General features: G+C 43.5%; 4 protein-coding genes and 1 long non-coding RNA gene across 9 annotated transcripts; 3 read left to right on the top strand and 2 right to left on the bottom strand.

Annotated features, from left to right (window-relative positions):
* Positions 1-28,340: 28,340 nt before the first annotated feature.
* Positions 28,341-43,440, bottom strand: LOC106566916 (protein ILRUN). The gene is made up of 5 exons (XM_014135519.2): positions 42,725-43,440; positions 32,298-32,452; positions 31,975-32,172; positions 31,362-31,681; positions 28,341-31,219 (listed from the first exon to the last, which is right to left on the bottom strand). Exons 1-5 carry the CDS (start codon positions 42,880-42,882, stop codon positions 31,184-31,186), a joined length of 867 nt encoding a protein of 288 aa, XP_013990994.1. The 5' UTR covers positions 42,883-43,440; the 3' UTR covers positions 28,341-31,183.
* A 296-nt stretch (positions 43,441-43,736) lies between these two features.
* LOC106566914 (U1 small nuclear ribonucleoprotein C) lies at positions 43,737-48,841 on the top strand. Its single transcript, XM_014135518.2, has 6 exons — positions 43,737-43,888; positions 44,228-44,270; positions 44,439-44,547; positions 44,685-44,774; positions 44,962-45,072; positions 48,058-48,841. Exons 1-6 carry the CDS (start codon positions 43,881-43,883, stop codon positions 48,168-48,170), a joined length of 474 nt encoding a protein of 157 aa, XP_013990993.1. The 5' UTR covers positions 43,737-43,880; the 3' UTR covers positions 48,171-48,841.
* Positions 48,842-48,994: 153 nt separating this feature from the next.
* LOC106566913 (UHRF1-binding protein 1) lies at positions 48,995-111,570 on the top strand. Its single transcript, XM_014135516.2, has 21 exons — positions 48,995-49,174; positions 78,620-78,782; positions 84,661-84,699; positions 84,892-84,983; positions 85,160-85,349; positions 92,838-92,978; positions 93,179-93,349; positions 93,526-93,709; positions 98,063-98,149; positions 99,156-99,326; positions 100,465-100,613; positions 102,356-102,497; positions 102,697-102,890; positions 103,343-104,619; positions 104,780-104,949; positions 105,143-105,285; positions 105,450-105,600; positions 106,341-106,603; positions 106,785-106,893; positions 107,019-107,116; positions 107,615-111,570. The coding sequence occupies exons 1-21, from the start codon at positions 49,131-49,133 to the stop codon at positions 107,729-107,731; spliced, it is 4,095 nt and encodes a 1,364-aa protein (XP_013990991.2). The 5' UTR covers positions 48,995-49,130; the 3' UTR covers positions 107,732-111,570.
* Positions 111,571-111,683: 113 nt separating this feature from the next.
* Positions 111,684-112,637, bottom strand: LOC106566915 (uncharacterized). Its single transcript, XR_001319969.2, has 2 exons — positions 112,367-112,637; positions 111,684-112,224 (listed from the first exon to the last, which is right to left on the bottom strand). It is a non-coding gene; the product is annotated as an uncharacterized lncRNA (long non-coding RNA).
* A 3,643-nt stretch (positions 112,638-116,280) lies between these two features.
* LOC106566912 (ankyrin repeat and SAM domain-containing protein 1A) lies at positions 116,281-229,701 on the top strand. 5 transcript variants are annotated; one of them, XM_045693153.1, is made up of 27 exons: positions 116,281-116,671; positions 151,886-151,966; positions 153,419-153,575; positions 154,573-154,638; positions 166,722-167,018; positions 171,292-171,367; positions 171,520-171,621; positions 171,760-171,846; positions 172,011-172,180; positions 172,489-172,551; positions 173,322-173,451; positions 174,959-175,005; positions 178,159-178,276; positions 186,945-187,459; positions 198,198-198,242; positions 202,022-202,091; positions 209,721-209,836; positions 219,415-219,513; positions 219,617-219,763; positions 219,887-220,303; positions 220,410-220,481; positions 220,690-220,776; positions 221,152-221,289; positions 222,687-222,869; positions 224,194-224,300; positions 225,054-225,154; positions 227,466-229,701. In XM_045693153.1, exons 1-27 carry the CDS (start codon positions 116,496-116,498, stop codon positions 227,648-227,650), a joined length of 3,852 nt encoding a protein of 1,283 aa, XP_045549109.1. In that variant the 5' UTR covers positions 116,281-116,495; the 3' UTR covers positions 227,651-229,701. The 5 variants fall into 5 exon arrangements, with proteins under 5 accessions (XP_045549109.1, XP_013990981.2, XP_045549110.1 ...); XM_014135506.2 differs by having other exon boundaries at positions 198,195-198,242; XM_045693154.1 differs by lacking the exon at positions 198,198-198,242 and adding an exon at positions 192,784-192,792.
* The last annotated feature ends 2,621 nt before the right edge of the window (positions 229,702-232,322 follow it).

Raw genomic sequence — 232,322 nt, 5'->3', positions numbered from 1 at the left:
CCCAAAAATATATACAGTGCCTTGCAAAATAATTCAGACATCTTGGATTTCTTCACATTTTATTGTGTTACAAAGTGGGATTAATATTGATTCAATTGTCATTTTTGGTCAACAATCTACACAAAAATTCATTTTTTAAACTAACTAAAATATAGTTGTTGCATAAGTATTCAGCTCATTTGTTTAGGCAAACCTACATTAGTTCAGGAGTGAAATGTGGCTTAACAAATAACATAATAAGTTACATGGACTCACTCTGTGTGAAATAATATGGGTTGCCATGATTTTTTTATGAATAACCCTTCCTCTGTCCCCCATACATACAACATCTGTAAAGTCAGTCAGTCAAGTATTGAATTTCAAGCTAAGATTCAACTGCAAAGACCAGGGAGCTTTTCAAAATCTCATAAAGAAGGGCAGTAATTGGTAAATGGGTAACAATAACAAAATCAGACATTGAATATCTAAGCGTGGTCAAATTAATAATTAAGCTGTGGATTATATATTAAACCATCCAGACACATCAAAGATACAGTCGTCCTTTTGAACTGAGCTGCAGGACAGGAATTAAATGTTACCATGAGGTCAACAAGAAAGGTGGAGGTGTACACTACCAGTCATAAGTTTTAGAACACCTACTCATTCAAGGGTTTTTCTTTATTTTTACTATTTTCAACATTGTAGAATAATAGTGAAGACATCAAAACTATGAAATAACAGTAGTAACCAAAAAAGTGTTAAACAAATCAAAATATATTTAATATATTTTATATATTTGAGATTCTTCAAATAGCCACACTTTGCCTTGATGACAGCTTTGAACACTCTTGGCATTCTCTCAACCAGCTTCACCTGGAATGCTTTTCCAAGTCTTGAAGGAGTTCCCACAAATGCTGAGCACTTGTTGGCTGCTTTTCCTTCACTCTGCGGTCTGACTTATCCCAAACCATCTCAATTTGGTTGAGATTGAGTGATTGTGGAGGCCAGGTCATCTGATGTAGCACTTCATCACTCTCCTTCTTGGTAAAATAGCTCTTACACAGCCTGGAGGTGTTGGGTCATTGTCCTGTTGAAAAACAAATGATAGTCCCACTAAGCCCAAACCAGATGGGATGGCGTATTGCTGCAGAATGCTGTGGTAGCCATGCTGGTTGTGTGCCTTGAATTCTAAATAAATCACCAACAATGTCACCAGCAAAGCATCCCCACACCATAACACCTCCTCCTCCTTGCTTTACGGTGGGAAATACACATGCGGAGATCATCTGTTCACCCACATCGTGTCTCACAAGGACATGGCGGTTGGAACCAAAAATCTCCAATTTCAACTCCATACCAAAGAACAAATTTCCACCAGTCTAATGTCCATTGCTCGTGTTTCTTGGGCCAAGCAAGTCTCTCCTTCATATTGGTGTCCTTTAGTAGTGGTTTCTTTGCAGCAATTTGACCATGAAGGCCTGATTCACCCAGTCTCCTCTGAACAGTTGATGTTGAGATGTGTCTGTTACTTGAACTCTGTAAAGCATTTATTTGGGCTGCAATTTCTGAGGCTGGTAACTCTGAACTTATCCTCTGCAGCAGAGGTAACTCTGGGTCTTCCATTCCTGTGGCGGTCCTCATGAGAGCCAGTTTCATCATAACGCTTGATGGTTTTTGTGAGTGAACTTGAAGAAACTTTCAAAGTTCTTGACATTTTCTGAATTGACTGACCTTCATGTCTTAAAGTAATGACGGACTGTCATTTCTCTTTGCTTATTTGAGCTGTCCTTGCCATAATATGGACTTGGTCTTTTACCAAATATGGCTATTTTCTGTATACCCCCCTACCTTGTCACAACACAAATGATTGGCTCAAACATATTAAGAAGGAAAGAAATTCCACAAATTAACTTTTAAGAAGGCACATTGAAATGTATTCCAGGTGACTACCTCATGAATCTGGTTGAGAGAATGCCAAGAGTGTGCAAAGCTGTCATCAAGGCAAAGGGTGGCTATTTGAAGAGTCTCAAATATATATTTTTTTAGATTTGTTTAACAATTTTTTGGTTGCTACATGATTCCATATGTGTTATTTCATAGTTTTGATGTCTTCACAATTATTCTGCAATGTAGGAAATAGTTCAAATAAAGAAAATCCCTTGAATGAGTAGGTGTTCTAAAACTTTTGACCGGTAGTGCATGTTTCATGATTGACTACTCATGATGTGATTGCGGTAACGTATAGGAACTCAAGTAATTTAGTTCTCCCGATCTGGAATACCTCACCATAAAATGCAGAGCGCATTACCTCCCGAGACCATTTTTTTTGGTCATCGTCACGGCCGTATATATTCTCACCCAAGCCGACACCGCGATGGCTCTCAAGGAACTACTGTACACTGGACTTTGTGCAAACTGGAAACCATATATCCCGAGGCTGCATTTGTTGTAGCTGGGGACTTTAATAAAGGAAATCTGAGGGAAACGCCACCAAAGTTCTATCAACACATCTCCTGCGCTACTTGCTCATTGAGTACTCTTTACCATTGCTACTCCCCCTTCCAGGATGGCTACAAGGCCCTCCCCTGCCCTCCCTTCGGTAATTCAGACCACGCCTCCAATTTGCTCCTCCCGTCCTATACTTAAACAGGAAGAACCTGTGGTAAGGACTGTTCAACGTTGGTCTGACCAATCTGAATCTATGCTTCAAGATTGTTTTGATCACATGGACTGGGAAAATTTCCAGGTTGTCTCCGAGAATAGTATCGACGTATACACTGACTCTGTGACTGAGTTCATCAGGAAGTGCATAGAGGATGTTGTTCCCATTGTGAAAATTAGAACTTATCCAAACCAAAAACTGTGCATAGATGGCAGCATTCGTGCGAAACTGAAAGTGCAAGTGCAAACCACCGCGTTTCACCATGGCAAGGTGACTGGGAACATGCTTACCGCCGCAATAGATCCATAGACGATGCAATCGCACTGCACACTGCCCTATCCCATCTGGACAAGAGGAATACCTATGTAAGAATTCTGTTCATCAACTACAGCTCAGCCTTCAACATCATAGTGTCCTTCCAACTCATCACTAAGCTCAGGCCCTGGGTCTGAACCCTGACCTGTGCAACTGGGTCCTGTACTTCTTGATGGGCCAACCCCAGGTGGTGATGGTATGCAACAGCACCTCCACCAAGCTGATCCTTAACACGTGGGCCCCACAAGGCTGCTGGGATATGTGGTACGCCAGTGTCCAGTACCAGAACATTTCAAATAAAAACCTGGTTACCTCTGCAAGTGGATCTTCTATCAAGGCAATAACCCCAAACACACATCAAAATCCACAAAGACATGGTTAATCGGCCACAAAATCAACATTTTGCCATGGCCATCTCAGTGTCTGGACTTGAAACCTATTGAAAACCTGTGGTTTGAACTGAAGAGAGCAATCCATAAGCGCAAACGAAGGATATCAAGGATCTGGAAGGAGTTTAAGTTTAAGGGTCTAAGATCCCTCCCAATGAATTTTTCAACTCATAAAAGGCACAGTGCCGTTATCCTCACAAGGTGAGGTATTCAAAGGTATTGAAAACAGAGGTGTCAATAATTTTGACCCCTACCTTTTTGCAATTTTTTGGTTTTACTTGTTAAACAACATATATTTCTCTGAGCAATTGTATTAGTATAAAAATTATATAATTAAAAAAAAAATTGCACACCATGCAGCTCAGTATTTGCATTTTTTATTTTACACAGTCATTTTTTTCATCTTTATCAAGGGCGTCAATTAATTCTGACCCTACTGTATACAGCACAATTCTCCGTTAAATCATTTGAACCACAATTTTTGTAGTAATGCTGCAATCAGTAGGTTGTACGTTTGGATTGAGCAGATATTCCCATATATTTTCGATAGCTTCATATATGACATAACTCCTCCGTTTCTATTTGTAATATCATTAACAAAATTTCATTTTCAATTAGTTGGAAATTAGAAGTTGTAATCTATATAAAGGCAAAAAGTCAATTTCTGAACGAAGGATGAGCCTTTCTTAATAATCTACTGGATAACCAATTTGGGTTTAAGTATAATTTATGTATGAGTGAAGTTTTTAGTGAGAAATCTTTAAAGCTTTAATATTTAATAATTTTAGCCCCCCAAACTCATATTCATTATATAAATAGGAACATTTACATTCCAAATAAAATGAATAATATTTTGTTCATATGAATTAAAAAATGAGTCGTCTGGAGTAGGCAGTGCCATTAGTAAGTAAGAAAACTGTGATAGGACCAAAGAGTTAATTAATGTGATTTTTCCATAAATAGAAAAGTATTTACCTCTCCATGGTTGCAGAATAGTATCTATTTTTGTTAACTTTATATTGAAATTGATTGAAGTTGATTGATTGAAGTTAATTTATATTTTTTGAGATGTGAATTCCAAGTATGTCTACTTCACCATCTGCCCATTTTATTGGTAAACTACAAGGTAGTGTAAACACTGTGTTTTTTAACGATACAATGCATAATACGGTACACTTGTCATAATTACATTTTAGTCCAGAAAGGCTAGAAAAGTGATCAAGATCTTCAATGAGACTGTGCAGGGATCCAGATTGTGGACTTAAGAAAAAACTTGAGTCATTGGCATACATTTCTAACCCCTTGATGTTCTTGTTGGATATCATTTTAATAGCTATCATTTCAATGGCCATAATAAATAGATATGGAGACAACGGACAGCGTTTTTTTACTCCTCTTAAAAGCTCAATACTGTCTGAGAAGTAAACATTATTTACTATTTTACATCTGGGGTTGCTGTACATAACTTTAACCCATTGTATAAGAGATTCACCGAAATTAAAGTAATCCAGGCATTATATATAAATTCTAGTCGTACTTTATCAAACGCCATTTCAAAATCTGCTATGAAGACCAAGCCTGGAATCTTTGATGTTTCATAATGTTCAACTGTTTCAAGTAATTGTCAGTATATTATCTCCAATATATCATCCATGTAAAAAACCTATCTGATCAGGATGAGCAATATCCGGTAAAACCATTTTTATTCTATGTGCTATGCATTTCGCCAGGATTTTCGCATCACAACATTGAAGTGTAAGAGGCCTCCAGTTTTTGGACTGGATCTTTATACTTACCACCTGGGTCCTGTTTAAGTAGTAATGAAAGGGTGGTTTTTGATTGTATCAACTCGCCACCCAGAGATTTTACTTGCGACATATGCACTAAAGAGGAACAATGGTTATATATTGAAGATGCACATGCGCATCGCCAGAATCTTTTCATGTGTCTATTTTCAAAGGATAAAGTCAAGAACATTAACAACTTCATAGTAAAGAACACTATAACAATATGGAAGAAAATGAAACGTATTCTACAAGAACCAATATCACTCCCTAAAAACACAACCTTATGGAACAATCCTTGGATAGCTTTTCAGAATTCACAGATAAATTGGTCCAAATGGAAAACTAAAGGCATATAAACTTTAAATGACTTGGTAATAGAAGATACATGTATTTCCATGACAGAGTTAAAAAGCAATTTTGGATTGACCAATGTAGATATTTTCAAAGAACCTACATGCAACTTAAAAGTTGAATATCAAGAAATGTCGATTATAAATCTTTTGGACATCAGAGCAATCTTGAGGGAATCCTATTTGAGTCACAAAAGGATATTCATATGATAGGCAAGATATACAAAACCTTGCAGAGCCTATCCAACTGACAGTCTCTTAGGAAAAAATATAAACTATTGGAACCAAGACTTAAAAATAACTGATATTGGAACAAGATTGAGGGAATGTTGGAACATAACTAACAAAATTACAGTTAATGAAAATATACGCTTAATCCAGTATAAACTAATGTAAAGAATGTATTTCACACGGGGAAAAATGTACAAATTCTACAGCATGTCTTAATTGTAAAACTAACAATGAGTCAATAATATATGCCTTCAGAGAATGCTATAAAGTCCAAAAGTTATGGGAGGAGTTAGAAAGTTGGCTGTCAGATGTATTACAATGTAAATGTACTTTTAATCCGTCTGTTTGCTTATTTCAAGACATGGCATATGAGGGTGCAGTGAGATGGGTTGGATGATACTTTTTTTGTCAATCATCTTGAAAAAAGATATACTTAAAAACTGGGAATGAACCAATCCTCCATCATTAACACAATGCAAAGTTTAAATGCATTATTTTCTAATGACTCCCGGCCACAAACCTGAACCTATAGGGGAGGGTCCGGGTGGGCATCTAATCTTGGTGGCGGCTCTGGTTCAGGGCGTAGCCCCCGCTCCGGCAGCTGATCTCTCCTCTTTTGTGTCACCGGACCGTGGCTCTTCGTCGGAGGAACCAGACTGTGAATCATCACCGGAGGCTCCGGACTGCAGGCCGCCGCCGGAGGCTCCGGACTGCAGGACGCCGCCGGAGGCTCCGGACTGCAGGACGCCGCCGGAGACTCCGCACCATGGATCATCACTGGTGGCTTTGTGCCATGGATCATCACTGGAGGCTCCGGGCCATGGATCATCCCTACAGGCTTCTTGCCATGGATTATCCCTGGAGGCTCTGGGCCATGGATCATCACTGGAGGCTCCGGGCCATGGATCATCACTGGAGGCTTCTTGCCATGGATTATCACTGGAGGCTCCGGGCCATGGATCATCACTGGAGGCTTCGGGCCATGGATCATCACTGGAGGCTTCGGGCCATGGATCATCACTGGAGGCTTCTTACGTGGAGATGGAACAGGTCTCACCAGACTGGGGAGACGCACTGGAGGTCTGGAACGTAGGGCTGGCACAACCCGCCCTGGCTGGATGCCCATTTTAGCTCAGTGAGTGTGGAGAGCTGGCACGGGACGCACTGGGCTATGAAGGCGCACTGAAGGCATAGTGCGTAGAGCCAGTGCAGGACACACTGGACCGTGGAGGCGCACCGGAGGTCTAGAGCACAGTGCTGGCACAACTCGTCCTGGCTGGATCCCCCCCATAGCCCGGCAAGTGCGGGGAGCTGGAACAGTCCGCACTGGGTTGTGCTGGCGAACTGGGGGTACCGTGCATAGAGCTGGTGCAGGATAACCTGGGCCGAAGAGACGCACCGGAGACCAGGAACGCTGAGCCCGCTCAATCCTTCCTGGCTGAATGCCCACTCTTGCACGGCAACTGCGGGGAGCTTTCACAGAGCGCACCGGGCTGTGGCTGTGAACTGGAGACACCGTGCGCTTCACCGCATAACACGGTGCTTGACCAGTCATACTCTCCCCACGGTAAGCACGAGGAGTTGGCTCAGGTCTCCACCCTGACTCTGCCAATCTCCCCGTGTGCCACCCCCAAAAAGATTTTTGGGGCTGCCTCTCGGGCTTCCGTCGTTGCCGTGCTAGTTCCTCATATCGTCACCGCTCTGCTCTCGCTGCCTCCACCTGTTCCCATGGGAGGCGATCCCATCCGGCCTGGATTTCCTCCCACGTCCAGGATCCCTTGGCGTCCAGGATGTCCTTCCAGGTCCAGACCTCCTGACCACGCTGCTTGGTCCGTTGGTGGTGGGTAGTTCTGTAACGGCTTTCTTCGGAAGAAGGGGACCAAAGCGCAGCGTGGTAAGTGCTCATAATTTATTAAACAAAAAAAAAACACTCAAACAAAAATAACAAAACGATAAGCCAACAGGTACAAAATACAAAACAGAAAACAACTACCCACAAACACAGGTTGGAAAAGGCTGCCTAAGTATGATTCCCAATCAGAGACAACGATAGACAGCTGCCCCTGATTAGGAACCATACTCGGCAAAAACAAAGAAATACATGACATAGAATGCCCACCCCACACCCTGACCTAACCAAATAGAGAAATAACATGGCTCTCTAAGGTTAGGGCGTGACAATACTCCAACATTCAGACATCATTTATAGCATTACATGCTTCAGTCAAAGGCCCTTTTCTCAAAGGTGAGTTTACAAGTGTATCAACTTTCAAAGAAGAATGACTTTCCCATTGAACCTAAAAATGCTGTGTATAATATACGATTTTGTAGCTCTGAGTAAAAAATACATTGTTTTCTTTAGAAATGTAGCGAAGTAAAAGTTGTCAAAAATATAAATAGTAAAGTACAGATACCCAAAAAAACTACTTACATTTACATTACATTACATTTAAGTCATTTAGCAGACGCTCTTATCCAGAGCGACTTACAAATTGGTGCATTCACCTTATGATATCCAGTGGAACAACCACTTTACAATAGTGCATCTAAATCTTTTAAGGGGGGGGGTTAGAAGGATTACTTTATCCTATCCTAGGTATTCCTTAAAGAGGTGGGGTTTCAGGTGTCTCCGGAAGGTGGTGATTGACTCCGCTGTCCTGGCGTCGTGAGGGAGCTTGTTCCACCATTGGGGTGCCAGAGCAGCGAACAGTTTTGACTGGGCTGAGCGGGAACTGTGCTTCCTCAGAGGTAGGGGGGCCAGCAGGCCAGAGGTGGATGAACGCAGTGCCCTTGTTTAGGTGTAGGGCCTGATCAGAGCCTGAAGGTATGGAGGTGCCGTTCCCTTCACAGCTCCGTAGGCAATCACCATGGTCTTGTAGCGGATGCGAGCTTCAACTGGAAGCCAGTGGAGAGAGCGGAGGAGCGGGGTGACATGAGAGAACTTGGGAAGGTTGAACACCAGACGGGCTGCGGCGTTCTGGATGAGTTGTAGGGGTTTAATGGCACAGGCAGGGAGCCCAGCCAACAGCGAGTTGCAGTAATCCAGACGGGAGATGACAAGTGCCTGGATTAGGACCTGCGCCGCTTCCTGTGTGAGGCAGGGTCGTACTCTGCGAATGTTGTAGAGCATGAACCTACAGGATCGGGTCACCGCCTTGATGTTAGTGGAGAACGACAGGGTGTTGTCCAGGATCACGCCAAGGTTCTTAGCACTCTGGGAGGAGGACACAAGGGAGTTGTCAACCGTGATGGCGAGATCATGGAACGGGCAGTCCTTCCCCGGGAGGAAGAGCAGCTCCGTCTTGCCGAGGTTCAGCTTGAGGTGGTGATCCGTCATCCACACTGATATGTCTGACAGACATGCAGAGATGCGATTCGCCGCCTGGTTATCAGAAGGGGGAAAGGAGAAGATTAATTGTGTGTCGTCTGCATAGCAATGATAGGAGAGCCCTGGGGGACACCAGTGGTGAGAGCGCATGGTGCGGAGACAGATTCTCGCCACGCCACCTGGTAGGAGCGACCTGTCAGGTAGGACGCAATCCAAGCGTGGGCCGCGCCGGAGATGCCCAACCCGGAGAGGGTGGAGAGGAGGATCTGATGGTTCACAGTATCAAAGGCAGCAGATAGGTCTAGAAGGATGAGAGCAGAGGAGAGAGAGTTAGCTTTAGCAGTGCGGAGAGCCTCCGTGACACAGAGAAGAGCAGTCTCAGTTGAATAAGCCCAGTCTTGAAACCTGACTGATTAGGATCAAGAAGGTCATTCTGAGAGAGATAGCAGGAGAGCTGGCCAAGGACGGCACGGTACTTAAGTAGTACTTTACTGTAATTTCATAATTACTCAACTGTTGACTCATTTATACTTGCTAGTGTGTCCTATTGTCCTTTAGTAGTAATTTATACCCTCTTGGTGTGTGAATCCTTTATCTTAAAACTTTTTGACAACCAAGATTACATTTTCTGTAGGCTACAGCAATGACCGTTGGAACCACTAGCAGGCTCATGTGTGGGTGTGGGTGTGGGAGGAGAGGTGTGTGGTGGTAACGTACTGCCATTTATCGTGAAGTTGGCAGTGCTTGCTGTGACTTGTGGTGATGCGCATCGCGGGCTGTATCTCCCCGCTGGGCTTGTGTTTGACACGTGATCTAAATGTTGAAAGTGCGTGGGCGATGAAGAGAAACAAAATGGTGCAGTTTGATGCCAGGTGGTGGAGAGTGTTGCTGGCGCTGGAGAACGGGGTGTGAGCAGGTGTGTCTGGGAAGGTGCAATGTTGTGGATATCTGTGTGCTTTAGTATGTTGTCATTTGTATGTGTATGCTTTGTTTAAAAATATATAATCTTACAAAAAAGAGAAAGTTGCTCTCCATCCAGGGTCACAACAACGCGCCCTTTCCTCTGTCACAGGGCCAGCGACCCGGCGTTATGGGCGACCCGCCCGCACTACCGTACCGCCATGCCCGTCCAAATAAAATATTGAAATATTGATCATTTATTCGACCGATACAGAAAGACGCATCAATCTCAGTTAAACCATCCAAGCGAGCGAAACAGTGCCCCTCTGTCTCAGTAGGTTTAGACTATGTATCTTATGCTGTCTGGACCAAAAGAATATGGCATGTCATACTATTTCTGGACAGACAGCTTCAGATACATGGGCTACACATAGAGGGGTGCTGTTTCGCTCGCTCGGATGATTTCTCCGGTGATATAGATTCAGCAGAGGAAGAGGCGAAGCGAGAGGGCTCACTGCTGGCAAAATAAGTCCATAATAAGCCCAATGCTTTTCTATGGAAATAATATGCTGACCTAAATTTGTCGCCTGCTTCTCGTCTTTGGGACGAAGACTCCCATTGTTATGGTGGAGACATAAGCATCTCGTCATTATATACAGCTCTCTGGTGTCAGCCTCTTGCGAATTGGAAAGGAAAGTTGGCAGGTGCACAGTGTACTGTTAGGATGCTGGATTGCCTTAAAGTAAATTGATGTTTCGCCAAACTTATATAATTACTCATTTCTAAACAAAATCATTTAAAATACTTCACCAGGGAGCACGACTTAACTACAGAGGATCATTAGTTTCTTTAAAAAAATATCAAATCACAAGTGTGTAGGCCTATGCCCAGGGGCGGAAATCCCGGGGGGGACGGGGGGGACATGACCCCCCCCATCCTGGGAAAAATATGATTTGTCCCCCCCAATATATCACTGAAACATAACTATTGTAATTTAAATAATATTAATAATACGCAATGAAAGCAATTGTGCTGATTATAGACACTTAATAGCGCGTTTTTAAGTTTCAAAAGATTGCGACCCCCCCACCCTTTTTCTCACAATGGTTTGATCCACTGGCAAGGTAACAGAGGGGTCGTGTCTACTGTCTGAAAGGCACTCAATGAACGTAACTGACGTAAAGTTAATCCAGTCAATCGCGCACACACACTAGCTGAATATGCAGAGCTAGCGTGCAAATATTAACTATTAAGCTAGCTAGTACCTATTCCATTTATGTGGCCTCGTCAAAGATGGAATCTTTGCTATCGTCAATTTATTCCGAGATCAGCATGCAGATGATGTAAGTTAGTGCTTCAAAGTCCCTGTGATAAGGTTAGCGATAAACTGAAGTCCAAACTGAACAGAACTACACTCTTCTTCTACCATTGTCTTAAATATATTTAATGGTCTCGTTGCAAAAGCTAAATTGTCGCAAGGGAATTTTTATTTATTTATTTTATTTAACCCGGGTAGCAAAGATTATAGCAAACACCACTGAAACGGAATTGGTGCTCGCTTGCTTTGCAAATTCAGCTATTGTTGTAAGCCAGCCAATATGAAACAAACTATTAAAATTACAAAAGGTTGCAGCATATGTTGTGTAAATGGTGAACTCATACAGCTGTCAACTCTTGTCATTTTAATCCGTTTCACATTTGCTAGCTACCTTTTAGATCGAAGCCCAAATAGAATGATAAAAGATAAGATGATAGAAGCCCATCTCTTACTGTAAATAACCTACACACTGTGTGTGTGTGTAGCCAGCCAGCCAGGTAGAAAAATGGCAGAAAAATAAAAGACGGACATCAGAGTATTTTTCAGTACACCAAAACGCAAAGTAAGAACCCTAGTAGCCTAATATCTCAAAGACTAGTTGATAAAATGTTCATAAGAAAGAAATGAAATTCTAATGGAAATGTTTCACAATGATGTCATTAGGCAGAGCAGGCAACAGATGGCACACAGACAGCAGAGTTGGGGACAAATATGCAGGGACAGACTGGCAGAGACGGAGTCTCAGGTAAGTTTGTTGAGTCTTTGTTTGGCAACATTATGAAAGGTTCTCAATTTTTTGGACTTGTAAAATAGGAACATAATTGGAAAATGCCATGGATACCCCCACTCTCAACTTAAACTGGTGACTGAACTAAGATTTGTTAAAGGCAATGGTATTGCTGTTGTGAGTAGTTGTGTAGTTTTGGGTACCGGTAGTTAGGAGTACGGCAAACACCTTATTTCTTTGGTTCCTCAATATACATTTACCATATTACAATGTAGGCTATGTGTTACAGCACTACTTTTGGTGTCCCCCTCAGGAATTGCTCTTGAGAAAATTTCATGTAATTGTCCCCCCCAAAGTTGATATCAGATTTTCGCCCCTGCCTATGCCTATTTGGGAAGCCCGCAATGTGGGTAGTGCAATGTCTGATTTCTGATTGTCTTAACTTATCACGTAGACTACATAACTAATAACTCTGAGGGTCCGGAATAGGCTAGTTGATAAAATGTTGCAAGTTCGCTAGGCCGGGATTTTATACAATGTTGCACTTCACTAGCAATAGCTCAAGTCAAGACAGATAGAAAGGGAAGCAGACAGGCGTGGTAGAGAGATGAATGTGATTGAAAGAATCTATATTTTCTACTGTTTTTATTTATCGGCATTATGCCTATGTGTTTTACTTAGTTGACAATATAAGTTATAGGCCTACTGCTGCATTGGCCTATAGGCTATCTCTGAGTTCTATGCTCTCATTTCTTTAGCTTGCTAATGGATGACAGTGTATTAATGTGTCCATATGGCTGGTGCTCTCACCATAGTTGAATTTTAACTTTATTATATTATTATAATTTTACTTCAGATTTATACAATTGACATGGATGGACCTCAAATACTGACTTGTATCACGGATGAACGCACTGAGAGAAGTAGGGGGAGAATGTCAATTGCTGGTTTTGAAAATAGCAGACTCATTTTCATTAGAACTAAATTCTATTATATTCTATAATTCACATTTTAGCCCAAGAGTCTGCTCATCGGATAACTTCCTTTTCACTGGATGTTTACACTAGCAAGTAACAAAACAATTGGACTGTTAAACTGCAACATAATTCCAGGGAAATGTAAGCCAATCCTTTGCATAATTGTTTTGTGTGTGTTCTAGTACACTTCATCTGAACTCTGGCGGTGCCAGGTAACCTAATCTGTTTAACAAAAATATGGTGGCCAGTGGTGGTGGGACACCTGCCCAACGATCAACTTGAGTGGAAAACTTTTTGAAACAGAGTAAAACAGGGAGGTCATGGAGTTCCAATAAGAGCACACATTTTAATTTCCCATTGCGGAACATTTTAACGTTGTACCCTACTGAACAGTACCCTGGGTTTTTCACTGAGCCAGTCAATTGTAGGCCTGTCATGAAATAATGCCAACCCCCACATGCATGCTTACAATACACTATTAGAAAAAGGTGCTAAGTAGAAGCATACAGGGTTCTTCGGTTTGTCCACATAGGGGAACCCTTTTTGGTGCTGGGTAGAACCCTTTGCAGAGGGGTCTATCTAGAACCCTCTATGTAGTGTTATTTAAAGAACCCCCTGTATATGGTTCTACCTAGAACCCTCTATGAAGGGTTCCACCAAGAACAATTTTATCATCTAAAGGTTCTTCCTAGAACCTTCTATGAAGGGTTCTACCGAGAACCCTTTAATCTCTGGAGGTTTCTTCCTAGAATCCTCTATGAATGGATCCACCAGCCTTATTAGACTTAAAAATGTCATTATTTATACCAATACATTACATATATCACAAGGCCTTTCTTTGAGGGCCTAGTTATACCGTAACACAGTGGTGTTAGGAATCTCCTGGTTTACAGGCCATATCAGGCCTGCAAGTCACATTATGCAGGCCAGAGTTAGAATATCCAACAAGTGGAATTGCTAATCATACGCAACCTGCATTCAGAATGACTGCCAGGGTAGGGTAAATTGAACACTGAGACTACCTCAATCATATAAACTGGAACAACTATCTCAGTAACGGGTGCAATAAATCCAATTACTAACAGATTGGATTAGTTTAGAAAACGGTATGCTATTTATCTTTGTGTAGCATAAAATTAATCAACCAATCAATGTACACAGATATTACAGTAAAACAAACAATTCTGAAAATCTCCCTTCAATAGAGCATGTTACATATGGTTCTATGTAGAACCCTTCTTGCCTTCCAAAGAATCATCTAAGAACCCTTTCTTCCAAAAACAGTAATTTTGATGTTAAAGGTTCTAGGTAGAACCCTTTGCCTTACAAAGAACCCGTCTTCCAAAAAGGTTTCTTCTTCTATCCAATTACGATCTTGTCTCATCGCTGCAACTCCCCAACGGGCTCGGGAGAGGAGAAGGTCGAGTCATGCGTCCCCCAAAACATGACCCGCCAAACCGCGCTCCTTAACACCCGCCCGCACAACCCGGAAGCCAGCCGCACCAATGTGTCGGAGGAAACACCGTTCAACTGACGACCGAAGTTAGCCTGCAGGTGCCCGGCCCACCACAAGGAGTTGCTAGAGCGCGATGAGCCAAGTAAAGCCCCTCCCGGCCAAACCCTCTCCTAACTCGGACGACACTGGGCCAATTGTGCGCCGCCCTATGGGACTCTCGGTCACAACACAGACTGGGATCAAACCCGGGTCTGTAGTGATGCCTCAAGCATTGCGATGTGTCTTAGACCGCTGCGCCACTCGGGAGGCCCAAAAAAGGGTTCTTCTGATCAAAATGGTTCTTGGTAGAACCCTAACCCTCCGCAAATAACAATTATTTTCTAAGAGTGTGGGATAAAATCCATTTGAATTCAATCACTTTTGACAACAACAACTTTGATTGCATACCCCACCATACCATGAGTCATCCATGCCTTCATCACTGGAAAAGATAAATGGTTGTCGCTCTGGATAAGAGCGTCTGCTAAATGTCTTAAATGTAAATGTAAATGGTTGAGATTTATATAATTTAAAAGCTTACAAACAGGGTTGTCAAACTATTTTATAATTTCTTGAAAAATACAATTTAGAATATATACACTACCGTTCAAAAGTTTGGGGTCACTTAGAAATGTCCTTGTTTTTGAAAGAAAAGCGCCTTTTTTGTCCATTAAAATAACATCAAATTGATTAAAAAAATACATTGTTCATGTTGGAAATGACTAATGTAGCTGGAAACGGCGGATTTTATTATGGAATATCTACATAGGCGTACAGAGGCCCATTATCAGCAACCATCACTCCTGTGTTCCAATGGCACATTGTGTTAGCTAATCCCAGTTTATAATTTTAAAAGGCTAATTGATCATTAGAAAACCCTTTTGCAAATTTGTTAGCACAGCTGAAAACTGTTGTTCTAATTAAAGAAGCAATACAACTGGCCTTCTTTTGACTAGTTGAGTATCTGGAGCATCAGCATTTGTGGGTTCAATAACAGGCTACAAAATGGCTAGAAACAAATAACTTTCTTCTGAAACTCGTCAGTCTATTCTTGTTCTGAGAAATGAAGGCTATTCCATGCGAGAAATTGCCAAGAAACTGAAGTACTGGTACAACGCTGTATACTACTCCCTTCACAGAACAGCCCGAACTGGCTCTAACCAGAATAGAAAGAGGAGTGGGAGGCCCCGGTGCACAACTGAGCAAGAGGACAAGTACATTAGAGTGTCTAGTTTGAGAAAGAGACGCCTCACAAGTCTTCAACTGGCAGCTTCATTAAATATATAAAGAGAACTTTATCCCATTACTCAACCATATGAAAGCAGATCTAATTAAATGGGACAATCTTCCCATAAATCTTACAGGTATAATAAACCTCTTCAGAATGACATGGCTCCGAAGTTATTATATTTATTCTCGGTAATAGCAATTACCCACCAAACCATTCTTTAAAAAAGTATACTTGGTCATAAAATACTTTATATGAGCAAATAAAACTCATACAATAAAAAGGAAAGTTTTACATCTTCCTAAGTCTGAGGGTGTTTTTATTATTTTTATTTATTTTTTAAACCATCTTCGGAGGTCAGAATATTGTAGTTTTTTTACAGCTTTTCTGCTACATATACATACATATACTAATAAATGTTACAAACACATTTAAAAATACATTTACATACATGGTACTTTTATATAATGAAGTCACATAACAATAATACATTACCAAACATAAACTCTTTAATCCCAACCCTCAGCCCATCCCACCAATCACCATAGACCACCCTCGTTTGGTTTCCATGTGCCATACATTTGTCAATTGCGCGGTGATGGTTTACATAATTTTTAAACCTTTCTAATCGTATTGTATCCACAGATTGTCAGCTAAAGATGAAAACCTTTCCTACGAGTATTATTATTTTATTTATGACTGCTTGTGGCTTTCCAAATTGACCAGCACTGTTATTTGTAAGGTTACTTTTAAGTGCATGTTGTGATTTTTTTAACCATTCCTGAACCTGTGACCAGAAACAAGCTATATAGGGGCAGTACCAGAATAAATGATCTATTGATTCTGTCTCTTCACAGCAAAATCTACAGAGCTGAGATTGTTGTATGCCCCATATATATAGCATTCTGTTGGTGGTATTGAAAAAAGTGTTGAATCGAGTGTTGTTGTCACGTCCTGGCCAGTATAAGGGTTAATTGGTATTGTAGTTTGGTCAGGACGTGGCAGAGGGTATTTGTTTTATGTGGTTAGGAGTGGTGTGTTTGTTGTAGGGCAGTTGATTTAGGTATTCCGGGGTTTTTGGGCACTGTTTGATTTTCATGTATTCTATGTTTAGTCTAGTGTGTCTGTTTCTATGTTTGGGTTCATTGGGGTTGGGACTCTCAATTGAAGGCAGGTGTTGTCTATTTGCCTTTGATTGAGAGTCCCATATATGAGGGTGTGTTTGTGTTTGTCTTTTGTGGGAGATTGTTGTGTGCACTGCGTTTGTTTGAGCCTGCCACACTGTTGCCGTTGTGAGTATTGTTTATTGTTTTGTTTTTCTTCAAGTGGATACCTTACCTGTTTTTATCAGGAATAAACATGAGTGTCCACAATCCCGCTGCATTTTGGTCCTCCTTTCCTCAACACGACGAAATACGTGACAGTTGTTTTTTATACCAGTTCATAAACCATGTGCCATGGAATTGAAAAATCTCTTCCCATTTATTTTGCAACCTGTATGGCGCAGCTGTCGACATGTTTGTCCTCAAATGAAACTGGTATATTTTTCTATTTATGCCAATTCCTTTCAGCCAATTTGTATCTTTAATATATGGCTGGCAAACAAGTTCCCTACTTCTCCCTTTTCCACTTGCCTCCTCATATTCATTGTAAATATAGGAACGTTTAATTTTGTCTGGCTTTACATTCCAAAGAAAATATTTTTTGCTCATATGATTTAAAAAACGAGTTGTCTGGAGTAGGCAGTGCCATTAGTAAGTAAGTAAACTGTTATAGGACCAAAGAGTTAATCAATGTGATTTTTCCATAAATAGAAAAGTATTTACCTCTCCATGGTTGCAGAATCGTATCTATTTTTGCTAACTTTTCTAAAAATCTGTTTTTGTCTTGTCATTATGGGGTATTGTGTGTAGATGTCACGAATTCCACCGAAGGTGGATCCCCTGCCTGCTCGAGCGGCGCTCGGCGGTCGTTGTCGCCGGCCTACTAGCCACCGCTGATCCCTTTTTCCTTTTCTGTTTGTATAGTCTTATTGGTTGCACCTGTTCCCTATTGTGTTTCTTGATTTGTGTTTATTTAGCCTGTTTAGCCCGCCCAGGTTTGTGCGGGATTACTTTTGCTGTTGTGTATTTTTGGATGTGCTGGCTTACGCCTTGTTATCTCTCTCCGGACTGTTTGCCAGTTGTTCTGGGTTGGTCGTTTGTTTTACACGCCCGTCTGTTTTGGCATGACCGGTTTGTGCCGGAAGAAATAAAGGACGTTATACTTTACCTCTGCTCTCTGCGCCTGACTCCTACCACCACTCCTAGTATCCCGTGACAGAATCCCACACCCTGTTATGGAGTCAGCAGAAGCAGCCACGCCCCCTCTCCCATCGATGGAGGAACGGGTCCTCCATCATACCAGCATTCTCCACCGGATCGGTTCAGCCATGGATCAAATGATGGAGAGGATGGACCGATGGGAGAGGAGTGGACTTCCTACATCATCCCCAGCTCCTCTTCCCCCTCCACCTACTACCCCTCCTCCAGCGTCCGGATCTGGGGCCCTACGCCTGGCTCTCCCCAGGGAGTACGATGAAGCGGCGGCTGGGTGCCAGGGGTTCCTGCTACAGCTGGAGTTGTACCTGGCTACCGTTCGTCCGACTCCCTCGGGAGAGTGAGCGTCCTCGTCTCCTGCTTAACGGGTCGTGCCCTGGAGTGGCCAACGCAGTGTGGTATGGCCCAGACTCGGCGAGGGATCACTACCCCGAGTTCACCCGCCGTTTCCGAGCCGTGTTCGACCACCCACCAGAAGGCCGGGCGGCGGGTGAATGGCTGTTCCACCTGCGGCAGGAGACGAGGAGCGCACAGGACTTTGCTCTGGAGTTCCGGACCTTGGCTGCTGGGGCGGGGTGGAACGACAGGGCCCTGATGGACCACTATCGTTGTAGCCTCCGGGAGGATGTCCGCCAGGAGCTAGCCTGTCGGGACACTACCCTCTCCCTAGACGAACACATTGACATGTCCATTCGTCTCGACAATCTCCCATCCCCATGGAGCTAGGGGGGGCCGCATCGAGGGGGACCGAAGGAGGAGGCTCCCCCTGTACCCGGTGTGGTCGGAGAGGACACACTGCCGACCGGTGCTGGAGGAGCTCCTCTGGGAAACGGGATGGCAGGCAGAGCACTCCTCGTTCACCCCAGGTGAGTAAGCACCAGCCTCACCCAGAGCTCCCTGTTGGCCATATGTTTGTGCTAATAACATTTCCTGAGTTTTCTCCCTCTTTTCAGCATAAGGTGCTAGTCGATTCAGGCGCAGCTGGAAACTTTATGGATCGTGGGCTCGCATTAAGGCTAGGGATTCCCCTGGTGTCGTTGGACCAACCTTTCCCCGTGCACTCCTTAGATAGCCGACCATTAGGGTCAGGGCTGGTCAGGGAGGCCACGGTTCCACTGGACATGGTAACGCAGGGGGATCATGGGGAACGGATTAGTCTCTTCCTCATTGATTTGCCTGCATTTCCGGTGGTGCTGGGGAATCCCTGACTGGCCAATCACAATCCTGATATTTCATGGAGACAGGGGGCTCTCAGAGGGTGGTCAGAGGAGTGTTCAGGCAGGTGTAAAGGAGTTTCCATCGGTGCGATGACGGTGGAGAGTCCAGACCAGGTTTCCACTGTGTGCATTCCCTCTGAATATGCCGATTTGGCTATCGCCTTCTGTAAGAAGAGGGCGACCCGATTACCACCTCATTGACGAGGGGATTGCGCGATAAACCTCCAGGTAAACGCTACACTTCCCAGGAGTCACGTGTACCCATTGTCACAAGAGGAAACGCTGGCTATGGAGACATATGTCACAGAATCTCTGAGACGGGTACATTCGGCCCTCCATGTCACCCGTCTCCTCGAGTTTCTTTTTCGTGAAGAAAAAGGAGGGAGGTCTGCATCTGTGCATTGATTATCGAGGTCTAAATTCCATCACAGTGGGGTTTAGTTACCCGCTACCTCTCATCGCTACGGTGGTGGAATCATTTCACGAAGCGCGTTTTTTCACGAAACTGGACCTCAGGAGCGCATACAATCTGGTGCGTATTCGGGGAGGAGACGAGTGGAAAACCGCGTTTAGTACCACATCGGGCCACTATGAGTACCTCGTCATGCCGTATGGGTTACAGAATGCTCCAGCCGTTTTTCAATCCTTTGTAGACGAGATTCTCAGGGACCTGCACGGGCAGGGTGTAGTGGTGTATATTGATGACATCCTGATCTATTCCGCCACACGCGCCGCGCATGTATCCCTGGTGCGCAAGGTGCTTGGGCGACTGCTGGAGCATGACCTGTACGTTAAGGCTGAGAAATGTGTGTTTTCCAAACGAGCCGTTTCCTTCCTGGTGTATCGCATTTCCACCTCAGGGGTGGTGATGGAGTGTGACCACGTTAAGGCCGTGCGTAATTGGCCGACTCCGACCATGGTAAAGGAGGTGCAGCGGTTCTTAGGGTTTGCCAATTACTACCAGAGGTTTATCCGGGGCTTTGGTGAGGTGGCTGCTCCCATTACCTCACTGCTGAAGGGGGGCCCGGTGCGCTTCGCTGGTCAGCAGAGGCGAACAGAGCTTTCAGTCGTCTGAAGGAGCTGTTTACCGACGCTCCCGTGCTGGCTCATCCGGACCTCTCTTTGGCATTCATAGTGGAGGTGGATGCGTCCGAGACTGGGGTGGGGGCCGTGCTATCACAGCGCTCGGGCACGCCACCAAAACTCCGCCCTTGCGCTTTCTTTTCAAGGAAGCTTGGTCCGGCGGAGCAGAACTATGACGTGGGGGACCGGGAGTTGTTAGCTGTAGTCAAAGCTCTGAAAGTGTGGAGACACTGGCTTGAGGGGGCTAAACACCCTTTCCTCATCTGGACTGACCACCGTAATCTTGAGTACATCTGGACAGCTAGGAGACTGAATCCGCGTCAGGCCAGGTGGGCCATGTTCTTTACCTGATTTCGTTTCACAATCTCCTATCAGCCAGGCTCCCTTAACACGAAGGCCGACGCGCTGTCCCGCCTATATGACACCAAGGAGAGGACCATCGATCCAACTCCCATCCTCCCAGCATCATGCTTGGTAGCACCGGTGGTATGGGAGGTGGATGCGGAGATCGAGCGGGCGTTACGGTTGGAACCTGCACCATCTCAGTGCTCAGTACGTGCCGCTTGGTGTCCGTGATCGATTGATTCAATGGGCCCATAATCTTCCCTCTTCCGGTCACTCTGGGATCGAGAGGACAGTGCGGAGTCTTAGGGGAAAGTACTGGTGGCCCACATTGGCTAAGGACGTGAGGTTTTATGTCTCCTCCTGCTCAGTGTGTGCTCAGAGCAAGGCTCCTCGACACCTGCCTAGAGGGAAATTACAGCCCCTCCCCGTTCCACAGCGGCCGTGGTCGCACTTGTCTGTGGACTTTCTCACCAACCTTCCCACATCTCAGGGGAACACCACAATCTTGGTCGTTGTGGATCGGTTCTCGAAGTCCTGCCGTCTCATCCCATTGCCTGGTCTCCCTACGGCTCTGCAGACTGCGGAGGCCCTGTTTACCCATGTCTTCCGGCACTACAGGGTGCCCGAGGACATCGTTTCTGATCGGGGTCCCCAGTTCACGTCCAGAGTTTGGAGGGCGTTCATGGAACGGTTGGGGATCTCGGTCAGCCTGACCTCGGGTTTCCACCCCGAGAGTAATGGGCAGGTGGAGAGAGTGAACCAAGATGTGGGTAGGTTTCTACGGACGTATTGCCGGGACCAGCCCAGGGAATGGGCGAGGTACGTCCCATGGGCAGAGGTAGCCCAAAACTCCCTCCGTCACTCATCGACTAACATGTCACCGTTCCAGTGCGTGTTGGGCTACCAGCCGGTCCTGGCTCCATGGCACCAGAGCCGCAGTGTGTAGGGCCGTTTAAAGTCCTGAGGAGGATAAACGAGGTGTGTTACCGGTTACAACTTCCATCTTACTACCGTATTAACCCCTCGTTTCATGTGTCTTTCCTCAGGCCGGTGGTGGCTGGTGCCCTGCAGGAAGGTGAGGTGCCGGAGGTCCCTCCACCTCCTGTGGACATTGGGGGATCCCCAGCGTATACTATACGCGCCATTTTGGACTCCAGACATCGGGTGGGGGGCCTACAGTACCTCGTGGACTGGGAGGGGTAAGGCCCAGAGGAGAGGTGCTGGGTACCGGTGAAGGACATTTTGGACCCCTCACTTCTGAGGGACTTCCACCGCCTTCATAGGGATCATACATTTTAGAATAAGGCTGTAACGTAACAAAATGTGAAAAAAGTCAAGGTGTCTGAATACTTTTCAACAGCACTATATACTTAAGTATATTTTCTTGAGATTTGAAAGGGATACCTACTCTCATGAATCTTGTTCCTCAGATGTGCATGTTCCCTACTGTGAAATAAACAATAATTATCATTAGCTAGGTTTCCAAACATTTGGAGACAGATTTTCATGCGAATATTCTAAAATCCGCATAAATAAAATATGCAAATGTTCCAACCAGAGATGTGTTTCCATCAAGTCCAGTGTTTCTCAATAAGCATACTACCGTACTATACACTCATGTTCCGAGGACGTTCTCTTGAGTACGTTCTTGTGAGGAAATTCTTGTGAGGACGAGAGTGTGGAGAACGCGAAAAATATTTAATTGAGATACCACTCGCACTCCCTCCACCCTATTATTACATATTTAAAAACAGAAATATTAAGTGTAAGTATTCAGACCCTTTACTCAGTAATTTGTTGAAGCACCTTTGGCCGCGATTATAGCATCGGGTCTTCTTGGGTATGACATTACAAGCTTGGCACACCTGTATTTGGGGAGTTTCTCCCGTTCTTGCAGATCTTCTCAAGCTCTGTCAGGTTGGATGGGGAGTGTTGCTGCACAGCTATTTTCAGGTCTCTCCAGAGATGTTCGATCGGGTTCAAGTCCAGGCTCTGGCTGGCCCACTCAAGGACATTCAGAGACTTGTCCCGAAGCCACTCCTGCGTTGTCTTGGCTGTGTGCTTAGTGTCATTGTCCTGTTGGAAGGTGAACCTTCGCCCCAGCCTGAGGTCCTGAGCACTCTGGAGCAGGTTTTCATCAATCTCTCTGTACTTTGCTCCATTAATCTTTGCCTCAATCCTGACTACTCTCCCAGTCCCTGCCACTGAATAACATCCCCACAGCATAATGCTGCCATCACCATGCTTCACTGAACCAATCAGGTTCTTGGTCACCTCCCTGACCAAGGCCCATCTCCAAAGATTGCTCAGTTTGGCCGGATGGCCAGCTCTACGAAGAGTCTTGGTGGTTTCAAACTTCTTCCATTTTAGAATGATGGAGGCGACTGTGTTCTTGGAGACCTTCAATGCTGCATAATTTTTTTGGTACCCTTCCCCAGATCTGTGCCTCAACACAATCCTGTCTCTGAGCTCTATGGACAATTCCTTCGACCTCATGGCATGGTTTTTGCTCTGACACGTACTGTCAACTGTGGGACCTTATACAGACAGGTGTGTGCCTTTCCAAATAATGTCCAATCAATTGAATTTACCACAGGTAGACTCCAATCAAGTTGAAGAAACATCTCAAGGATGATCAATGGAAAAAGGATGAACCTGAGCCCAATTTCGAGTTTTATAGTAAAGGGTCTGAATACTTATGCAAAAACGGTATTTCTGTTTTTTATTTTTAATACATTTGCAAAAATGGCAAATCAGTTTTGCTTCGTCATTATGAGGTATTGTGTGTAGATTGCTGAGAAAAATGTTTTATTTAATCCAATTTAGAATCAGCCACAACTGTTTTGTAAATAGCCTGTTGTAACATTGGCTGTGAGGATGTCTTGGTCAATCATTGTAACCTTTACATGGCTAATTACAATAGCCAATGTAGTATTACTGAGTAGAAGTACATTTGTAAAAGTATACCTGTAACACATTTATAAGTACACCGTATTCATAAGGAATATACAGGAATTCTAATTAAAATACCATTTAATTGATCATGCTAGTATACTAATAATATAATGACGTTGATGGGTCAACTACATCAAACTTACATTTATACGAAACATCAATTTAAGTGTAATTCTAATTTATGAGAAATATACATAAAAAGTACCTAAAGTGTATTCAGGGGATAGCTGAAGCTGCTGGTAGATGGATTCAATTTTAAACAGAAAAAAATTAAAAGTCCAGAAACGTATTGCAGAGCTCAAGAGAGCCAGTGAGGAGGGCGGGGAAAAACAGAAGCAATTTGCTGCCAGAAACAACTCACAAGATACAGATCAGGGAATTTTCTAAATGTGATACCCACTTCCTTGAAACACATTAACTGAAACTGTCTTTGTTGCATCCAAGATGATTAATTGCATGCCTTTTCCATTGTCTGATATGGCTACTGGCCAAACTGTGTTTGCTGATGACAACAGTTTGCAGTGAACTGTTTTAAATCCCCCAATTTCATGTTAAAGAGCTATCTCACCAGGATCAAATGGCACTAGGCAACGCAGCCTTCCACAGGGAAGTATACATGCAAATTCACCACTTTCCCCATCTGTAAGTCTTCTTGCAACTTCTAGTAATTTTCCATCTACCAGTATCATGCCAGTCAAATCTAATTACATAGTTGTCAAGAGTTAAACTGTCTAAGTATCAGGATATGATTTTATTTGGAAAGAGGGTCAACTTTGGGTGAAATCATTTTGAAGGGGTTAGAGAGATGATGAGAAGTCTCTGCACAGCTATCGAACAGTCTGTTGAGGAACTAACTAACTAACCAATCAGGGTTAGGGGTAAGTTACAGTCAGTGTTATTGATTATCATGCATGCCCAAAGCCAGGGGACAAAGGTACAACACAAGAGACTAAAGCTTGGCCCAAGGAATCACAATTACCAATTCATCGGGACTATGGATGTGTGAGGACCTGACTGAAATAAACATTTATGAGATGTTGAAGGATCTGTCACTGAAAAGGTGATATGCCTTATTTAAATGCTCACGGAACTTGTGTAACATCAACATAGTAAGAGAACGAGTGCAAATATTTGCTTAAACAAAAGAGCTATGTTTGTGCAGTTCTATTGACATATTCTAAAGAGCTACCATGTACCAACACAGTCAGATGAATCATCTTGGAATAAGTAAGTTGACAGACACATCGAACATTTGAGTGTTGGTTTGACGCCAATTACAGATTTCCCCTTGGTTACCAACACCAATGAAAATATTTTAAAAAACTAAACCTGTCATGGAATTTGTTGATGCATATTCAATGGGCCCCACCTTGCAACATCATACACTTTCTTTTTGTAATATATTTTAATTGAAGAGTTGAAAGTGCAGAGGAGTAACAACGCTGTTACACTTCTATTTTATATCCCAGATTGAACACCTCTTTCACAGACACAGACCCACCCACTCAAACCTTGATTCACCTACTATTACAGAATATCCTAGTCACTCATCTTGTCTTCAAACTAAGGGCCTCTTCACACTACAGTACTTCGACAACTCAAACTAGGTCCAGCAGTGACACTTGTGTAGTGTAAAGAGACAGATCTAAATTCAAATATCTCTTTAAAAGGTGTCTCCCATGCTAACTCCTGAGGTAGTGTGGGAGACATCTACACCACATGCTCCCCTCTGAGTGCTACAGTGTAAAGACAATGGCTCTCCTACACCACATGTCCCTGCAATAATTGCCTTAATTACCTTAATAGCAGTAGACAGCATTTTTGCTCTGTTAGCCAAATTGAAAGTTAAAGGTTTCTATGAATAATTACATTAATCAAGTGTGCAACACTATGTCAAATCAAATCAAATGTTATTTGTCACATGCGCCACATGCACATGCAGTTCAAGAAATAGAGTTAAGAAAATATTTACTAAATAAACTAAAGTATAAAATGTAATTTAAAGTAACACAATAAAATAACAATACAGAGGCTATATACAGGTGGTACCGGTACCGAGTCAATGTGCGGGGGTACAGGTTAATCAAAGTAATTTGTACATGTAGGTAGGGGTAAAGTGACTACGCATAGATAATAAACAGCGAGTAGCAGCAGTGTAAAATCAAAGGGTGGGGGGGGTGGGTGAGTCAATGTATATAGTCCGGGTGGTCATTTGATTAATTGTTTTATGGCTTGGGGGTAGAAGCTGTTAAGGAGCTTTTTGGACCTAGACTTGGTGCTCCGGAACCGCTTGCCATGCAGTAGCAGAGAGAACAGTCTATGGCTTGGGTGACTGGAGTCTTTGCCAATTTTTTGGGCCTTCCTCTGACACCGCCTAGTATATAGCTCCTGGATGGCAGGAAGCTTTGCCCCCTCTGTAGCGCCTTACGATCTGATGCCGAGCAGTTACAATACCAGGCAGTGATGCAACCTTTCAGAATGCTCTCGATGGTGCAGCTGTAGAACCTTTTGAGGATCTGGGGACCCATGCCAAATCTTTTCAGTCTCCTGAGGGAGAAAAGTTGTTGTTGTGCCCTCTTCACGACTGTCTTGGTGTGTTTGGACTATGATAGTTTGTTGGTGATATGGACACCAAGGAACTTTCAACTTTCAACTTTCCACTACAGCCCCGTTGATGTGAATTATGTACAAAATGGTTTAGACGATAAGCTCCTGTATAGTTGGAATAGCTATCCGTTATCGTCTGCAAGCCCTGCAACATACGACAAGCATCGTAGCCGGTGTAATAGGATTCCACCTTCCTCCTATATTGTCATTTTTCATGTTTGATGTTTCGCCGGAGGTCGTAGCGGGATTTCTTGTATGCGTCCATGTCTGTGTTCCATTCATTGTAAGCGGTAGCTCTAACCTTTAGCCCCGTGCGGATGTTGCCTGTCATCCATGGTTTTTGGTTGGGATACATTCTTATGGTCACTGTGGGGTCGACATCGTTTATGCACTTATTTATGAAGCCTGGGACTGTAAACTTCTCAATGTTATCGGATGAATCCCAGAACATATCCCAGTCTGTACTAGCAAAACAGTCTTGTAGCTTCGCGTCTGCTTCGTCCGACCACTTCCGTATTGACACTTCCTGTTTGAGCTTTTGTTTGTAAACATGAAGCAAGAGAATGGAGTAATGGTAAGATTTGCCGAAGAGAGGACTTTGTATGTGTTTCTGTGGGTATAATAAAAATGGTCTAGAGTGTTAGCGCCCCTAGTGGTGCAGGAGACGTGCCGGTAGATGTGAGGTAGGACGGTTTTAAGTCTCCCTGTGTTAAAGTCTCTGCCCATCAGAAACGCCACCTCTGGGTAAGCGGTTTCTTATTTGTTTATGGCCCCATACAGTTTGCTGAGTGCCAGAGTAGTGTTGGCCTGTTGGAGGAATGTAGACAGCTGTGATAATTATGGATGAGAACTCTCTTGGTAGATAAAAAGGTCTGTATCTTACCGGGTGTTAATCCACTTCACTTACTGTAGTTCAATAACCAAAATATATTTTTTTCAAACTCAAGGTGTCATCATAGCTGACGTCCCATTCTTACTGCAGAAATCTTTGAAATAGATAAGACTTTTTTGAAAATGTGGTCACATAAAAAACTGATTTTACCGTCATTCTGTTACCAAACTTTACATCTGCATTGTTCTTCGAGTAAATGTGTTTTTGTTACATTTTCAGTGGAAATTGTTAAAAGTAGTCCTTGTGCATAGAGTTGGTTTGTTTAACTTTACAAGGTTTTTGTTTGGCATTCTTTTAAAGTAAACAAATTCTGTTACTGTAGAATTGCCCACTGGCCAAGTACTTACTTTCTGTCCTGTGAGTTGAACACTTATTCAGACTGAAGAGTGATGTAGCAAAAACATTGCTCTGCTATTAAGATTTTTACTGTAGGAGTATTGGGCCAAAGAGACAATTCTGTTTAAAATTGTCCTGCTTGGAGGGGGGCAACTCTCGGGCGAGGGTCGTGTGCTACCTCCGGAGGTAGCGTACTAGAGGTGAGAAATTTGCAGCTTTACATTACAGTAATAAAACTAATCTCCGAATTTGTTTTATACCTCTCGAGAATCTCCTTAAATCTCCTGAAATGTTTTAGTCTACTGTATGTGGAGGCTATCCCCCTCTTCTTCAGTCAGAGCTTTTCACTATCCCATACCTTAGACATAGGCCCATGTAGCTTTACCTTCTAATAATTACGTTTATATCCTTGTCTAACTGGATATTTATCGGCTATTCATAAGATTTTCAGTATTTTCATTTAATTTTACCATGCCAAAAATGTTGATCAATGCTACATGAGATACAATCACCCAGACTGATGGCTGGAATTAATTTATGAATGAACCCCTGTTAAATTTGGTGCAAAGTAATCAGTTACATAGTGTAGTGGGAACCTGAACAAAAACTAGTGACATTAGTCATCATGACCTTTAATTTGGAGAGCTTATTGACATTAGTAGAGGAAAAGTTACAGTCAATGAATGCAAGTTATTCATTCTTAAGTTGCTTGCTTAGTAAATGTTACAGGCATCCATTTCCACTACCTGTACATAATAAATACATGTTTTTTGTGTCTTTAGTGCATGATTAAATCTGATCAGTTGAAAAAATGTCATCTGGAGAGAAATGTATTACTGCAAAACTAGTGAACGCAAGATAAAGTAGGTAAGAAATAAAGACCATGGAGAAACGGCCAGCATTTGGTTTTCAGTGATAATTTAATTATACAAAGGTTCATTCAAACATACAGAAAAAGGGCTTTCATTTCTTTGCTCGGACTTTGTCTCATAAATGTGCTGCTGTAGAACTCTAGCACCAAGTCATCCATTCACCACTCTGACCCCTGAAAACTTAAAAGAAAGAAAAAATCTACCATACCAAAAAAGAAGCAAACATATCACTCAGTACATACATGACATCCGATTGTAAATGAAAAAGATAAAAATGGGGATGTGTCCCAAATGGTATGGTACCCTATTCCCTATATAGTGACTATAAAAGGGAATTTGGGGCGATTTGAGACGCAACCAGGGAGATTAGAGGGCAGTGTATTAATTTGTTTTTATGACGAGGAGAAACGTTTGTCATTACCATGCATCATAAGTTTCAAGAGCACATGCAATTGATCCAAGATATTTCCAAATGCCGTCAGGGCATACTGTTACCAAGGCAGATCAACCATGACAAGAGGTGTGGTTCTGGACAATGATACTGCTGTGACATTTTCATAGTACACAGTCATCCCTGGGGGTAAATGAGTGTGCTGCTGTTTGTTGCCCTACTCCCCCCTATGTAAAGTGAATATTTGGAAAAGGTCATCTCGCTAGCCAGGTTGTCAAAGTATTCACTAGTTGCAGATGGAAAGATAACAAATACAAGATAAAAAGGCATGTAGCCTTCCAGGCATGAAACTGAAGCGTAAAGACAACTGACCATAGTAAAAGAAGCGATAGTTAACTACTCAGTGCATAGAGATTAGCCAGTTAGTGCAAGTAACTTAAAAGGTCTTGAACAGTCAAAATCATGTTTTTCATGAAATTGAATGATATTTGGATGAAACCAGATTAAAGTATGATGACCAAAGTATGAAAAATTACTTGCTTCTACAATGATAAAGTTTGATCATAAAGTTACTGGTCCGCTCCCCCATGTCAAACACATGGATTCATTATTAAGGGGACATCACCTTAACTGTAATTTTAATACACTAATTGTAACATGACACTGTCTTACCTAATTTAAATAAGTACCACCTTCTAACCAACATCGGAGAAGGTGTGTTTGGAGGGACTTGGTTTATATAGCTAGATAGCTACTCTACTGGTGCCAACATTTTACTGTAGGGTGTCAGCAAATATAAATAAAAGTCTACCCTATTCATTTGTGGAAAAGACACGTTTCCCCATTCATCTGTGTCTGGTGTTACTGGCTCGCTAGGTCTTCACCCAGCATGGAACAAATGAGGGGGAAGGGTCCTTTAAATCGCCAACGCGGTTGTCAAACCAACACATCCGTCAGTGCTGCTGTGAACCGCATCACAAGAGACATGCCAAAACAAATATCATTGATGCAATTTCAATGTTGTTTGAGTTGCTTTGTGTATCACCAAATTAGCTTGAGATAATTGTATTGCAACGCCGCTCACTGCATCCAAGTTGCTTGACATAGGCATTTCAAAGAGCTGTCAGTCAAGGTGAGTTGTCGGTCATGAAGAGAAGCACCCTGCCCACTCAGCCTGTCTTTTCAAACTTCCTGGTAGTTAGCCATGAGAGAAAAAGTACTTTTCAGAATAACTGTTCAGAACCTTTCACACATTCTTTACATAGACTCTTGAGGGACTAATGAATTGACTGCCGGTACAAACAAATATTTGAACGAACGAGTTGTTTAACATTTTAATGTCTGAGCAAGAGGACACTAATTGTGATTTCTGAATTTTCCCTCAACAGTTTATTCCAAAGCCCAGGGTCATTAGCAAAATGTCTAGAAAATCAGAAAACATTAATCAAGCTGTGCCTTTTTCAAAGCAATTGTATAAGATCTTTGGGCAAAATAAGCAAAGATGCTTCAAAACAACATAGCTCTACATTCTGCAAATACATTCAACTCAAGACAATAAAAGCCAGAAACGTCATGGCTTTGCAACATGTGGACATTTGCAATCTTACAGAACAAATGAAAACAAATTGAACCTACAGGGTGCTGATACAAATCTACTTTCCATGTATTGACCCTGATATAGAGGATCCTTTGAGTAAATGTTAGTTAATGTTTCTTTTTTTTCCAGGACTGGCCAACTGCAATTTTGATAAAGACCTCCCTCTAGTGGATGGATATACTGTAGCTCAACTTCAGAGTAACATAATCAAAAGTGAAGCTACAACAAATAGTGAAAAGGAAATGCATGTGAATGAGCTGTTCTTCATTTGATGTTACCAGAAAACATCAACAAAAATACATGCATATCAGGCTGCTGAATTTGTGGAATTACTCTCCTGTCCCTGAAAAGTATACACTGTGAAATTAGGATAAAAAGTAAGAAGAGAACAGATGACATTTTTTTAAGTCAGTTTAGGAACTAGAGGATCAGTACGCAAAATAAATGGCTTTTCCTCCCTAGTCTGTCTCTTTCAGGTTGCACAACACACGCAAACACACACCCACGCAAACAGACACGCACTCCTCCTTTCATCACTGTAGTCTCAACTGCATTCAGACAACTAAAAAACAAAAAATAAAGATCAGAAAAAAAACTTGTCTCACTGCTTTTAAAAAGATTTGTAGCACTCTCATTTTTAACTTAGCATTCACACATGCATACACTGGATGTGGGATGTTGTTGGTTGAGTCGTATGCTGGGACAGAACAGAGCAGCTATGTCTTCTGGTTTCTGTTTGTTTTGCAGTAAAGTGGAGGTGGGACTTTGCATAAGTGTTTCTATGAATCTCAGGATACTCCACCAGCCACAGGTAATCCTCCCTCATTAGTTGATGAGAATCCAGGAACACAGTGCTGCCTGGCTGTGACGATGTTTCCCATGTCTTAAGACTGCCCAAAAGGATAGGGTCCGTGAATACCCTGTGGGGAAAATAAAGAAACATCTTGTGGATATAGAAAAACATCAATAAATACAACGTTTTGGTTATACTGATGAGCTATAGTATATTAAACATTGAAGTGTATCCCTAAGAAGTTTATTGTTGCTCCATATAGGCCTTACCTGGCTGTAAGTCACTACTGATAAGTTGCTTTGGAGACCGTTTGTTGCTATATTCACAGAGTTTTGTGACAGTCCATTTTGCTCTTGCTGCATTTGGTCTGGGCCACCCTCCCAGGTGTCCGCGGGGTCCTTGAGACCGCTGTCGTCACGGTGACTGTTGTCGTTGCTACCGGCGTGTTTCTGTGGAGAGGCGAAGGGGTTGTAGTCTACCTGCACGTTGCGGGCAGGCTGGGTGTTAAACTCGGCCTGGAAGGAGGACAGCTGCTGCGTCACACCCAGGAGGCCTCCCACCTCCACGCTGAGGATCACCCAGATCATATCTACAGTAGGGAGAGAATAATGTTAACACTCCACCGGGGGAACGGTTTTAAACTACACCTAGTATAAGCATTAGACCTTCAATATATTCAAGTGATGAAAACATTGCCTTTGGTGGATTCAGCATTAGACTGCGGTAACACGTTACATCAAAGTATACTTTCTAAAGGATGTGAAAAAGGTTTGAGTGGTTTAAACAAATACATTTATAGATAGTTTATTAAATTGGTGCTAAACAGTTATAAGTTGTGTGCTAAACAGTTATAACAGTTGACTGCTAAATAAAGATTCTCACCCCCATAGAAGAGTCCTGTGGCTGTGCACATCCTCCACTGGCCCTGGTACATGCCAGGAACAGCTGGGCTACGCATCTGCACACTGACATCAGCCATCTCCTGGGGGTCTAATGAGCGCACCATCACCATGTTCACATGACCAAATTGGTCCCCTCCAACATACTTCAGACATACCCCAGGGGGCCACGACTCTGCTCCTGCGAGAGACAAACAAACAAATTACACATGATGAAATTGATAAACCATTACCTCAATTGCCAGCCGCAGCTTGTCTGGCTGTGACTGTATGCAGCTCCTTAAGGGTCTTTTCACTTCAACCAACCTGTGTTCTGTATCCTCCACGTCTTAGTGAATGGTGTGTCAGGGGGAACAGACTCCCCCTCACCGATCGTCACATCCCCAACAAAAGACATGCATGGTGCATTGATGTTGGGGCTTTCAAAGTCATAGTAGGCGCCGATGGCTGCTTGTAAGTTCCTATGAGAGACGTAAAAATGAGGGAAAGGAATGGATATCAGTTAGTAGAACACAACTATCCCCGTTTTGATGCAAAGGGTGGAGGTTGAAAAGAGGGGGAAATCAAGCAAAAATATAATATTTATACTAAAGGAAGGCTTGTTTGAAGAAAACTTAACCCGTTACACACATACCCCTATACGGGTTGAAACTGACAGAGTTGGGCACATAAGTGCCTGAATTCAGCCTGGTCTCAGAGACTAGACGTAACATAGTAAACCCGGTACACTAAAAGTATACTGAACAAAAATATAAAACGCAACAATTTCTAAGATTTTACTGAGTTACAGTTCATATAATGAAATCAGTCAATTGAAACAAATGCATTAGGCCCTGATCTATGGATTTCACATGACTGGGAATATAGATATGCATCTGTTGGTCACAGATTAAAAAAAGAAAAAAAAGAGGGGAGTGGATCAGAAAACCAGTCTGTATTTGGTGTGACCACCATTTGCCTCATGCAGCGAGACACATTTCCTTCACATAGAGTTGATCAGGCCGTTGATTGTGGCCTGTGGAATGTTGTCCCACTCTTCAATGGCTAGAAGGCCAACATCCCGGAGTCGACTCTTCACTGTTGACGTTGAGTGTTTTGCGGGTACTATTTAATGAAGCTACCAGTTGAGGACTTGTGAGGCGTCTGTTTCTCAAACTAGACTCTCTAATGTACTTGTCCTCTTGCTTTGTTGTGCACCAGGGCCTCCCACTCCTCTTTCTATTCTGGTCAGAGACAGTTTGCGCTGTTCTGTGAAGGGAGTAGTACACAGCGTTGTACGAGATCTTCAGTTTCTTGGCAATTTCTCGCATGGAATAGCCTTCATTTCTCAGAACAAGAATAGACTGACAAGTTTCAGAAGAAAGGTCTTTGTTTCTGGCCATTTTGAGCCTGTAATCGAACCCACAAATGTCAATGCTCCAGATACTCAACTAGTCAAAAGAAGGCCAGTTTTATTGCTTCTTTAAATCAGGACAACAGTTTTCAGCTGTGCTAATTGCAAAAGGGTTTTCTAATGACCAATTAGCCTTTTAAAATGATAAAACTTGGATTAGCTAACAACGTGCCATTGGAACACAGGAGTGATGGTTGCTGATAGGCGTACAGAGGCCCACTATGTAGATATTTCCTAAAAATATATATTTTAAATAATTCAGCCGTTTCCAGCTACAATAGTCATTTACAACATGAACAATGTCTACACTGTATTTCTGATCAATTTGATGTTTTTTTTTGTTCATTAGAATAAGTGCTTTTCTTTAAAAAATAAGGACATTTTGAACTGACCCCAAACTTTTGAATGGTAGTGTACGTTGTGCAAATTCGTAACATATCTATAACAAATTAATACAAACCATAGGAAACATCTATATATATATTTTTTTGTTTTGTTTTATATATATTTACTCCGCTTCAGGCCCCCTCATACTCGGCTCAAGGCAAAAAACATCTGTCTGTTTAAGCAAGAGATCTTGGCCTTTTTCATCAATTTACTCACAATACCCCATAATGACAAAGCAAAAAAACACACACACACACACACACACACACACACACACACACACACAAATAAAATGACTCCAACCTAAGTGTTTAAACCACTTCACAAATTTCTTGTTAACAAACTATAGTTTTGACAAGTCGGTTAGGACATCTACTTTGTGCATGACACAAGTAATTTTTCCAACAATTGTTTACAGACAGATTATGTCACTTATAATTCACTGCATCACAATTCCAGTGGGTCAGAAGTTTGACTATGCCTTTAAACGGCTTGGAAAATTCCAGAAAATGTCACGGCTTTAGAAGCTTCTGATATGCTAATTGACATAATTTGAGTCAATTGGAGGTGTACTTGTGGATGTATTTCAAGGCCTACCTTCAAACTCAGTGCCTCTTTGCTTGACATCATGGGAAAATCAAAAGAAATTAGCCAAGACCTCAGAAAAAACAATTGTAGACCTCCACAAGTCTGGTTCATTCTTGGGAGCATTTCCAAATGCCTGAAGGTACCATGTTCATCTGTACAAACAATAGTACGCAAGTATAAACACCATGGGACTCCGCAGCCATCATACCGCTCAGGATGGAGACGTGTTCTGTCTCAAAGAGATGAACGTACTTTGGTGCGAAAAGAGCAAATAAATCCCAGAACAACAGCAAAGGACCTTGTGAAGATGCTGGAGGAAACGGGTACAAAAGTATCGATATCCACAGTAAAACAAGTCCTATATCAACATAACCTGAAAGGCCGCTCAGCAAGGAAGAAGCCACATCTCCAAAACCACCATAAAAAAGCCAGACTACGGTTTGCAACTGCACATGGGGACAAAGATCGTATTTTTGGGAGAAATGTCCTCTGGTCTGACGAAACAGAAATAGAACTGTATGGCCATAATGACCATCGTTATGTTTGGAGGAAAAGGGGGAGGCTTGCAAGCTGAAGAACACGGTTGGGATGGTGTTCTTCACTCTCTACTATTATTCTGACATTTCACCTTCTTAAAATAAAGTGGTGATCCTAACTGACCTAAGACAGGGAATCTTTACTAGGATTAAATGTCAGGAATTGTGAAAAACTGAGATTAAATGTACGTGGCTAAGGTGCATGTAAACTTCTGAATTCAAATGCATATATATATACTGCTCAAAAAAATAAAGGGAACACTTAAATAACACAATGTAACTCCAAGTCAATCACACTTCTGTGAAATCAAACTGTCCACTTAGGAAGCAACACTGATTGACAATAAATTTCACATGCTGTTGTGCAAATGGAATAGACAATGGTGGAAATTATAGGCAATAAGCAAGACACCCCCAATAAAGGAGTGGTTCAGCAGGTGGTGACCACAGACCACTTCTCAGTTCCTATGCTTCCTGGCTGATGTTTTGGTCACTTTTGAATGCTGGCGGTGCTTTCACTCTAGTGGTAGCATGAGACGGAGTCTACAACCCACACAAGTGGCTCAGGTAGTGCAGCTCATCCAGGATGGCACATCAATGCGAGCTGTTGCAAGAAGGTTTGCTGTGTCTGTCAGCGTAGTGTCCAGAGCATGGAGGCGCTACCAGGAGACAGGCCAGTACATACCAGGAGACAGGCCAGGCAACAACCCAGCAGCAGGACCGCTACCTCTGCCTTTGTGCAAGGAGGAGCAGGAGAAGCACTGCCAGAGCCCTGCAAAATGACCTCCAGCAGGCCACAAATGTGCACGTGTCTGCTCAAACGGTCAGAAACAGACTCCATGAGGGTGGTATGAGGGCCCGACGTCCACAGGTGGGGGTTGTGCTTACAGCCCGTGCAGGACGTTTGGCATTTGCCAGAGAACACCAAGATTGGCAAATTCGCCACTGGCGCCCTGTGCTCTTCACAGATGAAAGCAGGTTCACGTGACAGACGTGACAGAGTCTGGAGACGCTGTGGAGAACGTTCTGCTGCCTGCAACATCCTCCAGCATGACCGGTTTGGCGGTGGGTCAGTCATGGTGTGGCATTTCTTTGGGGGGCCGCACAGCCCTCCATGTGCTCGCCCGAGGTAGCCTGACTGCCATTAGGTACCGAGATGAGATCCTCAGACCCCTTGTGAGACCATATGCTGGTGCGGTTGGCCCTGGGTTCCTCCTAATGCAAGACAATGCTAGACCTCATGTGGCTGGAGTGTGTCAGCAGTTCCTGCAAGAGAAAGGCATTGATGCTATGGACTGGCCCGCCCGTTCCCCAGACCTGAATCCAATTGAGCACATCTGGGACATCATGTCTCGCTCCATCCACCAACAGACTGTCCAGGAGTTGGTGGATGCTTTAGTCCAGGTCTGGAAGGAGATCCCTCAGGAGACCATCCGCCACCTCATCAGGAGCATGCCCAGGCGTTGTAGGGAGGTCATACAGGCACGTGGAGGCCACACACACTACTGAGCCTCATTTAGACTTGTTTTAAGGACATTACATCAAAGTTGGATCAGCCTGTAGTGTGGTTTTCCACTTTCATTTTGAGTGTGACTCCAAATCCAGACCTCCATGGGTTGATAAATTGGATTTCCATTGATTATTTGTGTGATTTTGTTGTCAGCACATTCAACTATGTAAAGAAAAAAGTATTTAATAAGATTATTTCATTCATTCAGATCTAGGGTGTGTTGTTTAAGTGTTCCCTTTATTTTTTTGAGCAGTGTATATATTTCACAGCGGTTCAGATGGTACAATGATTCTCTACACATTGCTTGTTTTGTCATACAAACTGAAATTAGTCAAACTATTCGAATTTTTGCAACCATGAAATGGCAGAACGATTTCTGCATATTGCAACTTTAAATCTACAGACTCAACCATGTCTTAAATTTTAAGACACCTTGAAGTACATAAAAAATATTTGATGAAAAACTTAAATTTGGCCTACTGCTATTAGCCCATACAAACACATGGAATAGTAGATTCACAACATTTAACAGATAGTCCACCCCCAAACAAATCTAAAAAGGAAGTTTCTGAGAGATATAAGAAAGATCAGCTTTGAATTTATAAAAAAAATGTTTTTACATGTATTTAATGTTGGCACTAAAAACACTCTTCATATATACACTTTCATTCATTTTTTTCAACTGGTACCGGGGGTCCTTCAGACGACTTTTGTGAGGCCTGTGGGCGTCCTAGAGCAAAACACGTACAGTCCCAGTCAAAAATATGGACACACCTACTCATTCCAGGGTTTCTCTTTATTTTTACTATTTTCTACATTGTAGAATAACAGTGAAGACATCAAAACTATTAAATAACACATATGGAATCATGTAGTGACCAAAAATTAAGTGTTAAACAAAATATATTTAATATTTGAGATTCTTCAAAGTAGCCACTCTTTGCCTTGATGACAGCTTTGCACACTCTTGGCATTCTCGCAATCAGCTTCACCTGGAATGCTTTTCCAACAGTCTTGAAGGAGTTTCCACATATGCTGAGCACTTGTTGGCTGCTTTTCTTTTTCCATGCTTCCCGGTGGGAACCACACATGCGGTGATCATCCGTTCACCTACTCTGCGTCTCACAAAGACACGGCAGTTGGAACCAAAAACCTCACATTTGGAATCAAACCAAAAGGACAGATTTCCACTGGTCCAATGTCCATTGCTCGCGTTTCTTGGCACAAGGAAGTATCTTCTTCTTATTGGTGTCCTTTAGTATTGGTTTCTTTGCAGCAATTTAACCATGAAGGAAGGCCTGATTCACGCAGTCTCCTCTGAACAGTTGATTTTGAGATGTGTCTGTTACTTGAACTCTATGAAGCATTTATTTGGGCTGCAATCTGAGGTGCAATTAACTCTAATGAACTCATCCTCTGCAGCAGAGGTAACTCTGGGTCTTTCTTTCCTTTGGCAGTCCTCATGAGAGCCAGTTTCATCATAGCACATGATGGTTTTTGTGACTGCACTTGAAGAAACTTTCAAAGTTCTTGACATTTTCCAGATTGACTGTCGTTTCTCTTTGCTTATTTGAGCTGTTTTTGCCATATGGACTTGGTCTTTTACCATATAGGGCTATCTTCTGTATACCACCCCAACTGATTGTCTCAAATGCATTAAAATATTCCACAAATGAACTTAACAAGGCACACCTGTTAATTGAAATGCATTCCAGGTGACTACCTCATGAAGCTGTTTAAGAGAATGCCAAGAGTGTGCAAAGCTGTCATCAAGGCAATAAGGTGGGTACTTTGAAGAATCTAAGATATATTTTTATTTGTTTAACACTTTCTTTGGTTACTACATGATTTCATGTGTTATTTAATAGTTTTGATTGTAGAATAAAAGTGAAGACATCAATGGAGAAAATATAAAAATAAAGAAAATCCCTCGAATGAGTAGGTGTCCAAACTTTTGACTGGTACTATACGTGTTCGTGAGAGTCTCACCTTTGCACAGAGGTGTATTACTGTGTAGCCCAAACTGTTCAGACGCTACAGACAGAAGTTCGCAGATCGGCTGTACCGACTTCAGACGAGTCCCAAGATGCAGTGCAAGCCCACTGTAGAGCAAAACTGAGAACACCATCGTGTTGGTGAGAGTCATCTTTCCATAGAGGGGTTTTTCTAGGCCAAACCGTTCGGACGCTACAGACGATTTTGTGAGAAGACTGTCAGACCATGAGACATCCTGGAAATCAAACACCACTCTGTCACCTTTCACCGCAAGTGCGACATTGGCAGATGCGGTGGCCTGAGACACATCCAATGCAAAAACTGATATATCTAGCTTAAACTGATAGATTTTTAAATGGGGATTGTTTTATTATGCGGGGGCATGGACATCGACTATAGGGGGTTTTAAAGGACCAATCTTGAGGAACTGGCCAAAAACAGAGTGCGTGGAGATGATTTATGCGTGGAGATGACTTCCCTGTGGCTCAGTTGGTAGAGCATGGTGTTTGCAACGCCAGCATGGTGTGTGCAACGCCAGGGTTGTGGGTTCGATTCCCACGGGGAGCCAGTACAAAAAAAAAAATATGCATAAAATGAAATGTATGCATTCACTACTGTAAGTCGCTCTGGATAAGAGCGTCTGCTAAATGACTAAAATGTAATGTAAAAAATGATTTATGGATGACCTATGCTCCTCATGGAATAAAATGGTTTAAGTCAAGTCAGTAAGTCAAAGGTGCAACCTTGTACCTTTAATTTAAAATTTCCACTGCTGTGGTAACTTGTATTGCTTCTTGGATCCCTCCCCCTGACACACTCTGATAAGGACAGGGACACACTCTGATAAGGACAGGGACACACTCTGATAAGGACAGGGGGCCAAGCCCACTGATCCACCACCCCTAAAGGCTTTTACTAACTAACAAGCTGGTCAATAGGAATTACATTCTCTGAGATAAGGTTTTTTAGTCCCTTTCAAATGTTCCTTGCTTATACAATTTGGCCAGATGTATTTTAGTGGAAATTGAGCTTTAGAATTATGCATGTTCCTCAGAGCAACACTACAGAAATGCTGCAAGCTGAATGTACAGCAACATACCTACTGTCATACGTGAGTGCAGCAGTTCCACATTTTAGACAGCGCAAATACATAGTCTCACGTGATTACAAATCAAGGCCTTCGAATGCCCATTTGCCACGATGCGGTAGTATGTTAGTTAACTAGCCATAGTCAATAGCGAAGCAAAACTGTACAAATGTAATAGTAAATGAATGGGGTTATAACGTTCACAACCATGGAAGATAAACTGTCCAGTAACATTACTAAGGACGAACGACGGCGAGATATGATGATGTGTATTGGGTACATAGTTGCATTAATAAATCAATTGTGAAACGTTTCCACAGCAGAACACTGGTGTGTGGGGGCAAACCTTCCACCTGTAACATTGCTGCATGTGAAACTTGAACTGCACCACATGCTGACTGCAGCACGTGCCCATGATCTAAAGGAGGGTCTTGGAACCATAGAGATCCTATTCAAGTACTATGTCATAACCCCTCAAAGTTCCAGAATGGTATGAAAATGGAAGCCATTGTGGTGGTCAGGGAGAAATCCAAACCAGTCTAATTGGAATGGATGGCAGTAGAGGCTCTGGAGATGAATTTCCTGCTTTACTTACGCAGGAAAATAAAGGCATGTGATATAAGAGTGTGCAATATAATTATTGTCAACCTAAAATTATTGTATAAACTATTTATAGGTCTAACTTTGACATCTAAAATATATGTAGACAGACCATAAATGTCTTAGTGTTTGATTTCTTGGAAAGCTGTGTTATAATTATACAATATCAGTAATTGTTGCATTTATAAGTCCTATCATCAACTGATTTCAACCAGTGTATGGCTGTGGATGGACTGCATTGCTTGTATGGAATGTTGGTATATTAGCAGTTAGCCCAAGATGTACTCTTAAGGAGCTTACGGTTACTCCTTAAGGTCCAAGGAAGTTATATATTATTTTCAAAGGTAGACTGGCTCTGGCAGCCAAACATTCCATCTAAACGTGAAAAGATTCTCAATTGTGATACAGTTCAAGAAACAAAGCCCTTTACTTTCATATCACATAAACATAATTTCACAAATGCTAAATATACACTTACTGTTCACGGTTTTAACCGGCTTTATCACAGTTGCAACCAACAGTATTTTTCAGTGAAAACAGGTTTCGTGTGGCCTTCTGTTACACACAGGTGTTCGGCGCATGCTAGATAATTAGTTATCACACGTGGTCCCTCTGTCTTCCGTAAACATGCATTGTTACATGGGGATATGGCCATGTGGGAACACTAACTCTATAAAGGGGTGTATCAATTTAACCTTTTGAAAATGATTTCTTGCTGTTATGAAAGGTCCTTATGCTTCCAAATGTTCAGAACAAGCCGTGGCTCTTAACAAAACTCCTCCGTACAGAAGACGCCTTCATCCAAGGAGTCCTCTAGTGTCTACGCCTGGGGGAGGGTTCCACTTAACTAACATATGGAATTGTTTTAAGATGGCGACACCAAAAATAATTTTGCTATTTGATTTTGACCCCTTTAGGTATAAAAATTACCAAATTATTTATGAAATTCTGAATTTGGCCTTACTGCTATTAGCCCATAGAAATGCATTGAATAACAGATTCATATGTGAAAAAACAGCTAGTCCAAAGAAATATTAAAAAGGAAGTTGTGTCTGTCCTTTATCTGAAAGATAAGAAAGACCAAGCAACTACTTTAAAAAAATGTATACATATTTAACCCCCTTTTTTTTTGGAGGCACTAAACTAACATATATACTTCCATTATTTCTCTTGTATAGGGCTATCTTCAGGCGAGTCTTGTGGGTGTCTTTGAGCAACCGACATGAACGTCTTCATGAGAAACTCACCTTTCCATAGATGGGTCATAATAGTTTGTAGGCCAAACTATTATGTTGTGTTATCATATTTTGCCTATTCCAATGTTTGTAGAATGCATACTGGCATTTGAAAAAGGGAATCCGGACACACTGTGGGCACGGTAGACATGTAAATGTAGTTGTAGATGCATGACACATTTGGAATTCCATGATAAGAACTCTATGATCAGAATACTAAAGCTGCACGTACTGTCAAGTCTAGACACAGCCTTAAAGCTACAATATGTAACTTTTTGGGCAACTACCAAATTCACATAGAAAAGTGGGTTATAGATCTGTCATTCGCATTGAAAGCAAGTCCAAGAAGCGGTAGATCTGTTCTATGTACGCTATTTCTATGCTACCCATTCTTAAGTTTAGTTTTTGGGGGTATTTTACTTTTGGTTTTTAACACCAGTTTCAAACAACAGAATTTTTTGTAAAAAAATGTTGGTTATGGAAAAAATATTTCACAGCAGTTTAAATGGTACAATGATTCTCTACATAGTGACTGCTTCTTTTGTTACATATACTGAAATTAGGCTAACTATTAGAATTTTAGCAACCAGGAAATGGTGGAGCAATTTCTGCATATTACACCTTTAAACTGGCTGGCTAACAAATATGCTGTGCATATAATAATAAGATACTGTAAAACAATGATTTTTATCACAGCACTGGCAGACCATGGCTGATCTATACCGTCCCTAACCGGCTGGCCTTTTATACTGTCATAATAACAAATCATGCATTGAACCTTGTTCTGACCTAGGTCATAAAAACAATTATGCTCCTTCTAGTATTCTAATTCTATGCTTGGAACCTTGTTGTGACCCAGGCCGTGGTCTTGTAATGCCTGGACACTTTCATGTGGAAAGAAATGTATTGCTGAAAAATAAAATCAGAGTGGACAAACGAGTCTCATTGGTTGTATTTGCCTAGCTAGATATGATGACTACTCTTGCTGAAGATGCGTTAATTCAAGAAGACCCTCTCCAAACATTATAATTAGTCTGACGGTAACATAACTGTACAGTACAAAATAAAGATATGCAATTTACACGTCCCACAATAACGTTATAGAATGATAGTAAATAGACCCACATCTGTCAATGATTTTTCATTGAAGGAAGGACTATCCTGGCTGTAGCCAATTAGCTAGCTAGGAATCCAAATGACAATCCAATTAATTACATTTTACATCTAAGAATAAACACACAAAATAATAGTTTTTGCTCGTTGAATTGTAAATAAAAAGAAAATCACAAACAAATTGTTGGCTGACTATCCGTCATACAGCTAACTAACTAGCTCAATCCTCTACCTAGCTAGCTAAATTAGCATTAGCAAACACACAGAGGCCACAAGTCCCCGAGCTCACCAATTGGTCATGTCCAGGAAGAAGGCGCATCCAGCGGGGTTCAGTTGAAACCCAAGCAGTCTCTGAAACTCGGCTATGAGGATGTCTTTATCGGTGGTGCCCATGCAGCTAAATTTCTGCATAAGCTCCGGATCCAGATCCAAATCCATGCCCTCCATCGCGGATTTCCCTGACAAGGGACAGGGTTCCTTTCCTAATTTAGTCCGAGGCCTCAACCTGTCATAAAAAAAACTAAACAACAACCCAAATGCGCATGACAGTGACAAATCTACGACTGATGCCGCGTTCAAACCAACAGGGACCTCGGATCTGGGTACTCGGAAATCTCCGACCTCAGTGCGTTCAAAACAAACTGGGAACTCGGGGGGAAAAAACGAGCTCCAACTGGGATTTTATTTTTATTTAAAACGGTCATCCAACTCGGAATTCCACCTCGGGAACTTGGGCCTCTTTCTATTGCTCAGGCTTTCCGACCTGAAGATCACTGATATCATGTTTTGACCTCGTATATTTCCGAATTCCCAATTGTTTTGAACGCGGCATAATGGTGCCTTCAAGACAACTGAGAATTCCGAAAAAACAAGTCGCCAAATCACGACGTCAGTGATTTTCAGGTCGGAAAGTCGAAACTCTACGTAGGTTCCCGAGTTGGAATTCTGAGTTGGATGACCGTTCAAAATATGTTTCCCAGTGGAGCTCGTTTTACCCCCGCGAGATCCCAGTTACCGTGAACGCACTGAAATCGGAAGTCGGATATTTCCGAGTTTCCAGTTCAAGTCGACCCTCTTGAACTAAGCCACGGTTGGCGTTCCAGGTCGCCTACATTGCAGACGTGCTGCGCATGATCATATCTCAGAATAACTTTTTGCACTACAACATTATTTGTTATGAATGCATACAGTACTCACAAAATGTAATAGCAAATGGTCAATAGAGAAACGTGTCATACAATGTATAAGACATTGATTCTCAGATTCTGTGCCCGAATAGTTTGCATTGTTTGCAATACCGATAGTGGGGGGTTGTGGCGCTGCAGTTATTATGCGGAGCCTAACGAGGACGCGTCTCCTCTCATCTTAAAGCAGTCGTTGTTTACTTAGACTTCCGGTAAAGGGAAAAGGTTTTTCAACGTTTGTTGTAAGGCAGGTTGAGCGAAATGCCGAAGTAAGTGTTTTATCTTTTGCATATTTAATATATTTTGAAGGTATTTTACCTTAATGAACACTGGACATGTATATCTAATGGAACTTCAGAACTATTGGAAGTTCGTTGGCTAATTCAATCGGCTTCAGCCAGAGTTTCAACCCCATTGGCTGTGAAGGAAGTGTAGCATCATTCATAGCATGCTTGTTTTGCTGCCTGATCTTACATTGATTTGGTTTTATTATGACCGCTTCAGTATTCGCTATAACGATTCTGTCCAGAGGCATATAGGTTTTTATACTCTGGTTCTGCCTACACTGATCAAGTTGATCTAGTACTCAATGTCTGTTTATCCATCAGGTTTTATTGTGACTACTGTGACACTTACCTAACTCATGACTCGGTAAGTCTGCACAACATTGCTAGTAGAAGTGTTTACTGATTGCATGTGGTTGATTCTGTCTTGAAGCTGCATGTGATGAGTTTCTTCTCTAGCCTTATTGTATATTCAGATTGTTGCAAGGTCAACATTGTGTCCAATGTACATCGATGACTGTAATGTGTTTGGTAGCCCTCTGTGAGGAAAACACACTGCAGTGGCCGCAAACACAAAGAAAATGTAAAAGACTATTACCAGAAATGGATGGAAGAACAAGCACAGAGCCTCATTGACAAAACAAGTGAGTAACACAAGAAAAATACATGCGTTGACCTGTCTTTGTTACCTTGACGTGTTTCGGCCACTATAACCATTCTATGTGAAAAGGGGCTGGAGGGCTAATATGTCAGGAGTTCTAACAAATTTTGTTTATCTTAGCTGCTGCCTTCCAACAAGGGAAGATGCCCCCAACACCATTCCCAGGAGCCCCACCTCCAGGGGGTGCCATGATCCCTCCACCAAACCTCCGTAAGTGCACTAGTGCCATGTACATTTCTGTTTGTATGCGAAGAGCACATCCAAGCTCGACCAAATTCCTCAGTTGGAGAGTAAATCTTACCACTCATTTACAAAAATGACATTGTATACAAATATTTTTCTACTAATAAAGGTCTGAGTTACCTGGTAGTTGTTGTTAATGATGTTTTATGAATAGATGGCCCACCACGTCCAGGGATGCTACCAACACCCCAGATGGGTGGTCCTCCAATGATGCCCATGATGGGTGGAATGGGACCACCCCCACCTGGAATGATGGGTGGTCCAGGTAGGATAACCTCAAACTGTTATTTCTGTAATGTACAATGCGTTCAGAAAGTAGTCAGACCCCTTGACTTTTTCCAACATTTTGTTATGTTACAGCCTTATTCTAAAATGTATTAAATAAAAAAAAATTCTCAGCAATCTACACACAATACCTCATAATGACAAAGCTAAAATGGAAATATCACATTTGCATAAGTATTCAGACCCTTTACTCAGTACTTTGTTGAAGCACCTTTGGCAGCGATTACAGCCTCGAGTCTTATTGGGTATGACGCTAAAAGCTTGGCACACCTGTATTTGGGGAGATTCTTCTCTTCAGATCCTCTCAACCTCTGCCAGGTTGGATGGTGAGCATCGCTGCACAGCTATTTTCAGGTCGCTCCAGAGATGTTACATCGGGTTTAAGTCCTGGCTCTGGCTGGGCCACTCAAGGACATTCAGAGACTTGTCCTGAAGCCACTCCTGCGTTGTCTTGGCTGTGTGCTTAGGGTCGTTGTCTTGTTGGAAGGTGAACATTCGCCCCAGTCAGATCCTGAGCGCTCTGGAGCAGGTTTTCATCAAGGATCTCTCTGTATTTTGCTCTGTTCATCTTTGCCTCAAACCTGACTACTCTCCCAGTCCCTGCCTCTGATAAACATCCCCACAGCATGCTTCACCCTACAGTGAAGGAATGGCTTCCATCTGGCAACTACCATAAAGGCCTGATTGGTGGAGTGCTGCAGAGATGGTGGTCCTTCTTGAAGGTTCTCCCATCTCCACAGAGGAACTCTGGAGCTCTGTCAGAGTGACCATCGGGTTCTTGGTCACCACCCTGACCAAGGCCCGTCTCCCCCAATTGCTCAATTTGGCAGGGCGGCCAGCTCTAGGAGGAGTCTTGGTGGTTCCATAATTTGCCGTTTTTTGATCTTGTTATACTCTTGTGAATTCTATGGTTTTTACTAGATTACTTGTAGTTTTTCGTGTTTGTCTGTCATTTTTGTAATGACTTGGTGCTGCCTATCTTGGCCAGGACGCTCTTGAAAAATAGTTTTTACATCTCAATGAGCCCTTCCTGGTTAAATAAGGTTAAAAAAAATGTTTGAATCATATAACAACCAAAAAAATGTTAATCATATCAAAATATATTTTACATTTGAGATTCTTCAAAGTAGCCACCCTTCGCCTTGATTACAGCTTTGCATTCTCTCAACCAGCTTCATGAGGTAGTCACCTGGAATGCATTTCAATTAACAGGTGTGCCTTGTTAATTTGTGGAATTTCTTTCCTTAATACGTTTGAGCCAATCAGTTGTTGTGACAAGGAAGGGGTGGTATACAGAAGATAGCCCTATTTGGTAAAAGACAAAGTCCATATTATGGGAAGAACAGCTGAAATAAGCAAAGAGAAACGACAGTCCATCATTACTTTAAGACATGAAGGTCAGTCAATTCAGAAAATGTCAAGAACTTTGAAAGTTTATTCAAGTGCAGTCGTAAAAACCTTCAAGCTCTATGAAGAAACTGCCTCTCATGATGACCGCCACAGGAAAGGAAGACCCAGAGTTAGCTCTGCTGCAGCGGATACGTTAATTCGAGTTACCAACCTCAGAAATTGCAGCCCTTATAAATGCTTCTAAGTTCAAGTAACAGTAACATCTCAAAATCGACTGTTCAGAGGAGACTGCTTGAATCAGGCCTTCCTTCATGGTCAAATTGCTGCAAAGAAACCACTACTAAAGGTCACCAATAAGAAGAGACTTTCTTGGGCCAAGAAACACAAGCAATGGACATTAGACCGGTGGAAATCTGTCCTTTTGGTCTGAGTCCAAAGGTGAGATTTTTGGTTCCAACTGCCGTGTCTTTGTGAGACGCAGAGTAGGTGAACGGATGATCTCCGCATGTGTGGTTCCCACCGTAAAGCATGAAGGAGGTGGTGTTGGGGTGCTTTGCTGGTGACATTGTTGGTGATTTATTTAGAATTCGGGGCACACTTAACCAGCTTGGCTACCACAGAATTCTGCAGCGAAATGCCATCCCATCTGGTTTGCGCTTAGTGGGACGATCATTTGCTTTTAAACAGGACAATGACCCAACCCCCTCAGGCTGTGTAAGGGCTATTTGACCAAGAAGAATAGTGATGGAGTGCTGCATCAGATGACTTGGCCTCCACAATCACCCCACCTCAACCCAGTTGGGATGGTTTGGGATGAGTTGGACCGCAGAGTGATGGAAAAGCAGCCAAGAAGTGCTCAACATATGTGGGAACTCCTGCAAGAATGTTGGAAAATCATTCCTGGTGAAGCTGGTTGAGAGAATGCCAAGAGTATGCAAAGCTGTCATCAAGGCAAAGGATGGCTACTTCGAAAAATCTAAAATATATTGTAATTTAACTTTTTTTGATTCCATATGTTTTATTTCATAGTTTTGATGTCTTCACTATTATTCTACATTGTAGAAAATAGTAAGAATAAAGGAAAACCCTTGAATGAGTAGGTGTGTCCAAACTTTTGACTGGTAGTGTAGACAGGTGTGTGTGCCTTTTCCAAATCATGACCAATCAATTGAATTTACAACAGGTGGACTCCAAGTTGTAGAAAAATCTCAAGGATGATCAATGAAACAGGATGCACCTGAGCTCAATTTCAAGTCCCATAGCAAAGCGTCTGAATACTTATGTAAATGGGGTATTTGTTTATTTTTAATACATTTGCAAACATTTCTAAAATCCTGTTTTTGCGTTGTCATTATGGGGTATTGTGTGTAGATTGAGGGAAAACAATTATTTAATCAATTTTAGAATAAGGCTGTAACGTTACAACATTTGGAAAAAGTCAAGGGGTCTGCATAATTTCCGACTGCACTGTACATGCATAGACTCAAACAAGTGACGAATGTGCTTCAGTTTGCCAGTATTGAGGAAACATACCATCTAAAACAAAATACTATCGTCTGAAAACAGGAGCGACTCAAACCATAAACTGTAAATGCTTTCTGTCCTTCATTCTCAGGTATGCGACCTCCAATGGGTGGCCGAATGCAGATGATGCCTGGACATCACATGATGCGACCTCCCGGTCATCCAATGATGATGCGGCCAATGATGGCACGGCCAGACCGATAAACTCTCCCCGCCTCCCTCAAACACACACTGTGGGTTTGTTCCACATGATCACTAAATCTTATGTTCTCACTTCTCCCCTAAAGTCATTTGATTAGGGAAATCTATGGTTGATTAAGTTGGTCTAAAGCGTTTAATGAAGTCGCTGACAAGTGCCACAGTCCCTTACATATAGCCACTTGATCGTAGGAACATTGTTAATTTTATGTCAAACTACCAAGTAGATTTGAAGGTGAGTAACAGATTCCGTGGAACGAACCTTTTGGCAAATCCCTCCCCACTCTACATCTGTCTCTAGGACTTAACTTTACATAATACTGTTTTGGCCATCTTCCCTTTGCTGTACTCCCACCCATTTTCCCTGGATGGATTTCATTTTTATTAGGGCTACAGATTTTATAATGATCCCCTCTGCTTATTCCAATTTTCCCTGCTCAGCCTTGTTAGTTTGGTGTCTTGGCACATGCTAAAGACAAAACAGGAACATATGAGGTTGTTGTTGTTGAATGTGTTTTTGTCATTCACATAGAGGTGTATTAAGGTCTGTTTTTAGTTGGCAGGACCAGTCGGATGAAGCATTGTATCAACTGTTTATTTTGTAAACATTTTTTATGAGCTTATGCTATTGACTGCATTTATTTTATAACGGTCTATTAAACGAAAATGATAACTTATTTGTCTGGTCGATAAGGTTTTCCGTCTCTTTGAACACAGTTATATTTTATATCCCTTGCTGTTCGTTATCAATTCAGCAGATGGCGCTAACGCAATATGTGTCAAAGCATGTCTTTGCTTGCTATGTCTTATGGGAAAAATACAATTACACAAATTACCCGTGGTGAATAAGGGTCGTTTTTCATTTCGCAGAAGATGAGAGGTGGAGTGGAATGTGAAGAGAATATGCCTATACGCTAGCTAGCTACAAATAAATAATTTAGCTAGGTTATTCTCACCAACACCGCAATGGCAGGAATAATCAAAAAGCAAATATTGAAACATTTGTCCAGGTAAGAAAGATTGCTAGCTAGCTTGGCTAACGTTAGCTAGCCACCTGCTTTAAGCTTGGATGGGCCAGCTAGGTGTAATACTAGGTAGGCATGTCAACCAAAGATGGCCAGATAGAAGGATATTCATGATTTGTTACACAGCCCACTAGTTGTCTTTTGTGTTGGATAAATCCGCTGGCAATCTCTCAAGCTAGTAGTGCAACACCAAGCAAGGCTGATGCATAGTCTCGCGTGCGAACAGACGTTTTCGTGGAAGATTTTATTCATGTCAGTCACCTTACATAATGAAACAATACTGCTGACTAAATAAATGAATCCAGCATAATGGTACCATTTCTCAGGAGTGTGACTGTGTAATAGAGCATGAATGGAGTGGAACCTATTATATTTAACGTTACCTTCAAGTGCTCTGCTTGGACCTCATCACCGTCAGTCATTCAACAGACATGCAGACTTCAGGACCGGCCAGCAGTAATTTATAGGCACAATATAAGCTCCTGAATGGGACTTAAACAATTGTGTACAAAATAATATTTTTTTTAGAAAAGATTACCGAGTTCCGGACCTGTAGTTACAGCCATCAGTGGAGCCACTCCGTATAGAGAACAATGAAGCTCCGGTGGCTTCAGGACTATTCATAAATTCCTGTCCCTCGTTTGAGTCAGGTTATGAGAGCAATTGCTGACTGGGTGTCATTTCAAGTCAGTGATGAACGGCCATCAGCCCTTCCTTCAGTGTAATTTGTCCTCACAGTGGTTTGAATAACCTGGCATTACACCTCACAAGGATCTCATGAGATAGAATTAACATCAGTTGGTGTGCCTGCCTGCTGGAGTGTAGTGCTGCTGCTGTGCTATTTTGAGAAGATGGTCCAATTTTGGGCTTTTGTTGTCACAGATGGGGATGGGCATTTTATATGTTCGTGTACTCCCATAATTTTTTTCTCTCTCTCGACTACTCAAATAATACAAATAGGTGTGTCTCGACCACCATTTGCCTCATGCAGCGCGACACATCTCCTTCGCATAGAGTTGATCAGGCTGTTGGTTTTGGGCTGTGGAATGTTATCCCACTCCTCTTACATTTACATTTACATTTAAGTCATTTAGCAGACGCTCTTATCCAGAGCCTTATGATATCCAGTGGAACAACCACTTTACAATAGTGCATCTAAATCTTTTAAGGGGGGGGTTAGAAGGATTACTTTATCCTATCCTAGGTATTCCTTAAAGAGGTGGGGTTTCAGGTGTCTCCGGAAGGTGGTGATTGACTCCGCTGTCCTGGCGTCGTGAGGGAGCTTGTTCCACCATTGGGGTGCCAGAGCAGCGAACAGTTTTGACTGGGCTGAGCGGGAACTGTGCTTCCTCAGAGGTAGGGGGGCCAGCAGGCCAGAGGTGGATGAACGCAGTGCCCTTGTTTGGGTGTAGGGCCTGATCAGAGCCTGAAGGTATGGAGGTGCCGTTCCCTTCACAGCTCCGTAGGCTATCACCATGGTCTTGTAGCGGATGCGCGCATCAACTGGAAGCCAGTGGAGAGAGCGGAGGAGCGGGGTGACGTGAGAGAACTTGGGAAGGTTGAACACCAGACGGGCTGCGGCGTTCTGGATGAGTTGTAGGGGTTTAATGGCACAGGCAGGGAGCCCAGCCAACAGCGAGTTGCAGTAATCCAGACGGGAGATGACAAGTGCCTGGATTAGGACCTGCGCCGCTTCCTGTGTGAGGCAGGGTCGTACTCTGCGAATGTTGTAGAGCATGAACCTACAGGATCGGGTCAACGCCTTGATGTTAGTGGAGAACGACAGGGTGTTGTCCAGGATCACGCCAAGGTTCTTAGCACTCTGGGAGGAGGACACAAGGGGAGTTGTCAACCATGATGGCGAGATCATGGAACGGGCAGTCCTTCCCCGGGAGGAAGAGCAGCTCCGTCTTGCCGAGGTTCAGCTTGAGGTGGTGATCCGTCATCCACACTGATATGTCTGACAGACATGCAGAGATGCGATTCGCCGCCTGGTTATCAGAAGGGGGAAAGGAGAAGATTAATTGTGTGTCGTCTGCATAGCAATGATAGGAGAGACCATGTGAGGATATGACAGAGCCAAGTGACTTGGTGTATAGCGAGAATAGGAGAGGGCCTAGAACAGAGCCCTGGGGGACACCAGTGGTGAGAGCGCATGGTGCGGAGACAGATTCTCGCCACGCCACCTGGTAGGAGCGACCTGTCAGGTAGGACGCAATCCAAGCGTGGGCCGCGCCGGAGATGCCCAACTCGGAGAGGGTGGAGAGGAGGATCTGATGGTTCACAGTATCAAAGGCAGCAGATAGGTCTAGAAGGATGAGAGCAGAGGAGAGAGAGTTAGCTTTAGCAGTGCGAAGAGCCTCCGTGACACAGAGAAGAGCAGTCTCAGTTGAATGCCCAGTCTTGAAACCTGACTGATTAGGATCAAGAAGGTCATTCTGAGAGAGATAGCAGGAGAGCTGGCCAAGGACGGCACGTTCAAGAGTTTTGGAGAGAAAAGAAAGAAGGGATACTGGTCTGTAGTTGTTGACATCGGAGGGATCGAGTGTAGGTTTTTTTCAGAAGGGGTGCAACTCTCGCTCTCTTGAAGACGGAAGGGACGTAGCCAGCGGTCAAGGATGAGTTGATGAGCGAGGTGAGGTAGGGGAGAAGGTCTCCGGAAATGGTCTGGAGAAGAGAGGAGGGGATAGGGTCAAGTGGGCAGGTTGTTGGGCGGCCGGCCGTCACAAGACGCGAGATTTCATCTGGAGAGAGAGGGGAGAAAGAGGTCAAAGCACAGGGTAGGGCAGTGTGAGCAGGACCAGCGGTGTCGTTTGACTTAGCAAACGAGGATCGGATATCGTCAACCTTCTTTTCAAAATGGTTGACGAAGTCATCCGCAGAGAGGGAGGAGGGGGGGGGGAGGGGGAGGAGGATTCAGGAGGGAGGAGAAGGTAGCAAAGAGCTTCCTAGGGTTAGAGGCAGATGCTTGGAATTTAGAGTGGTAGAAAGTGGCTTTAGCAGCAGAGACAGAAGAGGAGAATGTAGAGAGGAGGGAGTGAAAGGATGCCAGGTCCGCAGGGAGGCGAGTTTTCCTCCATTTCCGCTCGGCTGCCCGGAGCCCTGTTCTGTGAGCTCGTAGTGAGTCGTCGAGCCACGGAGCAGGAGGGGAGGACCGAGCCGGCCTGGAGGATAGGGGACAGAGAAAATCAAAGGATGCAGAAAGGGAGGAGAGGAGGCTGTGTGAAGTTTCTGGATATTGGCTGGAACTGGAATACACTGTCGTACACGTTGATCCTGAGCATCCCAAACATGCTCAATGAGGGACATGTCTAATGAGTATGCAGGCCATGGAAGAACTGGGACATTTTCAGCTTTCAGGAATTGTGTAGGGATCCTTGACATGGGGTCGTGCATTATCATGCTGAAACATGAGGTGATAGTGGCGGATGAATGACACGACAATGGACGTCGGGATCCCATCACGGCATCTCTGCATTCAAATTGCCATTGATAAAATGCAATTGTGTTCGTTGTCCATAGCATATGCCTGCCCATACCATAACCCCACTGCGCTGCTCTACCTTCTTAATAGCATTATCAACAAGGCAGGTCCTACAAGCTCTAGTTTTGTCTCACCATCCAGGGAAAATGCAGCAGCTACTCTTTCTGGGGTCTGGCAAAATTAAGGCAGTTATACAATTTGAATAACATTACAATACATTCATAACAGATTTCACAACACACTAAATGAAGTGTGTGTCCTCAGGCCCCTACTCCACCACATATCTACAACACAAAATCCATGTGTACGTGTGTGTGTATAGTGCGTATGTTATCGTGTGTGTATGCATGTGTCTGTGCCTATGTTTGTGTTGCTTCACAGTCCCCGCTGTTCCATAAGGTGTATTTTTATCTGTTTTTTAATATCTGATTCTACTGCTTGCAACCGTTACCTGATGTGGAGTAGAGTTCCATGTACGGTCGTGGCCAAAAGTTTTGAGAATGACACAAATATATATTTTCACAAAGTCTGCTGCCTCAGTTTATATGATGGCAATTTGCATATACTCCAGAATGTTATGAAGAGTGATCAGATGAATTGCAATTAATTGCAAAGTCCCTCTTTGCCATGCAAATGAACTGAATTCCCAAAAAACATTTCCACTGCATTTCAGCCCTGCCACAAAAGGACCAGCTGACATCATGTCAGTGATTCTCTCGTTAACACAGGTGTGAGTGTTGACGAGGACAAGGCTGGAGATCACTCTGTCATGCTGATTGAGTTCGAGTAACAGACTGGAAGCTTCAAAAGGAGAGTGGTGCTTGGAATCATTGTTCTTCCTCTGTCAACCATGGGTACCTGCAAGGAAACACGTGCCGTCATCATTGCTTTGCACAAAAAGGGCTTCACAGGCAATAAGATTGCACCTAAATCAACCATTTATCGGATCATCAAGAACTTCGAGGAGAGCGGTTCAATTGTTGTGAAGAAGGCTTCAGGGCGCCCAAGGAAGTCCAGCAAGCGCCAGGACCATCTCCTAAAGTTTATTCAGCTGTGGGATCGGGGCACCACCAGTACAGAGCTTGCTCAGGAATGGCAGCAGGCAGGTGTGAGTGCTAGAGGTCGACCGATTTTATGATTTTTCAACGCCGATACCGATTTATTGGAGGACCCAAAAAAGCCGACACCGATTAATCGGCCGATTTATTTAAAAAAAAGTTTTTATATATATTTTTATTTTATTTGTAATGACAATTACAACAATACTGAATGAACACTTTTATTTCAAGTTAATATAATACATCAATAAAATCAATTTAGCCTCAAGTAAATAATGAAACATGTTCAATTTGGTTTAAATAATGCAAAAACAAAGTGTTGGAGAAGAAAGTAAAAGTGCAATATGTGCCATGTAAAAAAAGCTAACGTTTAAGTTCCTTGCTCAGAACATGAGAACATATGAAAGCTGGTGGTTCCTTTTAACATGAGTCTTCAATGTTCCCAGGTAAGAAGTTTTAGGTTGTAGTTATTATTGGAATTATAGGACTATTTCTCTCTATTCCATTTTGTATTTCATATACCTTTGACTATTGGATGTTCTTATAGGCACTTTAGTATTGCCAGTGTAACAGTATAGCTTCCGTTCCTCTTCTCGCCCCTACCTGGGCTCGAACCAGGAACACATCGACAGCAGCCACCCTCGAAGCATCGTTACCTATCGCTCCACAAATGTCGCAGCCCATGCAGAGCAAGGGGAACAACTACTTCAAGGTCTCAGAGTGAGTGACGTCACCAATTGAAACACTATCAGCGCGCACCCCGCTAACTAGCTAGCCATTTCACATTGGTTACACCAGCCTAATCTCGGGAGTTGATAGGCTTGAAGTCATAAACTGCTCAATGCTAGAAGCACAGCGAAGAGCTGCTGGCAAACGCACAAAAGTGCTGTTTGAATGAATGCTTACGAGCCTGCTGCTGCCTACCACCGCTCAGTCAGACTGCTCTATCAAATATCAAATCATAGACTTAATTATAACATAATAACACACAGAAATACGAGCCTTAGGTCATTAACCTCTATGGGCTAGGTGGGACGCTTGCGTCTCACCTACTCAACAGCCAGTGGAATCCCGTGGCGCGATATTCAAATACCTTAGAAATGCTATTACTTCAATTTCTCAAACATATGACTATTTTACACCATTTTAAAGACAAGACTCTCGTTAATCTAACCACACTGTCCGATTTCAAAAAGGCTTTACAACGAAAGCAAAACATTAGATTATGTCAGCAGAGTACCCAGCCAGAAATAATCAGACACCCATTTTTCAAGCTAGCATATAATGTCACAAAAACCAAAACCACAGCTAAATGCAGCACTAACCTTTGATGATCTTCATCAGATGACACTCCTAGGACATTATGTTATACAATACATGCATGTTTTGTTCAATCAAGTTCATATTTATATCAAAAACCAGCTTTTTACATTAGCATGTGACTAGCATGTGACTAGCATTCCCACCGAACACTTCCGGTGAATTTACTAAATTACTCACGATAAACGTTAAAAAAAACATAATTATTTTAAGAATTATAGATACAGAACTCCTTTATGACCTCGGTATGTCCGATTTTAAAATAGATTTTCGGTGAAAGCACATTTTGCAATATTCTGAGTAGATAGCCCGGCCATCACAGGCTAGCTATTTTGACACCCACCAAGTGTGGTACTCACCAAACTATTACTATTAGAAAAATTGGATTACCTTTGCTGTTCTTCATCAGAATGCACTCCCAGGACTTCTACTTCAATAATAAATGTTGGTTTGGTTCCAAATAATCCATAGTTATATCCAAATAGCGGCGTTTTGTTCGTGCGTTCAAGACACTATCCGAAGGGTAAAGAAGGGTGACGCGCCCGACGCGTTTCGTGACAAAACATTTCAAAATATTCCATTACCGTACTTCGAAGCATGTCAAACGCTGTTTAAAATCAATTTTTATGCGATTTTTCTCGGAAAAAAGCGATAATTTTCCGACCGGGAGTCGTTGTTTTCGTTCAAAGAGAGAGAAAATAAACATGGTGTCGGCTCGTGCACGCGCCTCCAGTCTCATTGTCCTCAGATCGACCACTATCCAAATGCGCTACTGTTTTTCAGCCATGGCCTGCAAAGTCACCATTCATCGTTCTGGCGCCTTCTGAGAGCCTATGGGAGCGTTAGAAAATGTCACGTTATGCCAGAGATCCCCTGTTTTGGTTAGAGATGATCAAGAAGGCCAAGAAATAGTCAGAGAACGCTTCCTGTTTGGAATCTTCTCAGGTTTTGGCCTGCCAAATGAGTTCTGTTATACTCACAGACACCATTCAAACAGTTTTAGAAACTTTAGGGTGTGTTCTATCCAAATCAAACAATTATATGCATATTCTAGTTACTGGGCAGGAGTAGTAACCAGATTAATTCGGGTACGTTTTTTATCCGGCCGTGCAAATACTGCCCCCTATCCCCAACAGGTTAATATGGTCAAATCCGGAAACTATCATTTCGAAAACAAAACATTTATTATTTCAGTGAAATACGGAACCGTTCCGTATTTTATCTAACGGGTGGCATCCATAAGTCTAAATATTCCTGTTACATTGCACAACCTTCAATGTTATATCATAATTATGTAACATTCTGGCAAATTAGTTTGCAACGAGCCAGGTGGCCCAAACTGTTGCATATACCCTGACTCTGCGTGCAATGAACGCAAGAGAAGTGACACAATTTCCCTAGTTTAATATTGCCTGCTGACCTGGATTTCTTTTAACTAAATATGCAGGTTTTAAAAAAAATATACTTCTGTGTATTGATTTTAAGAAAGGCATTGATGTTTATGGTTAGGTACATTCGTGCAACGATTGTGCTTTTTTCACAAATGCGCTTTTGATAAGTCATCCACCGTTTGGCAAAGTTGGTCTTCACACAGTTCGCAACGAGCCAGGCGGCCCAAACTGCTGCATATAGTCTGACTGTTGCACAGAACGCAAGAGAAGTGACACAATTTCCCTAGTTAAAAGAAATTCATGTTAGCAGGCAATATTAAATAAATATGCAGGTTTAAAAATATATACTTGTGTATTGATTTTAAGAAAGGGGTTGATGTTTATGGTTAGGTACACATTGGTGCAACGACAGTGCTTTTTTGCGAATGCGCTTGTTAAATAACCGTTTGACGAAGTAGGCTATGATTCAATGGTAAATTAACAGGCACCGCATCAATTATATGCAATGCAGGACAATCTAGATAAACTAGTAATATCATCAACTATGTGTAGTTAACTAGTGATTATGTTAAGATTGATTGTTTTTTATAAGATACGTTAAATGCTAGCTAGCACCATACCTTGGCTTCTTGCTGCACTCGCATAACAGGTAGTCAGCCTGCCACGCAGTCTCCTCGTGGAGTGCAATGTAATCGGCCATGATCGGTGCCCAAAAATGCAGATTACCGATTGTTATGAAATCTTGAAATCGGCCCAAATTAATCAGCCATTCCTATTAATCGGTCGACCTCTAGTGAGTGCATCTGCACGCACAGTGAGGCGAAGACTTTGAGGATGGCCTCGTGTCAAGAAGGGCAGCAAAGAAGCCACTTCTCTCCAGGAACAAACATCAAGGACAGACTGATATTCTGCAAAAGGTATAGGGATTGGACTGCTGAGGACTGGGGTAAAGTCATTTTGTCTCATGAATCCCCTTTCCAATTGTTTGGGGCATCCGGAAAAAGCTTGTCTAGAGAAGACAAGGTGAGCGCTACCATCAGTCCTGTGTCATGCCAACAGTAAAGCATCCTGAGACCATTCATGTGTGGGGTTGCTTCTCAGCCAAGGGAGTGGGCTCACTCACAATTTTGCCTAAGAACACAGCCATAAATAAAGAATGGTACCAACACATCCTCCGAGAGCAACTTCTCCCAACCATCCAGGAACAGTTTGGTGACGAACAATGCCTTTTCCAGCATGATGGAGCACCTTGCCATAAGGCAAAAGTGATAACTAAGTGGTTCGGGGAACAAAACATCAACATTTTGGGCCCATGGCCAGGAAACTCCCCAGACCTTAATCCCATTGAGAACTTGTGGTCAATCCTCAAGAGGTGGGTGGACAAACAAAACCCCACAAATTCTGACAAACTCCAAGCATTGATTATGCAAGAATGGGCTGCCATCAGTCAGGATGTGGCCCAGAAGTTAACTGGGCCAGCATGCCAGGGCAGATTGCAGAGGTCTTGAAAAGAAGGGTCAACACTGCAAATATTGACTCTTTGCATCAACTTCATGTAATAATCAATAAAAGCCTTTGACACTTATGCAATGCTTGTAATTATACTTCAGTATTCCTTAGTAACATCTGAAAAAATATCTAAAGACACTGAAGCAGCAAACTTTGTGGAAATTAATATTTGTGTCATTCTCAAAACTTTTGGCCACGACTGTTGTCATGGCTCTATGTAGTACTGTGCGCCTCCCATAGTCTGTTCTTGACTTGGGGACTGTGAAGAGACCTCTGGTGGCATGTTGTGTGGGGTATACATGGGTGTCTGAGATTTGTGGTAGTTGTTTAAACAGACAGCTCGGTCCTTTCAACATGTCAATACCTCTCACAAGTACAAGTAGTGGTGAAGTCAATCTCTCCTCCACTTTGAGCCAGAAGAGATTCACATTAATGTTTGCTCTCTGTGTACATCCAAAGGCCAGCCGTGCAGCCCTGTTCTGAGCCAATTGCAGTTTTACTAAGTCCCTCTTTGTAGCACCTGACCACATGTCTGAACAGTTGTCCAGGTACGACAAAACTAGAGCCTGTAGGACCTGCCTTGTTGATAGTGCAGTTAAGAAGGTAGAGCAGCGCTTTATTATGGACAGACTTCTCCCCGTCTTAGCATTGTATTGTCCCTAATACAATGCTTTTAGATTTTGAAATATTTAGGACTAACTTATTCCTTGCCACCCATTCTGAAACTGAGGCTCTTTGTTAAGTGGCTTTACTCAATGCCAGTGGCATGTCGTTAGTAAAGTTTGAAAAAAGTAAGGGGCCTAGACAGCTGCCCTGGGGAATTCCTGATTCTACCTGGATTATGTTGCAGAGGCTTCCATTAAAGAACAACCTCTGTGTTCTGTTAGACAGGTAACTCTTTATCCACAATAACGCAGGGGATGTAGAGCCATAACCATGAGTTTTTCCAGGAGTAGACTGATCGATAATGTCAAAAGCTGCACTAAAGTCTAACAAAACAGCCCCCACATTCTTTTTATCATCAATTTCTCTCAGCCAATCATCAGTAATTTGTGTAAGTGCTGTGCTTGTTGAATGTCCTTCCCTATAAGCATCCTGAAAGTCTTTTGTTAATTTGTTTACTGTAAAATAGCACTGTATCTGGTCAAAGACAATTTTTCCCAGAACTTTACTAAGGGTTGGTAACAGACTGATTGGTCTGATTTTTGAGCCAGTCAAGGGGGCTTTACTATTCTTAGGTAGCGGAATTTCTTTTGCTTCCCTCCAGGCATGAGGGCACACACTTTCTAGTAGGCTTAAATTGAAGATATGGCAAATAGGAGTGGCAATATCGTCCGCTATTATCCTCAGTAATTTCCCATCAAAGTTGTCAAGTCCTCGGTAGTTTGTCATTGTTGATAGACAACAATTTTTTCACCTTTTTTACACTCACTTTACGTAATTCAAAATGACAATTTTTGTCTTTCAGAATTTGGTCAGTTATACTTGGATGTGTAGTGTCAGGGTTTGTTGCTGGTATGTCATGCTTAAGTTTGCTAATCTTGCCAATGAAAAAATCATTAAAGTACTTATGGTAGAGAAATTAACATTCAGTTCTCTAGTAACAGCTACGGTGGAGATTCCTGCAGTTAGCATGCCAATTGCACGCTCCCTCAAAGCATGCATGCTCACTAACAGGGATGTAAACAGCTGTGTGCACAAAATGTGAGACAAATAATCTTTTTGTGCATATGGAACATTTCTTGGATCTTTTATTTCAGCTCATGAAACATGGGACCAACACTTTACATGTTGCGTTTATATTTTTGTTCAGTACATGTTTAGGAGGGGGTTATAGCGTAGCCTAACCAATTCTAAATGGCACTAGCAGTTCGCAAAGTAGCTTAAGCTGATTTGTTTCAAAACTGCAGCTTGTTGTTGGAACACTTCTTACTTCAGTCAACCAGTCCATTTTGAATTTGTAAAAAAAAAGTCATTTCACAAGGAATGTAGCTTGTGTATCCCATCAGTTAGATATGTTTTTATATGCATTTATTTCTGTAGGCCTAACGGGAGCTTGTGTAACGCAATTGAGTGAATGAGACACTGAGGGGAAAGGGAATTTAGGGAGAAGAACAGTGTGATGCTTGGAATAGATTAGAGACGGTTACTCATACTGTCGTGGTTGTGTGTATCAGACAATAGCCATAGGGAAGGCTATGCTGCATCCCACTTATTGAAGCTACTACGTAGGCTTACAAAGTCATCTGTCTTTAAATGTAGCCTACAGTTGCACACCTTTGCATTTAGAGTGACGTAGAAGCGTCAAGCTTTTGTTTGCAGCAATACCGGTTTAGGTCTAACTGTGACAGTTCTCTCTCTTCTTGCATGCCTGGCAATTAATCTCACTCTCTGTCAGTAAGGGCAGGGTTTTTGTGGTGAAATTTGTTGAGAGCTCACTCAGCTCCGCTGTATGGGGCAAAGGCTAAGAGGCATTGGCCTAACTCCAGTATGCCAGTTTGACACATTTTTTGCTTAGCTCTGTTGCTCCAATTGTGGTGACTGTTAAATAAATCAGATTGTTTAAGAGCAAATTCACAATGGCATTGAGAGCATACTGTAGCCTCTCAATTGCATTCTGACAAATGGTAAATATCCTAACCTTTTTTCCCTGTTATGGGACAAAATTAGAATTATGGCTTATTCATTGATTTTGTCTTTGGTAATTAGCCTGAAGAGCTCCGGGTCTTCTATCCAACTGACGCTTCTCCCTCCCTGTACTATCGACATTCGCTATCACTATCAACACTAACTATCAGCTGTGGAAGACCACTGCCTAAGTCAAGTTTGTTTTGTTTTTCAAGCTTCTTTGAGATTCTCTTTGTAACGAAAAGCGGGAAATAAAATACATCTGTTATTATTGGTAATTGTATTCAGCCTTTGGTGTGGCTTAGGGCTTTATTTCGCCAGAGACACAATGTTGCTTTGGACTGTAGCTTCTTCAAGACTGCGAGTGCATGAGTATGACACATGGCCTGCATTAGGTATGACTGTTTCATTCCCCCTCCTTACATAAACTATAATAAGGACTTGTCAGAAAACATAACTCTCTTGGAGTGTTAGCACACGAGAAACTGTGCTAGAATAGAATAGCTAGCCTTGCCGTTTCAGTGCTGCAAGTGTTTGGAAGATGCAGACATCATGTTTGAGTTTGTCCTCTAGGTCAGTTCCATGTTACCCACTCAGCAACTCCCTGGCCCTGCGGAACTGCCCAACCCAGTCAGCTGTCTTGTTGTGGCACTGTTTTGTTGGCCAAACTGAGTGGAGGTCAACATCAGTGCTCAATTCTGTTATGTCCAATTTCCACCCAATCCATTCCTTAACTCTCACTCAATCATGGTCTTTCTCTGGGAAGAATGACAACAGAATCAAAATCACCAGGCTCAACCAAGCGCTGGACATATTACCGCTAGTGACAGGCTCTGTTACTGATATGACCGGGAGCCCTGTTTTGGTTGTGCATATCATATAAAACAGGAAGATAACATCTTGGCCTAAAATTGACCAAATCTAGGCCCTATGTTGTGGCAAAAGATCTGTAGAAAGGGATATGACAAGTGTTAAATCTTGGCTGTAACAAAATGTTGCTTTTTAAAGCTTTTTTGACCTTTCCATGTTCCTCAGCAATATTCCTTGTCTTCAACCCTATTGGACATGAGACTATTGAAAACACTGACTAGCAATGTACTGAAAACAGTTAAACAGCATCCTTTCCAGCTCCTCATGAGTTATTCTGGAGGATTTAGATTTTGAGAAGAGGGAGGTTTGACATACTTCCCTGGATTTTACATGGGGCCTGTGAAACACTCGAGTTGTGTTCAAAGCTTAACCCTCAGGTTGTTTGTGTGGACTTCATGGTGGACTCCCACACACTGTAGTACTAGACAGGAGCTGCTCTCCCACAGCAAGCGTTAATGGGGTGCTCAGCAGTGTGTGGCTGGTTGGCTTCCCTCTGAGAGAATGCCCTGAAGTACCGTAAATTCCGGACTATAAGCCGCAACTTTTTTCCCAGCTTTGAACAGCGCAGCTTAAACAATGACGCGGCTAATATATGGATTTTTCCCGCTTTCAATTTTTTTTTCCAAAAAAACACATTCTGTGACGTGCTCAGTTTTTTGGCGGCATGAAGCTTTCATTAGACCAATGAAATTGCCGAACGGGTTAAGGTCAAACAACTTTTTGTTTACTGTTTAGATTAAATCGAGCGCTCTCAAACTTCCCATCATTCTGATTACGGTAGTCATTTTGTCACCCTCATCATGGCAAAGACACGGAGAAATGCATATGGTGCAGCTTTCAAGTTGAAGGCGATTGATCTGGCTGTTGGAAAAGGAAATAGAGCTGCTGATGATAAGACGTTGGAAACAGCAGCGTGAGGAATTGACTCAGTGCAAAAAGACAACTAAAGCTTACTGCTAATTTTTTGTTACAAGCCGTGTTTCGTTAAAGCCTATTTATTTTTGTTACAAGCCGTGTTTCGTTAAAGCCTATTTATTTTTGTTACAAGCCGTGTTTCGTTAAAGCCTGTGTAAAGTTAATTTGTTTCAATGTACCGGTAGGCACCTGCGGCTTATAGACATGTGCGGCTTATTTATGTTCAAAATAATAGTTTTTTTCAAACTCAGTGGGTGCAGCTTATATTCAGGTGCGCTTAACCTGTTATGGCTAGGGGGCAGTATTTTCACGGCCGGATAAAAAACGTACCCAATTTAATCTGATTACTACTCCTGCCCAGAAACTAGAATATGCATATCATTATTAGCTTTGGATAGAAAACACTCCAAAGTTTCTAAAACGGTTTGAATGGTGTCTGTGAGTATAACAGAACTCATTTGGCAGGCCAAAACCTGAGAAGATTCTGTACAGGAAGTACCCTGTCTGACCATTTCTTGGCCTTCTTGATTATCTCTATCCAATACAGGGGATCTCTGCTGTTACATGACACTTCCTACGGCTCCCATGGGCTCTCAGAAGGCGGCAAAAAGCTGAATGATATCGAGGCAGCCCCTGGCTGAAAAACATTAGCGCGTTTGGATAGTGGCCAGTCACAGTACTATGAGACTCAGGCTCGTGCACGAGGGGATCCCATGCTTTTATTTTCTCTCTCTTTTGTACGTAAACACGCTTTCCCGGTCGGAATATTATCGCTTTTTTACGAGAAAAATGGCATAAAAATTGATTTTAAACAGCGGTTGACATGCTTCGAAGTACGGTAATGGAATATTTAGACATTTTCTTTGTCACGAAATGCATCGTGCGCGTGACCCTTATTTACACTTCGGATAGTGTCTTGAACACACGAACAAAACGCCGCTATTTGGATATAACTATGGATTATTTTGAACCAAACCAACATTTGTTATTGAAGTAGCAGTCCTGGGAGTGCATTCTGACGAAGAACACCAAAGGTAATCAAACTTTTCTAATAGTAAATCGGAGTTTGGTCAGGGCTAAACTTGGTGGGTGTCTAAATAGCTAGCCGTGATGGCTGGGCTATCTACTCAGAATATTTCAAAATGTGCTTTCACCGAAAAGCTATTTTAAAATCGGACACCTCGATTGCACAAAGGAGTTCTGTATCTATAATTCTTAAAATAATTGTTATGTTTTTTGTGAACGTTTATCGTGAGTAATTTAGTAAATTCACCGGAGGTTTGCGGGGGGTATGCTAGTTCTGAACGTCACATGCTAATGTAAAAAGCTGGTTTTTGATATAAATATGAACTTGATTGAACAAAACATGCATGTATTGTGTAACATCATTTCCTAGGTGTGTCATCTGATGAAGATCATCAAAGGTTAGTGCTGCATTTAGCTGTGGTTTTGTTTTTTGTGACATTATATGCTAGCTTGAAAAATGGGTGTCTGATTATTTCTGGCTGGGTACTCTGCTGACATAATCTAATGTTTTGCTTTCGCTGTAAAGCCTTTTTGAAATCGGACAGTGTGGTTAGATAAAGGAGAGTCTTGTCTTTAAAATGCTGTAAAATAGTCATATGTTTGAAAAATTGAAGTTTTTGTATTTTTGAGGAATTTGTAATTCGCACCACGCCTATCATTGGATATTGGAGCAGGTGTTCCGCTAGCGGAACGTCTAGATTTTAATAGTCCGGAAATTACGGTAGACGTCTGTTATGAAGGGATTTGAGAGGCTAGTTAAGGACCATATCTCCTCCATGTTACCTGACACCCTAGATCCACAACAATTTGGATACCACCCCAACAGATTAATGGATGACGCAATGGACATTGCACTGCACACTGCCCTAACCCACCTGGACATACCTATCTAAGAATGCTGTTCATCGACTACAGCTCAGCCTTCAACACCATAGTGCCCTGCAAGCTCATCACTAAGCTCAGGGCCCTGGGTCTGAACCCCTCCATGTGCAACTGGGTCCTGGACTTCCTGACGGGCCAACCCCAGGTGGTGAAGTTGGGCAACAACACCTCTGCCACGCTGATCCTCAACACGGTAGCCCCACAGGGGTGCATGCTCAGCCCCCTCCTGTACTTCCTGTTCACCCATGACGGCGTAGCCATGCACATTTCCAACTCAATCATCAACTTTGCTGACGACGTTGTTGGCCTGATTACCAACAACAATGTGACAGCTTACAGGGAGGAGGTGAGAGCCCTGGCAGAGTGGTGCCAGGAAAATAACCTCTCCCTCAATGTCAACAAAAGTAAGGAGCTGATTGTGGACTACCGGAGACATCAGAGAGAGCACGCCCCAATCCACATCGACGGGCCGCAGTGGAGAGGGTCAAAAGCTTCAAGTTCCTTTGCGTGGACTTCACTGAGGACCTGAAATTATCCCTTCACACCTACAGTGTGGTGAAGGCACAACAGCGCCTCTTCAACCTCAGGAGGCTGAAGAAATTCGACTTGGCCCCTAAGACCCAACAAACTTCTACAGATCCACCATTGAGAGCATTCTGTCCAGATGTATCACCGCCTGGTATGGCATTTGCATTGTCCGCAACCGCAGGGTTCCCCAGAGAGTGGTACGGTCAGCTGCTAAACTGTGTACGCAACCGTTAAAATTTGAGTTAGCATAGGATCTCTGCAGGCTATGCTCACATCTGTGAGTGATCACTGTCCATGATGTGCCTTGATGCTGGTTGATGGACAAGGGAAGCTCACTTTGGAACTAAAACATGGTTTTACTCAGCATTTTTCATACTGACTGGTAGATGGCTTGAAACCTTCTTTTTTTAATCAAAGACAAATAACACTTTTCCAGGATACATTTTGTTCTCCCTTTCATTCATAGCCAGGCCATTATGGGTTGAATAAGCCCTCGAATTGTTGTACCTCAAAACAATGCTAATCCCCAAAACATTGCTGTGGCCTAGTTTTAATGAATACCCTGATGGTCTGTGTGGTGTTCGACTACAGACTATTTATTCTTTTCACCGGAATATATTAAAATGCACGGCATTGTTAGAAGGGTTGGATCCCCAGATAGGACGTGTTGGATGCTGTGTTTTGAATATGTTTTTTTTCTTCTCTTCTCATTATTGATCTGGGTTAGTGTACATCAAAGCTACTGAGTGTGCAGGCTTTTGTCCAGCCCTGCTCTAAAGGTTGGAACAAAACCATGCATACCCAGTAGCTCTCCAGGAGGCAGTGTAATAATATAATTTATTCAACTTTTAAAGCGCTATTCATTAGATAAAGAAATCACAAAGCGCTGTAAAGCAACATCAAAAAGCAAGCTATTTAAAAACAAGATCATTAATCATTATGTGTTGCTCAAGAGACTGAAGGTTGAGAAAGTTCATGGCTTGATTGAGGTCAGCGGAGGGAGGAGGAGGTCAAAGGGGAGACGTGTAGGGTAACAGTCTATTTTCAGACATGGACATTTATGGGTTATGAAAGTAGTCCTTTAACCTAATAAAAACAGTTCTGTAAGAATGGGGTTTGTATAGTAGGGCCTAATGCATTATCACAGTTTATTGGCTAAATGCCTGGCCTGACAATATTGTTCTTCTCAGACCATATTTATTATATTATATTTCACAACTCAAGCTTTGATTACAAAATATATCAGTTGGTGTAGCACTTGCTAGGCACAGCTGAGCATAAATTGCAATAATTTGCAAATAATTTGCTTTTTTATTTTACTGGACTGATGGTACCTGCATCTGATGGTCATGGTGCTTTCAAGACAACTGGGAACACAGAAAAAAAAACGAGGTCAAATCATGACGTCAGTGATCTTCAGGTCAGAAAGTCAGTTTCCGACTTGGAATTCCGAGTTGGATGACCATTAAAAATGATTTTTCCAAGTCGAATCTAGTTTTTTCAGAGTTCCAAGTTGTTTTGAACACGGCATTAGTCTCAGCGGAGGGAGGGAGAGAGCAGCAGAGGGTCCGCCTCTCATTTAATTTTTTTTTTACATTTACGTCATTTAGCAGACGCTCTTATCCAGAGCGACTTACAAATGGTCCCTGTTCTGTCCTTCCTTTCCTCCGGTGAGACTGACCAGAGAGAGGGGACACCGTCTTCCACCTGATAGCAAAATTCAAGGCGCACCGCATCTGCCTCATGCACAAATTCCTGTTGTTCCTATGACCAGAGAAAGTTAAATATTCCTCGAAGTTAAAATAAACACAACGAACTGCTAATAATAATAATAATAAAAACACAGGGCTATCGATACACTCAGCTACTCATTCATTGTAGCTCCAGCGCGAGCGGAAATAGGGAGAGGCGCGTTTTTAATAGTGTTGAATAAAAACACTGATAGTGCTGAATAAAAAAATTCAACATGAACTCATAAAAACAGCAGCTCTTTGCTGTATTCTTTGGCACTCGCTCCGTGGTCATGGTTTTAAAAGTTATTAAATCTTACGTAGGCTAGTATTAAACTGCTGTGGCCGGGGTCGTGGAAGCTTTGAGCTATCTAATTGACCAGCGCAGTAGGCACACTCGATTTAGCCGCGTATCTCCCAGTCCGCCGGGTAGGAGGAGTTTGTCTTTTTAACAAATGAAATGGTTTAAAATGGGAACACTTTGCTTACCCACTGCGCAGGGCTTCTGAATCAAGTGCACCTTCCGCCAACAGTGCAACCCCTACCCCAAAAAAGGAGCACAAGCCTTTATCACAGCCATTATCGTTGGCTTTTCTACAGAAATGTTTGATGATCGACTAGGAATGCCTTGAAGATCGACCAGTCGATTGCGATCGACCAGTTGGTGACCACTTCTTCTAGAGTCTAAATTAAAGCTAAGAGCCTATACTTTTGAGAAATTAAGGCGTATATACATTTTCCTACAATTTTCCATCTTAAAAGTGTGGAATAAGCAAAGGCTATGATTTCTGGTCAAACAGATGGAAATGGGGTCTTAGACAACATCTGCCGGAAAAGCTCAAACATTGCCTTGTGATTGGGAAAAACATCGATAGTGACATATCGCAATATTATTTTGGGATGATATTATATCGATATTTGATTGGTTTGTAGCTAGCGCTAGTTGGCTGTACCTGCGCCAAAACTCTGGTATTTTTCATCCTATACCTTGTTTTCCATCAAATTTTTATACTGACCCAACATATTTTCAGCACTTTTATTTATCTGAATGATCAAAACTCGTTTTCTCATGTTCTCTTGTCTCTCTGCAGCAGACATATATGTTTGGAACATCAAATCACAATAAAAATGCAGTATCAAATCGCAATACATACAGAATTGTGAGAATCGCATTGCATATCGTATCGGCACCTAAGTATCATGATAATATTGTATTGTGAGGTCCCTGGTGGCATTCTTCTCGTATCCCAAAATTGAGATCCGTAACCGAATAGGATTCATTAAATTCTTACCCGTAACCTATCTCGGACAAGATCCGGGCATTACATTTTTAAAAATAAATATCCAATTCGGATCCGAGGTGATCCAGATCCGACTAGGATGACCACATGTCCCGGATTGTGCAGGACAGTCCCGGATTTTGGCTCTGCATCCCGTAACCAAACAATCATGTCCCGCATTTTATCAACAAATTCAGACACCTGTCATTTAGAATAAAAGGTTAATTTGTCCAGTATTTCAGTCATACATTCCGACCTGTCCCTTGCAGTCACGTTGCGCTTATGAAAATACATATATCATAAGGATGTGGTAGACTAAGCCTACTGGTGAAGCCCAGTTCTCCAGTTGTTGTTGAGATCTGATATTCTGCGCAGCGCAAGACCAAAGTAAGGTCATTGGCCTATCGCCAGCCAATCATATTTCTCAAACCTTTTCCGGCTTAATTTCAGCCAAACTTGGAGAGGACAGTTAGGCCTAATAACTTACAAAAATGAATTTCCTTTATATGAACTTTAACTCAGTAAAATCTTAGACATTTTTGCATTTTATATTTTGGTTCAGTATAAATAACAGTAGACTGAAAGATATGTAATTTCATCAAACTTTTGAGGCTCACGATGCTCATTAGTTGCTCATTCAACAAATGTTATGCTACTTCACCAAATCCCGCTTTAAGAGTCTCCCTTCCTAACGGTTTTACATTGACTGAGACCATCCAGAAATTTCCTTGGCTAAATATTTGCAGATTTTGTGGTCTCCCATTTCTGCATCACCAAATTTTGCGCTGGCAAAAGAGTAAGCTAGGTGTGATTCAATTGCTAATTCGTTGCACGGACTGCAGAAGCCTCACTCCGACACATCTCACAATGGTGCTTGTTTAGTAAAGTTTAGATCAAAGCTGAATCAATGTCTTGTAAGATCACATAATGATTAATTAGTATTTGACATACAGTGGGAGAAAAAGTATTTGATCCCCTGCTGATTTTGTACGTTTGCCCACTTACAAAGAAATGATCAGTCTATAATTTTAATAGTAGGTTTATTTGAACAGTGAGAGACAGAATAACAACAAACAAATCAAGAAAAACGCATGTCAAAAATGTTATAAAATGATTAGCATTTTAATGAGGGAAATAAGTACACTGCTCAAAAAAATAAAGGGAACACTTAAACAACACAATGTAACTCAAAGTCAATCACACTTCTGTGAAATCAAACTGTCCACTTAGGAAGCAACACTGATTGACAATAAATTTCACATGCTGTTGTGCAAATGGAATAGACAACAGGTGGAAATTATAGGCAATAAGCAAGACACCCCCAATAAAGGAGTGGTTCTGCAGGTGGTAACCACAGACCACTTCTCAGTTCCTATGCTTCCTGGCTGATGTTTTGGTCACTTTTGAATGCTGGCGGTGCTTTCACTCTAGTGGTAGCATGAGACGGAGTCTACAGCCCACACAAGTGGCTCAGGTAGTGCAACTCATCCAGGATGGCACATCAATGCGAGCTGTGGCAAGAAGGTTTGCTGTGTCTGTCAGCGTAGTGTCCAGAGCATGGAGGCGCTACCAGGAGACAGGCCAGTACATCAGGAGATGTGGAGGAGGCCGTAGGAGGGCAACAACACAGCAGCAGGACCGCTACTTCCGCCTTTGTGCAAGGAGGAGCAGGAGAAGCACTGCCAGAGTCCTGCAAAATGACCTCCAGCAGGCCACAAATGTGCATGTGTCTGCTCAAACGGTCAGAAACAGACTCCATGGGGTGGTATGAGGGCCCGACGTCCACAGGTGGGGGTTGTGCTTACAGCCCAACACCGTGCAGGACGTTTGGCATTTGCCAGAGAACACCAAGATTGGCAAATTCGCCACTGGCGCCCTGTGCTCTTCACAGATGAAAGCAGGTTCACACTGAGCACATGTGACAGAGTTTGGAGACGCCGTGGAGAACGTTCTGCTGCCTGCAACATCCTCCAGCATGACCGGTTTGGCGGTGGGCGTGTCATGGTGTGGGGTGGCATTTCTTTGGGGGACCGCACAGCCCTCCATGTGCTCCCCAGAGGTAGCCTGACTGCCATTAGGTACCGAGATGAGATCCTCAGACCCCCTGTGAGACCATATGCTGGTGCGGTTGGCCCTGGGTTCCTCCTAATGCAAGACAATGCTAGACCTCATGTGGCTGGAGTGTGTCAGCAGTTCCTGCAAGAGGAAGACATTGATGCTATGGACTGGCCCGCCCGTTCCCCCAGACCTGAATCCAATTGAGCACATCTGGGACATCATGTCTCGCTCCATCCACCAACACCACGTTGCACCACAGACTGTCCAGGATTTGGCGGATGCTTTAGTCCAGGTCTGGGAGGAGATCCCTCAGGAGACCATCCGCCACCTCATCAGGAGCATGCCCAGGCGTTGTAGGGAGGTCATACAGGCACGTGGGGGCCACACACACTACTGAGCCTCATTTTGACTTGTTTTAAGGACATTACATCAAAGTTGGATCAGCCTGTAGTGTGGTTTTCCACTTTAATTTTGAGTGTGACTCCAAATCCAGACCTCCATGGGTTGATAAATTGGATTTCCATTGATTATTTTTGTGTGATTTTGTTGTCAGCACATTCAACTATGTAAAGAAAAAAGTATTTAATAAGATTATTTCTTTCATTCAGATCTAGGATGTGTTGTTTAAGTGTTCCCTTTATTTTTTTGAGCAGTATATTTGACCCCTCTGCGAAACATTACTTAACCCTTGTTGGCAATCACAGAGGTCAGACGTTTCTTGTAGTTGGCCACCAGGTTTGCACACATCTCACGAGGGATTTTGTCCCACTCCTCTGTGCAGATCTTCTCCAAGTCATTAAGGTTTCGAGGCTGACGTTTGGCAACTCGAACCTTCAGCTCCCTCCACAGATTTTCTATGAGATTAAGGTCTGGAGACTGGCTAGGCCACTCCAGGACCTTAATGTGCTTCTTCTTGAGCCACTCCTTTGTTGCCTTGGCCGTGTGTTTTGGGTCATTGCCATGCTGGAATACCCATCCACGACCCATTTTCAATGCCCTGGCTGAGGGAAGGAGGTTCTCACCCAAGATTTGATGGTACATGGCCCCGTCCATCATCCCTTTGATGCGGTGAAGTTGTCCTGTCCCCTTAGCAGAAAAACACCCCCAAAGCATAATGTTTCCACCTCCATGTTTGACGGTGGAGATGGTGTTCTTGGGGTCATAGGCAGCAATCCTCCTCCTCCAAACACGGCAATTTGAGTTGATGTCAAAGAGCTCCATTTTGGTCTCATCTGACCACAACACTTTAACCAGTTGTCCTCTGAGTCATTCAGATGTTCATTGGCAAACTTCAGATGGGCATGTATATGTATTCTTGAGCAGTGGGACCTTGCGGGCGCTGCAGGATTTCAGTCCTTCACGGCGTAGTGTGTTACCAATTGTTTTCTTGGTGACTATGGTCCCAGCTGCCTTGAGATCATTGACAAGACCCTCCCGTGTAGTTCTGGGCTGATTCCTCACCGTTCTCATGATCATTGCACCTCCACGAGGTGAGATCTTGACACTTCTTTTGTGTTTCTTCCATTTGCGAATAATCACACATGTTGTCACCTTCTCACCAAGCTGCTTGGCGATGGTCTTGTAGCCCATTCCAGCCTTGTGTAGGTCTACAATCTTGTCCCTGACATCCTTGGAGAGCTCTTTGGTCTTGGCCATGGTGGAGAGTTTGGAATCTGATTGATTGATTGCTTCTGTGGACAGGTGTCTTTTTTACAGGTAGCAAGCTGCTGTTAGGAGCACTCCCTTTAAGAGAAACCAAGATTTTTTTAGTCAAGCAATAAAAAAAGATATATCTCATGGTGTACAAGTCAGTTGTCTAATTCGCGCCTGTCTGAGTGGACTAATCCATTGTGAGGCCCTGCCGGATGGCACAGTCCATCATTCTAAGACATGTGCTACTAAAATTCTATATGGTTATATTACGTAAGAACAATGGTGCAACACTAATAAAATGAATATTTTATAACAATGCGCTTTCTCCCGGTTTGGATAGGGGTCGCTGTCCGCGGTTCCGAAACACCTCAGTGCGCTGTTGAATTGGCGCCTTTTCCTAGACAACGTTGCTTTGTGTATAAAAGTTAACCAGCATATTGGTGTTGAGAACAATGAGGCAGCTGCAGAATGAGGAGACGAGAAAAACAGCCCTTGCCTTATTGTCTAAGAAAAGTGAGCAGAGAGGAAACCCCAACTTAATTAGGTTTATAATCAAAAGCCCAACTCTTAAATGTGCCTGGCTTTATGACCGTTTGAGTGTTTTAATAGCCTACTGATTCCTTGAGCAGTAAGCCTCACCCAACTACAGTGCCTTGCAAAAGTATTTACCCCCTTGGCATTTGTCCTATTTTGTTTCATTACAACCTGTAATTTAAATTGATTTTTATTTGGATTTCATTTAATGAACATACACCAAATAGTCCAAATTGGTGAAGTGAAAAAAAAATACAACTTGTTTCAAAGAACTCTAAAAAATAAAAAACAGAAAAGTGGTGAGTAGATATGTATTCACCCCCTTTGCTATGAAGCCCCTAAATAAGATCTGGTGCAACCAATTACCTTCAAAGTCACATAATTAATTAAATAGATTGCACACAGGTGGACTTTAAGTGTCACATGATCTGTCACATGATCTCAGTATATATACACCTGTTCTGAAAGACCCCAGAGTCTGCAACACCACTAAGCAAGGGGCACCACCAAGCAAGCGGCACCATGAAGACCAAGGAGCTCTCCAAACAGGTCAGGGACAAAGTTGTGGAGAAGTACAGATCAGGGTTGGGTTATAAAAAAATATCAGAAACTTTGAACATCCCACAGAGCACCATTACATCCATTATAAAAAAATGGAGAGAATATGGCACCACAACAAACCTGCCAAGAGAGGGCCGCCCATCAAAAGTCACAGACCAGGCAAGGAAGGCATTAATCAGAGAGGCAACAAAGATAACCCTGAAGGAGCTGCAAAGCTCCACAGCAGAGATTGGAGTATCTGTCCATAGGACCACTTTAAGCCGTACACTCCACAAAGCTGGATTTTACAGAAGAGTGTCCAGAAAAAAGCCATTGCTTAAAGAAAAAAATAAGCAAACACGTTTGGTGTTCGCCAAAAGGCATATGGGAGACAGTACTCTGGTCAGATGAGACTAAAATTGAGCTTTTTGGACATCAAGGAAAACACTATGTCTGGCACAAAACCAGCACCTGTCATCACCCCGAGAACCCTATCCCCACAGTGAAGCATGGTGATGGCAGCATCATGCTGTGGGGATGTTTTTCATCGGCAGGGACTGGGAAACTGGTCAGAATGGAAGGAACGATGGATGGTGCTAAATACAGGGAAATTCTTGAGGGAAACCTGTTTCAGTCTTCCAGAGATTTGAGTCTGGGACGGAGGTTCATCTTCCAGCAGGACAATGACCCTAAGCATACTGTTAAAGCAACACCCAAGTGGTTTAAGGGGAAACATTTAAATGTCTTCGAATGGCCTAGTCAAAGCCCAGACATCAATCCAATTGAGAATCTGTGGTATGACTTAAAGATTGCTGTACACCAGCAGGAACCCATCCAACTTGAAGGAGCTGGAACAGTTTTGCCTTGAAGAATGGGTAAAACTCCCAGTGGCTAGATGTTCCAAGTTTATAGAGACATATCCCAAGAGACGTGCAGCTGTAATTGCTGCAAAAGGTGAATTTACAAAGTATTGACTTTGGGGGGTGAATAGTTATGCACACTCAAGTTTTCAGTTATTTTGTCTTATTTCCTGTTTGTTTCACGATAAAAAATAATTTGCATCTTCAAAGTGGTAGGCATGTTGTGTAAATTTAATGATACAAACCCCCAAAAAACAACAAAATAGGAAAAATGCAAAGGGGGTGAATACTTTCGCAAGGCACTGTACAGTCGTGGCCAAAAGTTTTGAGAATGACACAAATATTAATTTCCACAAAGTTTGCTGTTTCAGTGTCTTTAGATATTTTTGTCAGATGTTACTATGGAATACTGAAGTACAATTACAAGCATTTCATAAGTGTCAAAGGCTTTTATTGATTATTACATTGATTATTTCAAGACCTCTGCAATCCGCCCTGGCATGCTGTCAATTAACTTCTGGGCCACATCCTGACTGATGGCAGCCCATTCTTGCATAATCAATGCTTAGAGTTTGTCAGAATTTGTGGGTTTTTGTTTGTCCACCTGCCTCTTGAGAATTGACCACAAGTTCTCAATGGGATTAAGGTCTGGGGAGTTTCCTGGCCATGGACCCAAGATATCAATGTTTTGTTCCCCGAGCCACTTAGTTATCACTTTTTTCCTTCTGGCAAGGTGCTCCATCATGCTGGAAAAGGCATTGTTCGTCACCAAACTGTTCCTGGGTGGTTGGGAGAAGTTGCTCTCGGAGGATGTGTTGGTACCATTCTTTATTCATGGCTGTGTTCTTAGGCAAAATTGTGAGTGAGCCCACTCCCTTGACTGAGAAGCAACCCCACACATGAATGGTCTCAGGATGCTTTACTGTTGGCATGACACAGGACTGATGGTAGCGCTCACCTTGTCTTCTCCGGACAAGCTTTTTTCCGGATGCCCCAAACAATCGGAAAGGGGATTCATCAGAGAAAATGACTTTACCCCAGTCCTCAGCAGTCCAATCCCTGTACCTTTTGCAGAATATCAGTCTATTCATGATGTTTTTCCTGGAGAGAAGTGGCTTCTTTGCTGCCCTTCTTGACACCAGGCCATCCTCCAAAGTCTTTGCCTCACTGTGCGTGCAGATGCACTCACACCTGCCTGCTGCCATTCCTGAGCAAGCTCTGTACTGGTGGTGCCCCAATCCCGCAGCTGAATCAACTTTAGGAGATGGTCCTGGCGCTTGCTGGACTTTCCTGGGCGCCCTGAAGCCTTCTTCACAACAATTGAACCGCTCTCCTTGAAGTTCTTGATGATCCGATAAATGGTTGATTTAGGTGTAATCTTACTGGCAGCAATATCCTTGACTGTGAAGCCCTTTTTGTGCAAAGCAATGATGAAGGCTCGTGTTTCCTTGCCCGGTTAACCATGGTTTACAGAGGAAGAACAATGATTCCAAGCACCACCCTCCTTTTGAAGCTTCCAGTCTGTTATTCGAACTCAATCAGTATGACAGAGTGATCTCCAGCCTTGTCCTCGTCAACACTCACACCTGTGTTAACAAGAGAATCACTGACATGATGTCAGCTGGTCCTTTTGTGGCAGGGCTGAAATGCAGTGGAAATGTTTTTTTGGGATTCAGTTTATGTGTATGGCAAAGAGGGACTTTGCAATTAATTGCAATTCATCTGATCACTCTTCATAACATTCTGGAGTATATGCAAATTGCCATCATACAAACTGAGGCAGCAGACTTTGTGAAAATATATATTTGTGTCACTCTCAAAACTTTTGGCCACGACTGTACATGTCAAGTAATGTCATTATCAGTAGTAGGCTTAGTATAGCAGCCTTGTATAACCACCATTGAGCTGTAAGCCTAAGAGCGCATCCTGTTTAGTCTTAATACCAAAACTAATTTAGGACTATATTTCAATACTTATATAGGCTACTGTGTCAATCAATCATTCATTTGTTTGTCATTCATGATTTAAAATGCAATCAAGCGTTTTAGTTTGAAAATAAAATAAAGCGAGCCTCGAATAATTAGCTTAAACAATAAATAAACCGTTCCATTTTGGCAATTGCATTCATTTAATTATTAAACAGTGTACTTAAAGCATCAGACAAGCTCAGTGAATATAGTTGATTTGTTTAAAACACATAGGATGTGTCTGTATATGGAAGAATATGTTGATTTGATAAAAAGAACAGACAGATTTGTTTTGTCGGGGACAGCCCTAATGTGGAGCATAAATTACAATTACACCAAAAACACCACCTAATTTCTTATGAGATTTCAGGATGGTTAGCTGAATAGTAAAAAAATGTTTTATCATGGTGGGAGTGGAAGGGAGGGGGGGTGCGGCCAAATGTTTTTATTCATGTAGGTTACACTGTTCTGCAAAATCATCCTGTTGTCCCCCATTTGGGTATTTTAAATGTGGACACCCTAGAACCGACCCCAAAACATGTCCGAGGAGAGATCGAATCGGCTCCAAATTGGGTCGGGTCTGTATCCGACCCAAATGGATTCGAAATATAAAAAATTCAGCTTTATTGCCACACAATCCAGGGAAATTGTTTTGATTAGCCTGGCAGTGAACTTTAACATGCATTTTCGGTTGTATCTAAAATAGGCTCATTGATTTGTGGTCTACGGCTTAGTATTTTTATAAGGACATCCCTATAGTTAGATATTGAATATTTGAGTAGGATGATTTTTTTTTTGTGATCAACGCATGCTGAGAGCAGCGAATAGTTGTATCCTAATATTTTGTAGGTCTATTTTTTTTTATTTGTATTTTTTTTAAATATTTTTTTTTCACACCCGTTGACTTTTACCACTTTTGTTTTTACAGCCTGCATTTAAAATGAATTATATAGAGATTTTGTGCCACTGATTTACTAAACACAATACCCCATAATGTCAAAGTGGAATTATGTTTTTAGAAATGTTCACAAATCCATTCAAATGAAAAGCTGAAGTGTCTTGAAGGAAGATAATGAAAGTTCACATAAGTAAAAAAAGGTAGACCTACTAATTCGTGTTTTTACTGATATTAAGTTTATGAATTATTAAGTGATTCAAACATGGGATTCTGTTGATTTAATCAGTAATGAAATTACAGAAAAATCAGTAATGGAATTATTGCAATTGAATTGGCTACAATGGGAAATCCATAGTAGTCACAAACCACAGTTGGGTGACCTGCTACTGTCCTCCCTTCCACTGACATACTGTTATGTTAAGCTCAGAACTGTTTTCTTTCTGTCTTCTTGTGGTAAAAGCAAGGCTGTAAAAACAGTCTAGACAACCCTTCACTCTCCCTCGCTCTCTCTGCCGCTCTCTCTCTTCTCTTGCTCTTCTCTCTGTCCTGTTAATGTCACCTCTCCCAGCTCTTACTGACACCTACCATGACACCTACCACCTACCCTCTTAACATTTACTCCAACAAGCATCCTTTCCCACTGAACCAATCATAGAGGTTTGTTTCACAAGTTTGGGCAACACAATACAGTACAGTAGAGCACAGTACAGAACAGTAAAGGAAACAAAAGTTGAGTACAGTAGAGCACATGAGTACAGTATAATGTACTGTACTGAACATATTTACTGTACTGTGCTATACTGGGATGTCCAAACCTCTGACACATAGATGGTTATGATTGGTTTAGATTTGGTCTGGTCCGGACCAAGCAAATGTGGTCTTGTTTAGGGGCGGAGCTCATTAGAATAATATACAAAATAAGGATATTGTATATTTTTACCTATGTGTACCTATTCAGGATACATCCCCATGAAGAGAATTCCATTCATATTCATAATTATGCATTTCTGTATAGTACAGATGAGGGACCCCTGATGTAATTCCGTTCCACTTCACCTAATACTGTAGTTCATTAACCAAAATAGATTTTTTTCAAACTCAAGGTGTCATGTCATAGCTGACACCCCATTCTTTCTGCAGACATCTTTGAATCATAATTCAGAGCAGATATGTAACCGTTTTGGGAAAACGCGGTCGCATAAATAGACTGAGATTTTACTTCAGTTCTGTTACCAAACTTTGCATCTGCACAGTTCTTCCAGTAAATGTGTTAGAATTGTATGGTTTGTTTAACTTTGAAATAAATTGGGTTTTTGTGGCATACATTTTAAAGTGAGAAATCTGTCAAAGCATAATACCATTTCCGTGGAATTGCCCTACAGCTGATGACTGATAACAGGCATGCTCCTGTACTGGCAGGCTAATTCAAATCTCGTTGGACTTCGGTTGATGCTCTATGTTATGCTGGTATCTCAGCTTTCCAAATGTAGCCCTCTCATTAATAAAGTCATGCTGTTGGAACTTGCTATATACCAAAGGCTGCACTGGGCCTATTAGGCTACTGGACAAGCCCCTGACATCATCTTGAACCAGTGTTTCACTTGTCTCAGTAGCATTACAATATGTTAACCAGACAGTGGACTGGTGAGTCAGTCCAGCAGTTTAGTCAGACCTCTTGTGTATTGGCATTTATCTCTGTTACCACCAGCCAAAACCCAAGCAACACCAGCCTTTGTGTTGGAGTCTGAAATGTCAGGTTTTAGTTTTAATGAGTGTGCAATAAAGGTCATAATTGTCAGTCATGGTGAGTGTGGTAGATTGGAACACTAACTGGTCTGTTTGTTGCCGCATACTGGTAATCGTCGTTTCAGAATACGTTACAGCTAGCCTACTCCTCACCACCGCCGTTTCACTGTGTGGTTTTGCTCTGGCAAATGGCTCAGCAGTTAATTTGAATCTGTAGTGGAGGGCAAGGTCAATGAAGCCAGATGGAGAGCTATGCTGGGACTCTGGCCAAGACACTGACTGTTACTACAGCCTGGGATTCAATTAGACCTACAGCATGAACCTCACAATTACATCTCACTGCCAATATCACTGCCAAAAGCCGACCTTGGTCAGACTAGTATCTCATTTCAACCACAGTGTTTCACCACCTAAACCTTGTAAACCGCACAAACATATGTAGAAATTGGTGAACGCAGCAATTAGTCTGGTTAACGTCACACACGCAACACACACACAACACACTTCTCAATGGTTTCCTTAACTAACCTCTCTCCCATTCCTTTGTATGAAGGTTCACCAAGAACCTGTCCCCAGACAAGATCAACCTCAGCACGCTGAAGGGCGAGGGCCAGCTGTCCAACCTGGAGCTGGATGAGGAGGTGCTGCAGAACATGCTGGACCTTCCCACCTGGTTGGCTGTCACCCGGGTCTACTGCAACAAGGCTGCAATCAGGGTGAGACAACTGTGTTCTCCTGATAATAAACCATGTCAAATCCATATCAGTCTTTCCCTAGGGCTGTGGCGGTCATGACATTTTGTCAGCCGGTTATTGTCATGCAAAATACTGCCGGTCTCACTGTAATTGACCGTTAATTAACATAAACACGTTTAGCATCTCCAGGCCGCCACACTAGAGGTCGACCGATTTATGTTTTTTCAATGCCGATAACGATTATTGGAGGATTAAAAAAAAGCCGATACCGATTAATCGACCGATTTTTATATATATATTTGTAATAAATGACAATAACAACAATACTGAATGAACAATGAACACTTTTATTTTAACTTAATATAATACACAAATAAAATCAATTTAGTCTCAAATAAATAATGCAAAAACACAGTGTTGGAGAAGAAAGTAAAAGTGCAATATGTGCCATGTAAAAAAAAGCTAGAGTTTAAGTTCCTTGCTCAACATGAGAACGTATGAAAGCTGGTGGTTCCTTTTAACATGAGTCTTCAATGTTCCCAGTTAAGAAGTTTTAGGTTGTAGTTATTATAGGAATTATAGGACTATTTCTCTCTATACCATTTGTATTTCATATACCTTTGACTATTGGATGTTCTTATAGGCACTTTAGTATTGCCAGCCTAATCTCGGGAGTTGATAAGCTTGAAGTCATTGACAGCGCTGTGCATCTCAGCATTGCTAAGAGCTGCTGTTTGAATGAATGCTTACGACCCTGCTGCTGCCTACCACCGCTCAATCAGACTGCTCTATCAAATATCAAATCATATACTTAATTATAATATAGTAAACACACAGAAATACGAGCCTTAGGTCATTAATATGGTCAAATCCGGAAACTATAATTTAGAAAAATAAACGTTTATTCTTTCAGTGAAATACGGAACCGTTCCGTATTTTATCGAATGGGTGGCAACCCTAAGTCTAAATATTACTGTTACATTGCACAACCTTCAATGTTAGGTCATAATCCCGTGTGGCTCAGTTGGTAGAGCATGGTGTTTGCAACGCCAGGGTTGTGGGTTCTATTCCCACGGGGGACCAGTGCAGAGAAAAAAATGTATGAAATGTATGCATTCACTACTGTAAGTCGATCTGGATAAGAGCGTCTGCTAAATGACTAAAATGTAATAATTATGTAAAAATCTGGCAAATTAATTATGGTCTTTGTTAGGAATAAATGGCCTTTCAACAGTTCACAACGAGCCAGGCGGCCCAAACTGCTGCATATACCCTGACTCTGTTGCACAGAACGCAAGAGAACTGACACAATTTCCCTAGTTAATATTGCCTGCTAACATTAATTACTTTTAACTACATATACAGGTTTAAAAATATATACTTGTGTATTGATTTTAAGAAAGGCTTTGATGTTTATGGTTAGGTACATTATTGCAACGATTGTGCTTTTTTCGCGAATGCGCTTTTGTTAAATCATCAAGTTGAAGTTGGCTGTGATTCGATGATAAATTAACAGGCAGCGCATTGATTATATGCAACGCAGAACAAGCTAGTTAACCTAGAAATATCATCAACCATGTGTAGTTAACTAGTGATTTTATGAAGATAGTTTTTTTATAAGATAAGTTTAATGCTAGCTAGCAACTCCTTGCAGCCACAAGGTCCTTTTGATGCTGCACTTGCGTAACAGCCACACAGTCTCATCGTGGATTGGAATGTAATCGGCATCCAAAAAGGCAGATTACTGATTGTTATGAAAACTTGAAATCGGCCCTAATTAATCGGCCATGTCGATTAATCGGTCGACCTCTACTCCACACATACAAGCTGCTGATGCGCCTTTGGAACATCTACATTTAAAAAAGCCTAATAAATCAATTGAATATACAACATCACAATAAATCCATTATTTATTTTAGGCAGGTCTAAGGAAACATTATGACATAAATGTATTTCAGAAGAACAGAAAATGAGTTGGCCTACTGTAGGTCTATGTTATCTGACTATGCTCCATGTCATAGGCTGTAGGCATGTTCATTAAGCTGACAAGATGTGCTTGTAAGTCCTGTGCCATTCTTTTATATGATTTTATAAACTCGGCAAAAAAAGAAACGTCCTTTTTTTCAGGACCCTGTCTTTCAAAGATAATTCGTAAAAATCCAAATAACTACACAGATCTTCATTGTAAAGGGTTTAAACACTGTTTCCCATGCTTGTTCAATGAACCATAAACAATTAATGAACATGCACCTGTGGAACGGTCGTTAAGACACTAAGAGCTTACAGACGGTAGGCAATTAAGGTCACAGTTATGAAAACTTAGGACATTAAAGAGGCCTTTCTACTGACTCTGAAAAACACCAAAAGAAAGATGCCCAGGGTCCCTGCTCATCTGCGTGAACATGCCTTTGGCATGCTGCACGGAGGCATGAGGACTGCAGATGTGGCCAGGGCAATAAATTGCAATGTCTGTACTGTGAGACGCCTAAGACAGCGCTACAGGGAGACGGGATGGACAGCTGATCGTCCTCGCAGTGGCAGACCACGTGTAACAACACCTGCACAGGATCGGTACAACAGAACATCACACCTGCGGGACAGGTACAGGATGGCAACAACTGCTCAAGTTACACCAGGAACGCACAATCCCTCCATCAGTGCTCAGATTGTCTGCAATAGGCTGAGAGGGGCTGGACTGAGGGCTTGTAGGCCTGTTGTAAGGCAGGTCCTCACCAGACATCACTGGCAACAACGTCGCCTGTGGGCACAACCCCACCGTCGCTGGACCAGACAGGACTGACAAAAAGTGCTCTTCACTTACGAGTCATGGTTTTGTCTCACCAGGGGTGATGGTTGGATTCGCGTTTATCGTCAACGGAATGAGCATTACACCGAGGACTGTACTCTGGAGCGGGATCGATTTGAAGGTGGAGGGTCCGTCTTGGTCTGGGGCGGTGTGTCACTGCATCATCGGACTGAGCTTTTTGTCATTGCGAGGCAATCTCAACGCTGTGCGTTACAGGGAAGACATCCTCCTCCCTCATGTGGTACCCTTCCTGCAGGCTCATCCTGACATGACCCTCCAGCATGACAATGCCACCATCCATGCTATTCGTTCTGTGCATGATTTCCTGCAAGACAGGAATGTCAGTGTTCTGCCATGGCCAGCAAAGAGCCAGGATCTCAATCCCATTGAGCACGTCTGGGACCTGTTGGATCGGAGGGTGAGGGCTAGGGCCATTCCCTCCAGAAATGTCCGGGAACTTGCAGGTGCCTTGTGGAAGAGTGGGATAACATCTCACAGCAAGAACTGGCAAATCTGGTGCAGTCCATGAGGAGGAGACGCACTGCAGTACTTAATGCAGCTGGTGGCTTCACCAGATACTGTTACTTTTGATTTTGACCCCCCCTTTGTTCAGGGACACATCATTCCATTTCTGTTAGTCACATGTCTGTGGAACTTGTTCAGTTTGTCTCAATATACAAATATTTACACATGTTAAGTTTGCTGAAAATAAACACAGTTGACAGTGAGAGGACGTTTATTTTTTTGCTGAGTTTAGTAAGAAAAACTGAATAAAATAAAAAGGATATTTTTACCATTAGAGCATGTGTGCATATGAAGTGGCTATGTTGTGTAAAAGTGATCATTTGAAACATGTCCTATATGCTAGATTTATAGTTATATACAACTTTAGCATGATTTGAACATAGGCTATTACCTCAGGCTGCACAGCTGTTTTCTCATCAAGTGATCATATTTTCACCCATCAGACTATTCTCAATTTAATCTTCTCTTTACGAGTATGTAGAATTTGTTTTGATTTAGATTGGCCCATTATCAAATGGGCAGGAACAGGGGCAAAAAGACATGTCCCCTGCATTCACTCGAATAGTGAATGGAGGCTGCGCGCTTTCCCACTGATTCGTTTTTTAATGATGCCGGTAGGCTGCTTTGGTTTTATAACGGAGGATGTGCAGCTGAGAAATCAACATAATTAGTTATTTCACGCCATGCCTCAACCACCATTTGAGGAGCATGCTCTCGCTGCACAACAGGTGATATTCCGCCCAAACTCTGTATGCCATTGGCTCTCCAACCTTGTTCCTGCAGCTACCCAGTGCTTAATTTGGGAAAATCAATGTTTTCGCAACCACAAAATACTTCACTAAACTGTTGACAACCCCTTTTTCTGTGCTTGAGAAAGGAATGAAGGAGAGGGGAGATATTCTGTAGCTAGGCTATGTAAGGGCTATTTGACCAAGAAGAGTGATGGCGTGCTGCATCAGATAACCTGGCCTCCACAATCACCCGACCTCAACCCAATTGAGATGGTTTGGGATGAGTTGGACCACAGAGTGAAGGAATAGCAGCCAGCAAGTGCTCAGCATATGTGGGAACTCCTTCAAGACTGTTGGAAAAGCATTCCTCAAGAAGCTGGGTAAGAGAATGCCAAGCTGTCATCGAGGGAAAGGGTGGCCGACTGAATGTAAAATATATTTTGATTTGTTTAACACTTTTTGGTTACTACATGATTCCATATTGATGTTTTCACTATTATTCTACAATGTAGAAAATGGTCAAAATAAAGGAAAGCCCTTGAATGAGTAGGTGTGTCCAAACTTTTGACTAGTACATCACAGCATTAATTTTGTAGTTAATATCATGACACTAGGCGAGACCCAAATGCAGACAGGAGGCAGCTGGTTGGAGTTTAAGATGTTTAATAAATCCAAAGGGAATAGGCAACAGAACGGTCGTGGACAGGCAAAAGGTCATAACCAGATCAGAGTCCAGGAGGTACAGAGTGGCAGGCAGGCTCGAGGTCAGGGCAGGCAGAATGGTAAGGCAGGCGGGTACAGAGTCCTTAACAGGCAAGGGTCAAAACTGGGAGGACTAGAAAAAGGCGAAAAAGCAAAGCAGGGAAACGGGAAAAACCGCTGGTAGGCTTGGACATACAAGACGAACTGGCACAGAGAGACAGGAAACACAGGGATAAATACACTGGAGAAAACAAGCGACACCTGTAGGGGGTGGAGACAATAGTGAGGACAGGTGAAACAGATCAGGGTGTGACAGTTAAAGCTGGAATCCTCCATGGTGAAACAGCAACGCTGCAAACAACAAAAACAGTCCCCCCCCAGATATCATTGCATGCGTGATAGAAGAGCACAATATGTACTTAAAATATTTTTACCATGCTGCGGACACTCCTCGGCTTGGCAACAAAAACAATAAGAATGATGGTGGGGCGGCCAGTGGCACTGTATCCCCCTACTGCGGATTCAATCTTTAAGGTCACAATTTGCAGACCAAAGGAATATTAACGTGAAAGCAGTAAAGCACTGCCAGGCAAAACCTATGGTGAGCGGTTTGACAAGACCATGTTATTGTGGTTTCACCGTGAGCCTTTAGCTCCATCAATGAAAGCCACAGAGGGCATAAGCTACCCGTGCTCCCTGGTAGCAGTCCAGAGATAAGCAGCACTGCTGTCTGATAACACTGAGATCAGTGCACGTGTCTCTAGACCCACTGCTATCTCAAGATAACAGAGAGTGAGAAACAGTGTGGAAGAACACAAAAGGTCAGAGGCTAGCAACAGCACCGGCCACAGCCCTGAATAGATCAGCCTGTTTAGGGAGATGTGGACTAGATCCGAGGAGATGAGCTCTGTGTGGGTTGCCTCTGTAGGGCCCTGGTGTCCCTTCTATCTTCAGTATTACTAGTTTGAAGCCAGTCTAGGTTAGATATTAGTCTGTAAGGAGAGGTCTAAAAGCACAACCTCAGTGTTTCTTGGTGTAAGCTCTCTTTTGCACAGTGAATGATAAACATTCCAGTAGAACAGTGCTGAGGAAAGTGTTTGTGCATGACTGGTCCCTGCTGTTTTGTCTCCCTTAGATACAATGGACAAAGTTGAAGACCAGCCCTATTTGCCTGGTATGAATTCTGCCCTTTGTTCTATTACTCCATGAGTTTGTTGACTTTCTCTTTTTCTTTCTCTCGCTCTCCATCTGTCCCTCTCCCTTTCTTTCTCTTGTAACAGATTGTATTGGTTTAATGTTGTTATACTGCTATCAGGGTGTGGCCTCAGGCTATAGCCTACAATGTTGACCCATGGTATCCTTACAGTTCCTGGACAAGGTAGAAGTGGAGATGAGAACGTGTGAGGAGCCCCGCGCCCCAAATGGCCCCTCCCCTATTGCCATCACTGCTGGCCAGAGGTACGCCTTATCTGTTCTCTGTTTGGAACCTTTTGAGGGATTTTACTGTTCATGCTCTTTACCAGTGAAAGGATAGGTACATAGTTATTTGTAATTGTTCATATGTTGTTAGTAATAATGTGATAAAGTCTACATTATCATCAAATGTTCTATTCTATTCCTGTGTCTTTCTGCAGTGAGTATGGCTTTGCTGAGAAGGTGGTGGAGGGTATGTCTGTCATCATCAACTCCATCACCATCAAGGTGCAGTCCCGTGCCTTCCACGCCTCCTTCGAGCTCTGGCAGCTCCAGGGTAACAGTCTCAACCCCAAATGGCAGAAGACTGACCTCCGCTACACCCGCATCACGGACCCAAAAAGAGGAGAGGTACGCCCACATAATTTAATTAACACGGTTGTATTGTATTTATGCATAAACCTCCCCCTGTGTTCACCTTCCTTCCTGTCAAGCCACAGTATATATTGTACAGCATATCCAGGTTACATGGTACAGTTAGTACAGCATGTCCAGGTTACATGGTACAGCATGTCCAGGTTACATGGTACAGTTAGTACAGCATGTCCAGGTTACATGGTACAGTTAATACAGCATGTCCAGGTTACATGGTACAGTTAATACAGCATGTCCAGGTTACATGGTACAGTTAGTACAGCATGTCCAGGTTACATGGTACAGTTAGTACAGCATGTCCAGGTTACATGGTACAGTTAGTACAGCATGTCCAAGTTACATGGTACAGTTAATACAGCATGTCCAAGTTACATGGTACAGTGAGTACAGCATGTCCAGGTTACATGGTACAGTTAGTACATTATGTCCAGGTTACATGGTACAGTTAGTACAGCATGTCCAAGTTACATGGTACAGTTAGTACAGCATGTCCAGGTTAGATGGTACAGTTAGTACAGCATGTCCAGGTTACATGATAGTTAGTACAGCATGTCCAGGTTAGATGGTACAGTTAGTACAGCATGTCCAGGTTACATGATGCAGTTAGTACAGCATGTCCAGGTTAGATGGTGCAGTTAGTACATCATGTCCAGGTTACATGATGCAGTTAGTACAGCATGTCTAGGTTACATGATACAGTTAGTACAGGATGTCCAGGTTACATGGTACAGATAGTACAGCATGTCCAGGTTACATGGTACAGTTAGTACAGCATGTCCAGGTTACATGGTACAGTTAGTACAGCATGTCCAGGTTACATGGTACAGCATGTCCAGGTTACATGGTACAGTTGGTACAGCATGTCCAGGTTACATGGTACAGTTGGTACAGCATGTCCAGGTTACATGGTACAGTTAGTACAGCATGTCCAGGTTACATGATGCAGTTAGTACAGCATGTCCAGGTTAGATGGTGCAGTTAGTACATCATGTCCAGGTTACATGATGCAGTTAGTACAGCATGTCTAGGTTACATGATACAGTTAGTACAGGATGTCCAGGTTACATGGTACAGATAGTACAGCATGTCCAGGTTACATGGTACAGTTAGTACAGCATGTCCAGGTTACATGGTACAGTTAGTACAGCATGTCCAGGTTACATGGTACAGCATGTCCAGGTTACATGGTACAGTTGGTACAGCATGTCCAGGTTCCATGGTACAGTTAGTACAGCATGTCCAGGTTACATGGTACAGTTAGTACATTATGTCCAGGGTACATGGTACAGTTAGTGCAGCATGTCCAGGTTAGATGGTACAGTTAGTACAGCATGTCCAGGTTCCATGATAGTTAGTACAGCATGTCCAGGTTACATGGTACAGTTAGTACAGCATGTCCAGGTTACATGGTACAGTTAGTGCAGCATGGCCAGGTTACATGGTACAGTTAGTACAGCATGTCCAGGTTACATGGTACAGTTAGTACAGCATGTCCAGGTTACATGATAGTTTGTACAGCATGGCCAGGTTACATGGTACAGTTAGTACAGCATGGCCTGGTCACATGGTACAGTTAGTACAGCATGTCCAGGTTACATGGTACAGTTAGTACAGCATGTCCAGGTTACATGGTACAGTTAGTGCAGCATGGTCAGGTTACATGGTACAGTTAGTACAGCATGTCCAGGTTACATGGTACAGTTAGTGCAGCATGGCCAGGTTACATGGTACAGTTAGTACAGCATGTCCAGGTTACATGGTACAGTTAGTACGTTATGTCCAGGTTACATGGTACAGTTAGTACAGCATGTCCAGGTTACATGGTACAGTTAGTACATTATGTCCAGGTTACATGGTACAGTTAGTACAGCATGTCCAGGTTACATGGTACAGTTAGTACATTATGTCCAGGTTACATGGTACAGATAGTACAGCATGTCCAGATTACATTGTACAGTTAGTACAGCATGTCCAGGTTACATGGTACAGCATGTCGAGGTTAGATTGTACAGTTAGTACATTATGTCCAGGTTACATGGTACAGTTAGTACAGCATGTCCAGGTTACATGGTACAGTTAGTATAGCATGTCCAGGTTACATGGTACAGTTAGTACAGCATGTCCAGGTTACATGGTACAGTTAGTACAGCATGTCCAGGTTACATGGTACAGCATGTCCAGGTTACATGGTACAGCATGTCCAGATTACATGGTACAGCATGTCCAGGTTAGATGGTACAGTTAGTACAGGATGTCCAGATTACATGGTACAGTTAGTACAGCATGTTCAGATTACATGGTACAGTTAGTACAGCATGTCCAGGCTACATGGTACAGTTAGTACAGCATGTCCAGGTTACATGGTACAGCATGTCCAGGTTACATGGTACAGCATGTCCAGGTTAGATGGTACAGTTAGTACAGCATGTCCAGGTTACATGGTACAGTTAGTATAGCATGTCCAGGTTACATGGTACAGTTAGTACAGCATGTCCAGGTTACATGGTACAGTTAGTACAGCATGTCCAGGTTACATGGTACAGCATGTCCAGGTTACATGGTACAGCATGTCCAGATTACATGGTACAGCATGTCCTGGTTAGATGGTACAGTTAGTACAGGATGTCCAGATTACATGGTACAGTTAGTACAGCATGTTCAGATTACATGGTACAGTTAGTACAGCATGTCCAGGCTACATGGTACAGTTAGTACAGCATGTCCAGGTTACATGGTACAGCATGTCCAGGTTACATGGTACAGCATGTCCAGGTTAGATGGTACAGTTAGTACAGGATGTCCAGGTTACATGGTACAGTTAGTACAGGATGTCCAGGTTACATGGTACAGTTAGTACAGCATGTCCAGGTTACATGGTACAGTTAGTACAGCATGTCTAGGTTACATGGTACAGTTTGTACAACATGTCCAGGTTACATGGTACAGTTGGTACAGCATGTCCAGGTTACATGGTACAGTTAGTATAGCATGTCCAGGTTACATGGTACAGTTAGTACTTTATGTCCAGGTTACAATGTACAGTTAGTACAGCATGTCCAGGTTACATGGTACAGTTAGTACAGCATGTCCAGGTTACATGGTACGTTAGTACAGCATGTCCAGGTTACATGGTACAGCAAGTCCAGGTTACATGGTACAGCATGTCCAGGTTACTTGGTACAGTTAGTACAGGATGTCCAGGTTACATGATAGTTAGTATAGCATGTCCAGGTTAGATGGTACAGTTAGTACATCATGTCCAGGTTACATGATAGTTAGTACAGCATGTCCAGGTTAGATGGTACAGTTAGTACAGCATGTCCAGGTTACATGGTACAGTTAGTATAGCATGTCCAGGTTACATGGTACAGTTAGTACAGCATGTCCAGGTTACAATGTACAGTTAGTACAGCATGTCCAGGTTACATGGTACAGCATGTCCAGGTTACATGGTACAGCATGTCCAGATTACATGGTACAGCATGTCCAGGTTAGATGGTACAGTTAGTACAGGATGTCCAGATTACATGGTACAGTTAGTACAGCATGTTCAGATTACATGGTACAGTTAGTACAGCATGTCCAGGCTACATGGTACAGTTAGTACAGCATGTCCAGGTTACATGGTACAGCATGTCCAGGTTACATGGTACAGCATGTCCAGGTTACATGGTACAGTTAGTACAGGATGTCCAGGTTACATGGTACAATTAGTACAGCATGTCCAGGTTACATGGTACAGTTAGTACAGGATGTCCAGGTTACATGATAGTTAGTACAGCATGTCCAGGTTAGATGGTACAGTTAGTACATCATGTCCAGGTTACATGATAGTTAGTACAGCATGTCCAGGTTACATGATAGTTAGTACAGCATGTCCAGGTTAGATGGTACAGTTAGTACAGCATGTCCAGGTTACATGATAGTTTGTACAGCATGTCCAGGTTACATGGTACAGTTAGTGCAGCATGTCCAGGTTACATGATAGTTAGTACAGCATGTCCAGGTTACATGATAGTTTGTACAGCATGTCCAGATTACATGGTACAGTTAGTACAGCATGTCCAGGTTACATGGTACAGTTAGTACAGCATGTCCAGGTTACATGGTACAGTTAGTGCAGCATGGTCAGGTTACATGGTACAGTTAGTACAGCATGTCCAGGTTACATGGTACAGTTAGTGCAGCATGGCCAGGTTACATGGTACAGTTAGTACATTATGTCCAGGTTACATGGTACAGTTAGTACAGCATGTCCAGGTTACATGGTACAGTTAGTATAGCATGTCCAGGTTACATGGTACAGTTAGTACAGCATGTCCAGGTTACATGGTACAGTTAGTACAGCATGTCCAGGTTACATGGTACAGCATGTCCAGGTTACATGGTACAGCATGTCCAGATTACATGGTACAGCATGTCCAGGTTAGATGGTACAGTTAGTACAGGATGTCCAGATTACATGGTACAGTTAGTACAGCATGTTCAGATTACATGGTACAGTTAGTACAGCATGTCCAGGCTACATGGTACAGTTAGTACAGCATGTCCAGGTTACATGGTACAGCATGTCCAGGTTACATGGTACAGCATGTCCAGGTTAGATGGTACAGTTAGTACAGCATGTCCAGGTTACATGGTACAGTTAGTATAGCATGTCCAGGTTACATGGTACAGTTAGTACAGCATGTCCAGGTTACATGGTACAGTTAGTACAGCATGTCCAGGTTACATGGTACAGCATGTCCAGGTTACATGGTACAGCATGTCCAGATTACATGGTACAGCATGTCCTGGTTAGATGGTACAGTTAGTACAGGATGTCCAGATTACATGGTACAGTTAGTACAGCATGTTCAGATTACATGGTACAGTTAGTACAGCATGTCCAGGCTACATGGTACAGTTAGTACAGCATGTCCAGGTTACATGGTACAGCATGTCCAGGTTACATGGTACAGCATGTCCAGGTTAGATGGTACAGTTAGTACAGGATGTCCAGGTTACATGGTACAGTTAGTACAGCATGTCCAGGTTACATGGTACAGTTAGTACAGCATGTCTAGGTTACATGGTACAGTTTGTACAGCATGTCCAGGTTACATGGTACAGTTGGTACAGCATGTCCAGGTTACATGGTACAGTTAGTATAGCATGTCCAGGTTACATGGTACAGTTAGTACGTTATGTCCAGGTTACAATGTACAGTTAGTACAGCATGTCCAGATTACATGGTACAGTTAGTACAGCATGTCCAGATTACATGGTACGTTAGTACAGCATGTCCAGGTTACATGGTACAGCAAGTCCAGGTTACATGGTACAGCATGTCCAGGTTACTTGGTACAGTTAGTACAGGATGTCCAGGTTACATGATAGTTAGTATAGCATGTCCAGGTTAGATGGTACAGTTAGTACATCATGTCCAGGTTACATGATAGTTAGTACAGCATGTCCAGGTTAGATGGTACAGTTAGTACAGCATGTCCAGGTTACATGGTACAGTTAGTATAGCATGTCCAGGTTACATGGTACAGTTAGTACAGCATGTCCAGGTTACAATGTACAGTTAGTACAGCATGTCCAGGTTACATGGTACAGCATGTCCAGGTTACATGGTACAGCATGTCCAGATTACATGGTACAGCATGTCCAGGTTAGATGGTACAGTTAGTACAGGATGTCCAGATTACATGGTACAGTTAGTACAGCATGTTCAGATTACATGGTACAGTTAGTACAGCATGTCCAGGCTACATGGTACAGTTAGTACAGCATGTCCAGGTTACATGGTACAGCATGTCCAGGTTACATGGTACAGCATGTCCAGGTTACATGGTACAGTTAGTACAGGATGTCCAGATTACATGGTACAGTTAGTACAGCATGTCCAGATTACATGGTACAGTTAGTACAGGATGTCCAGGTTACATGATAGTTAGTATAGCATGTCCAGGTTAGATGGTACAGTTAGTACATCATGTCCAGGTTACATGATAGTTAGTACAGCATGTCCAGGTTACATGATAGTTAGTACAGCATGTCCAGGTTAGATGGTACAGTTAGTACATCATGTCCAGGTTACATGATAGTTTGTACAGCATGTCCAGATTACATGGTACAGTTAGTGCAGCATGTCCAGGTTACATGATAGTTAGTACAGCATGTCCAGGTTACATGATAGTTTGTACAGCATGTCCAGATTACATGGTACAGTTAGTACAGCATGTCCAGGTTACATGGTACAGTTAGTACAGGATGGCCAGGTTACATGGTACAGTTAGTACAGCATGTCCAGGTTACATGGTACAGTTAGTACAGCATGTCCAGGTTACATGGTACAGTTAGTACAGCATGTCCAGGTTACATGGTACAGTTAGTATAGCATGTCCAGGTTACATGGTACAGCATGTCCAGTTTACATGGTACAGTTAGTACAGCATGTCCAGGCTGCATGGTACAGTTAGTACAGCGTGTCCAGGTTAGATGGTACAGTTAGTACATCATGTCCAGGTTAGATGGTACAGTTAGTACAGCATGTCCAGGTTACATGATGCAGTTAGTACAGAATGTCCAGGTTAGATTGTACAGTTAGTACAGCATGTCCAGGTTAGATGATAGTTAGTACAGCATGTCCAGGTTACATGGTACAGTTAGTACAGCATGTCCAGGTTACATGGTACAGTTAGTACAGCATGTCCAGGTTACATGGTACAGTTAGTACAGCATGTCCAGGTTACATGGTACAGTTAGTACAGCATGTCCAGGTTACATGGTACAGTTAGTACAGCATGTCCAGGTTACATGGTACAGTTAGTACAGCATGTCCAGGTTACATGGTACAGTTAGTACAGCATGTCCAGGTTACATGGTACAGTTAGTACAGCATGTCCAGGTTACATGGTACAGTTAGTACAGCATGTCCAGGTTACATGGTACAGTTAGTACAGCATGTCCAGGTTACATGGTACAGTTAGTACAGCATGTCCAGGTTACATGGTACAGTTAGTACAGCATGTCCAGGTTACATGGTACAGTTAGTACAGCATGTCCAGGTTACATGATAGTTTGTACAGCATGTCCAGGTTACATGGTACAGTTAGTACAGCATGTCCAGGTTACATGGTACAGTTAGTACAGCATGTCCAGGTTACATGGTACAGTTAGTACAGCATGTCCAGGTTACAGAGTCACTGTATCTTTTTTTCAGGCCAGCAGTAAATCACTTAATTATTAGGCCAATTGTTTAGTGTTTTTTATATATATTTTTTTTGCCCCTCTAAATGAGATCCAGTAATCAAGTTATCAGGAAATGCATATGCGTAAGCCTCAGAGATTACCTCTTTTACATGGTCTCCCTGTTTGTCTCGTAAAGACAAAGATTGTTAGGCCAGTTTACTTCTGGCTCCTCCTACACACTGGTTCCCTAATATGTATATTGTGTCTGTCTCTCCAACCTCCCAGGTGTTGACGTTTAAGGAGATCAACTGGCAGAGTCTGCGTATTGAGGCCGATGCCATAGAGAGTGAGGACCAGGACCTGAACAGTACCCCACTACGCCTCATCACCAACCAGGGACGCATCCGCATTGCCTTAAAGCGCAGGGTAAGACTGGGCCATGGGGGTGGGTTTTCTTGATGTGACTTTTCCCCAACCGTTTACCCATGTTACAGTTTCTCAAATGCAACTGTTCTCATGGTGTATCATAGATAAATAAACAAACAACATTGTGTCATTGACTAACCAGTAAAATGATTGTCTTATGACGACTAACCAGGTTTCTCCTCTCTTTAATCATACCCCAGCTGAAGGACTGTAACGTGCTGGCCTCTAAGCTGCTCTTCATCCTGGATGACCTGCTGTGGGTGCTGACGGACTCTCAGCTCAAAGCTGTCATCCACTACGCCAAGTCCCTGAGCGAGGCCATGGAGAAGTCTGCCCAGCAGAGGAAGAGCATGGCCGCAACGTCCCTACAGGTACCATCCTTCCGCCTTCCTCTTATATGTGTTAGAAACATTACAGAGTCTGCAGCCCACACTTATATTGTACTGCAGTTCAAGTCTATCTACTCACTCAAGCATTTTGTATACATATTATAATAGCCTGTGCAATAATTGCAGTCATATTGTTGATATTATTCTCTCTGTGTTAGACTGCACCACCTTCCCCTGGTATACACGCTCTATGGACAAACCCTCCTCCCTCTCCCAGTGGTGGAGTCCCCAGTACCCTGGACCAGTACTTTGATCAACACGATGTCAAAGAGTCCTCCTACCACACCTTCATCTCTCGTCTAGACCTGCACATATGCAACGACAGTTCCTCAGCAGACCCCGGTTAGTCCCACAGACAGCGTAGCCTAGTGGTTAGACTAGTAACCGAAAGGTAGTAACCGAAAGGTTGCAAGATCGAATCCCCGTGCTGACAAGGTACAAATCTGTCGTTCTGCCCCTGAACAAGGCAGTTAACCCACTGTTCCTAGGCCGTCATTGAAAATAGGAATTTGTTCTTAACTGACTTGCCTAGTTAAATAAAGGTAAAATAAATAAAAACACCCCAAAGATATGCCATGCACAGAATTAGACTATAACCTCTGACCCTCAAACTCATCTCTGGACCTTGAAGCCAGTTCCACTGCGGTTTTTCATTGTTGCCCTCTAATCTGTGACTGATTTAGAACTGGGACACCAGGTGTGTGCAATTAATTATCAGGTAGAACAGAAAACCAGCAGGCTCCAGACCTCGTAGGTTAAGAGTTTAATAGCCCTAAGCTATGACGTTTGTAGCTTTTCTGTCTGAAGTGATCTTATCTCTCATTTCTGGATGTCTTTAATTTAGACAATTATTGGTTGAAAACACGCTTTGGTAATGAAATTTCACTTCCTATTGTTATAAAATAAAAATGCGATGCTGCTTCTCGCAGTGACTTTTGAGGATTTTACATGGTGGTGTGGTCAAATCAAACTTTATTTGTCAAATACAACAAGTGTAGACTTTACCGTGTAATGCTTACTTACAAGCCCTTAACCAACAGTGCAGTTCAAGAAGAAGAAAATATTTACCAAGTAGACTAAAATAAAAAGTAATAATATAAGTTTAACAATAACGAGGCTATATACAGGGGGCACCGGTACCGAGTCAGTGCGGGGGGTACAGGCTAGTTGAGGTAATCTGTACATGGAGGTGGGGGCGAAGTGACTATGTATAGGTAACAAACAAACAGCGAGTCGCAGCAGTGTACAAAAGGGAGGGGTCAATGTAAATTGTCTGGTGGTGATTTAATGAATTGTTCAGCAGTCTTATGGCTTGGCGGTGGAAGCTGTTGAGGAGCCTTTTGGTCCTAGACTTGGCGCTCAGGTACTGGTGATCTTCTGCAAAGTTGTTTCCACGGGTGGCAAAAAGCTAAATTAACATGACACAAGCTGAATTAAATGTAAAAGGCTTTGAAAATGAACAGCTTGCAGTACGTTCAGTGCTCCGCTGACATTTCAGAGATCCCCTTGTTTTTCAGAGAAATCTTTATATGGAAAGCGTATATTAAATTATTAAAATACTACATTTCATTTCTCTAAATCAGTGTAACGGCTTACCTCTATATTGTTTTATGTCCTCCGGATTGGATAAGATGACCAGTTCAACGGTGAGCCTGTCAGTTTACCTTAATTCTCTCACAGCATCCAGCCTAGCCTTTTCTCTGGCCTCCATCGATTTAGTCACCCTAATATTGGCCATCCTGCAAGGGTAAAAAACTCCAATAACCTTTGAACAGATTATGATAGAGCAGGGGTTCCCAAACTTTTTTGGCCCTCGACCCCAACCATGTGAAAATAATTATGTAATTAGCCAATGTTAACTTTTTTTTGGTGCTATTGCAGTCAATTTAAAAAAATCGAACAGTGTTTTTGATTGTCTTCTCAACTCACCATCGCATACTGTTAATGTGGGGCTATGACAGTCGATTGCAAATAAGTCTGATATAATGTCTCTTATCTCACCACCACTAATGAGATGGGTGTGCTTGATGCATGTCGCGTCGGAGCTTCTCAAAATCAAGGGACGTGGTTGACAGTGTGCACCTCCTCTCTGCTGTCACATCCAACCTGGATCGATATTTGGTTTTAATGCAGACACGAGCACTGAATCCAGCTTCACACAGATATGTGCTGGCGAAGGGTGGACTACCATGAGTTTTATGGTGTTTTCAAGACAACTGGGAACTCAAAAAATACGAGATCAAATCATGACGTCAGTGATCTTCTGGTGGGAAAGTTGGAGCTCTAGAAAGAGGCCTGAGTTCCCGAGTTGGAATTGGGAGTTGGATGACTTGTTGGACTTGTTGGAGCTTGTTTCTTTCAAGTTCACAGTTGTCTTGAACGCACTGAAGTCGGAAGTCAGAGATTTCAGAGTTCCCATTTGTTTTGAATGTGGTATTAATGCGGAGAGGGAGATGGCAGGGTATTCCCTTTGAGTCAGGAACCAAAACTCCTCCATAGTGATCCGTGAATGCGTTGTCTGCAGCATTCGGTCACATGATAGCTCGACCAGCTGTTCGATTTCACTTACCGGCATGTCAACTGAGCCAGGATCACAGTCAAACGGATTGGGTAGTAGGTCCCAAAGTGTTCTTCCAAGCGTTGGATGTGAGCAGTCACCACTTGTGGGGGTGTATTTCTGTATTTTTTACATCCTTTGTGAATGACAACCGTTCCTCTCTCAATGTGAAAAATGTTTCCAACACTCCCCCTGGATAACCACTAAGCCTCGGTTTGAAATAGGAGACACATTCATAACTAGAGTGCAGAGGCCTGCCCGCCGTCCAGGCATAGATGGAGCCTCATCTGTGCAAAAGCCCACCATTCGATCCCATATGGAATCTGTTTTTTGCCAATATAGCCACGCAGCACACTGAACATCCCCTATGCCATTTCATGCTCGGGAATCATAAGACAGAACAATATGTCCTCATGAATAGCTTCCCCCGACATGTATAACGAACAAAAGTCAATGCATGGGCGTCTCTGCCCTCACAGCTGACGTCCGTTTGGAGAGCATAATCTCTCCATGTCCCAGTCTGCTGTCCCCACATGCTTCAATATGGCCACCATTGTTCCTGTACCCAAGAAAGCAAAGGTAACTGAACTAAATGACTATCACCCCGTAGCACTCACTTCTGTCATCACGAAGTGCTTTGAGAGACTAGTCAAGGATCATATCACCTCTACCTTACCTGTCACCCTAGACACACTTCAGTTTGCCAGTAGATCCACAGACGATGCCATCGCACTGCACAATGCCCTATCCCATCTGGACAAGAGGAATACCTATGTAAGAATGCTGTTGATTGACTATAGCTCATCATTTAACATCATAGTACCCTCCAAGCACATCATCAGTACTCCCTGTTCACCCATGATTGCGTGGCCACGCACGCCTTCAACTCAATCAAGTTTGCAAACACCATCCCAACCGTGAAGCACGGGGGTGGCAGCATCATGTTGTGGGGGTGTTTTGCTGCAGGAAGGACTGGTGTACGTCACAAAATTGATGGCATCATGAGGGAGGAAAATGATGTGGATATATTTAAGCAACAGCTCAAGACATCGGTCAGGAAGTTAAAGCTTGGTCGCAAATGGGTCTTCCAAATGTACAATGACCACAAGCATACTTCCGAAGTTATGGCTTAAGGACAACAAGGTCAAGGTATTAGTGGCCATCACAAAGCCCTGACCTCAATCCCATAGAAAATGTGTGGGCAGAACTGAAAAAGCGTGTGCGAGCAAGGAGGCCTACTCAGTTACACCAGCTCTGTCAGGAGGAATGGGCCAAAATTCACCCAACTTTTTGTGGGAAGCTTGTGGAAGGCTACCCGAAACGTTTGACCCAAGATAAACAATTTAAAGGCAATGCTATCAAATACTAATTGAGTGTATGTAAACTTCTGACCCACTGGGAATATGATGAAAGAAATAAAAGCTGAAATAAATCATTCTCTCTACTATTTTTCTGACATTTCACATTCTTAAAATAAGGTGATGATCCTAACTGACCTAGACAGGGAATTTTTACTGGGATTAAATGTCAGGAATTGTGAAATATTGAGTTTAAATGTATTTGGCTAAGGTGTATGTAAACTTCCGACTTCACTGTACTTAGGCTTTATGTCACTGGCCACTTTAATAAATGGAACACTAGTCACTTTAATAATGTTTACATATTTAGCATTTCTCATCTCATATGTATATACTGTATTCTATTCTACTGTATCTTAATCTATGCCGCTCTGACATTGCTCGTCCAAATATTTATATATTCTAAATTCCATTCCTTTACTTAGATTTATATGTGTTGTTGTGAAATTGTTAGATATTACTTGTTAGTTATTACTGCACTGTTGGAGCTACAAACACAAGCATTTCGCCACACCTGCAATAACATCTGCTAAACACGTGTATGTGACTGATACATTTTCATTTGATTTGATCAAAGTCTCTAATAATGTGTAGTTTCATAGTGTAGGGGGCATAGCCATTCACTGTGGGAATGATTCAAGTGCAACGGTCAGGTGCGGCCTTTTCCCATGATCTAAGGGCGCTTTCTCGAAATCCACCCTCCAATTAGGGTCTTGATGGTGAAAATGAGTTGTCAGAGGTGAACAAAGCTTTTGACCTCTGACCTCTCATGTCACACAGATGAGCCTCCTCCTCCATACTCTCAGGGTGCAATGCAGCTGACCTTCCGCAAGCTTGGTTTTGACTACTACCCCATCCACAGGCCTGGTGAGTGTACTTCCCCCGATCGGTCAAGAGACTTGTGCTCCTATTTGTTATAATTAGAGCTCACGTTTATTCACTGCTGTCCACAACGTCCTTTGTTAGTGCTCCCACTGAAATCTCAACCTATATTCAGACTTCTAGTAAGCCTCCTCTCCATTCATTCATGCAAACTAATAGCATTTTTGTACATAGTCCCCCCATTTTAAGGGACCAAAAGTATTGGGACAAATTCACTTATGTGTATTAAAGTAGTCAAAAGTTAAGTATTTGGCCTTAATACTCATTCATAGCACACAATGACTGCATCAATCTTGTGACTCTATACATTTGTTGGAAACATTTGCTGTTTGTTTTGGTTATAATCCTGAATGAATCGTGAATAATGATGAGTGAGAAAGTTACAGACGCACATATACCATACACCCCCCTGCCAAAACAAATGCTAACCTACCCTGTTATTGTAATGTTGAGAGGTTAGCATGTCTTGGGTGTATGATATTTGTGCGTCTAACTTTCTCAATCCTTATTATTCACGATTAATTCCGGCTTATCCGTAATCATTGTAACATGATTCCTAGTATATGAAACCTCAACCTCCATTCAAACTTCTATTAAGCCTCCTCTCCATTCATTCATGCAAACTAATAGCCTAGATGGCGAAGGATGCCCATTGCTATTATTCTCAGTGGAATTATTTGACTGTAGAATGTGGAGCACCTCAATTCTTTCTAGAACTCTCCACTTCACTTCATCAGAACTACTGGTCTGTTACACAATTATGGAAAACACATTTTAAGGGAGATTGGATTGGTTTGCTTGAGCAATCATGCTAAATCCCAGATCAAATAGTAAAAAACAAAGCTTTGGAAAAAATACTTTATATAACTGGGATGTTATATATTTTTTTTTATTAGGGTGTGCGATGGAATCTTTTCAACAATAACCCTGGTGATGCAGTGAACCCTATTGTATAACCTTAATGTATGACTTTGTATGATATGACCTGCAGGTGATGGCTGTCGGCATTGGGAGCGTCACTGTGGGGCGATGGATGCCCGGGCCCAGTGGGCTGGCATTCTACTGCAGGAGTTCCAGAGGAGGGTGGAAGCGTCAGGGATCCCTGGGCCAGACTCTAAGGTCCCCAACCAGGTCAAGGACTTCCCCGCTAAGAGGACCCAGGGTGAGACTTACTACAACACACTGCCAGGTCCTCTTACTGTAGTAGGAATCTGATCCACCAACAGACAAACACTACATAAACAAAAGTATGTGGACACCCCTTCAAATTAGTGGATTCGGCTATTTCGGCCACACCCGTTGCTGACCAGTGTATAAAATCGACCACACAGCCATGCAATCTCCATAGACAAACATTGGCAGTAGAATGGCTTTACTGAAGAGCTCAGTGACTTTCAACGTGGCACCGTCATAGGATGCCACCTTTCCAACAAGTCAGTTCGTCACATTTCTGCCCTGCTAGAGCTGCCCCGGTCAACTGTAAGTGTTGTTATTGTGAAGTAGAAACGTCTAGGAGCAACAACGGCTCAGCCGTGACGTGGTAGGCCACATAAGCTCACAGAACGGGACCGCCGAGTGCTGAAACATGTAGGGCATAATCGGTTGCAACACTCACTACCGAGTTCCAAACTGCCTCTGGAAGCAAATTTGGGTTTGGCGGATGCCAGGAGAACGCTACCTGCCCGAATGTATAGTGCCAACTGTAAAGTTTGTTGGAGGAGGTATAATGGTCTGGAGCTGTTTGTTATGGTTCGGTCTAGGCCCCTTAGTTACAGTGAAGGGAAATCTTAACGCTATAGCATACAATGACATTCTAGACGATTCTGTGTTTCCAACTTTTTGGCAACAGTTTGGGGAAGGCCCTTTTCTATTTCAACATGAAAAGTCCATACAGAAATGGTTTGTTAAGATCGGTGTGGAAGAACTTGACTGGCCTACAAATAGCCCTGACCTCAACTCCATCGAACACCTTTGGGATGAATTGGAACGCCGGCTGCGAAGCCAGGCCTAATCGCCCAACATAAGTGCCCGACCTAACTAATGTTCTTGTGGCTGAATGAAAGCAAGTCCCCGCGGCAATGTTCCAACATCAAGTGGAAAGCCTTCCCGGAAGAGTGGAGGCTGTTATAGCAGCAAAGGGGGGACCAACTCCATATTAATGCCCATGATTTTGGAATGAGATGCTCGACGAGCAGGTGCCCACATGGTTTTGGTAATGTAGTGTACCTAGTGATGAGAATAAATTGTTATTTACAAGTCACAGATACTGACGCTAAAAGTTTGACTTATGAAATACACAGATGGACAACCCACCCCCAAGGCCAGCCCTCCTGAAAGGGAGCAGATCTCCAAGAGGACCTCAATAGCACAACCTCTCCTGGGGAACCCTCCTAAGAGGCTCCGCTCCAGCTGTGTGGTGGTACGAATGGATGACCTGGATATACATCAGGTGAGACAGGACTACCTATGTACAGGACTACCGTTAGACTTCCTCTGACATTGTTTTCTGTAATGAAGGCAGTCAAGTGTGCTATTCATTTTAAAAGGCTATCAATGGCAAGGACAGAAGACATGGAATGCAGCTGTTTGCACAGAATCGAGACCGGTTGATGACAGGAAAGCCATGTGAAGAAAATGAAATACTCTCTATGCACTATTACAGGATTTCCTAACCTGGCAATGTAGTTTTAGTTATATCATAGTAAGAGGGGAAACCCTTTTCTCCTCGCCACGCTCGAGTGCCCTAAAGCTTGTCAGCTGTGATGTAGAAAACCCCCTGCCAACACAAATAGAGCTAAGCAGTTCCTACTTTTACAGCCATAGAGGAAATCAGATATAATATGCAGCAAGCCATGATAAGGGGTATTTTGAGCTTGAGTTGGTGGTAATTTCCCCTTTCTCTGTAAATAATAAAAAATGTAAGACCTTTTGTAGTTTCATTTCATGAGATGGGATATGCAGTGAGCACCAGAGGTATTGGGACAGAGTTTTATTGTTTTGGCTCTGTACTCCAGCACTTTGGATTTGAAAGGATACAATGACTGTGGTTAAAGTGCAGACTGTCAGCTTTAATTTGAGGGTTTACTATTTTCATCCATATTGGGTGAACCGTTTAATAATTACAGGACTTTTCGTACATAGTCCCCCCATTTTAGGGGACCAAAGGTATTGAGACAAATTCACATGTGTATTAAAGTAGTTTCTATACACTTCTACATTAATGTGGATGCCACCATGGTTATGGATAATCCTGAATGAATCGTGAATAATGATGAGGGTGAAAGTTACAGATCCATACATTTCATACCCCCCCCAGAAATGCTAACCTCCTCTGTTATTGTAATGGTGAGAGGTTAGCATGTCTTGGAGGTATGCTAACCTCCCCTGTTATTGTAATAGTGAGAGGTTAGCATGTCTTGGAGGTATGCTAACCTCCCCTGTTATTGTAATGGTGAGAGGTTAGCATGTCTTGGAGGTATGCTAATCTCCCCTGTTATTGTAATGGTGAGAGGTTAGCATGTCTTGGGAGTATAATATTTCTACGTCTAACTTTCTCACTCGTCATTATTCACGATTCATTCAGGATTATCCGTAATCATGGTGGCATCTACATTAATGTAGAAGTGTTAAGAAACATATTCTATTCTTATTTACAATAAAAGTGAATGAAATGACAAAATACATTATTTATCATTAATTTCTATTGGGCACAAAATAATCTGAAATACAACCAAAACAAGCAGCAAATGCATCCAACAAATTTGTAGAGTCACAAGCTTGATGTAATCATTGCATGCTATGAATACCGGACCAAATACTTAACTTTTGACTACTTTAATACACACAAGTGAATTTTTCCCAATACTTTTGGTTCTCTAAAATGGGGGGACTATGTACAAAAAGTGCTGTAATTTCTAAACGGTGAAAATACCCTCAAATTAAAGCTGACAGTCTGCACTTCAACCTCGTAGTCATTGTATAATTTCATCCACAGAGCCAAAACAACAACACAATTGTCACTGTCCCAATACATTTGGAGCTCACTGTAGTTAATACTGCATGAAGTTCCTTTTACACTAAGTTTCACTCTGACAGTCAGAAAACTCATTACTGTTAAGTTTTTGTGTGAGAAAAGCACTTAAGAAATCAAATTCACATGAATAATTATTACCACCCCCTCTCCTCACACAGGTGTCTACAGGGGGGCGCCACAGCAAGAAGACCCAGTCCTTACTATCCTGTAACCGCAAGGCCCTGAACCTAGCAGACAATATACCAGCCATCCACCTGCAATTCACAGAGTATTACTTCCCTGACAACCCCGGTTTGCCTGGTATGAGCTAACCATATACTGTTGTGTGTGTTTCTTGCAAACTGCTATTTAGTCATTATCCTAGTAAATGATTCAAACTAGTTTCTAGCTGATCCTCCAATTCAATATTCCGTTCTCTTGTGGTGAAAGAAACAAACCATTAGAATATTATCTTACAACTGAAAATATGTCCCTCTCTCCATCCCCTCTCCTTCCCCAGTACCCAATACTAACCTATATGCCCAACTGAACGGCCTACAGCTGTGCCTGGACCCTGCCAGTCTGCTGTGGGTCAACCTGTTCTCTAGGGGCCTGCTGCGTACCCTGGAGCAGGTCAAAGCCTTCTACCACCTCCAGGACAGCAGCAAGGCAGAGGAGCACATGGACATCCACATGGACGCAGCTCAGATCAAGGTGAGACTGGTTGAATAAACCCAGACCAAGCTGTCAGAAGAGTCGCATCATTGCAGTTAGTGTCCCTTTTGGCAGCAGAATAGAGTTGCATCATTGCAGTCAGTGTCCCTTTTAGCAGCGAATAGAGTTGCATCATTGCAGTCAGTGTCCCTTTTGGCAGCAGAGTATTACAGCTCATTACACAACTTTAAGTCATTTCAAGTGTTTCTAGTGTTGTTCAACCTTCCAGATGTTTGCCCTTAGGGACTTTTGTGTAGAAACACTGCTCTATTTGGTAATGGATATGCAGTTCAACGTTTTGTAATGCTTCTGGCTTTCGTCTCCAGTTTTCTCTCCAATGAAATGGAAAGGGCCCATTTAAACTTTGGTGTTGATGTTATTACTGGGTTAGTGTATCAGGTCAGGAGATGACTGTGTTCCTGTTTCTGTGCCTGCCCCCTGTCTGTCTGCAGCTGATCATTCCCCTGGAGTCGTCCATCATGGACCACCAGGACCGGCCCCAGTCCCTAAGCATCATCGTTCCCCAGATGGTCCTCAGCAACACACGCCACTCCCCCCACGGCACCCGGGCCGACCTCCACACCACCTACAGCAGCTTCTCCACCTGCCACTTCTTCCAGTCAACTCCCCCTTGCTCCTTCCCCCGAGACCAGAGCTCCTTCCTCCCCCTACCCTCTGCCTTCCTCCAGCACTCCCTGGAGATGGAGCCCCTGTCCCTGTCTGAGAAGAGGCCCCTAAGGCCCAAGGATGTCTGGTTCCTCAGCCTGTCCCGTCTGTCCATGAGCTTCGAGGGGGCGCGGAAAAGCAACAGGGGCAGAGCTCACCCCTTCGTGGAGCCTTTCACCATTTCTGTGTGGATGTGTCGTCCGTCTGCGTTTAAGGGCAGTTCCCTGGTCTCCTCCCCCAATGAACCAGCTCCTGTTGATCCCAACCATAAAACCCCAGAACAGCATGAAAACCACCTCCCGCCCAACCTGGAACACAACCAGGACAGTCAACAGGAGGTTGCAATGGCTTCTATCCACTTCCTGGCCCAGGCCATCACACCGGTCAAGGTGTGGCTCAACCACTACCAGTATGTTGCCCTGTTGCGGATGAAGGACACCCTGGCCAGGCTGGGGCACGAGCTGGGCCGGGACACCAGGGACGCTAAGCAGGCCAGGGGCCAGGAGGCTGACCCTCCTACGGTGTGCTTAGCCCTCCTAATGGACTCAGTGGAGCTGGGGCTCCTGCTACCACCTGCAGCCACAGAGCCAGAGGAGGAGGCCCACACCCCAGGGTCTGAAAGCCCCAGCCTGACAGACTCCGATCTCTCCCCCACTCACCAGTCTACTTCGCCAGGCCCTCTGGAGGACAGTGGGATAGGAAACACCACTGCCACCGTCAACAGCTCTCCTCCCCTTGAGCAGGAGGTGGATGGTGTGGTAGAGGAGGCCAGCGAGGCAGTGGAGGTCATGGAGGGGGAGATGGCCCAGGGGGATGGCAGTGGTCCTGTTCTCTCTCCTCCCTTCTCCCCTGAACACCATCCCTCCCTCCTGTCCAGGGACCCCTCTACCTTCAGCCTGGAGGGAGAGCTGTCCACTGCCCTCACCTCCACCAAGGACGTCACCAAAGATGCCATTAGTGCCTCCCTGGACCTGACTAAAGGGGCGTTCTCCATCACAAAAGATGCCTTCAGCTTCATGAGTCGCGGGTCGGGGATGAGCAAGCTTTTCAATCCACAGGCCAAGTAGGTTTCCTAGCATGCTCTCCTGCTGTGCTGTTGTCATTACACCATATGGTTCAGCTCTTCCAGGTCCATATTGTAAACTGTATGGATGTGGTTTTACTGGTGTGAATGAACATAAAGGCTGTTGACCCTAATTCACCCTCTGTTTCTGTTTGTGTAGGGAGCAGCGCCCTGAGGAGGGGTCCCCCATGGCCAGCCTGCGGCTCCAGTCCATGAACCAGTCTCTCTCGCAGCACTCATTTGACAGCGCTATCCTGGACTGCAGCCTGCCCAACGACCACCTCTCAGTGGAAAGCGACGCCAGCGAGAACTTTGTCATCCTCATGGATGGTAACTCCCCACAATATCATCAGTCACTTCAAAACCATGCAAACTCTACAACACACATGCTTATTGTATCAAGAGCATACAGAACATTTAAAAATAAATATATATTATCTATATAGTAAGATGATTTAAAAACAATAATCTTGAATCCCACTGGACAATAGAGTTTTGCCCATGTGTTTTGTTGTGGTTTCAGAGTCAGGGGTAGAGTCCATGATGCGGCCCAACGGCACCCCGGGGCCCAGTGGAGGCAGTCCTGCCCTGGGGACAGAGGGGGGGTCCTCAGCTGACCTGAGCAGCTCCCTGTCCCAGAGCATTGAGGACATCACACAGGACACAGTGGGTCCCATTTACATACATACACTGTCCAGTGTGACTGTGACATTACAGAGGCATTGTCAGCACTTTCATTGTATATACTCAGCAATCGTACTGTATTTGTAAGCTGAGCAATGCAGAATTGTTATTGTGGATAACTGATTGTGCTGTGGTGTGCTGTGCAGGCCTCTGTGTTGTTGCTGGTGCTCAGTGGGATGGCCTGTGTGGCAGACCTGAAGGGAGAAGACCTGGTGGTGGCAGTGGAGGCCCAGGATCTCATCCTAAGACAGATGGGCAACGTCAGGGTCTCTGACCTGCTGACCGAACTGATGCCAGGTAACTAACTGCAAGCTACGGATGGAACTATGCTTTTATCCATTCTGGATGACCGCCAGAGGCAGATTTGGATAATAATCCAGCGTAAAGACTGCCTCTGTCAGTCATCGAAAATGAAATAGAACTTAACTACCTAAAGACCCTGCACCTTACTGAGCATCAGTCACACTCAGCATCTGTCTCAACACACTGGCTCTCAATTTCGAATAAAAATGGTTCCTTTTGTCAGAGAACACTCTGTCCTCCCAACCCACTCATTCTCTCCGATTCCCTGTAAAACACCTGTTATATCCACTCACAAAAAGAAAAACTACACCTTATGGGACAACGCAGAGTGTGAAGAGACACACAGACACACACACTTGCAAATTCACACAGTGGCTAGCACACGCACTCTACACACACATACAGTTTAATATTGAATATATTGTAGTGTTATACATTTTGTGTTGTAGAAATGTAGTGGTGTAATGATGTTATATGATGTACCGTTTTATATTATTCGTTTTTTTGTGTGATGTGTGTGTCTTAATGTGCTTAGACCCCAGGAAGAGAGTAGCTAATGGGCATCCATAATAAATACAAATACATACTCATATTGTGATATAATCACTCCTGTAATCACCTCACTCTCCCAGTGTAACTACTAAAGACTCTCAATTCTACTTTTAGACCACTCTGCATCCATAGTACCCATTCTCTGACTACACAACACACCATTTTTTACATGATGTCCGTAGCGCCAGGTGGGTCTACGGTTGGCCAGAGGCAAGGCTGCAGGGCAGTTCCCGTGGTGGGCATACGGATGGAGATGGGTCCTTCTGCAGCGCGGCATGGTTCTCTGTCTGCGTTGGTGGGTCACCTGGAGCTGGGTGTGCGAGGCTGTCGGGTGGATCTGTTGGTTTCTACCCTGGCCACCCTGGGGCCCTTCCTGGAGGATGAGCTCAGTGCTGACGTCCAACCCATTAAGATCCGGCTGGAAAACGTCACTATCACTGTGAAGGTCAGCTGGTAACAGGGAGACCATGGAACTCTGTTGGGGTCAGATAATGTTATTTGATGTGTAGCCTGTTTTTATATGTGGTAAGATCCCAACAGTGTTCCATAGGATACAGATTTAATAAATGACAGTTAGCCTGCCATCCATGCAATGGAGTTAACAAGTGTTTTCCCCTCCTGTTTAGGATGATGGTCCCAAGGTCTACCCCACGGCCCCCCAGCCCCAACCTGTCACCTTTACCGTAGACCAGGTGGTTGTGGAGCGGTATGATGACGGCATTTTGAGAATCAAAGGTGATTGGGGGAGAGGAGACGGACATGCCTTTGAATATTACAATGATTTTGTCTCTCACTGCTTGAATGACATCGAATAACAGGAGTCATCTTTATTTCTAAATATGTATTGTCTTGCCTTGCAGGTGGTGAAGGCCCAGTCCCAAGAGACTCAGCAGGTGGTGCTGTGGTATGTTTGGAGAAGCCAGACAGTTTTTGTTCTGTCCAACAATCGCAGATCACGGTAGATCTCTACACCCACTCACACTGGCTCACCAGTATCAGTAAGGATTAGGCTAGTTCCAACCACCATGTAAAATGAAAGCGTAGCATACATAAAGTGATTATTCATGATAGCACAGTCCCTACAATAGTTGCATTGTACTTATGGTTTTTAACTTTAAATGTGTATGAAACGGTTGATATAGAAACGCATGTACTCACAGAGCTTAAATGGAATGCTTTTAAGTTACATTGTTGATGATTAGATAAAGATAAGGCCACACTGCCATCAACCATGAATCTACTGATACAGATCCTGTGTTCCTGTTGTAATAGCAGAAGGATCTATTCCTACCGAGACAGTTGTAGTACTCTTGTTCTTGTCTGGTTCTCTTGTTAAGGCTAAGAGGGGCCAAATCAGGGTAGCAATTACAGCTGAAGAGATTTAGCATACTTGCCCTGGCAAAGAAACATTATTTAGAAGTGAAAAGCAATAAAGACAACAACCTTTTCCCTTCAGAATACTTTCCTGGAGTCGCAGCTATCGGAAGCTCAGTCGGCCCTCTCTCAAGCCCTCACTGACCGAGAACGTCTCCTCTTGGAAGTCAGGAAGTACGATCCCATGTTTGACCTGTGACCGCTTTACTTCCCCGGCCAGCAGAGGGCAATATACTGGCACTGCATCAATAAGGGAGTAAAGGAACTGAAAGAAATGTCTGGACAAAATTAGCTGTCTGAACCCAGGCATATGACAATTTCTAAAGAACAGTGATGAGTACCTAACAGTAGAATCCACCCTGATGGTTCCAAAGTTCAAGCTCTTGTAATGAATTGCACAAACGAACAGTGTGTCACTTCCAGAGAACACATAGGGGGCCCCTGTAGAAAACAGGAGCCCTACTGTAGTCACTCTTTACACACTGAGGTATATGACGGGTATTGCTGTACATTTAAAGCTATTTACACCTAGTTTGAATTTAAACCACCATAGAGAATAGTTGACTCATTGTTGTGCTGCACCTCACTGGCCATCTATCTTTAGCAAATCTTTTATTTGAAGAACAGATGCCAAAATTAGTCTACTATGCAGTCTTCTATGCAGAGAACTGTCAGTTTAGTAGTGTTAAGAGTCCATTGATGTTGTTTCCTGTACAAATCTTTCACTGTCAGGCATGCCCTGTGAAAACCACTAGAGCTCTAGGAATGTTGGTGTGTGGGTTTACAAACACCCACCAAGCTGCAACTATAAAACTGCTCGCTATTGTAAAGTAGATCCTGTTCATAATTGTACATAACTGTACGTCTGTATAGTTAGTAGCTGGTATTTTAGATGCATTCATGTAACGTTGTTTAGGACGATTGTGTATTAAATAGAAGTGGGAAAGGGAAAGAAAAACACTGACTTAAAGCAGTACTGCATTGTAAACATGGAGCTCCTGTCTGTGGGATCACCAGGCACACCTCCGCATATCTAACCTTTTGAATGGTTGTGTATCCGAGAAGGGGAAAGCTCTCTCCACACTGTTCTCAGATACCAGGTCAAAACATTCCCCAGTCTTATTGAAACGTATATGATTTTTTGTTAAACTACATTTGGTGGTTGAATGTTCAGATGACACATGCTTTCTGATCTTTTGAGGACAGTTAAGACAATGGTTATGGTACATTAACTGGTTTAGTTTGTTACTTGAGAGTTGTACCCTGCACTCAGACAGTTATTAGTTGAACTCCTTTACTCACCCATCTGCATGGAGAAACACCATCTAGGCATATACTAATACCTCACTGACCATCCATAGAATTAGACTTCAATAAGTCCTTCTGCTACCCCTAACTTTTAGATACAGGGGATTGGATTGGGGTATATTCATCTATGGTTAGAAGCCCCTGTTTTGGATCCCAGTATGGATGAAATGTAGTGTTATTATTTTGATATGAACTGTTACAGGCAGTCATGAATATTTACTTTTTGCAGCTATTTTAAATACTTTTTGATAAGACAGTGTTGCTACTAGCCATCTCAACAAACACATTGCACAGCCATCAGATCAAATAATACATAGAGATACTGCATCTTAATTGCGTATATATACACAAAATATGTATAATGCTAATGCTTTTATCTACACTAAAACTGACAGGTGCACTAATGCCAATTTGTTGTATTCTACACATTGGGTACCTTTCTATGACTATGGAACACCTGTGAAGCCTTTGTCCTAATTGGAGTTATATTATTTAATGTGGTTATATAATTAGACATTTTTTTTGTAATTATAGGATATCTAATGTGGAGGTGACAAAATGTATTATTTGTAAAAAAAATTCTGTTGTCTCAGAAGATTGGTACTTGAGAGGAGAGACATTGGGTTAACGTTACTTAGATCAAAGTCACACTCAGCAAAACAAGTGTGATTAGGGAGAAAGTCAAATGGGTCAAGAAGAGACTTGTGTATGTGGTATGGTGCTAACAAGTTAACTAACCCTTGGTTGAGCTTTTAGCATCATTCTCCACTCTCTTCTGAGTGGAACTGCGAGACCTCTGGTGGCCATAATAATATACCACTGTACCAAGCCTCTGGGGTTGTTTCTCTGGTTGCCTTCTGATATTAATGTATGAATGATAGTGTTACATTCTGATTGAGGGAAGTAGCATGAAGCAAAGGAGGAATTCTGTTTTACCCATAGCCTGAGAACAGTTTTAAGCTATTTTTCTTTTTTTAAATGTAAAAGCGCAAATGCCTAAGGTTAAGAAATTAACAATTGTCTAATGTGTCCGTTTTTTCCCTCGTCATGCATGTTTGTATTTGAACATTCCCTCAAGGTCACATTCAGTGTAACAAAGCAGGGATTCCGTTCTCAATAATATCAACAACTCTCAGAAAATACATACTGCTACCCAATTGTTTTTTTGATTGTAGATATTTGCTTTTAGTTTTTTTTTGCATGACCTTGGCTGTAGCTACGTTACCATCCAATTGGCGACAGATTTTCATATGAATATTCTATAATCCGCATTAAAACAATATGCCCATTTTCCCACCAGAGTCGTTTCCATCATATTGATTTGTTGCGGTTAAAGGTTGTGCGCGATGTAGTGCACATAAAAATAACTTTTGCGGTTAAATTTCCATGTACCGAATCAAAAATAAATGTTCAACTCTACTGATGGTTTTGTCACAAAAAATGTTGCGTTATATAGACGGGTTGGTTGTTTAAGCAATAAGGCCGGAGTGGGTGTGGTATATGGCCAATATACCACGGCTAAGTGTTGTTCTTGGGGACTACGCAACCAGAGTGCCTGGATACAGCCCTTAGCCGTGGTATATTGGCCATATACCACAAACCCCAGAGGTGCCTTATTGCTATTAGAAACTGGTTACCAACGTCATTAGAGCAGTACAAATAAATGTTTTGTCATACACGTGGTATACGGTTTGTTATACCACGGCTTTCAGCCAATCGGCATTCAGGGCTCGACCCACCCAGTGTATAATTAAGAACAACACGCGATGCAGGTGAAACAGACAGGGTAGGCTTAGACACTTGACAACATTTTGTCTCAAAATGTATTTATTTTTAAACATAATTACATTTGCACAATAAGCACTTGTCTCTCAAATACATTGTTAGTTATTGGTTAGCTAGTGAATTTTTGCTATATTAGCATAGACATGACATGGTATCAATAATATTATAAACTGGATGGTTCGAGCCCTGAATGATGATTGGCTGAAAGTACCGTATACGAGTTTGACAAAACATTTATTTTTACTGCTCTAATTACGTTGGTAACCATATCGATGCGCACACCTGGTTATTGTAAGTGATGTGGAAGGAAAATGGTCCCTAGTTAGAAAGCTGTTGTCTGACTGACTAAACTCGTCTAAAATCCATGCTCACCCCCTCCTTAGAACAACTCTGTTAGCTCTCTCCATCCGCAGCAGGGTGACCACTCAGCCCCCAGCCAGCTTCCACTTCACAGGGGGGAGCCTGTCAAGTTACATTTCTGCTGCCCCCTTCAACTGTTCTGGGTTACCATGACAACAGCCCTGAGCCAGCCAAATAGTGCCATGCATGAGGGGGTGGGACTGGCATACTCTGTCCCTTTAGTCATTAGAATGACTTTGCAAAAATATAGTATTCTCATTGTTGTGGAAGGAGTGGGTGCGTGCATGTAATAACTGAATGGATTGTTATTTTGCTCTGGATTATTTGCACTTAAGTGTTGTACATTAACTGGAAATTGCACTTGCTTAGTGCGACAGTGAGAGAATCATCCCAGAGAAGATAATGTCCTGATACATTTGTTGAGACCCTCTGACTGTTTTTTGTCAAATTTGTTTAACACTTGCTTAGAATTCCTCACCTAAGATGTTTTAATGTCATTCAATAAGACTCATGTAAACTTGGTTCTGTGAACCAAATTAGTATGTGAGAATTTTTCAAAGTGATAAAATATTGACGCAACCTTTATTTGTGTGCCGTCTATTGTCCTAGTGTAGGTTGGTGACTGATCTTTACACATTTATTGGTCAGAGAGCAGGTTTGAGGTTAGCGTCCTATAACATGCACACACACAAGCTCAATTTACGAGACTTTACCTGTCCTCTAATGAGAAGATACATTTTATTTATTGAAATGTCTTATTGACCCAAATTCTGTATTAAAACACTTTTTTCCATGAGGCACTAGCAGGGACCAATGTTGGATACATCCTTTATGCTTCAGCTCAAATAATAAGTAGATCTAATATTTTCATCAAACCTTGATGCTATTCTATTATTGACAAGTATATCCAATAAATACCCTCAACTAACACAGAGATTGACTTTGGAGTTGGACTATTCCTGACAGCAGTATACTGCATTTGCCTTCATGGCCAGACATTCTCAATGCCAGTGGACATTGGAATAGAGAGAATGAACATGATAAAGTGGTGTGTAAGTTGCCACCATCTAAAAGGTGGAATACATCCCTGCTTGGCTCTGTCCATCTATAATCAGCAAGGCATGAGTGGCTCAGTGGAAGAGAATGTTATTGTGCTTTATATTGGGGATCTGCTCTGTTCTTTAGCCTCCTGACAGCCTTCCTCATGTGCTTGGGCTGCAGGGGAGGCATGTCTCCCCTCTTCTCACACACGTCCAGAGTTGCAGGGCCAAACAGAAGAAAGTTAGTCGTCAAAATGCCTCAAAGTCTTTGTTGGTGGAGATACAAGACAATCAAGAACTCATGTCTGGTCAATATTAACCCAGCGATGTCCTTTACTCACCTTCTTCCACTATTTCTCCAGCAAATACCGGACATAACCACATTTTGAGAGACTGAGGATCCTGTGATGGACTGTATGAACCAGGTAAAGATAAACATATGTTGAAATACAGCATACATGCATCAGTGAATTTTATGATTGAAATTGAATTGATTAAGATGAAATATTACATAAAACTGCCTAAAGGTCTTACCTTCTTTACATTTACATTTAAGTCATTTAGCAGACGCTCTTATCCAGAGCGACTTACAAAATGGTGCATTCACCTTATGATATCCAGTGGAACAACCACTTTACAATAGTACATCTATATCTTTTTGTTGGGGGGGGGGTTAGAAGGGTTACTTTATCCTATCCCAGGTATTCCTTAAAGAGGTGGGGTTTCAGGTGTCTCCGGAAGGTGGTGATTGACTCCGCTGTCCTGGCGTCGTGAGGGAGCTTGTTCCACCATTGGGGTGCCAGAGCAGCGAACAGTTTTGACTGGGCTGAGCGGGAACTGTGCTTCCTCAGAGGTAGGGGGGCCAGCAGGCCAGTGGTGGATGAACGCAGTGCCCTTGTTTGGGTGTAGGGCCTGATCAGAGCCTGAAGGTATGGAGGTGCCGTTCCCTTCACAGCTCCGTAGGCAATCACCATGGTCTTGTAGCGGATGCGAGCTTCAACTGGAAGCCAGTGGAGAGAGCGGAGGAGCGGGGTGACGTGAGAGAACTTGGGAAGGTTGAACACCAGACGGGCTGCAGCGTTCTGGATGAGTTGTAGGGGTTTAATGGCACAGGCAGGGAGCCCAGCCAACAGCGAGTTGCAGTAATCCAGACGGGAGATGACAAGTGCCTGGATTAGGACCTGCGCCGCTTCCTGTGTGAGGCAGGGTCGTACTCTGCGAATGTTGTAGAGCATGAACCTACAGGATCGGATCACCGCCTTGATGTTAGTGGAGAACGACAGGGTGTTGTCCAGGATCACGCCAAGGTTCTTAGCACTCTGGGAGGAGGACACAAGGGAGTTGTCAACCGTGATGGCGAGATCATGGAACGGGCAGTCCTTCCCCGGGAGGAAGAGCAGCTCCGTCTTGCCGAGGTTCAGCTTGAGCTGGTGATCCGTCATCCACACTGATATGTCTGACAGACATGCAGAGATGCGATTCGCCGCCTGGTTATCAGAAGGGGGAAAGGAGAAGATTAATTGTGTGTCGTCTGCATAGCAATGATAGGAGAGACCATGTGAGGATATGACAGAGCCAAGTGACTTGGTGTATAGCGAGAATAGGAGAGGGCCTAGAACAGAGCCCTGGGGGACACCAGTGGTGAGAGCGCATGGTGCGGAGACAGATTCTCGCCACGCCACCTGGTAGGAGCGACCTGTCAGGTAGGACGCAATCCAAGCGTGGGCCGCGCCGGAGATGCCCAACTCGGAGAGGGTGGAGAGGAGGATCTGATGGTTCACAGTATCAAAGGCAGCAGATAGGTCTAGAAGGATGAGAGCAGAGGAGAGAGAGTTAGCTTTAGCAGTGCGGAGAGCCTCCGTGACACAGAGAAGAGCAGTCTCAGTTGAATGCCCAGTCTTGAAACCTGACTGATTAGGATCAAGAAGGTCATTCTGAGAGAGATAGCAGGAGAGCTGGCCAAGGACGGCACGTTCAAGAGTTTGAGAGAAAAGAAAGAAGGGATACTGGTCTGTAGTTGTTGACATCGGAGGGATCGAGTGTAGGTTTTTTCAGAAGGGGTGCAACTCTCGCTCTCTTGAAGACGGAAGGGACGTAGCCAGCGGTCAAGGATGAGTTGATGAGCGAGGTGAGGAAGGGGAGAAGGTCTCCGGAAATGGTCTGGAGAAGAGAGGAGGGGATAGGGTCAAGTGGGCAGGTTGTTGGGCGGCCGGCCGTCACAAGACGCGAGATTTCATCTGGAGAGAGAGGGGCGAAAGAGGTCAAAGCACAGGATAGGGCAGTGTGAGCAGGACCAGCGGTGTCGTTTGACTTAGCAAACGAGGATCGGATATCGTCAACCTTCTTTTCAAAATGGTTGACGAAGTCATCCGCAGAGAGGGAGGGGGGAGGAGGAGGATTCAGGAGGGAGGAGAAGGTAGCAAAGAGCTTCCTAGGGTTAGAGGCAGATGCTTGGAATTTAGAGTGGTAGAAAGTGGCTTTAGCAGCAGAGACAGAAGAGGAGAATGTAGAGAGGAGTGAGTGAAAGCAGCTTTTATAGCTTTATAGCAGCTTTAGGGAAGGCAGACGTCTGTACATCTCATAGCAGTTAAAGCTGCTCCTCAGAAAAGGAGGAGACAAACCCTGGACAACACAAGGGGAAAATGTTAATGTACGAATTCTTGCAACAAATATTTGTCTTTATGCAGTTACCACAAACACTTGGTTAATATAATGTACAGTATCTGAATCTAATTGCATCTTCTGTATCTCATCCTCATCAACCTTTTGGCACCTCTCCGTTTTCTTCTCAGGCTCCACTTTCAGCATTTTGGAAGAAGGGTGACCTGCGACTCCCTCATCATCTCCAGCCACAGAGTCCTTCAGCAGGTCATGCAAAGTAAACAGGATTGTAGGGAAGATGTAACAAATAGTTAACTATATCTTGAATGCGGCTAGTGAGCTCTGTTGGGAGGTTGTTGTTGTAGGGTTCCTGTACTTTTGGGGCCAATTTTTTCTATATCATGACACTCTTTATAAGTTATAGTTATTCCAACAACACACTTACCTGTTTGTTGACTGATTGTGAGGATGGATTTTCAGTGTCTGCATCCGAGGTCACGAGTGTCTTCGGTTTTAGGGCTTTCTCCAGCAGCCAATGATTTCTCAGAGTTGGGAAAAGGATTTATCAGAGCCGGGTCTGCCATAGCTCATTTGAAATCTTACCACACCAATCGAATTTATAATTCTGCAACAGTCAATGTGGCAATGGTCGACTCCAGAAACAAACTAGCTAGCTGCTAGCAAAAAAATTACTTCACAGCTAACGTTAGCTACGCTCACTTACTAGCCTCATGGAACTCGGTATATCTCGTTTATTGACCGTTAGCTGCTTTAGTAAAATACTAGCTAAAGCAGTAAAGAAAAATGTTTAGAAGCAACATCAATTTTTTTTTTGGAAAATTCGCGGCCGGAAGCTGCTGCTGAAATCCACTTCCTTTTCCCGGGTTGTCACTAGTTACCAATGCCACAAAGTCATAAACCCCGCCCATTTCTAAAATGTATTTTTTTAAACCTAACCTTAATCACATTGCTAACCTTACGCCTAACCCTAACCTTAAATAAAAACCAAAAAGCACATTTTTATTTTCATGAATTTATACGATATAGCCAATTTGGACATTGTGCTTGTGGTAACTAGTGACAACTCCTTTACAACTTTATTGTTCTTTATTGAGAGAATAATGAAAACAATTTGCGATTTTTTGTTTTGTTTATAGTTATGTCTTTTCTCTGTCAGTTGAGTAAAGATACACACACTCAGTTATATTTTGTCCAGTGCTTTAGTTGAGTATTTCCATTCAACTAGTCTTAATGCTTTGCTTGTCAATGGGAAATAAAATACTATGCTATTTTTTCAGATGATGCTCTGGCTAAATGTCATTTGGTAATCGAAGTTTTAAATTATATCAATAGCCTCAATTATTAACTGGAAAATACATTGAACTTTCTGGCACCCACATATATTTTGTGTTTTATGATCCTACAGTTTTCTTTTAAGGAGAGAGAAAGGATGTCAACATAGCTGATTATTGCATGTACAATCATGTGTACATGCACAGTGTACTTACTGTGCACTTACTGTATTTAGTACAAAGATTTATTTTGTGCATATTGGTAATAGAATAATCACCAACTAATTCACCAAAATGAGAAATTATGAAAAAAATGACTGATCGACGTCAGATAGGGGCAGTTTCGAGGAAGTGACGCGCGCATGAGACTGGGTGAAGGAAGTTTGCTCTGTGGTACTGAACGAAACTTTTCCCCGGAGCTACAGTGGAAGATCAGAACAGTCCTGGAGAATTGTGTTGCTGGGAGAGTGATCCAGTCGTGCAGGGAACCATTGTTTTCCTCAGTACGCCTGTGAGATTGGTAGAGGACCGCAAAGGATTTTTTTCTCCCGTTTTCTAACCCCCTACTCTATCCGAGATGGGGAAGGAGCAGGAACTCCTAGAGGCGGCGCGCACTGGAAATCTTGCCGCTGTGGAAAAGCTTCTTTCTGGGAAACGACAATCGACTGGAAGTGGCGGTGGATCATCGGGGACTAGTGGAAGCAGCAATATCAGTGGTCACAATGCGTCTCACCCGCTTTCCAGCCTTCTCAGGTAGGGGAGATCAGTGGATGAATGGGAGGCAGAGCGCGAGGTGTTCCAACCAGGAACGTCGGTGCATGAGCGCGTTGTAAACGGCAGAGCCACGTTCAGTAAACAACCCCCCGGATCAATCAATGTATTGTATTTCGTTTGCAATAACAGCAGCAGCTATTAATTTGTTAATTTGCATCCATGCAGTGGACCCTTGCTTCGCCATGTTTAATAACATGTTCACGTAGCCATGCACGCGCAATGAAGTGCCTCTTTGTTAGATGATCGTCAGTGAAAAATAAATGTAATGCAACATACAACTCGTTACATATTCAAGATGTAGTAGATTGCAACCTATAGTCCTCATTTGTTTGTGTGGGCAGCTAAACTACTCACATGCTTTTTGGTTAGACATTTTGGAACGTTGAGAAAAATACGAACGGCCAAGCATTTTATTGTCACAGGTGCAGTGAAATGTGTTGTTTTATACAGGGTCAGACAGAGTATTACGGAATTAGGGTTAAGTACCTTGCTCAAGGGCACATCGACAGATTTGTCGTATTGTCGGCTCTGTATTCAATTCTGGGACATTTCGGTTACTGGCCCGACTCTCTAACCAATAGGATGTTTGACGCCAGACCCCTTCATTTTCGTACGCCACGGTGAAATTTACATTTACATTTAAGTAATTTAGCAGACGCTCTTATCCAGAGCGACTTACAAATTGGTGCATTCACCTTATGATATCCAGTGGAACAACCACTTTACAATAGTGCATCTAAATCTTTGGGGGGGGGGGGGTTAGAAGGATTCGTTTACACAAACCAAGAAAAACGCAATAAAACAGGATCTGTGAGTGAAATGGGTCATGATTCTTCCCCCTACATTTTGTTGTACCATGCCCTCCCGAAACTTGTCTCTACTAGCAAGTGGAAGGAATTGAGTTTGTCGGTGGACTGGGCAGTTCCATGCTCTTTTTTTAACTTTTTATTTGTATTTATTTTTACTTCAGAGTCCCATCTTGCTCAAGGTTATTAAATAAATAACACATTTTGTGCTTTTGGGATTAGATAGATGGAGTGCACTTGGAATGCCCACTGAGAGTAGTGAGAAATAATGTCAGAGACTAATTTTGGTGACACTTTTGCTCTACAGCCCTTTCAGGTAAAGGTTGCATGAGAAATGGGACGAAGGGAATACACAATAACCTAGGCTATTAGTAATTGCCCTGGGACCAGTGGTGCCCTTTGTGTACTCAGTAACATAACTCAAGGTGCATTTTAAAGAGGCCATGGTTGTTATGTTATAGTGCATACTTGGTAAACAAGAGAAGGGCAGTGTGCTGTTGGGGTGGTGGAAGCACCTCCTGCACCTTGTCTGAAACTAGGCTACACATAACGACCAACCCTACAGAAAAAACATGGAAAAAGATTGGGGAGAACATATTTCTCTTGAGGTCTATGCCACAATACACATGCCAACGAGAGAGGTTTTTCATTATTTCCTGTTTTAAACGCTGGGACTAGATAAACCACTTGCAATTAGAATGCTGGCCACACACAGGTGCATAGCAGCCTTGTCAATCAACCTCCTAAAAGCCTCATCGAGGTGCCTACATCCCATGGCTGAGACAAGTGTTTGCTAAAAGCCCCTAGGTGATGTGTCACTGTGCTACTCATGCCAGGCTGTACACTACACTGAATGTACTCTAGCTAATTACATTAAACCCTCTTAATCGGAAATCCAATTCAGGGATGTCATGATGCATTCAAGGCTGCCTCCATCCCTGCCTGTCTGTTACAGATCTGTGGGTGGACAGGGAATGAAGAGCCATTGTATCAAATTGTATTTATCACATGCGCCGAATACAACTGGTGTAGACTTTACAGTAAAATGCTTGCTTACGAACCTTTTCCAACGATGCAGAATAAAAAAATAGAAATAAATAAAAGTAAATAACGAGGAATAAAATACACAAGAATGAAGCTATATATAGGGAGTACCAGTACCAGATCAATGTGAAGAGGTACGAGGTATTTGAGGCAGATATGTACATGAAGGCAGGGTAAAATAAAGAACAGAGTAGTAGCAGCAAATTATGAGTGTAAAAGAGTGAGTTTGTGGTGTCGGTATGCGTGTGTGTTATGTGTGTGCGTATGCAGTGTATGTGAACGTGTGAGGGAGTGACACTTTAGTGTGTGTGTGTGTGTGTGTGTATATATATATATATATATATATATGTATGTCTAGTGCGTGTGCTTAGGGTCAGTGCAGATTGTTTGGGTACCATTAATTGACTATTTAGCAGTCTGGCAATTTAGGGCTCTTATGGCTTGTGGGTAGAAGCTGTCTGGGAGCCTGTTGGTCCGAGAGCTGATGCTCCAGTACTGTTTGCCGGACGGTAGTAGAGTGAACAGTCTGTGGCTTGGAGTCTTTGGCAATTTTTCAGGCCTTCCTCTGACACCACCTGATTATAGAGCTCCTGGATGGCAGGGTGCTCAGCCCTAGTGATCTACTGGGCTGTCCACACCACCTCTGTATTACTTTGCAGTCAAGGGCAGTATAATTGCCATACCAAGTGGTGATTCAACCAGTCAAGATGCTCTCGATGGTGCAGCTGTAGAAGTTTTTAAGGATCTGAAGGCCCATGCCAAGTCTTTTCAGCCTCCTGTGAGGGTAGAGGTGCTGCCGTGCCCTTTTCAAGACTGTGCAGGTGTGTGTGGACCCTGTTAAGTCCTTAGTGATGTGGACGCCAAGGAACTTGAAGCTCCCTGGTCTAACTCACCTAATCAATGGCTGGCAACCATCCTCTTAGAAAATGTTTGTCTAGCACTTGTTGGAAATAAATAAACCGATGGTATAGACTGTGAATATCTCCAGCCTAGTAATATCCACTTTTCTGAAGACCTGTGAGTGCTTTAGTTTTTCAAATATACTGTTACACGGAACCCAATCCTGCTGCGCATGTGCCATCGTGCATACATTTATTTTGTCCCCCCACACCAAACGCGATCACGACACGCAGGTTAAAATATCAAAACTCTGAACCAATTACATTAATTTGGGGACAGGTCGAAAAGCATTAAACATGTGTGGCAATTTAGCTAGCTAGCTTGCACATGCTAGCTAATTTGTCCTATTTAGCTAGCTTGCTGTTGCTAGCTAATTTGACCTGGGATATAAACATTGGAGTTGTTATTTTACCTGAAATGCACAAGGTCCTCTACTCCGACAATTAATCCACACATAAAACGGTCAACCGAATCATTTTTAGTCATCTCTCCTCCTTCCAGGCTTTTTCATCTTTGAATTTATATGGTGATTGGCATCTAAACTTTCATAGTATTACCACGACGACCGGCAAAACAGTTCGTCTTTCAATCATCCACGTGGGTATAACCAATGAGGAGATGGCACATGGGTACCTGCTTCTATAAACCAATGAGGAGATGGGAGAGGCAGGACTTGCAGCGCGTCTGCGTCAGAAATAGGAATGACTTCTATTTTAGCCCTTGGCAACGCAGACGCTCGTTGGCGCAATAATTGAATAACATGGATTTCAACATTTATTTTGCTACGCTCGCGCACGCAACGTGTCCGGTCTGGTCAGCGTGTTAGCATTGCCTCTGTGTATATATGAGCTATACGGAAGTATGGACATGTAGCCTATGCTTACTCCCAAGTGGCCCAGGGGGAGATTTTCTATTGTTTGTGACATTTGATTTAGCGCATGTAATGAAAATGACAATACGTTTAGGGCACGTGTCAAACACTTTCCATGGAGGGCCAAGTGTCTGCGGGTTTTATGCTCCTCCCTTGTACTTGATTGATGAATTAAGGTCACTAATTAGTAAGGAAATCCCCTTACCTGGTTGTCTAGGTCTTAATTGATGACCAAAAATCCGCAGACACTCGGCCCTCTGTCAAATGAGTTTGACCCCCCTGGTTTAGGAGCATCTGTGACATTACCATACTGATTCAGACATTGGTTCAATAGAGTTCTTTCACTAAAGACGGTTGGACTGTGTTGTGTGCAGCTTGCTCGGATTATTTTCATGGTGGAAAATAACTGATCTTTAGGCCTAGGCCCACATCTGTGCATGTTCAACTTTCATGTTGAACTACTTCACCTGCAAAATTTGGTTGTTGTTACAACTGATGTAGAAATTTGACATGGTGCAATATTATTTCCAGGTTGTTGTTGTTACACTGACGTCTGTTAATAGCACAGATACAGCATAGGTTGTTGCCCTTTGCACAATGCATGCTACTGTCAGCATTGGTGATGGTGTGTTGTGTTTGTGCTGAATTTTTGCCATTCTTCCTATGGAATGGAGTACATGTTGAGACTTGTGGTGTTTTCGAAGCCAGGCAGGAGCACAGCTTTGCTCTGCAGAATGTCTGCTCTTCCTGAACACCTGAATGGAAGATGCAATTGAACAGACACTGAGCCCTTCATGTTCAGAAGCCCCACATGTGCTTTGTGTTACTCTGAATCAGAAAGAGAAATGGATGGAATGACACTGGATAGCATTCCCCACAGCTATCCTAGTGAGAGACAGGGAGCCCAAGGCGTCAACATTACCTGCTCAGCATCAATACTAACCTTTCAGACTGAACAGCAGCAGACTGACGCCTGATAAGGCTTTCTTGTTTACAAGGGTTGGGTTCAATGACATGCCACTGCCAGTCAATGCCAGAACATGTGGTATTCAGTTGACAAGTTGAGTATCAATTCACTTCCTGAATTGACTTCCATTTATATAGAATTTACCTCTGTTATTTTTGTTTGCTTATATGGCCTTTTGACCGCCACTGTGCAAACCTCTCTACAATAGCCTAGGCCCTATCACATGTTCTATGTGTCAATGGATGTGTTTTAATCCAGTGGCTCAAGATCAACAAAGAAGTAGAAGTGGTGAAGCACTATGTCATACATCAACTTCAAGCTATGCCTTTACAAATAGTGTACTGTACACTTACTGCAACGTACTGCCCGCATCTCACTCTGGCCCCATGATCCGTCTCCATCCTGGAGGTCCACAGGAAGAGCTCCTCTCTGGCACTTCCTGTCCCAGGTTGTCCAAACAACCCCAGCTGCTGGTACTGGGCTGGAGGCCGGGGTAAACGGAGTCCATGGCAGGCCAGAGAGAGAGAGAGAGCCTGGCCTGCCCATTGTGGGGAAATTAACAGAGGAATGCGTGGAGCAGCACTGACTGAACTGACACTCAGAGTTTAGCCAGATGAAGGGTTGTGTGTTGTCTCCTAAATTCACAGCCAGCTCCTTTGTCCCATTGACACAGCACAGAGAAGATCGCTTTTCATATTTATCAGGCCCCAAGGAACAGTTTGGGCTTTTTCTAGACTAAGTGTCCAAATGGAAAAAGAGAGCTTTTACAAAATACCTTTTTAAATGCATTCCCATTTCTCCAAATTGACTATTTTAATAGTACTGTAGGTCCTCAGTCAGTCAAGAAAGCTGAATAGACTTTGGCTATTTTGTAGCTAGATACTGTGGCAGTCAGGATTAGGTTGTTCAAGTAGGCCAACTGAAATGTAAGCTTGCATTTAGCTTCTGTCACAATTTGTGAAATGTCATTGTGGGGAAGTGGTCAAGGGACAGGACTTGTTGCCAGAGGAGGTTTTAGGAAGTTTGAATTAAGTTCTTGCCCTGAGTGACCCAGAGTGTAGGTTACATACACACAGAGGCCCCTAAGTTCTGCAGGTTTGTTGGTCTTGTTTTGCTAAAATATGCATAAAAAAACACATTTGAAGAAATATGTAGCCTAGACAGAGTTTACAGAGTACAGACGGATCCACAGAGGAAGGTACTGGGAGGAAAGATGTGTGTGCCAGCCAGGCTCAGCTCTTCTGCTCAAATCCGAGTGGTGATTATAATAAGCTCCACGCTGCAATTGTGCAACAATGGTCACAGAAAGTGAATTGTGCTTCTACTCAAATCTTCTTGCATGTAGGTTTTCTGGTCGGTCCCTGCGTAGTTGGACCACCCTTGTGAAAATGTAACTTGCTAGCTACCAGCTCGTAACTTGCTAGCTACCAGCTCGAGACCAAATAGCCAATGCCTTGTCAGTACATTCTTTTTTTTGCTTAGTCCAGGGGTTTTCAAACTTTTCTTGCCCAGGGACACCCGCCCAGGCAAACCGGCAACCCAGGGACCCCCTCATGTTAGCCAAAAAAGAAATGTCTTATCAGGTGAATAATAATGGCAAGTAGAAGTAATGCATTTTTAAATGAATAGATTTGATAGAAAGTTTCATTATTTTAACTTCCCCACAGTTCTTTGGAAGAGGAAGTGTAAACTAACATACCTTTCTAGCTAATCGGCTATCTTGGCCATGGAGAGAATTTTGCTGTTGTAATGCATGTTTTCTGCAAATCAACAAATGTTTCCACTGAGCTGAGAGGACATTTTGGCAGATTTGAATCAAATTTCCAGTAATTCTACATAGTTTGCAATGGAACTGAGAGCCAATCTAGCAGTTTTAAAGCTAACTTCCTGAAATTCTATGTGTTTTGCCATGACTAATGCTGTGTTGCTCTGCTCAAACATTATAACATCAATAGGGATGTGCCTTGGATCCGTAAAAAAAAAAAAAATCCAATTCTCTGAGTCTCTAGCTTTTGTTTTATTGTTAGATCTCAAAGATGGTATTATTAAAACATATATAAAACAATTATCTATATAATATATAACACTTAAACAACAAATCCTAGATTTGAATGAAAGAAATAATCTTATTAAATACTTTTTTCTTTACATAGTTGAATGTGCTGACAACAAAATCACACAAATAATCAATGGAAATCCAATTTATCAACCCATGGAGGTCTGGATTTGGAGTCACACTCAAAATTAAAGTGGAAAACCACACTACAGGCTGATCCAACTTTGATGTAATGTCCTTAAAACAAGTCAAAATGAGGCTCAGTAGTGTGTGTGGCCTCCACGTGCCTGTATGACCTCCCTACAACGCCTGGGCATGCTCCTGATGAGGTGGCGGATGGTCTCCTGAGGGATCTCCTCCCAGACCTGGACTAAAGCATCCGCCAACTCCTGGACAGTCTGTGGTGCAACGTGGCGTTGGTGGATGGAGCGAGACATGATGTCCCAGATGTGCTCAACTGGATTCAGGTCTGGGGAACGGGCGGGCCAGTCCATAGCATCAATGCCTTCCTCTTGCAGGAACTGCTGACACACTCCAGCCACATGAGGTCTAGCATTGTCTTGCATTAGGAGGAACCCAGGGCCAATCGCACCAGCATATGGTCTCACAAGGGGTCTGAGGATCTCATCTCGGTACCTAATGGCAGTCAGGCTACCTCTGGCGAGCACATGGAGGGCTGTGCGGCCCCCCAAAGAAATGCCACCCCACACCATGACTGACCCACCGCCAAACCGGTCATGCTGGAGGATGTTGCAGGCAGTAGAACGTTCTCCACAGCGTGTCCAGACTCTGTCACGTCTGTCACGTACTCCGAGTGAACCTGCATTCATCTGTGAAGAGCACCGTGCGCCAGTGGCGAATTTGCCAATCTTGGTGTTCTCTGGCAAATGCCAAACGTCCTGCACGGTGTTGGGCTGTAAACACAACCCCCACCTGTGGACGTCGGGCCCTCATACCACCCTCATGGAGTCTGTTTCTGACCATTTGAGCAGACACATGCACATTTGTGGCCTGCTGGAGGTCATTTTGCAGGGCTCTGGCAGTGCTTCTGCTGCTCCTCCTTGCAGAAAGGCGGAGGTAGCGGTCCTGCTGCTGGGTTGTTGCCCTCCTACGGCCTCCTCCACATCTCCTGATGTACTGGCCTGTCTCCTGGTAGCGCCTCCGTGCTCTGGACACTACGCTGACAGACACAGCAAACCTTCTTGCCAGAGTTCGCATTGATGTGCCATCCTGGATGAGCTGCACTACCTGAGCCACTTGTGTGGGTTGTAGACTCCGTCTCATGCTACCACTATAGTGAAAGCACCGCCAGCATTCAAAAGTGACCAAAACATCAGCCAGGAACCATAGGAACTGAGAAGTGGTCTGTGGTCCCCACCTGCAGAACCCCTCCTTTATTGGGGGTGTCTTGCTAATTGCCTATAATTTCCACCTGTTGTCTATTCCATTTGCACAACAGCATGTGAAATGTATTGTCAATCAGTGTTGCTTCCTAAGTGGACAGTTTGATTTCACAGAAGTGTGATTGACTTGGAGTTACATTGTGTTGTTTAAGTGTTCCCTTTATTTTTTTGAGCAGTGTATATATATATAGTTCAATATATTTTCTGTGTGCTTTCTATCTGGTTTTGGTCATTTAAGTTGACACTGAAACTGTTTTTCCATCCCGAAAATGAACATTTAGACGCCCGGCCCGCCAAAGAATTTTCTATAAAGAAAAATAACCTGTAATTTGCTCCAAAGACTGTAATTTCCACCATATTAAAGGGATGGTTTGATATTTTGGCAATGAAGCCATTTATCTACTTCCCCAGAGGTGGATGAACAGGAACAGCTAGCATGCTAACTGTTCCTGTAGACTTCGAGTAATTGTGCTAACTCTATTTAGCATTGGCTTTTGAACCTACCTCCAACTTCCTTCATACTGGATGCAGAGACATAATACCATTTTTATGTTGTAGCTTGCGATATTCATTAAAAAATATTTTTCAAACTAAAAATCCCTTATATATATAACATTTTTTCCCTGTTTGTTTATTAACAACAGAAGTGGTTGCAATGGAACGATGCACATATTTAATGAAACAAAGCCATTTGGTTTCTCTGTTATGCGTGCATGTTCTGTCCTTCGTTTAGCATGACTGGTTTGTCCACTTTGTGCAATTGAATGTTCATATCTGTCCGTGGCAGGGAAACAGAGCAAAGGGTGTCGTGATAAGTAATCACTCAGTCATTTCAGCCACTCAACAGACCATGGTGTCTCCACAGACCATAGAGCTCTCTGCAGGAATCACTTACGCATTCCTAGAATCTGTCTGTGGTTTAATGTTAACAGCGATGTGACACTACCCACCCAGGCATGTGGTGAACCAGGAAGAGAATGATAATTAACTGGTAGTTCAGTAGAATGCCTGGAACCCAGGTAGTGTCTCCAGTAGCTAAGAGCTAAGTTAGAAGTTTGGTAAACAGCATGCAGTGAGTGTCACGTTCAGGGGATGGAAGGGTGATCTCTGAACTTCTTTCTGGTTCCATCCAGGAGAGAGAAGTGGTAGCTGTGAAATCTAACACCCATGTGTTGGCATTCCTAAAGTATTTGAATTTGGGATGACAGTCTGAATGTGAGGCCATGTAAGATTTACATCAACATGTTTGTCTTGTCAGAGAAAGCTGTAGGCTAATAGACGTAGGTGGCGGGCCTCCTTTACCCATGATGAATTCCACAGATGTGGGGGTGAAGACAGAGCGAATCTTCTGTGAAGAGGCCTCTCTTGGCCCTGCCATGTGACAGTGGCAGATTATCATTGCTGTAAGCTTGAGGTATCATGAGGTAAGACAATTATGTGGATGTATTGAAGCAACATCTCAAGACATCAGTCAGGAAGATAAAGCTTTGTCTTCCAAATGGACAATGACCCAAATCATAATTCCAAAGTTGTGGCAAAATGGCTTAAGGGCAACAAATTTAAGGTATTGGAGTGGCCATCACAAAGTCTCAATCCCATAGAAAATTTGTGGGCAGAACTGAAAAAGTGTGTGCGAGCAAGGAGGCCTAGAAACCTGACTCAGTTACACCAGCTCTGTCAGGAGGAATGGGCCAAAATTCACCCAACTTATTGTGGGAAGATTGTGGAAGGCTACCTGAAACGTTTGACCCAAGTTAAACAATGAAAGGCAATTCTACCAAATACTAATTGAGTGTATGTAAACTTCTCACCCACTGGGAATGTGATGAAAGAAATAAAAGCTGAAATAAATCATTCTCTCTACTATTATTCTAACATTTCGCATTCTTAAAATAAAGTGGTGATCCTAAGACAGGGAATTTTTACTAGGATTAAATATCAGGAATTGTGAAAAACTGAGTTTATAAATGTATTTGGCTAAGGTGTATGTAAACTTCCGACTTCAACTGTAGGTTGTTTTACTGCATAACTTTGATTGTGCTCACAGTTCATCTTTTAAAAAAACCAAAGAATAGGACCGTATGTAAGAAACAGGCTAGCTTAAGTCCTTGCCTTAAAATGATCATCATTGTGGACTGGGGGCCTAAACAGAATAGAACCCTCCCCCAATTGGGTTATCAAATTAGATTTTGCGATTTGGGTGGGTAGTTTCCAGAAAGACAATTACACAAAATGTTTAAGTCTCAACTGTTCCAATGTTATTTTCTCTGCCCAAAATGAGAAGGCAGAAATGGAAGCTAATCTTGACAGGAAAACTACAGTGCATTAGTTCCAGATAAGAACCTGGATCCTGACAGAAACCAGTGTTATTTATAGGTTCCCACTGCGGTTACTGTGTTAAAACAAACAGAAAAGGGACCCGCCTCTCGACTGCGAGTCTGGTATTTCACTAGAGAAACAGACACCTCTAATGAACTCTCCACTACAATGTGTTTGTTTGAATAACCCTTCTTCCACCCCTCACAGTGAATAACCTAAGTGGCACTGGAGGACAAAATGTGTGTCCTCCTAATATGAGAGACAGAGTTGTGTGTGGCATGATGTATGCATTAGGATTTGAAAAAGTCTGCTTATAACTAGTTCCAGAGACATACAGTAACACTTTCATCCAGGCATGTTTCTGAGCCCAGGCAACAAGGGAGCTCCTGCCCCAGAAGTTATGGTCTCCCTGGCCTGGTGTCTCTCCCTCTGTCTCCTTCTCCCTCCCTGCTGCTGTCAGCGGTCTCCTGCCCACCTGCTGGGACACCAGCCAACCCCCAGACTTCAAACATGTTTTACTTGAAGTCAGGAGCGAGAAATAATTGTCCTCAATAAAATGCACGCAGGCCACCAATTTAAGCCCTAGCTCGTTTTAACTTCTGCTTTGCTGACATTTTCTTGCTTTTCCAAGCTGTCTTATTTATTTTGTTTGAGGAAGTCTGTTTATATTATGAAATGTCAGTGCTAAAAATGGTTGGTCTTGAACAAACCAAGCTAATCTGTATTCTCCAGAGTCTATTTGCACTTCCCACTATCATATTGATGGATACACTGTTATTAGAGCAGGTTTCTTCGGTGTATTCTGGATGACAGTATGTTGACTGGTGGAAGACTTATTTTTTATTTGCCACTTCCTGATCTGTTGGGAAATCATGTCCTCTTTCAATTAAATTCAAGGGCTTTATTGGCATGGGAAACATATGTTAACATTGCCAAAGGAAGTGAAGTAGATAATAAAAAAAGGGAAATAAACAATACAAATTAACAGTAAACATTACACTCACAGAAGTTCCAAAAGAAAAGACATTGCAAATGTCATATGTCTATGTACAGTGTTGTAACGATGTACAAATAGTTAAAGTAAAAAAAGGGAAAATAAATTAACATAAATATGGGTTGTATTTGCAATGGTGTTTGTTCTTCACAGGTTGACCTTTTCTTGTGGCAACAGGTCACAAATCTTGCTGTTGTGATGGCACACTAGTATTTCACCCAGTAGATATGGGAGTTTATCAAAATTGGGTTTGTTTTCAAATTCTTTGTGGATCTGAGGGAAATATGTGTCTTTAATATGGTCATACATTTGGCAGGAGGTTAGGAAGTGCAGCTCAGTTTCTACCTCTCTCTCTACACCTCTTTCTCTCTCCCCACACCTCTGTGCATACAACATACATCTTATGTGGTGTCTGTGGCCAACATCTAGCAGAGCAGGGAGGAAATGCAGAGATGCACGAGGAGAAACTTTGGGTCCTTGGCATCACTGGGAATTGCTGCTGCCTGGTTCGTCGGGGTGGATTGCAGCTGAAACGAAACAGCAGCTTGCTATTTCAAATAAAATGCATGCCGGTAGAGGATATAGCAGGGGTCTCCAACAGGTTGATCGCCGCCCACCTATCAGTAGCTCATCAAACAATTCTGAAAACACATGCAATTTTCACGTTCTACCGCAAACTATCATAAACAAGTATCAGACACCGCAAGCTCCCAGCTACTATATAATCAACTCAACATTGCAGTTAACACAGGAGTGGGATATTTTTTTTAACCTTTATTTAACTAGGCAAGTCAGTTAAGAACAAATTCTTATTTTCAATGACGGTCTAGCAGCAGTGGGTTAACTGCCTTGTTCAGGGGTAGAATGACAGATTTTTACCTTGTCAGCTCAGGGATTCGATCTTGCAACCTTTTGGTTACTAGTCCAACGCTTTAACCACTAGGCTACCTGCGACCCTGATGTCAAAGTAGGTTTACTGTATATAACTTACTGCATATCATTTGTATCGATTATTTTTTGTTGTTGTTGTTGCTTTGCCATGAAATGAGCAGCAGCAGTACAGAACCATCGCTAGACCGGCACATTAGATGCCACATTCATCACTCGCTAGATGCACAACTAAAGGGAAATTACACTCAAAAACCAATTTGTTCTACACTATAAAAAAGATAATGTCTTTTGATGTGATTTAAGCTTTGATATGGACTCAGAACATCCAATTGAGTTGTTTCTCTATGAACAATTGTAATTTTGAGAGTGAAAAACAAAAAATCTAAAACCAGGAAAAATAAAACTGAGAACATAATGTGGGAAAATATAAAACAGTATTGGGGGGGGAATCAGATTTTATAGGGCCCCTTTAGAGTTGTTTCTTAACCATTATTTGAGCAGGTACAGTGCATTCGGAAACTATTCAGACCCCACATTTTGTTACGTTACAGCCTTATTCTTAAATGAATTGTTTTCCTTGTCAATCTACACACAATACCTCATAATGACAAAGTGAAAACAGGTTTTTAAAAATGTAAGCACATTTATAAAAGAAAATTAAATATTTACATAGTATTCAGAGTATTCAGACCCTCTATGAGACTCAAAATTGAACTCAGGTGCATGCTGTTTCCATTGATCATCCTTGAGATGTTTCTACAACTTGATTGGACTCCACCTGTGGTAAATTCAATTGATTGAACATGATTTGGAAAGGCACACACCTGTCTATATAAGGTCCCACAGTTGACCGTTCATGTCAGAGCAAAAACCAAGCCATGAGGTTGAAGGAATTGTCTGTAGAGCTCCGAGACATGATTGTGTCTAGGGACGGATGCTGGGACGGGTACCAAAACAAATCTGAAGCATTGAAGGTGTTTTTCAGTGGCATTGATTGGGAGACTAATCAGGATCGAGGGAAAGATGAACGGAGCAAGGTACAGAGAGATTATTGATGAAAATCTGCTACAGAGCACTCAGGACCTCCGACTGGGGTGAAGGTTCACCTTCCAACAGGACAACGACCCTAAGCACACAGCCAAGACAACACAGGAGTGGCTTTGGGACAAGTCTCTGAATGTCCTTGAGTGGCCCAGCCAGAGCCCGGACTTGAACCCGATCTAACATCTCTGGAGAGACCTGAAAATACCTCGGCAGTGACGTTCCCCAGCCAGCCTGACGGAGCTTGAGAGGATCTGCAGAGAAGAATGGGAGAAACTCCCCAAATACAGGTGTGCCAAGCTTGTAGCGTCATACCCAAGAAGACTCGAGGCTGTAATCCCTGCCAAAGGTGCTTCAACAAAGTACTGAGTAAAGGGTCTGAATGCTTATGTAAATGTTTTTGTTAACATTTTTGCAAACTTAAAAAAAAAAAACTGTTTTTGCTTTGTCATTATTGGGTATTGTGTTTTAGATTTGATGAGGAAAAACAAATGTAATACATTTTAGAATAAGGCTGTGACGTAACACACTGGAAAAAGTCAAGTGGTCTGAACTTCCCAAATGCACTGTAAATTGACGGAAAGCATAATGCACTACTTTCTATTTTACACTAAAGACTCGGGGAAGGGTTGCAGGGGAGAAAAGTCGAATGTGCCTTTTTTGAAAGCTAGAGAGAAATGAATAGCTAGCAACACTTTATTAGTAGCACGCATTCTAGAAAAGGTTGGATACCCCTGGGATATAGCATGGAGGGTGAGATTGGCAGGGCTGTGTAGTTACTGCCATGGCTTCTGTTGGGAAATCAGTGTGGGTAAACGCCAGCCTGTATGAGGGACATGCTGAAATAATTATTTTCTCACACCATCTGATCCTCCTCATCTTTCAAATTCTGTATCTTTGTTTTCCATCTCTTTGGCACCAGTGTGTGTCTTCTTTTGGCCCATTAACATGCTCTGCTGTCAGAGCGGCGTGTGGCGTAAGCAGTTTATCCTCACCTCCTGCTGCATCACAGATGCTGTGTGAAACAGACGCTCACTGAGAGCTGTTCACGTGCCATGAAGACTCAATCATGCTACACAACCATACACACAGGCTGAAATGGTAAAAATATTCTGAATTAACAACTAGCTAAAGCTGTCAACTAACTATGATTGCTAATGAGCTAAACCTGACAGGCTGCCTCTGTCCATAACTATTGTATGCAGGGATTTTGCTTCTACTCCCTATCGACTGTAAGGTGTTGGTTACCATTTCTAGGCCATCGGTCTCTCTTGTCAAAATATATATTTTTTCTTTAAAAAAAAATCTAATTGTGAGAGATTTTAGGACTGCTTGTTAAGTCAGAGCTTTGTAAGCTCTTACTCTGGACGTTTTTTTTTCTGTATGCAATATTGTGGTAAAGAAATGTGCTTTCCAGGATAAATTGTATGTTCCCTCTATAAGGACCAATGACCACCAATATGTGAAGTTCATAGGAGCATGTCAAATGAAAGCTAATAGTCTCTATATTTTTGAGAAATTAAGTCATATTTAAAATGTTCAACCATTTTTGCTCCTACAAATTTGGAATAAGCAAACACTTTTTTTTTTGTCACACAGATGGAATAAATGTCTTTTAGAAAACATCTACCAGAGAAGGTATTAAGGTATTACAAATACAGTGAGGGGAAAAAAGTATTTTATCCCCTGCTGATTTTGTACGTTTGCCCACTGACAAAGAAATGATCAGTCTATAATTTTAATGGTAGGTTTATTTGAACAGTGAGAGACAGAATAACAACACAAAAATCCAGAAAAACGCATGTCAAAAATGTTATAAATTGATTTGTATTTTAATGAGGGAAATAAGTATTTAACCCCCTCTCAATCAGAAAGATTTCTGGCTCCCAGGTGTCTTTTATACAGGTAACGAGCTGAGATTAGGAGCACACTCTTAAAGGGAGCACACTCTTAAAGGGACACCTGTCCACAGAAGCAATCAATCAGATTCCAAACTCTCCACCATGGCCAAGACCAAAGAGCTCTCCAAGGATATCAGGGACAAGATTGTAGACCTACACAAGGCTGGAATGGGCTACAAAACCATCGCCAAGCAGCTTGGTGAGAAGGTGACAACAGTTGGTGCGATTATTCGCAAATGGAAGAAACACAAAAGAACTGTCAATCTCCCTCGGCCTGGGGCTCCATGCAAGATCTCACCTTGTGGAGTTGCAATGATCATGAGAACGGTGAGGAATCAGCCCAGAACTACACGGGAGGATCTTGTCAATGATCTCAAGGCAGCTGGGACCATAGTCACCAAGAAAACAATTGGTAACACACTACGCCGTGAAGGACTGAAATCCTGCAGCGCCCGCAAGCTCCCCCTGCTCAAGAAAGCACATATACATGCCTGTCTGAAGTTTGCCAATGAACATCTGAATGATTCAGAGGACAATTGGTTTAAAGTGTTGTGGTCAGATGAGATCAAAATGGAGCTCTTTTGCATCAACTCAACTCACCATGTTTGGAGGAGGAGGAATGCTGCCTATGACCCCAAGAACATCATCCCCACCGTCAGACATGGAGGTGGAAACATTATGCTTTGGGGGTGTTTTTCTGCTAAGGGGACAGGACAACTTCACCGCATCAAGGGACGATGGACGGGGTCATGTACTGTCAAATCTCTGGTGAGAACCTCCTTCCCTCAGCCAGGGCATTGAAAATGGGTCATGGATGGGTATTCCAGCATGACAATGACCCAAAACACATGGCCAAGGCAACAAAGGAGTGGCTCAAGAAGAAGCACATTAAGGTCCTGGAGTGGCCTAGCCAGTCTCCAGACCTTAATCCCATAGAAAATCTGTGGAGGGAGCTGAAGGTTCGAGTTGCCAAACGTCAGCCTCGAAACCTTAATGACTTGGAGAAGATCTGCAAAGAGGAGTGGGACAAAATCCCTCCTGAGATGTGTGCAAACCTGGTGGCCAACTACAAGAAACGTCTGACCTCTGTGATTGCCAACAAGGGTTTTGGCACCAAGTACTAAGTCATGTTTTGCAGAGGGGTCAAATACTTATTTCCCTCATTAAAATGCAAATCATTTGATAACATTTTTGACATGCATTTTTCTGGATTTTTGTTGTTGTTATTCTGTCTCTCACTGTTCAAATAAACCTACCATTAAAATTATAGATTGATAATTTCTTTGTCAGTGGGCAAACGTACAAAATCAGCAGGGGATCAAATACTTTTTTCCCTCACTGTACATAAAAACATACTTGGATGCAATGTTACCTCAATTGTTTTGGGGCACAGCGATTTCAGGTCTGCTGAGTGTAAACTTGAACATTGTAAAAATTCTGTGATAACTTCCAACGAGTTTACCTTGAACACTGAGGCTGTACTTACTTTAAGTTAGAGTTTTAAAAGTGGTCTAGTAGGCTACTCTGGCTATTTGATCATAATGTAGGCCTACAAGAGTGGCCTACTATCAAAAACAATGGAGCAAATGCATCCCATAACATTTTAACATGGAAATACAGTGACAAGAAAAAGTATGAACCCTTTGGAATTACCTGGATTTCTGCATAAATTGGTCATACAATTTGACCTGATCTTCATCTAAGTCACAACAATTGACAAACACAGTCTGCTTAAACTAATAACACACACAATTATACGTTTTCATGTCTTTATTGAACACACCGTGTTAACATTCACAGTGTATGGTGGAAAAAGTATGTGATTCCTTGGATTTAATAACTGGTTGACCCTCCTTTGGCAGCAATAAACTCAACCAAATGTTTTTGGCAGTCAGATAGCCTTACATTCTCCTGCAAAATGTCTTGATAAACTTGAATTCATTTTTCCGTTGATGATAGCAAGCTGTCCAGTTCCTGAGGCTGCAAAGTGGCCCCAAACCATGACGCTCCCTCCACCATACTTTACAGTTGGAATGAGGTTTTGATGTTGGTGTGCTGTGCCTTTTTTCCTCCACACAGTGTTGTGTGTTTCTTCCAAACAACTCAACTGTAGTTTAATATTTTGCCAGAAGCGCTGTGGAACATTCAGGTGCTCTTTTGCAAACTTCAGACGTGCAGCAATGGTTTTTTTGGACAGCAGTGGCTTCTTCCGTTGTGTCCTCCCATGAACACCATTCTTGTTTAGTGTTTTACGTACCGTAGACTCGTCAACAGAGATGTTAGCATGTTCCAGAGATGTCTGTAAGTCTTTAGCTGACACTCTAAGATACTTCTTAACCTCATTGAGCAATCTGCACTGTGCTCTTGTAGTTATCTTTGCTGGACGGCTAGGAGAGTAGCAACCGTGCTGAACTTTCTCCATTTTTAAAGGCAATTTGTCTTACCGTGGATTGATGAACATCAAGGCTTTTAGAGATACTTTTGTTTAACCCTTTCCAGCTCTATGCAAGTCAACAATTCTTAATCTTAGGTCTTCTGAGATCTCTTTTTTTCGAGGCATGGTTCACAACAGGCAATGCTTCATGTGAATAGCGAGCTCAAATTTTGTGCGTGTTTTTTATAGGGCAAGGCAGCTCTAACCAACATCTCCAATCTCGTCTCATTGATTGGATTCCAGGTTAGCTGACTCCTGACTCATTAGCTTTTGGAGAAGTCATTAGCCCAGGGGTTCACATACCTTTTCCAACCTACACTGTGAATGTTTATATGATGTGTCCAATATAGACAACAAAAATACAATAATTTGTGTTATTAGTTTAAGCACACTATGTTTGTCTATTGTTGTGACTAAGATGAAGATCAGATCACATTTTGACCAATTTATGCAGAAATCCAGGTAATTCCAAAGGGTTCACATACTTTTTCTTGCCAGTGTAGCTGTTCTATCATTCAGCCTACAGTAGCAGCCAATTTGTGGTTTTCAATGTAGGCCTACATTCCATGAGTCTTTTGAAAAAAAAAACATGCAGGGCTTGACATTAACCTGTTTATCCACTTGTCCTTTAGAGAAGGACTCCCTAGTGGTGCAGTGGTCTAAAGCACTGCATCTCAGTGAAAGAGGCGTCACTACAGTACCTGGTTTGAATCCAGGCTGTATCACATCCGGACTTGATTGGGAGTCCCATAGGGCAGAGCACAATTGGCCCAGCGTCGTTTGGGTTTGGCTGGGGTAGGCCGTCATTGTAAATCAGTTTTGGGTGATTTCTGCGGCCAAAAATGCCTGATTTTTGCGGCAGCTTTTCTGAAATTCTGCGATTTTGTTTTTTTTCCTTCACTTTAATTTCATATAAAGCAATAAAAAGTCGTATGTGCTCAGTTTTAGGACGATTTTAAGCAGAATACATAATACAAAAACAATTAAACATCTAAACATTCACTCACTCATACACACCTCACCTCTCCATCAGGCTTGTGGCTTTCTATCAATACGAGATGTACCTCCCCTATGCATCTCCCATTCCTACTCTCTCTCCCTCTCTCTCGCAACAAAAAAACTCTAATAGATTCAAAGCTGATCAATCGCTTTCAATTTGAGGGTTGATATTTCTTTCGCATAAATTGTGTTCAAAATACATGATTGTGATTTTCTTTTCTGAAAGGGTCGTAAGGAAGATAAAGAACAGAAAACGTAAAAATAGAGTATTCTGGTTGATATGTACTTTTAAAACCGTATTACCATTTCAAAAAAATCCAGAAAGATTGTGCTTTCGTGATCCGTATTAGGTTTTAGAGTTTAAAACGGCAAATCTGACAGACTGGGGAGAGCAGAGTGCCGACCACCCTACTAAAGCCAAGTTTAGCGGAGTAAAAGTTTGAGTAAAACGCCACTCACCTTGATTCTTTCAGCGCTTGCCACAGTCTTCCCTGCTCCCACTTCAGTCATGGTGATCTGCCGCTGCTGTGGGAACTGTTCTGACATTCTCATGTGCTTTGATGATTCTAAGTGACTGTTGAATGTCGACTTTCTTATGTTTCCAAAATCATTTGGAAATTGTTTAGCTGTTATTTTTGTTGGCAAATGAGTTCGATTTCTGTTCATTGTACTGCCTCTCGGCCATCAACAATCACACATCATCTTAGCACGTGAATACGTTGACAGGCCAGGGGGGAAAAACTTTTTTGACGTGTGGTTGGATTGGGCCATTTTGCACAGTAACAGTGCAGTAATTGGTCAAAATTACGAACCCGCTTTTGATTGAACCCTTTTATGCGCTAAAAGTGCAGGATTGGTCAAAATTGCTAGCTCTCGCATAATATGCGCTGATTGGTTGATTCTGCATTGAATTATGCTATCGCAGAATTGTGTAATCCTGGAGGGACTGTTAAATAAGAATTTGTTCTTAACTAACTTGCCTAGTTTAAAAAAAGGTTAAATAAAATAAAAAAAGGTGACTGAAAAGGTTGTTGTGGTGTTTGATGCAAGAAACTACTTCACAAAATAAAATGCATCATTATTCCCATACCATTATTGCAGAGAATTAGACAAGTCAAGCTACCCTCTGCCTATTGGCTACTTAGATTATTCAAGTCTGTCTCAAAATACAGCACCCTTTAAGACAAGAAAAGCTATTTACCTGATGCACTTTTTAAGGATGGCTAGAAATGCACATGTTATCTATACCTGTGCTAATAACTTACTAACTAACTAGCAAAGGATTTGAATAAATGTGCACAGGTCGGTACATGTAGCTCTCGCTTTGATCTGAAAACAAGCACATCTACTCATGACCACTCATGCTGTATACACAGTCCAGTTCAAAGGGAATGGCACAGATCAATATATGGCAATGGTATATTTGCATATAGGCCTACTGCAGCTCTGATTGGTTATGGCGAATTGGTCTGTGTAGAGTATGGGCCTGAGTCCTGCCTGTCAATGCAATAGAATCCTATTCCAATGCGTTTTGCCTAGAAAAAAACATCTTGCATAGTTAGTTTTGCATGGTTTGTTTTGTTTCGGTATGTTGCATTGATTCGATCACAATACCAACAGTAAAGGGAAATGTTGATAGTGTTAATGGGGAAATCTCTAGAAAGTTGAGTGAAGCTCAAACTCTTGCTTCTCTGCTCGGGTTGATATTTCTTCTTCGTGGCAGTCCCGGGGCAGATGCGTACTTGCCCAGCTTAGAGACAACGTTGCTTACATGCCTTCTGTAAGTTTAAGAAACATTGCCTTGTGCCTAACAATTCCGTTACTAAAAACAAACACACTACATGACCAAAAGTATGTGGACACCTGCTCGTCAAACATCTCATTCCAAAATCATGGGCATTAATATGGAGTTGGTCCCTCATTTGCTGCTATAACAGCCTCCACTCTTCTAGGTAGGCTTTCTACTAGATGTCGGAACATTGCTGCGGGGACTTGCTTCCATTCAGCTACGAGCATTAGTGAGGGTGGGTACTGATGTTGGGCGATTAGGCCTGGCTCACAATCGGCGTTCCAATTCATCCCAAAGGTGTTTGATGGGGTTGCGGTCAGGGCTCTGTGCAGGCAGTCAAGTTCTTCCACACTGATCTCAACAAACCATTTCTGTATGGACCTCGCTTTGTGCATGTGGGCATTGTCATGCTGAAACAGGAAAGGGCCTTCCCCAAACTGTTGCCATGATGTTGTAAGCACAGAATTATCTAGAATGTCATTGTATGCTGTAGTGTTAAGCTTTCCCTTCCCTGGATCTAAGTAGCACTGGTGCTCCCAACTTTTTAATAAGTTAGGAGCACAACAACATTTAGGAGCACCAGGAAAGATTAATCTTTTTAAATGAATTTGTATATAGCCTATATGAGTTCTAGGTACTTCTGAAGTATGTTGTACCCTAAAAACACATGTCCCTGTATAGGCGCTAAATGTTGATACAAAAACCTGTCATTGAAATTGCAAAGTCATCGATGGAACATAAGGTTTCTATATTCTGTAAAAGAACTATTACATTACATTTGATCCCTAAAAAAATAAACAATATGAATTTCAAACCTAAGATATGTAAAGTACTTTTGAGCGTTCAGGACGTTTGGCGTTCTGAAACAAGGGACTTTGACGTCAGTAGGGGTAACCAGTCAAGCAACTGCAACATACACTGAGTGTACAAACTATTAGAAACACCTCCTCTTTCCATGACATAAACTGACCAGGGGAACGCTATGATCCCTTATTGATGTCACCTGTTAAATCCACTTCAATCAGTGTAGATGAAAGGGAGGAGGCAGGTCAAAGAAGAGTTTTTAAGCCTTGAGACAATTGACACATGGATTGTGTATGTGTGCCACTCAGAGCATGAATGGGCAACACAAAAGATTTGTGCCTTTGAATGAGGTATGATAGTAGGCCAGGCGCACCAGTTTGAGTGTGTCAAGAACTGCAACGCTGCTGGGTTTTTCACGTTCAATAGTTTCCTGTGTGTATCAAGAATGGTCCACCACCCAAAGGACATTCAGCCAACTTGACACAACTGTGGGAAGCATTGGAGTCAACATGGGCCAGCATCCCTGTGGAACACTTTTGACACCTTGTAGTCCAAGCCGTGACGAATTGAGGCTGTTCTGAGGGCAAAAGGGGGTTCAACTCAATATTAGGATGGTTAATGTTTTGTACACTAAGTGAATAGGTAGGTCATAGAAATAACCAGGAAAAGGGTGAATATTAATATTGAATCGACAGTCCATTGCCTAATACCAGAATTTAAGATGGCCCTGCCTATTCATTAATATACAGTGCATTCAGAAAGTAGTCAGACCCCTTGACTTTTTCCACATTTTGTTACATTACAGCCTTATTCTAAAATGGATTAAATCGTTTTTTCACCTCATCAATCTACACACAATACCCCATAATGACAAAGCAATAATAGTATATATACATTTTTTGCTAATTTATAAAATAAGTATTCAGACCCTTTACTCAGTACTTTGTTGAAGCACCTTTGGCAGCGATTACAGCCTTACAAATCTTCTTAGGTATGACACTACAAGCTTGGCACACCTGTATTTGGTGAGTTTCTCCCATTCTTCTCTGCAGATCCTCTCAAGCTCTGTCAGGTTGGATGGGGAGCGTCTCTGATAGTGATGGGGGGAAAGTAGATAGTGTTACATATCAGAATCAGCGGTGCCCTGCTATCTTTTACTATATATCGTATCATTTTGACAATATTTGCAATATTATTTTTATGCTAGTTGGCTGTACCTGCACCAAAACACCAGTATTTTTCCTTAATAGCTTGTTCTCCGTCTATTTAAATAGGGAGCCAATTTGTTTAGTGTACTTTTATTTCCATGACTGATCAAAACTTTTTTTTCTTAAACTCTCATTTGTCTTTTTGTTATGGGAAATATATTTCACAGCGCGGTTTAGATGGTACAATGATTCTGTACACTACATTTGCTTGTTTTCTCTCAAACTGAAATTAGGCGAACTATTTAAATTTTGTAATCAGGAATAGCGATGGGTATCATTAAGACTTTTTAACGGTATTACTACTCTTACCGATACTGCTTATCCATCCTGTACTTTAACGGTATTACTACTCTTACCGATACTGCTTATCCATCCGGTACTTTAACGGTATTGCTACTCTTACCGATACTGCTTATCCATCCGGTACTTTAACGGTATTGCTACTCTTACCGATACTGCTTATCCATCCTGTACTTTAACGGTATTCTTATCGGTTCTTTTATTTTTTACGAAACAAATTAAGAACAGAATTAACATTGCTTTATTTTCTGAAATGTAAAGTAAATAAACAATTATTTACAGCAAAAGAAACAGCAATGTTTTGAACAAATCGCTTTTATAGACTCAAATGTTGTGGTGATGGAAATGTAAAACAAATGAAATAAACAATATTTTCCTGCAAAAGAAAAGACAGTGGTATAGAGCAACACGGGTGGGGCATGCAGGTAGGCTGCAAAAGGACTAACAGTTCTTAACTGTTCTTCTGGAGAAAGAGCAACATATTTGCCTTCTCTGGCAGAAGTCGGGACCTCTCCTGGCTTATTGTGCTCCCTGCAGTCGAAAATACCATCTCGCTAGGGGTGGAGGAGGCTTGAGCACAGGGGTAGCTTGTTGCAATGTTTGTAAGGGGCAGAGTAGTTTTCTTCTCCCGCCACCACATCACAGGATCTTCAGCCATGGGGATGGGAGGCAGGCCTTTGTAGAGCTAGACCTCTAGGTCAACACGCTCGCTGAGGGTGAGGGACGAGGTGTCCTGTTGGATTGTCAACCTCAACTCCCTGTTCTCCTCTGAGAACAGCTCCTCCAAGGCACTCCTTGTTTTGTACAATGGAGGGACTGTCTCCTCCATTTCCTCTCCTTCTCCTTCAGACTCCTCCTGTTGCTGGTGCTCTGTGTCTGTCTGCTCCGGCTCCTCTGACAGCCCTGGTGTTGCTCCTGTCACAGTGGCCTCAACAGTTGCCACCTGGGACAGGCTGAGAAAGGTGTCACTCACCAGCCTCCTTTTAAATCTGGGGTCCATTGCTGTGGCCTCATGCAGGAAGGCTTGAAAGTCCTCATCCTGATAGCGCTCGGAGAGGTTCTCCCACACCTTCGATGGTTGCCACAGATTTTGTATCTTCATGCTTCACAGTGAAGCAAGTGCTCTTCCAGTTTTTGGAGGATGGGTATGATCTGTCCACAGGTGGCATTATTTCCACATGACACACACACAGTGTGGCTGTATAGAGGATTCTCATGATCTGGACAAACTCCTCAGCCTTATGGAAGTCCTCGTCCTTCAGACAGCCGTCGTGGGTCCAAGGCTGCTGCTTGGATCGCTAGATACTGCTCCATGAATCTCTCATTAGATAGAGCGAGTTCCATCTGGTCTTGACATCAGGGATGAGTGAGTGTTGCAGAAGGCCTGAAACAACAACAAAAAACACCATGCATTTAATTACCACACACTTGAATATTGAATTAAATAGTTAAATGTGGGAATTTCAAAATGATACTTTAATAGATTGAACTGGCTTCTTACCAAGGAGCTGCTGCTTTTCCTTCAATACTGTTTTGGACATCGAGGATCTCTTGAACCACACTACCACTGCTCTGATTCAGGCTGCCCATTTATCAATGGAAGTAATTTTGTAGATTTTCTGCACTGCCAGATTCAATGTGTGCGCAAAGCATCCTATTCTTAGGATGTGTTGCCTCTTGATGGCAACATCCATGTTGCCAGCATTATCAACAGTCACAGCTACAATCTTGCTTGGCTCTATCTCAAACTCTTCCAGAATGTCTGAGATCTCCTCTGCCACTACTTCGCCAGTTGTGATTTGTACACTGCCCTGATGTGGAGGACCTTCTGTTTTACACTGCCCTGGTGTGGAGGACCTTCTGTTTTACACTGCCCTGGTGTGGAGGACCTTCTGTTTTACACTGCCCTGGTGTGAAGGACCTTCTGTTTTACACTGCCCTGGTGTGGAGGACCTTCTGTTTTACACTGCCCTGGTGTGGAGGACCTTCTGTTTTACACTGCCCTGGTGTGAACGACCTTCTGTTTTACACTGCCCTGGTGTGAAGGACCTTCTGTTTTACACTGCCCTGGTGTGAAGGACCTTCTGTTTTACACTGCCCTGGTGTGAAGGACCTTCTGTTTTACACTGCCCTGGTGTGAACGACCTTCTGTTTTACACTGCCCTGGTGTGAACGACCTTCTGTTTTACACTGCCCTGGTGTGAAGAACCTTCTGTTTTACTCTGCCCTGGTGTGAAGGACCTTCTGTTTTACACTGCCCTGGTGTGGAGGACCTTCTGTGTTACACTGCCCTGGTGTGAACGACCTTCTGTTTTACACTGCCCTGGTGTGGAGGACCTTCTGTTTTACACTGTCCTGGTGTGGAGGACCTTCTGTTTTACACTGCCCTGGTGTGGAGGACCTTCTGTTTTATACTGCCCTGGTGTGAACGACTTTCTGTTTTACACTGCCCTGGTGTGGAGGACCTTCTGTTTTACACTGTCCTGGTGTGGAGGACCTTCTGTTTTACACTGCCCTGGTGTGGAGGACCTTCTGTTTTACACTGCCCTGGTGTGGAGGACCTTCTGTTTTACACTGCTCTGGTGTGGAGGACCTTCTGGTTTACACTGCCCTGGTGTGGAGGATCTTCTGTTTTACACTGCCCTGGTGTGGAGGACCTTCTGTTTTACACTGCCCTGGTGTGGAGGACCTTCTGTTTTACACTGCCCTGGTGTGGAGGACCTTCTGTTTTACACTGCCCTGGTGTGGAGGACCTTCTGTTTTACACTGCCCTGGTGTGGAGGACCTTCTGTTTTACACTGCCCTGGTGTGGAGGACCTTCTGTTTTACACTGTCCTGGTGTGGAGGACCTTCTGTTTTACACTGCCCTGGTGTGGAGGACCTTCTGTTTTACACTGCCCTGGTGTGGAGGACCTTCTGTTGTACACTGCCCTGGTGTGGAGGACCTTCTGTTGTACACTGCCCTGGTGTGGAGGACCTTCTGTTTTACACTGCCCTGGTGTGGAGGACCTTCTGTTGTACACTGCCCTGGTGTGGAGGACCTTCTGTTTTATACTGCCCTAAGGACCTTCTGTTTTACACTGCCCTGGTGTGGAGGACCTTCTGTTTTACACTGCCCTGGTGTGGAGGACCTTCTGTTTTACACTGTCCTGGTGTGGAGGACCTTCTGTTGTACACTGCCCTGGTGTGGAGGACCTTCTGTTTTACACTGCCCTGGCTTGTGTAGTGCGCTGTAACAGTGAGATAGTGGTCCTGACAGAGGCTGGTCCACCCGTCTGATGTGATGGCCAGCTTTGGCACGTTCTTCAGCTCAGTGATCACATTGGCCTTTTCTTCACCATACCAGGAAGGAATGAATGTGTCACTGAGGTAACTCCTGGAGGGAGGGTATATTTGGGGTTGAGTGCCTTGCTCATCTCCCTACAGTAAAAAAAAACTTTTCATGTGTTGAATTATCATTATTGTGTTGTTGTGTATTGTATTGTGGAGTGATGGGACTAACATACAACCCTTTTATACTACTATATCCCAAAAATGTATACAACTTAATATATACTGACAGACTGTTACCTAAAGCTTGGACTCCACTGTTGTACAGGAGTGTAGGCCTTTCAGTATGAACTTGGTCACGACTAGGTGGCACTCATTCACCCTCTCCTCAGTCATCCTCTCACTAGCAGCCAGCGTGAAGGGGCTTTGGGCTTGTCTTTGGCTTGGACCAGTGGTATTATAGGGAGGAATGGGTTGGTTCATTGTGGTTGCAACTTTAACAGAAAAGTAGCAAAATATTTCAATGGGTGATTGTTTAGCTATGTGTTCATAAACTCAATCAGCTGGCTTATGGTTCCTTTTGATCAGGAACCCATGTTCTCATAATAGATTATTTTTTTTTTTACCTTTATTAAACAAGGCAAGTCAGTTAACAAATTCTTATTCTCAATGACAGCCTAGGAACAGTGGGCCTTGTTCAGGGGCAGAACGACAGATTTGTACCTTGTCAGCTCGGGGATTCGAACTTGCAACCTTTCGGTTACTAGCCCAACGCTCTAACCACTAGGCTACCCTGCCGCCCCACACAGAGTTAACTCCGTGTGTGGGATCTAGGCTGCTAGCATACATACCTAACGTAGATCGGGCAATGAGAGATGAGCTACGAGCTAGGCAGTCGAAATCTGTGCACTTTCGATAGATGTTTGGACAGATTGCTTGTGTTTCCGCCATTACAAGCAAAAGTCTTGTTGCACTTGTGGCAACGAGCATTGTCAGCATCGACTCTGGTGACTCTTTTGAACGTTTAGTTCTCTCCGCCATCGTCACTAATTAATAGCAGGATCTTTTGTGTGTGTGACACAGGCTGCGCGCCAGAGAGATCTCTCTTCTGGATTGGGAATAGCGAAAATGCATCATAGACGAATGTCTTCATCTTATTGCAAATTAGAATGGTTGGTGAGATCAAATGTGCAAGATAACGTTTATGTAGAAATAATAGGACATTTATTTTCTTAATTTCTCCAGTACCGAAAGCAGAACCGATAACGTTGGAGCTTATTGATACTACGGTCTTATATTATTTAGCCCCGGGGCCCGGTTTCAGTACCCATCTGTCACCCCCTGACCTTAGAGATCACTTTTATTCTCTATTTGGTTAGGTCAGGGTGTGACTAGGGTGGGCAATCTATGTTTTCTATTTCTTTGTTGGCTGGGTAGGGTTCCCAATCAGAGGCAGCTGTCTATCGTTGTCTCTGATTGGGGATCATACTTAGGCAGCCTTTTTTCCACCTTTAGTTTGTGGGATCTTGATTTTGTATAGTTGCTGTGTAGCCTGCGGAACTTTACGTTCTTTTTGTATTTTGTTGTTTTGTCTGTGTTCATTTTAAATAAAAGTAAAATGTTCGCCTACCACGCTGCACCTTGGTCCAATCTTCACGACGAGTGTAACACCATCCCTAATCAGGAAATGGCAGAGCCATTTCTGCATAGTGCATCTTTAACTTTATTAGCAGTAGGCCTATGTTTTGAGAAGTGGAAAATGTGTGCACCATAGCCATGGTGCTCAGTGGTCCCATCGTCTCTCGTCGCTCTATCGCTCTCTCTCGTGCTGTGCTGGGCTGACCCTTCAATAATGGCTTGAATATTAATAGGTTAGTCTGAGGAGTTTTTTTTAGGCAGAGACCATTTTCTCTAGTGCACTCGAGAACAACAGTACAGCGAAGCCTAATCATTACAACAATTATTATAGGTGATGTTTTTATATATAGTTGCACTGGTGCTCCTAAAATAAAATGGCAAGTTGCACAGCAAAATATTTAGTAACATATGCGACTAAAATGGTCAGACTTTAGAGCCCTGTGTGAGGGGGGTCCGTGTGTGGCTTTTCACAGTTTATTGGGGGATTCCTCATGTTTTACTAACTGGTAGGAAGAAGTTTGCTCCAAATCGGATGTTACATACTATTATTATCTGAATCCGATCAATTAAAATGGCTAATTTTGGTTGCAATCAATTAGCTTAATTTCTCCAAGATAACATTTTATTTCAACAAAATAATGTTGGAGTAATGCCGATCTCGCCTGTTTCTAACTACAGAGACAGTTTCAGAGCAATCTGAGATAGTGGGTGTCATGGCTTGTTGAAATGACATGGAGTGACTCAGCACTGACATGCGCAGTTGTCAGTCTTACCTCAAGCTGCTGTACGCTACAGCCCTGACATCATTAAGTCAATGTGATTCAGTATAATCCACTGTGGGAGTTAGGACATTGGCAGGTAGAGAAGTGCCAGTCTCTCTAATGGGGACTGGAGACTGTACAGTACAGGTAGTGGACACTGTCTCTGAGAGGCTTGCTGAGCTACTGTTTGGCAAATGGCGCATCTGGTCTCAATGCCCGACCTGCAGCCGTCCCTCCGCTTAATTAAGTCCAGTTGCCCTGGCAGTGCCCCCGCTATGCGCCAGGCACCACTGGACAGCCTGCCCTAGGGTACTGCTGCACCGCTAATCCCTAGCTGTGTGGTCGCACTGCTTAATTGGCCTGAGGACAAATCTGTTTATTTGACACTGGTGCTCAGCCTCACCTGGTCTTTCCACCCAGCAGCACAGCAATCAGGTCCCTAAAGTCCCAGGACTGCTGCTTTCCCCTTCCACTGCTCCACTTCACCTTGTCATGTTGTAATACTGTTGAAATTGAGTTGTTTTGACATAGCTACTAACTTGAAAACCACAGGGTTGTTTGGCTCATAGTACTGTAGATGCTGCCGTAGTGGATCCAAAAGAGACAAAGACAAATGGCAAGAAGAGGGCAGCAACAGAGGCTAAAAAGGGATTTCCGTTAGAGCTTTCGGGAGAGTGACACAGAGGATAAAGGCAGAGAATGGGGTCCGTGAAGACGTCTTGGGCATCCGTGAGTAGCTTCAGCAGTCCTCTCCTTAAACACAAAGAATGCAAGAGAGAGTGAGAGGAATGGTAGTATTATCATTCGTCCTTTTACTGGCCAAGCTTTGTGCAACGTGGCATTAAAGCCCCCAGAATCTCTTTCAGACTTCATCCTCATCAAGCTGATATTCCCTCAGGGAAATTAGGGATTAGCTCTTTCTTTTCTTAAGTCAGTTTCCATGCATCATACCCCTCCCCACTCCAACCAAATCAACTCCATTTTGTCCTCCCCACCCTGCTTCTTTAAGCTCTGACTGTCCCTCAGTCCAGTTAGTTCTGAATCGCTCTAGCTATAAGGGGATGAAGTGTATTGTCAAGTGCCACTAGCACTGACTCATGCCCCTGTTAAGATGCTCAGGGGAGGTGGTGAGCCTTACATTTAGAGGTTGCGCTAGAAGGGCCTCTTTCCGCCACATTTTAGGCTATATTTCAAACTGCTTCCAGTCAGTGTCTGTCCTGCATTCTATAACAGCCTTTCATGCTTGCAGTCAGACCTTGCCTATACTGTATGTAATCATGCAGGCAGCACAACAAGACAAGAGCATTTTTCTAATTTGGTTATGCATTTTTTGCAGTAATCTGTTATATTTTATTATCTGGGACAGCAACTAGCGAGCTGACATTTTAGTTTTTTCTTCTGCTAGGTTTTTGTGCGTGGTATGTTCAGTGGGCATGAAACTGGAAATGTGCAGGTCCAGTGTCCTGTGCAGTACTCCTCACTACTTAGCTGAGGTGCTTGGGGGTGCTGGTGTGGAGGGATTTGCGTTGGACCTCTAGGGGATTTCCTTCCCCTTGCAGAAGAATATACTTCCCCACTATAAGTGCCTTCAGAAAGTATTCACACCCCTTGACTTTTTACACATTTTTGTGTTACAGCCTTAAATTTAAAATTGGATAAATTGAGATTTTTTTGTCACTGGCCTACACACAATACCCTGTAATGTCAAAGTGAAATTATGTTTTTCGAAATTATGGCTGACCCCATTTAGTCGACTGGTCAATTGTTTGGTCGATAGGCTGTTGGTTGACCGAGATTTGATTATTCCAGCAGTCGCAAATATATTTCTTTTTTATGGCACGCGAGACACCTGTCTGATTCACGCCTGTCTCAGTGGACTAATCCATTGCGGAGGCACACTAGTATTACCAATAGTACATTTACTGTTCTAATCTACAATGTTTGTTTGGTTAAGGTAATTTCTCTTAATGCATTCGATATATTATTATTCCAGTCTTTTAGTGTTCTCATTGTCAGAATGGACACGTTGTTTGCGGACCGCACAACCTAGGCTACACTTGTGTGGAAACTTTGTAAAATAGGCCTACCTGATTACTTCTTATCCCTTGCACAAATAGTCTGCAGCTGTTTCTGTCTGGAGCTTGGGGAAACTCTTGAGTGCCCAGAATATTTTGTACAATGTTGCAAGTTTGCTAGCAAGAGCTTCATGCCGACCAAGTTGATAGTTGATACAATATTTCACGTTCCTTGCAGAGAGGCCATGCATAGCCAATGTGATTTATGGGATATTTATTTTTATCAAGATATTTTCTACCTGCAGGCTGCAACGTTTTTATTTGTTGGATTTATGTAGGCTATTTTAGCCTAAATAGTTGGTAATGGCAATAGAAGTTACTTTTAGAATTTTTATAAACCACATGATGATGATTTTGAGATACGAATACTTTATTATAAATTAAATGAAACTTCCACGAAAATGTGCACATGAAAAACATAGCGGGCATGCAGATCGGTAGAAATGGTAAGATAATTTGGCACTCCAAATGGAAAAGGTTGCCGACCCGTAGTGTAGCCCATTACTGGCAGCTTCAGGAGCATAATGGCAGAATCCGCAAAGGCCAGCAGCAAGGGGGAGGAGGAGGGTCGGGAACAGGTTTTTTCTTCTGGTTATCTTGATTTCTTTCTCCCTCTTGAGTCATTTGAGTGTCTTAATCTCAGTGTGCTTAAAGCATAAAACAACTCATTAGCCTACATATAGGCTAGTTGATATTTTAAAAACACAGGGTGTGTAAATATATGGAAAAATACACATTTTAAAATGTCTACCAATCGATTGTTTGAAAGAACAGCCGATTCTTGGTCGACCAACATTTTCTTTAGTCGGGGACAGCCCTATTAGAAATTTTGATAAATTACATTTTTTAGCTGAAATGTCTCGAGTCAATAAGTATTCAACCCCTTTGTTATAGTAAGCCTAAATAAGTTTGAGTAAAAATGTGCTTAACAAGTCACATAATAAGTTGCATGGACTCCCTCTTTGTGAAATAAGTGTTGAACAGGATTTTTGAATGACTACATCTCTGTACTCCACACATATGTAAGGTCCCTCCAGTATAGCAATGCATTTCAAAAACAGTTTAAACCACAAAGACCAGTAAGGTTTTCTAATGCCTAGCAAATAAGGGCACCTAATTGGTAGATAAAATAAAAATACATTGAGTACCACGCCATATTTTCAAGCATAATGGTGGCTGCATCATGTTATGGGTGTGCTTGTAATCATTAAGGATTGGGGAGTTTTTCAGGATAAAAAAGAAACGGAATGGAGCTAAGCACAGGCAAAATCCTAAAGGAAAACCAGACACTGGGAGATGAATTCACCTTTCAGCAGGACAATAACACAATCTCCATTGGAGTTGCATACCAAGAAGACTGAATGTTCCTGTGTGGCCGAGTTAGTTTTGACTTAAATCTACTTGATAATCTATGGCAAGGCCTGAAAATGGTTGTTTAGTAATGATCAACAAAACATTTGACAGAGCTTGAATCATTTTTAAAAGAATAGTGGGCAAATGTTGCACAGTCCAGGTGTGGAAAGCTCTTAGAGACTTACCCCGAAAGACTCACAGCTGTAATTGCTGCAAAAGATGCTTATACAATGTATTGACTCAGGGGTGTGAATACTTATGTAAATGAGTTTTCTGTATTTCATTAAAAAAAATATACAACTTTCTCTCAACATGTTTTCACTTTGTTATTATGGGATATTGCGTGTAGATGGTTGAAAAATGCATGTAATACTTTTTGAATTCATGCTGTAACACAACACAATGTGGAATAAGTCAACGGGTATGAATACTTTCTGAAATCCCTCTATATCCTCCTTGCTCCCTCTGTTAGTATAGCACTAGCCTCTGTTAGTATAGCACTAGCCTCTGCTAGTATAGCACTAGCCTGTGTTAGTATAGCACTAGCCTGTGTTAGTATAGCACTAGCCTGTGTAAGTATCGCACTAGCCTGTGTTAGTATAGCACTAGCCTGTGTTAGTATAGCACTAGCCTGTGTTAGTATAGCACTAGCCTGTGTTAGTATAGCACTAGCCTGTGCTAGTATAGCACTAGCCTGTGCTAGTATAGCACTAGCCTGTGTTAGTATAGCACCAGCCTGTGCCGCAGACTGTGCCACTGGTATCTTCCTCTCCTGCTGACTGTGAGATGCTTGTAGCAGGCCTATAGGTCCATACATGCCTGCAACTGGGATTGATTAGGCGATGGTAAGGAATGCTGATATAACACTATATAGGGAAGGGCTCATCTTAAAGATTCTCTACTTCCTGGTGCAGAGCTTCGGCCTGTATTGTTCTGGAGGATAGAATGGAGAGACACTTATTTAATGAGACTTGTCCGACTGGGTTATTGCAGACTGCTCTCAGAGTTATTATGGGAGATTTATTTTAGGGGGCAAAAGCGACCGTTACAGCCAAGTGACAAAAACGAGAGGGGCTCATGCCAGTGTGGAGCTGTGAAGGGATGAAGGGGGGCTTCCTGTTGTCCGTGCCCTCCTACTGCCTTGTGCCCCCCCTCCTCTCCACAGGTAATGGTGACGTCATCATGTAGTCACCATCATCGCCCCATTCGTAAGCCCTTTCTGAGATGACGCAGCATGTCAGCGCTGTGAAGTGTGTGTTGCGTGCCCTCAGTTACTTTTTCAGGTTACGTTCGCATGCATGATATGGATTAATGCTGCGTGAACTCTGTTTCCCTTTTAATCTGGGTCAAATGTTAGATTAAATGTTAATATGGTGCTGCAGCAGCATCATCATCCCTACTCTTGCTACAATCCCTCTCTAGGTTCCACTTCAGTGGGCTTTCTTCTTGTGAGCCATTTCCTTCTCATTTCTCTTCATGATCTCTCCTCTCTCAGACCATTGTTTTTCCAGTGCTGTGCTGGAATTTTCTTTTCACATGGTTCACTTAGAATGTTATCACTGTGCAGTCACACCCCAGTGGTACTGTAGGCCTACTGCTGGCATGGCATTCTATCCTCCCAGGACCCATTTGCCTGTTTAATTACTCCCTCTCTCTGTCTCTCTATCTGCTGATTAAAAGAAACAAACCATCTCAGCTGACAGCTGAGTTCAGTTTTAAGTGGATGACAGATCTACAGCTATATACCATTTAAGCATGTATATCCCCCAGTCCAGAGCCTTCAATAAAAGCTCTCTAACCACATTTGATGCAGTGGGGGACGACGAAGTGATCAAAGGGTGGGTTGATAATGCCGTTAATGGACTAATTATGCACATACCGAAATGAGGTGGGGTTTTTTTTCAGATTGTGTTGCACAAATATTGGATAACTATGGCTATTCCACTGCACTGAGGCTGAACAGAGATGTTTTATTTTGATATAGTAGTGTTTTCCCGGGCTATGTAGGTAATGACTGAATTAAGATACTATGTTCCTTCCTGATAGGCCTATGTTTGCTCTAGGCAAACATGAGTAACTCGGTATGGTTTGCACTTGTATGTTTGTTGATGTAAAGGGGGCTTTGTGGTTGTGGTTGAGCTATGTGCTTGGTGGACACTGACCGGTGACACCAACCTTGCTGCCCTCCTGCTGTGTTAGTGTTTGTGTGTACATACTGTACCAACCCCCTCCCTCCTCCACTGCCTAGTGCTGTTGGCTTGGCCCTAGCTTCCTCATTCCTTTCCCTCTTCCTCAGTCCTGTAGTAGAATTCCTTAGGGAACACCTCCCACCTGGGTTTGAGCTGGACTGGGCTGAGCTAGGCTGTGAACCATGGTACACAACAATACAGCATGTGGCTGAGACGTTATCAGTTTTGTTCAGCCACACCCACCTATACCCTGTATAGGCCCTCCCTCTGGCTGTGTGGGGATACACTCAGATCTCATTCAGCAGGGAGATAACATTATGGATCATACAGGTAACTGGCGAAATAAAGGAAACACTAACATAGTGTCTTAATAGGGCATTGGGCCGCCAGAACAGCTTCAATGCACCTTGACATAACTTCTACAAGTGTCTGGAACTCTATTGGAGGAATGCCACACCATTCTTCCACGAGAAATTCCATCATTTGGTGTTTTGTTGGTGGTGGTGGAAAACGCTGTCTCAGGCGCCGCTCCAGAATCTCTCTTAAGTGTTTAATTGGGTTGATCTGGTGACACACACACACACACACACTTTATACCCCCTTTGCTCCTTTGAGACCCCTCTTTCAAAGTCACTGAGATCTCTTCTAGCAATGGTAGACAAAAATATCTAATTTACATAAGCATTCACACTCCTGAGTCAATGCATGTTAGAATCACCTTATGCAGTGATTACAGCTGTGAGTCTTTCTGGGTAAGTCTCTAAGAACTTTGCACAACTGGAATGTACAATATTTTCCCATTCTTTAAGTTATTAATTCTCTGTCAAATTGTTTGTCGATCATTGCAAGACAACCATTTTCAAGTCTTGCCATGAGTCAAAACTGTAACTCGGCCACTCAGGAACATTCACTGTCTTCCTGGTAAGCAACTCCAGTGTAGATTTGGCATTGTGTTTTAGGTTCTTGTCCTGCTGAAAGGTGAATTCATCTCCCAATGTCTGGTGGAAAGCAGACTGAACCAGGTTTTCCTCTAGGATTTTGCCTGTGCTTAGCTCCGTTTTGGGAAAAAATGTATCCTGAAAAACTCCCCAGTCCTGAAAGGAGTAATTAAGCTCTTCCCTCACCTGAATTATACAGTGTCAGTGTTACATGATCTAATGTTCCCTCTTTCTCTCCACAGTATCTGGAGGGGTCCTAATGTAAACTGTGTGGACAGCACTGGATACACTCCTCTACACCATGCTGCCCTAAATGGACACAGGTCGGTCTATAGCAAGTCCTGTTCTTTTGTCATGGGAGTTTAGATTGATTGCCATTGGTGTGAGTTGGGGCCACCCTGTGTGAAATGCGGGGCTTGACATTTTACTTTTTTTCCACTTGTCCATTGGGCAAGTAGGACAGATTTATTTATTTTTTTACTTGTCTGAAAGCTCACTTGTCCAACAATTTAAAACGAATCTGTAACACCATGGGCCAAAACGGTGACTGAAAAGTTTGTTTCAGCAAGGAACCACTTCCCAAATTACAATTAATTATTATCACTGGTATTAACAATGCAAGGCTGTTGGTTCTATGATCCCATGTATTATATCTCCTGCCGTTGTGGCCTTGAGCAAGTCACCCCACAAAGTAAAATACTGTGCTGATAGGCTACTGTATAAAATGTATGTTTTTAACCCTTCACCTGGAGAGCTACTGGGTCTGCAGGCTTTTGATCCAACCCTGCTTAAACATACCCGAGTCAGCATATCAAGGGACTCTTAAGCAGATTATTCATTACAATGTTAGTGCAGGGCTGGAGCCAAAGCCTGCACACCCAGTAGCTCTCCTGGACTCTCCTGGAGGATGGTTGGCCACTCTGCAACATTACAGTTACAACCACCCAATGCTTTTTTTGTCTTTATAAAAGAATTCCCTCATTTAAAGAACGAGGAATGAAATGGCTGAGGTGGGTGACTTTAAAGTAAGGTAGCTAACTAAGACATTTTCAGGGTAGATCTTGACAGCATATGAGTTACTTGTCAAATATATAATTTTTTTACGATGTCAGAATTGCATGGCCAGTAAGTATTGAATAGAGGAAAATCCCAGCATTCCAACGGTGTCAGAATTATTTCACCCGGTTTTGAGCGTTTTACAACCCGAGTATGCAGCATTAGTTTCATCTGCACACCCGTATCAACTGTGTGACGGACATTTGTGGTTGTACACAAGTGACTGTGGGAAGTTGTTTCGGACATTGGATGTGACAATAAGATGAATACATGCTAATACCTAAATAGTTAACCAGCAACATAACCAGCAACATAACCAGCCAAACTACACAATATGTTTGTCTGATGTTTATAATTATTTTACCTCCCTCAGGCTCGCTTTAATAAAAATAAAAAAACGCATCTTGTGACTGCGTGATTGAAAGACCGCTCGTGCCTGTCAATGCAGGCCTACAATAATTATTTGCCGATGCACTCTGCAGAGATTGGGAGGACAGTGTGCAACACATCGCATCCACGTTTTTTACGTGTTCATTTGGACAACTTAAATCTATAATCTGCTTGTCCAACACTGTGTTTTACTTGCCCCTGGCAAGAGGACAAGCATTAATGTTGAGCCCTGAAATGCTAGAATTATGTGGTTAACAATGACACAGTTTACTGTCAACATCACCTACATAATGAACATGTTCAACTCTTCTGACCCCGTTTGTCCGCAGTGAGGTAGTGGAGGCGCTGCTACGTAACGAGGCCTTGACCAACATCGCTGACAATAAGGGCTGCTACCCCCTGCACCTGGCCGCATGGAAGGGGGACCAAAGGATCGTCAGGCTCCTCATTCACCAAGGCCCCTCACACCCCAAACTCAACGAGCAGGTCTGACTTCCCCCTACTACCTGTAGCTCCCTTTTCACTATCCATGTTCCCCTTTCCCACACCTCAATGAATCAGTCTTCCTCTGCTCAGAGTAGCAATGTTTTGTTTTTTTAATCAATCTGATCTGTGTATGAGAAGGAAGGAACAGGTCTGTGCAGTTAACGTTTCATAACTCACTAACTAGTCAGTGAACTTTAGTGTTACTTCCTGTTCCTGTTAGTCACATGCAGTTTTAAAGAGCGAGATCTGGCCGATACAGCTCATCATTTATTCACACTTTTGACCTCGCTGAGCTCCTTTCTATAGAATTGATTATTTGACTAAGTACAATGTGGACGGTCGACTCGACTCGCTCTGTCTGTGGTTTGCCGAAACCATTCGCCTTTCTTTGAGAATTGCATTTTGTAGAATACAGTATGGCATAGCTTGTTTTTTCAGTGCAAGACCATACACATTAACTGCATTGCAGCATGAGTTCAAATGCACTAATATTTGTTTTGAAGTGACTAGACGCCAGCCAAGTGAATGTGTCTTGATTGATCTCTTTATGTTGTAATGTGTTAGAACCAGGCATGGTGTGTAGAGACTGCTAACTGCACAACCACCAGCAGCACCTTGAGACTTTAACCTGTCCTATCTGTGATATCAGTATCCTTACCATTTGGGAAGAAATGACCCATTATGAGGCAATGGAACAAGTGAAATCATAGCCATAAAGTTTACCATCACTGTAGTACTTACCAATAGTACTTCAGAGACATGTGAGTGTATTAGACTCCCAGTTTGCAGCCATGTTAATGTATTTCTTTGATTCATTGCCATCACATTTCGTGTCATTTCTCTTCACCACTATGCCTGTTCATAAACACCTGTTCATTCATTAACTCAACTTTGTTCATATTTCTGTTAATTTATTTTGATACATTTTTGCAACTGACTGTCATTCATTGCCTGTATGTGAGTGAAAAACCATTGCCTCATCTATCTTCCCTCCTAGAGCTCCTCTGTAGAGCACAAAGAGTTGAAACGCTGTGGGCCCTTTGACCTACATATTAATGCCAAGGTGTGTACACAGACAGACAAACAAACAGACAAACAAACAGACAGACAGACAGACAGACAGACTTCCCTATTAGGCTCTTTCCTGCTTCCAAAGTATGCACACAGCTAGTTGCGCACCAGCTGTTCGCCATGCTTGGGTTTGATGCTTGGGTTTGATGCTTGGGTTTGATGCTTGGGTTTGATGCTGAGCTTGCACTGCCGGTCTGTTTCAAAGATAAGAGAACTGGACACTGACTTTTTTACTTTTTCTGGGCACATTTCTTTTGATTTCTTGGGGTTCTTTCTCTAGATAATTTCACCTTCTGGCAGGGGTAAGGCGGTACGGTGTCCCGGCAAAATAAATAGTGGGAGTACGCTGTACCGGTAAAACATAAGCTTGTCACGATAATTAAAACAAAAATGTCAACAAACTGTAGGCTATTACAATAATTTTGATCATTACCGCATGTCAAAGGCATGAAAAATGAGCAAATGGACTTGAAAACGTGTGGATTTGATTTACAGTACCAGTCAAAAGTTTGGACACACCTACTCATTCAAGGGTTTTTCTTTATTTTTACTATTTTCTACATTGTATAATAATAGTGAAGACATCAGAACTACGACATAACCCATGGAATCATGTAGTAACCCAAAAAGTGTTAAACATATCAAAATATATTTTAGATTTTAGATTCTTCAAAGTAGCCACCCTTTGTCTTGAAGACAGCTTTGCACACTCTTGGCATTCTCTCAACCAGCTTCATGGGGGAATGCTTTCCCAACAGTCTTGAAGGAGTTCACACATATGCTGAGCACTTGTTGGCTGCTTTTCCTTCAGTCTGCGGTCCAACTCATCCCAAACCATCTCAATTGGGTTGAGGTTGGGTGATTGGGGAGGCCAGGTCATCTGATGCAGCACGCCATCACTCTCCTTGGTCAAATAGCCCTTACACAGCCTGAAGGTGTGTTTTGGGTCATTGTCCTGTTGAAAAACAAATGATAGTCCCACTAAGCGCAAACCAAATGGAATGGCGTATCGCTGCAGAATGCTGTGGTAGCCATGCTGGTTAAGTGTGCCATGACAATGTCACCAGCAAAGCACCCCTACACCATCACACCTCCTCCTCCATGTTTCACGGTGGGAACCACACATGCAGAGATCATCCGTTCACCTACTCTGCGTCTCTCAAAACACGGCGGTAGGAACCAAAAATATCAAATTTGGACTCATCAGGCTAAAGGACAGATTTCCACCTGTCTAATGTCCATTGATCGTGTTTCTTGGCCCAAGCAAGCCTCTTCTTATTGGTGTCCTTTAGTAGTGGTTTCTTTGCAGCAATTCGACCATGAAGGCCTGATTCACACAGTCTCCTCTGAACAGTTGATGTTGAGATGTGTCTGTTACTTGAAATCTGTGAAGCATTTATTTGGGCTGCAATTTCTGAGGTTGGTAACTCTAATGAACTTATCCTCTGCAGCAGAGGTAACTCTGGGTCTTCCTTTCTTGTGGTGGTCCTCATGAGAGCCAGTTTCATCATAGTGCTTGATGGTTTTTGCAACTGCACTTGAAGAAACTTCCAAAGTTCTTGAAATTTTCCGTATTGACTGACCTTCATGTCTTAAAGTAAATGGACTGTCATTTCTCTTTGCTTATTTGAGCTGTTCTTCCCATAATATGGACTTGGTCTTTTACCAAATAGGGATTTCTTCTGTATACCACCCCTACCTTGTCACAACACAACTGATTGGCTCAAACGCATTAAGAAGGAAAGAAATTCCACAAATTAACTTTTAACAAGGCACACCTGTTAATTGAAATGCATTCCAGGTGACTGAAGCTGGTTGAAAGAATGCCAAGAGTGTGCAAAGCTGTCAAAGGCAAAGGGTGTCTAGTTTGAAGAATAGCAAATATAAAATAACACTTTTTTGGTTATTGCATGATTCCATATGTGTTATTTCATAGTTTTGATGTCTTCACTGTTATTCTACAATGTAGAAAATAGTCAAAATAAAGACAAACCCTTGAATGAGTAGGTGTGTCCAAACGTTGACTGGTACTGTATATCTATCCTACACTCCAAAATGCATTGTAGTTCGACCAGAACACTGACATTTTGCCAAGGCAGAGATGATTGGCCGAAACCAAGACGCGTGTGGACAGCAGTAGACACATACATTCTGGCCTAATGACAATCGCTAAATGTCCTTACACTTTCTGGTGTTTTGTGTAACAGATGTCTCTTTCCATTCACCACTGTTCGGAGGCTAGAAATATGTTGTGAGTGGATGAACGTGCGAGGGTAGCCTAGTAAAGGAGCCTTCTGAAGTGATTGTTTGACAAACAGATGAAAACATCATGACTGGTTGGGTTTATGCCACAATAAAAGGTAATACATTTTAAAAGTTAAATGACAGATCTTTACGACTAGGCCCACAGTGATCATACTAACATTATACAGTATTTGTAATTATATGATTAGGCCCATAAAACATTTTTGAGGTCCGTACCGGGAATAAATTCATTCTACTTACACCCCTGCCTTCTGGTTACTGAGAAGTAATATTTAAAGGTGGATTTGCGATGTTATTACTGTTGCTGCTGCTGTTGTTCCATAGTCCGTTGTTCTGTTTACACAGTCAAATGACGTTGAAGGACTTTGATGTGCGTCTCTTTGGGATCATCCTCTCTCATTAGGCATGAATATGAATGAATCCCTTGGGGACAGAATAGGGATGTGGCGGTCATGACATTTTGTCAGCCGATTATTGTCATGCAAAAGACTGCCCGTGTCATGGTAATTGCCGCTAATTAACATAAACATGTTTAGAGTATCCAGGCCTCCACACGTACAAGCTGCTGATGCGTCTTTTGAACATCTACATTTTAAAAAGTATAATAAACCAATTTAATATACAACATCACAATAAATTCATTATTTGAGTTAGAATGGCCCTTTATCACAGGGGCAGGGGAAAAAGACATGTCACCTGCATCTACTTGAATAGTGAATGGAGGCCGCACGCTTTCCTGCGAGTCCTTTTTTCAATGATGCCCGGTAGGCTACTTTGGTTTTATAGCGGAGCATGTGTTTACTATGAGCAGCTGAGAATGAAATATAACACTTATTTCACTCCACACATCAACCACATTCTCTTTCTCTCTCTCTCTCTGCAAGACACGGGATATTCCGCCCAGTCCACACTCAAAGGTGATTACTCAAATGTGTTTAATGTTGGAGTATAGGCTAGACCAATGTATGTACCAAAGACACCTTAAATCACTTTTGTTTTATGTTTTTCTGCCCTGCGTAATATGCGGTAGAATTGTATTTCGGGCTTGGGCTCATAAGCCTATGCATTAGCATGCATCATCTCTAATGTTCTCTGCTCATATGCATAAGCACTGGGCGTTTTGAATGAATCATCACCATAGAAAGTGCTGTTGTTGTGTTAGGCTTTAAAACAACATCCACCACAACCATGTTTTACACTGTTTCAACCTGCTGTTGAACTTCAACCTTCAAACTGATCATCACAGTAAGGTGAGTTTTAGAGTAGTTTAGGCCTTCTGTTCTGATGTGATTTCCCATTGCATTTGCATTGATGTCGGAGTGGTTAGAGGGACAATAGAACCCTGAGTACCAGGCCATTAGAACCTGAAGAAGGGACAATAGAGCCCTGAGGACCAGGCCATTAGAACCTGAAGAAGGGACAATAGAGCCCTGAGGACCAGGCCATTAGGACCTGATGAAGGGACAATAGAGCCCTGAGGACCAGGCCATTAGGACCTGATGAAGGGACAATAGAGCCCTGAGGACCAGGCCATTAGGACCTGATGAAGGGACAATAGAGCCCTGAGGACCAGGCCATTAGGACCTGATGAAGGGACAATAGAGCCCTGAGGACCAGGCCATTAGAACCTGAAGAAGGGACAATAGAGCCCTGAGTACCAGGCCATTAGGACCTGATGAAGGGACAATAGAGCCCTGAGGACCAGGCCATTAGGACCTGATGAAGGGACAATAGAGCCCTGAGGACCAGGCCATTAGGACCTGATGAAGGGACAATAGAGCCCTGAGTACCAGGCCAGTAGGACCTGATGGAGGGACAATAGAGCCCTGAGGACCAGGCCAGTAGGACCTGATGGAGGGACAATAGAGCCCTGAGGACCAGGCCATTAGGACCTGATGAAGGGACAATAGAGCCCTGAGGACCAGGCCATTAGGACCTGATGAAGGGACAATAGAGCCCTGAGTACCAGGCCAGTAGGACCTGATGGAGGGACAATAGAGCCCTGAGGACCAGGCCAGTAGGACCTGATGGAGGGACAATAGAGCCCTGAGGACCAGGGCATTAGGACCTGATGGAGGGACAAGTGAGCCCTGAGTACCAGGCCATTAGGACCTGATGGAGGGACAATAGAACCCTGAGGACCAGGCCATTAGCACCTGATGGAGGGACAATAGAGGGACAATAGAGCCCTGAGGACCAGGCCATTAGGACCTGATGGAGGGACAATAGAGGGACAATAGAGCCCTGAGGACCAGCCCATTAGGACCTGATGGTAGTTAGCAAGTCGGGTACTACCAAAGCATGTCCAGAGTAGATTATCGTGGCTTAACAGTCATGTGGAATTTTGCTGCGGTGATACGGTCACTGCACAGCCCTAGGACAGAACCACAACTTGAAATGGATGCATGTTTATCCATCGTTACGATGACATTTTAGTGACGTAGGTGCTGTGTGTCCTGAGTCATTTCTGACCTGTGCCTGTTCCTTGGTGTTGCTGTTTACATTTTACTTTGTGCACTAGACATGTACGTGCTCATGTTTGTCGAGGGTCATTTATGTCCTGCTGTATGTGTAGAAGCACCATGAACATTCCATCTAGCCTAATGACAGAGGCAATGTCACATTCACACCAAACTGAGGCTAACACCATCACTGGAGTGTTGAGAGTTCAAAGCTTGTGTTTTGTGGAAAGCATCTTGAAATGAAACTCTTTGAAATTGGGTCACATTTCCTCAGCGCTAACTTTAGCGTCTTAGTTTTGGGTGCCTTAAAGCGACATGCAGAATATGTTTTACCAAAAACTGCATCATGATGTTGGGACCATCAAACATGTATAATTAATGCTCTTCTTAATGCAAACATTTTTAGATGTGGATTAGTTGACAGACTGACCCAGTTGCCATCTGTGGAGGTTAGCTTCTCTGTTGGTTTTGGAATACAGTAGTATCGGGTCCAATACCTGGCCACAGCAGACCTAAATAATGGATAAGCTGTAATGAATACACTGTAAATCAGAAACATGGATGGATGCTGGCTGAATGGATGCTCTGGCAGTGGTCACAGTGGTGGTTATTGTGATGGCATCATGTGACTGGGGATCTCTCTCTGGGTTGCCCCACGGAGCTTTCCAGTTCCTACCATCTCAGTAGTGTTGTTAGAACCATAGAACGTCTTCCAAGGAGAGGGAGCTTCTCTGTGTACCTGTCTCTTTACATCAATGTCAGGCAGAGTGTGCTCTCTGCTGAGTGTGTGTGTCCAGCTCCCTCTCTCTGTTTTTCTGCATGCGAGTCTGTACCACTATGGAAGAGAGCAAGGGAGAGGCGGGCCGTTGTCATGGTAACCGCGTCACGGCTGATTGGTCGTGCAGCAGCGGTGACTGACCCAGTGGAACACGGACCTGAAGTTAGCTAGCTAGAGTTGCTAGGGGCAGTGGTGGGCATGGGCATGGATTTATGGAGGAGGGGCCTTTAAGTGCAGGCTCTCCCCCTCAGGGACGCGCCGTAGCTCAGCCTGAACACCGCTCCAACAGCCCCCTCTCTCTGTCCTCATGGCCCCGTGCTGCCCAGCTCTAATGTTTATTCAGCTTTGATACAGCAACACTCTCACAGTGTTAACGTCTCCAATTGGCTTGCGACTTTGATGATATTCCAATAGTGCCCCAATAAGGAAAAGCGATTCATCAAAGATGCGGTAAAGAGGTCAAACAAACTCGACCAAAACAATGGAATTGCCGTGAAAACGCGTGGGGGAAAGATCCCGAAACTCCTCATTGCCCCAATACTTGTTCTTGTCATCGTCACCAATCAGCTGCATTACAGTTAAAAACCACTTTGACTACCACCACCGATTTCTGAATGCTAGCTATGCTAACCAACTCATACGAACAGGAGTTAGCATTTAGCAATCACTTCTTTTAAACCTGAAAAGGGACAGCTTCTAAATGTTTTGCAGCGAAAAAAGTCCAATTTGGATATATTTGGCTGAACTAACCACGTTGTGGCCCTTTTACGAATATCCAGATTTGTTGAATGTGTGCCAATATGGTCAATGGAATGGTCTGCATTCCATTGACTCCTTTCCACATCCGTGGAAGCTTGATTGTGCCTCCAGGGAGCCCCTCTCACCCAGACTGACCTAGATAACCTAGATTTGTCTGTTAATATTGATCTGGGGACTAAAATATAACACTTAGTGATCATTCCTTGCTTACTGTTGTTCTCTGGCTCCTATTTTAAAAACAATGTTTTCTATAGAAAAAGCCTTCTGTCTGATAGTGGTGGTATTTGCAAGGTACGTGCTGCTCATGATGAAGTATTTCAATGCTGCATGTCTTACAGTCCTCGGTCTCCAATATAGGTCACCTGTCTAACAGAATGTACCTTCAGATGGTTGGCTTACTGCTGTAAATATGAACACAGACACAGTCACCGTCACGCAGCCAGCTTCCCGGCTTTACACTCTATAGAGAATGAGATGGCAGTGGCACCGACTTAAAGGCACACTAATATACACACTGCTTGCAGTAGACCTACAGTGTCCTGAAAATAATACCAGAGAACCTAAAAACAGACCCGGGTGAAATTTCAGCAAGTTCAGTCAGGCTGTTTCACACCAGGTATGAGACCTAATATTGAATGTCAATGTGATGTATTTTTTTGAAGACGGCTGCCTTATCGGAGTGGCCAGCTTGTCTGAGGAGGGGCGGTCTTGCTTGCCGCGGACACGCTGCTAGCGTTCACACTGGCTTCAGCTCAGCCCTTGTGTACATCTGTCTATTGCCACACATCACATCCGGCCCCTTTTCTCGCTCCTCTCTCCCTCATCATTCCTTTCTCCACTGCCATACGGATATTAGATGCTGAGGAGGGTATCTGTCCATGTGATAGGCAGGTTGCTTTTCTGTTCATTCTCTCGGAAGCATTAACACATGTAGTATATGTTTGGTTTTGTGCTCTAGAATCAGCTGTTGCTTGGTATTCGGTATTTTGTTAGGATCCTCATTAGCTGTTGCAAAAGCAGCGGCTACTCTTCCTGGTGTCCTCCTTCCTTGAGACCAGTGGGGGAGGAGAGAGAGAGAGAGAGGTGCCGGAGAAAGCAGAGATGTATCTCGACTATCTTCATTTGAGATTATCTTGCCTCGTACCTGTGTGTCTCTTTCTCTTGATGTGTGTGTGTCTCTTTCTCTTGATGTGTGTGTGTGTGTGTGTGTGTCTCTTTCTCTTGATGTGCGTGTGTGTGTGTCTCTTTCTCTTGATGTGCGTGTGTGTGTGTCTCTTTCTCTTGATGTGCGTGTGTGTCTCTTTCTCTTGGTGTGTGTGTGTGTCTCTTTCTCTTGAGTGTGTGTCTCTTTCTCTTGGTGTGTGTGTGTGTCTCTTTCTCTTGGTGTGTGTGTGTGTGTGTCTCTTTCTCTTGATGTGTGTGTGTGTGTGTCTCTTTCTCTTGATGTGTGTGTGTGTGTGTGTGTGTCTCTTTCTCTTCATATGTGTGCGCTGAATGAGAAACAGAGATTTACAATTCTATGTGTGTACTGCGAGTAGTCGTGTGCAGCGATGTGGGCAACCCTGTGGCCGCAACAGCACCTTGCCCCTCCATCCCCCGCCCCCTTGGGGGAGAGGGTGACGTAACCCCGCCTAGCCTTCGCGCTGCGTGAGCACGTCACTAACCAGAGGTCACGAGTCGCTCCGCGTCTCAGCCAGTAGCCCTACACACGTTACTTCTAGTGTGAGTGAGTATGACTGGCATCACAACAGGGCAGAGATTAGGACTGATCTCCACATGTTCCTGGTTAGTGTTCTGTTGAGCATTTCAAAGGGCACAGAAAAAGCACTTCAATCTGAGTCTACACTAGGACAAAGACACATTTGTTATGTACTGTACTTTTGTGGAATCTATGACTGTGTGTTCGTACTGGGTTCATATTGAATGTTCTCTCCAGGAATACTTACACACTAACACACACACTTGACTTACATAATGTACTTATCCTTGTCTTGATTGTAGCTGCCCATCAGTCAACTCTGCCCTTTGGATGACCAGGGTGTGTGTGTGTGTGTGTGTGTGTGTGTGTGTGTGTGTGTGTGTGTGTGTGTGTGTGTGTGTGTGTGTGTGTGTGTGTGTGTGTGTGTGTGTGGCTTTCTCCTTTATGTTAGCATGAGAACGTCTGTTGGTTTGCCGTCTCACGTGAACCTCTGTGTGCAGTAGGCTAGTGTGGAGGGAAGGAGGCGGCTCAGGGTAGGTCTGATTCATGCTGCTCACTCTGCTCTGCTCCGGCAGAGAGGCCAGCCATGGCTAATACGATCAGATGTTGTCAGACTCAAAGCCATGGAACGAACAGCACTGGCCACACCACTAGGATGGAGAGGAGCGGGATTCTTTGTGTCTTACAGCTAGACACTGATCATGTGTTCATGCCATGACAAATCTGTCTCCCCTCCTGCTGTAAGTCTTAAGAAAGTCTTGGTTTTTGCAGGTAGAATTCAATAGGCCATTATCAGTGGTTAGCCAGCACACATACAGTGTGGAGGTTGAAGCTGGTTTCTATTTGGATATTGTTATGGTCGATTTATCCAGCTTTTACAAGTATACCCAAGGCTATAAAACATGTTCCTCTGAAGTAGCCCGCATCTAACAGTAGGGAGTAAATCTCTTTAAAAAGCTTTGGATGACAAAACAGTTGACGTGTGTCACAGATGCGAGACGGCATGCTCCTTTGTGCGTGGTCGTGCCATGTCCCTGCAGCAGAAAGAGAGGGAGACCGAGAGAAACCAAGAACAAGAGATCCTTAATTTAGAGCAAAAACACATAGGGGAAGCTGGAAGAAACAAATCCCAAACCGTCAAAACCGCAGCAGAATTCAAGTCGCGGAGGCTTGTGGTTTATTTCCACAAACAGAGGCTTTTTATTTTCAAGTGTTTTCTTCTGCGCTGTGGTCTTTGTTTGTTTAGTGCAGTTCACACAAGGCCAGACTCAGCCACTCTTAGTCTGTCTTTCTCTCTCCAGGGCTCTCCGCATCTCTCCAGGGCTCTCCGCATCTCTCCAGAAAAGCAGGTGGCGTTTTGTTTTCCCTCTGCTCTGATCATATTTTTTTTTACTTTCTCCTCCTCTCTCTCAGCTCAAGCTGTGACCGGTCTCTGTCAGGGAGGCACTCACTCACTCACCACTCACTCACTCACTCACTCACTCACTCACTCACTCACTCACTCACTCACTCACGCACTCACGCACACGCATCTGGAGCCTCTGCTTTGTGTCAAGTCAGAGAGGAGGGGCCAACACCTGTCCTGGGTGCCCTGTAACCTCCTCCAATCCCTGTCTCATGGCCCTGCATCGGTGACTCCATAGCTGGCAGAATAGAGGCCCAGCTGGCACCTCCTCCCATAGGATGTGATCCAACCTGGCACACCGTGTGGGTATTCTCCTGCCAGCTGTCGGCTACCCCGCTGTGGCATGACTGACACTCTGGCACAGAGAAGCTAGGCTGGGGGGGTCTGGGGGTTTCTCTTACAACGGCATCAGTAATTCATTCATTACCTTTAGACTTGCATTATGTTTATCATTAAACCTGTATGCAAAACCTGTGTGTTCGCTCTCAGACCTGTCGTCGACAGCATACTGCCTGTAAACCAGGGGTTCCCAAACTGTTTTGGCCCGCGACCCCATTTTGATATTATAAAAAAAAAAGTTAGCAATGTCAAAAATAAATCAACGGCCAATGTTTACTTTTTTAATTGGGGCTATTACAGTCTTAAAAATCTTGAGTACTTTTGACAGTATTTCAATCTGAAGGAAGTGTGGTTTGAAATGACTGAAATTCATCAGAAAAGTATTGGGAAGTTAATAATCTATAATCTTTGGTTTAGCGAAAAACATCATTGATTGTTATTTTTCCCCATTCAGATTTAGTGCCTGGTCTTGTCTACTCTGTTCTAATGAGTCCTGCGCGGCTTGTGGGCATTTTAGAGGGAAACAGAAGACGTGTTCCTGAGCTTTTGTAGCTTAAACGGTTCAAAGGATAGAGACACATTTGTAGGAAGAAAACACAAACCACTCTGTTTTATTACATCCGCGTCTCGCGGTCGCTGATGTAACCCCGGTTCTAAGAACCAAGCTTGATTTTAAAATGTTTTATATACAGTACCACTCAAAAGTTTGTACACACCTTCTCATTAAAGGGGTTTTCTTTATTTTTACTATTTTCTACATTATAGAATAGTAGTGAAGACATTAAAGCTATGAAATAACACATATGGAATCGATGTAGTAACCAAAAAAGTGTTAAATAAATCCAAATATATTTTAGATTCTTCAAGGTAGCCACCGTTTGCCTTGATGACAGCTTTGCACACTCTTGGCATTCTCTCAACCAGCTTCATGGGGCAGTCACCTGGAATGCTTTTCCAACAGTCTTGAAGGAGTTCCCACATTATGCTGAGCACTTGATGGCTGCTTTTCCTTCACTCTGCGGTCCAACTCATCCCAAACCATCTCAATTGAGTTGAGGTCGGGTGATTGTGGAGGCCAGGTCTATCATTGAGTTGGAAATGCATTGGATATTAAGACCATTATTCAGCTGATCTATCAGGCTCAATGTATTGTACGCCCCCTTCTGGCTGCAGGTGGTAGGACTTGAAAATAAAAGTGGAGATTTGAAAACAAGTCCACTCTACTGAATATGCTGCTGACATAGGCTTGATGACATTTGTAATGATGTTAACATGTTGTTACAAAATTCATAAATGGGTCTTATCCTATCTTGCGGTGTTATGAAATTCTCTCTAATATTTTCGATTTGATATAGAGATTACGTTTGGCTACGGCATACGCTGCAACTCACTCGGCATCGGCTTTATCTTGGAGTGTGGTTGCTTTTTGAGTGGAAAAGCCTGTTGTAATGTTGTCATAGTGAACATATTGGTTTGATCCTTTCTCTCTGCACTTGGAGATGATCTATATTTAAAGATCTTTGCTCTGTCCACTCCGTCTGCCTTCCTGTGTAGTCAGAAATGTGACATTTGACCATCCATCCGCTGTTCTGCTCTCAGGGACACTGACTGTATTGACATGAGTCTTATCCCTCTAGCACTGTAGCTCGCTGGGTCACCCTGGTAACGTATGCTTGCTGCCTCTGCATGTGAAGCGCTGCATGGATCACACTCACCACGCTTTGTGTCTGTCACCACAACACTCACCTCTCTCTCACGCTGGTGGTCACCCCCATCTCTGTCTGCATGAAGCAGTTACTTAAACAACCAAGCGACACATGACATATTGTCATCACAGAAGTGTCTTTCCTGAGTCTGGTGGCCTTTACTAAATGTCAACAGACTGTCCTTTCGTCACATTTATAGCAGGCCATGCCATATAAGAAGCATCTGTTAGCCAGCTCTACTCAACAGGGACAGTTACCAATCACGACTTCAGCCCCCTCTCCCCAGCATTCTCCCAGCAACCCCTGCTCTCAGCCAGCCAGCGCTCCCCTTTAGCTTTGTCATCCTGGTTGGTGCTCCTGGAAAAACTGCTGATGCACAACCAATTTTCCAAATTTCACCTTGTGTATTCTACTATTCTAACCCTCAACAGTAAGTTGAGACCCCGACTGAGTTCCTAAATGGGGGCAACCTTATTGGAAATTTATCCGCGGGCCTTCAAAAAAATGTGGGCCACCAGTTGCCCAACCCTGATCTGACCATGACTCGCTTAATGCCCCCTTCCTTCTGTACTCCCAATACCCACCACACCTACTTCTATCTCAACCACCCCTATGTTGATGCTCACCCCTTGCCTTCAATTCCTGGTCGCTCCCCCCAACAGAACAACGACAATGAGACCCCCCTCCACTGTGCCGCCCAGTACGGCCACACCCAGGTGGTGCGTCTGCTGCTGGAGGAGCTGACCGACCCCACCATGAGGAACAACAAGTTTGAGACGCCACTGGACCTGGCCGCACTCTACGGCCGTCTGGAGGTGGTCAAGCTGCTGCTTACCGCCCACCCCAACCTGCTCTGCTGCAACACCAAGAAACACACGCCGCTGCACCTGGCCTCACGCAACGGACACCTGGCCGTGGTGGAGGTGCTGCTGGGAGCCGGCATGGACATCAACTACGAGGTGAGGACTGAGGAGAACACTGGGTCTGTTGTCTCCTGCGTGCTCAATGATTCATTTCAGTGTGTTGGTGTGCGAGTGTAGAGTTGTGTGGATGTATAGAGGCAGAATGTGTCCATAATAATATTTTGTATAAACACAATGTGGTATGTTGTGATTGACACAATCTTATGTTGGATTCAGGGTGGCTTCATCTGCTGTTTCAAGCATTTAAGCCTACATACAGTGCATTCGGAAAGTATTCAGACCCCTTGACTTTTTCCACATTTAGTTACGTTACAGCCTTATTCTAAAATGAATTAAATCATCAATCTACACACAATACCCCATAATGACAAAGCGAAAATAGGTTTTTAGAAAAGTTTGCAAATATATTACAAATTAAAAACTGAAATCACATTTACACAATTACTCAGACCCTTTACTCAGTACTTTGTTGAAGCACCTTTGGCAGCGATTACAGCCTTGAGTCTTCTTGGGTATGATGCTTGGCACACCTGTATTTGGTAAGTTTCTGCAGATCTTCTCAAGCTCTGTCAGGTTGGATGGGAAGCGTCGCTGCGCAGCTATTTTCAGGTCTCTCCAGAGATGTTTGATTGGGTTCAAGTCCGGGCTCTGGCTGGGCCACTCGAGGACTTTGAGACTTGTCCCGAAGCCACTACTGCATTGTCTTGGCTGTGTGCTTAGCAGGGTTGGGTAGGTTACTTTCTAAATGTAACCTGTTACAGTTACTAGTTACCTGTCCCAAATTATAATCAGTAACGTAACTTTTGGATTACCCAAACTCGGTAATGTTATCTGATCACATTCCATTGCTTTTAGATTACTTTTCCCTTAAGAGGCATTCAAAGAAGACAACAATGTATGTTACCAATTGAACGACATCTATTGCAGGATAAATCAATGTTAAAGTTTACATAGCTGGCCATATGGATGTTACATTTTACTTTATGGGTTGGTTATGTAGGCTTCTTCTAACTCATCGCTTTCTACTACATATAATAATACGATTAAATTATAATTATATAAATTATATAAATTATATAATTGCATTAAAAACCAAAGTCTCTCAGAATTTCAGTCTACAATAAATGTTATATCCCTTGATCATCAAGAATAGGACTTGGAAGTATAGATTATCCAAATTGTTTTACCTGAGCATAACCCCAAAACAAAGGACTTATTAGCCAGCTCTACACTGTTGTTTATGATTTTGTTGTCATGCAGGACTGATTGGGCTCATTGATTAGAGTTGAAAAATAAATGCTGCGCTCATGCTTTGAGCACTACTGAAAAGTACTATTTACATGTGAAAAATGAATGCCACATGCTGCATTTGCTATAGGCCAATTGTTTAACTTTTTGTTGGTGATGTCTTGATAATATGCAGCTGTTTAAAGGGCAAATCCACAGGTGAAACAATAACAAAACAGCCTGCCTCTGTTATGGTAAAACGCTGAGGGATGAGCCTGGAGAAATGTAACCACTCTCAGATTAATAGACAGAGCTATGGATGCAAGGACTGACCATCCATGATATCAACATTATTGTTTTAACATGTTATGAGGCTATACAGTGTTTGTTTACATTTATAATGTTTGCAAACATTGGAGGAAAACCAGCTTATATTTTGGGTTCTCATGGAGTATGACAGTTGAACTAAGCTCATGAGGCATTTATAAGTTTATAAGTTAAGAATCAATGGATATATGTATCCAAAAATGGATGTAGCAACTACAGATTGCCCCTTTAAATCTATCAAAAGCGTGCGAGTTTGAATATGTCCATTAAGCCAATGAATTCAAAAAATGTATTAGCATGAATTAAATTGAGCAATAAAAGCCCCACTTCTATTGGATAGGCTGGGATCTGCACTGTGCAGCTGTTACAAGAGCGCATTGTTCACTAGCTGTCCACTGGTTTCAAAAACAATGATTGATAGGCAGCTTAAAATAGTTTAATTCAAACATTATTGGGTTCAAATACACATTTAGATTTGTGAACAGCCATCCACAACCACCACAATCCATAAGGCACAAATAGCTAAATGAGAGAGCAGCAGTGTGATTCACATCAATGCGCTTTGTAGATATCAATAATAAGTCATATCCGTATCGCCGTAGACTAAACCACTGCTGTCATCCTTACCTCCAAGTGTTAATTTAAATTGGATAATCTTTGGATGCCGACAGCAGTCGCACCATTGAATGACATAGCTTGGACGGTTAGCCTACAAAAGCCTATTCCTGCTTTTTTCCCGCGATCCATCAAACACATTTGGTCTGTCATCATAGTGGTCTCCGAATGTGGTCAGACTCGTTTGGGTGGAACAAACTTAAACTTGCTCCTTTTTTCAATGCTGATTTGAATGTCACTGAGAAAACAGAGAAGTGTCAAAGATTTTGTTTTTACAAACATCCTTTCTGAATTTAAAAGTAATCCTCCAAATAATAACATTTTCAAAAGTATCTGTAATCTGATTACAATGTTTTTGCTGGTAACATAACAGATTACAGTTAGCAGTTTTTAGTAATCCCTTACATGTAACGGATGACATGTAATCCATTAATCCACAAACCTGGTGCTTAGGGTCGTTGTCCTTTTGGAAGGTGAACGTTGGCCCCAGTCTGAGGTCCTGAGCGCTCTGGACCAGGTTTTCATCAAGGATCTCTCTGTACTTTGCTACGTTCATCTTTTCCTCGATCCTGACTAGTCTCCCAGTCCCTGCCGCTGAAAACATCCCCACAGCATGATGCTGCCACCACCATGTTTCACCATAGGGATGGTGCCAGGTTTCCTCCAGACGTGGCGCTTGGCATTCAGGCCAAAGAGTTCCATCTTGGTTTCATCAGACCAGAGAATCTTGTTTCTCATTGTCTGAGAGTCTTTAGGTGCCTTTTGGCAAACTCCAACCCAGCTGTCATGTGCCTTTTTCTGAGGAGGCTTCCGTCTGGCCACTCTACCATAAACGCCTTATTGGTGGAGTGCTGCAGAGATGGTTGTCCTTCTGGAAGGTTCTCCCATCTCCACAGAGGTACTCTGGAGCTCTGTCAGAGTGACCATCGGGTCTTGGAACCTCCCTGACCAAGGCCCTTCTCCCCCTATTTCTCAGTTTTGCCGGGCAGCCAGCTTTAGGAAGAGTCTTGGTGGTTCCAAACTTATTCCATTTAAGAATGATGGAGGCCACTGTGTTCTTGGGGACCTTCAATGCTGCAGAAATGTTTTGGCACCCTTCCCCTGATCTGTGCCTAGACACAATCCTGTCTCGGAGTTTATGGATAATTCCTTCGACCTCATGGCATGGTTTTTGCTCTGACATACACTGTCAACTGTGGGACCGTATATAAACAGGTGTGTGCCTTTCCAAATAATGTCCAATCAATTGAATTTACCACAGGTGGACTCCAGTAAAGTTGTATAAACATCTCAAGGATAATCAATGGAAGCAGGATGCACCTGCTCTCCATTTCAAGTCTCATAGTAAAGGGTCTGAATACTTATTTAAATAAGGTATTTAAGTTTATTTTTATTTTTATACATTAACAAAAATTGTTAAAACCTGTTTTCACTTTGTCATTTTGGGGTATTGTGATGAGGATTTTTATTTATTAAATGCATTTTAGAACAATGCAGAAACTATCAAAATGTGGAAAAAGTCAAAGGGTCTTGATACAACCCTATTGAACTCTTTATTTAGGCTAAAGAAATGATGGCTTTTGGCCCTCTCCTCTTTCTTATACCAAACTGTGCCATCCATCTGTCGTATCCTACCTCCACTCCCCTTCTCTCTGCTATATAGCAGGTCTGGTCCAATGTCAAGAGTCCTTCAGGCTCTGCTTCCTGCCGGTTTCCATTAGCATGGTGCTGCGAGCTGGAAAATGATCTGCTTTGATTTCTCAACCAAATAATTGTCCGTAGCAAAACACGCTGGGGTGGCATTCGGTGGGGTCTAAGTAAACTCGCCAAACTTCTATTTCACGCAGGTCAAACCTGTCCTGTGTGTTCAAGAAGTATCCTGCAGGCTTAGCTTTAAGCTGTATGTCCTAGCTGACCAAGATAAGAGGAGTGGAATCGAAGTCAAAGTGGTGCGGTGCGATAGACAGGTCTTCGCCTGTTCCTCTCAGCAGGGAGGGTTAGGGTTAGAGATCTGACCTCTGCTGTGCTGTATGTTACTGGCGTGGAATCTACTTTGATATCTTTACGTGTTTTGTTATTGCTCAACCTTGCACTGTTTCGATTCTGGTTTTATTGTGGTGTGTTTGTTGGGTCTCTGCAGACGGAGAAGGGCAGCGCCCTCCATGAAGCAGCTCTCTTTGGGAAGACTGACGTGGTGCAGAAACTTCTGAGTGCAGGTCAGACACTGATGCCTCGAAAACACAACACGTTTCTATAACTGCCGAATAATGCAGATATATGGCCTAACCCTCTGCTCATTTGTCACTCCTCTCCTAATCCCCTGCTCTGTCCTCTGTCTCTCGTCATGTCTCCGTTTGTCCTTCTCCAGGGGTTAATGTGAACATGGTGGACAGCAAGGGCCTGACAGCGCTGGACACTGTCAGAGAAATGCCCTCTCAGAAGAGCCGACAGATAGCCGCTCTAATCCTGGGTAAGAAGTACAGAGATCATTGGTTCCCTATGGGACTTAAAGAAAGGTTACCTTGACCACAAACTGATTTCAAAAAGTCTGTTTTTGTCTCACTAATGATGTTATTTGAATGACCTTTTCTTCCGTATCTCTTTGCAGGCCATATGTCAGGAAATCCCCCTGTTTTACACTTGCCTCCTCCCCCTGTCCCTCCACCTAATGAGAGCCCTAGCCTTCGGAAAAAAGGTAAGTCATAGCAATACAGAAAACCTTGAGTTGAGTGAGCAGTGACAGGATATGGTGTTTAACACGTAACCACCAGCCAAGGCCGTGTGCTGGTGTGAAGCTGTGCATGTCTACCTGTTTTTGTATTGTCCGTCAATATATTAAGATGCGTATGTGTGTTGTAGGTGAGCTGGGGGTGGTGAGTGAGCTGATCTCGGGGCTGGCCCCGGGGCCTGAGGAGGAGAGCCCGTATGAGGCGCTGTTCGAGGCCACTTCCTGTCACTCTCTGGACAGCCTGGCCAGTGGCAAGTCCTCCGACAGGGACTCTGGACGACCTGACAGTGAAGCCGGAAAGGTTGGTCTGGAACTGCCTTACACTACAGAAACACACAACGTGACAGATTTTGAGTAGATGGGGATCTAAATACTTTTCCTACACTAGAGGGCAATGGTTCTCTGCATGTAATTGTTGTTGAGTTGAGTGGACTGGATTTACAAATCTTCCTGTCAGAATTTTGACAGCATATTTCTTAAAGACAAAATCTATGTTTGAATTCAAGGCACCAGTTCTCATCTTTTCAGCCAACCTTGTAGTTCAAGATAATGTGTCAGTCTAATGTCTGAGCACAATCACTGATTTCATTCTCTGTTTGCCAATTACAGAAAGACCGGCTTGCTCACCAATCCCAACATGCCCCAGACCAGGAAGAGGAGCTTAACTCGGAGGTCAGTATCTATGGTCATAAGAGCTCCTCTTTGAAGGACTATGTTGCCATTTCTATTGGCCAGAGTTTTAATAGGCTTTATCCTGAATGTCACTGTTGGCATGTGGCGTTAGCAAATGTTAGTCACCCGCTTAGAATGTCAGTGGTGCTGCGGACGCCACCCCTTCCTGACGATTCTCTCCATGTCTGCTCAAATCACACAAACCCTTCATGAATATTAATCTGAGTGTGGCGTTGGTTAGAGGAAGGAAGAGAAGAGGGGGAGCGATGGGGTGAAGCGGAAAGGAACTGTACTGCTTATGGGAGAGAGGGAGCAGACTCGGTCTATTCAGTTGCTGACAAGGGGGTAAACATGGTATCATGGAAAGTACTGCCAGTGTTGGGATTATATGATGGTGTTAGTTTTAAATACCCTAGTGCCCTTAGTCACACCCTTTATTTAATGGTGTCCTCTTAAAAGCTAGGGTAGTGTTTACCCAGCCGTACAATAACCATATATGCACTCCACCCTCTGTGGTTTTGGGGTCATTTTGGATTTCTAAAAGTGATGAATTATTTTGAGCAGCCCCATATCCCATAATTCCTGCTTCTTTAGTGTGCTATCCATGAGCTGACAACTGTTGCCAAGAGTCTCACAACAACCGTTAGAGGGCGCTGTGGAGGGATTTTTACATCACTGTAGGAGTCACCAGCATCACAGCCTGAGAAAAGTATTGATTAGCCTTATACTAATGATGCTGTGTTGTTGACCTGCCTTCCCTCTCCCTACAGGCCCTGTACACTAACAGCAGCATCGATGAGAGAGGGGAGGAGATGGAGGATCACAAGTATGAACTGCTGCTCTCCACCCAGACCGAAGTCCCCCAGTCCGCACAGGACCCCCCATCACAGAAATGTACAGGTAACAACACACTGACCGTGGGACAGGGAGTGTAGAAAACGGTTTGGATATTCCAATTCCCTTCATGTTTCCTGACCAATGGCAATTTATGTGGGAGTAAACATTGCTCCCTCAGCCTGGAGAATAAGAAACACTTGCTAACCTTTCCCCTCTCCCGCACCCCAACCACTCACACCCTCCCTGGTGCGTTGAAAAGTGTGACCCCTCATTCTTAACAGGATTACACCAGGGCTGAAAAGGAGCAGGGGTCAGTTTCCAAAGCCCTCCTCTTTTGCTCTGTCTGGTAGTAACCCTGTCCCCTAACACAGCCATGGTTTAACCTCATCACCAGTAGAACAGAGCCTGGAATATGCTGCTTACATATGATATTCTACTCAAAATCAAGTCAAATCACGTACATAGTTTACAGCATATATACATGGAGTAGTGAAATGCTGCGTGCTAGCTAGTAGTCGTCAGGATGGTCCATGCTGTATCGGGTGACTCATTCCTTAACTTTTGAATGACACCGCATTTCATTGGATTAAAGGGGATTTAATTAACAGCTAATCTGTTGATATAGATGTTTTAACAGTCCCCCATGGTTTCTGTTGTGTCATATTCATAATAAATGAATAGGATGTCATTTAACATTGTCATAGGAATAAATGTGGCGGGTCTAATTGCTGATGTAATCGCGTTCCCTTTTATGTGGATGAAAGACTGTTGGAGAAGGATGACATCCAATCCTTAACTTGCAGTCCTCCGTAATGTTGTTAAGACGTTAAATAGGGGGCTTCCCGAGTGGTGCAGCAGTCTAAGGCACTTTCTCGCAGTGCTAGAGGCGTCACTACAGACCCGGGTTTGATCCCGGGCTGTATCACAACCGGCCGTGATCGGGAGTCCCATAGGGCGGCGAACAATTAGCCCAGCGTCGTCCAGGTTAGGGGAGGGTTTGGCCGGGGGGATTTACTTGGCTCATCGCGCTCTAGCAACTCCTTGTGGCGGGCCAGGCGCCTGCAGGCTGACCCCGGTTGTCAGGTGAACAGTGTTTACTCCGACACATTAGTGCGGCTGGCTTCCAAGTTAAGCGGACAGGTGTTAAGAAGCGCAGTTTGTTGGGTCATGTTTCGTGACACACGTGACTCGACCTTGGCCTCCCGAGCCCGTTGGGGAGTTGCAGCGATGAGACAAGATCGAAATTGGGGAGGAAAAAGGAGGAAAAAATACAACAACAAAAAAAGATGTTAAATGGGTTGGTTGGAGTAAAGTTTGTTATTGATAGCTGCTTCATCGGCAGCTATTCTCTCGGTTTTAAAATGACTGTCTGAGGTTCGTCTGACCATGGTCACCAACACTACCCATACTTCCATATGCATAAAACATGATCTTTAGGAAAGGGAAGTACAATATTCACTTTCATCACCCCCGAAATCTTGAAATGAATTAAATAGAAATGAAATGATATGATATTAATTGACTGCCTTACTCATGACCTAACTAACTGCTGTCTGTCCTGTCTCCCCAGATGAGAACGCTACCTCCCAACAGTCTTCCAACAGTCTTCTACCTCAGGTATGACCTGCTGTGCCTCTCCTCCTTCTCTCATCCTTCCATCTATTTCCCATGCAATCTGTCATCTGAGTCACTGTAGAGAGGGAGATTCCAACAGCAAGCTTGCCTGTGCTCAGAGTATGGAACACTGACGATCAACAAGTTATTTACAGCCAGCTAGCTACATATGTTTCCCTCAGTCACACACTACTTTCCTCTCAGTGGCACAGAGCACGACATTGACCCAGAGCACGACATTGACCCAGAGCACGACATTGACCCAGAGCACGACATTGACAAACGGCTACAGAAAAGGTCCCTTGGCTCCTCCACATGCTTTGACATGTTTCTCTAAACATTTATTTTCCCTGTATGGTGCTGCTCCATGGGAGGTGTAAATCTCTCCACATACATGTACTTCATCAGGCAATATGGCTCCCTGACCGAGGTCCTCTGTCAATCTCTCTGTTTAGTGACTCTGTAGCCGACCCTGGCAACCAAGACTCCTGGAGATTTACAGCCTCACCCTCGCTCCTCTCCGCTCTCCATCTCTTTTCATTTCTCCTTTCCTGAGATGTAACTCGGGGTCCCTATGAAGCTGTCCTTTCTATTTATTATCCTATCATATCTATTTATACTGCCTTTTCATTTTTATTATCCAGTTAGCTGCCACAAGGTTTTATTTGCGTTGCCCTCTCCTCCTATAAACTCTAATCACATCTGTTTTATTCCCGTTTGGAGCGACTGTCCGTTTGCTGCCTAATTATAAAAAACAAGTCTCAGTGGCTGGCTGGCGTCCTTTTGTGTTCTAATCAACAGCCAGCCATCTGAGGCTATCATCCATATTAGGTATGATGATGCACGGCAACTGTCGCTGGCGGCGGCAATGGAAGCAATCACTGGTGTGGGGTGAATTAGAGCTGTGGTAATAGTCTGATTTGCTGCTGTTAGTGTTTTATTAGGATCCCCATTAGCTAGTGCTAAAGCAGCTATTCCTGTAGTCCAGACAAAACATGACATAATACAGTACATTAATAGAACAGCTCAAAGACAGAACCACATACAGTCATGTGAACAAGTAAGTACACCCTTTGGGAAGTGGTCTTTTTTTCCCCCTCGTTTTTGGACACATGGATGTTTGAGCTAAATTCTAACCACATTCATTGATAAAGGAAACCCAATTTAACAAAGCACACACAAAAACATTTACTTTGAAAAACAAAAATGCAATTTCCTTATGCAGAACAAAATAGTACACACCTACCTTTACCATCACCTAAAATGGCAAAGATTAGGATAAGGTGCACCAAAACAGGTGCAAATTATTAGGAAATCATTATAGTACCTTGGGGGGGTCCAGCCTTCCATAAAGATTAGAAACTTGGTCTGTTTTGGTCTTAACCTTATGGGTGTGTGGTAAGACATCATGCAAAGATCAAAAGACCTCAGAGGCCCTCAGAAGAAAGATTATTGATGCCCGTGAGTCTGGGAGGGATTACAAATCCATTTCCAAGCGATTTGAAGTACATCGTTCCACTGTCCGACGGATCATCTACAAATGGAGAAAATTCCAGACCACTGGCAATCTACCTAGGACAGGTCGTCCCACCAAATTCACCCCAAGAGCTGACCGAAAGATGCTCATAGAAGTGTCTGAGCCCCAGGGTAACATCAAGGGATCTACAGGCCTCTCTTGCCACAATCAATATCGAAGTGCATGAGTCAACTGTCAGAAAGAGTCTGCACAAACTTGGCCTACATGGGAGGTCAGGAAGGTAGAAGCCTCTACTCTCAAAAAAGAATATCAAGACAAGACTGATGTTTGCCAGACAACACCTGGGTAAAGACCAAACTACTGGAACAATGTGCTCTGGACAGATGAGTCAAGGTGGAGTCGTTTGGCCGCAATGCCAGACGCCATCTTTGTTGAAGACAAACACTGCCTTTGAACAGAAAAACCTCATACCGACCGTAAAGCATGGAGGCGGTGGCTTTATGTTTTGGAGCTGCTTTGCTTCCTGATGGCCTGGCCAACTTACCATCATTTAGTCAACCATGAATTCCATATTGTACCAGAAAATTCTTGAGGAGAATGTGAGGCCATCTGTTAAAAACCTGAACCGTACATGGATCTTGCAACATGACAATGATCCAAAACACATAAGCAAAGCTACAACAGAATGGCTCAAAAATATGAAATGGAGGGTTATGGAATGGCCGAGTCAAAGGCAAGATCTCAATCCTGTCAATGCTGTGGGGGGACTTGAAGCGGGCCGTGAAAGCAAGAAATCATGACAGTTGAAGCAGTACTGTAAGGAAGAGTGGGAAAAAATTCCTCCCAGTCGGTATACTATAAGACTGATAGACAGTTTCAAGAAATGGCTACATGAAGTTATTTCAGGCAAAGGGGGCAACACAAGCTATTGAAGCTAGTGGTGTACTCATTTTTTCCTCACTATGGAATTGCATTTCTGTCGATTTTTGATGAATACATTTTTGCAAAGTATAGTATTTCAGTTTATTTTGTTTAATTAGGTTACCTTTCTGTCAATAGTGTTGAAGTGAAGATTACATGTCCAAATATTTACAGAAAAATTCAACTTTCCAGGGGGTGTACTTACTTTTTCACAGGACTGTACATTTAAAGTAATAATACACGCTTTCGTACATTTATGCCTTAACATTCCATGTATCATGTACTCATAATCATCATCAATGTTAACGGCTATACTACAGCCATTCATTTTCACATAAATTTTTTCCGTACATGCTCTACAGATACAATTGCTTTCTCTAAGCTGGCCATGATATCCACATCTCAAAGCTCCAGTATTCTCTAAACATCAGGAAGTCTCCCGATACAATAACAGCAACAGTCCCTGTCCTTGTACTTTCAGCTGACTGAGGCCAATATTATCAACAGATACCGTATGAACGTTGAATCAAACATTCAAGTCTAAGATCCTTAGCACAGACAGACGCTGGCAGGATCATGTGTTTACCATCCTTGGTCCTTCCGTCGGACGTCAGTATTCTGCATAATCACGATGCATAGATGCTATTGAATGTAAATGCCACACTTCACTCACTGTGCTGGCAGCGGTGAGTGTGGTGGGGGTTTTAGTTGTAATTGACAGCTGTCACTGTGCTCATCTCTCCACTGGTTTCCTCCAGCAGCGGAAGCCCACTGCCCCTAGTGACCTCCGACCTTCAGGCCCGACGGGCGACACCCTGAAGCCCCCCGGACCTCCTGTGGTTGGGCCGGGACGGACGGGCCTCCGCCTCACTGGTGGTGAGTTACACTCTCCACATGCTCTACCTGCTGGACGCCAGGGACCTGGCGTGGGAGGTTTTTTTCTAAGCTCCACATTGACCCTGTGAGGCCTTGAGCTACAGTGCCCCAAAACCGAATCTTACAGAATTAATTACTCACTGCTATACAACAGTTAGAGCTCCCGGGTCATGAGCAAATCTGTGCTCTCTGACTGAGGAGCCAAAGGAGAGAGGCAAGTTGCTTGAGGAACAAGCCTGACTTTGCCAAACATAACCTATGCATGTCGCTCTAACTGTAATGTGAGAAATGTATTAGCATCTGACTGCAGCGTGAGATTGGTCGGGTTGGATTAGTGCTGCCTGGAAATTCCAGAGGCTCAGCAGCTCTGGGTCTGGATTATGCTTGTTTAGAACAGGTTGATTGACATTCAATGGTAAGTCAGCTGCAGAAAACTAGTTTGGTCTGTCACGTGGGACAGAATGCATGATCATATTTTACCGTATTCCTATCTAAGAACCCCCAGCCTACTTACTTTAATACAGTACTAGTAAAGCAGCATGAGATGATGGGACAATTTCTCTCATTCTCTTCCCTCTAGTTCTTTGTTTATCTTGCTGCGTTCTCCTGTTCTCTCACACCATAGAAGACTCATGCATGTCCAAGCAGGCAATAATCATACACACAACACAGACACATACCGACACATAGCTACTAAGCATGCTGTTTCTGTGAAAGAGATGTGTGCTGTTTGGGGACTCTAATTGAAACAGAAGTGGGCCCAGTCCCTCTCCATTTCCATCTGAAAGCAGCTGCCTCTCAGGGATGGGAATTAGGGCTCTGCTCACGCTCCCTGCTTCTCTCAGCCCCCTCCCGTCACGTCTCTCCCCCTCCACATTGTGTGTGTGGACTGTTCTCTCTGCCACCACATGGCAAGCGGTACCGGAGCTCCAAGTCTAGGTCCAAAAGGCTCCTTAACAGCTTATACCCCCAAGATATAAGACTGCTGAACAGTTAATCAAATGTCTACCCGGACTATTTACATTGACCCCCTTTTTTACGCTGCTGCTACTCACTGTTTATTATCTATGCATTGTCACTTTACCCCTACTTACATGTACATATTACCTACATTATCTCGACTAACCTGTACCCCTGCACATTGACTCGGTACCTGTACCCCCTGTATATAGCCTTGTTATTGTTATTTTGTTACTTTTTTAAACTTGTTTATTTTTGATTTTTAAAACATTATAATATTTTCTTGAAAAAAAATGCATCGTTGGTTAAGGGCTTGTAAGTAAGCATTTCATGGTAAGATCATGTTGTATTCAGCGCATGTGACAAATACGATTTGATTTGTATGATGGAGACATGCTATGTCAGCAGCAGAGAGGGATCAGAGCACCTGTCACACACACTTTGCCTTCCTCAGCAGGAAGGAATCTCAGATGATGCCCAATAGATTCCACATGCTCCTGTTTCACAGGCATCTTAGCATGCATAGTGCATTATGCTTGGTAAGATTTCATATACCCCGTAGTGATGGTTATCTGCCATAGTCAACCCATACATGAGAGGCTAGCATCACTAGATAGATATGCCAAGTTCTTAGGGCGTATCTATTTTGCTAGTCAAAACCACATACAGTGCATTAGGAAAGTATTCAGACCACTTTACTTTTCCACATTTTATTGTTAGACTTATTCTAAAATTGATTAAATAGTTTCCCCCCCCTCAATATACACACAATACCTCATAATGACAAAGGTTTTTAGAAATGTTTGCACATTTATTAAAAATAAAAAACTGAAATATCATATTTACTTAAGTATTCAGACCCTTTACTCAGTACTTTGTTGAAGCTTCTTTGGTAGCGATTACAGCCTTGATTCTTCTTGGGTATGACGCTACAAACTTGGCACATCTGTATTTGGGGAGTTTCACCCATTCTTCTCTGCAGATCCTCTCAAGCTCTCAGGTTGGATAGGGAGCGACGCTGCACAGCTATATCCAGGTCTCTCCAGAGATGTTCAATCGGGTTCGTCCAGGCTCTGGCTGGCACACTCAAGGATATTCAGAGACTTGTCCCAAAGCCACTCCTGCGTTGTCTTGGCTATGTGCTTAGGGTCATTGTCCTGTTGGAAGGTGAACCTTCGCCCCAGTCTGAGGTCCTCGATCCTGAGTAGTCTCCCAGTCACTGCCGCATAAAAACATCCACACAACATGATGCTGCCACAACCATGCTTCACCGTAAGGATAGCGCAAGGTTTTCTCCAGACGTGACGCTTGGCATTCAGATTGACGCTTGGCATTCACAAATTATCAAGGAACCTACCAGGTACAACCCAAAATCTGTAAACATGAGCACCCTCATAAATATCATCCTGACCAACCTGCCCTCTAAATACACCTCTGCTGTTTTCAACCAGGATCTCAGCGATCACTGCCTCATTGCCTGCGTCCGTCATGGGTCCACGGTCAAACAACCACCTCTCGTCAAACACACCCTAAAACACTTCAGCGAGCAGGCCTTTCTAATCGACCTGGCCCGGGTATCCTGGAAGAATATTGACCTCATTCCGTCAGTAGAGGATGCCTGGTTGTTCTTTAAAAATGCTTTCCTCACCATCTTAAATAAGCATGCCCCTTTCAAAAAATGTTGAACTAAGAACAGATATAGCCCTTGGTTCACTCCAGACCTGACTGCCCTTGACCAGCACAAAAACACCCTGTGGCGTACTGCACTAGCTTCGAATAGTCAGGAACCAATACACACAGTCAGTTAGGAAAGCAAAGGCCAGCTTTTTCAAACAGAAATTTGCATCCTGCAGCACTAATTCCAAAAGGTTTTTGAACACTAAAGTCCATGGAGAATAAGAGTACCTCCTCCCAGCTGCCCACTGCACTGAGGCTAGGAAACACTGTCACCACTGATAAATCCACGATAATTGAGAATTTCAATAAGCATTTTTCTACGGCTGGCCATGCTTTCCACCTGGCTACCCCGACCCTGGCCAACAGCTCTGCACCCCCCGCAGCACCTGGCCCAAGCTCACCCCCCCCACTTCTCCTTCACCCAAATCTAGATGGCTGATGTTCTGAAAGAGCGGCAAAATCTGGATCCCTACAAATCAGCTGGGCTAGACAATCTGGGCCCCCTCTTCCTAAAATTATCTGCCGCCATTGTTGCAACCCCTATTACTAGTCTGTTCAACCTCTTTCGTATCGTCTGAGATTCCTAAAGATTGGAAAGCGGCTGCGGTCATCCCCCTCTTCAAAGGGGGTGACACTCTAGACCCAAACTGTTACAGACCTATATCCATCCTGCCCTGCCTTTCTAAAGTCTTCAAAAGCCAAGTGAACAAACAGATCACCGACCATTTCGAATCCCACCGTACTTTCTCCGCTATGCAATCTGGTTTCTGAGGTGGTCACGGGTGCACCTCAGCCACGATCAAGGTCTGAAACGATATCATAACCGCCACCAATAAAAGACAGTACTGTGCAGCCATCTTCATCGACCTGGCCAAGGCTTTCAACTTTGTCAATCACCGTATTCTTATCGACAGACTCAACAGCCTTGGTTTGTCTAATGACTGCCTCACCTGATTCACTAACTCCTTCTCAGATAGAGTTCAGTGTGTCAAATCAGAGGGCCTGTTGTCCGGACCTCTGGCAGTCTCTATGGGGGTGCCACAGGGTTCAATTATCAGGCCGACTTTTTTCTCTGTATATATCAATGATGTCGCTCTTGCTGCGGGTGATTCTTTGATCCACCTCTATGCAGACAACACCATTCTGTATACATCTGGCCCTTCTTTGGACACTGTGTTAACAAACCTCCAAGCGAGCTTCAATGCCATGCAACACTCCTTCCGTGGCCTCCAACTGCTCTTAAATGCTAGTAAAACGAAATGCTTGCTCTTCAACCGATCACTGCAGGCACCCGCTCGACTAGCATCACTACTCTGGGCGGTTCTGACTTAGAATATGTGGACAACCATAAATACCTAGGTGTCTGGCTAGACTGTAAACTCTCCTTCCAGGCTCACATTAAGCATCTCCAATCCAAAATTAAATCTAGAATCAGCTTCCTATTTCGCAACAACGCCTCCTTCACTCATGCTGCCAAACATACCCTCGTAAAACTGACTATCCTGCCGATCCTTGACTTCGGCGATGTCATTTACAAAATAGCCTCCAACACTCTACTCAGCAAATTGGATGCAGTCTATCACAGTGCCATCCGTTTTGTCACCAAAGCCCCATATACTACCCACCACTGCGACTTGTATGCTCTCGTTGGCTGGTCCTCGCTGCATATTTGTCGCCAAACCCATTGGCTCCAGGTCATCTACAAGTCTTTGCTAGGTAAAGCTCCGCCTTATCTCAGCTCACTGGTCAGCATAGCAACACCCACCTGTAGCACGCGCTTCAGCAGGTATATTTCACTGGTCATCCCCAAAGCCAATACTTCCTTTGGCCGCCTTTCCTTCCAGTTCTCTGCTGCCAATGACTGGAACGAATTGCAAAAATCACTGAAGTTGGAGACTTATCTCAATCACTAACTTTAAGTGTCAGCTGTCAGAGCAGCTTACCGATCGCTGCAGCTGTACACAGCCCATCTGTAAATAGCCCATCCAACCAACTGCCTACCTCATCCCCATATTTGTTTTTGTTTTTCTGCTCTTTTGCATACCAGTATTTCTACTTGCACATCCTCATCTGCACATATATCACTCCAGTGTAAATTGCTAAATTGTAATTACTTCGCAACTATTGGCCTATTTATTGCCTTGCCTCCTTACTTAACTTTCAGACACTGTACAGATTTTTCAATTGTGTTATTGACTGTACGTTTGTTTATCCCATGTGTAACTCTGTGTTGTTGTTTTTGTCGCACTGCTTTGCTTTATCTTCGCCAGGTCGCAGTTGTAAATGAGAACTTGTTCTCAACTGGCCTACCTGGTTCAATAAATAAAATTAGGTGCCTTTTGGCTAACTCCAAGCGGGCTGTCATGTGCCTTTTACTTAGGAGTGGTTTCAGTCTGGTCACACTACCATAAAGGCCTGATTGGTGGAGTGCTGTAGAGATGGTTGTCCTTCTGGAAGGTTCTCCCATCTCCACAGAGGAACTCTGGAGCTCTATCAGAGTGACCATCGGGTTCTTGGTCACCTCCCTGACCAAGGCCCTTCTCCCTTGATTGCTCAGTTTGGCCGGGCAGCCAGCTCTAAGAAGAGTCTTGGTGGTTTCAAACTTCTTCCATTTAACAATGATTGATGCCACTGTGTTCTTGGGGACCTTTAATGCTGCAGAACTTTTTTGGTACCCTTCCCCAGATCTATGCACTCGACACAATCCTGTCTCGGAGCACTACGGATAATTCCTTCGACCTCATGGCTTGGTTATTGCTCTGACATACACTGTTAACTGTGGGACCTTAAATAGACAGGTGGGTGCTTTTCCGAGTCATATCCAATCAATTGAATTTACCACAAGTGGACTCCTATCATTGTAGAAACAGCTCAATGATGATCAATGGAAACAGGATGCACCTGAGCTCAATTTCGAGTCTCATAGCAAAGGGTCTGAATACTTATGTAAATAAGGTATTTATTTCTGTTTTCTTTTTTCTTAATTAGCAAACATTTCTAAAAACCTGTTTTCGGTTTGTCATTATGGGGTATTGTGTGTAGATTGAGGGGAAAAATAGTAATTTAATACATTTTACAATAAGGCTGTAACGTAACAAAATGTGGAAAAAGTCAAGGGGTCTGAATACTTTCTGAATGTACTGTACCTGTTTATGGATTTCTGCCTGCTGTGGGGACCTGTGGAGAGTAGCCTCTCTGGGCTTGCACTTGGCTAATTGTGAATGACTGGAATTCAGGTGTTCTCCAGAACGTACAGACTAGTGAATTTATCTGTCATATGTCACACAATGGATAGTTTACATCAACAATGTCCATTATAAGGTATTCACCTTCTCGGTCTCTGTCACGTAATTATACACATGCATACATAAAAGTTTCCCCTTAACAAATTATGTCAATGGAATCATCTGTTTTCTTTAAGATTGAAGTTAGAATATCAATAGTTTTTGCCTCTAGTTCTAAATTGAATTATGACATACAGTGCTAAATATGCTCTCCAATCTGAGTAACGAAAAGTAATTTCCCCAGGGCCTGGAAATAAATGGAGTTTGGGCCAACAGACTGTCTGCGACATCAAACATAGCAGTAACTGTAGACTTAGCATGACATCACTTTTAAAACTCTCAGCTCACAAGGCCAAATTAAACACACACACATGTTCTGTCACCAGTGACCTCATCCCTCCATAAAAGCTGTCTAAATATCCGTTTGTCTTTCATTAGGGGTTACTGACTGGCTCATTGTTTCCAGCCTCCGTCAGACCATTGAATCTTGGGTAGGATAGTAGTCTGGCTCCTGGGGGTTTAAGGAAAGGCTTCCTAGAGCTTGGACGATAAACCGAAAAATGATCGACACCGACCGTACCGATCACTTATCGCAGGCATTTTGCTGATCTTGTTCATTACGATAAGTAGCCTATACTAGAAAAATGTGAAGTTTGAAATGAAATGTCTGCTAATATGGGTGATTGTTAATTAGACTATTGATGGCTACAATCATCAGACTAGTAGTAGTAGTTTAAAGGATAATAAAATAAACTGTGGTGCGCATTCATTTTACAAACATATCATTCTATTTATCGATACTGCATCAATTCAGGCAATTTATCACAATTTATATGGAGTTTTGGCCATATCGCCCAGCACAGTGGAGTGTTGTTGAAGGGAGCCATAGCGATTTGCTCATTGGGCGTTCACACTCTCCAGCTTCCAAGGACAGGGTGGGTGTTTGGCTGTGGTCTCTCCATATGTTTATACACCCACACTGCCACACATATCTTTCCTAATTGAGTAGTAGGCAGCTGAGCGTAGATGGGCACAGGGCGTTGGTACTCTGCCTCACTGCAATCGGCCTGTAAGCTAAACTGTATTCATCACCACCCAGCTGACTTACAGGGGAGAGTAACTGTTACTGTTTCCCCTGGACAGATATTCATCTCTAACGCAACAGCTCTTTATAGAGTTTAATATATCCCTTTGATTGGTTGTTTGAATGACAATGGTATTGGCAACCCTATGTCCTTTTGAGAGAGAATGCTTGGTGTAACTGCAGTGCCGGTCTATCTGTCCTCTGCTCTGAAGGAAAAACTAAAACAGAGCGACTGGATCACTGCCCCGCTGTTACCTCACTGACACCATCCCAGTTTCCCTGTCACCAAACACCACGACCCTCTCACCCTGAATGTCAGAGTGGCAGTGAGAACACACACACACACACGCAGGGCAGTACGGCACAGAGCAGCCCCCCACCCTACTCCAACACACAAACACTTACCATGTGTCAGACTCCGAAGCCTAATTATCAGAATTGTGGCAAAGAGTCAGACTTTCGAGTGGATCAAGTGATCCCAGAGTTTCCATTCCCGGAGCTGCAGTCAGTGGCTAGTCAGTCCAGTGTGGAGCTAGTCAGTCCAGTGTGGGGCTAGTCAGTCCAGTGTGGGCCTAGTCAGTCCAGTGTGGGGCTAGTCAGTCCAGTGTGGAGCTAGTCAGTCCAGTGTGGAGCTAGTCAGTCCAGTGTGGGGCTAGTCAGTCCAGTGTGGAGCTAGTCAGTCCAGTGTGGAGCTAGTCAGTCCAGTGTGGGGCTAGTCAGTCCAGTGTGGGGCTAGTCAGTCCAGTGTGGGGCTAGTCAGTCCAGTGTGGGGCTAGTCAGTCCAGTGTGGGGCTAGTCAGTCATACAGCTACAGCTTTGTTTCAACATAGCTCCGGCTCATGAAGTAATAGCTAGCAGGGTGGGAGAGAGGGGGGAGCTTGACAGGCAGAAGGGGAACAGAGGCACAACCTGGCTCAACTCTCAACCTGTGATTTGATGGCGGAAAAACAGGCTTGGGCGGCAGTAGCTCCTTGGAGAGAGAGTGAGAGAGAGAACCTGTTTTTGTAAGGTAAAAAGTGAATTGTTTTCAACTGAATCTGCTGTACAGGATTGTTTTCATACTATAGATCAAGGCGGCGAAATAATGTTCTGTTTGTTCTCATGTTTGTCTGTCTGTGTCTATGTGTTTTAGTGTGTGTGCCCGCACGCACAGTATATGCAGTATGCTTGTTGTCTTGCTCATATCCTGTTTCTTCCTCTGCTGATTTTCTTATGGGATTCGTCAGTGCTGTATAATTTCTGTGGAACCTGACCTCATACAGGGGCTGCTGCTGGTTAGCTCATAGGGATTGAGAGACAGAGAGAGACAGGGGTGGAAAGAGTGAATGAACTGCAGTGCATTGAGTAATGTAACAAACTTCCAAGCACCCAGAGAGATGTCAGATGGCTGCAAGCTGGGATTGGAATTCTGTAACTCTCCAAGTGCTTCGGACAGCATTCTCTAGAACCGCCTCTCCCTCTTTCCCTCTCTCTCATGCCCGTTTGAAAACAATCACCGATCTGTTTCTGGGGCTGTGTGGGCGTTGTTCCTATTAGCCCTGCTAGATATCTCCCCTCAGTCTCAATCCGGCCTCCTGCCTGCTCGGGTGCACCACTCCTTACTCCCTGCTTCCTCTTCTTTAGGAAGCTCCACCTAACTTTTTCTCTCCTCTCTACTCTGCAGATAACTCTTTGCTCGGCCAGGACCTGGTCGCAGTACCTGAAGTGTTCACAGGCCTCCTGCACGGATCCTCGCCCGTCTTTGACTGTCGGGAGGAGTCCCTCAGCAGCCTGCCAGGTGGAGTACTGACACAGTCCAGCCAAGGCCAACAGCCGGCGCCGGCGCCAGCTCCAACTGCACCCGCCAAAGCAACAGAAGCTCCGCCTCCTCCAAACAATCCAATCAACATGTCTGCCATCCTGACAGACTGTGACCCCAAAGCTATCTATGCCACCGTGTCCAAGGGGGAGCCCAGAGACAGGGACGTTGGGTCTGGGACTGTGCCTTCTGGCAGGATGCGCCCCCCTGGCGATTTGAAGCTGGCTCGCAGCTTTTCCAAGTCGGACTCAGACCTGCTGGTGTCGCCGCCTAGCGAGGAGGAGGGAGGGCTGGGCAGCCGCAGTGAGTCCGTCTCGGACTGCAGCGCAGCCAAAAAGAGGCTGGAGAAGTCGCCCTCGTTCGCCTCTGAATGGGACGAGGTAAGAGCTCAGCGTCACTGTTAGTTTGTTAGATGTTATTATATGGCTGTTGCTGTTGATACAGTTACATGCCCTCTACCATAGAAAGAACTCAAGCCCACCAGCACTATAAGCCAGGAATCAAGGGGGAATTCTATACCATAGTGTCTGAAGTGACTCTAGACCTCATCATGGAGTTTCCAGATAGAGTTGGAGGGGTTAAGCTGTATTTAGCTGCTGTATTTAGCTGCTGTATTTAGCTACCGTCAGGAACATTAGGCATGCATGAGTGATATCCACACAAATCGCTCTCTTTAGCCAAGTTAGCTCTCCTTCATGAAATCATTCATATCTGCCATTTTCTGCCTGAAAACTGCATAATAACCCTGCTGGAATAGGAACCCAATCCGGTCGATCACTGCAGTAAGTCATCCTGTCGGTGAGAAGATCATTTTCTTGATTTTATATATCCAGCCATTCAGAACTGAAATAGCCTGTCATAGGGGCAGATAACGAAGAATATAGAGCCGGGGAGAGAACGAGAGAGATTAGAAGTGACGAAAAGACGCGGATAAAAAGTGAGGAAGAGCGGAAAACGTAACAGGATAGAGATAGGCCTAGACAAAAGGTTGGAAAGTAAGAGGAGGAGAGGGCCATTGAGCTGCAGCTCTGTCCTCCATTCAGGACTGACCCCGGCTCCTCGGGTTGCCATGGCGTTACACTCCAACCTAACCTGAGTTCCCCTGGAGATGGGCACACTGTTTATAGAGCTGCCTGGAATACACACACTCTTTTCATTCAGTATTCTAAAATGGAGCCATTTACAATAATTGTTATCTGCAACAAATTGTAAATGCATGTAACTGCACCATTATGGCATTTTGAGATGCAATCTGCATGGATCGTTGAATCCACCTTACACTTCCCTCTATTTAGTGATTCAGTATTTAAATTCATTGTCTGCAAACTGTCAATGTAACGGCTCCACATGACTCCCTTCCCCTATTCTGTCTGTGGCAGAATCATGCCATGATGCATCTGTGATGCCAGGCAGAGAGCGTAAGCCAGGGGCTCAAGTAGCAGCCTCTCCACAGTGACCAGATCACGTTGCTCTGCGGTCAGTTGGTGTTCCTTTATACAACTCTAGAGGTGGGGTCGATATCTTGGCTCATCTTTTCTGTGGTTAGTATGCAGGTGGCCGGAGCAGAGCCTGCCTGTGTGTCTGACCTTGAGTGTCCTGTACAGCAGTAGACTTCTATAATGAACAAAAATATAAACGCAACATGTAATGTGCTGGGCCCATCTTTCATGAGCTGAATTAAAGATCCCAGAAATGTTCTATATGCACAAAAAAAAACGTATTTCTCTCAAATTTTTTGCAGAAATTTGTTTACATCCCTGCTAGTGAGCATTTCTCCTTTGCCAAGATAATCCGTCCACCTAACAGGTGTGGCATATCAAGAAGCTGATTAAACAGCATCATCATTACACAGGTGGACCTTGTGCTGGGGGCAATAAAAGGTCACTCTAAAATGTGCAGTTTTGTCACACAACACAATACCACAGTTTTGAGGGAGTGTGCAATTGGCATGCTGACCGCGGGAATATCCACCAGAGCTGTTGCCAGATAATTTGTTAATTTCTCTAACATAAGCCGCCTCCAGCGTCGTTTCAGTGAATTTGGCAGTACGTCCAACCAGCCTCACAACTGCAGACCATGTGTAACCACGCCAGCCCAGAACCTCCAAATCCGGCTTCCTCGCCTGCGGGATCATCTGAGACCAGCCACCCGAACAGCTAATGAAACTGAGTAGTATTATGTCTGTAATAAAGCCCTTTTGTGGGGGGAAACTAATTCTGATTGGCTTGGTCTTGCTCCCCAATGGGTGGTCTAGTCTCTCATGTGGGTGGGCCTCCCAGTAATGGGAAATCGATAAATTAGGGCCTAATGAATTTATTTCAATTGACCGATTTCCTTTAAATGAACTGTAAAATCGTTGAAATTGTTCCATGTTGCGTTTATGTTTTTGTTCAGTATAGAGGACCCCTTTCCCTGACCTCACCAGGAGGGGTGGCGGAGCAGGAGAAAGTTGTTTTTGTTCCATCATCCAAAATAATTGATAATCGACCCCAAGTATAACCTTTTGGTGTCCCGCCTCCATCTCAACTGAGGGGAATGATAACAAGAGCTAGGCGAAAGCTCTATCCATAACGGCACCTTATTCCCTATATATCGTGCACTACTTTTGGCCAGGGCTTTGTATAGGCCTAGGGAATAGGGTGTCATTTCGGACTCACATTTGACTCCGACTCAGCCCCAGTATTATAGCCGACAGCTGTAGAGAGGAATTGGGGGGGCAGTCAGTGAGTGTGACACACCACCACTCAGGGAACTGAACCACAGGTCATTATCTCAGAACCCTGTTTATCTGAGCCAGTGACACCTCTCCTCAACATACTCACCTATTTAATAGCCCTCATCTGGAAAGGCTATTATACTCTGGTCGAGTGGAGGGTGAAGATGAACTGAAGAGAACAGACTTTTGAACGATGACCCCACTCATAAAATTCTGTTTGCACAGCTGTAAGACGAGACCACTGTAAGAAATGATTACATAAACCCTACTTTCGTGAAGCAACTGTTGAAATGTTTGCTCTGAACGGTCTGCTTCACAACCGTCGTCAAGGTCATTCAGAGTTCACCTTCCAAGTAGATGCGCCGTTTTCCAATATCGAGTTACTTCAGTTGACTAACAAGACTTGCATGCTCTCTCAAAGTTAACAGTCCATTAGAAGATGCGCGGAATGAACTTTGTCCCATTAGCTCAAAGTGTTCTGTCATTCCGGTCACCTCCAGCAGGCCGTATTACGATTATCACTAAGGTTCTTCTTCCTGTAGTGTAGAGCAGTCAGGCCCAAGTGGGTAATGGTCACCAGACTGAAACAGCTTGCTGCTTGAATCTTTAATTCTCCGGCTGAAACGTTCAGCAATATGAGACTGTATAGCCTCCTGATAATACCGTAGCTTCTGTGGCTAGCCTACGTTATGAGTGAGACAGGAGTCAGATCAGACACTATGCTGTAATTACCCACTGTTTGATTAGCACCTCACCTCATAGGCGTGGCGCGGGGAGATATTATGTGGCCTTTCCTAGAGGCAGGCTGTGAATTAAGTCATATTAAACATGGGTGACAGTGGTGTAATGTACTTAAGTAAAAATACTTTAAAGTACTACTTAAGGAGGTTTTTGGGGTATCTGTACTTTACTATTTATATTTTTTACAACTTTTACTTCACTATATTCCGAAAGAAAAAATATACTTTTTACTCCATATATTTTCCATGGCACCCAAAAGTACTCATTACATTTTGAATGCTTAGCATTACATTAAAATGGTCTAATTCACACACTTATCAAGAGAACATCCCTGGTCATCCCTACTGCCTCTGATCTACTAAACACATGCTTAGTTTGTAAATGATGTCTGAGTGTTGGAGTGGGCCCCTGGCTATCTGAAAAAAGAAAAAGGTGTCGTTTGGTTTGCTTAATATAAGGAATTTGAAATTATTTGTACTTTTACTTTTGATACTTAAGTATATTTACTTTTACTCAAATACGACAATTGGGTACTTTTTCAACCACTGCTAGGTGGTGATAGGAGGACGCCTTGTTTAGGTTCTGTGGTCTATTGAATGCCCTGATCTGTTTTGAGTTATTGTACCACCTTTTAAGTAGTGGCGTCTTTGGATATCTGTCGTTGACACTTCATGTCAAGGTTACCAAAGATCGTAGTTCCTACAGAACCTGACGTGTCCCAGGCAGGCAACACCCATCACTGCCTTCTTGCTTGTGTATGTACAGGCTCCCTGTCACTCTCTCTGTCACTCTCTCTGTCACCCCCTCAGCCTGCAGACTGTCAGCTGGTCAGATAGGATCTCTCTTTGTGGTGTAGCTGCCTGAAGAGCTGCCACACTGTTGACAGTTTGCTCAACCACATAATGCAGAAGCTCTGAGCTGCAGTGTTCAAGATAACAGCCCAGTGCTGCCTTTCAACGCATCACACAAATTAGCATGTAGCCTATGCAAGTTATTTTATGTGGCAAGAAATAATTCATTTTTTTGTTGTTGCATTTTTGATGTCCTCGTCTTCATGATTATTCATTGACTTTTTAAGTCTATTGAATAGTTAATCAATTTTTCTTTCACTAGGAGTGGGTGGACTATTACTAGGGCTGCGGTTCTCTGTCACCCAGGAAGGGTTGCCCTGGGTTTCAGTACACCTGACACATCACCTATTCTACAGTTTTCTTTGAAAGTGTGCCTAGATGAAAAAGTGAGAGGAAAAAAATGATTGAAAGAGAAGAATATAAAAAATTCTGCAGTACTCTTCAACCTATTGTAGTCCCAGAAGAGCTGGGTTAATATTAATGAACTCTGAATCCCAGAGATCATTGCTCTGGAGAACTGAAGCACACAGACTCTCTCATATGTTTCTCCTTTCAAGAAAACATCAGTCAGGAAAGTACATTGCACCACACCATTCATGGAAAATGCATTGCAAATGGAAGCAGTAGGCAGGCAATCTAACAACGGTTGGTTGTTTTAGAAGCTTCCTTGCCCTTTTGTTTAGTATTTTTACAAGTCTGTGAATAGCCTATCCTCTGAAAGTAGGGCACTTTTTCTTCCCCTTTTCTCTATTGCTGTTTCCTTCCCTCTCTCCTGTCTCTCTCTCTGTTGCTGTGCGGATGAGAGAAGCATCCCGGCTAACGGGTGCAGGCGGCCATCTTGCTGGTCACGGCTGGCTGCTCTGGAACACTCTACTGAGCTGGGTGACAGCGTGTGGGCGAGAGGTCCCAGGACACCAAAAAAGCTATTTCTTTGTGTGTCTGGGTCTGCTAACTCTTCCTTTTCTTACACCCTCTTTTCTTTCTCTCTCTCTCTCTCTCTCTCTCTCACACACTCACACACACACACACACACACACAACTATAGCCTGTCTATACTTGCGAGGAAACAAGGAGATTTGACTTGCATGAGGTCTTGGCCTACGTGCCTGCATTTAAGGGTGTGTGTGTCAGGGCGGGTGTGTGTGCTTGTGTTTAAGGCGCATGCTAATGCAGGTTTGTCTCGGTCTTGGGATCAGATTGAACATGACAATCCAGGGGGCACATTGTGTGGGCCAGTTAGAGTAGGCCCACAGATGGGAGGGGAGAGAGAAAGAGAAGAGAGAGAGAGAGAGACATATTGACACACTAGAGAAGAGAGGGCAGTCACCTAACAGCCCACTTCACTTTTGCTTCGTTTTCTGTCCCGCTCCCCACGGATCCAATAACCACTATGAAGCCAGCCTTTGTGAGTATCAATTATCTGATTTACACAGCGCAGCTCATAAGTCTTTTCATTTACCTGCCATTAATGGGGTTGATACATTGTGTTGTGTAGATCTTTCTTTAAAGGGCCAATCAGCAGTTATAACAATAACAAATTGACACCCCACCACTGTTTCAGTAAAAAGCTGAGTGATGGGGCTGGAGAAATGTGATCACTCTCAATTTCATAGAAATTCATGGATGCAAGGATTGACCATCCATAATATCAAAAGATTGGTGTTTGTTTACATTTACTTTGTTTACAAACATTGGAGTAAAACAGGCTTATATTTGGGGTTCTCATGGAGTATGATAGTTGAACTAGCTCATGAGGCATTTATAAGTTATAATTCTTCAAGAATCAACGGGTGTATATATAATTAATTTATAAGTCTAAAAATGAATGTAGCAAATGCTGATTGCCCCCTTAAGGATAGGCCTAGTTTCCAGATAAATATTTTCTTTTGCATTTCATTTACTTGAAATTGGAGTATAAAATGGGAAAAGCAAACGGGATCTTTAAAGGTTTATTTTCTGTGTCATTTTAAACTCCACAGGCTGTGTTTTGGGATTATATCCATGTTGCTATGATATTGTTCTGCATCTGTTGGCATGTTGAATGTAAACTCTGGTTGTTTCGTGATGGTTAAGCTCTTTTCACAGATTCTCTGTGTGCCTGAGATGAGAGCATTGGAGACCCTGGATGATAAGAGCGTTGAATCCCTCATGCTGTGTGGGACATGCTACTCAGATCAAACCCAACTCTATATGGTGTGTCATCACCGGGGATGGCCAGTGGGGGACTCTGTACACTAACATATTGCTCACCATATGTTTGCTGGAATGGACAAGAGAGAGCGATGAGAAAAGTTTACATCAGTCATGGAAATAAAAATGCTGAAAACAAATTGGCTACCTATTTAAAAATGAACAGAAGTACTAGAGTTTTGTTGGGGGTGCATCTCGTGCAAAATAATATTGCAATATTGTCGAGATGATACGATATATCGTCAAAAATAATATCCCGATATGTAACTATCGATTTTCTTTCCCCCATCACTACTATAGATGTAGGCTATAGAACAGACAATCCTCTGAAGATATTTAACGGACTTCAACTCTTTGCTGAGTGGCTGGAGGATAGAGAGTACACTCATTCTCCTCTCCCTCTTTTTTTTAGTTTGGACCATGTTTGGCAGTTGTCCTCTGTAGTTGGATTCCATTCTGTTGTGCAGATTTGAGCTTCAGAGTAGAGGCCATCACGGGGCCAAAAGGTTGGATCTGTTCTGAAATGGACATGGGGCTTTCCCATCCGGACCAAATATGCATTCCCATCCGGATCCGAGGACATCCAGACCTGGTCCTCTCCGATCCGAGTGAGGGAAGCAGCAGAAAATAACATGTTTTAAGCTACTTTATTAACCGGAGCTGATAAAGCGCCAGGGAAAGGAGGTAGAGAGAGGTGACACTCTAGCAGGAGCCATGCTGTTTGGCTACCGGGAAGGTGAGCGAGTGACACGGAGAACAGGAGGGAGGGAGAGACAGCAACCAACCAGGCCGACTTGCGCCATAGTGGATGATAAATAACCCAGGTATGATTACGTGGTACCTGTCTGGACTGCATCAAACCAGGAGAAGCTCGTTAAGGTTAGAAACATCAACTCCATTCAGAATATAATGTAGCAGCCTACCTGTTGGCTCTGGGTCGTTGTCGTCTATCCTTCCCTTTTAACTTTTAATTCCATCTTCCATTGATTAGATATCTCCCAACATTTGCCCCACATGGAGGCTCTATGACTGTAGCCTATTGCTGCTTTGATGACTTATGATTGGCCAACAAAAGCAAAAATCAGCAGCATACATGATACAATTTCTCTCTTTACTGCAGCAGTCGCGTTCGGATCTATATGGGTCCTTCCAGACAAGTAAGTTAAAATTACACATACCCGAGACCAATGACAATCAAAACAGATCTGACCCAGACCCATGACATTATTTAGAACAATGGATCCGGACCTACTCGAGTCCTGGATCGGTTCTCGGGTATTCGGGTACAGATGGATCTGTGAAGACCTCTACTTCAGAGATAGTGGAAGACATTAATACGAAGTTTGCAAGTCATTGATGGCAAGATGGTGCCATTTTCTAGCTCTTAGCAAAGTTTAATATCACTGGACTGTTGGCGCCAGAAACACAAACATTTCGCTGCATCTGCAAATCTGTGAACATGACCAATAAACTTGGAATGAACTGTTCTACCGTGATATATCAAGTGTTCTGGGGACTGCTGATAGCTGCTGTGCATGCATCAGTGTAGTCTAGAGGGGGTTGTCTTTGTGTTCAGGCTCTCTGATTGGTCTCTCCTCTCTGCTCTCTCTCCCTCTTCTCTCTTTCTCCATTTTTTTCTTTGCATCACTCTGACCAACCCCCTTCCCACCTGGTAGCAAACCCCCTTCCTCCTTAGCTGTTGACCTTTAACACCGTGCTGACCTCTGACCCATGGTTATTCTATCAGGCAGATGCTGCTCATAGAGACTAGAATCCCTCACAATGGGATACTCTCTAGGTCTATGTATGGATTCAATCTGTAAAACCCCACACTGCTCTGCAGCTCTCGTTCTTCTTCTCTGATATTAACTCTCTCTAGTCTGTGCTGTGTTTCATGAGTATCTGTCCCAGTGAGAAGCCATCTTGGTTGTGTGTTGGTCTATATGCTCTACCTTGAGGAACCAGAAGGCTGTTATATCTGCAGCTCAGATCAGGATTTATTTACTCAACCTTTCACAGTATATTAGACCTGCCCGTCAAGGCCTGCAGCCTCTGAAGTGGATTGGACCAGGTATTCCCCTCTTTGCCATATACAATTTCTATTTTGGATAGAGTGAACCGAAATCCCCAGGTTGAATCAAATCAAATCAAACTGTATTTGCCACATGCGCTGAAAACAAGTGTAGACTTTACCGTGTAATGCTTACTTACAAGCCCTTAACCAACAGTGCAGTTCAAGAAGAAGAAAATATTTACCAAGTAGACTAAAATAAAAAGTAATAATATAAGTTTAACAATAACGAGGCTATATACAGGGGGCACCGGTACCGAGTCAGTGCGGAGGGTACAGGCTAGTTGAGGTAATCTGTACATGGAGGTGGGGGCGAAGTGACTATGTATAGGTAACAAACAAACAGCGAGTCGCAGCAGTGTACAAAAGGGGGTGGGGGGATGTCAGTGTAAATTGTCTGGTGGTGATTTTTATGAATTGTTCATTAGTCTTATGTCTTGGGGGTAGAAGCTGTTGAGGAGCCTTTTGGTCTGGGAGCTCCGGTACCGCGTGCCGTGCGGTAGCAGAGAAAACAGTCTATGACTTGGGTGACTGGAGTGGTGCTTGCACAGCGCACACACTTACTTGTGTGTGTTTAGGAGCTCAGCTTGGTGTGTCTACATCTGTGTGATATCACCAATCACTGCTATTTGCACCTTGGGGGTCTCATACTAGAGGGGGGGGTCAGGGTGATGTCCTGCGGCTGAAGGGAGGAGATAGATTGCAGATTCCTCCGTAAGAGCCGAGGATGTAGCATGAGATTAGTCCAGCACTTTCCCCTGAGAGCCACAGCTCCTAGACAGATTACCAGTGTACAGTACAGCCACTCAGACAGAGACAGAGGCTGCTGGGGTCTATTGTCCAACACTGCTCATTACTAGGAACTGATGACACTCCCAAGGTTTTATTCTCAGGCAAACACAGAGCCCGGAGCCCTTAATGAAGCCACAGTCCTCTCATCTTTATCTGGGCAGGCCACAGAGTTGTGTGTATCCACTTTACAGCATTCCTCCACAGGGGGATTTTATCCACCTCTCCTGTTAATTACAACATAAGGGTTGGAAGGGAAGGGATTTTACAGTGAAGCCAGTGAGACCATGGACAATGTTGGTTATAAACACGAGTGAGAAAATATATTTTGCACTAGCTATAAATAGATATTTGGAAAATACAGTGTGTCCTTTTGAATAATAGCCTCGAACAATGTTAATGTCCTTATTACCCTTCCTGTCTTTTATCCAGCATGATTTATGGCTATTACTTCTAGCTGTTGTTCAAGTTCATTGTTCTCATTATTTGTATTTATTTCTCATTAGCAGCACTCCTCTATCCCGAGTGAGTTCTATATAATAACCCTGTCCCGTTTGAAAATAAATATCACCGTCCATGAGTGTCAAGATGGTTCAGTGGATTCACATTCATGAACGCATACATAGCCTATCTATCTGCAGAGATTTGTTTCCCATCAGCATGGCGATATACAATGGGAGGAGGGGCCTGTCGTTCCGTGCTGTGTACATTGTGAAGATATCAATTCCAACGCCACGGAGCGGACGACTTCATGAGGAGGGAGGGGCAGAGAGAACAGAGGGGGACCCCCCCCCCCACATTCCACATGCTAACCCCTCTTGTCCCCCTTCTTTTGAGCATCTGCCTCATCCTTACTGAGCACACAGAGAGGAGCGCCACTATGGAGGTTGCCTGCTATGGAGACGCCGCGGATGATGATGGGAAGTTTAGTCCCCGCTCTTTCAAATCACCTGACTGAGTCAGCCAGCGTGTCGCTAGCTGTCATAAAAAGTCCCAAGCTGTCGCTTGTCTTTCTGCTCGTGATTGTTATGCTATTCACATGTTTATTTGTCAGCAGGGCCTTTAGCTGCAGTATTGTTGTTCTTTTGACACCTGGAGTGTAAAAAAGAGAGCCATCTCGGATGGCACTGCATGGAGAGGTTTGTGAGTGTTAACGCTGTTTCTGATCTGTCTGGATGACGGTGAGGCTGGTTATTGTTCTGTATGGACTGTGTTGCTCCTCAGTGTAGGGTGTTAGAATTGGGAGATAGAAATGACTTTGATCTCTTTCATGCTCTCTCTCTCTCTCATCTCTATCTTTCACACTGCATTGAAGTGAAAATGCAGTGTCTTCCATGCAGGTAATCGGGATTAACTTTGAAAATGAATAATGGAAAAGACGAGTTCAGAAGAGTATTACCGCCCACACACTATAGCTCTTTAAATGATCAGCAGGATGGCTATATGATGCCGGTTCATAGTTTACAAAATGGTTTTGATGCTGTAATGACCTAGTATGCATTATGACCTTAAACAGCCAGGCATCGCTCGTCAACAAAGTACTCTCACAGCTGCAGTTCAGTTTTTGATGCAGGATGTTCTTTTCAATGAGGACCTTTGCTAAGGCCATATGGGATTTTAGTTTTATGTTTTCCATTTTTAGGGTTGTTCATGTCGGGAGACTGGTCTGGTTTCACACATTTTGCACTGCTGGGCCCAAAATGATTTGTGGATAGAAATGAATATGTGAAAATGAAAACAACCTGACACTCTCTCAGCAGATGCCTCCCACATTACCTCGTCTGAGATCTCAGTCCTTTGAAAGTGTAAGAGCGCATGTCCTTCATACATCTTCTGGTCCTCTTCTCTTTCTGTGGTGGGGCCTTCCTCTTCTTCTTTTTGATGGAGGTGAATAGGACTTTTCTTTTTGGGAAGAACCTTTTTGGGGATGCTCTTGTAACTCATCAGTCTAACCTGTAGTCTGTTGTTCACTGCTTTGTATGCAAGGCAAGCAACCTAGTGAGTGTGATTCCTCAAAGTATACTTGTGCTCAATTGCTAGACATTTCGTATTTACCTTGTTTTATTGCGCCCATCGTTGTTAGCTTCATCTTCCCATGATGATTGAACAGTAATCACTCTCAACACTAATTTCCACTCTTATCTTCTTGCTGGGAATAATGTATGGCCTCAAGTGTCAAACTGGCCAAGGTATCCAATTAAAATGATTTCCAAGGTGGTCTTCTCCTGTGGGGCTAATGCATCACTCTCCTCTTCCACTTTAAGGTTACATAAGAGGCCAGGCCGGTTCTTTGTGCATTGACCTGAAAAACTGACACTCACCTTTGTACAAACTGGGAAAAAGCACATACAATCAACGTCCATTATTCTGGTCTAATGTGTATAATTTGGGATAACTCCCACCTCTTTTTTCAATGAGTCTACTGTAGTGGTAGAGAGCAGTAGATGGTCATTTTGTGCCTCTAGGCAACATGAAGTCTCAACCAGAGGTTAAATCAGACAATATGCTGACGTGATCTCTGAGAGGAGGGATCAGACAATATGCTGACGTGATCTCTGAGAGGGGGGGATCAGACAATATGCTGACGTGATCTCTGAGAGAGGGGGGAATCAGACAATATGCTGACGTGATCTCTGAGAGAGGAGGGATCAGACAATATGCTGACGTGATCTCTGAGAGAGGAGGGATCAGACAATATGTTGACGTGATCTCTGAGAGAGGGGGGAATCAGACAATATGCTGACGTGATCTCTGAGAGAGGAGGGATCAGACAATATGCTGACGTGATCTCTGAGAGAGGAGGGATCAGACAATATGTTGACGTGATCTCTGAGAGAGGGGGGAATCAGACAATATGCTGTCGTGATCTCTGAGAGAGGAGGGATCAGACCATATGCTGACGTGATCTCTGAGAGAGGAGGGATCAGACAATATGCTGACGTGATCTCTGAGAGAGGGGGAATCAGACAATATGTTGACGTGATCTCTGAGAGAGGGGGGGATCAGACAATATGTTGACGTGATCTCTGAGAGAGGAGGGATCAGACAATATGTTGACGTGATCTCTGAGAGAGGAGGGATCAGACAATATGTTGACGTGATCTCTGAGAGAGGGGGGAATCAGACAATATGTTGACGTGATCTCTGAGAGAGGAGGGATCAGACAATATGTTGACGTGATCTCTGAGAGAGGGGGGGATCAGACAATATGCTGACGTGATCTCTGAGAGAGGGGGAATCAGACAATATGCTGACGTGATCTCTGAGAGAGGGGGGAATCAGACAATATGCTGACGTGATCTCTGAGAGAGGGGGGAATCAGACAATATGCTGACGTGATCTCTGAGAGAGAAGGGATCAGACAATATGCTGACGTGATCTCTGAGAGAGGGGGGGATCAGACAATATGCTGACGTGATCTCTGAGAGAGGAGGGATCAGACAATATGCTGACGTGATCTCTGAGAGAGGGGGGGATCAGACAATATGCTGACGTGATCTCTGAGAGAGGAGGGATCAGACGATATGTTGACGTGATCTCTGAGAGAGGGGGGAATCAGACAATATGTTGACGTGATCTCTGAGAGAGGAGGGATCAGACAATATGCTGACGTGATCTCTGAGAGGAGGGATCAGACAATATGCTGACGTGATCTCTGAGAGAGGAGGGATCAGACAATATGTTGACGTGATCTCTGAGAGAGGGGGGGATCAGACAATATGCTGACGTGATCTCTGAGAGAGGGGGGAATCAGACAATATGCTGACGTGATCTCTGAGAGAGGGGGAATCAGACAATATGTTGACGTGATCTCTGAGAGAGGGGGGAATCAGACAATATGCTGACGTGATCTCTGAGAGAGGAGGGATCAGACAATATGCTGACGTGATCTCTGAGAGAGGGGGGAATCAGACAATATGCTGACGTGATCTCTGAGAGAGAAGGGATCAGACAATATGCTGACGTGATCTCTGAGAGAGGGGGGAATCAGACAATATGCTGACGTGATCTCTGAGAGAGGAGGGATCAGACAATATGCTGACGTGATCTCTGAGAGAGGAGGGATCAGACCATATGCTGACGTGATCTCTGAGAGAGGAGGGATCAGACAATATGCTGACGTGATCTCTGAGAGAGGAGGGATCAGACAATATGTTGACGTGATCTCTGAGAGAGGAGGGATCAGAACCGGCATCTGACCTCTCACATGGATGCAGTCTAAAATAATAAAGAGGGCTCTTCCATAAAGTGCTTTAGGCAACTAAATTCCATTGCTTTTAAAGTTGTAGCCTTTTTCTTTACTACTGTGCCAAAGAACTGATGATATTTGACCGCATCATCAAACACAAGGATTTTCACATCAAAACCATAAAATTTGTCCTGTGTGAAATGACTTCTCTCATTCAAAGTGATCACAGATCACTGATAAAATGAAGTGTCAGTCGTGAAATAACCATCCGTTCCAAACTAGGAAAAAGGGGCCTCATGTAGGAAAAGAGTCTGTCTCTCATGACAGAGCACATGATATCCTGTATGGTGGAGATGAAAGTGTTTGGCTGACAGTGGCTGACAGCTCTGACAGCAGTCTTTGTTGGCCCTCCTCTGTCCCCATCCCAGGGCCGGGCCTGGAGGAGGGCGGGCTGTGACAGTGGTCTGTGGTGTGTGTGACAGGTGTAATCTCCCTGCTGTACGGTCCACTGCTGCTGTTTCTTCGCTGTGCTGCTGAATGGGTGTCAAGAGATGGCTCTGGGGGTGTCTGCGTGGGGGTGTATGGGTTTGCTTTCATGTGCATGGGTGAATTATCTGTGTACCCGTGTATCATGGCTGTAGTGTAGGGGGATGATGCATGAGACGGGGAAGGTGTGTACTGTGTGTGTCAGAGGCATGCTCAGTTGTGATCTATTCAGTAACAAGTGTCTCTTGGGTTTGCATGTATCGCCTGGTGGTGGTGGTGGTGGTCATATTGTGGTCTATTGTAAATTTACAAAGCAGACAGCAGGAAACCCGAAGGTCCCAGGCGTAGGGAAATAAAACCACCGTCATCTTTAAGACGCAACCCCAGTTCCTTTTCTCCAGTGAAATGTGGCTTCTGTTCCGCTGAAGTCTGATTCAGTTTGCCATTAATTACTAGAAATGAATTAATGACAAAATGGCTCGCTCACTCATGATGTAATATTAAGCCTAGCTACATTGTTACATTGTTTTGACTGCAGGCTGCAAAGACTTGAAATGAAGTTAACCAGGCTACGCTGCAGTCCCTCTAAAAATACAGTTGTAACATGATACTCACATAGTCATTTTGTATCAATTCTTACTAACAGGTTAGCCAATTCTCTTCACACAGCCCCCAGGCCTCAGTCTGGCCAGCAAGATTGTACATGATTTGTCTACCATTCTTAAAAGTGTTCAGTGTTTATGTGAAGTCATGATAGCCAAGTTCTGCTTTGATAAGGGTTCATTGTGGGCTACTGTACTGCGGTGGTGGGGTTCAATGGATGGGGGTAACTCTTGTCCCCTTGGTGGTGAGAGGTGTGGCAGCCATCTTGTCTTTTCCTCTGACACTCTGCTCTGTTCCCCTCCTCAGATTGAGAAGATCATGACATTGATTGGAGCAGGCATTGATTTCTCTAGAGACCAGCAGTACTCTACCCCAGGTAAGATGAGTCCCTCACCCTAAGCATTTTACATGACTAAAGATATTATAATTGCATATGCAATTCATCCACTTATTCCACTTAGTGAAGATGGTACAGGTAAAATTTCCCCTGTCACTTTTATTTAAGAACATCCATACTTAAATTCCCTGCTCCTTTATTTTCAAGTAAGCCTATTCTAATATACACTACATGACTAAAAGTATGTGGACACCTGTTCATCAAACATCTCATTCCAAAATCATGTGTGTTAATATGGAGTTGTTCCCCCCTTTGCTGCAATAACAGCCTCCACTCTTCTGATAAGGCTTTCCACTAGATGTTGGAACATTGCTGCGGGGACTTGCTTCCATTCAGCCACAAGAGCATTGGTGAGGTCGAGCACTGATGTTGGTTGATTAGGCTTGGCTCGCAGTCGGCGTTCCAATTTATCCCAAAGGTGTTCGATGGGGTTGTGGTCAGGGCTCTGTGCAGGCCAGTCAAGTTCTTCCACACTGATCTCGACAAACCATTTGTGTATGGACCTCGCTTTGTGCATGGGGGCATTGTTATGCTGAAACAGGAAAAGGCCTTCCACAAACTATTGCCACAAAGTTGGAAGCACATAATTGTCTAGAATGTCATTGTATGCTGTAGCATTAAGATTTCCCTTCACTGGAACTAAGGGGCCTAGCCCGAACCATGAAAAACAACCCCAGACCATTGTTCCTCCTCCACCAAACTTTACAGTTGTTCTCCTGGCATCCGCCAAACCCAGATTCATCCTTTGGACTGCCAGATGGTGAAGCGTGATTCATCACTCTAGAGAACGTGTTTCCACTGCTCCAGAGTCCAATGGCGGCGAGCTTTACACCACTCCAGCCGACACTTGGCCATGGAAACCCATTTCATGAAGCTCCCGGCGAACAGTTCTTGTGCTGACGTTGCTTCCAGAGGCAGTTTGGAACTCCGTAGTGAGTGTTGCAACCGAGGACTGGCGATTTTCACGAGCTGCGCGCTTCAGCACTCGGCAGTCCCGTTCTCTGCTTGTGTGGCCAACCACTTCGTGGCTGAGCCGTTGTTGCTCCTAGACGTTTCCACTTCACAATAACATCACTTACAATTGACCGGGGCAGCTCTAGCAGGGCAGAAATTTGACAAACTGAATTGTTGAAAAGGTAGCATCCTATGGTGGTGCCAAGTTGAAAGTCACTGAGCTCTTCAGTAAGGCCATTCTACTGACAATGTGTGGCTATGGAGATTGCATTGCTGTGTGCTCGATTATGTACACCTGTCATCAACGGGTGTGGCTGAAATAGCCGAATCCACTCATTTTAAGGGGTGTATTTTGCATACATTTACATACTTTACATAAACATGACAACTCATTCTCGTTAAGACTCCCAAAACCCATCTTTCTGATGTCCAGCTTGACATTAGAAAGATAAGAAATAAATGAGTTTCTCTCCTCTAGATTTGATCTTCCTTTTATCCTCTTGTGTAATACAATCCATCCCAGTTAGAATGATGTGCTCTGTGAATCCAACCCTGTGTCCCTGATGCTTTAAGAACAACTCTTCATTACACAATTGGCTATTTTGGCTGAGATGATTCAACAAGTACCTCGTGATTTTTAGTTTGTTCCATTTCACAGCTTTCTGTTTTCTTCAAAGCCACATCCATTAGTCTTAATATAAGTGTATAATACAGCTGGCATTGTTGTTCACGCCTTGGAATCCTATTTGTGTGCGTGCGTGCGTGCGGGCGTGCGCGTGTGTGTGCCTTTAGTCATTCTGTTAGGGAAGTCACCACCACCACTTCATGTGTATACTATTTGGGCTTTGTAATGGTCCCTGGAGACCAGTCATTTGATCCATGCGAATGGCTTAAAGCCGGGGAACTGAGCCGGCTATTGAAAGATGCAGTACATGCCTGAATAATGATAACCACACTGGCGGTATAGAGAGCATGTGGGAAGTGATGAATGGAGTGATGTTAGTGATGACTGAGCCAGAGACACAAAGGTACCATCCGGGTGGCCAGCTGGCTCTTTGGATAGCACATACGAGGGACCCATTATACAAGTGGGTCGGTCACAAAAGATTACTTTAGTGCCAGTGAAGGACATGGCTTTATTTTGAATGGAGATCAATAGTTGAGTTGAATCGACCATTGTCAGAAATGACCTTCAACAATTCCCAGTGTGTTCTATGTAGCCTAAGCAGAAGGTTTACTGTAAAGACATGGATCCATTTGGCTCACACTGTGGCTGTCCTTGGTTTAAGGCTGTCTATTCAGACACTGTTTTCTGACCCAGATTGTTACGCCACTTCTGCTGGTTTTGCCCATGTTTCCTTTGTGGCTGTGGGACAAAATGGCTAAACTAGGAAGGGACCAGGTGTATTACTGTAAATTGCAGTGAATACTGCAGTGAATAATGTATACCACACGTTAGCCTGCAATACTGTCTGCAGCACTCCTATAGCATGAAGCTGGCCTGTCCTTTAGGTCTGATGGATGGTCACTCGGGGACTGTGGTAGTGAACCAGAACCATGTTCTCCATCCCTGTCAGCCTCCTCCCCCATCCTCCCATTTTCTTCTCTACAGTATGCTTCTCCTTTAAAGTCACAGAAGGAAGATGAACTAGCCTAACCCAGACTCTTAAGCCGACGGCTATATTCCAATGAAAAGAGGAAAAATGAAAACCGTTGGCCATCTCGTTATTGCATTCTGGCAGTTTTTTGCTTGTTTGTTGTGGTCTGCTTTGAAGTGAGCTGTTAAAATATTAACAGGCATGTATGTTAGGGGATGAGCTCATGTTCCCTTGCAGACTTGCAAAAATTAGGCAGGCCCACTGCAGCTGTTGTTATTACCCTGGCCTGCTCCTTCTGTGGTTGTTTAGGTTGTTAACCTGCCTCTGAATTAGTCTACATCAACTACAGCATCTTAACCACCAGCTAGACCTGCTTCGCTCCCACCATAGAGGTAAAACCGGTGCTATCTCTATGGCTCCCACTCCTCCAGCACTATCTTAATGAGCAGTAACGGTGCAGAGGTAAAATCACCGGGGAAGCCAAGCCAGGGAAAAAAAAGCCATATTACAACCAATGTGTTGTGAGAATTGCGTTGTTTGCTCTATAACATGCTAGTTCATATAACTTGCTACCGTGATATATAGGCCGAAACAATAAGAAGACACAGTTGCAGAATACATTAAACTACACCTTTGTTTCATCACAAAAACTGAGAGCAACATCTGTCTGGTGAAGTCCACATAATCCAGGTAGAATTAGGAATTCCCCAGGGAAGCTGTCTAGTCCACTTACTTTTTTTCCATTTTTACGACACGCCACTGGCATTGAGTAAAGCCAGTGTGTCTATGTATGCGGATGACAACACTATACACGTCAGCTACTACAGCGAATGAAATGACTGCAACACTTAACAAAGAGCTGCAGTTAGTTTCAGAATGGTGGCAAGGAATAAGTTAGCCCTAAACATTTCAAAAACTAAAAGCATTGTATTTGGGACAAATCATTCACTAAACCCTAAACCTCAACCTCAACTTGTAAAGAATAATGTTGAAATTGAGCATGTTGAGGTGACTAAACTGCTTGGAGTTACCCTGGATTGTAAACTGTCATGGTCAAAACATATTGATGCAGTAGTAGCTAAGATGGGGAGAAGTCTGTCCATAATAAAGCGATGCTCTACCTTCTTAACAGCACTATCAACAAGACAGGTCTACAGGCCCTAGTTTTGTTGCACCTGGACTACTGTTCAGTCGTGTGGTCAGGTGCCACAGAGGGACTTAGGAAAATTACAATTGGCTCAGAACAGTGCATCACGGCTGGCCCTTAAATATACACGGGGCGCTAACATTAATGATATGCATGTCAATCTCTCATGGCTCAAAGTGGAGGAGAGATTGACTTCATCACTGCTTGTTTTTGTAAGAAGTGTTGACAAGCTGAATGCACCGAGCTGTCTATTTAAACTAGAGGTTGACCGATAGGCATGGCCGATTAATAAGGGCAGATTTCAAGTTTTCATAACAATCGGTAATCGTCACTTTTGGAAGCCGATTATAGCCGATTACATTGCGCTCCTCGAGGAGACTGCGTGGCAGGCTGACTACCTGTTATGCGAGTGCAGCAAGGAGCCAAGGTAAGTTGCAAGCTAGCATTAAACTTATCTTATAAAAAACAATCAATCTTCACATAATCACTAGTTAACTACACATGGTTTATGATATTACTAGGTTAACTAGCTTGTCCTGCGTTGCATATAAACAATGCGGTGCCTGTTCATTTATCATCGAATCACAGCCAACTTCGCCAAACGGTGATGATTTAACAAAAGCACATTCGCGAAAAAAGCACTGTCGTTGCACCAATGTACCTAACCATAAACATCAATGCCTTTCTTAAAATTAATACACAGAAGTATATTTTTTTAAACCTGCATATTGAGTTAAAATAAATTCATGTTCGCAGGCAATATTACTAGGGAAATTGTGTCACTTCTCTTGCGTTCATTGCACACAGAGTCAGGGTATATACAACAGTTTGGTCCACCTGGCTCGTTGCAAACTAATTTGCCAGAATTTTACATAATTATGACATAACATTGAAGGTTGTGCAATGTGACAGGAATATTTAGACTTGGGGTTGCCAGCAGTTCGATAAAATACGGAACGGTTCCGTATTTCACTGAAAGAATAAACGTTTTGTTATCGGAATGATAGTTTCCGGATTTGACCATATTAATGACCAAAGGCTTATATTTCTGTGTGTTATGGTATTATAATTAAGTCTATGATTTGATAGAGAAGTCTGACTGAGCAGCGGTAGGCAGCAGCAGGCTGGTAAGCATTCATTCAAACTTTACTGCGTTTGCCAGCAGCTCTTAGCAATGCTTGCTTCACAGCGCTGTTTATGACTTCAAGTCTATCAACTGCTGAGATTAGGCTGGCAATACTACAGTGCCTATTAGAACATCCAATAGTCAAAGGTATATGAAATACAAATGGTATAGAGAGAAATGGTCGACGTGTCATATTTCCTATAATAACTGCAACCGAATATTTATTTACTGGGAATGTTGAAGAACTGGGAATATTGAACCACCAGCTTTCATATGTTCTGAGCAAGGAACTTAAACGTTAGCTTTTTTACATTATTTTTGACCAGACAGCATCAGAGAGATGGGCTTGGGCTACAGAGACAGAGGTGCTCTGTCTGTCTCGCTCGAATGCTTTCTCCGGTGAGATACATTCAGCCTCTTACAAATTGAAGGAACATTATGAAACACAGAGAGACACAAGAAGCCTGGCCACTGCTGTCAGCAGATCATCATGGGATCTGCAGCAGGAAATACTTATTTAAGAAAGGCTCTTTTTTATGCTCACCATGTGAAGAGGCACTGTACTGTTCTCTCTCTCTGATCGAGCCCTGTGTATTCCTCTTTCTCCACAGTGGTGGTGGTAACTAGCAGGGGGTGCTGTGAAGTTCCCTCTTGCTGGTCCCTATAATACTGGTCCCAACACCCATGTCCTTCATTTCCTGTTAGCTGATGAGTTTCTTAGCAAGGACAGATGGAGAGATTTCCAGAGTATGAAAACAAAACAAAAGGATTGAGATCAGAATAGCAGGGAGCAACAGTGGATGTAGTGAGGGACAGGGTCCATGTAGGTGCTTGGAATGACAGCAGCTCACAGACGATGAACAGCAGACCTGCAGTGTATCAGAGGGAGGGGGAGCGAGAGAGGGAAAGGGTGGGAGAGAAGGGAGGGAGTAATGGGGAAGCGCGAGTGAGGAGGGGAGTGAGAGTGAGCAAAAGGGAGGGGGAGGAGAGGAATCGCTGGCAGAAGTACAGTGAACAGTCAGGACAATGGAAGGACACCACCCCGAGCATCTCTCAGATTGTGTGTAGACCGTTCGTTTGCCTGGACACGTTGTGTGGTGAATCGAAGTTTTAACAGAAGGAGCTGCCGTTTTAAAGGAGGGAGCCGGTGAATGACACTGTGTGCATGAAGAGTGAGCCTGAAGAGCAGTGTAACCTGGAGACTTGAAACGGGTCTAAAAAGCCGGATGAAGTATAAGACTGGATACTTGCTAGATTTGTTCATACTTCGAAGTGTGCTGCCTGTGGAAAAAACTGAAGTCTGTTTGTGTGCTGTGTGGAATGACAGGAGCAGAACTGTGTGGACTCGGACAGGACATTGTGTTTAAATAGGGTCCCAAACCATATTGATTGTTATATAGATTGTTTTTGTATTAGTCTGTTGTAGGATTTGATGTCTTTGTATTGATGAGTTTGATATATCTTATACATCATTGAGGCACAGAAAAAGCATTGCATCTCAAGTGCTCCTATTTAGAAATGTAAATGATTTGCAATTAATTTGAATGATACTAGACCAACTGTATAAGAAGCGATGGCAGATGGCTGCACTGGGGACAGATTATTTTAGCTGGGATGTTTTAATATTCAGCTTTGCCTTAAATTAGTCATGTGGATCACAAGTCACGAAAGCTTCTGACCTTAGCATTCTAAACGATTAGGATTAACGCAAAGGTTCATGCATTGAGTTAGCTTTTATCAGAATGAACTAGTTAATGTATTAGATTCAATTGTTCACAGGTCCAGAGTCAAAGCACCAGCTCAACCTTTGCTCATTACAGCATAGTGTATTCCCTGTTTCAGGAGCCACAAGGAGGCCTTTGAGTTAATACCAAGCATAGCTGGTACACCTGATTGATTTATCATAGTCATCTGAAGCTCATTATCGTCACTCTCTGGTTTTCTGTTAGTACCTGTCGCTCCTCTCTGCCACGCTGGGTTTCCTGATTCACACGTCATGTGATCCAGGTGGGAGATTCCTGCCTTGTGCGTGACAGTGTGTGTATGATCTGCTGACTGTGAGGAGGAGTGGGGAGAAACAGGGATGGGCCATGGGATGCACTGTTTTAATCACCCAGCTCCCTGCTACTCTGTGCGAGTTCTAAAGAACTTTTCACTGGGCCGGAACGAATCGCCTAAATTCTGTGATACGCTTCTCTCTCGTTTCAGAGACACTCCCCCTCATTAACATCTAGAGCAAATTAGCAGGAAGATGAATCTGCATGCTTGCAACTTTAGACAGAATAGCCTATTTCCTGTTTTAAGAGAACTCATCTTGGAGTGTTAATGCAATTTGTTTTGTGGAAGTGGAACATTTTGTCTATGGTTGTCGTTCTAAGCAGAACAATGTTACATGTGTGGCTGTTCTCGACTCTGTTCAATCTACACTTGTTTTTGAGTGGATTTGAGCTGGTGAACACAGCAGTCTGGACACAGGACTCATACTGTTAACCAGCAGAGGGGACCCCAAACCCCCTCGACACCCAACCCCGTAAGCCCCTGAGACCCAGGGGTTTGTTATTAAACCCGATCCTAAGTCATTGGTTTGGCCCCCGCTGCTGTGCGGGAGCTGACGCATGCCCACTGTGGTGCTACCGCCAAGCTGTCTCCCCTGCCCTCTTGGTGCTGGTGCGCTCGGCTCTGCTGGCCCAGGATGATGTGGCAGTGCCATGTGTCGTCGTCAGAGTGCCGCTGCTACCGGCTCAACGGCTTCTCCCTGCTCAAGCGCTTCCCTCTGTCTGCAGGTGGGGCGGCCGGGCGGCTGCTGGACCAGCCCGTGGGAGACTGGCTGGAGCACGTGGGGCTGCCGCAGTACGAGAGCAAGCTACTGCTCAACGGCTTCGATGACCTGCACTACATGGTGAGTGACTAGTACACACCCCTCCTCTCTCTCTCTCTCTCTCTCTCTCTCTCTCTCTCTCTCTCTCTCTCTGGCTCACTGTCTCTCACTGTCTCTCACTGTCTCTCACCGGCTCTGGCTCACTGTGTCTCACTGTCTCTCACCGGCTCTCACCGTCACTCTCTCTCACTCTCACTGTCAGTCTCACCATCTCTCTCGGTCTCACTGTCTCTATCTGTATCACTGTCATTCATCTTCTGTAATTCTCTTTTATTTTGTTCTACCTGCCTACCTACTTTCAAAGTCAGAGAGTCAGTCTTTTCCTTCTCCTCCTTCAGTGGGTATTAATCAAATATCGTTGCAGCCATCCGTTAGCCTTAGCAGATCCCATTAGCTTTCCCTGTAAATTCCAATTTACTTAAACCCCCCTGAGATTCCTGCCTCCTCCTTTCATTCAATCACACCTTTGTGATTCTCCTCTCTGCATTAAGACCCAGGTCCTCAAGGGGTCCTGTCCTTGTGTGATGTCTTTTTCAGAAATTTCATTCACATACAAGCTTTTTGAAATATTGCCTTTTGTTCAATCACAAAGGTTATACCTGAATTGCATGATGACGAAGCTTTTCCTTTAAAATATTTGAGAAGGGTGTTTGTTTATGTAGCAAACATTCTATCCAATTTAACTTGTTGGAAAATGATTCCTCTCCTGCCCTCCTGACAGGACTGTAACAGTTGGTTGGTTTGATGCCTGGATCAGGCTGGATGTTGATTGGATTTATTGGGGCCCCTCCACTCAGTGGCTGTCTGATTAGATGATGTTCACCCGACTGGTGGTGACGGAGGGCGTTGGCATCACATCCCAATAATGTGATGTTCCTGTTTACTGGGCCAGCGGCTCTAAATACCTCTGTAAACGCAATTAAACCAAATCCTTTAGAGATGAAAAGACCAGCGAACTCCCTAGGCTCCCTTTCTATCAAACACACACACTGACAGTCAGTCACGAATGCCTTGAATAAATGACTGTCAAATATTTTCAAGGACTCTGCCACAATAAAAAAAAAAGAGCCGCAGTCAAGAACATGTCACAGCGCAGCAGATGGAGCTTTCAGGCGAGGGGGGGATGTGGAAAGGGTTAACACGAGAGCTAACTAGGCTCTGTGTTAACAGAACAGAAAGCTGCACCATGCACACCAAACCTATTCAGCCTATTCCCAGGTTTTCAAGTCCAACATGACCTGTGTTATCACCCTGCTGTCAGCAGTTATGTGTTTGATGTCATTATTGCTGTTGGGATCACCATTTACCTCCTACCATACTCTCACCTTACAGCTGCTCAGCCAGTACCGGCATGGTCTCAAATTCGTTCACTCGCAATCAATTGGCTGCCTGAGTACCAGCTGCTGCCTCACCGTAATATAACTATCTCAATAACCGTCGGGCTGGTGTTGCCGGGCCGACGGGGGTTATCCAGCCCCCAATGTGCTGTGTTGTTGTTTTCCAGCCCTGTTTGGTTTTTTAGCAGCTGCAGGGGGGTATTGATGCAGGGGAGGATGGAGGTCTCAGCTGGCCTGGCAGGGGAGTGGGCTGCGAGGTGTAAATTAGAGGTGTCCACAACAATGTTGTCCCATCTCACCAGGGCTTACCGCTGTACCTACACACACAGCTTTGTTTTCGTGCATTTTCAGGACTTTTTGGGGAGAAAAATGGATTCCCATTTAAAATCCTATATCCCCTAACCCCTGAACCTAACCTTAAACCTAACCCGTACCTTAACCCTAAACCTAACCCGTAAGCCTAAAATAGCATTTGAACAAATTTGGGGACATGAAAAATGTCCAGACTTGTTCTTATTTTCCTACCTTGTCCAGACATTCTGGTGACTTGTCAGAACATTGTGGTCCTGATAAGGAAGGAAAACATGTACACAAACTCACACACACCTCCCTGAAACAGTCATCTCACTCTCAGAAGAGTGTGGTGCATGCGTGCGTGCTTCCCCCTTAAAATATCTACAGTCACAGGTGCTGAATGTGTCCTTCCCTACTTAGAGGGGACATGATGCATTACCTACTGTTTTTAGCAGAGTGTTGGTGAAGGGATGCAGTCACAGCACTTTCTAGTTCCAATGTCTTTACTCTCTTTTCCAGACAGTGAAGGTCAATGGGAAGTGTTGATTGTCTGCTGTGGTTACAGTGATTTACGTGAGGGACGGTCATAAATTGTAGCCGGAGTGGGTCTACGGAGAAGACCGCATTCCCTTGTTCTCTCTCGTTGTATTTCCTGTTCATTTTTATCCTCCCTCAGTGGGTTTTCTTTGTCTCTGATCTAGTCACACAAGAGTGGATCATATTCACCCATGGCTTAACCACAACCTCAGAGGCAACAGCCTGACCATGAGCAGTTTGGCCTGGGTTTATGATTCCCAGCCCTGGCCTTGTCTATATTGGCACTTTGGTTTGATGGCTGAATGGAGCAGCTGTGTCAGAGTGGATACGCTACATTAAAATGCACCTGCTATGATTATCTTTCATTAACTGTTACATCATGGGAGAATATTCAGCATAGGCAGGCAAATTGCAGCTCATTCTCCAGTGTGATTTTTAGAGGGCTGCTCTCTCACACCTGATTTAGTTTATTTCTCTGGGTTTCAGACTCTGGAGCTTGGGGGAAGGATGTGGTGTTGGGAAGGGGTGACAGGTTTTGGGCTAAGTTTAGTCAACTTTTCTCTCCATCCCTCCCTCTCTTGACATCAATACCTGTGTTAAATTCTCTGACTTGAAGCTCTGTCAGTCTCCCCTTCTCTCCCTCCCTGCCTTCCTCACTCCTCCCTTATCCCCTCATTTTATTCCTCCTCTTTCTGGCAATTCTCGACACTGACAATTTCCTATCTATTTTCCTGGGCTCAGACCACCTGCGTTGCTCCATTCTGTAGGAGGGATTTGGACAAAAGCAGTAACCATTTTGTAACATTTCTTCTTGTCCTCTATTTCAGTAAATGGTGACCTTTAAGGGTTCTCAATGTGTGCCTCGAAATCAGAAGTTCCCTGTTGTTACTTTCCAAAGTGCTCCCACCCGCAGGACTCAGTACATTCTCTCAGATGTGGGTGGATTGGTTTGTAATCAATCAAGCATTTCAAGCTTGAGACCCATATAAACAAATGTAATATATTAGCCTAGGGGTGCGGCTGTATTGGCTCTTCAACAAGTACCATTTCATGCATGCTAAGCACCAGTGACTCTACATCCCTCCCTATGCACGAGAGGGTGTGTGTTTATTCCAAGGTCTTCTTTGGGTTTCTGTCTGGGAAACAATGTTTGTCTGCTCTTGCCAGCTGTACTGGGCCTGTATTTTTTACCTAATTTGGAAGGAAGTTGACATTCTTCACCAGAAGTAATGAAAACTGTACTTAGCAGGCAGATAAATGTATTTATATTAATCCCTGGACTTCTGGCCCATTAGCAGTAGGTTGTGATAGCTGATCATAAGCCCCTCATACACCCCTCTCATTAATAAACCTTCCCAGCACTGAGCGCCACATGTCGGCCAGTGGGGTACACAAACATCACACGCTCCAAAAATGTCCGTCTGAAGATGCCTAATTGAGTGGAGTTTGATTATGAAGACTGCTTTGCCAGTTGTTCAACAACTCAGATTTTAGGTTCAGCTATTCAAAGTATGTGCTGTCAGAAAATGAAATGACATTTTGAAGCATTTTTCCTTCATTTTTCCTTCAAATCATACTGACTGCACAAAAATAAATGTAGAATTGAAAGGATCGTCGCCATCTGAAGCTTTTACCCTTGGTTATGGGGTGAGTCAGTGTTGTTGTGGTGTACAGAGCAGCCTTGACAGTTCCTAATTAAGCTCAATTTATTCCAGCAGGCAGAGTACTGTGATCTCTCCTTGGCCGCGCCCAACACCAGATCAATACGATAACAGTGATTGTATTGTGTTGTCGGACACAAGCGAAGGAGAAGCCCTTTATAAAATTAATGAGATTCGTTTCTCTATTGACCCAGAGGGAACGAGTCGAAGAGGCAAGCATCCCTTCTAAGACTCTCTACTCTGTATGCTCACAGTTAAACTGATAATGCCTGTCGCAAAAAAACGACACTTCCTCTTTGTACATAAATTACTAGTCTAACTCAAAGAGCATCTTACTAGTGGCAGGCGGTACTGTGAGAGAAACAACACTGAGTTGGCGTTCACAACGTCTCCATCTTTTTCGAGGCTCCCACTCTGTTGCTGAGACTTCACAGCAGTAGGTCGCGTGTTCATCAATGCAGTCAAAAGGAATGAATTTCCTTGAAGTCTCTGAGGCCAGCAGAGGAGTCGCAGGCATACACAGTAGCGGTAATGATTACCCAGGGAAGAGACTTGGACTGCTGCTCGGCTTGTAATCGAACATCACAATGATGGCAATGAGCAACATCAGAGGAGTGGCGCCGCCAGCCAGCCAAACAGTCTTCCTCTGTGAATACGCCAGCCTGTGTGATCCTCACAGTCCAGTCTCTCTCTCTCTCTCTCTCTCTCTCTCTCTCTCTCTCTCTCTCTCTCTCTCTCTCTCTCTCTCTCTCTTCACCTCTTCTGTTTCTTCGTTCTCTCGACACAAATCAGTCACGTAATGAACACACTGCAGCCTCTGATGACTAGGTAATGGTAATATGGTAATAGCAGGACAGACTAATTGCGATGCCTAATCAACTCAAGGAGAGCGGAGGAAGGGCCTAAGGGGTTTTTAACATTGTTATTGTGTGCATTTAGACATTTTAAAAAGGATTAGCTCAATGTTGTAAGTTATTTTGTTGATGTCCATTTGTCAAAACGAATGGACATTTTAACAATCTGCATACATACACAAACACAACACATTTGATGCCCCTCCAGTCATTTTATTATTTAGTTGGCATAACATACTGTAGGTGGGCTAGTCCATAGCCAGGCTAACTGTCTCAGTCCCCCAAGCTCATGACCCTGCTTCTGAGAGTTAACACTTAGTCTGGAGCAGTCATGGCCCTCAGGTGTAACACTAGGCAGAACTATCCAAGCAGAGAGAAAGCAGAATTCTAATGAAGTGCCAGGGAGAGAAGAGGAAGCAGAGCTTTACTGAGATGTATGGAACGGAGGACAAACTATGACAGAAAAACAACAGTTTGATCCATTAGGTACATTATATGTTGTAACAGAGGTTAGCAAGGACTGTTTTTGAACAAAGCATTGTGTAATTGCGGTAGAATGATGTAGGTTCCTGTACAGCTGGTTCTTCATGTCTCTGTATAGTTAAAAAGTGAGGTCATTTTTAGGAGTTTTATACGTTTTCGAAGGACCCTTGCTTTGTTGAATTGAGTTCTGTTCACTGGTGGTGTAATCTAAGATGTCCTTTATCACCATTTTAGCCACCATTTTAGATTCCTCTGGCATTCTGTCTCATTTCCCCATTCACTGAAGCTTATCAATAGCACACAGGACTGTTTAGCTTCCCCTTACTCACCCTTGGCACTTGTTCTGAAATGTTTTGCATTCCCTGAGATTAAGAAATCAGTTTTGATCATTTTGTGTCGAGCTCATTTGATGTACAGGTTACTGATTTATAAACACCCACGCTCACTCACATGCTACTTTATACTGTGCATTAAACATACTGTACATTGCGCATACTATGCATACCAATGGATGGACACAGGTACACAACAACATAGACATACCGTTAATGGTTCAGTCCCCTATGCTGCAGACAGCTCCCTCTCTGTAATGTATTCTTACTATAACCTGCAAAGAGAGAACATTAGTCAAAGGGCTTTAACGAGATTACCCCGTAGAGTTCCTAGTCATTTACGATGATTCTTAACGAGATTACCCCGTAGAGTTCCTAGTCATTTGAGTCTGATTGAAACTCTTTATCACAAGTTCTCCTGCAGTTTGAGGCCATGGGTGAAGGGATTAGAATAAGCCTTATACAGGGGGAGGTGGAGGTGAATGTTGGATTTTGTCTCATATCAGGCAGTTGGAGAATTTCATCCACTCAATTGCCTTTTATTAGGAATTGGATAATCCCCTTCAAGGTTCCTTTGTCATTGAGGCAAGGGCACTCCTCTAGTCTCCGTGGTAACTGGGGTAGATGTGGGGAGTTGGTTTTAGTACAGTATGTGTGTCAGGATCAGAGAAATGCAGTCAGCCAGGGATGAGGGATTGTGTGTTACTGTGTTAGTCCTAGAAATCAGCTCTGTATTGACATGGATGGCAGCCTCTGACCTCATCGGTGACTGACAATAACACTGCAAATACACGATGTCGAATTGGTCAGACCAGCATTGAATAGTCCTTACCACAGGTACTTCCTTTTTGGGTTTCTGCCTATAGGAAGAGAGGAGCAGGGTGGAGGCGTGATCTGATTTGCCGAAAGAAGGGAGGGCAGGGAAGGGCCTTGTAACCGTCCTGGAAGGGAGAGTAGCATTGGTAGAGTTTTTGAAGTGCGAGCGGCGCAGGCGTTGTGTTAAAACTTCGCTAGTGTTTTCTTCAGATTTCCTTTATTAAAGTCCCCAGCTACAATAAATGCGGAACCAGGATATGTATTTTCCAGTTTGCACAAAGTCCAGTGTAGTTCCTTTAGAGCCGTCTGTAACAATGTATTTGAGAAAAAACAAGTGCTCATTGTGCAAATGTATTTGTTTTCAGTACATTTTGGAGACTAAATATAGTTTACATATTGTCAACAATCTATGCAACCCCGTCTGTTTTGCCCCATAGTTGTGCACCCGTTGGTTTTGTTGCTAAACAACCACCCCGTCTATTGAGAACAACATTATGCTGTCACTCAGTTGAATAACTCCCCCTTTACATTTTGGATCCTCATATGGCCTCATTTGAAAATAAACTGATATGTATTATTTACCATTGGCTTGGAGCATTTTGCCACTCACTGTCTCCCTGGCCCAGCATTAGCAGTATACTGTGGCAGTATACTGTGGCAGTATACTGTGCAGCTGTGGCAGTATACTGTGGCAGTATACTGTGGCAGTATGTGTTCCATAGAGGCCTTTGGTATACTGTACCTGTGTTGCGTAACGTTATTGAATCCTGGTGCTGATGTGAACGGTAGCTGCTCCTCCTTTAGCATTCCAAACACAGCATCATCGGTGTGCTCCAAACTGTAAACACTCCACATCTAGGTGGTGTGGGCAGCTCTGCTCTCGCTTCATTCCACTTCATCATCAGAGAGAGATTAATGAATTGATGAGTTCAGGTCTGAGCGTAGGTGTGCTCCGATCCGTCATTCCACTATGAGTTATTAGATGAATAAAGGAAACATGTTTTTTGTCCCTGATAAAAAATACATTTATAATAATTTGAAGGCCTCTCCCTTATGGCTCTTCTCTCTCTTTCGCTTTCTCATTAACACATACATAATCCTAACAGAGTGGAAAATACCTGAGTCATGATCTTTTCATACGCTCAGGTTAATACAGTAGAGCCAAAAGAAAGTGCACACGCACACAGTTATATACACACAGTCACTCCCTAGGTGCCTGCTTCCCTGCCATGGCTGAGCCACAGGGAACCGCAGTCCACTCAGCAGCCTTTTGTCTTAATAACTAATTTCACCCCTGTGTAGATTCCACTGTGCCATAGGCACACACACTGATGCCCTCTCCCTTCCTCCTATCCATCTCCCAATTTCCCTCCCCTCTCCATCCCTCCATCTTTCCTTCCCCCTGACTCTGCTCTCATGGTGGGATTAACACAGGGCTCATATACAACACTGCAGATGATCCTAAGTGTGTGTCACCTCCCAAGTTGATGCTCGTACAGTAGCAGATTCTGAGCAACTTAATGCACAGTGCGTACAGTACCTCACCTAGCTAATTGGTCATTTGAGTAATGACAAATGATTCCTCTTCAGACCAATGGATGGACCCATCGAGTGACCCCGATCAATGGCGCTCAGTGGAGGGAGGCTCCTTTCAGCCCCCTTCACCCTACTGTCCTGCCATTCCCTGATTGATCCATTGATTAGCCAGCCGTTTCTCTTGCCTGGCTGTGCCAGCCTTGGAGATGATATTGTGTGGGACTGTAGATAGTATTGTGTGGGACTGTAGATGGTATTGTGTGGGACTGTAGATGGTATTGTGTGGGACTGTAGATGGTATTGTGTGGGACTGTAGATGGTATTGTGTGGGACTGTAGATGGTATTGTGTGGGACTGTAGATGGTATTGTGTGGGACTGTAGATGGTATTGTGTGGGACTGTAGATGGTCTTGTGTGGGACTGTAGATGGTATTGTGTGGGACTGTAGATGGTCTTGTGTGGGACTGTAGATGGTATTGTGTGGGACTGTAGATGGTATTGTGTGGGACTGTAGATGGTATTGTGTGGGACTGTAGATGGTCTTGTGTGGGACTGTAGATGGTATTGTGTGGGACTGTAGATGGTATTGTGTGGGACTGTAGATGGTATTGTGTGGGACTGTAGATGGTATTGTGTGGGACTGTAGATGGTATTGTGTGGGACTGTAGATAGTATTGTGTGGGACTGTAGATGGTATTGTGTGGGACTGTAGATGGTATTGTGTGGGACTGTAGATGGTCTTGTGTGGGACTGTAGATGGTATTGTGTGGGACTGTAGATGGTATTGTGTGGGACTGTAGATGGTATTGTGTGGGACTGTAGATGGTATTGTGTGGGACTGTAGATGGTATTGTGTGGGACTGTAGATGGTATTGTGTGGGACTGTAGATGGTATTGTGTGGGACTGTAGATGGTATTGTGTGGGACTGTAGATGGTATTGTGTGGGACTGTAGATGGTATTGTGTGGGACTGTAGATGGTATTGTGTGGGACTGTAGATGGTATTGTGTGGGACTGTAGATGGTATTGTGTGGGACTGTAGATGGTATTGTGTGGGACTGTAGATGGTATTGTGTGGGACTGTAGATGGTATTGTGTGGGACTGTAGATGGTATTGTGTGGGACTGTAGATGGTATTGTGTGGGACTGTAGATGGTATTGTGTGGGACTGTAGATGGTATTGTGTGGGACTGTAGATGGTATTGTGTGGGACTGTAGATGGTATTGTGTGGGACTGTAGATGGTATTGTGTGGGACTGTAGATGGTATTGTGTGGGACTGTAGATGGTATTGTGTGGGACTTTCTAATGCCTGTCTCCCTCCCTCCCCCATACACTTAAATTACATTTCATTTAATGTATTGACGTTTATTTCAGTGCTGTAGTCAACTGTACAGTATGTGAACTCTATGGGGGAGGAGAGTCAAAGTTCTTGACACCCCAGAGGAATTGACCCCTTCTTTTCGCAATGACAGCATCTGGGCAGGTAGATCAATAACCAACCATATGTTGCGTCTTAGTCCCGTTTTATTGTGTTGGATTTAACCTAAAAGCCCTCCAACACTAAGAGGCTGCGTTAGAGTTCCATTGATTGTATGGAGAAAACCACTACCTCCATTGAATGAATCATTGTGTTATCCAATTCCTTGTCTGCAGCTAAGCCTGGCGTTATGGCGACGTTGAGACCATGTCGGTAGGATCATTGTGATGTATGTCATTCTAACCTGACCTTCCGCTCTCTCTGTTACAGGGCAGTAATGTGATGGAGGATCAGGACCTCAGGGAGATAGGCATCACAGACCCAGGACATCGGAGGAAGATCCTGCATGCAGCTCGATCCCTACCTAAGGTTCCCCCATGGCCCCCTTGCAGCATTATAGCGCTACTAGTTAGTGTGACTGGCCCTGACTGTGTGAAGTGATCATTGTGTGACTGTGAGTCTCCCCCTGCAGGTGAAGGCCCTGGGCTGCGACGGCAGCAACTCTCTGTCCTCCTGGCTGGACCTCCTGGGCCTGCAGGAGTACCAACACAGCTTCCTGTCCAGCGGATACCGTAGCCTCGACTGTGTCAAGAACTTGTGGGAACTGGAGATTGTCAACGTGAGTGTGTCTCTCTGAAATGTAGTTTGAGCGAGAACATTTCGAAGTAGCTATTTAATTCAATAGTTAATATGTGCCAAATGGCAACATGCTCTATGGTTGTTTTTACTTGTGTCTCTCCAGGTGCTGAAGATCTCCCTGCTGGGACACAGGAAACGGATCATCGCCTCGCTGGCAGAGCAGCCTTATGAGGAACCTCCTGTCAAGCCCCCCCGCCTGTCCCAGATCAGGTGTCAGGACCTGGTATCCCAGACCTCCTCTCCCATCAGTCACATGGACTCCTATACGGGCCACTCCATGGACCCCATCCTGCCCCTGGGGGAGCCTGGGGGGAGGAAGGGGCCTGACCCCGAATACGATGTGTCCCCCCACCGTTCCCGCAGTGAACGACACCGATCACATGAGAGGTATGAGGAGCGGCATCGTGAGCCTCGTCTGACCCTGCGACCCCCCAGCCTGGCAGCACCCTACACACCTGTACAGAACTGGCACCACCAGCCTGAGAAGCTCATATTTGAATCCTGTGGATATGAAGCCAATGTAAGGGCTCTCTTCCTGTTGTAACTCACTAATGGCTTTCTTTAATACAGATGGTGTCCCACTCTCTGTACTACTATATTAATGTCCTGCTCTCTCCTCTCTCCAGTACCTGGGATCTATGCTCATCAAGGAGCTACGGGGGACCGATTCCACCCAGGATGCCTGTGCCAAAATGAGGGTAGGTCTAGCCTCTGTTTCTCCAGAGAGACTGTTATCTAACATTTCAGCTTATATCTGTTGATTTTTCTCCCCTTTGTTGCAACTTGTATTGTCTTAAATCTGATTCATTGTACCAGCTGTTGCTCTTCATTGGGACCTGCGCTTTCCTGATTACAAGGACCCAAGTTAATGTTCTCCTTTTCATGCTATACATCTCTGTCTCTCAGAGGTCAACAGAGCAGATGAAGAAGGTCCCCACCATCGTCCTCTCCATCACCTATAAAGGGGTGAAGTTCATTGACGCGGCCAATAAGGTTGGTTGGCGGGGTGCCCCCTTTTCACCTTAGGCCTGATCCATACAGTGATATCTGGCAACTAGACAGATGAGTCTCTCTCATACACACACCCCAGCCATGGAGGCTAGACACCAGAGGAAGCAGCCCAGTATCACACCTCACCTGTCACATTGATCCAGCCCAACCCTCTCTCTCCTACTAAATTTCACCCCTGTCTATTAAGTGAGTCATAGACATGACAGATAGTCCTTTAATAGGGCAGTAGGTCGAGGTTGAAGGTTGAACTTGTTAGGTGTCATATTAACCATTTTTTCCCATGATGGAGATGTGAAAGTGGTTGGTGTTATTGCCGCTGTGACTCCACATTAATCTTGGTTCCTCCTCCAAATACAGAACATCATTGCAGAACATGAAATCCGGAACATCTCGTGCGCGGCCCAGGACCCAGAGGATCTGTGCACGTTTGCCTACATCACCAAGGACCTGCAGACCAACCACCACTACTGCCATGTGTTCAGCACGGTGGACGTGGTGAGAATACCTGCTTACACATTAGCCCACTCATCTACTCTAGCCTGCCGTGACTTCATTGTATACTATGCTATTGGATTAGTTGCAGAATACATCCAACTTCAGACTGCTCATAATAGCTCTACTGCTGAAATATTGCCCTGCGGTGTGACAATTCCATGCAGAGACACTGTTGCCCTGTCCTGTCCACAGAGCATAGTTCCTCCCTGATATCCTCTCTTTTGTCCTCATATGGGATACTTCCCAGCCACCGTCTTCAATCCTCAGAGGAGATGTGACTGACTGGCAGCAGCACTGCATCACTGTCATCTTTACTTTCTCGACCCGCTTACGTCACTGTGAGGTTTCTCACTTTGGCAACGCTGATGGCCTTCATTCCCCACCACACCATTCATTCATGATAACTGATTATCTGTCTAAACTCTAAGGCTTCTCAAATATAATACCGCAGGGGTCATCGAAAGCCACCGACTGACTACTAGAGTCTGGTCACATAGAAATACAATTCATAGAATGACCATCCCCATTCAAGTCAATGGGTGTTTGTTTATGGCTGGTTCCACCTTTCTGACATGTCTGCTGATGACTATCTGAGGTGGGGGAGTATAATAACCCTGAGATGTGATCAAAGCTTTTAAACAGTAATGACCAGGCTGCTACTGGACTCCACAGGCTCATTTTTCACCAGCCCACACAGTAGTACAGATCCCAGATCAGATCAAAGGATATAAACAGAAATACATTTCCTCAGAGACACACAGGAATAAGCGGTGTTTCTGTTTTTCTTAGGGTGGAGTTGTTTTGTCACTTAACTTTACAAGACTGGGTTTGGTGTTTAATTATGTCTCACTTGAGTGGGTTGAGCTGCCCAGTGGGTGCTGTATGTGTCAGAGGAAGCCAATCAAATCAAGGACTTTTGGGGTGTACAAATAAACACACACAGACCCCTCCAATGCTTTGGTCTCAGTCTCTGGTCCTGAGTGTCCTGAGTGTGTGGTCACCTTCACCTGGTCCTATCCACTAATTAGAATGTGTGTTTTAATGTGATGCGGCGCCAGCCCCCGTTGGTTTGCAGTAGCAGGTGTTTGCAGCCAGGGAACAGCTTGCTGTCTCGCTACACTTCCTCTCTACCTGACAGCTCTGCCTGCCATTGAGTTGGGTCTGTTTACAAAGTGGTGCAGGCAAATAAACATAACAAATGAAGTCATAGATTCCATTGTCTGACTAAGAGCATCTCTCCTGGAAGTTACTCTTCACTTCTCCACTTCAATCTGAGTGATGCAGCAGCGTTCATATTCAGGAGCACTGATGTCTGTGTGTCTGTTGATATGAGAGAGCGGAGGAGGGAGTAGAATACTGAGTAGGATTCTACGTTCTGTCTCCACCCCCTCTGGTAGAACCTGACCTATGAAATCATCCTGACGCTGGGACAGGCATTTGAGGTGGCCTATCAGTTAGCTCTCCAGGCCCAGAGGACCAAACAACACCAGGGCATCCCAGCAGGCCCCGGGGCAGAGGTCATCGAGACCAAATCTAGCCGGCCCGTTCCCAAACCACGGGGTGGCGTAAGAAAATCAGGGGTGAGTTTGTCACATGCGGACACACACAATTCTCTTCTGATTTGGACAGGAAACAAACAAGTCATTTATCAAAATGATCCTGCAGCTCCTCACATCATTGTGAAAATCTGCCAGTAGCATTAAAACATTAAGGAATGGATTGCCACTGAACACATGCGGCTGGTGGTACCTTAATTGGGGAGGACGGGCTCATTGTAATTGCTGGAACGGAATAAATTGAATGGTATGAAACACATGGTTTCCATTCATTTGATACAGGTAACTGCCAAAATAAAGGGAACACCAACATAAAGTGTCTTAATAGGATGTTGGGCACCACGAGCCAGAACAGCTTCAATGCACCTCAACATACATTCTACAAGGGTCTTGAACTCGATTGGAGGAGATGCCACACCATCTCTTTCACGAGAAATTCCATCATTTGGTGTTTTGTCTCAGGCGCCGCTCCAGAATCTCTCATAAGTGTTCAATTGGGTTGATCTGGTGACTGAGACACACACCACACTTTAAACCCCGTTTGCTCCTTTGAGACCCCTCTTTCAAAGTCACTGAGATCTCTTCTTCTAGCCATGGTAGCCAAAATAATGGGCAACGGGCATTTTTATATATGACCCTAAGCATGATGGGATGTTTTAATTGCTTAATTATTTCAGGAATCACACCTGTGTGGAAGCACCTGCTTTCATTTGACTTTGTATCCCTCATTTACTCAAGTGTTTCTTTATTTTGGCAGCTACCTGTACCATTCAATTCACTAGATCCCAGCCACTATTATGAGCTGTCCTGCTCTCACCAGCCTCCTGTGCCACTGAATGATAATGTGATGATCACAGGGCTGCTTGGACTATTTATTATATATAACAAACAGAAGGTGTGTTCATACACAATCCTTTCCCTTAGGAAAATTGTGTGATTTTGGCATAGCATGAAAGCAACACAATGACGAACACCCCTAAAAACAAGCAACCACACCGTCGTCATAGCTGTGCTTTGGGATTAATAGCTATATACTGACGCTATTAGCAGAGGGGTTTCATTATGTAAAGCCTTTCTCTGCAGGAGGTATCAAATGACAGGTACCACTCCCATCCCTCCCATCGGTACACATACCTGAAATCAGCATATCTCATGTCCCCCAGTTACTGGGCTAAGCAGGGTGTTGTGATAATCTGTCCCTTCTTCCTGTTCTGTTTCAGTCCTCCCCATTCTGTTGTTCCACCCTCCCTGGCCTTCTCTTATTTCTTCTCTCTCTTGTCCTTTCACTTCCCCTGTGTTAATGTCTGTCTCTCGCTCTCTTCCTGTCTGTCCTGTCTGTCTCTCCCAGGACTCTCCCCCCTGCTGGACAGTCGCTCCTGCTGTTACTGTCTCACCTGCACCACCCACCGTCCCTCCTTCCTCCCACTGCACCACTCTGCCAGCCCTGTTGCCCAGGTGCTGTTCTCTCCCTCTCTCCTCATCCTTTCTCCCCTTCCTCATCCTTCGATCATCCACCCTTTCTACATAATTGTATGTGTTACTGCCTTGGCTTGATCGATTCCCCTATTACCAATCCTTTACCAAAAACTCACGTTTCTCTCCTCCCCTTCAATCCATCCACATTACTCCTTTGTCTCTCCTCTTCACGCCTCATTTCTTCTCTATTTTTGTCTCAATGGGGTTCTCAACCTGGAGTCACATGATTTTCTTTCTTTCAAAAGATGACGTCATGTTGAGACACCATCAACTCTCTGTTGGTTACTGTGTTGTTCTTTACTGGACCCCTTGATAGTTGTAAAGCCCTTGGGCGCCCCCTACTGGTATGAACATTCCAGGTTGGGAATCACACTTGATTTGCTGATGTGATGTGGTATATCTTGGTCCTCACTGGTTCCTCTGTTAAGGTTTTCTTACTCACACTTAGTACATTTTACTGTGCTTCAATGAGTCATCAGTTCCTGTCATGATCTCTCTGTTTGCACAACATGTTCAGGCACAATAAACTGTTGTAGCGGTATTGTTAGAGAGGGGTAAAGATAGATTTTGTTTGGGCGCCAGGCAGGCTCCGTGCAGGATTTCACCACACCGTGATCTTAGAATGACTAACATGTAATTCAGCACACTAATTGCATTTATTTGTCTGTTGACTCTCTCACCCTAAAGTGTCAAATCCTGTATCTGAGCCCCCTCTGTGTCCTACCCCACCAGGTGGACCCGTTGGAGCTGGAAGTGGACTCCCAGTCCCAGAGCAGCACCACGTGGCTGGTGGACCCTGTCCCTAAAGACTCCAAGAGGACCATCAGCACTAAGTACGAGACCACCATATTCTGAGTGGACCTGACACCTCTCCTGCCCTCTCCCCTTTGACCCTGAGCTTGACCTTCTGACTTACTGTACCTTTCCTCCTCCTCCTTCTGTGTGCCTTTCACTGTGACTCTGCATCCTGCCTCTTTCTCTGGGCCAGAACCCTCCTGCCTGCCCTCCTCTGCCTCCACCTCCTCTCCTCTGTCTGCTGAAAGACTCAACTTCTCTCCTTCCCCTGGTCTGTTATTCAGTCTACCATTATGAGACCTGCCTCTTCTGTCCTTGCCTCGCCACTGCCTCTCCCCCTGACCACAGATCTGTTTGTGGGGACTAACTGGACAACCTCCTGGACTACACCCTGGTCCCTGCTCCTTTTCGCTGTGTTAAACTGCTGACTCCTCTGGGCCCTGAATCATTGCTCTGTGATCATCGTACAGTATGTTCCTAGGCATTTGGTTCCCCTTGCCTCTGTGAAGCATGATACTCTACCTTGTCCTTCCACTTCCCTCACATTGACACTGTTTGTTCTGCTTAACCTGTTTTAATGTATGGTGCTGTTATTCAGTACCCTAGCTATGATGTGTGTAGGACAGCTAATGTAATCCACAAATCCAGTCTGATTAAGTTTGTTCAGTGGCTGCTATCTCCATTCTACCTACCTACCTCCCCACTCCTCACCATTCCTCTTTCCCTCTTACAAACTACTATCCCCCAAACTCTCTTAGGACAATCCTTCATTTTTCTCTCCATCTATCCCTCCTTTCTTTTTCCTTTCTTTTATTAATCAATCTTGTTTTCTCCTCTGGGTGCTTTTACTGCGCTACCAGGCGACGGCCACTGTGAGGTGCTCTTGAAGAACTTTCCCCTTCCTTGTTTTCTGAACTTTAAACTCCTGACTCCAGTGCTCAGAAAAAGAAAAAAAATATTCTCTACAGCGAAGGATCACATACCTGGATGAACATTGTTTCCAAAAGATCTGTGAGAGACTCCCTGTTCCATTGTTGTAGTTCTATGCACATTAGTAGGAACATTGCCTGTTTCTCTGCAAGGGGATGGAAGACCACTCTGGACTAAACCCTAAGCCCAACCTAGGATTGGTCCATTTGGGTTAACAGAGGGAAGGGCATGTTGATGCGTATCCTGTCTGATTTATTTTCAGTCTTTGTGTCGGTTTCCCATACTTAATCGGAGTCTGGGAAACTGGCACTCTGTGTTATGCTGCCAAAGTAGTCTAGAGTCCAGCACTGTGATAGGAGGAGATCTCTACTGGTAACTAATGGAGTTAACATTGATGGGGGATAGATAGGACACAGAGGTTCAAACAGATCATAGTGTCCTACATAGATGTCCTCACTGTTATAGACAGCAATGTGGGAAATCAATCTGAGCATGCCTTGCTCTTTGACTGAGAATTTGATATCTAGTGCAATCCTTATTTGGAGTGTCATGAAACATTTGTGAATGCTTGGATGCTGGGGAAATATGTGCGTCAAAGATGATATGACGAGAACTTAAATTGACTGTTTATTCAATAGATTATGAGCCAAAATGCATGAATTCTGCTCTAGCCACCAGTAATAGACTTGGGTGACGGTTTCAGTCTAATTAGCCAGCCTAGCCGGTAGATCCGTCAATATAGGGCTGATCGGTTATATTAACCTTAATGAGGAGGGGAGCTCATCAAATCTCTCACTGGAGACGAGTGGTTAGGTGAAATGCGTCAAAAGAATAAACTGCTGTACCATCCATCTTTCCTAATCCAAGCATGTCTTAATGGACTGAAAGATGAAGGCATAACCTTGTCAAGGCACGTTCTGTTTAGTTGGCATCTAATCCATCCACTGTGGTTAAAAAGAGGCTGATGTATAAAGATTAAGAGTACAGCATTACATAATGTTGCTATACTTTCGGTATAGTGCATTCAGTGTTTTTTCATTTGAAATCAAGTCACTCTGCATCGATCTAAATTTCTATCTCATCGCCATATTCCAAATAGTGCCAAGATGTAATCAACCCAATGTCTGTTGAAAGTAAACAGTGAAATAGGGGACTTTCCTTCTTTCCCTTTCATTTTCACTACTCATACAGTTTCTCCTTTGTGTTCATCATGTTGTCATTAATGACTGTCTGTGTTTCTTTTACTATTCACCCTGCCTCAGTCGATATTCAGTGCTAACGTGGAAGCAGAATTTAATCATTATCTAGAAAAATCTGTTTTTTTATATCTACGCCATTTTGTTTTCAGTTGGCTCAGTTATGTTTTTACATTATTTTAACCCCAGTGCTGTGTTGGTGTGTGTCTCCCTTCCCATGTAGCTGACTACCATGACCAGACACCCAGCCAGAGTGAGAGGTCAGGGGTGACCCATACCCATGGGGTTATGTTGTGGGGCAGGATGCATTTTTGGAACCATGAGAAAGGCCACTTTCCATGCACCCTTCCTACCAGTACCACTGGAGATATGCTTGCATACACCAGGAAGGCCCTACCTCCTCTCTGACACCCCTGGCCCTCTCCTCATGCTCCACTCCTTCTCACCTCCACTGTGGTGTTCAGCTCCAGGGGTCAGCGCTGTAGCTCTGTATCACACAGACAGGAAGTCAGCCCCCAAGCAGTAGGCCCAAACAACCAATATCCTCACTGCATCCACTTACTTACACTGGAAAATGGACTCAATATGTCAAAGCTTGGTCAGTTATCCAGAGACTGAAAGGTGGGTGTTTGTTTGGTAGGCATCTCTCCTTCAATGTGAAGCACTCGACTTTAACATCCCTCCTTTTCATTTTTTTTTTTTTTTTTTTTTACAAATGAAAACATGTTTATCCTTGACAGGCCAGTGAATGCTGTTCAGACAGTGTATTTTATCTATGGGGGTTTGAGAGTGTCATGTTCCCAGATGTTGTTTTTCCCTGACATTTTGTGACTTGTGTATCCGTTCCATGAGAGTTGAAGATGGATGCTTCTCTTGATCGATCCCTCAGAGGGGCCTTTCCCATACCCTTATATGTGTCTTCGCTGAGGGCTACGCTAAGCTACGGTTTACTCTGACAGGGAATTTTATTAAGGTACAGACAGTAGTAATCAACATAAAAATATATTTTGGAGAAAAGAAGTAGAGATCTACCTGGATATCTCAGTGGGAAATGGGAGACAGATTTAGATAAAGGAATGCATTAAAGTTGTCCTCGGTATGCTATACTCACTAGGGTACGACTGGGTAGAATAATTACAATGCGAGATGCAGCAGTACACTCACAGGCTTTCTCATGTCCATCCATTCAAGCACCGGGTCAGTTACATCAAAGCATCGCTTTATCTTCCTTTTGTCATTCATAACATACAGAAGTGTGATAGTTAATGTAATAGTGTACAGGAGGAATAATCTGACATGGATGAAGTTTGGAGGGCTGTTCAACTGACACTACAGCAACTTTTAAAAACAGGGGGAGTGTCTTTTTGTATGTTTAAACTGTTCAGTTACTGGAAACTATAGGACCTGTTAGGAGGTACTGTGATGCCATTTTATTCCCCCTGATTCCATTTGATTCATTTTAAACTAGTCAATCCAGAAAACCAGTCCTGTAAGATTGTAGGTACAATATGGTACACAGTGTTTTCTAGCCATATGGTATCTCTCCTGGTACGTTGACTGTTTTGGGTACTCTGTGGTCAGCTGGAGTGTTGAGCCTCTGTGGGTACATAGACTAGCTATATGGTACTCACTCTATATGATACAGCTGTCTTTAGCTGGTTGATGTGAGCACCTGCAGCCATCAACCTGGTCCTGTCTCCGCGTTTGCACATAAGGATCATGGGTAGTACAATGGGACTATTCTGATGATATTGATGAAGACTATGATAACAATGATATTGGATTGTAAATTAATCTCTAGCAGTCTGTATTTTGATACTTGAATGATTTTGTTTTTATAGATATCTATATATATGTATGTACGTATGGAATTGTTTTGCCACATTTGTCGAAAAAGGACTGTCTTATTAAGTTCTACATATCATGATACTGTTAGGTTCTAATTTTTAGTAAATAACTCACGGACACTAGAGAAGCTTAACCAAGTTTAATTCTTCCCAAAGGGTTGATACAGCTGTAATTCAGACACCGACATGGCTTCCCCAGTGGTAGTATTCATACCCCACTTCGGGTGGTCTCCTTATCGCTAAACATTGCATCATTCTTGCTAAGCAGGGAACTAAGTGATATGAGCCTTCAACGGTTTCTCCCCTTATCAGTACTGCCACATGAAATCGTGTTCCCTGCACTCAGCCCCCCCCCCCCCCCAAGCTTCTTTATGGCACTCCTCTTTAGTACCTAATGTTCCTATACTTCTGAGTATAACAATGTTCAAAGTTTCACCCTGATTCCAACAATACCCAACGATCTGAAAACAGGCTGAGAGAAAGAACTCAGAGGGACATCACTACAGAAACAAAGAAAAAAGATTGTAAATGACCTTGGGCTTCCAGTCCTTTTTTTATGATTATTATTTTTCAGAATTGTACAACTAATAAATGAAGAAATGATGAACCAGATTCCTCTGGTCTTTTTTTCTATGTACTTGACAATCATTCAGCCATGAAGAATTTCATACTGTTCTTAGTACTATAGGCTCTGATTAAATGTGTGTAGTCACAAGACAGAGAAAAGGTAATGATGACAGTATGATGAACCAACATGATCACGTCTTAGCATGCAAGGTTACCTGACAGGCTTGGTGTTGCATCTACTGACACATTCAATTTGATATTCAGACAGTTACCAAAGTGAAATCCCCATTGGACTTCAGTGGTTAATGTTTACTGAAGAATCTAGAAGAAAAAGAAACACACACCTATTAAGGCGAGGTGCTGGCTAGCGGAGTAGAAAACTAAAAAATAAGGGAGAGCCGCACACTCTAGGAGCTCAGATGCAAAAATGTAATATCCAACGTTTCGACAGCCAAGCTGTCTTCATCAGGGTATGATCACAAACACTGTGAGATGACTCGTTTATATAGTGTCAAAAGACACACAGGTGTCTGTAATCATGGCCAAGTGTGGCCTAATATCATTGGTTAATTCTCAAATATAAAAATGGCATACAAAGAACAGCATACAAAAAAAACAAATGGATAGCATACGATCATAGATTCATTTTAAACTACACAAGCTTACAAACAATTTGACTTTGCCATTGTAATTGTTTGTAAGCTTGTGTAGTCTAAAATGAATCTATGATCGGGTGTCAAACCTGTAAGAGCTTGTATGTGAAGGGGAAAGGCAAACCAGTGACTGTGATGAAGGGTGGGCGTTAGTTTTGCATCGCCCTGAGTGGGCAGAGCTTGCACATTTTAGACCATCTATTGGTTCTTAAGTGAAATCTCCACCTATCCGGCGCACTGCAATGCAAAACGAGAGTGCCGGTATTTTTCGAGATAAAGCTCAATCAATTAAATGTATTTATGAAGCCCTTTTTACATAAGCCGATGTCACAAAGTGCTGTACAGAAACCAAGCCTAAATCCCAAACAGCAAGCAATGCAGATGTAGAAGCACAGGACAAACTCCCTAGAAATGCCAGAACCTAGGAAGAAACCTAGAGGAACCAGGCTCTGATGGGTGGCCAGTATTCCTCTGGCTGTGCCGGGTGGAGATTATAACAAAACGTGGCCAAGATGTTCAAACATTCATAGATGACCAGCAGGGTCAAATAATAATAATCACAGTGGTTGCAACAGGTCAGCACCTCATGAGTAAATGTCAGTTGGCTTTTCATAGCCAATCATTCAGAGTTAGAGACAGCAGGTGCGGTAGAGAGAGAGAGAGTCCAAAACAGCAGGTCCAGGACAAGGTAGCACGTCCAGTGAACAGGTCAGGGTTCCATAGCCACAGGCATAACAGTTGAAACTGGAGCAGCAGCATGACCAGGTAGACTGGGGACAGCAAGGAGTCATCAGGCCAGGTAGTCCTGAGGCATGGTCCTAGGGCTCAGGTCCTCTGAGAAGAGAGCGAAAAGGAGAGAGAATTAGAGGGAGCATACTTAAAATCACACAGGACATCGGATAAGACAGGATAAATACTCCAGATATAACAGACTGACCCTAGCCCCCGACACAAACTATTGCAGAATACATACTGGAGGCTGAGACAGGAGGGGTCGGGAGACACTGTGGCCCTGTCCGACGATACCCCCGGACAGGGCCAAACAGGCAGGATATAACACCACCCACTTTGCCAAAGCACAGCCCCCACACCACTAGAGGGATATCTTCAACCACCAACCTACTACCCTGAGACAAGGCCAAGTATAGCCCACGAAGATCTCCCCCACGGCACGAACCCGAGGGGGGCGCCAACCCGACAGGAAGATCACGTCAGTGATTCAACCCACTCAAGTGACGCACCCCTCCTAGGGACAGCATGGAAGAGCACCAGTAAGCCAGTGACTCAGCCCCTGTAATAGGGTTAGAGGCAGAGAATGCCAGTGGGGAGAGGGGACCTTTCCGTTCACCTTCACACCCCTGGGCCAGACTACACTCAATCATAGAACCTACTGAAGAGATGAGTCTGTAATAAAGACTTAAAGGTCAAGACCGAGTCTGCGTCTCTCACATGGATAAGCAGACCATTCCATAAAAATGAAACTCTATAGGAGAAAGCCCTGCCTCCAGCCGTTTGCTTAGAAATTCTAGGGACAGCAAGGAGGCCTGCGTCTTGTGACCGTAGCGTAAGTGTAGGTATGTACAGCAGGACCAAATTGGAAAGATAGGTAGGAGCAAGCCCATGTAATGTTTTGTACGTAGGGTAGCAGTAAAACCTTAATCAGCCCTAGCCTTAACAGGAAGCCAGTGTAGCGAGGCTAGCACTGGAGTGATATGATCAAATTTTGGGGTTCTAGTCAAGATTCTAGCAGCCGTGATTAGCACTAACTGAAGTTTATTTAGTGCTTTATCCGGGTAGCCGGAAAGTAGAGCATTGCAGTAGTCTAATCTAGAAGTGACAAAAGCATGAATACATTTTTCTGCATCATTTTTGGACAGAAAGTTTCTGATTTTTGCACTGTTACGAATGTGGAAAAAAGCTGTCCTTGAAACATTCTTGATATGTTCGTCAAAAGAGAGATCAGGGTCCAGAGTAACGGCAAGGTCCATCACAGTTTTATTTGAGATGACTGTA

This window comes from Salmo salar, chromosome ssa13 (genome assembly GCF_905237065.1).
Source record: "Salmo salar chromosome ssa13, Ssal_v3.1, whole genome shotgun sequence".
Taxonomy (NCBI): domain Eukaryota; kingdom Metazoa; phylum Chordata; class Actinopteri; order Salmoniformes; family Salmonidae; genus Salmo; species Salmo salar.
The sequence above is the reverse complement of the archived record's forward strand: the minus strand, read 5'-3'. Positions and strand labels throughout refer to the sequence as shown.

Excerpts from the sequence above, each read along its gene's own strand:
- LOC106566916 (XM_014135519.2), bottom strand. The coding sequence starts at position 42,882 with ATGGAGGGCATGGATTTGGATCTGGATCCGGAGCTTATGCAGAAATTT. Across the intron at positions 32,453-42,724 it reads TTCCTGGACATGACCAATTG|GAACTTACAAGCAGCCATCG; the intron begins GTGAGCTCGGGG and ends CGTCTCTCATAG. Across the intron at positions 31,220-31,361 it reads CAGTAGTGACTTACAGCCAG|GGTATTCACGGACCCTATCC; the intron begins GTAAGGCCTATA and ends TTTTCCCCACAG.
- LOC106566913 (XM_014135516.2), top strand. The coding sequence starts at position 49,131 with ATGGCAGGAATAATCAAAAAGCAAATATTGAAACATTTGTCCAG. Across the intron at positions 99,327-100,464 it reads CCCCGCTAAGAGGACCCAGG|ATGGACAACCCACCCCCAAG; the intron begins GTGAGACTTACT and ends TGAAATACACAG. Across the intron at positions 104,620-104,779 it reads CTTTTCAATCCACAGGCCAA|GGAGCAGCGCCCTGAGGAGG; the intron begins GTAGGTTTCCTA and ends CTGTTTGTGTAG.
- LOC106566914 (XM_014135518.2), top strand. Across the intron at positions 44,271-44,438 it reads CTTACCTAACTCATGACTCG|CCCTCTGTGAGGAAAACACA; the intron begins GTAAGTCTGCAC and ends TGTGTTTGGTAG. Across the intron at positions 45,073-48,057 it reads TGGAATGATGGGTGGTCCAG|GTATGCGACCTCCAATGGGT; the intron begins GTAGGATAACCT and ends CTTCATTCTCAG.
- LOC106566912 (XM_014135506.2), top strand. The coding sequence starts at position 116,496 with ATGGGGAAGGAGCAGGAACTCCTAGAGGCGGCGCGCACTGGAAATCTT. Across the intron at positions 116,672-151,885 it reads CCGCTTTCCAGCCTTCTCAG|TATCTGGAGGGGTCCTAATG; the intron begins GTAGGGGAGATC and ends TTCTCTCCACAG. Across the intron at positions 173,452-174,958 it reads CCCATCACAGAAATGTACAG|ATGAGAACGCTACCTCCCAA; the intron begins GTAACAACACAC and ends CTGTCTCCCCAG.